The 288,358-nt window shown below is 44.5% G+C and overlaps 1 protein-coding gene across 9 annotated transcripts; it reads left to right on the plus strand.

The window, feature by feature from the left end:
- The first annotated feature begins 19,386 nt into the window (after positions 1-19,386).
- On the plus strand, positions 19,387-217,028 carry TBC1D32 (TBC1 domain family member 32). Of its 9 annotated transcripts, none has more exons than XM_074990655.1 (34): positions 19,387-19,475; positions 20,515-20,669; positions 26,397-26,558; positions 30,923-31,097; positions 33,049-33,120; positions 34,699-34,824; positions 37,297-37,375; positions 37,503-37,606; positions 37,697-37,758; positions 38,878-39,022; positions 42,821-42,880; positions 48,264-48,363; positions 49,420-49,557; positions 50,514-50,606; positions 51,446-51,588; positions 52,567-52,694; positions 54,147-54,348; positions 58,714-58,796; positions 64,078-64,216; positions 64,986-65,073; positions 69,966-70,084; positions 70,914-71,030; positions 73,506-73,594; positions 77,989-78,111; positions 80,789-80,897; positions 81,834-81,927; positions 100,571-100,696; positions 131,755-131,838; positions 176,999-177,068; positions 178,530-178,645; positions 179,239-179,393; positions 181,218-181,358; positions 187,617-187,805; positions 210,791-217,027. In XM_074990655.1, the coding sequence occupies exons 2-34, from the start codon at positions 20,515-20,517 to the stop codon at positions 210,908-210,910; spliced, it is 3,906 nt and encodes a 1,301-aa protein (XP_074846756.1). In that variant the 5' UTR covers positions 19,387-19,475; the 3' UTR covers positions 210,911-217,027. The 9 variants fall into 9 exon arrangements, with proteins under 9 accessions (XP_074846756.1, XP_074846755.1, XP_074846760.1 ...); XM_074990654.1 differs by having other exon boundaries at positions 19,444-19,475; positions 20,454-20,669; XM_074990657.1 differs by lacking the exon at positions 19,387-19,475 and adding an exon at positions 19,617-19,740.
- Positions 217,029-288,358: the final 71,330 nt, after the last annotated feature.

Genomic DNA, 288,358 nt, shown 5'->3' on the forward strand with positions numbered 1-288,358 from the left:
TTGCAATATTTAAGTGCAGGCGGCTCTGTCTCCGTGGGGTTTCTCTGCACAGAGTGCAAAAAATATGCTAATTTGAGCCAACTGTGATGGTTCCTTTTGTGATGTGCACATAAAATATCCTATACACTACTCCCTAGTGGGCCCTTCTGATGAACTCCCAAATTGGCAACATTTTTGGCTGTTCCTGCTTCAAAGTCTAGGAGTGAGAGTTCATAGAAGATAAAAACTACCCTTTGGAAGCACATTTGTTAGATAGTGGCAGGGAAATTCACAAAGTTATTTTCTGTGCTATTCTTGTTCTGTGGCTAACTGGGGATTTCATTTTGCAGTGGTATACTTGTTACATTGTTATGAACATTATATTTACTTTTAAAAGAACTAAACATAAAATATTTTTTATTTTTAGTCACCTAGTCAGTTTCATCCTGAGAAATACTGTGCAAAGGGGTTACCTCTCCATTATAACATTAAGAATCTTAGTGGGGAGGAATACAGGGGAGTTAGTGGACTTGCTATTCTCCACTAGGCACCCAGAATCAAATCTGAAATTAGATCATACAAGGAAATGAATTTAAGGGGTACAGGCACATGTCTGCTGGATTACATCACTCATTCCACATAAACCTACACCTAAGTACCAGTAAAATATTAACTATTCTATTTCTTTCCTGGAGCTTATTTTATGATGCAAAGTAGTGAAACATATTTGCAGACTTATTGAGACAAATCCATCCCAAACAATTCCAATAAATTTGTTGGAAATATTAACTTGAAAAAAGACATATATGTCATGCATCATTTTTCCATGATATTAGAATTAATGATGTATTAACACTACATGTGTCTCTGGGTGTTCTAATTACCTTCTATCATGAGTGCAATTCATTTTGGAAACAAATACTAAATTCAGTGTAAAGATAAAAATATAGAATTTCATGGTGACAAGGCATTAAAGCTATTTGTGTGTAAAATCACTTCTCCCTCTTTCACTACTTCACAGCAGCAGCTGTTTCCATGATATCTAAAAATGTTTGGGATGTAAAATTACAACACTCTTTAAAAGAATGTTTCCATAATATCTAAAAGCTTTTTTGGGATGTAAAATTACAACATTCTTTAAAAGAAATTAAACAACTAAAAGAAAATAAAAGTAACTAATATTGTCTTCCTTGATTGAAATAAACACCCTAGTTACCATTTGAAATGTTTTTTTAACAGCACTTAGTTGCTGACATCACAGCTAGTTTACTGTTATTCCCAATTGTTGCGAAACAAAGCATAACTCTCTCATGGTCCTATATGTACACACTTCCACTAAAAAGCTGAAAGAGCTAGGTATAGTTTAAAAAACTAATAGCCAAATTCCACCCACACATGCACACTCATGGCCATTATTAAAGTGAATTACAGTGGCATATGAGAGCAGAATTCAGTCTTAAGGGGAATCTCAGTAAGCTCTTTAGAAGCACTTAAAAATGAACCAGGCAAACCTATTTGTGTATCACTTCTAATTAGATTTCTCCCAATCTCTTTGTATTACCCTGAAAGGAGGATACAGGTCCCTAAATTACAAAAAAAAAAAAAAAAAATCAGGAAGAATGGTGCTTTCAAAAACAGGGTTTTATTTCAAAAGAACCCTGTCTACACCGCTGTTTTTCTTTTGAAAAACTCTCTTTCGAAAATGTGAATATGCAAATGAAGCATGAGATATGTAAATTGGTGCTTCATTTGCATTTCAAATTTGCCTTATTTGCATTCCCTTTTGAACAGAGACTGTAGTGTAGATGCAGCCAGTCAGACATAAAGGTATGCAGCTTCTGAAAGGCAAACCTACTGAAACTGAAAGGACAGCATGGCTAGCTCTTATGGATACTAAATAGGGACTTGGCAGGAGGAAAGATGAAGGATCCTACCACATACAATTACTTATGTTTAATAAAGGAACACAAATACAGAAAATCCATTGTGATCATCTATCGGATCCTTCATAAAACTGAATAGTAGTAAAAGATTTATTTTAAAATCAGACGGCCACAAGCATCCCTACATAGAAATAACTCACACACGAAATCTATAAATTTACACCTGTGGAGTTTCTTCCTTATTTGTCCATCTGTCAACTACCAATATAAGTGAGGCTGTTTGGTTCTCCATTGGAAACAATGAGCATCCGTGCAGAAATCCTCTGCTCTTGCATTACTACCAAATCACCCTCAGCAGTATGGCCTCTTCTCTTCTGCAGAGCTGGAACTCGACAAAGCATTATAAAATTGGCTTCTAAGGAGTGGCAAAGGGGAGAAAGGAGCATTTTGCAGAGTGTTATTTCTTTCTTCCATGATGGCCCTCCCACTGTAATACAGCTGTGTCTTAATCCACTCTGCTTTGAGAAGGACAGATAAATCTCCAAATGAGGATAAGATTTATTAGATGGCTTTGCAATGGATGAAACCACCAGTAACTGTTTTTTCTCCAGCCTGTAACACAAATGCTTGAAAACAATGTAAATTATACTGAGTTCAAGGCAAATATGGTACATGGAAATAGGCCAAAAGGATGTTTGTACTAAAATACTTGGTATCTGATGTGGAGATGAAATTGGCTAACTAGAAACAGAATGATTATAAATTGTGCGAGATCAAACTGAGGAGAGAAACAGCGTGGGATTCAATGGCCCCATTTATATTCTGCATTTGCTGTCCACAGATGACTTTTGTGCTAATAAGAGAGATATCTGGATATCTCCAACAATCAACCTCTTTTGTCCGTGAACTCTTATCAGAGGTTTTCTAAAAGCATACAAACAATAATAATTGGTGATTTATTCTTCACTTTGTATTTATTCCATCCTTGCATAATGTGCTCACCTTGGTAGCTGAGATATCAAGCTCTGGTTTAAATACAACACATTCAAATGTCATGACAATAGATGCAGATCTGTTTTTATTTCTAGATCGTTGCTTTACCTTGCATACCTTGACTAAACAGAATGCATATACATCACACCTTTTAGTAATTCCCCCACCAAAAAAAATTACAGTAGGAAATATTTCTATACAGTAATTGCAAAAACCTCATATTCTTCTCCTTTATAAATTAATCCTTAAACAAATGTCAGAATCCACATAAGTCAGGAAGGTGTGCAGGGCAGCAATTAAATATTACTGCCACCTTCAGGTTATAGGTGGTATAAATTACAAAAAACTAATTAACAACAAGAAGTCCTGTGGCACCTTATAGACTAATAGATATTTTGGAGCATAAGCTTTCATGGGCTAAGACCTGCTTTGTCAGATGCATGAGTGGGGAGGTTTCAGAGGAGGATTTTGCATCTGACAAAGCAGGTCTTTGCCCACGAAAGCTTATGGTCCAAAATATCTGTTAGTCTATAAGGTGCCACATGATTTCTTGTTGTGATTTATAGAGGCAGTTTCAGTAAAGGGAAGGGCCAGTGCTGACAAGGTCTATTCAGTAAGGGTGGATGTGGCCCATTATCGGCAGTTAATGTGGAGTTGTGAACATCAAGAGAGGAGAAAACAAGTCAGTTCAGTCAGGGGGATGTGGCCTACTGTCAGTTGCTAATAAGTAATGTGTCATTTGCTAACGTGTTGCTGCACTGACTGCACTGCACTGAATTTTTTTTTCTCTCTTGATGTTCACAATGCCACATTAACTGCCGATAATGGGCCACATACACCTTGACTGAATAGACTAGCGGTTCCCAAACTTTTCGGCATCATGCCCCCCTTTTGATTTTTGAGAAATGCTCATGCCCTCCACCTCTTCTTTACCACCACCCAATGCCCCTTTTAACAAAAAATTAAATTTGTAGTTTAAAATAAACAAAATCTTGATGTACAAATGTTATTTAAAATTAAAGCTAAGCACAAATAGTTTTTCTTGGCCCAAAAATTCAATAAAAATGTAATCTAGCATCAGAAACAGCGGAAACAAATTGATTTAATGTGAAAGATGCTGCTGCATGTTCTTCATGAATTGGGAAAACCCAGGAGACCAACTATGGAACATCCAGGCTAATGGCACAGGCCCCACGTTGTGGGTGCCTGGTGCAGCCCAAGCTGGCCAGATGCCAGAGCCCTGCGTTGCCAGGGCCACTCAGCAGGGCCTCTCCCCTCCCCCAAAGCCAGGCACCACCAGCCCCCCTATCTAGCCCCATCCTCCTCCTCTTCCCCACCCACATTCCCTCACCTTTGCAGGAAGCAGCTACCTTCACGTGGGCCTTTGCTGGCTGCCTGTGTTTTATAGCAGCTGAGCTGGGTCGCCCATGTGACATTGCAGAGACTGAGAGCCAGAAGCAAAATTCGCCTCTTTCTGGGATGGGGGAAAAAGGTGGGGGGGGGGGCTGCGTCGCCTCCCAACCCCCCTAGAATTTCTTCATGCCTCCCCAAGGGGCACACCGCCCAGTTTGGGAAACCAGGGAATAGACCTTGTCAGCTCTGACCCTCCCTTTTACTGAGACCCCCCTCTTTAAATCCTCTTCTGAAACCCCCCCAACTCATGAATTCGACGAAGCGGGTCTTTGCCCAGGAAAACCTATGCTCCAAAATATCTGTTGGTCTATAAGGTGCCACAGGACTTCTTGTTGTTTTTGAAGATACAGACTAACTTGGCTACCTCTCTGATAAGAAACTAATTAGCAATTACTGTTAGGTTATAGTGGAAAATTACAGTAAAACTGTCAGTTAACACTTGTATCATGTTTTACACAGTCATAATACTTTTCACAATAGCAATGAGAAATATATTTTATTATCTTCATTTTGACAATGAGAGAACTAAGAAACCACGATTAAATTATTTGCCTAAAACCATATTGAAAAAAATGATATACCCAGAACTAGGTTCTTGCCTCTCCTGAGGTTATGGTAAAGATGAATTTGTCCATTAAATCTTTGCTTGGCCATCCAGACATGTACTACTGTTACTGAGACTTATTTGGCTATTAACTCATAGAGTTTGTTATTCATTATTTAAGTGCAGACTTTATTCTCTGTACTGTATGGTGTGAAAGACTTGATGTGTGATGTTATTAAGAGCTAATCCCTAAGAAAATTGGCTCAAGAAAGTTTTGTGTTTTAATCTTGGATCTGACCATTACCCATTGTAACAGTGATAAAGGTTGTTAATTCTTCATTCTTACCTGCTTTGTAATGCAATGGTAAGAACAGCTTAAACCAAATCAATAAGCAGGCAGCAAAAAACATGACTAAGTACTTCAATAATTCAATGAATGGGAAAAAACAGAGAAGTACAAATAAGTGACCTAATAATGTTGCCTGAAACCTTTGAATACTGAGACTGATACCCACATTTAGAAATAAACAGATTATTTTGATGGCCAACTAGAAAACAGAATAAAAATATTGTAAAATAAGGTAGTTTATTACAATATCTGGAGTCATCTATATCCAGCCAAAGAGGCTGTTTCAAAGAAATCAGAGGATAAGTAGGGATGGCTTGATCTAATATGGCCTCCTTAAAGAAAATGTGGAAAAAAACTTTAGCATCTCCTAATGTATGAAAGTGTGACTGCTGGAAAGTTTTTATTTTTTTCCATAGTAATTTATGGATATGAATCATGGGAAGTTAATGCTTCTGACAAGAAGAAAACTGAAGCTTTTGAAAAGCAGTGCTGGTGAAGACTTTTATGTATAATCTGGGTGGAAAAAAGGGTGACTGCCTATACGAGAAATTATATTGAAAAGAAGCATACCATGAACATGGAAATCAACAGATACAAACATATGTACTTTGGTTACATTAGGCATAGAAAGGAAAATAACATTGAGAAAGTTAGCATGGAAGGAAATGATGGGTTCTCATAGCAAGGGACAGTCTGAAAGGAGACGCTAGATGGTGTGCCCTAGATCACCAAAAGGTGAGCTGCTGATTGCTCAAAATTAGCACTGTAGGCTTCCAAAAATTCTGCTATGATGTCATGGATATTCATCCATGAAGTAAAGGGATTTATGTATTTATGGGAAAAGACTGCTTTAAAACAACTCCAAAGGGAATTCTCCCTTTCACGTACCACAGTTTTTCCATCTGCTGTTGCCTTTCTCTGGTAACATTTATTTTGCCTTTACCTGAAATCTTGCGAAAATTCCTAGACATTTGTAGTAATGTAATTATATCCAAAGACTCTGTGTTAAAGCAAACACAAGGGCTGTGGCCACACTAGTCCCTGCTTTCGGAGAGGCTATGGTAATATGGCAGTTTGGAATATGTTTATGAGGCACTTCCATGAAAATGCAGTGGTGGCCATGCGCGCTTTGAAACTGCCGGTTTCGAAATACATGCTGCCTGTGTAGCCAGGGGCTTTTTGAAATGGCCCCCTGATTTTAAAAGCCCCTTCTTCCCATCTGGTTGTTTTGAAAGGCTCCTGGCTACATGGGCAGTGCGCGTTTCAAAACGGGCAGTTTTGAAGCATGTGTGGCCGCCATTATGCTAATGAGGTGCTGCATATTCCTGGAAGTGCCTCATTAGCATATTCCAAAGTGCCACAATACCATAGCCCCTCAAAAAGGAGGGGCTAGTGTGGTCACAGCCAAAGAGACCTCCTGGTGAATGCAAAAACACAACTTGGTTTGGTGTGGTTTGGTTTGCTTCAAAGGGGAAGCTTGCCATAGATAGCTTAGTCTGTGTTTTCCATTGCCACTTCAAGGAAGATGTATCTTAGAGCTTGTCTACTGCAGTTACAACAGTTTAACTTCAGATCTGTTTATTTCAATGCTGAGTACCAACCAAGAGCTGACAGCCACCAAGTCAAATCACACATATGAATTTTATTGATGAAATACGAAGATGTGTTCACAACCTGTGATTTTACCATATACATTGTACAGGGAGTTTTGCTCAAGGTATTTTGTGAAGAAAGAAAGAAAGAAAGAAAGAATTACCCTTCAACTAACACAAGCAGAAGGGAGAAGAAGCCAACACAAGTGGGTGGAAGGCAGAAGAGAGAAAACATCACTCCCTCTTCAGCCGCCCCATGAGAACCTGGAAGTGTCTTTGCCCCAACGACTGTACGAGAAACATTCCTGAAAACAGCTATTTTTGTTGCATCCTGTTCTCCAAACCTGATGGCTGCTTTTACAAAAACTTATCACTGATCCAGGAAGCTGTTCTGAAATTTTGTTCCAAGCATTCAACCTCTTTATAGAAGGAAGAAATCTTCTGCACCTCCTTAGTGAGGACCAATTATCACCCCAAAAAGGATACTCCAGTCTCAAAGGCTATGTCTAGACTGAAGGGTTTTGTCAACAGAAATTTGTATCAGACGATATCTTGCAAAAAACCTCCTGTGAACAGAGCGCGGTCAGACAGCAAGGTGCATTGAAAGAGGGATCTGCTTTCCTGACAGAGAGAGGCCAGACAACCTGGCTGCTCTTTCAGCAAAATGACCACTGGAAACCATGTCTGCCAGGGTGGCAGGTCACCACTTCCTTCCAGAAGCTGGTGCCGGCGCCCTGCAAAGACACTCATTTAAAGGGATCCCTCCACACAGCCATTCCCTGTCCTTACTGCGGCCTGGCCTACCCCTGAAGGGACAGTAGAGCTCTCACAGTGCCCACTGTACTTGCCCTGAATTTGTAGGCAATACAGCTGGTCCTTGGGTGCCATGCTGCCAGAGCTGCTCCAGGCCTGCAATGGCCCCACATGGACATGCTGAGGCTTGTACTGAACTTTCTGGCAGTGTTCCTGTTCCTCAGCGAGGTCAGCCCTGAGGTCATCTTTTGTCCTGGCTACAGGAGCTACACACCTACCTGTATCTGCCCCACATGGTGCACAAGCATCTCTGGAGGCACAACACTAATTTGGACTGGTTGGACTGGCTGGTCCTGGAGCAATGGAACAACCAGCAGTGGCTCCAAAATTTCTGCAAGCAGAAGGCCACCTCTTTGGAACTCTGTGCCTGGTTCGCTCCCATCCTCTGGAAATGAAACACCCAGCTGCAACCCACCTTTCCCGTGGAGAAGTGGGGTCACAACTGCCTCCTGTAAGCTTGCTACCCACAACAGCTACCTGTCAGTGGGCAACCAGTTTGGTTTGGGAAGTCCACCATTGAGACCTTCCTCATGGAGGTAATGCATTTTTGGGCTGCAGTCTCCGCATGGGGATGGAGCATTGTGCTTAAGGGGTAGCCTTGGGAAACAGGGTTGGAGGATGTAAAGTGTGGAGTTATGGTGGGGGTAGTTCCGTCCCAGGGGATTGTGCCATCCCATCATATCACAGCCTTTCTGCTGGGAGGTGGGGCAGCCTCACAGAGGAGCTCCCAGAGGGCCAGGTGAAGCAGACAGAAGGGGCCATGCACCACCCCACCCCCAAAGGGCTGAGGTACTTGCTTCCTTAGTCCCTGTCATGGGAGTTGAATTGCCTCCCTCTGCAGGTCATGAGGGCCATCAACACAATCCTGCTGTGGAGGGTCATCTGTCTGGGATACCTTGACCAGGTCATGGCTGGATTCACTTCCCTGGGGTTCCTGAACTGTTTCAGAACCACTGATGGGACTCATATCCCAATTTGCACCTAGAGCATTGCACAGCCAAGTTCATTAACAGGAAGGGCTATTTCTACATGGTGCTGCAGGCTCTGGTTGTCCACTGGGGACAGTTCATGGACATTTATGTTGGGTGGGTGGGCAGGGTGCAAAACACCCACATATTCTGCAATTGGAGCCTTTCCCAGAGGCTGGAGACAGGCATATTCATCCTCTGCCATGAATTGGCTGCTGGGGATGTTCAGATGCCAGTATGCATCATGCAGGATGCAGCCTACCCCTTCATGCCATGGCTGATGAAGCCATATACCGTACAGCTGGACCCCAGCAGGGAACAATTCAATGAGCACCTAAATCATGCTAAGATGAAGGCTGAATGTGCCTTCAGCCACCTGAAGGCACAGTTCAGGTGTCTGCTCACCAGCCTTGACATGGGAGAGTGCAACATCCCCAAGCTTGTGGGAGCTTGTTGTATCCAGAACAACACGAGGGAAAAAGGGAGGCCTTCCTTCTGGGGTGGGGGGCAGCCACCAGCCGTGATGGACGAGTCTACGAGCAGCCGAGTATGGCTGCCACCCACCAGACCTATCGGGATGGTGTGTGAATCTGGGAGGCCCTGAGGAACAGCTTCTCCCTAGGACTCGAGTAACCCTCCCCAGGCCCCTGCTCAGTGGTGGCCCCAGGCCCACAGCCCTAGCTTTTCCCCACCATAACTCCTCCATTTGCCCCTTCACTTCTCTCCAACCCCTGCAAAATAAAAGCAAGCACTCATGTCATGAACCATAATTGAGTTTAACATGCAACCTATTTACAAAGTGTGGTGGAGATGGTGGCTGAGACTGTGGAGTGAGGGGGGCTTTCAACTTGGACATGGGGTGGGTCTTGGGATGGGGGTAGGGGGCCTCCAAACATGGAGGTGGGAACTGTGAACCTGAGGGGGAGGAGGACGCCAAGAAGCATCAGCTTTGGACCCCCTCCCACTGCATATTTGGGCCCCCATCAGGGCTGGCCTGGGGCTGGGACCAGGAGGAAATATTGACAAGGAGGGCTGGAGTGGGGTCTGGATTGGGTTGGTGAGGAGGTGTGGGGGACATTGGGGACATGGGGAGCAGGAAGCATAGGGTGCAGGGGAGAAAGGCACATGGCTATTGCCCAGGTGAGCTGGCAGGGGTCCAGGGTGCCTTGCAGGAGGGCAGGAAGGTGTAAGGTGGTCAGGGGGAGCAGCGGGTGATGGGGGGAGCAGTGAGTGGCTGGGTCAGAATGTCTCATTATATGCTGGTGACTGAGTCAGACTGGGACATCAGCTGGTCCCACACCTGCAACTTCCATGGCACATCATCCTGGATGCAGTAGGCCAGGGTGTACTCTATGTCCTTGAAGATGGTGACATGCTGCTGCATTATGTCCTCATGCACCCTCCACCTCCTTCTGTGGCTCTGGGGATGGTCTGGTGGTATCATGGGGGTGGCCTGGCCCTCAGCCAGTGCAGGTCCAGCTGTATGGAACACAAGGAGGGAGAGAAAGGTGAGTTATTCATACCTTCCACCATCAGCAGTGACCACCACTCCTCAGGCCAAGGGATAGGGATGTCCTGGGAGCAAAGACACATGTGGCCTGCACAGCAGGCCCTGCCACATAAGGACTCTGAGCTGCCTCCAGAACTATGCCAGCTGCTGCTGTGTCTGGGGTCATGTCAGCACCCTTGTGGCTGGCCTGCTTCCAACAGTGGCAAGTTCTAGGAGAGCCACCACAACCCTTCCAGGCCCTGACACTCATCCAGCCTTCTGTGAGACAGGCAGCAGAATAATGCCTGTGCCCGGGGGCTATCTGTTGGGTCCGGGTGGCACACACTACAGATGCACATGGTTCCATGTGCTGAGACCACACACGGGGTCCCGCCCAGGCTGGACGAGTGGTGCTCACAGCCCGCCCTGTCTGCATCTTCATCCCACACCCTGGCATGTGTGACAAAGGGAGCACTCACTGGAGAAACCCTCCCCAAGCTTGTAGGAGGCCCAGGACGTATCCTGGCTGCTGGGGACTGGGTCAACGGCAATGACCAGGCTGCTGGTCTCCGAATCCATCTGTAGCTGCTGCCCTCTGGTGCCTGGTTCTCCTTCTCAGCTCCTGCTCAACAAGAGGGGCATCAAGCCACGAGTCCAGGCTGAGGCCAGGGGGTGATATTCTCCCTGCCCCCGCCGGATGCAATGCAATCTCAACTGCTTGACCTTGGCATGCACCTATTCGAGGGTACAGTGGGGGTGGCCCTATTCTGCCATGGCCTCTGACATCCATCTGTAAATACTGGCATTCTGGCACCTGGTTCTGGGGTCCTGAAGGGTCTCCTCTTCTACTCACAAGTCCAGCAGGGCCTAGATCTTGTCCCTGCTCCAGGAATGGGCATGCCTCTTGGAGCCCCAAGGATGATCCTGGGAGACCTGGGGCTGCTCCCTCGAAGGCCCAGATGGGTCGCAGGGTGCCTGGCAGTCAGCCATCTCAGAAGAGATTCGGCCGTGAGGGAGTGGGGGAGAGCTGCATGGCTTTCAGCTTCCTGCCACGAGGTTCCCTGGGCTCCCAGCAGTTTTATGAAGGCCTGGAGGCACGAATCATAAGCCGCGTCTACACTAGCCAGCTATTTCAAAGTAGCTGTGCCAACTTCGAAATAGCGCCTGCCGCGTCTACACGCGGCGAGCGCTATTTCGAAGTTGAAGTCGATGTAAGGCGGCGAGACGTTGAAGTCGCTATCCTCATCAGGAGATGGGAATAGCGCCCTACTTCGACGTTGAACGTCGAAGTAGGGTACGTGTAGACGATCCGCGTCCTGCAACATCGAAATAGCAGGGTCCTCCATGGCAGCCATCAGCTGAGGGGTTGAGAGAGGCAGCCCCTTAAACCTCCCCGCCCCCTTATTTCCTGTGCAGGAAGCTGAGAGCTCGTGCAGGCAGCAGCACAGCCACGTGCCCAGCCTGCACGTCCCTCCGCAGCCCCAAGCCACCATCCTGCAGCCCATGGCAGCCAGCCAGCCCCCCAAGCGCACACAGGGCACCCCCCCAAGGGCACCCAGGGCTCCCAGCCTGCCAGCCAGCGGGGGAAGAGGCAGTGGGGCCTCTCCTGGACAGAGGCCAAGATCCGGGACCTGCTGGGGCTCTGGGATGAGGAGGAGGTTCTCCAGGTAATGGGGAGCAAGAGGCGGAACGCGGATGCGTTCGCTCGGCTGGCCGAGGGCCTGGCTGCCCGAGGTCACCCTGCCCGCACTCCTGACCATGTCAGGAGTAAGGTGAAGGAGCTGCGGCAGGGTTACACCTGGGCCCGGACACGGCCAGCCGATCTGGGGCCGCCCCCGCCGCTTGCCCCTTTAACAGGGAGCTCAGGAAAATCCTGGGCCCCTGGTACACCTCCTCCCCCCTGGCCACCCTTGACACATCGGCCGACGAGCCCCAGCAGGCCCCGGAGACGGAGTTTGCCCCGCAGGCCAGCTCTGCACCCCAGGGGCCCCCCCAGGAGCCCACCCCTGAGACACCGGAGGAGGAGGAGAAGGAGGGGGCCTCCAGCAATGGGGGGGCTCCAGATCACCCTCCCCTCCCGCAGCTCCAGCAGGGAGTCCGCCCGATGGCTGTCCCCCGACCGTGGGAGCAGAGTGTCAGGTATGTACTCCCCTGGTGCACACCCACGGGTTAAGGGGCGGGGACAAGAGACATGACCAGGGCCCTCCACACACCCAGATGACCATGGCCCCGAGGACAGCAGTGGCATGTCCCTCAGAAGAGTCCATCAGCCCCTGCCCCCCAGCAGGACAGCGCCATGCCCCATCCCTGCGGATGGGGGGAGTTGAACCAAGGGTCCCCCGGGGGGGTGGGGGGGGTTGGACACCCATCATCATCATCATCAGCATCTCTGGGGGACGGGGATGGGGAACCAGCAGCAGAGGGTTGGTGGGACAAGGGCCACGGGTCAGGGCCCAGACTAACGGCTGTGTCCACTCTTCTTCCCCCCTCTGTTCCGCAGCTGCACCATTGGAGCGCCTGGAGAGCACCGGCGCGGCGTCTGTCGTCCCCGACAGCCCACTGGGGCCATCCCACCAGGCCAGCCCCTCGGCGGAGCACGGACCAGCCCCAGGACGAGCCTGACAGCGGCGGGGCCATCTGCGGGCGTCCACGGACCCCCAGCTGCTCGCCACCCTCTGGTGTCAGCTGGAGGTGTCTGAGCGGTGCCTGCAGGTGGAGGAGCGGCGGCTCCACCTCCAGAAGCAAGCGCTGGCCTGGCGCCAGGAGGCTTGGGGGGCCTTCATGCGCACGTTCAATGCCATCGTGCGGCACTTGGCCGCCCCCCGCCACTCCGCCCGCCGCTCCACCTGCCATCCCTACACCATTGGCCATCCTGGGGCCTGCCACCGAGGGGGACCATGAGCCTCCGGACACCGCCCGGCCGTATCTGCCGGTTCTCCCAGCCCCCACGCAGCCTCGCCCAGACCTCCGGCCGAGATGTGGGTCGCGCCCCCCAACACCAGGCACAGGACAATAGGGATGCGTGGCCGAGGATGTTGCCCCCCAAGGCTCCCTCCTTTGGACTCATTCCCCCCATGTTGGTGTAAATAGTTTTTGTTCTACCCCTGTTTTGTAACTGCCCCCCCATGTACCTAGTTCCCCCCTTATTCTTCTGTTTTCATATTATTAATAATACAAAGGGTTGCAGGGTTTGGTTTAAAAAAATTCCATTTTTTTATTGTACAGAAGTGTGGGGGGGTATGCTCTAGGGTTGTCTGTGGTGTGGGCATGGGGGCAGGGAGTGTTGTGGAGGATGGGGGGGTGCAGTGGGTGGCTCACCTGCAGCTGGCTGTGCCAGCGTTCACCCCACAGCCTGGTCAAAATGGGCCCGCAGGGCCTCCCGGACCTGGATCCCCTCAGGGTCGACCTGGCGACTGGGGGCAGCGGGTGGCTGGATGTCGGCTCTGTCAGCCTCCACAGCCCAGCCCTGGAAGAAGGCTTCTCCCTTGCTCTCCACCAGGCGGGTGAGGAGACACCTCCAACGCCCTTTGAGGCGGCCGAAAGTGAGCTCAACCACCTGGCGTGCATGGTTCAAGCACGTGTTGAACTGCTTCTGGCTGGCTGTGACATGGCCCGTGTAAGGGTGCATGAGCCAGGTCCGGAGGGGGTATGCTGCGTCTGCAACGATGCAGAGGGGCATGGTGGTGTCCCCCACAGGGATCTCCTGCTGGGGGATGTAGGTCCCTGCCTCCAGCCGGCGGCACAGGCCTGAGTTGCTGAGCAGCTGGGCGTCATGGGTGCTGCCAGGCCAGCCAACATAATTGTCCAAGAGGAGGCCCTGGCTGTCCACCAAGGCCTGGAGGACCACTGAATGGTATCCCTTCCTATTGAGGAAGCATCCTCCGCTGTGCTCCGGGGCACGGATGGGGATATGGGTCCCATCCAGAGCCCCAAAGCAATTTGGGAAGCCCAGGCTGGCAAACCCCACGATGGCAGCATCTGGGTCCCCAAGCCGCACGAGCCTGTGGAGGAGCAGGGCATTGATTGTGTGGATGACCTGCAGGGGAAAGACATGAGAGAGCACCAGTGAGGGGTGTGCAGGGTGTGTCTGGCCCTCCCCCCCGGGCTACCCCACTCCCCACCAGAACTCCCCCCCCGGGCTCCTCCCCTCCCCCCCGTCTCTCCCCTGGGCTCCCCCCACAGCCTCTCCCCCCTCCTCCTGGGTCCTCTTACCTCCACGAGGACAGCCCCGACGGTGGCCTTGCCCACGCCAAACTGCTGCCCTACGGATTGGTAGCTGCCTGGAGTGGCCAGCTTCCAGACAGCGATGCTGACCCGTTTCTCTACAGTGAGGGCACGTCGCATGGGGGTGTCCTGGTGCCATAAGGCAGGGGTGAGCCACTGGCAGAGCTCCAGGAATGTCTGCTGGCTCATTCTGAAGTTCCGGAGCCAGTGGTCATTGTCCCACTCGCCGAGCACCAGCCACTCCCACTAGTCTGTGCTCGTGGGGTATCTCCACAGCCGGCGGCATGTGTGGCAGGGGTGGGGCTGGGAGGGCAGCAAGGTCTGGGGCTGCTTCCTCATTCCCCGAGGACAGCTCATCTTCCTGAAATAAAAGATGGTCAGCTGCCTCCTGCATAGCACTGAGCAGGGCAACCACTGCTGCTCCAGGGGCGGGTGTGTGGGCCTCTGGCTGCTGCTGGTGCTGCTGCTGCTGGGGGTCCATGCTGCTTCCATGGGGTGTGCGTGCCTGTGGCTCTGCAGACCGTGTGCTGTGCAGGCTGAGTGTGTCTGGGAGGGGCCCTTTAAGGGAGCAGCTTGCTGTTGCCCCAGAAGTGCTAGTCCGCTCTGTGACCCTGTCTGCAGCTGTTCCTGGCACCCTTATTTCGATTTGGGCCGCTTTGGTATGTAGACGCTCCCCTGCAGCGCCCACTTCGATGTAGTGCTGTCCAACGTTGACATTGAACATCGACGGCACCAGCCCTGGAGGATGTGTAGACGCTATTCATCAAAATAGCTTATTTCGATTTCGCTACATCGAAATAAGCTATTTCGATGTAGCATACCAGTGTAGACATAGCTATAGAGTGCTAACTGCTGTGGACAGGATGTCCTCTGGGGCACCTGTGTGGTGCCCTGGAGGCCTTTTCTGTTGACCCAGAACATCCAGATCTACCTTTTGTTGACAGATCTCTACTGTCAACAGAACACGCTTTGTAATCTGGCCACTACCTGGGTTTTGTTGACAAAAGTCTGCAGTCTAGAAAGACATAGCCAAAGAGAGCTTTTCCTCTGATCCTCAGAATTTGCAGGGAGGAAATTCTTGCTCTCAGGCCTCATGTCTCTTACCTTTGATAGCAACATTTCAAGAAAAATCTTGAACATTGTGAAGCTTACTCACTCACAGACTTTTAATGAACAATATAGTCTTATATTATTATCAGGGCTTAAAAGTCTATCAGAAATCTGGTAGATACTAAAGTATTTTCCATATGGAAAATATAGAGAATCCGGCAGGGTCCAAAGCCCAGCACCCTTCTCCAGCTGCTAAAAATGGCAAGGATGGGTGGGTTAGGTGCCTGTACCTTTCCTGTTAAGCTCTCTGGTAGTTGTCACAACTTCAAAACTATATTTCCTCTACCCTCATTTCTAGAGTCTTCTTTCTAGTTTCTTTCTCTCCCTCCTGCCCAGCTTGTTTTATTCTCCTAACTTCTGCAAAAGCTAATTTAACTTCTTAGATGATTGCACACTGAAAGCCAGAAATTGACAAGATTTCAGATACTTTTACTGTTTTCTCCAAGCCTTTCCGAAACGAGCAATATAAACAACAAAAATATTGTAAATCTCCTCTAAGTGCTGACAGTTGTCACAGACACAGACCTGAGGAAGTTTCTTATACCGCACTTGACAGGAGAAATGGATTTTTCAATCTGATACTTTATTTTATCACCTACAACAGATAATTAGTAACTGCTTATTGCTCATTTGGATCCCAAGTTGCAAGTGACTCCATGTAAGTAAACCTTCGCATATGTACAGAACCTTGATGACTCAGAGTTTGCCTAATCATTAGCTGGATCAGGGTCTTAAAAAGAATACCAGTAACACTTACAATTAGATAAATAATAAAATGACCATAAAAGTGTCATGTGACTGGAGTTTTATATAGGATATGGAAGCCATTTTATGTGTCCATTGTTCCTACTGGCCCCAAAGAGTGTGCTGGGGGAGGGTGGCGTGTGTATGAAGTGTCTAATCAAAACTGAGGATGCCCTAAATCTGTGTATGCTAGTCACATGTCTGTATCATGTTGTTAGGTAAAGTTATAGATTTTAGCTATGTAGCTATATTAGAAAATATTTCAGTGCTAAGACTCATAATGGGAGGTTGATCTCCACCCCAGCCAGGATGAATGGACTATAAACAAAGGTTCAGACAGCCGAATCCACATCTCAGAAACATGGGACTTGTCAATGGAATGCAGCCTACTGGTCAGGTGACCTGGGCTGAGCAGAGGAACAGAATCAGATTCCCAGACATCTATTCCACTGCCATGTACATGACGTGCATGGGGCGTGCTGGCAAAACCATTGACCAATGGTATTTCACCACAGCTGCTCACCTGGGTCAGGTGCCATTGACCATCAAGGACCTGATAGGAAGAAGAAAGGTCTTTGTCCCCACACCAGAGAGAACTATGAGGACGACCTAGCAGCTGCATCTTGGACTTGATCTTGCTTGTGTCAGGGATTTTTATCACTTAGGCATTATCGTCCCTGTGGGCCAGGGAAAGCAAGCCCTTGGCTGTATAACATCATGCAGGCACATGAAAAATCTAAATTCACATAGGCTGCCATTTAGCAGCCCCCTGCAACGGTCATTCTGAGTCAGTTGGTTTCCCCGGTCACCTGAACTCATGAGTAATTCATGCCCCAGGTTCAAAATCCAGGCCTCTGATTGGGTGCAGGTGGGAGTTTCTAGTAACTTCCACGGCCTGGAGGACCTGGTTGAGAACCACAGGTACAGAATTCTCATATGATAATCATGTCATACATATTCATAAGACTGTTCTGTAAATTCAGGGGCCACCTACCATTCTGTGGCCCTGGGAGCTAGCTGTCAAAACAGCTGCTGCCGCATAGGGGAGCGTCGGTTGCTATGGCAACATCTGCTGACCCTTAGGCCAGCTCATAGAGCAGAAGGCTTTGTGAAGAGCTCCTGAGGGAACGCCTGCGGCGCCCACCAGCCACCACAGTACCATCGCCGCCTGCAGCCTCAGTGATAGCGCAGCACCTGCGACGAGGGAGCAGCAAGCGGACCCTGTGGTGGAGCGGCCAGGTAGTGAACTGGCCCCGCCCTAGTGGCAGGGTAATGCGTACCTGGCTGCAAAGCCCAGGGTCTGCTGCCAAGCGGCACCAGCACTCCCTCCGCCTCTGCCATCTTGTGGCCCCGACGCCTTCGCCTGCCATACCCACCTGGACCATGTCCTCAGCGGTAACAACACCTCCGCCATTCTAACTAACCTGACTGACCACTGGCCACTTCTTCACTAATTAGTCCAAACACCAGACTAGACCATTTACCTTAAACTGACTACTGGACTTGACCACCAACTTTAAATAAAGACTACCAGACATGTCACTTTTAATTTAACTGTGTATAGGCTGGGCCTAAAGGCCCAGGCCAGACTTTCCTATGTAACATAAATGTAAATACCAATGTGATGTTAAGTATGTTAGTATTGTTAGTATTAGGATAGCTAATTAGTATAGCCAATTAATATACATATAAGAAAAATATTAATTACCGTGCCCTGACTTTGTTGTTCCATTCTCATGCTACCTCCGTGACCCGGGGAGCAAGCTGTAAAGGACACCCGGGTTGCGGGGCTGGTGTTGGACGGAACACCGGGCACCAGCCGGGGCTGGATTAGCGACCCGGCCCCCAGGGATAAAGGCGGGGAGTAGCGCCCCTTTGCGACGATCTCGTCTGCATACTTGGCTCAATCTAATTCTTGACCTTCCCCCCCCGCCACCCCTCCACTCTCTGATTTGCTCACTTTGATTATCTTTTTCTGATTTGTCCTCCTTGCTTACTGTTTTTGGTTCTCTGTGCCTTAAATATTGAGTCTGGTCTGGTCTGGCTGTGGTCTGAAGAAGTGGGTCTGTCCCACGAAAGCTCACCTAATAAACTATTTTGCTAGTCTTTAAAGTGCTACTTGACTGCTTTTTGTTTTGGGACTGTAACTGATTTATGTAAAATATTGCTTTAACGCTTTTTCTCTCTAATCCTGTTTTTTTTAAAATAAACCTTTAGATGTTTAGATCTAAAGGATTTGGGCAAGTGTGTTGTTTTTGGGTAAGATCCAAGTGTACATTGACCAGGGACTGTGGCTGGACCGTTTGGGACCCAGTAGAATCTGTGTGTTGTTGGTGAAATAGGTTTTAAGAACTGCTCACCTGAACTGGGGTTCTGTTAATCTGGCTGGTATAGCAGCTGGGAAGTCAGTGGGTTTGCTTCTGTGGCTTCTGGCAGGGCAGTGGGGCTGGCAGAGGTACATTTGGATTTGCCTTAGTAAGAAGGAAATCACAGCATGAGGCTGTGAATGGTCTGGATTTAAGCAAAGATACTCTGGATTGATTTCTCTAGCTGTGACCAGAAACCCCATCATACTACAAATAGTTTAAAAATTGACATTATACAGGCTCATATGCAGCTTTGGAAGCCCCTCTCCAAGAACACACATCAGGAGACTCCCGGTAACAGCTGGCAACGTGCGAGTGGCTGAAAGCAGATGTATCAGAGAGGTAGCCATGTTAGTCTGTATCTTCAAAAACAACAAGAAGTCCTGTGGCACTGTATAGACTAACATATTTTGGAGCATCACCTTTCGTGGACGAAGACCCGCTTCATCAGATGCATCTTCTGCTCCAAGATATCTTAGTCTCTAAAGGTGCCACAGGACTTCTTGATGTTTTTGAAAGCAGATGGGCACAGCAATGCTGTCGCTAAATTGATCCCAGATTAGGAGAGAGACAGTAAGAGAGAGATAAAACGCTTTATTGCACCGATTTCTGCTGCAAGGGCCAAGTTTTGCAGCTTCCCACAGCTTGGCCTCAAGGCTGGAGGAGCTCCCTAGAAACTGTGATAGATGGGCTGGGAAGAGAGAGTTTGGTGGGTTTGTGTCATTCAGCAGTGACTTCCCCTCAATCCCAGTGACCCCCACCAAACGCTGACCCCCACCCCCAGCGCTAATCCCCGCCCCCTGCATCGCTGCTGTCCACCCGCGGAGACTCGGCCGGCGCCCACGTGTCGCGCCGCCTCCCTTCCAGCCAGGCCTCTCGCGAGGTTGCTAGGGGCCCACGAGAGCGCGCGGCGGGCTCCCGGCTGGTTGCTAGGGGCTGGCGCTTGCGCAAGCGGCCCCTGCGCGCATCTGGGAGAGGCAACGCTGGAGCCCCCGCCGTTGGCACGAGGTGACTCCCGCCCCTCGGGAGCGCGGCGCTGCGGGGGAGGGGGAATCCCCTGTGCGTCGGGGCCCGGTGCCTCCCCCGCCGCCCGGGCCGGCCCCTCTGCCGGGCCTGGCTCAGGACGCCGGGCGGGGGCGCGGTGTGTGTGAGCGGAGGCCTTCGGCTCTGGCCGCCGCTTGCGGGGGGCGCGGGGTCGGCCTGGATCCGGAGAGAGGGTCCTGGCCCCGCTGCCAGGCCCGGCCCCTTGGGGCTGCCCCGGGGTCCCGCGTAGGTGGGCGATTTTCACCCCCGCCCCCGTAACGCTAAAAGAAACACGTCGTCCGGCCCCGCCCCGTCGGAGCGGCTGGGGGAGGGTGCGGAGCCTGAGCCGGCTCGGGGGAGCCGCGTTCCCAGCCGCGCGACTGGAAGGTGTTTTCAATTCAGGTTAAGGAGCGCAACGTCCCTTCAAGGGACGCCAGCGGTTCAGTGACATTGACGAGTCTGTGGTCAGGTCACTGCGTTATTGATGTCAGTTTCACTTAGCGCTTGTTGAGGGAAAGCTGGGAGCACCAGCCAGGTCAGAGCCTGCAACTCTGCTTGGGGTGGAGGATCTGAAAAGCAGAAGTTGTGGGAGAATATTACATAGAAGAGATTTTTTTGGACTGAGAAAAGTAAGGTATTCGTGGGCTTGTCTGCACACACTCTGGAACCAAAATTAATCAGTTGTAATTACCCACACACAGCCTTACACTGAAATGACTAAAGGTGAGGTATCATTATTTCAGATTATTCATGTCCTATTTAAATTTTAATTAAGGAGGTAAGAAAGTGGTTTGCCATTTTGAAATAGGGTATTGGTAAATGCAAATAAACTTATTAAATCCTTTCTCAGTATGAATGCATTTATGTCTATACTACACTTTTGGTAAAGGTCAGGGTATAACTTCATATCAGTTGTAGCCAGAGCAGGGAAAATATTTGACAGATTTTTACTCTTGTTTTAAGAGGATCGAGAAAACTGACAAGGGCAATGCACAGTTACAATACTTCCATATGTTCCACACAGATGTCTCATTTCTCTTGTGAAGATGAAGCTCTGTTACAGTCGATGCTCAGACAATTACTGCAGAGTGTGAAGGAAAAAATTACAGGAGCACCCTCGGTAGAATGTGCAGAAGAGATTCTTTTACATTTGGAAGAAACGGATGAAAATTTTCACAAGTAAAAATGTTATTTTAATTTTATAGAATGCCGTCAACTCCTCTTGAAGGGAGAATGTTTACAGCTTATAATAAGAAAGTACTTTTAACTTCTATGTTGCTGATCAATTCTGGAAATATGTTATTTCAGAGATTTAATAAACTATATTTTACTAGCTTTTAATTTTTTAATTCTGTTGGTATTTTCTTTCTGCTTCAGATGAAACATTAACCATACATAAATGATTCTTCAGGGAGAGTCTGCTGTCTCTAAAGTTATTTAATCAACTCTGATAATGTTCTACATTCAGAGACAAACTAAGAAAAATCTTAACTGAAGGATGCCAGAAGGCATTTATAACTTCTGTGGGGCTCTTTGTTATTATTCCTTATGTAGGAAAAATACAAACCAGTTGGCTAAAATATGATCTCTTACAGGCCCCTTTCACAGTTGATCCTTAGCTAATTCTCCTTTTATATATTTGATCAGCTAAACTCTAATTTCTAACAGAAGTCCAATTATATTTTGGATAAAACTGAAAATCTTGTCTATTACCGATAACAACTTTTGGATGTCCAACTTGGAATGCACACTCATATGTTGACTGTCCCATATTTACATATGTATGGTGCTCAAAGTCTCCTGAGGCCACATTCATCTTTGCAGTTTAGCTCCATTACACTAACAATATTATAATGATTTTGTCTTGAGGGTTCTAGCTAATAGAATGTATTTTCCTATGTGGCAAATTTTAGGACACAGTTGTGGTGGTCTGGAGAGGAGCCATGCAATATAAAACGAACTGAAAGATGTGTAATTATGAAAACCTGGTTGTGTATCTTCATTTTGTCTGCAAAAGCTGATAGCTTCAAAATATTTTTAAATAATGCAAGGGAGTATATTAGCTGGTGGAGGGATAGCTCAGTGGTTTGAGCATTGACCTGCCAAACCCAGCATTTCAAGCTTTGTCCTTGAGTAGGCCACTTAGGGGCAAATAGATTTAAAAAAAAAAAAAGGTGATTGGTCCTGCCAAGAGGGCAGGAGACTGGACTTGATGGCCTCCCAAGGTCACTTCCAGTTTATGGTATGTGTAGCTACGTGCCAGTGACACATTGTCAGAAGCAAGCTACCAGACATCTATTAAATCAGATAGTAACAAGTAAAGTTTTAAAAACAGTACATTAAGCTATTTTAGAAACTACATTTAATGCCATCATATGTTTTCTGTTAATGGTATAGATTTAGAATTGTGTGTTTGGCTAGTCCAAAAGTAAGTGGCTGATGGACCAGCCAAATGTTGGTCAGAAGTATTATAAAGCCACAGTTAGAGTGGTAACAAATAAGCAAAAGACTTTATGTCCTTCAACAGGCTTAGTGTTAGATGCTGATGCCTAATTACAAAAGACAAATACTTAACTAAGGTATAGCTCAGAAAAATGTGAAAAACAAATGAAGTTCTAAAAAATGAAAGATGGGCACCAGGATGCAACACAAAAGATAGGCCATTGTCTACATTAATCATTTCTTTCTGAAATATTTGACAGTACTTGACCATGATCAAATAATATTCATTTATTTGACATTATTTAACCAGTCAGTTGACTGGCTTGCCAAGCCTATTTGTGTTAAATGGTTTTATTTTTAAAACTTATTTTTCACCTGTAGCTTGTATTATGCAATTTTAATGCTAATATTGCTGCATACATTCATAATTTGAGCTCTAGATTGGTGGCTACTGAACATGGGAAGAAAAGTGGTAGCACAGATATTGGTATTAAATTGAATTTTAATTTCTGGAAAAATAACATTTTCATGAGTAAGGTTATTGTCAAATTACAAAATATATTAAATTTTCTGATATATCCAAAGAAACAATTGTAGCTTCTGGCAACATATCATCCTCCACCACAAATGATAGAAAAATACGTAGAAAATTCTGCAAGGTTCACATTCTGGAGCGCTGTGCTTTCAGAGAAAATGAATTGAGGAACTGGAAGTGAGTAAAGGAAATGATCCTAGAAATGATATGAGGAAAGTAGTCCCAGTCTGGAACAAAGAAGAGTAGCACAGACTGAACCTGTCTAGTTTGGCAACCTCAGAACCTGACAGGTGCCGAACTAGAAAAGTTGCCAAACCACAGAAGGTCTTTATTGTCTACCAACACTTTCACTGCATACTGGGCTCTTAGAAGACATTTAAAGGTAAATTACAGCTAAATAATAGCACAGAACATGGAGATCCAGGACTGGTGGTTATAAACAAACATTATGAGATCACTGGAAACTTGGTCACAGCCATGATAAGTGGGCATCTGTCTAACTAAAATCATGCCAGACTACGGATGTAGCCAGATGAGTGTTCTGGATCAGAGATGTTCCACCTGTAGTTAGATCCTTGGGAGTCCTCATTTTTTTCTCTCTTCATAGCAACATTTTCTATGTATGCCACGCTGCTAGTGGCTGTCTCCTAAATCTTGTGTCTGTTGTAGCACAGTTGGGAATTAAGGATACTTAATTTAATCTGACCAGAATTAACTGTTGCGATGAATTTCAATAAGAAAATCTGGTAATGCTTGATGGGAGTGTGCATCATGGCTGCCGCACTGGAGTTTTGTCCCTGGGATGTTATTCTTTTGACCAAACCATAGATTCCTTGTGTAGGGAGGCTTCCATTGATTTGCAAAAGGGTGGCAATATGCCATGGAGATAAAGGACCTTGGGGGAGCAGTAAGTTTTGAGGTGTTCTTTTACCCTTCCCTCTTCTGATTTTGAACAGCAGGAAACACAGAGCCCTCAATTTGAGTTTGCTGCTGAAGGACAGAATGTACTGCACTTGCCTTTTCAAAGTTGATCTAAACTGATTCCACATCAAGAGAATGGTAGAATTAAAAAAAAAGAAAAATCAGATTTGTCTTTTCTTGGGACATGAGGAACACAAACAATATACCTTGATTATAACTTACGGGCCTGTGCAGAAATTTAAACACTTCATTATTTTGTTGCAAACTTGTGAAAACATGAAGGTATGCTTGCCTATACATTTAGTGTCTCTTTAGGATTGCTGTCTTTCTCTGAAGCAAATAAACTGTGCGGTGGTCTCTAAATTATTATTATTTATGAGAATGGAGCAGTTACCATAAAAATACATTTTGGCAAAACCCCAATCATAAAAAAGGGAAAAAAAAAAAAAAACTTATGGAAGCTTTCATTTGGCGGATTGCTACTGTGTTCTTTTATTGTAGTAATAACAATGGCTAAGCTAACATTAAGTGAATGAGGAAAGAGACACAAAATAAACAGAGAAGCTAAAAAGGTATTTTCTCTTGTGATGCATTTATGTTACTTCTACTAGCAGTGAAAATAAAATAGTAAAATAAATAAATGGAAAAGGATACGATTTAGAGCTATTCTGCTTAAAGTGACCTAAGGTAGTCAAGAGCTTAATCTCATCAAAAGAATATTATATGAAATATTTGATAACAAAAATGACCTGACTCTCCTACTTCTTTTTAAAATGTTTTTGTGGAAGAAGGAACTATGCCATCTACAGCAACAACTGCTTTGTTTTTCGTTTTTTTTATGTGTGTTTTCCAGGATTGGATAAATCATGTAATAAAGCCAATGAACCATATATAAACATGTCCACTCTATATATTGGTCCTTCTGAATTCGCCCAAAGTACCTGCAATTGTGTTCTCATGTTGCATTCACATTTGTTATAATTAAGAAGTAAAGCAATCCTACAAACAACTGTTGTGCAATTATGGTACTCTGTTATGGTAACTTGCTGTCTGTCTTGCCCCAGTGCAAAATAAACAGAATTTCGAAATTACATTGCTCGAGTAATCTGGCTATTTAAAAAAAAATTAGTTCCTTCAAATAGGCCTTAAACTAGAGATTAGTCTTCAGTGTAGAATGTTGCCTTTGGTTTGTTTGAAAAACCAGTGATTCTAATGTAGTGAAATTATGACCATTTGAAAATTGCCTAATGAAACTGCAATATAGAAAATTTCCTTAAAGTTCCTCGTACACATGTAAATATATATATGTTGCTAACGGCCCTGATTCCATAAAGCACTTAAGCTCATGCTTATGTACAGTTTGCTTTAATGGGATGTAACTTTTGTGCATGTTTTCATGTCTGGAGGGGCACGATCATGCAATTGGTTGTATTCTGATTGGTTGAGAACTGAGTTGAGATTTTTATTTCTTGTAATTTAAATGCGAGACATTGCATGAGTGCAATGTGAAGATAACGAGGGTAAAATCACAGAGACCAGAAATTCAGAAGTTAACATTTAATCCAGTTTTAACTTATTTGCATAGCATATGTGGGTTGTTGTCAGGCTCTTCAGGAAGGACTGGAGCCATCTGATATGGGTTTAATCAGGCTGCAATTTTATTATTATATGACTGGGACTGCCTGGTACATAAGTGTACAGCACAGATAAACCCTTGTTCCTTACATAATTATCAAGGAGACTTCTACCTTTCCCCCTCTTTTTTCCATCTAGATCTACCCAGTCAATCCATTGCTGGCACCTTACCATCTGCTCTCTATTATATATAGGTGGTGGTTAGCTCCCTGCTGTATCACACACAGTGGTTCTCCACACTGCCCAGTTTCTTTTCTTTCCAAGTCCTTTTCCAAGGCATTTATCCAGTCACTCTATGCCTTCCCTGTGGCTACCTGCATTGTTCATCCACACCAGACATGAATAACGAGTTGCAGCGTACAGAATACCAGGGAAAAAATGATTTCCTGAACCCATTGTAGGGAAAGGCAAATCTCATATCCATCTAGGTCAATTGGGTGGTAAGTTAAAATTCAAGCTCCTGTGAAAAAGGAGCAGTTAGCACAGTACTCACAAGAGGTATCAGACCTGGTATTTCATCCACCTAAAGGTTGGGTGCTGCCTCTGCCTCCTCCAAGTAAAAGGGGACTTCATGAACATGGCAGCCCTTTTTAAACCTTTCTGCCTATCTGGTTCTGAGGGGCTGAGTCAGCATTGTCATGCTGGCCCCTTCTTTCCTTTTACATCAGTTTGCCTCCTCCTTTTAGCCATAAAACCCTGTTGATTCATTTGGCCAGCAAGAAGAATTCGCCTACTCACTGCTTAAAGATGAAGTAGAGTCATTGTCTATATTAATGTTCTTAGTTATACAGCTTGGATCAATTATTACTAATTGTCATAAAAATACCTTGAAACATGCATGTTTTAGTGCATTCAAGTTAATGTTCTTCTTAGAGCCTTAATTTCTGCATTTCCTAATACTTTGTGATTCTTAACTCTGCGATACAGTATTCTTACAGACCTTTGCATTTAGGGTAAGATTTTTAAAGGTACAAAAGGGAATTATGGTTTACTGAGGTATTTCCTTCATATTATATACTCATACTGAAGACACACGAGAAAAAGCAGAATTGGTGCATAGGTTCTAGAATTAGGGATTCTACGGTGTGTGGTGGTGCCACCTGATTTGAAGTGTGTCCCACCATATGCCAGGTTTACAGTTTGGTTCAATGGCTGCCAGCATTTCCCACCCCTATACAAATTGTTTCAGTGCCCCTGGTTTGATGTTTGAACTTTTCACTCAGCTGAAAAACACTGTGTTAATTCTTAAAAGTACTGATGCTCAAAAAGATGTGTCTGCTGGAAAACAATGTTGCATATGTACTATTGAAAATATTTGAAATATGCATATAGTGAAATACATTGCATTTTAATTTCCAAATTATTTGTTGCAGTTATGAGTTTGTGAAATACCTTCGACAATACCTATGCAGCACTCTAGGAACTGTGATTGAAGAAGAAACAGAAAAATGTATTTCTGCTCAAAATCAGGGTGAAGGATCTGGTTATGACACTCTTGTCCAGCATGTTACTAAGAAGACTCGGGAATCAAAAGAGTGAGTATGTGCACATGATGCATATAACATTGTATTTTTAAAAATATGCAGTTAAATTTTGTGGCCTAACTTATGCCTTTTTTCCTTTCATATATTTTCAGTCACTACTTCTTAATATTTATGAATGAGCGTACACTCTCTTTCTCTCTAATTTATTTTTCCTAACTGTGTTATGGGTTGAAATTTCTCTTACTTGTCTCATCTTGGAAATGAAAATTTATTGCTATCTAGGGAAGTGTGACGATAACCCATTGAGCTGTTTAAGATTACAAACTTCCAAGAGTCATGCAATTATTTAGGATTTTGGTTGTAAAATCAAATCTCAGTTTACAATATCACTGTGTTGAATAGCCAAAAGAAGGAAGTGAGAAATATTGAAAAAATAGAAGTTACAGTAAAATCCCAATTATCTAAATTCCAGATATGCTCAATTAACTGTTATGCTCAGTTCTAGCATGCTCAGTTAACCAGCACCTGCTCTGCCAGTGGCCACTTGGCTGGGTCTGGCTGGTGGAGTGGGATGGGTGGCAGTGGGCCCAAGGGCCCTGCTCCAGTACCTGGGGGTGCTGGATAATAGAACTTCTATTGCACTATTTTTGAGCTCATGTTTATACAACATAAAATGAACAACACCTTTTGTTTCAGTGTATCTTCTTACCCAGGCCACAGCTAGGTTTGGCCTCTCATCCCTTTCTCCCAGCAGCTGGGGTTTTGCTAAGCATCGCTGTGGTAGGGAGCCAGGCCACTCCTCCTGGGGCTCCCTTCCGTGCTGTTCCTGAGCTGGAGTTTCCATGTCTTCCTCTCAGGCTTCCACTCTTGCTCTCTGTTTCTCCTCCAACCTCTTCCACTCTCCTTCCATCTTCCCACTACACTGCAACTGTGGAGGGTTTTTAAAGGCCTTCATTAAGCCAGCAGTGAAGTCAGCTGGCCCCAGTCTGCCTGAGCCAGCTCCCTCCCAGCTGCTACTGGCTGCCCTGGTGCCTTCTGCTTCTATTTGGGCCCTTTCTCCCTCTCTGGGCTGCCTTTCTCTTACTTAGAAGGGGCCATCTGGCCTGACCCTGCCACAACCTTTAGTGAACAAAACAATATATCTTTATATTATGTAAGTCAGACAAAACAATTCTTGTGCATACAGTAAACCCATGAGAAGCACGATTTCGATTTGCACTTAACTTGCATTAACACGAGTTAATTGCAAACGGAAACTGCCCTGCCCTCTCCAGCCCTTGGCTCCCCCCAGCAGGGGAGCTTGGCAGGCACACAGCTCCTTGCACAAGCCTCTGTTTGTGTGCTGAGCTCCCCAGCTGGGAGAAACAGTGCTGACAGCATCTGTGTGCCCCCCAGCTGGGAGAAGCCAGAGGGTCACGTGGCTGCCACCGCCACCTGCTTCCTCCAGTTGCGGAAGCCAACAGCTGGAGTCAGCGGCTGCACCGCTTCTCACAGCCTGGGGAGGTGGGCGGCTGGAAACGGCAGCAGAACGCTGCTGCTCCCTGGCTTCCTCCAGGTGGTGATGGTGGTGGGGGGTGGGGGTAGCAGAGCTCTGCAGAGGCTCCAGCTGTCCGCTCCCCCAGCCAGGGGAATTGTCAGAATCTCCCACCCCCCATTAATGTGAAATTTGTTTTACGCGGAGGTTGCCCAGTGCGCAATCTCCGACTAGATTGAGGGATTACTGTATTCATTTATTGCACAGTACAGAATTCATCTCTGCTGTCTTGTGAATAGAAAGTGTTTTGGTACCAAGTTCACTTGTTTAAATGAACGGTTCATCAAGAAGTGAAAACTATCAACTTCTTTTTTTGTGTTGATTGAAATTCCTTTTTAAATGTTTGCTTTTGGACAATTTGATATCTAAATGGAAAAAAAAACAGCTGAAGTTTTAAACAATTGTTGAATAGTGTCTTGAACATGGCACCTGTTCCAAAATTTGTCACACCAAGATTGCGAGAAATTAAGTTCTCTGATAATGTTCTGTTTGGGTTTCACAGTCTAGCAGATATGATTTAAAGACTACATGCTTGGCCACATTTTGGATAACTGTGATCTCTGTGTTATTAGCTGGACAAACTTATAGCACCTCCCTGCTCCAGCATGGTTGGGACCTGATTGGTTCCGAACAAGAGAATTTGCTGGACCGGGGAGGCTCCTTGCCACTGCCCCACCGGCTGGCACTCCACTGCTCACCAGTCTGGGGCTCCTGGTTATGCTGGGGAGGCTGCTGAAGGGCCCTGCTTGGCTGACTGGAATTCAGCCCTGGTCCTAGGGGTCTGCTGGGGAATCCAGTTCTAGCCCAAGGGGGCTGCCAGGCAGGCAGAACTAGCCCCCCAGGACTGTTGAGGGAAGCTGGCTCCAACGACAGCTGCTGCCACTGACCCCATGGGGTTGCCAGGGGCTGCTGGCTCAGGTCCTGTAGGGCTCCATCCCCCTGCATGGTTGTTGGGGGACATGGGCTGCAGCCCATCAGTGGCCCCCTCCCTTGGAGCTATCAGGGGTGCCAGTTCCCATCCCCAGGGCTGCTGTAGTATGCAGGCTGAAGCTTACTTTCTTGTCCGTCTCTGTGGTCCAGGAACATCCCAGGTCCTGCTAGATGAAGGATTTCGTTAGACCAGAGAGCACCAGTTTTAGGAGGTACAACCTGTATTACTAAGCCGACAAGGTAGTGGGTTGGGAGTTTGACCCTTTGATTAGGAACTGTGTATTTAGTGATAATACTTATAAAATAATGTTAGTAAAATATGTGTAGGTCATATTACAAGAATACATCAGAAGTTTTATTGAAGGTTAAAATCCTTTTATTAGCAAGTTCATTAAGTAGTGCCTAATTGTTATTCATAAATTACTTCAGCAATGTGTAGCAAAATATACTGTGGTACTATGGCCCCTTTTCATTTCAAGAGATGGTGGTTAGCAGTGGCAGTGAGGATCTGTGGATAGTGTTTGAGTCTGCAGCTTCTCTCGTGGCTTATCTGTCCAATATTGGATTTGCACGGTCGATTGCAGTAACTGTATGTCAGTCTATTTCCGAATTCTTGAGTCGAGAGTTTTGCCTTCTAAGATGAAGTTCTTTTGAGTGTGAAGGATAATGAGCCCTGTTGTAGTCATGGTCACCAGGTATTTTGATCTGATGATGTAGATTCCCAGGATTTTGGATTGATGTTGAATTTTTTCGTGGCATTTTTGCATGTATCCTTGAGTATGAGCAGGGTCTTCCTCTTGTTGTCAACCCACATGACAGCTCACCAAAGAGGATTTCTTCGGGAAGACACTGGTCACCAATTCTTCTCATATGACCAAGCCATTGTAGTCTTCTGCTGTTGAGGATCGCTAAGAGGCTGGGTTTGCCAGATCTTGACAGCACATCTGCATTTGAAACTTTATGTTGCCAGTTGATATTCATAATTCTGCAGAGGCAGTGAAGATGGAAGCTGTTCAGTTTTTTCTTCTAGTTTGAGTAGGTGGTCCGTGCCTCAGAACCATATATAGCAAGATACTCAATACACATTCCTGGTAGATTAGTATCTTTGTTTTTGCTGTCAGTTTAGAATTGTTCCATGCTCGTTTCAAAAGTCTGCCAAAAATCATAGCTGCCTGCCCGATTCTGATGTTCCGTTCTTCGTCCATGGATAGGTTGGTGGTGACAGTAGGTCCAAGATAACTGAATTGTTGAACCACAGCTAATGGGCTGTTATCCAGAGTCACACTGGGTTGGTGAAGTATACCTTGAGTGAATACAACAGTTTTCTTCATGCTTATGCCAAAGGAAAGTGACTTGCAGGCTGTGGATGGAGAATCCATCAGTGACTGTAAAGTGTCTTTATTATGAGTGACAGAACTGCATCATCTGTGAAGAGGAGTTCCCTAATGAGGACTTTCTTGATCTTAGTTTTGGCCTTGAGTCTTGGCAGGTTGTAGAGAGACTTATTTAATCTTGTTTGGAGAAATACATCTCTCTGTGGGTTTTGAGATGTTCAATTTAGTAGAACTGAAAAGAATATGCCGGAGAGGGTAGGGGCAAGAACACACCCTTGTTGGACCCCGCTGTTCATTGCAAACAGTTCTGACATAGATCTATCATGCTGCAAAATATAAGTCAATAATTTATATGTAGAAGCTACACCTGTTAGCTTTCCTTTTGGCACTAAATATAATAGTTTGTCAGAGTTGCTTTTGAACTAAACTTTTGAACTCACTTTGTAAGTCTTGTGGGAGCTGGGTGTGAGGGCTCAGTCTTAGGCTCATCAAAGTCAATGGCAAAGCCCCCAGGCTAGGGCTACACTAAGGTTTCTACTTTGTAATGGCATGTCTTATCCATTCAAAATTTAGTGATTTTTATGTTATTCAGTGTTAACATTACCTTAACTTTGAAGGTACAGAGAAATGATGTATTCACTGAAGAATGTCATGATGGTAGTGGTGGAATCTCTGATTAACAAATTTGAAGAAGATCAGATGCGTAATAAGGAGATGCATAGAAAAACTAAGAAAGAGCACAATGCTTACAATACAGACAACTGCTCTGATAGTGACTCATCATTCAATCAGGTATGATTTGCAATCTGAATCTTTTCTGCTGAGCAGTAGCAGAATTGAATCTGTTTTTTCAAAAATGAAAACTTCGATTCTGCGGACAGATTCTGCTACAAAGGATAAATTGGTTGGAATTTCTGTTGCCTTTGAGTCATGGAAAACAATTATGACATCTGTGTGTGTGCAAGTGCAAATTCATAGTCTTGCATAATATGTGAAAGTAATATGAGAAAAAGGTGAAGATTATGTAACAATATTCAGTTGACCTTTGTTCATTTTTATTGGAAGAACAGTAATATGTGTTACTGTATGGGTGTATCTATACTGGCTGGCTACTTCGAAGTAGTTGACACAACGTTGAAATAGCACGCGTCACGTCTACACACGCCGTGCGCTATTTTGACGTTGAAATCGATGTTAGGCGGCGAGACATCGAAATCGCTATTCCTATCCAGAGATGGGAATAGTGCCCTACTTCGATGTTCAACGTCGAAGTAGGGCCTGTGTAGACGATCCGCGTCCCGCTACATCGAAATAGTGGGGTCCTCCATGGCAGCCATAAGCTGAGGGGTTGAGAGACGCTCTGTCCATTCCCTGCAGGGCTCTATGGTCACCGCATGCAGCAGCCCTTAGCCCAGGGCTTCTGGCTGCTGCTACGGCTGCTGCTGCAGCTGGGGTTCCATGCTGTGTGCACAGGGTCTGCAACTGGTTGTTGGCTCTGTGGACCTCATGGGCTACGTCTACACGTGCATGCTACATTGAAATAGCTTATTTCGATGTAGCGACATCGACATAAGCTATTTCGATTAATAGTGTCTACACGTCCTCCAGGGCTGGCAACGTCGACGTTGGGCAGCACCACATCGAAATAGGTGCTGCGAGGGAACATCTACATGCCAAAGTAGCACACATCGAAATAAGGGTGCCAGGAACAGCTGCAGACAGGGTCACAGGGTGGACTCAACAGCAAGCTGCTCCCTTAAAGGGCCCCTCCGAGACACACTTGCACTAAACAGCACAAGATACACAGAGCCGACAACTAGTTGCAGACCCTGTGCATGCAGCATGGATCCCCAGCTGCAGCAGCAGCAGCCAGAAGCCCTGGGCTAAGGGCTGCTGCACACGGTGACCATAGAGCCCTGCAGGGGCTGGAGAGAGAGCATCTCTCAACCCCTCAGCTGATGGCCGCCATGGAGGACCCCGCTATTTCAATGTTGCGGGACGCGGATCGTCTACACGTTCCCTACTTTGACGTTGAACGTCGAAGTAGGGCGCTATTCCCATCCCCTCATGGGGTTAGCGACTTAGACGTCTCACCGCCTAACGTCAAAGTTAACTTCGAAATAGTGCCCAACACGTGTAGCCGTGATGGGCGCTATTTCGAAGTTGGCGCCGCTACTTCGAAGTAGCGTGCATGTGTAGACGCGGCTATGCTGTTCAGGCTGAGTGTATCTGGGAGGCGCCCTTTATGGGAGCAGCTTGCTCTTGCCCCAGAAGGGCTAGTCCAGCCTCTGACGCTGTCCGCAGGCTTTGCTGGCCCCTTATTTTGATGGAGAGCACTTGTGTGTGTATGGAAGCTCCACATTTCCTTCCGGGGCGGCTCCTTTCGATGTTCCCCGTCGCTATGTTCTTACTTTGAAATAGGCTACTTCGATGTAGTGTGCTAGTGTGGAAGTAGCCTATATGTTCTTTTCCAACATACATTACTATGCTATATTATTGACTTCATACGACATTACTTGGTAAAGCACAGACAGAATGAAGACTCTTTTTTTTATTGGCATTTCAAGTATGTATTTTCTGAACTTTGGTCATTTAAAATTTTAAATTTACTGTTGTATTAAGATAGATACTTAACATCCTAATTGTTCAAAAATAAATTTTATAGCCATAAAGTCTGATGTTTTTAGTCATTAGTGATGCATTTTAATAGGATTTATTTAATGAACATTTTACATTGTTATAGAGTTATACATTCATGACTCAAGAACAATTACAGTTACTTGTGGAGAGGCTTGACCCTGCTCAGCCTAAGGAGGTGAGTCAAAAGAATACCTAAAATGTCACTTATAAATTAAAATGTATGGTATATTTGAAAATATGGTATAGGTAGATAAACATGAGTGAAATCCTGGCTCCACTGAAATGACAGCAAAGCTGTAAATGACTTCAGTGGGTCCAGGATTTTATCCCATGGATTTAAGATTTACAGTTACAGTATAACAAACATTGATCGTTACATATATAGCCATCATTCTGGGCTCGTCTACACTTGCCCCCCAACTTTGAAGCAGGCGCATGTCAATCAGGGCGATGGGAGATTACTAGTGAAGTGCTGCGGTGAATATGCAGCACTTCCTTAGGCTAATTGTCCCTGGCAGCAACTTCAGAGAGTCAATCTCTGGCCAGCCCTCTCTTTTATACAGCTCTCTTGGGTGCTGATTGGCTGCCACAATCCTTACTCCTGGATTGGGTCCTAGGACAGTCCTCTCCCACTCCTGTTTTTAACCCTTTCTATATCAATGCAAGGCAACCACACTGTCAGAAGTAGTAAATTGCTTCATATATTTTTGTTGATTGATTGCAAAGCTATTACTCCAGGTTGTAGCATTTGAGTAATAAAGTAATTTAATTATCTAGTATAATCTCAGATTTGATGATAAAATATATAGTTGTAATAGGAAAATAAATAGTAATGGAAATCAACATAGTCTTTAAACTAATTTAGGTATGCATTTTAAAATAATGTGTGCTTTTGTTTTCCTCACTTTTTTGTTCAAATTATTTTTGCAGTATACTAGCGTAAGAGGTTTTCCTTCTTCTTGATTAATTCTTGCTTTTTGTGTCCTTTCTTCCTGGACTGTTTCCCCCCCAAAAGTCACTTTTTAAAATGCTTCATTGTAATAGTGCTGATCAGAGCCAGATTAAGAAAGTGGTCTTAAGGGCTGCAGCGCAGGGCCCCAGGCTAATAAACCCCCTTCATAGTGTATTCTAGGCTGGTTCTGTCTGGTGTGGGAGAAGCAGTTCTGCATGCTGCTATTCCTTCTTCCCACCCTGAAGCACTGCACAAGTAAGCTCTGTCATGGCATTGGTGTTGCCTGCCGGGTCTGCCCCTCACAGCCCCTATTGGCTGCTATGTCTGGCCAATGGGAGCTGCATGGGGTCATGCCTGCAAGCTAGCACAGGCTGCATAGATCCACTTGTTCCCCCCATCCACCAAATTGTAGCTGCCCAAGGCGAGCACCTGCACCCCAAGTTCATGTCCTAGTCCTGATTCCTCTCACATACCCTAACTCCTTCCCACACCTCACCCCAGCCTCCTGTCCGGCACCCTCTCTCACACTTCAAATCCCTTGACCATTGCATGGACCCTTCTGCACCCCAAACACATCCAAGTCCCACCTCAGAACCTGCACCACCAGTCAGAGTTCTCAGTCCCTCACACACCCACTCTCCTAAGTCACAGCCCCCTTTTGCACAATGATCCTGTAATTTTTGGGCCCATCCCAGACCCTATGGAGCCCCACAAAATCTAGTAGTCCCCACCCCCCAGAAGAATTAATTTTGGCTTTGGTGCTGATGGCAGCATTTTTGTTTATATTTTTGATTATTTCAGGTGCGTCAAGAAGCAGTGCAAACATTATGCTCGGCACCTCCCTCTGATGTACTGAACTGTGAGAGTTGGCCTAATTTGCGTAAACATCTTACAGTGTGTCTTTCAGATCCTGATTCCATGCTCAGTGTAAGCAACTATTTTATATGTAGTAATCAAATGTTTATCCATTCTAAACAGTTTATAGGAATAAGCAAACCTGTTTGTGATATGGTAATCCAGTAGGCTGGCAAGAGGTAACCAATTTGTATATTTATCAGTTACATTGTTCTTGAGGTAAAACAACTTAATTAGGTTTTTCCATTACTTGATTTAGAGATGACTGTCACAGAATTTTTAAAAACTGGACATGTTCCCTGTATGGATTTTTTATGATGCATGAAAATGTCTTAATTTGTTTTGGAGTTTTATAGATTTATTTTTTCTGATTGGTTTTCCCGTAGAAACATCTGTTTTTCTCGATTTTGTTAGATGTCTCAAGGGATGTGTGTCGGATGTTCTCGTATTTTAACTGGAGGGGTAAATGTAGTGTTGCACTTTTTAATTACTATTTCTGGGCATGTCTTCAGTGTGGGGAAGATCAACACTGCTGCTGCTGATCTTCCCGAGTTCCATGTAGTACATCATGTAGGAATAATCTAAATCAGATTCAAAGGGCACCCCTGTCAGCACTGGTATTCCTGCTCTTCTCAGGGAGTAAAGGAAGTCGATGGGAGCATTTGCTGCTGGCAGCCTCCTGCATTGGAGACATCATGGAACCTTGAATTAAGGTATGTTGACTCCAGCTGCTTAATTACTGTATCTGGAGTTTGCATATCTTAATGTTGACCTTCACATTTAGCATAAACCTGGCCTCCATCTACTGTAGTGCACATTGCTTTATTTAGTAATTTCACTAGATCATTGAAGCCTACAAAAGTTACACTACTCTTAGAAGTGCTATTAATAGGAGAAGTATTCAAAAGTATACATTTGGGCAACATGCCCAGCATCCACTCACTTTTAGTGGGAGTTTGGAGCCTAATTTCTTTTGGCCCTTTTGAAAATGTCAGTCTATGTTAGCTTTAGGCAATCAAATGAATTTCTGTGAAAACTAAAGAGCATGTTATAATATCAAACATTTGAACAATATATCATGCTTCTCATTCCAGTAGAATATGATACTAGCTGCATCCAATTCTCATTTTCTGAACCTAAAGATCATTTTTAAGAGGTTGTGACTTGGATTAGAGATTGCAGAGATAAAGAACCTTGAAAGGTGAGAGAGATTGGCGGATTACTGGAATTCACATCAGACCAAACAAATTACTCAACATAGGTTTACATCTGTTTGTTGAAACATCATAGGAACAGAGTACAGTATTTGATTTCAGTTGCCATTTTTTTAGGCAACCTTTATGCACCCAGTTAAAGGCACATTTGAGTTAGTGGGTATATGATAGATATTCAAATATTGTTTTGTGTAGACTGATGTTGACTGGATCAATTTTAAAATGAATATACAGGTTGAACCTCTCGAATACAGAACTCTCTTGTCTGGCAAACTCCTTAATCCAGCATGATTTTAGTTAGCCAAAAGACCACTTACCATTAGTGTGGCTAGGTTTCCTGTGGTCCCATAAAGTTTGTTTACAGCCACCAGTCCTGGCTGTCAGTGTTCTGTGCTGTTATTTAGCTGTAATGTACTCCTAATAGTCTTCTAAGAGCCCATTAAGCAGTGGAAGTGTGGGTAATGTGCGAGAAAATATTGACCTCCTGTCGTCCAGAAAATTCTCTCATCTGGCACCAGTCAGCTCACAAGGGTGCTAGGTTTAACCTGTACTAAGGATTATTTTCTATTGAGAAGAGAATTATTTCTTTATTGTACTGCTAACTATGGTGTTAAATTTGCACTTCAAAAGCTACTAAGTGAATGGAATGTTATTTTGATTGTACCGTTTGCTTTGTTCTCGCCAATAACGTAAAAAATAAAATGTACTTATCATTTTGTTAAAAAGTTTGCGTAACTCTATATAAAATGTGATGGTATTCTTTCACAGTGAAGTGATGTATTTTCATATCACAAAATATATGATGCATTATGAAGATGCAGCGTTGCATATGCATTGATCCAGTTCCTTTTGGCATGATTTAGGAAGTATGTCTCCTGGAGGGGGGAAAAAAAAAAAACCCAAACAAACCAACAATGCAAATTAAATGACATCAGTGTTTTTCAGCGCTGAAGCGTTCCCATACCTGCCAAAACTAAAATAGTTTAAGTTTTGAGAGGTGCTGTGTCGACTCCTTCCTAAGTAGTTCATTCTTTGCTTTAAAAGCCGTGGCTAATCTTCATGTCAATAGTTTTACTATCAAATTCATAATACAGTTCCATGCAGGAGCAGAAAATTGCAAAATCAGGGCATTAGTCCTTTTATATTTTAGGTTTTTGAGATCACAGGTCTGTTTTGTACCCTTGTAAAGCACCTGGCTCATTTTTAGTGCTATTTAAGTGGCCTATAATATTGAACAAAGCACAGAATACGTTTTAATTGTACTGTATTTTTCACTGTATTAATAAGGTTATTTTTCCAGTGGCTAATATTTTTTTCGTTTTCCTCTTAGGACAAAATACTGAGATTCTATGCAAAGACCTTTTCATCTTCTCCACTAAATATGACAAGGGAAGTTTATACAAGTTTAGGTATTTGCATGTAATAATGTTTTAAGAGTTTTTCATAGGTCATATGCTTTTCTGAAATTACTTTAAAAATCACAACCTAATGAAGCTTATGTCACTAGTAATACTGTGGATTTTTTTCTCTTTTCAGTGAAACACTTAGAATTGTACTTTCTTTGTGGAGAAAATTTTGTTCCCACTATTTCAGATGGTGTGGACATAACTAACCCAGAAATAATTCGTTTACTTAAAAAGGTACAAATTAGCTTTCCATTCTCTTTTAATTATGCAATTATTAAAATATTGGTACTTTTTTCTTTTTACACTTAATCTCTTTGTTCACAGGTGCGTCTTCTAAATGAGTACCAAAGAGAGGTTCCCTCTTTCTGGATTCGTCATCCGGAAAAGTATGTCACCTTTAATCAATAATTCTAAAATAACATTTTTACATTAATATTAAAGGCATAGAATTTTAACAAATAATCTGTAATGTGTGTCCAAATGTTTAGGTCACCGTGGGAATGGAAAGTTTTCAGTTCTCTGTACATCTCAGCTTTTCTTCCTACTGTCTTTAAGCCTTCAGGCCTCTTGCCTTTGGGGAAGCAGCTTTTCCCAAAAGCAAACACTTCTCCCTACTAGTTCCACTGCAGCCTGGCATCAGTTGCCTGACATTAGTTCTTATCAGTGCGCTCAAAATCATTTACCTCCTCTCTGGAAATCTTATCCTTTCCTAGTATCTTCTAGTGTATAACAACAACATATTTCAGGATCTCCAATATTCAGGCAGTAAGTAGTGATGATCGAGTATGTAACACGCTTAATTCTATGTCACCCAGCATTCAGTGCTGCAGTATACCAGAAATGCTTTGCTAATAGATGTGTTCTCTCTCATATCAGCAAATGGTGGCTAATCAATTAAATTAAATTATCAATGGCATTTTCCCCAGCAGTCAGAAACTTTGCCCCAAGGTTCTGTCCAAATTTAAATAATGCTATTTACCTACCTAAATTCCCCAGCAGTTTCAACTGAATTATAGAACAAGAAGAAGTCCTGTGGCACCTTATAGACTAACAGATATAAGGTGCTATAGGACTTTTTATTCTTGAAGACACAGACTAACATGGCTACCTCTCTGATAATTGAATTGTAGTGTACTGTTGTTCCTAACAATTTGGGTAGTAGTTTTTGTGCATAGTTAAACCTTTAACTTCTTTTGTCTTTGAGGAGGCTGCATTTCAGTGGTGTGTAAAGCAAATAATATTTAGTAGGTAACTTTAATACTCTGTGTATGGAGTCCTTTGGGAAGATTTTATATAAAAATATGCATGTTGTTAACACAACAAGGGCAAAAAAATCCCGAAAACCTTTAAAGATCAAATTAAATGCAATTCACTTCCATTTAGAGTCCATTAATATTTCTCCAATTTAATATTTTCAGTATTATAAGCAAATATTGTTTTGAATAGTGCCAATACAAAATTTTATTTAATTTAATGCTTGACCATATTTTTTTAATAATTTTGAGGTATATGGAAGAAATAGTTGAGACTACGTTAATGCTGTTGTCAGTAAATTGTGAGCAAAGATACCGTGTCTCTCCAAAGCTTCTGGATCCAGTCTACTTCTTTGCACTGCTTGATATCAAAGCTGTGTGGTTCCAAAAATGGATGGTAAGTTAAAATGGAAGTATCTACAGATGGATTTCATGTGTTTCAGAATGTTCAATTGACAGAGATCAGAAACAGTGATTCTAGATTACAACCAGTTCTGTAGATTACGCACCATATGTCTGTAGGTTTTATAGACTTAATATCTATTAAAGCGTTCAGGGGGCAAAGAGCAATTTGTGAAGAAGTAGTTTTAAAATACATTTTTTGTAACTGTTTATAAGTAAAAATGACTATAATGTAGTGAAGGGTGAAATCTTTAACATAATATAACAATGAGAAACATATATAAACAGTTGTGTGTGGGAAGAGGGCAAATATAGTGCCCATATATGAAAAGGGAAATAAAAACAACCCAGAAAACTACAGACCAGTCAGGAAAAGTTTTATGCCAAGAAAAACAATGGAGGAAATAATTAAAGAATTCTGATGAGTGGGAAGGCTACAACCCCTTTTCTAGACAACCCAGTAGTCAATTAACTAAATTCTTAAACCCAGAGGTGGTAAGTCCTGGGGTCTGTGTTAGCAAACAGCCAGGTGAGTCACTGGGAAAAGAGAGGGGGAAGATTGAATTGGACCAGTTATATGCTGGGTGAATCCTTTGTGCAGCCAGAGGAGAGATAAATAGATAGCTAACTTATGAAACCAGGCTTGGAAGTTTTCAATAATATCCAGGGCTTGAGAACAACCTTGAAATACTAGTGTGAGTAGAAAAGAAATGTTTAGTCAGACACGATCAGGTTACTTTTTCCATTTTTGGGTTTGGTGTGGGACTTCAGGCTGGCTGATATGTTCCCACCATATACCACAGTAGCATGACACCGCTGCCCAAACAAACACCTCCCCCACCCCACATGATTCTGGGATTCATTAACAGGAGGGTTGTGAGCAAGATGCGAGAAGTAATTCTTCTGCTGTACTTTGCATAGATCAGGCTCAAGTTGGAGTGGTGTCCAGTTCTGGCCACCATGGTTCAAGAAAAGAAATTGGAGAGAATCTAGAGAAGTGCAAGAAAAATGATTAGGGGTCCGGAAAACATGAAATATGAGGGAAGACTGAAAAAACTGAGTTTATTTTGTTTGGAAACAAGAAGATTGAGGTTATGTCTAGAGAATGAGATAAATTCAAATTTATTAATATCAGTTTTATAATGCTGAATTTTATAAATTTGAATTTGACTATCCTCACCTCCCCACATGATCCTCACAAAGTCAAATTATTGTAGCCACGCTCAATCGGCAAACATCGACTGTTGCAGCAGTGCATTGTGGGAACCTATCCCATAATTCTCTCATCCCAATAGCATTCTGGGTATTTTCACTGGTATAACATCATCATCCCACATTGCATTGCCCTCATTCCCCTCCTGTGGTAAGCATATGTCCATTTTTCCAGTCAGGAGGAAGAAAAAGTAGGGTTGAAGCAGTCCCCCAAGACGGCTGCAAGTCCCCAAAAATCTTAGCCACCGAGGAAGACTTTACCTGGTAGCAGCAACTCCCCAAAAGTCTTAGCTGCCAGGGGAGACTTCTTCCCAGACTGTTGCAAGCCCCCTAAAAATCTTTCCCATCCTTGGAACCCTAACTGGCCACATGGTCAGCACCGAATGGCAGGCACGTCCTTTTTTTGGGTCAGGGGCTAGCCACATGATGTGGTTGAGTGCAGGAAAGACCCTGACTGCATGGCACCTGTGGGAGAGGGAGGGAGGGGTGTGCGTAAATGTAAACCGCTGAGAAGAAGTTTCTCGGCCTCTTATGCCGGCATGACCCCCACAACAGCCTAGCTGCTGTCACCAAGCAGTGCAGAAAAAAATACCAAGTGCACAGCTTGCAGAGGTAGAGACAGAACCACAGACTCTGGGCTGGGACTATTTGTGATGGGTAGATGTGCTCACTGCGCTAATAGGAAAAAAAGAAATATGTTTCTCAGCCTCTCATACAAACATGACCCCACAGCCACGGGCTTCCTGGTCCTGAGTTGAAATTCACGGTCTTCTTGTTCTGTAATTCCTGTGCAACTGGAGAGCAGCATCAAAAACAGAGCTCTGAGGGGTATTGTGGGTTACACACAGGACACATCTGGAGATTAATAAATTCAGTTGTAAAGTGTGGTGCTTCCACATTGGCCTTTATTCAAACTTTTAAATTTGAACTTGATGCTACACCCAGACAGGTCTGATGATATTATATTGGTATTAGTGCTCCCTAAATCGAGCTTAATGGCATTACAGTGAAGACAGACATGTAATATCGAGCTAACTGCCTTAAATTTGAATTTATCTTGTAGTGTAGCTGTAGCCTCAGAAGGGACATAACAGTTTTCAAGTACATAACAGGTGTTACAAGAAGGTGGGAGAAAAATTGTTCTGCTTGACCTTGGATGACAGAACAAGAAGCAGTGGCCTTAAATTGAAGCGGGGTGGTTTAGATTGTACATTAGGAAAAGCTTCCTGTCAGGGTGATTAAACACTGGAATAAATTTTCTAGAGAGATTGTGGAATCTCCGTCATTGGAGATATTTAAGAGCAGATTAGATAAACATCTCTCAGGAATGATCTAGATGGTGCCCGTGAGGGCAGGGGATTGGACTTGATGACACCTTGATGTCCCTTCCAGTTCTAATATTCTATGATTCTTATAGTTCTGAATCAGGTTAAATAGGAAAGTACAGCTCAAAGGATAGAGGATGGGTTCATTGAGATGGTGTGGTATGAATTACTTTTGCGATTAGAATTAACTATCCCCCATGGGAATACAAGGATCAGGTAGCATTCTTCCCCTCACAACTATACCATTCAGGATTTTCATATCTCCATTGGAAGCTGTATCCTGTAATCTAAGCATAGTTATTTGTTTCCTAGTTTGGTGCTTGCATGTTGTGTTTATTTCATTCTTGCTTATCTCTAAAACTGCTGTACAGTAAACCCTCAAGTTATTTGGGGGCTGTGTTCGTGCACACCCCCACCCCTGCATAACTCAAATTTTTGCACAAGTTAGGGCTGTGGTGGAGACACACGGTAACCAGGCTGCAGCCTGGTTCTTGGGCTTGCAGGAGCTGGGAAACTGACCAGCGCCTGGGAACCAAGGCGCAGCTAAGAGCTACTTCTCCCTGCCTTCCCCCAGTGGCACCGTTGCCAGGCTGACAGCTGTGTGGCTGGGGGATGGCAGGGAGACGCAGCCAGGAAGCTGACCAGCCCTGATGGGCTGGTCAGTTTCACGGGTCCTGCAAGGAGTGGGGAGTTGGGAACCAGGCCAGCAGCCTGGTTCCCAGCTCCCCTCCCTTTGCAAAGCTGGGAAACTGATGAGGGTAGCAGCCTAGGTAAGTTTTCTGGCTCCGGACAGTGAAAGGGAGCTGGGAACCAGGGGCAGCCTGGCTCCCAGCTCCCTTTCACTCCTTGGAGTCCCTGCGGGACCTGGGAAACTGACCAGCCCACCAGGGGGGCTGGTCAGTTTCCTGGTTACTTCTCTCTGTCTTCCCCCAGCCTTGCAGCTATCAGCCTGACATTGGTGCCACAGGTGGAAGTCAGGGAGAAGGGGCTCTTAGCCTGCCTAGCTAACAGGCGCACAGCAGCTTCAAGTTGTGCTTAACTTGCACTAAAATGAGTTACGCACAACTTGAAGCATGTATTTCAAGGGTTTACTGTAGTTTTATTGTAATCCTTTCTTTTTTATTGTTAACCTAGTCTAATGCCAATAGAAAAATGTACCAGTGTGCAATACTGATTGACGTAAGTTAGAACTTTATTCTGTGCATTTTATTCTGTGCAATAATTATTGAAGTTGTATTTCTGTTTTACAATTTTAGCATGCAAATTATAGCAGAACAGTGGTGCTAAGGCTCCTTGAAAATAAATATAAATCTCTGGTAAGTCTATATTTCTGACTGCCATCTTCTGCTTGGAATTTATGTCCATTTTGTTCCTTGTGATTTGAGCTTTTTTCCTTTGATGTACCAATTGACAGCTTTTAGAATTTGGTAAGGCTTTGGTTTAAATTTTTTTTTCTTCAGAATCAGGTACTCTGTTAATCAGTGCTGAATGCAGTATGTGTCATGCAAGCAGATTTGAATAAGGGGAATTTAATGTAATGTAATGTTTAATAGTTTTCACATGTCTAATGAATTGGTTACCGAAGACATATGAATAGAAGATGATAAACACATGGGAATTTGTCATTAAACACATACATCTTGATACAGATTTAAAACTGTTTAATGAAAAAAGCCTCTCCTGTTAATGCAATATTAAGGTTGTGAAATTAAGTGTCATCAATCAGAAATTTGTCAGAGTAAGGCAGGACATATCAAATATATAAAGCACCAATACTGCTACTTGTTCCCTCTAATCAGACCCTGTGTGATAGTTGTGGTGCCTGGGAAGTAAAAGTTCACATGATTATATTGGAATGGGCCAGCAGGCATCGACTTCTGATACAATGTTGTAAGTGGTATTTAAAAGACTGACACCTACCGGATTCCTGTGGTGGAATTAGGGGTGACCACTGGTAAGCTTTTGATTCTCATGTAGGTTCTTTTTCATTTTTATATGTTTTCTCTGTAATCTTTTTGCCCAAAGAATAAATGCAGTTTACTTTGTTAAAATCAGTTGGTAGCTGGCATATACTGTTTCAGCCCCGCAGAAAGAGTTAACTGCAGGTGTTGGATCACAGAATCATAGAACCCTAGGGCTGGAAGGGACCTCAGAAGTTCATCAAGTCCAGCCCCCTGTCTAAAGCAGAATCAACCCTAACTGGTGTTTTGTCAACAAAGCCCACAGAGCATTCTGTAAACAGTAAATTGAAAGAAAGCAGCACTTTTTTTGGCAGCGTACTGCTATTCCCCATGAGGTAGAATGCCTCTCTCGACAGATCTCAGTCTGGATGTTCCAAGGGGGTCTTCTGTCAACAGAAAAGGCCTCCAGGGTGCCACACAGCTGCCCCGGGAGAATCCTGTCCACAGCTCTGGGTGCTCTGTGGTCTCTGCCTCTGGCCATTCTGAAAGCTGCAGGAAGCCCTGGAAACCCTGTGGGAGAAAGCTGAGAACATGGAAGCAGACCAGCAGCATTCTGCCTTCCCCACATCTTCGGAGCCACTCCACACAGCAGAGCTGGGTGAAATGACAGACAGCCAGGCCCCTGGTGACGCCCCCCCCCCCAGCCCTTACACAGAGCAGGCTGAAGAGTCCCAGGAGGCACCACGGGACACAAAATGCTGGACCCCCTAATGGACTGAGCCTGAGCTCCAGGACTTAACTGAGCACGTGAGCCAATGAAGAGACCCTCTTGGACCTGTTGGCAAAGCAGATGCATGCTCCTGCCTATGCTCAGCTGGCCACCATCCTGGCACCACGGGGCTATCCTGTCCATACCATGGAGCAGGGGTGGGTGAAACTCAAAGAACTGAGACAGGGCTATGCCTGGGCTTGAGATGCCAGGCGGCAGTCAGGGACAGGACTTGTTACCTGCCCATATTGCACACAGCAGAACCAGCTCCTGAGGGCAAAGGACACCTCCCCACTGACCTCCCCCATTGGCACTGTGGAAGAGGACACCCCGCCCTCGCTTCCGGAGCCTGAGGAGGAGCAGCAACACCCTGAGGCCCAACCCGCACTGGAGCCAGAGGCGGACACAGAGTCCAAGACCAGCAGCAGCACCCTGGTCGTCTCCCTGGACTTGAGCCCCTCTAGCAAGGCCACCTCCCTGGAACTGATCAAGAGACTCTCCGGTAACCACTCTGCATGTCACACACCCCGGGGGAGGGGGAGGCAGGTGCAGACAGTGCATACTGTGAGTGTCGTAAGGCTGGCTTGGGCAAGACCTTGTGCTGCTGTCCCGGCATGTGGAACCATGTGCAAAACAGTGTGTCTCACCTGGACCCAGCAGGCAGCCCCTGGGCTCGGGTGCCAGCACACTGTCAGCCTCAGGTTCCGGGGTGTTGTTGGGTGGCTGCCAGCACCTGCTAGGGCTGGAAGCAGGCTAGCCACACAGATCACAGCTTGACCCCAGACTCACTGGCTCACGGGCATGCCTGTGAGCGAGAGTCAGCACCCGCTCCCGCAGACAACACCGAGAGCCGCATGTGTGGAGGTGGCCTGGGGAGAGCCAGGCTGCACTGGGCTCACCCACAACTCATGTGGGGACCCCTCTATGGCCGGACACCCCCTCTTGACTGCTAGCCCATTGAGTGGGAGTGGCAACCCCATGGTACCATGGAGTCCCTGTGTTGCAGGGACTGCTATGCAGGCCACACATGTCTGTGCTCCCAGGACATCCCTGTCCTGTGGCCTGGGGTGTTCATCAGTGCTCGTGGTGTGGGGCAGGGCCTCAGGGTATATTGCAAGCATGACTCACCATCTTCTCTCCTTGTCTTCCTTACAGCTGGACCCACACCGGGGGCTGAGCCAACCCCAAGGCAAGCCACCCTGAAGGCAGTACCAGGGAAAGTCATCACCCCCTTCCCACCGAGAGGCCAGTCCCTTTGCTGGAGAGGATGTCACTGGGCATACAACAATCTCCAGAGGGCCCACGCTGCTGCCCTCTGGAGGCTGACTGACCTCCTCAAGTGGTGGCCGTGGGATAACCAGGAGTAGTGGTCATAGGACCTGGTGTGGTGGCTATGGGCCTGGGAGCAACCGATGTCCAGCATCTAGCAGGACCTGTTGGCTCAGTCACCCAAAACTGCTGCCCCTGTTCCCCCTGCCCCCATGGCTCCCCACGACCCTGCCCCCACCTGCCATCCCACAGGGCGTCCTGGACCTCTTGCAATGGCTGAGGGCTATGCCTGCCCCCGCTGCACCCCAGGCTGCCTCTTCCAACCCAGACCCCACTACAGCCCCACTGCCTTCGACTTTCCTGTGTTTCAGGCCTCAACCTTACCGTGATGGGGACCCCAAACCTGTGGCGGGAGGGGACCCTTAGGTTGATGTTACTCGGGGTCCTGCTCCCCCATGGGGTCATGGCCTCCAACCCCCTCCATGGATTGATGCCCCATAACCCCTGCCCCAAGCCCCCATCCAAGTTTTGATGCTCCCGCAGTGTATATTGTTCACTGTTATCACACTGTATGTAAATAGTTTTCATTAGACTGTTTATTTTCAAACCTTTTATCTTTGTTCAAATAAAAGTTATTTGACCACCACCCCTGCATTCCTCTTTTTGGGGAGGGGATGTGGTGGGCATGGGGTAGGGCTGTAGGCCTAAAGTCTCTGCTGGGGGTGCCCTGGGGAGGGTCATAGGGGGCTGTGGAAGAAGCTTCCGTTTAGGGCCTCATAGATACACAGCCCATCCCTATGGGCTTGATGGATCAGAGCTGTGCTCAGCTGCTTGTAGCCATAGCCAGCATCCCCCCAGAAACCCTAAGAGGCAGGCCTCCCCCTTTTCCTCCACAAAGTAGTGAAGGGCACAACGTGTCACTAATACTTGGGGAACGTTGTGCTTCCCCACGTCTAGGTGGGTGAGGAGGCACCTGAAGCGTGTCTTCAGGTGGCCAAAGGCACGCTCGGTCTTCATCTGTGTGCGGTTGAGTTGGGCATTGAAGAATTCTTGGCTCAGTTCCAGCTTTCCGGTATGGGGTTTCATAAGCCAGGGCATGAGGGGGTAGGCAACATACCCCACAATGCACAGTAATGTGCGACCATCCTGAACTGCCAGCTTCCTGCAGGAAACATAGGTGCCGGCCTCCATCCTCCAGGACAGGCTGGAGTTGTGGAACACCTGCATGTTGTGTGCCCAGCCCCATCACCCAACATAAATGTCGAGGAACTGTCCATGGTGGTCGACCTGGGCCTGCAGTATGATGGAGAAATATCCATTTCAGTTGACGAAGTTGGCTGCGCTGTGGTCTGGGGTATGGATGGGGATGTGTGTCTTGCTGATAGCCCCGAATCCAGCAATGACTTCATCCATGTCTGCCAGATGGATGATCCTCTTTGCGGAAGTGTGTTGATAGCTGTCACAACCTGCAAGGGGAGGAAACCAAACACAGATGTGAAGGACTGAGGGAGGGTGTCCCTGGGCCCTGGTGGGCTCCTCTGTCCCTCCTGTCCCCTCACTTGGAGCTGTCCAGGTGCCCTCCCCCCACGCCACCATCCTGCCCCCCACAAGAGGAGTTCTGTATGAGGGTGGGATGGCATGATCCCCTGTGGTTGAGGCTTCCCCCACCCATCCCTCGTACCCCCAGCCCTACTCCCTGAGGGTCCCCCTTGGGCGTGACTGCCCTCCCACCCCACTGCAGCCTGAGAGTGCCTTACCTCCGCAAGGATGACCCCGACAGTGACTTCCCCACACCAAACTGGTTTCCAGTGGAGTGGTAGCGATCAGAGGTCACGAACTTCCATTGGGCAATGGCAGCCTGCTTCTCCACAGGGATGCCAGGCTGCAGCCAGTTGTCCTGTCTCCGGAGGGCAGAAGTTTTGGAGCCACTGCTGGTCATCTCAGTGCCCCATGACCAGCCAATCCCACAAGTCAGAACTGCTGTTGTGCCTCCAGACTCACCTGAGCGCCTGGGAGTGGGTGTGAGTGCAGGTGGGCCTGTGCAGCAGCAAGTGCTTGCTCTTCAAAGATGGTGCCAGGGTCATCCTCCCTGGAGAGGAAGAGGATGACAGCTATGGTCAGGTTCAGCAGAAGCTGAAGCACCTGTTGGTGGGCCCTGTGGCTAGCTGGAAAGCGCTGTCTCTCTTAGAAAGGGTGTGTGTCCTGCTGTAGCAGCTGTGCTGTCCCTCGTGAAGGTAAGTAAACCTCAGCATGGGCAGGGAATGTGTGTCAGGAGGGGCCTGTTAAGGGTGCTCCTTGCATGGGCTCCTGAAGGGGATTGCCAGTCTGATGGGGTCCCAGGGCCCGTTCTGTGGAGAGATCAGCCAAGCAGTCTGGTTGCTCTCTGTCGACAGAGTGGATCGAAACAGTTAATCTGCTTTGGTGTCTGGCCACATTCTGTCAACAGAACTTTTGTTGAAAGATATCTTCCACCAGAAACTTCTGTTGACAGATCACTCTAGTTTAGACATAGCTGTAGATATGAAGTTTGTATTGTTAAACATTTATGGACTTTTCATTGCGTTGGAAAATGGCACTTTCGAAAGTAGCACTTACATTGCTTTGGAAAATTTTCTCTTTGTTTGATAAGTGGTAGAGTCATTATAAACTATGTGCAATCACATGGAAATTCAGACCCTGCTAAGAGACGGTGCTTGGATCTAAAGGAGAATTAATTTATTGTGAGGTATTGAACGTTTGATTGTATTGTGCTATTTTCAGATTACTGCATCTGTTCAACAGTGTGTTTACTATTTTGAATCATGTGAATCAGCAGTTGGGACAACTTCCAGAGTTAATGTTTTGTCCCAACAGTACAGCAGTAAGTAATTAATTTATTATGTGTTGTACAATTATGTACACACACAAACACGAATGTTTGTACATATGTATGTACATATTATGTATGACATGAATAAGTCTGAATTTGTCATGGAGGTCACGGAAGTTGTGGATTCTGTGACTTCTGAAGGGGCCACTTGAACATCTTGGAAAGCTCCTGGGTCAGTTGCACTGGCTGCTGCTCTTGCAGTCTTGGACCACTGCACTCCCTGTCCCAAGCAGCATCAGGAGTTTGGATGTGGGAGGGGACTCAAGGTGAGGGGAACTGGGAGGGGTGCAGGAGTAGGTGAGGGCTGTAGATGATGTTCACCTTGGAGGGGCTTTCAGAAGTGGCAACATAGCCCTCCTTAGCTCTGTGCACTACCTCCGCCTGCAGGTTCCCAGCCTTTGGGAAATGTAGGGCTGGCACTTGGAAGGGAGGCACTGTGAGGAGCTAGAAGCTGAGGGAGGGATGTGTTGCCACTTCTGGGGAGCTATAAGGAGCCTGGCCAGTCCAATCTCTTCACTAGCACCAACAGGTGTCCTGGCCCACACCAGTGGTATACTCCTAACTGTCCCCCTCATGAGTACTGGTGGCACCTCTGGGACAGTCTTCCCAACAGCCAGGGCTCTCCCTTCCATTGGCCAGCCTCCCCCTGGAGTCCAGCGGCATCCAGGCTTCCCCTTTCCCCATATTCAGTCAGGGGTATGTAATAAGAGTCATGGACAGATCACATAGCCATAGCAGTAATTTTATGTATAAAGTACTGTGCTTATTACTGCGATAGCTGAACTCCACATGAACAAAGAAGAAAATGATCTCATGCTTTTACTTCACAAAAATCTGTATATAACATCTTTTGAAATAGCTATTTCTCACTGGAAATAGAAAAATAAGAATTCTGTGATATTTGCTTATTTATGTTGCTTGGGAAATGTCCTTTACAGATGTCATACAGTACTACACATTTATTGATGGTTTGAGCAGGACTTCATAATGGACAGGTGTGGTACTGAAAATTATGACTGAATTCTAAAATATGTTCTCACTTTTAAGGCAATAAGCAGAAGACGTTCTACACAGGACAGGAATTAGAATATATCTATTTTGTTCATTCGCTGTGCCTTTTAGGAAGATTGTTGATATATAAACAAGGCAGAAACCTGTTTCCTGTACAGCTGGAACATAGAAAAGGTATGGACATGTAGAGACAGAAGAAAAATATTTAAAGACTATGTGTTTGTGGTTAAGCTGTGTTTCAAATGTGGTGATGTTGATGTGTGAAATTGTTCCTATTATTCAGCACTTCTGTAACTGGCTGTCTTTACTAGACATATTGAAACCAAAATTTAGCATGGAGCCTGACTTCTTCATTCTTGACAGCAAGTTAATTTTTGTTGTTTTCTGAATAGTGAGGGGAACAATGGAGCAGTTAGTGCGCTAAGAGTAGTCAAATTGTGACGACATTGAGGTAAAAAGTTAAATCCATAGTTTTGTTGCAAATTTATAGAAAATTCCCTTTACAATTAATTTCAACTTGTAATAGTCTTGATGGAGTTTGTCCAGCTATTCATGAACATTGTACATATTGTATTAAATATCTTCAAATAATAGGCTGCCTCCTACTTCCGTGGAAGATGTGGTAAAGTCCAGTTGATTTAAATGGTAGAAGATCAAGCTGTGTAAGATGATCTAGAAGTATTTAGAGTGGTTAGCTAAGCGGCTACAGTCCAAAATTACTCTAGTGTTCCATCTGTAAATAAAGCCATTAATCACAATTAAACAAGAAGACTGTGGCCACACTAACCCCTCCTTTCTGAGGGGCTATGGTAATATGGCACTTCAGAATGTGCTGATGAGGTGCTGCCATAAATATGCAGCACCTCATTAGCATAATGGCATCCACACACACTTCAGAACTGCTAGTTTCAAAATGCAGGCTGCCTTGTAGCTGGGGGCCTTTCAGAGCAACCCCACTGATTTCAAAAGACCGTTCTTCCCAAAACCAAATGGGAAGAAGGGGCTTTCAAAATCAGGAGCTAGTGTGGTGGCAGCCAAAGTGGCTAATTTATGCTTCAAAAGCCCATTTTATTATAAAGTTGATATAGTGCTTTATTTTTAGGGTCCTTTTTTTCTTTTCATCTTTATAGATTTCATGTCCCTAACTGAACTGTTGGTACTATTTGTCCAATTTATTTATTGCTCTCCCACTTGCCCAAAGACAACTCTGACAGTGCACACAGGTAATATTGTCCATCTTATTTAATTTTTAATTGTATTGTATTACTTTGTGAATAGAGGAGGAATTCAATTACTTTTATATTTGGTCACTCTTAAATTTGGACATTTTAAATACAGTAAACTCATATCCAGCAACCTTGGGACCAGGAGGTTTCTGGATATTCAGGTATGCGGATTCACAGAGAGCAGCTGGGGAGGCACAGGTGGGGCTCTGGAAAGGCACAGGCAGTGGGGAGAGAAAAAGCCATGGTATCCCCAGCCGGGGCCAGGGGAACACTGGCAGCTCTGGAGCAAGGTAGGTGGCTGGGGCCAGGGTAGCATGGGCAGTTCTGGGACTGGGGCGCTAGCTGAGGCTAGGGGGGAGCAATGGAGTTGGGAAGCCAGTCAGAGTGCAAGGGAGCACAGACGGCACAGCAGGAGCACTGCTAGGGGGGTGCTGGCAGGGCTGGGGCTGGGGAGCCGGCTGGGGAGCAGGGGAGCACCGGCAGTGCCACAGGAACACCAGCAACTCCAGGGTGGGGGATCCTGCCAGGGCACAGGGAAGCGCCGGCAACTCTGGGGCCTGGGACCCTGTGAGGAAAACTCTGGCAGTGATGGCTGGGAGTGACTTCTAGTCAGTTGTGTTCTCAGAACAAGCCACATGTTTGTGCTGGTTATTTGATCGTTCTGGTTGAAAGGATACCAGATACAAGAGCATTTAGTGTAACAGGCTTGCAAACTTTATTTTGTTTTCTTTCTTACTTGACTGGAAGTTATGCTCTTCAGCTGAAGATAATTCACGTAAACCTCTGGGTAACTGTTTGTATTCAAAATTTAAACTAACACTTCTTGTGTTCATCAGGTAATTATTCCCCAGCAGTCCTAGTTACAGAAGTGCTACAAATTCTGTGTGACCGAACTGAATGTGCTACTGAATGCTTGTACTCTAATACGGTGATAGATGCACTTCTTCAGCCCATTCATAATTTACTTAATGGAACAGAGGTTTGTAGTAAACTCAAAATATTTGTTTAAATCTTATATCAAAGATATGTTTGAGAAAATTCAGTACTTTTTTAGGAGTGAATTCTTGTGGTACTGAAAGTGCAGCATGAAAGTGTGGAGGTTGTATAAAGATGCTCAAGTGGTATAGTTTATTTTCAATATAGTATAACATTTAGTGTAAGGGTGGTCCATCCTCTTTGCTGATTAAATCCAATGACTCTTTCCTGGCAGTATAATTACAGGCGATAATTATGATGTCGATGTGTACATGCTTCAATTTGAACAGAGGCAGTTTACTCATTTTGTTTAGGCCAGTGTTTCAGGAACTAAATTAGATAGCAGTGTTACCCAAAAGAGTCACAGTAGGGTAGATTCATTTTTTTTTTAAACTATAGTGTTACATACTCTCTCTATCAGCAAATAAATTATCAAATTAGTGCACATTGATAATTTAGTTGGTTAAAAACATACTAAAAACATCCTGATTGGTTAATAATTAAATCATACAGGAGATTCATTAAAGAGCCACTTGATGCTCATGACCATCAGGGCTAGTCTACAGTAATGCTGTAAATAGATGTCAGTTATACTAGATCACTTATGTAAGTTATGTAACTGAGGTCAGCGTAATTTGGGTTGGTTTACAGTGGCGTCTACACCATGATGTATTGAAAATAGATGCTTCCAGTGGACGTAGCTTCCATCTCTTGAAGAGCTAGAGTACAGAGCTTGATGGGAGAGTTAGCGTGTCCTCATGAGACCTGCAAAATTCACACCACTGCATTGATTGCAGCAGTGCCAATTTAGCCATTAATGTAGACATAGCCTCTGTTTGAGTATAACCGGTTTAAGCCATTGAAGATCTGTCAGAAGGTGGGCCAAACTTGAACAAGAATATTTTAGAGAAATGTTAAAAATGTAAAAAAGATACATTGTAAGTCATTTGTCTTAAAAACTAATGTATTTTTAACAAAACAGATGTATATAAATTGCCCTGAAGCATCTTTAATACATATAGCTGATATTTTGGCAAAGATTGCTTCTATGGAAGATGGTCTTTCTCTTCTCCTTTATGGAGGACACATGAACTCTGCCAAAAAGGATAGGTAAGAGAATTATGTTACTTCAGTAAATATATGAGCTTGAAGTTACTCATTGTCTCCTTGGCTACATCTACACTACAGTGACCTATTGAAAAAAGATCTTACAGAAGATCTTCTTTTGAAAGAGTGTGTCCACACACAGAAAAGTGGATCAAAAGAGTGATCTGCTTTTTCGAAAGAGTGCGTTCACACAGCTCCCGCTGTTTTGAAAGACTGGTCCAGGGGTCGAAAAATCAGGTACCATGAGGACTGCTCTTTTGAAAAAAAAAAAAAAAAAAAAAGGGCCTGCGGAGCATCTACACACGTTTTCTTTCTAAATAAGTTTTGAAAGAAGGCACTTTTCCTGAAATGGGAGTGGAAGAGCACTTTTGAAAGGAGTGCCACATTCTTTTGATTTAATTTTGGAAGAATGCTTTTTGTGTGTAGATGCTCTGCTGTATCTTTCGAAAGAGCCCCCTTCTTTTGAAAAATATTTCATAAGAGCTTGTGAGTGTAGGTGTGGCCCTTGATATTTATAAGGTACCATATGTTTTGTTTTTGTTTTACATAACAAAATTGAATTACCAGATAGATTGAGTGTGTAAATTTAATGAACTGTGACAGAACAGCGTAGTGTGAATGGCAGTGAGAAAGGGTATTTTATAGAAAGCAAAAAAAAAAAAAAACCAAACATTTTTAATATTTCATCCAGTCAGAAAACATCATTTTCATAAGGAAAAGTAATTAATAAAAATGTAGATTATAGTCAGCTGATTTCTGATTATGCCGGGCAGGTAGCTGGTTTCAGGTGAGAAGGATGTAAAAATCTCAAGATGGGACAGACAGACAAATGGATTCTGGGTTCATTTGACCAACCTTCCTAATGCTGGCTCTGTTATAATACTTCTATCTCTCAGTTAGTTTCATGAGCATTAAATTGACCCAAGAATTCTCAAATTACATTTTTGAAAAGTCTGCTGAAAGGACAAAGTTCTCATGTTACAAAGAAAAAGCCTAAAATAGTCAAAGTCTGCTTTTTTGGTTTCTATAAAATGCCCTTTTAATAGATTATAATAATTTGAATGCTTAGCATATTTTAAAATAAAATATATTTAAATTAAGTTAGTTTATTTTAATTTTTTAAAATAGTAAAATATTTTTGGTCTTAAAAAAAATCAGATTTTTAGCCACCTTTATTTTGACTAGGTAGATGGAATCTGTTTCACATTTGTTTTTCGTATCTGTAGCCCAGAGTTCCCAATGACTGTTATTTTCCCCTTACTGAGATTGGAACATTATTATTTTTTCAGTGTGAGAGGCTACCTTAAAAGGCCATGAACTCAGTGCCTAGAATTGACTTGGAGTCCTGTTACATTCCTATGGTAGAAATTGCATGAACTAATCAAAGTGGTTAATATTATTCTGTTTATTAGTGACTACAAAACAAGTAGTTTTCAAAGTGCTGTTTATTTTTAGTCTTACAGCAGCTCATACAATTGTTCAATTTACGAAGAAACTTCTCGATGAAAGTATTTGTGTTCTGTCTGGATCTGAGATGTTGCCAGCCCTTAAAGGAGCTTTCATTTTTGTATGTCGTCAGATGTATGGTACCTGTGAAGGTCTGCAGGTGCTGATTCCATATGGTTTGCATCAATCCATTGCTGAAGCTTTGAAGACGGTAACCATCGTATTGTATATATAAGAGTTTTGTGAAGAATCAGATCTATTTTTGCTGTTGTATTACTTTTCAGATTAAATTCTTTACATGTAATTTATACTCAGGTGGGGACATAGGTATGGTTGGCAAGACCCTTTACTGTAAAACTCTTGCGCACTAAAAGATAATTTCCATCCCTGAATCTATGCATCTACATGCAGGCCTGGCAGGATCTCATATAGCTTGGAAGTTTTACACCTTTAGATTAAACTGGGGAATTTTATACCATACCTGGTGAGGTACTTAGGAAGTCTTCAGTTATTCACACATTGATTTATTTTTGGCAATTTTCTGTGAAAGATCTCCTCTGTGGGTGGGAAATGCTCATTATATATCAAAGGAAGACTTCATGGTATCACTTTCTCTTATTGACCTTTTCTAATTTCCATTCTTGGTTCCTGGTCTTGTAAAATTCAAACAGACAAACAAAAACTTTAGTCTTTTTAAAATGAATTTTCCTATGGGGTGAGGGACAAGACATACAAAAAAGGAATTTCAGGCTGTGTAATTATTGATTAGACCCAGCTAAAATTCCCTGACGTTTGCTCCTATGAGGCCTGCAGAATTCTTCTCTAGTGTACCTTAGCAAGTCTGTCCTTGAGAGTCCTTCTCCTGCAAATAGCTGTGCAACTTCTATTTTACAATATACTCAGTGAATAAACCCTTTTGGGACCCCACTTATTTCACTAACATTTTCATTGCTCAGGAAAGCTAGTCATGCACACAAGAGCAACATATTCTCATCTAAGTGCATTGTGAGCTTAGTGAAGTTGCTCTCGGGGGATGGGGGGCGGAGGGGAAGTTGCACGTTCTGAGTGCAGTTGTCAAACAGCTCATAACTTAGTCAAATCAAAACATTGTTGAAGAAGATGATGATTTTCAGGTCAAATTTCAGTCTTCCTTCAAAACACTTCGGCAACTTCTACACCTGAGTTAACTGTTAACAGAAATCACTGTTGGAAAAGATCTGTTGACAAAACTTCTGTTCACAGATTGCATCCACACACAAAAGTGGATTGAAAAAGTGATCCGCTCTGTCAACAGAGAGTGGCCAGACTGCCTGGCCGCTTCCTTGACAAAACGGACTCTGGAACCCCATCACAAAGAGTTGCATGGCCAGCAAGACCTTCCAGGAGCCCCGGTCAGGTGCACCTTTAAGTGCCCCTTCCCCCACGTTCCTTGCTCATGCTGAGGCATGCCTACTTCATGGAGAGACAGCTTTCTATGAGAGTTTTTCGCTTTCCAGAGAGCCATGGTGCCAGAGCAGTCCCCAGGCTTGCGCTGGACCCATGCACAACTCCTTGAACTTCTGCTCAGTGTGATCATGGCCATCCTCCACCTTCTCTGGGGGGATGAGCCTGATGCTGGTATTGAGGAGAATGCCGTCACTGCCACATGGGCCCACCTGCACCTGCCCCCTCAGTTGACTAGGCAGGGGTGGAGGTACCCACCCACCATCACCCTCTGGAAGCCACCAACCCCTGGGATGAGGGACAGGGATGTCCTAGGAGAACCAGCATCTGTGCCCTGCATGGTGGGCTTTACTGCCCAGCAACTCGGGAACCAGGCTCACCGCTGCAGGCCCTTCTCCCCCCTGCTCCAAGCGGGGTGTGTCTGGCTACAGAGGAGTCCACACATGGGTGGCTGATAAGCCTGGAGCAGCCTGGGCATCCCCAGGGCCCGCACACGCATGTTTGGCTCACAGCACTGTCTGCGGGAGTGGGTGCTGACTGACTCCTGCCTTTGGGCATGTCCACGTGTGGGGAACCACACTCCTCACACTCCCCAGAGGCCAAGAAGGTCCTGGATCTCGGGCCTGGTCCAGGATGGCATCCAGCATTTGCGGCCCTGGACCCTTCCTGCTGCTCTCTTGAAGGCCCTGGGGTGTCATGGGGCTGCTGGCTCTCTGCCATGGCCTGGGGAAGTGCTGGGGAGTTGCTATGAGGGCATGTTGCACAGCAGCTTTTAGCTCTGCTGCTTGCATGCTCTAAGCTTTTGCCGTGGGGTTTCCAGTGCTCCCTGCTGCTTTAAGAATGGCTGGAGGCAGAGAGCATAGAACAGTGAGTGCGGTGGACAGGAAATCCCCCTGACCAGCTGGACAGCACCATGGAGGACTGTTCTGTCGACAAAGGGCCCCCACCCCCGCCCCGGAGCGTCCACACTTGTTTTCTGTCAATGGAATCTGTTGACAAAGGCGTTCTGTCTCATGGGAAAATGTAAGAAATCTATCGACAACTGTGCCGCATTCTGTCAATTTACTGTCGACATAACACACTTGTAGTGTGGACGTTCTGCAAGTTTTGTTACGGAATGCTGTCTCTGTCAAAAAAACCTCTCTACTGTAGAAGTAGCCTTTGAGGCCAGAGTTCATTTCAAGGGAGTCATTAAAATATTTCATTTGGGAAAGTGGTGGAATCTTTTTCTTTTCCCTCATGCTCAAAAAGGATTAGAATATTTTGGCTCAAATGTTTCCAAAATATTCACGTACAGACAGAGAGCAGCACAGAGGTAGGAGGGAGAAATGGCTGTTTTTAGAAAGAAATGAGTCTGAAGATGTGGAGAAGGGGGAATTGGAATGGAACAGCTATGCTTTTCACTGCAGTATTGTATATGCTACCTATGATTAATGTGAATATAATGTGTATATGTATGCCACATTAATACTTTAAAATAATGTAAACAGTCACAAAACCAAATTTAAGAAATCATTTATAATAATTGGAAGTCTGAATAGGAGGTACTTTGAATCATCAATTTATACTGGATGTTTCCTGCCTCTTGTGTTCAAGGGTACTGCAGTGAATATCAAAGGTTAATTATTAAAAGCCAGTGAAAATAAAATAATTACCAGAATCTCAGTTTTGTAATGATAAATTAGATTTCTAATTGAACATGATATTGAAGCTAGTGCTGTCTAGATTTGTGCCAAATTAAGTGAATTAGTTTACATGTATCATGCTGTAATTGGAGTAACTCAAGACTTTGTATATCTTCGTGATGAGGATGCTACTCAGTCTAATTTAAACTAACTTAAAATGTCCATCTTACTTTATTCACTTTTTACAGTATATGAAATCATATGAGTTTTTGATGGGCATTTCCAATTACCTGCTGTGATGAAGTGCTACAATGATATAGCTAGGCTTACATACACACCTCTGTGCGCATAAAATTCTCTTGTCATAGTCCAGGATATCATTTGGGGGTGAGGGGTAACAGCCTCCTTTTGACATACAGAAGATGAATGTGAAGAATACAGAAAATGAAAAATCTATCAAACATAAAACTGATACAAATGCTGTTCCTGTATCTTGCATCAGAGGCCAAGTATAGACTACAGTGTGAATATGCCCCAAGTCCATCCCTAATCATCTAAATAAGCTTGGTAAAGGGGACTGAGTTCTCAGCTCCACCATCTTTGTTATTTTTCGTAGATGTTTTCCATCCCTGGTTTGTTAAAATTAGCTTCCACTTCTAAGAAAGCTTCACAAGTTTCAGATATTGGTAGTGTACCAAAGCATTTGATCAAGTGATTGATGTCTGCAATTGGGAGTTGCTGGTTTGAAAGAGTACATATGATTTAAAAAAAAATGGGAATATCAGTGGCAAGCACTTTGACGTTTTGTAAGGTGTTGGAGTCCTTACCCAGCACCAAACATAAATTACCTACTCATAAAGTCAAAAGAAGTTACTTGTAATGGGGACTAATTTATTATTAAAAGGTAATTCCAGAATAACAGGGGATACCATACTTGAATTTAAGCAATTTTCCCTGGGGTTTGCTGTTCTTAGGGTTCTCTTTCAGGACATGTCTCACTCAAATCCTATCTCCCCTTGCTAGAGCAACGTTCTCATTTCCCTTCTATTTGTTATACACTCTAATATGATGGATCTACCACAGTGTGTTATCGTCAGAAACCTGTAAATTCTTGGAGTATTCTGACAGTTACTAAGAACAGGACAATGGGAGAATCCTGTTACCTCGTGCCTTTATACTCACAATACCCCTGTGAAGTAGGGAAATACTAGTCATCTCATTTTATATGTGGGAATCTCTGACTCACAGAGACTAATGGCCAGATTTGTAAAGGATATTTAGACACCTGAAGTAGCAGATGGAAGCTAATTTTTTTAAAAATATGTCCTTAAGTGCCTTATATACAGTCACATGGGAAGCCTGTTGACCTAGCAGGAAACTGAATTCAGATCCTCAAAGTACCAGGCAAATGCAGTAACCACTGAACCATTCTTCCCTCATTTTTGCTATTGATAGTCAGTGCTGTAATTTAAAACTTGGTAAATAATAACTGTTTTTTTATTCCATAGGCTAGTTTGCTTTCAGAAAGAATTCCTACTCCTGTACCTGGGGGAGACGCCATTTCATCAGGAAATCAGGAGTCACAAAATATGTGAGTACTACTCCACCTATTTTTTTTTTCCGTAAAATACACAAATTTACCACAGCTCATATTTGTTAACCTTTAGGATAGCTGTTAAGCACATATGTTTTCTTAGGCTTCTGCCAGGAGGAGGCTGTTAGCTACAGTGAGGTAAATATCTTGAGCTGAGGTTGCTCATTATGCACCTTCCTAGCACAGGGCCATAAGAGTTTAAAAGTTCTTCTAAGTTCTATGTGAGTACACTAAATTCTGTGTGGTTCTTACCGATGAAAGCTCGTGACCTAATAAATGTGTTAGTCTCAAGGGCAGCGTACTAAATTCTGTGTTGATAATATTCTGTATATGTTGATTAAAACTTCTCTAGGAAAATGTGAATTAGAATCTGTAAACAAAATAGTTGACAGTTTTTCTCTCAAGGCTTTAGTTGTATTATTAGTTTAAAATCCTGTTTTGTTGAATGCCATCAATCCCTTCAAAACATCATATAGTGAGATTACCGGGAGGCTCATTGAAGCCAGTTAAATAGTGAGAGAAAAGACATCTCTCCTTTGATGTTCGTACAACCTTCACTTCCCCAGTAGATGCTTGTATGTTAAGATTTACATAGTGAGAAATATGTGAACTCTGTACTGCATGTGAATGTGGGGTATAAATACATGCAATTAAACACTATTGATAGAATTACGTGTGCCGCTCTTTCTTTCTATTTGCTGTGGATAGTTTCCAAAACTTTCAACACCCAATTTGTGTAGGAATTATAATATTTATTGTTGGCTTATTTTTTTCCCCCTTTTGTAAAGTGACAGTAGTGACTTTAAATCAGTATTGAGTAAGGAAAACTTAGGAGGAGTGCTCTGTTGGAGATGTCTGTGAATAGTCAAGTCAAGTGAAATATAAACTACAATCCCTTCGCAACTGTTGAATGTGACAGTTTTTAATTGAATAAGATACTCCGAGGAATTATTATTAGGTTAAACATTTGCTTCTCACTAAATAAAAAATGACTTCAAGTTTCTAGGTATAGTGTCTAAAATCTAGCATGGTGCTTAACCATTCTTATAAGTCTCACTTGTTAGGCTGTAGCTTCACAAATAATAAGCAGTCCTTGAGCCACCCTAGAGCAGCCTTTCCTAAACTAGTTTGGCCATGCAACACTTTTGGGTGTGGAATTATTGATGAACACACATATGCTGGATGGAGGGTGGGCTTGAGGGTTTCATACCAAAAAATTGCTGCTGATTAAATATTGATTTAAAAGAGTTAGTTTTTAGCTGTCTTTTATTTTACAAAGAACAAAAACTAAAAAGAGATAATCATCTGAATGAATAACTAATATCCTTCTGATAGGACTGTTAGCAACCCGATAATTAAGTATAAAAATGAAAAATTAAGGCCAAGCCCAAAACAAAACTTCACTATGACAGCTGAAAGAAGGATGGTTAGTAGTGTTGTTTTGTAAAAAAATAGAAAGGACAATATTATTGAAAAAAGGACTGTCCTTCCCTAAAGGGTAAGAAAACATTTTAATGAAAAAGAAATGCAAAACAAATTAGGAGTGGAAAATATTTTTAAATGTTGTGGTTTTATAAATTTGTTACTTTTTTCTCGTAGTTTTCTGTAAGAATAAGTAACGTGACAGTTTTTAATGGAAGAGTGTTGTGCATTTTTTGATCACAAATCCGCTTAATATTAGGAACAATGCTGAAGAGTCGGATCCTCATATCAGGTACAGCATCACATGATTTCTCTGAAGACGACTCATGCCAAAAAAATTAAAATTAACTCTGTTTCAGCACAAGTTACATAGTAACCACTGTACTATTATGAATTTCTGATAAATATTGATATACCTACAAACTATATACCATTCAAATACCTCAGTATTTTTGATACACACATAATTTCATATTTAATATTTTAGAAGGAAAAATATTGCTATGATTGAAATTTTTTCATGGAACATCTATTCATATGTGTGGAACACCAGCGTTCCACGGAATACAATTTGGGAAACACTTCCCTTGAGTCTAACACATTTATTAGGTCATGAGCTTTTGTGGCTAAGACCCACTTTCTCATCTGAAGAAGTGGGTTGCACCCACAAAAGCTCATGACCTAATATATTTGTTAATTTCTAGGGTGCTACAGGACGGCTTGTTATTCTGAGAAGGGTGGTTTCTGCTTATATCTTTCACTGCTGCTGATGGGAATCAAACATCCAGAAAGGGAGCACAGACCCAGATGTATGAATTCAGTAAGATGGTGTATTCAGGGAAGGAGGATTAACAGGTGAATTCCATGATGACATGGAATCTGAGGAGAGAGTATTTCAGGGCTGGTGTTCTCTTTGTTGGGTAGAGGGTGGTTTAGATGTGTTCACACTTCCTTCTAGTAGTTATCTTTTCCAGGTCACTCTACTCATTCGTATGTGTACGTGTTTATAACCAGCACATTTGGTTAACCAGCATGCTCAGCCATGGCCGCTGGCCATGGACCTCTGGGCCATGTCCCGGTTGGGCTTGCTACCCCAGTGCCTGAGCCAGGGGAGGTTAGGGGAGCAGAGTTGGGCTGGATGTCGGCCCCAGTTCTAATAATGGGGACATTTCTTGGGGATGCTAGATAACAAAGATTGTGCTATAAATATGTTTTTCACTGGACATGGAGTCACTAGTATCTGGATTCCACCTCAAAGTTGTAATAGTTTGGAAGGAATAATGCAGATGAGCTTACTGAGCCCACCTAAGAGTTATTGTATATAACAGTGCCTTGCTTTCATAAAACACTACCCTCATTTTCTAGCATGGTGTCCAGAAGAGTTTTATTACTATTTTGCTGTTATACAGTGCTTTTTATCTACAGCTCTCAAAATGCTATACAGAAGTGAGACAGCAATCTTATTTCCACTTTATGGTTGGGGAAATTGAGACACTGCAAGGTGACTTACGTAAAGTCACACAGAAAAGCTACGTCTACACTACAGCAGTATTTCGAAAGATGAGCTTCCGGAAGATATCCCTCGGAAGACCATCTTTTGAAAGAGAACATCTACACACAAAAAATGGATCAAGCCTTTGATCTGCTATTTCGAAAGACCACTCCACCCATTCAAAAGAGAGCATCCACGGAGCCCCAGGTGTTTTTTTGAAAGAGAGGAGCAGGAAAGGCAGTGGGCAGGGTCACCAGGGCCCATAGCCTGCCGCTCCCTTAAAGGGCCCCTCCCAAACACCCCCACCCTGCACATGCTGAGGCCTGCAGAGCTGACACATGTACCAGAGAGCCTGTGCAGGAATGACCCGTGCCACCTGATGGATCCCCATCTGCATCTCCTTGCACTGGAACTGACCTTCCTTGGTGCTGTGGTCAGCCACCTAGCCATGGTGGTCATGGCCATCCTGTACCACCTCCTGAGGACGGGCATCCCTGCCAGGGTCCTGAAGCTCATCAACTCGGGATCCCACCAGCGCCACCCCCAAGTGCCCTGGCACCTCTGGAACCACCCCAGCTGCTCTGACTGGTGGGAGCGGCTGGTGATGGGGGACAGGGACGACGCCAGATGATTCGAGAATTTCCGCACAAGCAAGTGGACCTTCCAAGGAGCTCTGTCACTGGCTTGCCCCCCACCTTGAAACACCAGGACACCCGCATGCGGCCTGTTCTCCCACACGAGAAGTGATTCACCATCACCATTTGGAAGCTGGCCACTCTGAACAGCTTCTAGTCTGTGGGGCACCAGTTAGGGGTGGGCAAGGCCAATGTCCTCACTGGTGGTAAGGTGTGCTTAGGTCATGCACCTGCCACAGGGAGGGGATTCCTGGGCAAGGAAGGTCCTTGGCAGCTGAGGGTATGGGGGATTGGGCATGGGGGGAGGTACTATGAGGGAGGGGGCTGGGCATACCCTGTCATGCCTTCATGAGTGCAGGCCCTCCCACCCAGGCAGGTTGTCTGTGCGATCAACATGATGCTGCTTCACAGGGTCATCTGTGTGGAGGACGTGGACGCGACTGTTGTGGGATTTGCCCCAGTCAGCTTCCTGCATTGCTTTGGTGCCCTGGATGGGGGACACATCCCTGTCTGAGCCCCACAACACAGTTCTGGCCACTATGTCAACAGGAAAGGCTATAATTCGCTAGTGCTCCAGGCACTGCTGGACTTGAAAGGCTGCTTCATTGACAGCTATGTGAGCTGGGCGGGCTGGACACACAAAGCCTGTGTATTCTGGAACTCTGGGCTCTTTTGCTGCATGCAGGCCAGGCCATACATCCCCACCATGGGAGCTCCAGGTCGGGGATGTCACCGTGCCCCTGTGCATGGTGGTGGATGCCACCTACTCCATTGACCCAGGACTGATGTGGTCCTACACTGGCCACCCAGTCCCTAACCAGGAGGTTTTTAATGCATGCCTCAACCAGGCCCACAACACAGTCGAGCAGAACTTTGGGCACACAAAGGGCTGGTTCAGGTGCCTCATGCGCCTGGAGGTTGGGCTGCAGAATGTCCCACAGGTGGTGGGTATCTGCTGCTGCATCCTCCACAATATAGTGGAGGGCAAGGGCGAAGCCTTTGTACAGGGGTGGGCAGCCATGGTGGTTTTTCAGTGTTGGAGAGTGGCTGTGAGGGCATGCAGCTTATGGCTTGTGTCTTTGCTGCCAACATGCTCTCAGCTTCCTGCCATGGGTTTTCTGGGCCCATGCAGCTTTAAATATGCTGGATGCAGAGGCCATAGAGCCCCACTGCCATTGGGTCAGGGTGTCTCCATGCCCCAACTGGCCAACACCATGGAGGACTCCTCTTTGAAAGACCAGCCTGCGGAGCGTCTACACATGTAGTCTTTAGAAAGGAGTCGCTCTTTCAAATATGGGACTGGAGGAGCACGTTTGAAAGCTGTGCCATATTCTTCCGATTTCCTTTCAAAAGGGCACAGTTTGTGTGTAGACTCTCCACATGCTCCTTTGAAAGAGGGTCAGATTTCCTGAATGTACTTGCTAGTGTAGATGTGGCTAAAGTCAGCAATAGATTTGGGAATTAGAGCCCCACTCTTCTGACTCCTGGTCATGTTATTTATCCACTACAACATGCTGTCTCACCATATGAGATATTGACTGTGAACTTGAATATGGTTTCAGTATTTGTATACAGTGCTATTATTCAGTACATAGCTGAAGTGCCAAGCAGCAGTTCTTCTTGCTACCATGTGCATAGGCGATTTTTTTAAAAACTGAAAAGTTTATATTTTTCTTGCTTTTCACTGCTTTAAATTTTTTGTTTTGTTTTATTTTTCTACCATTTTCAGTATGATATGGGAAGAGACTTTATTAGATGATTTATTACACTTTGCTGCCACTCCAAAAGGACTTCTTCTGCTTCAGAATACAGGAGCCCTCAATGAATGTGTGAACTTTATGTTTAGCAGGTTCTCAAAAAAAATCCAGGTAGGTATGTCAGAATCTATTACAATCACTTTTTCAGTTAAGGTATTTAGAAGAGAAAACTATAAACCGTTGTTTGCCTGTTACTTTATTGGAAGAGTGGAGTTAAAAGGCAGTCCACTATTCTAAATATGTGATACATTTGATTTTATTTCAGTTGTTCTTCAGAAGAATGTCAACAGTAGTGTCAGGGTACGGTCACTGTTACTTTTCAACTCAAAATGTTAAGCAAAAGGATGCTTTTTTACCCTAAGCTTAATTTTGGGATGCATTTATTCTTTAGTAAGATCAGTGCTCCATGATGTATGTATCCTGAAATGTATGTATGATGGTTGCTAGTAAAATGGCAAGATCTAACGTACAAGACATCAAATTACACAGGGAATTAAGCATTCAGTTATGGAGGCAAAACATGGTATCGGATGGAAATTTAAAAGGCTTTGTGGTCTCTCATCTTAGTCAGTGGATGCAAAGAATTTGGGAGATTATAGTCTTAAAACATCGTTGTTCTGTGCACAAGTGGCATGTGCTGTATTTTATTAGATTATTTTATTTATCTGTGTTTTGAAATTGCAAAGAAAGAGTTTCCTTTATTTGCTAAACAAACATGCTTGAGCTGTAATATAACACTGCGTGGTCTAGATACATTTGTTTACAGAATTAGTGGCAAGCAAGTAAAAATATTGGAGAAAATTTGAGAATGTAAACTTCTTGGTTGTATGCTTCATGCTTCGTGCTTCAGACTTTTATCTGTTACATTTATTATGAATAGGTGAGTGGATGTGAAAGGTTTGATTATGGAGTGATGATTACACAAATGGCAGCAACATCTCCGGGGGCAGTAGCTCTGCAGCATTCAGGTAATTTTAAAAGTGAACTATATCATGGATACTACAGGCTGAATATCTCAAAACCTGGACACTCTGGTCCAGCAGCACAATGGGAGTTCCTGACTAGAGCCCTGGTGGCTGGGAGTCTGGAGGAAGGAGGGCCAGGGACCTGAAAGCCCAGCTGAACCAGAAGCAGAAGGAGCAAGCAACTGGGACGCAGTCATTTTTCTTGCTTTTGTTCTCATGCACTGAAGCAGAGTGTTAGAGAGATCAAAAGTCTGGCCAGTGGCATATTCAGGTGATAAAAGAGCAAGTAATGTCTGTCTCTTGTTGGCCATCATAATTTGAAGATAAGTTTTAATGAGCCTCAGCATTGAAAAGCTTCCCTTATCTCTCACTACTGTGAATTGGCAGTCTGAGCAGAATTCTCAATTATCCATGCACTAGGAAAGCTGTCCTTCAGCTCTGCATCATGAATGAATTGGAGAACTTGGAGTGGAGAGTGCTTACCATGTTGCTAAATATGATAGATGTTTTTCAGCTCAACATAGAAGTCTTTGTCATTGACATCTGAACATTTCCCATTTGTCAGTGTCTTGTGAAGGTCCATGCATTTTTCAAGAGTGTTTTCCTGCTCACCAGCAGCTTTCCAAGACCATACAAAAATCTCCAGATCTTTAAGTGGTGCTTCATTTGTTAAAACCTTTCTTTAATGGACAGTCTAGAAATATTAACTAGTGAGTAGAAAAGCTCCCTCTTGAATATTTCTTCTGAAGTTCCCACCACCTAATCTCTTCCCTCATAACAACTGTCTCTTCTTCTGTTGAATACACATTTGTGTAAACAGATTTTCTTCTCCGAGTGTCCCCATCGGTGCTCCACCTTAGGTGTCACACTTGTCCTGGCCCTGCAGGTCAGAGATCTTGACAGCTGTTTTCAGCCAGGCTGTGCATGCACGGGCTCTGATGCGCTGTTTCACACCCTTTCTGTCACGTGCACGGTCCAGCTTCAGCCAGTTCCTCTCAACCACCAGCAGCTGAAGACGGAGCTTCTACCTTCTCCTCAGCCTTGACCATTATTCATCTTCTTTCTCCCTTCTTCAGGTTCGTTACCTGAAATAGAGACTTTTACAGTTAATAGTTAGAGTTTGAAGTTTAAAGTTTTAAAGTTGAAGTTTTAAGTTTTCAAGTTGCTTGTTATCTAAGTCAATGGCTATTACCAGTTAATCTTCACTGACGTCTCCTGTGGAGCAAATGGACTTCTTATCTCTATTCAAGTGACTTTAATTGACATATTAAAGCACTATGATAACTATGCCCGGCACAGCCGGTTTTAAGAAATGTGACACTTCCTGTGAGGCGATGCCTGTCTTGGATGGCTATTCTAAATGTGTCCGGTGCTTGGAAGAAGGGCACATTCCACGGAAGTGCCTGCATTGTTCAAAGCTTTCCGCACAGGCCTGGAGGGACAGGGAAATGTGGCTGCACATGATCCTGTTTGACAAGGCCCTCCTGGCTTTGTTCCTTGAAAGTGCTGAGCCTTCCTGAGATAGCCAGCACAAGCACAGAGCACTTTTCTCTCAAGCTGCCATGCACAAGCATCCAAGAGCCTCCCTGACATGACGATTGTCTAGTTTATCCAGAGGAACGATGAGTGAGGTTGAAAGCTCTGCTGAAGCCGTCTCTGGTGGGTCTAGAAAGGCAAAGACCAAAAAAAATGGTTCTGCCAACAGCACTGGTGCAAAAAATGGAACAGAGTGGTAGATTGGTTCCAGACTGACCAAAGGTGGCACCGATGGTTTCCATACTGCAACATTTGGTACTGGCATCCCCAAGTCCAGCGGCACCAGAGGCCTTGGTACTGACCCATGCAGCACTGATGCTGGCACTGACTCATGCGGCACCAATTCCCATGGAACCGACCCCATCAGCACCAACTGTACTGGCACCCGGCTGTGAGTCATCAGCACTGACTTCCTGCAGTCTACTAAGGACATAACTAAAGCCGCAAATAAAGACCCTAAGCACACCAAGGCTAAGTCCAAATCAGAGCACGGGTGAACTCCCGAGCCATCACCACACCAGTCATTATCATCGCCCGTTTATGTTACCTCGCAGATATCTCCAGGACAGTATTTTGTTTCATTGCCATTCCTGCATCCCTCATCGCCTTATCACATGTTGAGGTTGCCTTCACCATTTTTAAAGCCACAATCTCCTTCATGTACAAGGCCAAATCACAGAGGCACTGGGGTAGCCGCCTTTCCATATAACCACCTTGTTCGTCCAGGCGCTCACTGTCTTATTCCTCACACAGGCATGATTGTAGGTATCAGTCTCCATACAGATGCTACTCGCCTGCGAGGCATCATCACCATTCTTGCTGTTCTAGATCCCAGGACCGTGAGACACATTGTCATCGAGAATGAGATGTTCATGAGCGATGGGAGTCACCAGAAAGGTACTCTGTGGCATCCTGGTCTCTCAGCCCATCTTTGGTAGCTCCACCACCATCGGCGCCTTAGCCTCCATCTCCTCCACCTCAGTCTGGGGAGGAGGAGGTTTCTACAGTTTCTACAGTCTATACTGGCTTCTACAGTTTGTGGTGGGTGAGGAACATTTCCACAACTGGATCCTACCCTTCGGCCTTACCACAGCTCCCAGAGTATTCTCTGAGATCCTTGCAGTGGCTGCGGCATACCTGGACGATTGTTTTATAAAAGGAGCATCTCAGACAGAAGTCGACACTATGATACAGGTTATGAAGGCCACCTTTCTCTCTTTGGGCCTCATCATAAATGAACAGAAATCGACCCTGGAGCCCACTCAAAACATAGAGTTTATCAGTGCAAGACTAGACTCTGTCACAGCTTGAGCATACCATCTGCTCCAGCGTTATTGTACTATTCAAGACATTGTCCACATGGTCTCTACTACTTCGAAGGTGCAGATTATAACTTGCTGGCAACTCATGGGGTGTATGGCTGCCACTACTTACGTTGTTCAAAATGCATGGCTGTGGTTTTGATGCACCCAGCTTTAGGTAGCGACTGTGTACAGACCCACAAATCTTGATCTTTACAAACGGGTCATGGTGCCAAACAATGTCCTCTAATCCTTGCAGACAGCCTACTCGCGGGCATCCTGTTTCATCGGCCAGAGCCAACCATACTCATAATGACGGATGCTTCCCTACTGGGACAGGGAGCCCACCTCAATGGCCAGTCTGTACAAGGCCAGTGGTCCACCACAGAAGCGTCTCTCCACATAAATATGTTGAAGCTCAGAGCAGTGCGCAATGCTTACAGACACTTTCTGCCATACATTCACTGCATGCCTGTTAATATATTTACAGACAACATGGCTACAATGTATTACGTCAATCGCCAAGGAGGAGCATGCTCCCAGTCTCTTTGTGCAGAGGTGATTTTCCTATGGAACTGGTGCATTCACAATGACATAATGCTGGTAGCTTTATACTTACCAGGTGTCAGCAATACGGAAGTAGATGCCTTGAGCAGATGCTTTGCGCTAGACCACGAATGGGAGATCTGCTGCAACATTCTTCTTTCTTTTCTCTCCTTTTCATGTAACCCAGACTTTTTTAAGATTATCACTCTCCTTTATGCTGTCAGGAAAATTGGACAATTCCCCCTCACTTTCCTCAAATTTCCATTCCTTATTTTGAAGTAAAGCTGCTTAATAATAGAACTTCCATAATTTATGCTTCACTTGTTAACTTCTTCACTGGGATGATCACAACTGCCTGAAGCCCCTGCCTGTGTTGTCCTGTTTGAGATATTTTCCCATCAGATTTGTCCATTGCTCCAAACTAGATTACAGTGGCACTTTTCATTTCCAGTACTGAGTTTCTGAAAGCTTCACTGGGGGCATCTTTTATTTTCTGTAGGGGAAAACTGTCAGTATTAGGGAGAGTAAAGCTTTTGTTCCTCAGTCTTGGGAAGTCATCAGACATGTTAAACCTGACAATAGAAGTAACAGTAGTCTTTTATGTGGTTGCATAGATAGGAGTTCAATGGATATTTCTGGCATCTTCTTAAACTGACCTTTATTAGTCACTACTTACACTCTTTAAGTCTTAAAACACAAGTGTACTTTCATAATTACCCAATAATAGAAGGTTTGCAATATCACAACCAGGCTCTCATTGGGTTTTGTATCTCATTGACTGACTGGTGATACCCTCACCCTGTATATACCTGCCAAGGCACAGCTTACAATATCTAGGGAGTTCAAGCAAAGTGTAGCTCTCAGAAAGCTTGGAAGAGTCCACAAGATTATACAAATATGCAAAACATTCTATGCAATTAGTGAAAAATGAATCCACATATAGAATACCTGAATTATTTTATTTCAGACATTCAGTTTTCCCTTTTGTTGCTAACAACAAAAACAGCCATCTAAGCCCAGTGTCTCCCCCCAGCCACCAGCGTGGATTATCTGCCCCTAAATCTGACCTTGTACATAACAGTAGACTGGCACAGGCACCTTTTGAAAACTACTCTTTCTGTCAGGTAAATCTAGTTAAAGTACAGGAGAGTTGTTTCCAGTAGCATATAGTTTCCAAATTGTGACGTAAAAGAACTAGTTTGTGAAAAAATACTGGGCCCTCTTTGTTTCCATCTACTTAATCACATCAAAACAAGCAAACAACAAAGGTGCAAAAACATGTTAATATTACTTTTCCGTGTAAACAGCTATTTTTCCTTATTGTAGTTGTCACAATGATGTTATTCAGTCATCAGCAGGAAAAAAGGGTGGGCATGTTATCCTGGATAGAAGACGGAGGTAGTCACTGAGGTGCTCTATTTTTAAGATTTGGTCCATACTGCATACAATTTTGAGCTTTATTTTACTTGTTTTTTCAGTATTTTTGTGACTAAATCACATATTAAATTTTAGGGTTTATAAAAGCAATTATAACTGAGTTATGGGCTGTTCTGGAGTGTGGAAGAGATGATCTTAGAGTAAATCACCCCAGTTCTACTCCAGTAGATCCTATTGACCGAAGCTGTCAAAAGGTGAGAAATTATCTTATTTTGTGCAAGTCTAGACATGAGGCATTTTATCAGCATTGCTTCTAATTTAGGGACTTCAGGAAAAATTGGTGTAGTACAGCATTCAAAACAATGAATACATGAAATAGGCTCCTGTGGCACATGGGGAGTCACAATTGCAAGGAGCACCTGAAGTAGATTTAAAAGTATGTGATAAAAAATGTGATATAGAGCATCATCTTGAAAAAAATATAACAATTTAAATTGAGGTTTATGGGCATTGCTGTAGAACAGCACGTAAATGTGTCTCTAATTTGGCTAATAGAATAGGATTTGATTTTAGTTAATTTGATTCTCATGAGATTACGTCCTTTCAAGAGGAGCTCTTTTCTGACAGCAGTTGCTTTATTCTAGAATTAATTACAACTGCTAATGCAAGAAGATGATCCAAACCAACAAATTTTATAAGCATGTAATGATATATGTAGTGTAAGATCTGAAAATAATGCTACAGTTACTTCTAGAACTGTACTTCACTCAGACAATGGAAGAATTCTCAACATGCATTGGGTCATTTGCTTCTGTGACAGCCGATCAGTTCACACAGTGTTTACAAGGAGCACAGGCACTATCCTTAGGCTAGCATAGCTGTGTCTCTGATTAGGAAATGAGTGATGTTCCATGTTTGTTTTGTTGGGCAGCTCTTCCTGTTTAAACTTCACACTGCAGAGCAGGGTCAGACTGAGATATGGGCCTAACTTCTTTACATTTTGTCAATTAACTGCCACAAAACACTATCAAATGTTTAGTTATATAAATACAAATGTTCACAGGAGAAACCATTTTTTTAAAGTCTTTTCTAGTGCTGGTAAATTTGCTGTCCTATCCTGCTATTTATGAGCTGATAGGTAATCAGGAGTTACCAAATAAACCAGAATATTCTCTCCGGGAAGTTCCTACAAATGTTATTGTAAGTAGTTTTTTCTAATTATTTTACAAAATACTACAAAGATGTTTTGACTGAGCAAATAGTATGTTAATAATTAAAGGCCTGCTCTAGGTTATGCTCAGTAATATATTTTAAAGTGTTTTTGCATTTTTTATTGTGTACAGCATGAGGGCAGTATATGCACATATTACAGTGGGTAATATAAAATCTTTAGTTAATTTGAAGGTCTTTCTTTCCTCACTTTTATTCTAAATCTGTTTTCAGGGATAAGAGTGATTTATGTATATATATGAAAAAAAACATCTCTAAGTTTGTATGCGTGTACACATAGGCTTATGTATGCATCAATGTGTGTCATATATAGCAGGGATGGGGAACCCTTGGGCTGTGGTCTGGATGCCGACTGTGGTTTGACTGGATCTAGCTCCCAAGGCTCGGGGCCCCTCTCCCCAACATCCAGCCAATGGTGGTTGGGGTGTGTGGAATTCCCAGCTTTATGGGCCAGATTCAATCAAGCCATGGCTGGAACCAGGCCATGAGATCTGCCTGGTGGTGGCAGAAAGCAGCTCCTCTGCTGCAATGGATTGCTGCCAGTACTCCCCCTTCTCCCCTAGCAGGGGAAGCATAGTGCTGCCTGGAAAGAGGCTTCCTCCACCACTCTGATTGTCTGCGATTTTGGCTAATCAGAGGAATTGGGGTGGGGACAGTGCCTAGGAGCAATGGGAGAAAAGCTTCTCCAGGGAGCTTTCATCCTTGCTGTTGTTTCCCTAGCTGAGGGAGTGGGTGTCAGCAGTGGTAATGCTAGCACACAGAAATAAGCATTGCAATGTGTATAATCTTACTGTTTGGTGCAAAAAAAAGAGTTTTTGGTGACAAAACCTGGTAGAGTAGATGTAGCTTAGCTAAGGCTTTATCTAGTCTTGGTAACCTAATGAGCTAATGAATGCACATTTTCCACATTATTTTATTCATGTTCCCCACTCTTCTCCTTTCCTTCTACACCACACATGTAAAATTCAGCTCTAACCACACAAATACCCAACCTGGATTAAGTCCCTAATAAACTATTTATGATACTGAGTTCATGGCTAACCACTGACTGAAAAGGCAGGAGCAATCCTGGAGTTATAAAGAATGATATACAAAAGAATCTTGTACAAAGAAATGATCAGATAAAATATTTTTTTAGTGAATTAGAATAGAGGCTGACTTGTTTAGTTGCATTGCATTTAACATAGAAGTTTCACTTACAGTGAAGTTTTTCTGGTGGGAGAGGAGGAATAATTAGGCACCATTCCACTATGGGTATGTCTATATGTAAGGGAAGGTCAACATGCTGGTGGCTGATCTTCCAGGGTTCGATTTAGCACTCATAGTGGGGACTTGCTAAATCAAACTGTTGTGGCTGTGCTGTGTGGATGGCAGCAAAAATCAATCTTAGGTAAGTCAGTTCTGAGTATGCAATTCTTGTAGCTGGATTTGCATTTATAAAAATGATTTTACCTCTTAGTGTTGACCTGACTTATTTTTGAATAAGAATGATCTTTAAATACAATAGAATTTGCTTTGAGCAATTTGTTTTTTCCACTCTTGCTAAATATGTCATTTTACTGGTAATGGTAATTTTATTTTATAAAATATAAAGTACAAATTCTGATGGAAATTATGAAACTAGGTTCCTAATTTTTATCTTTGATGTGGTCTTGAAGTGACTCATTGATATAAAGAGTCAGACCGTGCTTTTCATTCAAAATTTAACAAACATGAATTTCATCCAAAGCAAGTCTTTAAGGATTTCATTATTTTATTTTTTTGCATTAACCACTCCTCTCTGTATCCAAGAGAATGATGTCAATGGAATTTGTATTATCTGATTGCATTCTTTGTAGTCTGAGTAGTGGGAAAACCAGTAAGTAGCCAATTGGTCATTTGCAGTTTTCTCAAGTACTGTATGATAAAAATAGAATTGCCCATGTAAAACACTCTTACTTCACATCATAAACAAACAGCTGATTTGACACAGTTAGTAAACGCACCCCCCCAAAAAACAAAAATCTCACAGAACTTTCCTGTTGGAGAATTTATTCCATACTTGTCTGCTGTCAGGTTCCTTGAAGCTTTCTCTGAAGCATCTGGTACACACCATGGTTAGTGTTAGGATACTGGAATAGATACACCACTCTACTCTCTAGTCTGGTACTTACGTTTCTATGTACATATTTATTACTACCTACAATTTTCATCAAATTAGCTAGATACTAAATAAAATGTGAAGAACTGTACATATTTCTAAACCACAAAAACATTTTACTCCTATATTCACATTCAGTAGTAATTTAAAATGTTTAATATTGCACTGTCTTGACATGAATTTAGCTTAGTTATCTGAGTTTGGCTTTTTATAAATATTGGCCTTGATTTTATGCCATTGACTGCGGTAGGAACAAGAACATTATGCGTGGTTTGGGTGTTTACAGTAGTGTCTTCTTTTTGTAGGATGTTATTGACAGGCTTATAATTTTGAATTCAGAAGCTAAAATTCACTCCTTATTCAGTTATGAACAATCACACATCTTTGGTCTGAGGTAAGATCCACTCTGTCCAAAATAACTTTAATATCGTACAGGAAGTTTCTATTGTTTCAAATCAACCTATATTATTGTATCTTATCGTGCATGAAAGTGAAACTCAATTGTTTTTTTTTAATATGCAAAGTGTGAATGAAAAATGCATTATATGAAATTAGGAAACCGGAAAAGCCAATCTTTATTTAATATCCCCTGTATCTGATGCAAAAAAAGTCATTACATGAGTTTATTTAGCATGGATGGTTGCAAAGTAAATTTAGAACATCCATCATGACATGAAACAAACTTCCTGTTAAAAGCCTGAAATAAATTGAGGCTTTTACATTACCATGCTCAACATTCTATATTTAATTAATCTACAATGAATGAATTTCAGAAGTTCACTCTGTTTTAACTATGTTACCAATTTCAGCCATATTCCTGTGCTTAAAGTGAGTGCTGCCACTAGAATCAAAAATATCTTTAGAACTTGAATGAACATTTTAAATGTGCATACTGATTGTGGTGCTCATTAATATAGTGTCTGCATGATCCTCTAATTCAATCCTTTATGCAATGAATCTGTACTATTTATATACTCAACATCCCCTCCTTAAACAATTTTGGATTTCTGTCTTAATATAACCCTATCCCTTTTTTTCATGCTTGACTTACAAGCCCCTCTAAGCCCCATTCCCTCAAACCTGAAAGGTATTTGTTTCACTAAAATCTGTTGAAGATCAATGTTTATCTCCTTTCCTAAAACTGCTGAATGCGAAGATTTCTGCCGTTTTGAAAAATAAAAATTTTCTTGTCCAGTCAGCATGCTCTTTTGCCTAATTCCCTCAGTGCTATCAAATTGTTAGTATACTAAGCCACTGTCATGTCAAACACTGACTTGTGGTGTCACTGAACAAATCTGATAGGCTCAAAATGTTAATTATAATGGATAAAGAATATGAGTAGACACAAACATGTAGTTAAAATGAAAATGAAGAGAAAAAATATTGTAAACATCAGTTGTAGCTGAAGATTGAGAACAATATGTCACAGCATGTTTTTGATGATTTTTAAAAAATAATCATACAAGTTGAACTTCTCTAGTCCGGCACCTGTGCGATCCGACTAGTGCTGAACGAGACAATTTGCCGGACCACAGGAGGTCAGTATCATCTGGCAGCATTACCAGCATTACCATTACTTCCATTGCTTATTGTGCATTTAGAGGTAAATTAGAGCTAAGCAACAGCATGGAACAGTGAGAGCCAGCACTTGTGGCTGTATACAAATTTTATGGGACCACAAGAAACTTAACCACACTCATGATAAGTGATTATCCAGCTAACTAAAATCATACCTGGTTGCGGATGTTGCAGGCTGAGTGTGTTCTGGATTAGAGAGGTTCAACCTGTACTCGTGAAGTTCACTCACTGAAATGCTATATTATCAAAGTATGCCACAGATCCTTGAAAAGTATGATACACACACACCTCACAGAACTGGAAGGGACCTTGGGAGGTCATCAAGGTCAGTCCCCTGCCCTTTTGGCAGGACCAAGCACCATCCTTGACAGTTTTTTTTTTTCTTTTTTATCTATTTGCCCTAGATCGCTAATGGCCTCCTCAGGGATTGAACTGAAAACTCTGGGTTTAGCAGGCCAATGCTCAAACCACTGAGCTGTGTTGTGTGATTTTTGCTTTGAGTTAAAAAAAAAAAAGAAATGCATAGGGAAAGAACTGTGCAGAAATTCCATTAGAAACACATCCACTCTATAATTTTCTCTTTACAACTACATTCATAGACTTATCAGACCATTTTAAATGTATGTAAAGTATGTATTATATATATATGCATTTAATTAATGCATATTAATATTGTGTCATTCTGTTTTTTAATTAAAATGTTAAGAAGGACCTATTAAATACTTTTAAAAGTCAAAGTATATTATATCAACACTGTTATATTTCCAAATTTGTGAACTCATTTAAAAATAAAGCTAGTACGTCAGAAAGTATTTTTCATAAACCCATGCTGATTGGCATTAATTACATTATACGCATTTTATTTTATTTTATTTTATTAAGCAAATCTTATATCAACTGCTTCATTATCTTGAATGATATTGATGTTAGAATGATATGTCTGTACTTATCCAGGTCATCCAGTTAGTCATGGTATATTTTTTTCTACTGCACAGTTCAGTCAGGTTAGATGCTAGTGAAAGTCACCATACATTCTGTACTGAAGTCTGACATTTGTCTAACAGTTAAAGGGTTCTTTTTCTAACTTGGCTATTTTAAACACATGAAATATTGAGGTCCAGATGTTGCTGCTGCTTTTCTGCTTAGGAGAGTGCTAAGAATGCACCTAAAATTTCACAGATAAGCACCAGTTAATAGAAAACATATAGAAACACAATTAAAACAGGATGCAAAGTGAGCAGATCTCAGTTAGAAACTATCATTTTGGTTATGCAGTCCTTGGTAATGACCACTTGAGTATGTAGGTATTAAATTATTGAGAATATGGCTCTTGAACTTTTTTTATTTTCAATAGAAACACATTCAGGACACTAACAGATACGAATGTCAAATAATACAAGTTCCATAGTTTACAGCCAATATTATGTGAATACAAAATGTTATGCTAATCAGATGTATTTAATTATACCTTTTACTTCTATGACGAAAGAATGAAAGCAATGAGAATTTGTGATTTTTTGCGATAAATAGGGCATTTTCAATTACATAATTTTTCATGTGAAATTACAGTAACCAGTTTAAGTCAAAAATATAGAAAAGTTTACAATTTTAGTGTTTCATATATTATCTTGATGTTACCTAATATTCTATATCAGATAATGTCAAGCAAGAAAGAGAACAATATCATTATGAATTTTGGCTTAATGTTGTAAAAACAAATTGTATTTGGCTTGCTGTCATGTGTTTTGCAGGTTATTACTTTTACCTTTCAAAATGTTCTGATTTAAAAAATAATGGACACATTTTAATTCCATATTAAATCTTTTGTTGCCTTTGCTTAACATTTCACTAAACAGTGGAATACTTACAGTAAAGAATATATTTTTTCTTTACTCTTTTTCAAAGGAACTTAATTAGAAGTTACTGCACGAGCTTAGTCAGTGTTGTATCATTTCTTGACATTTTAGTACATTGTTTTATTAATTCCACATCCTGTTTATTTTCTGTGAGGTGCAGTATGTAGACTAAAATGACAGGCATATATCTGTGAATGTTTGTTTATTGTTTAGTATATATTAAAAATCTGTTGGGAGCTAGTGTCTAGAAGTAGTATGACCCTTAGCAAACAGAGTCACTACTGAAGGGCTATAAAGGAATGCTTTGTCTCCTAGGCTGCTTCTACACTAGGAAATAAAGTCGACTTTATACCACTAGATTTTATAAAGTTGATGGTGAGTGTCCACACATGTTCAGAAACTCACAATAGTGTGCCCCAATTACCTTTGCTAAGTTTGACTGTCTCATCAGTTCATTGTGGGTTCCTATCCCACAATTCCTGTACCCCCCTTGCATTCTGGGTTTCTGTGCCAGAGTGTTATGGGCAAAAATGCATAGCAAGTGGTGCTGGGTGTCTCATATCATCATTCCAGAGTGCATTGCCCTCACTCCATATTTCCATTGAAAACAAATTGGCAAATGCATTTTTGTACCACTTTTCCACAGCCTGCCCCGGCACATGCCATTACAAGGCTTGTGGACCATTCCTGAGAAATGCAAAATGGAGAAATAAAATTCTGAAAAGTGTCAGTTTGGAACTATTAAAAATCTATTGTTTTTTGGTATTATTGAAATGATTCATTTTGATTCATTTGATTTTGAGCCGGCAGCCACATGGTGGTGGATGGCAGCTGGAAAGCCCATTCTGATTCCTACTTCTTCTTTCCTACTTCCTGCTCATCTGGAGAGCAGCGGAAGTGAAAGCGATGGTCACAACAGACACATTGGGGGCATTGTGGGATACATCTGGAGGCCAGTACAATCAAATTAAATAACACTGTGTCTACACTAGCCATTAAGTCGACCTTGTAAATTCGAATTTGGCGTTAATCCTCATGAAAAAGCTGGAGTAAAAAAGTCTCCCTTAAGATCCATAAAATCAACCTAATTATATTTGTAATAAAGCATAGACTAGTGTATTTATGCTCGACTGTAGATGTAGCCCTACTTCTTTCTGGGTTCTTAAAATATAGATCCTGGAATAACTTTTATAGTGGGGTTACTGAAGACCATTAAAGAAAACTGTAAACCCGACAATTGTATCTTAAAAGCACATTTACTGTTTTTGTTTTGTTTAGTTTTGTTTTGTGGTCTGTCTTTATTAACAGATTCCTAAATCACTTTGTAATTGCAATGTGTGTGTTCTTCTTACAGGTTGTTAAGTGTGCTGTGTTGTGATCTAGGTACACTTATACTTTTAGAGTCTCAGTATAAAGTATCACAAGTGCTTCTAAATGCCCAGAAGGGGAACGTCATAGAAACTTCTGAAGGACCTGGGTAAGAATTTAATTATTTAAACTGTCCAGCAAATATTTGCACATTTAAATAGTTTTACTCATACAAATACTTCAGCTGAAATCAGGTGGATGCCTAACATATGTAAAATTACTTAAATGCATGTTTGCAAGGTTGAAGCCTTAATCTTTAATAATTACTAGGAAGCTGCACTTCCTGCTTGCTACACTTGCCAACCCCTCTCTCTTCCCAGGGGGTCAGGGAGCCACGTGGCCAGCCCTGTCCTCTCAAGGGCCTCCCCTCCCAGCCCATCTCTCTAGCCTGGTCTGTCTGCCACCCAAGAAGGCTTGGAGGAGATTGTTGGGGGCAACTCTGCCAAGGTAGTAATGGAGATGAGATGGAGCTGGGCTGCCTCTGGCTGTGGTTAAGGGGCGGAGCTGAGAGCAGCCCTCACCTCTAGGTCATGGTAGGAAGGGAAGGTGCCGCTCAGAGCTCAGCTCTGGCTGCCATTACTGACTCCCCTAACCCTGGGTGGGGCAGCAGGAAGTGTCTCCTGGTCAGTAGTGGTAGCTGGAACTTGGCTCTGAGTGGCGCCTTCCCACCCCAGCAGAGGAGACAGGAAGGCCCACTCAGAGCTGAGCCCCAGTTGTGACTACTGACAGGAGCCGCATCCTGCTGCCTGTCCTGGAGACAGAGGGAGTCAGCCAGAGCTTGATCTGAGAGGCACCTTCCCTCCATGCCATGGCCTGGCAGCAGCTGCTCCCAATTCCTCCCTGCCCAGGACAGTCCCCAAGGCCGGTGGTGTGAGGGTTGGAGAGGGCCCAGGGCTGCAGGGAAAGCGAGGTGGGGAGAGGGCCCAGGGCAGAGGGTGAGAAAGGAGGTGGGGAGGACCTAACCTGGTCGGGGGCTACACAGCCTGCCCCAGCCTTCCCAGGAGTCTGACTCTGCCGCTCTCTCAGCCTCCATCCTCTGCTCCGGATGTCAATCTGTCACCTGGGAGGAAAATTTGTTTGAATAGATAGATAGAGAGCAAGTGAGAGAGAATGAAAGAGAGAGATGCAAAATTAACAAACTGAAAAAGAATCATCTTGTCTCTTTAAGGTACAGTAATCCTCAAGACTACTTCTGATAATAATAAGCACAACATTTTTTGATATAAATGTGATTTTCAAGTTGTAAGGACATTAAATACATCTTGAATTTCCCTCTTTGTAACCTCAGCCATTCTCCTTCTCTTGTGACATCTAATTGCTAATTACCAAAGTACAATTATCTTGTGTAAATAGACTACATTCTTCTTAAAGAGAGGCCTGCTGTGCAGTCCCTTGCAGAATAAAGTGGTGAAACATTACTAAAATTAGAAGTTAGTTTGTTCTTTAGCTTTCTCTGTAAGTTGCACATTAAGAACTTGTCATGCCGTTTACAAATGTCATTAGTACAGAGCAGAAAGGCTGGTACTCCAGCCTTCGTCCTCCACTGTTGTATATCACTGATTTATACCAAGTGAGGACAGGGTCTGTTACCTTTCTAAATAATTGCCACACCCTGTATTTACTGCACATTTCATATCTATGAAAACTGAAATTGTTTTTGCTTTCTAAAACAATTTTACTTTGGTCTAGATTGCGACTTTAAGCACAGCTTTAAGCAAAGGGTGGCATGCAAGCTCTGAATCACTATGCCCTCCATGCTTTTCTGTGTTTCTGCTTAAATCAGCAGCAAATTTTAAAACCCCTTCTTGGCCTCAGGTGCTCTAGCCACTTACTTGGTAGATATAGTTAAGGGTACCCCTAATTCTTCATCCAACCCACTTGCTGTCATCTTATCTGCCTTCACTGGAAGTAGGCATGCAGAGCCCAGGTTCCTTTAACCATCACAGGGATGTGAGCGTTGTTTTTGCTACCTACTAGTAGCTGAAAACCCATGATGAGTCATGGGTGTAATTCATAAAGAGAAAATAGCTTTGCTACTCTGGTTTATGGTTTTATAGTAAGTATGTCTGAGGGCTCGTGACTACGTATTGGTTGGTAGGGAAGCTTCTGCTGATTTGTGTTGATGACAAAAATGAGCTACGTGCACTGCAGCACAAGGCTATGTGCCTTTGTGGTTTTTGCATTTGCTGGCTGTGTTGGTTTGTCTCTGGAGGGCTGTATTTGGAGATTTGTGTGGGTTGCAAATAGGGAGTTATGTGTGTTTGGGATTATTATGAGTGCTGGTTTTGTTGTTGTGTTGATGCTTTACATATGGCAGTTGGGATAAATAATCCACCACCTGTGGAGTGTCACTCATACAGCCAGAGAAACTGTAGAATGCAAATTAGCTTTAAGGTGGTGCCTGATGCAATTACTGCTGATAATGCAATAATTTAGGATTTTTTGGCAGGGACTAGATACATGGCTTGCAGTCACATAGATGTAATTCCTAACATCAAAATGTCTGAGAACTTAAAACTGAGGATCTCAGTAATGACTGAACCTCATGGAATTCTGAATAAAAAGACCTCTCGACCATGCCTGTAGCTGTTGGTTCAATCTTAGTCAACATCCATTCTGGGCTTAGTATAACAATTCTGGACTTCGTTATATTGATTTTGATTTGCACAGTTATGTAGCCTTAGTTACAGTCTAGATCTTTTATTATAGTTTGTCCCTAAAATTAATAGCGTTCTCAAATATTGTTTGAAAGCAACACTTAAAGGTAATTGTTTTGTTTTTTTCAGAAATTTTATAATTGATGGTCTATCCATAGAGAGAAACCACGTTCTTGTTAGGATAAATCTTATGGGAGGACCAACGGAACGGATTTTGCCTCAAAGGGTACTAAATCAGGTTAGAAGGAACAGTGTAGCAATTGTTTTCATGCTGGTCCTAGGACTAAAGTATTTCTACTGCTAATTCACAATAAAAATGTTATTTAGTATTAAGAGACAACAGCTGCCTGAATATCAAGAGTGTTAACACTTTCCATTGCAGAAGAAGAGATCAACATCACAAAGATATTATTTCTAGTGTCAGTGGGCTATCAAATGCTCAGGTAATGTCATGTTTATATAAGGTTACCTTTTTATATATGAATCTGTTTAACTATGGAAATGAATTTTTAAATCTTTCACAGATTTCTGTTTGTAACATCTTCCTTTTATCAGATGTTTTTAACCTATGGACATAGTTTGGCAGGGGCATGTCCCCCCCCACCCAGTAGTCCTTGGGCAGGTGTGGAATTTTCTCCTCTGGCATGGTCCCATTGGGTAGACTGGAACTGCCCTCTCAAATAAATGCCTTTGGTTTTAACCTGCTTGCATTTCATCAACACTAGTAAATACCTGTAGTTCTCATCAAAATGGTCACAGTGCAGTATTTGTTAGGTAGGTTCTTTTGTTACATGCTGTGGTTCTCTACTGACTGTCACTCTCATAAGGAGAAGATGGAGATTACTGTCAGCACACAAAAGACAGTTAGATCAATCTATAACATTGGAAATAGATTTTGTCTTTTCAAAGCTATAACTTTCCTTTCAATGCAAATATAGTAAAATCAAAATTGGTAACAAGTTGCTTAAACCTTCTGGCTCAAATACTCACTGGATTTTGTATTTATTATTTTTCTTTTAATCAAAGAATATCATACAGTTAAATTATAGTGTCAATGATTTTGACAAATCTGTTGGAGATTAATTATACAAGTCACAATCTTTACATGTGTGTGAGTTGGGTAAACTGCTATTAATTTACCTCCTAATATCACTTTGTTCTCGTTTTTTTCTAGGGCACTGATCCATATCCCTGGCCAATGTTTTCTTCATACCCCTTGCCACAGTGCTATCTTTCAGACGCTCCTAGGAAAGCTGATGTTAGACAAGGTACTAAATATATTAATCTTTCAGATACCAAACAAACACATCAGTTTGTTTTCATTCTTTTCTCAGAATGAAATTTTATGAATAATCTGGGATTTAGAGTCTTGAAACCATTTGTGGCCACAAGGGTTAATTTGTTCTTAGTTATATTGCTTTATATACCAGTGATTCTGAAAAACTCTTGTTTCATAAGCCATTTCTTATGCAAACTTCAAGATTAATATTTTGACTAATTTTGGTGGATGATACGTCATCATGTCTGGCAGCTAGAGTAAAACAATATGCTTAAGCTATAAGACGGGGCGGCCAACCAGTAAGAGACTAAGAGCCAAAATAGCTGTGGATAGAATGCAAAGAGCCACATATTTATCTATCTATCTAACCACCCCCCCCACCCACCCACATAAATAGATAGATATAAATAAATAAGTAATGCATGTCTCAATGCCCTCTCCCACCAGCAGAACCAGGCACACCAACCCCCTGCACTAACCCAATTCTCCACACCACCCCCTCACAGCCCCTGAGTCTAGCTGAATCCCCCTCTACCTCCTCTAGAGCCCAGCACCCCCAAACCCCCTTTCTCCAATTCTAACCCAATGCCTGGGACTCACCAGAGTTGCTGCCATGCACTTCTCCCTCCTGGTGCTGAGGCACATGTGCAGAGAGGTGGTGGGCTGTTTGGGCACATGGCTCTGAGCAGGAGTCTCATTTCACTGATCACATGGAGCTTGAGAGCTGTGGGTTGGCCACCTCTGCTGTAGGATTTCTTGTATACTGTTTTTTTGATTTGAGTTTGTTTGCACAGTACAGTGATATGTGAAATAGACACTGTTTACAGCAGTTGATTCGTGCATTGAAAATCAGTGTAGAATGTCAGTAGTCTGTTGTAGACTCAAAGCATATACAAAATCATTTTAAGGTTTTATTTGAGCATATAGTACACTGAATTTGATAAATAATTTATAACAAATAATTTCTCAGATGGAATTTCCCTGTTCAGTTACCTATGAACACATTGCAACATTCTCAAATGTATTTATGATGGGAAATTATTTGTAATTTTTTTTCAGCAAATAGTTGTTTCTTGGTCATTCATGAATATTCAAATTGTGAATACTCAGAATTTAGACTAAGAAAGATAATTTCACAACTCAGTTGGTACAGGTTTCTTCCCTTGGTTGGATAGCTTACAATATGTAACCAACTAACACTGATAGGAATTCTAATATATAAAAGCGCAGAATATCTTTGGGTTACAATGGGAAGCGATGGCATGCATGAATTCTTCATTCTTTATTTTCTGACCTGAGGTTTTGGCTTTGGCAGAAGTTGGCTTTTTGAAACCACAGTCTTCAGTTATCACAGGAAGTCCTGTGGCACCTTATAGATTAACAGATATTTTGTAAAAACAAAGCAGTAAAGTAGCACTTTAAGGACTAACAAAATAATTTATTAGGTGAGCTTTTGGGGGACAGACCCACTTCTTCAGACCATAGCCATACTAGAACAGACTCAATGTTTAAGGCACAGAGAACCAAAAATAGCAATCAAGGTTGAGAAATCAGAAAAAAAATTATCAAGGTGAGCAAATCAGAGAGTAGAGGAGTGGGAGAGGGAAGTCAAGAATTAGATTAAGCCAAGTATGCAAAAGAGCCCTGATGATGACCCAGAAAATTCACATCCCTGTTCAAACCACATGTTAATGTGTCTAATTTGAATATAAAAGAGAGTTCAGCAGCCTCTCTTTCAAGACTGTTGTGAAAATTCCTCTTCAATAAAACTCAGACTTTAAGTCGTTAACAGAATGGCCCACTCCATCAAAATGTTAGCTGACTGGTTTGTGGATCAGGAGTGTATTTATGTCTGTTTTGTGCCCATTAACTCTTTGTCTAAGAGCGTTTGAAATCTGTCCAATATACAAAGCATCTGGGCATTGTTGGCACATTTGGGCATTGTTGGCATGTATGATGTTAGTTGAGGAACATGAGAATGTGCCAGTGATTCTGTGAATAGCCTGGTTAGGTTCAGTGATGGTATCTCCAGAACGGGTATGTGGACAAAGCTGGCAGTGGGCTTTGTTGCAAGGAAAAGTTCCAGGACTGGTGTTCCTGCGGTATAGACTGTGGCTGTTGGTGAGAATCCTCATAAGGTTTGGAGGTTGACTGTAGGAGAGAACAGGCCTGTCACCTAGGGCCTTCTGGAGTGTGGCATCCTGATTAAGGATATTTTGGAGCATAAGCTTTCGTGGGCAGAGACATGCTTCATCAGATGCATTAGTGGGGGTTCCAGAGAAGTGTTTAAAGAGGGAGTCTTAGTCAGGGGAAGGGCAGAGTTGACAAGGTCTGTTCAGTCACAGAGGATGTGGCCCATTATCTGCAGTTAATGTGGAGCAGTGAATATCAAGAGAGGAGAAATCAGGTTAGTTCAGTCAGGGAGGATGTGGCCCATTATCAGTAACTAATGTGGAGGTGTGGACGTCAAGAGTAGAGAAAGTGCTTTTGTAATTGGCCAACCACTCCCACTCTCTGTTCAATGCTTGGTTGATGGTGTTAGATTTGCAAATGAATTGCAGCTCTGCAGTTTCTCTTTGGAGTTTGTTTATGAATTTTTTTTATTGTAGGACTGCTACTTTTAAATCTGTTATTGAGTATCCAGGGAGACTGAAGAGTTATCCTACAGGTTTTTGTATGTTACCATTCCTGATGTTTGATTTGTGTCCATTTATTCTTTTATGTAGAGACTGTCCAGTTTGGCCAATGTAAATTGAAGTGGGGCATTGTTGGCACATGATGGTATATATTATACAGTAAGTCCCCAACTTACACGGGTTCGAGTTACACGGATCCATAGATACAATGATATACAAGTATGATCCTAAGTTCAACTAGCTCTCAATATAAGGTGTAACTTATCAGCATGCTCAATCATTAGTTCATCTGCGGCTCAATAGATGGCATTACTAGTACGTTGATGCACAGCTGACAGCATCGCTTTCACCATTTTGATTTGTTATCCTGTTGTAGAAGGTGCAAGTTGTGTCTCGTTACATTACTGCTCTTCATAAACAAACTATAAGGCCTCATCATGTCTGAGAAACATAAGACCGGTGAAAATGTTCAGAGTTTTAGTAAGAAGAGGTGCACTATAACTATGGAAACTGAAGTAGAAAATATTAAATTATATGAAAAAGGTGAAAAGTTTGTAGACATTGCACATGCTTATGAAATGCATGAGTTGATGATTAGAACCATTATAAGAGATAAAGATTGAATTAGGCAGCATGTAAAAAGTTCTGTGCCAGTGCAGTCTACAATTATTTCCAAGAAAAGAGGCATGTGAATAGAAGAAATGGAAAAATTATTGAGTGTTTGGATTGAAGACCAATATCAGCGACGAATGCCAATACACCTTATGCTCATACAACAGAAAACCTTGAGTCTTTTTAAAGACCTAAAAGATAAACATGGTGAGAGTGTTGCTGATTCTACATTCAGTGCAAGTCATGGATTGTTTAATAGGTTTAAGGCTTATGCTAAACTGTGTAACGCAGAAGGCTGCGTCTACACTTGCACTTCTCTTTCGAAAGAGGCATGCAAATGAGGGAAATTTCAAATGCAAATGAGGTGCACATTTACATATCTGGCACCTGATTTGCATATTATTTCAAAAGAGCTTCTTTTGAAAGAAGAAAAGTAGTATAGACATGGTTCTTTTGAAAGTAAACCCCAGCTTCGAAAGAACCCTTCTTCCTATAAAAAAAAGGGAAGAAGGGTTCTTTCGAAGATGGGGTTTACCTTCAAAAGAGCTGCATCTACACTACTTTTCTTTTGAAGGAAGAATATGGAAATGAGGTGCCAAATATGTAAATCTGTGCTTCATTTGCATTTTGATTTCCCTCATTTGCATGCCACTTTTGAAAGATGAATGCAAGTGTAGACACAGCCAAAGTGACTGGTGAGGCTGCCAGAGCAGACAGAGTAGCAGCCACAGAGTTTCCTAAGGCTCTGGCAGAAATAATCAAAAATCAAAACCTACCACAACAGATTTTATTGTCGACAAAACTGGATTATACTAGGAAAAAATGCCAGATTTTTCTTATATAACAAAAGAAGAAAAAAACTATGCCAAGATTCAAGGTGTCAAAGGACAGGCTGACACTCCTACTTGATGGAAAAGCTTCTGTGGACTGCAAAATAAAACCCGCTAGTTTACCATAGTGAAAACCCTAGGGTCCTCAAAAACAGTGCAAAGGCTTCGCTGCCTATTGTATAGAAATCCAATCTAAAGACATGGGTAACAAGTAATTTTCCAAGACTGGTTTTTCCACCATTTTGTGTCTGAGGTTGAAAAATATTGTCAGGAAGATAAGCTACCATTTAAGATCATGCTGTTGGTTGACAATGCCCCAGGTCACCCAGCAGCTCTGTGGGACTGTCATGAAAACATCAAGGTGTTACAGTGTCATGCAAAGGAATTGAGCAATGATGATTTAATGGAGCTCGAAGACCATAGAAAGGAAGACAAAGTTTCAGAGGAAGAACGTCAAGCTGAGCCACAAAAAAGATTTGTGACTAAGGAGATGGCAGAATACTTTGATATGATCGAGTAAGGACTGGCTGGTTTCGAGGCTCAGGACCCAAACACTGAAAGGTTCATGAAGGTGTCTAGAGCAGTGCATGACGCAGTTGCATGCTATGAAGTGATTTATGATGGGAAGGAAAAAGCTACAGTATAAACATCACTGTACTGTAGCCAAGTACATGTACTTAAACAAAACAGAGAGGAAAAGATCCAATACCATCAACATCTGCAGAATCTGAGCCACAAATTATTGAATAGTAAATATTAGTTTTCTTAACATTACGTTTTTATATATGTACTGTAGTGAATAAGTTTTCATTTTCTTAACATTTTGTTTTTATAAACCCTACTATTTTAGCTTTAACTATCCATTGAAATGAACATATATGTCAAAAATATATTGTATTTAAGCAGTGTTGGACTTGCACGGTTTTCAACTTACACAACGACCTTCAGAATGAATTAACAGTGTAAGTTGGGGACTTACTGTATTAGTAGATGTGCTAAGATGCGATGTGCTAGTAGATGTGAAAGAGCCCCTGATGGTGTGGTTGATGTGGTTAGGTCCTGTGATGATATCACTGGTATAGATATGTGAGCAGAGTTGGCACAGAAGTTTGTTGCAGGGATTGGTTCCAGTTTTAGAGTTACTGTGGTGTGGTCTATAGTTGCTCTTGAGAATTTGTTTAAGGTTGGCAGACTGTCTATAGGCAAGGACTGGCCTGCCTCCCAAATGTACCTCACTTCAGCCCTCTACTCACCCAATCTAGCAAATGTCGGAGTTGGTGAGGGAGTGGGAGAGCGTCTCGATTTTTATTTTTTCAAGATAGTTTTGAGCAATGCCCCAGTTTTTAAAATTCAGTTACTAATTAGCTTTGAAAACTAACTGATGTAAACCAGTTTCTACAGCTGAAACAAAATAAAGAATATATTTGCGGACTGTATGTTGGAAATGGCAAATATTTGTTTTGCAAGGCTGCTCAAATGTAGTGGTGGCTTCTGGACTGGGTCCTCTTCTCTCCTGTCCATAACCTGGTACAAAAGGATTACAATGATAGCAGATCCACTTCTTTCCTTTAATCTAAGATCAAATAGAAGAAGCCTAGTTGACCACATATTAGAACTGCCGAAATACTTTGGGGCCCAATTTGGCTTTTAAAATGCCTAGCTCCTTGGGAATCATGTAGACTTCTGAAGTCAGGAACAGTGAGCCTCTTTTCTACAGTCCCATAGTTTATATGGTCTGTTCGTGAAGCTATAACAAAAGCCAATGTTATAGCCTTAGAACTGTCACTGACAGCAACAGTGATAGCCAAGAAGATGATTATTTAAGTGGTTGAGTTAATGAGCCTCTTGAAGAACCCTAAATTTAGAGAATATTGAAAGCAAGAGAAATACAAAGCCAGAGAGGAGAGGAAAGAAAATTTCAAGTCTAAAACCAACAATAACCAAGAACAAGAAAACAAATAAACAAACATAAAAAAAGCACTAGAGAGAAAAAGGACAAGGCTAAAGTCAAAGAGGAGGAAAAGGAAGAGAAACGGAAATGAGGATCCAAAGAATGAAACCCTGGACATTAATAGAGAACAAGCTGTAGATGTGGCTGAATTCTCCTATTACCTGACTCAGAACTATTTTGTCTTCCTCTTAAAGTTAAATTTGAGGCCTTACTAGGCTTTCTGATGTATTAAAATGTGTTAAAAGTTACACAACTCAGTTACTATTAGACTCTAGCTCTTTTTCCTTTTTGCTAACCTATGTGACTATATATAAACCTCAAATAGTTCAGGAACAATTTTAGTAGTAAGAGAAAATCATGAGGGTACTATCAATAAAAGAAAAAATGTTCTTCATCCAGAGTCTGTTATTAACAGAATCATAAAAGAAGGAATATAGAGCAAACAGAAGCAATAGCAAACACTTCTAAGAAACTTATGAACTCTACCAAGACACATTTACAAAGAGTGTGTGGTATGAGTCCCCGGCAGCCCTAAAAGTGGTTAGAAATATTTTTTCTTACCAGTACAGCTTTCCAAGTGCCTCTCCCTTCTTTTTTAATATGCCTTGGATGCTGGAGGCAATGGGATACAGTGGCACAGCATGGTTAGGGCCTTTCATTTGCACAGAGTAGGAGCTATGGCTTTGGAACTATTTTCCTGATAGTCTTCAGCAGTCACTACATTAATAATGGCAAAGAGGTGGTAATAAACTAAAACGGGGACCAGTTTTTCATGTCAAAACCATCAAAAGTATTGATAATCTGAGGGGAAGTCAAAGAAACATGGATTAATAACAGCCATTGCTATTTCTTCCTGTTCAGATTCTTTGCCATTTGAAAAAAGAGGAATTATTTTTTGACTGATGGTCCCTATGACATTATACTGTGAATTTACACTCTGTGCCTAGAAATGGACAATTTGAAACCACTATCCGTTGATCCAGGTGTGCTCCCTGGCTTACTATGTGCCTCCAAGTTACTGGATATAGGGTTGGGAGGAACGATTGATAAATGAATTCCTTCTCACCACTGCATAGTCTGGGTTGGAATCCTTAGTGTCTGCATCTTTGGATTCATTCTGCAAAATAAAAATAATCCAGTTTTAATTGTTTTTATTTTTTAGCTTTAGAATAGCTTCCCAAGGGCCTTTGCTTACTGCCTGTGATCTTTCTAAGTCAGTGGTGACCACCAGCACTGCCTGTTCTGTGCTGGGGAAGCTCACATTGTGGCAAGGTGCAGTACTTTCTCATCTTGTTCCCTAGATGTGCCTGAGAAGGGTGGGAACTTTGTCTCTGCAAATACCTCATGGTTAAGGCTCCTGCACCCCAATCCCTTACCCCAAATTCCCATCTGCACCCAACCTCCATTAAAGACAATTGGACCTCTTCGATTAATATCATGGAAGTTTCAGCCCTCGACCACTTTCCAAATTTTTGGAGTGGCTCAACCCTCCATTCCACCCCCACCCCACCTGCCCTATTGCCTGCCCCTGGCCCAAGCCTATGTTTTTTCCGTACTTTTATCCCAGGCTTCTCTCAAATCCTGAAAACCACTGGCAACAAAGCCCAAGCACTGCTAACTTCAAATATTACCCAACTTTCTGGAGCTGTATGTCTGGACAGCCAGAGCCCTCTCACGCAGGGAGGGAGCTGAGTCTGTGACCACCCCATAGGGCACTTTCAAACTTCAAAATCAAGAATCCCTTTCTCCACTGGGGTCTTCTGTTTCCAGGGAGATAATATCACCTTTGAGAGAATCAACTGTGTAGAATACTTCTCCACTCTAATGGCACCAATTCTGTTGCCACCGGAACAAGAATTGGTCTTCTCGTCGTGAGATTCTGAGCCATCAAATGAAGGGGCTCTTCCATTATTCGACATATTTTCCACCACCTAAAAGACCTGCATTGGTTTGAGACCAACTCCTCATGTAACTCAGAGTTGCTGGTACCCTGTGTCATGGGCACCCCAAGAATCACCTATCAGTCCCTCCAGCTGGCCAGTTGGAGGCCTTGGGAAGAGTGCCCCGATGCAGAATCAATACAGTCTATCAGGGAGTCAGTTCTTGTCTCCCCTCCAACCAAGGGAATGCTCATCTGTCTGTAGATCTGTCAGAGGAGGAGGACCATTACTCTCCACTTCACAGTTTACTGGTTGTCTGTGCCACTTCTCTGTTCAGCCCTGTGGAGAAGAGGGAGAAGCATGGACCAGTGTCTCCTCTGGCAAGAACCTAAAAAGCAATTGGAATCTTTTCCTCAATTGAAAGAAGCAGAACAGAGCCTCCTGCTCTCCTTGAGTTGAAGAAGTATTTGGTGCATCGGGAGCTCCTGTTAGTGCTTTGTCTGAAGCTTATATTACAGGGAATGCTGCTGACCATTCTTGTCATGCATATGGAAATTCAAAGGATGGCACTGCTATGACTTGCAGAGAGCAACTTGATTCTGCTTTCTTGTTAAAATAAATACATTTTAATGAGTGGAAGATAGTGAAGGCTCTGGAGTGAGAAATAGGATACTTTTAAAAGATTAACAAATAAATAAATAAATAGAATAAGTTTAATGGGATTCCATCAGAGTAATTGAATCCCAGCTGTTAACTCCCATAAATGAGTTTATTAATCCTTTGAGGATGGGGTGCACATTAAATTAATGCTAGTTCACAGTGCTCTTCTTAAAGACAATTTTATGCCTTCTGGGAATAAAAACATCCAAAAATGGAAAATAGGTACCTTTTAAAATAAGAATTGTTGGATTCAAATGGGTTATTATTTTTTTGCGATTCATCCACTTATATGAAGTGTGTCTATCATAATCTCTGAGCTCATTCATTACTTAGCATAGCAAGCAGCAGGCACATTTTAGATGTTAAGGTTCTTGGCATCCAGTAACCTTCTCCTTCTTCTTCTTCTTGGCTGTCACTCTATAATGAGTCGGATGTCTTCAAATCACCCTCCTATTTGTGAATCCACTGACGGCTGATTAGTCCAATTCTGGAGCTGCAGATCTCATCACAAAAGAGGCAGGTATTAGTAGCTGTTGGAGGGGTGCCAGGCAGTTTGTGATACTCTTTTCTTCTTCTCTGCCTGTCCTTGTCTGCACTGTGGTCAGCCTTCTCAAATTTTGCCACCCACACACGGATTACCATTCTCCACTGCGGACAGTCTTGGGCAAGGTTCTCCCAAGTGTCGACACTGATGCTGCACTTTTTCATGTGTGCCTTCAGCATATCCTTATATTGTTTCTGCTGGCCCCCAACGCTCCTCTGTCCTTCCTCCAATTTGGAAAACAGAATCTGTTTTGGGAGGTGCTGATCAGACATCCAAACCACGTGACCTGTCCAATGAAGTTGTTGATGAATGATAATGGCTTCACTACTGGTCATATTCAGCTCTTCCAGGACACTAGTGTTCATGTGCCTATCCTCCCAAGAGATATTTAGGATTCTCCTGGGGCATTGTTGATGGTATTGTTCAAGTGCTTTCAAATGACACTTGTATATTGCCCAGGTTTCACATGCATATAGTAGCCTTCGAACAACTGCTGCATGCTATACAAGGAGCTTTGTCTTGGGATAGATGTCCTGGTTCTCGATGACTCTTTGTCTCAGGTAGGCGACAACAGAGCTTGCAGAACTCAGACATCGGTGGGAAGACAATCTCCTGAACCTTCTATTGAAGTCAATGGAGAACTGTTGGAAAATGTGGATTACTTCCCATACCTCAGAAATTTTCTTTCTACTAAAGTCAACATTGACCCAGTAACCATTGATAACAGTAATAATGCTGTAGTTAGTCATACAGTAACACTTTCCCTTCACTAATGTGCTCACAAACATTTTAAAGAGATTGGGCCTAATAATTTTTTTAATAAAAATACAAGAAACTTTGTTAAATATTTTAAAAATCTAACAGTTTGATAATATTGTAAAAGGAATGTGGGAATTTAATGCTGAAGGTGCCTAAATAAATACAATTCTGAGTTACAATGTTGCAATCCCAGGGTGACTAAGATGGATGGCTGTCAAGGGGGGCAAGTTTTTGCTACAGTAAAACCAAGTCATCTGCAAAGTCTGTTGTAGGTAATGTCAGAAGGTAGACAAATGCTTGTCAGATTTAGAGGTGTTCCCAAACATGGCTAGGTTCTTCATCAATTATAAAGTTCAAAGACCACCAAAGACAATTTAAAGTCAGTCTATCACTTTATGGACAGCCATCAAAGAATGCAGGATGTACATAATATAATCACAGTTGGGCTCAAAATTAACTGCAAGATGAGAACACTACTGGAAGCCATTTTAAAAGGGAATAACAGTGTTCAAGCCTTGTCACTCGAAACTCAGTTGTAGCTGTTGTGAATCAGTTAAAAGGTAAATACATATACGTTGTTTGAAAAATGAAAATGTTTTTATGACATATGACATGACGTGGACCTATAGCTGTTCATGGAAAGGTTATACTCAAAAATATTTCCAGAGCATGTAACCTGGTTTTTAACTTCAGAACACACCCTTTGAATAACTAGGATATGTGAAAGAGAAAAACACTTTCGCTTAATGATGAGCATTTCCTGGAAACCATACATCTTTATTCACTGGATTGAAAATGAGTCTCTTTTGATGAAGGTAGAAATGTTATTCATCTCCCCATTATGACAGAATCTTGAGCTGTCAAGATTTACCCAAAGGACATATTTATGTTCTTTGGGTAAATTGGTAGTGTTTCAGTCTTCCACGAGGCTGTTCTGTTCTGGCAGGTGCTATACATTTGTCCATGTGATTTCTGGTTTGTTGGGAAGGGACGTGTGGAAAATAAAATAAGAAAGGATTTATTTGCATGAATTATTACATCCGGGAGTTAGAGACCTAGAAGCTGGACAATAATATATTGTATGTTTCTTCTGTTAGTGGGAATTTGAAACATAATTTATGATGAAACTTTGGATGACTTAGGAAGGTCATTATTTGCTTGAGGAAATAAATTATGTAAATTGCATCTGTTTACACTGCAACAGGGTACCCTATTACTTTTCTTTTACTGTAAACATTCAATTATATTTCAGTAATATAATCTGTGGTAGAACTGCTAAGAGGTAAATGCTTAGTGCCCTTCAAAGAACGATACATATAGTCCTCTTCTTGTTCAGGGGATACATCATATGAAAAAAAAGAAGAGATTTCTTTATCTTTGGTATTAACAATATCATAGGTTATTCAAAGCAAATTAATATTAAATACTAGTAATATTAAAAATTAAAGAATAAAGATTTATGCTTTCAATTTTCATTTTTTGAGCATGAAAATTTCCAATTAATAGATGCAATTTTGTCTGATTGGCAGGAACATATTTTTGATGATAAAGATCAGGGATTCTCAAACTTTTGAATGTAGATGCTCTTCTCATGGAGAGAGCCTTTCATTGACACTTCCTTTCTATTTAGAATTGCATGGATCATCTTATTTTCCCAACTTTTTCTGTTTTTCTATTATGAGTGAATAGCATCCTCTTAATGTTTTCGGTAACATTTGCTCTGCTGTTGCACCAAAGACCACTGTGGTACTTACCCCTCACTATCTAAAGAACTTTAAGCCCCAGTGTAGTTCAGGACCTGTCCAACCCTGGAAATCCAGACTTGTAGATAGAGTTCATGCAGTTCCTAGAGCAGCAGTCCCACACTTCAGGAACCTCCTCATGCATAGTCCTTATCAGCCCCTGGTCCCGAAGTTTTCTTCTTTTTTTCTGCTTCCCAAAGTCTGGAATTCCCATTACATACCTTTTCAGACCTTGTTCTCAACCCCACTTCTCTGTTCTCCGGAACGTCTGCTTCATCTTATGGAGCAAGGAGCACTTACTGCCCCAAGGACTTGCTCTTTTTGGTTTCCAGTTTCCTACTGTGTTCATTGCCCATCCCATCCTTATCTTCATTCTTATCATCAAGCTGTCCTGTTTTTTAACTCCCTCACTCCAGTTACCAGCTACTTTTGTCTTCCTGGTGCCCTGCTCAAAATCCTGGACAAAATTTTCTTCCTCACCTTCATTTCTCCTCTATGACCTGGTCTTCCTTCCCTGCTCCGATCTTTTGTCCCCCACTTTAATAACAGCTGATAAAGATAATTAAATGGTGACCCACGTGACAATGACAGAAAACCCTTTTTTTTATAAAGTCTTTAGTTAAAAATACAGCTTTAATAGGATTTGTGTTCAATAGCTTGTGAATTATAAGTTGGACAGTTTGCCCATTAGGCTTTGTATTTTGGTTATTATCTATGAATTTCCAGGTTTTAAATTGATCACAGTGAGACTTTTCTGTTGTCCTTTGAATGCAATGGAAACTCATTCAGATTTTCACAATAAAAGCAATCAGATATAGAGGCTTGTGGCATTTGTGTTCCCTAGTTCATGCCAAGACACTTTAAACACAAAAGCTATCAGAGTAGTAGTAGAGTTGGGAGGAGAATTAGAAAGCAGTTTCTTTTATGGAGAGAGACTAATTTAACTTTAGGAGAGCTACAGTGTTCTTGTTGAGGCCAGTTTCAGAGAAATTGTACATTTACAAATGCACTGCAGGAAATTGAACAAGAATCCACTTAACCAATGGAGCACCTCATAGATGCATTATATAGTTGGAATTCCAACTCACTGATTATAGGCAGGATAATCTTACCTAGCAACTTCTGAAACTCAACTATTTTTTCACAAGATCTGTTGGAGGTAACCAGTGCAATTCAAAAGTTAAATTGAGATACATTGCTTTATTACAGAATCAATTGAAATATATATTTGCTTTGTGTTAACCTAGGATGGAAGAAATTACCTTGTCTATTTAACTACAAACTATTAAGAGAAACCTGGAGTTCAGTTGAAAGGAAAAAAGGTGGAGGTACCCCTTGAAACTCTATCTGTAAAATAAATTCCATCCATGTGCCAAAATGATTAAAACAAGATTGTGTGTGCTGCTTGGTTTCTAGGGGTTGGCTCCCCGTTGGTGGAGCCTACATATGCCAGTGATCTCTGCTTACCTTCTTAAGGTTTGGTTCCTTTGCCTTTATATTTTGGGGGAAGGGTATTCCCCAACACCATCAATTTGTATCGCCAAACTGAGAAGTCAATCACAATGAATTGTGCAGATCTGTCCTCTATTACATGAGAAGGGAAAGTTAACAATGTTGACATATAAATGATAATATCTGTCTATCCAAGTTAAAACTTCAGTGAGCTGAAATGTGGCTCATTTGCACATTCACACAGACAATTTGTATATTTGTACAAGAAAACTGCGCCAGCAAAGGCTGCTGTTGGCAGAAAACAAGCACTGTAGACATAGTTCTGCCAGCAAAAAAACCTTTTATCAACAGCCCATTATGCTTGGAATAAATCAGGGTTAAGGGACTGCTGACAATAGGGGTGTTTTGCTGGCAGAACCATGTCTACACTGCTTGTTTTCTGCCAGCAGCAGCCTCTGCCAGCAGGGCAATCGCATATGAATATGCAAATGAGTCATGTGAATATGCACTTTCAAGGCTGCTCATTTGCATCAAGCTGCTGGCACTATGGCTCCGTGTAGCCCTACCCAACAATCATAAGAGAGTGAGATTTACTTTTAAAAAAGGAACAAAAAGAACAAAAAGCAAAATCTGGTATACTGGAGAATAAGATAGTATCTTGAGAAAGGTGTTTGTCTGGCACATGAGCTGTTTCTGAGCCCTGAGAGAAACTTCTGCCTGTGCTGAAATAAGGTTGTTATATACAGGAATGCTCTTTACAGTCTGGTTATTATTTTTTGCCTCCATGATGTGGCATAGGATTGCAAAAAGTTGAATCCATGTTACATTTCAAGGCCTAGTTTCCACTTATTTCACTGGTGGCTGCCACTTGTGCATATCATCTGTGTGAGGCATGAACAAGCTAGATGCAAGCTTTTCTTGCAGGATGAGATGATGTAATTTGGGGAATAAAGTTCCAGAGATGAGTTTGGCACTGAACTCCCATCTGCAGAGCTGAATGTGACTGATGGGGTAACTGTATGGATATAAGTAAAGGCAGAGTGCTGAGAGGCATAACCTAAGTACAGTGAAGACCCAATTGTTGTAAATACTGTAGGGCTGCGTCTACACGTGCACGCTACTTCGAAGTAGCGGCAGTAACTTCGAAATAGCGCCCGTCACGTCTACACGTGTTGGGCGCTATTTCGAAGTTGAAATCGACGTTAGGCGGCGAGACGTCGAAGTCGCTAACCCCATGAGCGGATGGGAATAGCGCCCTACTTCGACGTTCAACATCGAAGTAGGGACGTGTAGACGATCCGCGTCCCGCAACATCGAAATAGCGGGGTCCTCCATGGCGGCCATCAGCTGGGGGGTTGAGAGATACTCTCTCTCCAGCCCTTGCGGGGCTCTGTGGTCACCGTGGGCAGCAGCCCTTAGCCCAGGGCTTCTGGCTGCTGCTGCTGCAGCTGGGGGTCCGTGCTGCATATACAGGGTCTGCAACTAGTTGTTGGCTCTGTGTATCTTGCACTGTTTAATGAAAGTGTGTCTGGGAGGGGCCCTTTAAGGGAGCGGCTTGCTGTTGAGTCCGCCCCGTGACCCTGTCTGCAGCTGTGCCTGGCTCCCTTATTTCGATGTGTGCTACTTTGGCGTGTAGACGTTCCCTCGCTGTGCCTATTTCGATGTTGGGCTGAGCAACGTCGAAGTTGAACATCGACGTTGCCAGCCCTGGAGGACGTGTAGACGTTATTCATCGAAATAGCCTATTTCGATGTCGCAACATCGAAATGAGCTATTTCGAAGTTGGGTGCACGTGTAGACGTAGCCTAGGTGAGACAGAGAAATAAAACAGCAATTGTGGAAAAACATTGCTGAAAAAGCCATTCAGACTGACTAATTATGTGAAGATTGCTAAGAAACATAAGATGCAGAGACCAGAAGAAACCAGCAGAGATTGTAAAATGGGTGAAATGCTAACTGTGTTGTAGTAATTGGAAATTGAGCCATTTATTTCAATGGAGTCAGGATTTCACTATGATCTTTTTTTCTTTTTTTCCTCCTGCAGCACAGATCTCAGACACTGCATAGAATCTGATCTTTACTTGTCAACTTTAATTCCATCAGAGGAATTAGCTAAAGCAAAATAACTTGTAAATTGTTATTTCTTCACTGTTCTGAAATAATATTAAACATTACCCTTTGCAACATACTAAAGCAAAGAGGAAAAAAACAATTATAATTGTTTAAAGTCTTATGTAAAGCCTTATATACAAGGCTTTACTATACAGCATATATCAGGAATCATCAATCTTTGGGAGGCGGAGTGCCAAAATTTGACCATTTGACCTCTGTATACAGTTGGTTTGCTAGTAATACTTTTTAAAGTCACTAATAGCCCTACTAACAACAGCTTCATTAACATGCAGAGCTTTACCATTTAGGTAGTGGTTGATAGCATTAGCTGGTCTTTGTTAATCCACAAGCAGTATGGCTTTGAGCAAGCTCTTGGCTGCCTGGGAGAGGAGGGGTGGGGCTGAACTCCTGCTTTGCATGCCACTCTTGGCACACAAGCTGGGGGTTGCTGACCCGTCATATATAATGTAGTATAACGTCTTCTCTACAAGACTTTACTATGATAGACTTTGCATCTGACGAAGTGGGTCTTTGCCCATGAAAGCTTATGTCCAAAAAGTTGGTAGTCTATATGGTGCAACAGGACTTCCCGTTGCTTTTGTGGTTACAGACTAATATGACTCCCCCTCTGATACTTACAACTATGACAGATATATAATCTTCCTCATATTAAATATTCAGGCTCTCACATCCAGCTGTTAAAATCAGCGTGTATTATTTGGAAAGACATTGACTGAGGATTTAATTATTTGGAAATAACAAGGGTGTTTCCTTGTTAATTAATTTGGAAGAATTATTAATGTTAATAGTTAAGCAATGTAATCAGCTTTACTGCTTTATTTTGAATTGGTTCAATAAATCCCAGTGACAGTGAAACAATTTATAATGAGTAAACTGTTAAAAGTCCTGAACCTGGCATAAGATAAATCATATGAAGTGTAATAATTTTGTGGGGGAAGAAAAGGAAATATTTTGCATAGTTCAGAGTAATAAGGTTGCAAGAGGCATTTTTTCTTGTAGAATTGCATTAATATATTATTAAGAAGTAAAAAAGAGAAAAAAATGTAAAAAAGGTTATTGTCTTGCTAAAGGAAACAACATAGTGTATCGACTCCTAAAGATAAAGGTCACTTATATTTGCCTGTCTTCATTTCTGAAAGGTTTCTTTTAAAACCTAGAAAGAGGATAATCAAGGCCCTGACCCTTTAGATAGATCTACCCAGGCTCAGGTGCACCCCTGAAAAAAGCCGAATACCCTTCAACAGGGCTCAGCGCTCATGTGCCTGTGATTATTTAATGGCATGATCAAGGGCTTAACTAGCCTCTAATAATTTTGGCAAGATTGGTGATATATGTGATTAGAAAACACCTTTTCACATTTTTGAGGATACTAGATAGGAAGGAAAAAATATCCCAGCTCAGACATTTAAAAAAGAAATCCAATTCCATTTAATTCCCAGGGAGCCTGTGGAACTGGTTCTCCTGGCGGAGAGGAAGCTCAGGGCTCAGGGAGCCAGCCAACAGATTCAGGCAGCCTGCAGAGCCAGCAACTCAGGGAGGCCTGCTAGAGGTCTGGGGAATCCCATGGAGTCACCCTGGCTGCTGGGGATTTCAGCAACCCATCACCTAGGTAGCTCAAGGAAGCTGGGAGCACCACAGGCCAGTGGTCTGCAAATTAGGCAGCCAGGATGATGGGCAGTGCAGCAGTCCAGGAGCAGAACAAGGAAGCAGAATGTACGGCGTAAGCACTAGATAAGCCCACATTTTGTTCTGTCAGAAAACTTTTAACCAGAGGTAGCTGGTAATTCTTCTATAACCTACCTTTTGTTTGAAATGTCAATCAGAGCAGTCTTTGAATGTGCTTTTCTTGACATTAAGAAGCCTTACATTATTATCTGTGAACTAATACACAGATATGTTTTTAAAACCAAAATTAACTCATAATGAAAGCTGATACCTGGTTATAGTTACAGTTAACATATGTCAATATTCTATCAAAAAAACTATGTTAAAGTTGTATTACATTGCAAATCAACCACTCAAAAATTAGGAATATGGGAAATAAGACTGGTCTCAATGTCTGAGAGTAGCAATTTCAGGGAAAATCGTTCAGCTCTGTACTGTAGCATAGTGTTCAGAGAGTTTAGCTGCTGAACTCTAACAAGTCTCTATTGACAATGCGCAGTTTTCCAGAAGCTCATAACGTGGTCAGATTTGCTCATATTTTGCATGGTTCTAAAAAAAAGACAAAAAAGACAAAAGCCCAACACCCTTTATCTGATTTCAAACCCTGATGCCAAAACACAGATGTAGTAGAGGTTCCCTATGAAATAGATGCAATTTATTTTTTAAAGTGAGCAGGAAGATTATATGGTGTTATTTATTTATTTTTTTGTGAATCTGATTCTCAGAAATGGCTGTTTTTTATTTTTTTTTTTTTTTATCAAATTCAGCATGGGGCAAATACACATCAGCAAAATTTTCAGCCCAAAAGTACAGCAACATTATTAGCAGTTGAAAATAATGTTTTATAACAACAAACGTCAGTCCATCTAAACAATAGGCATTGCGGTTTGTGCTGCCTGACATGCTTAATCTTTTTGTACTTTTAAGTGCCCCACAAATGAATATCAGGGCACCTGTGGGTCTAAGTCTGACAATATTTGGTGTTTTTCTTTTAACTCAGGCACTTAAAATCATTCAGCTCTGTTCTTGCTTGCTTCCTTCCCTCTCTCACTCCTTCCCTCTTGATGATATAAAAAGACTGAAGCCAACCTTTGAGCATGACTTTTGATTTTTGAATGTTGGTTTTGGCAATGCAGATATAGATTAGTAAAATTATTCAGTTTCTGATTAATTGGTATGACTTTCAGATCTACCGGACTATAGATATTGAACGTAGGTGTCATGGTTACTGCTGGAAAGGGAAAAAAGGTCATGCACTAATAACTAGAAAGACAAAGTAGAGTCACCTGGAGCACTTATGAATTCCAGTGTGAAGGTATTTTCCCATTCTAAGTAGTAGGCTGCATGGGAATTCTGAAGGTCAGACATCCCATCAGATGTGGTAGGTACAAAAACCTGGGATAAAGCGCAAAATTTCCCCTTCCTATTTCCACATTTGGATTGCTTACTTCTCCCGAATGATGTTGAACAGACAACACAGGACATACATGATTGTTATTTATGGAGTACTGGACACTCGTTTTTCTCATGAGAGCATTTGAGAGCAACTCAGACACTGGCTGAGATGATAGCAAAGGGATGCAGAAGTTTTCTGAGTTTCCTGTTCCACTTTGAACAGTGCCTGTATTCACTCCCTATGAATCTCAGGAGCAATAACCCTCAGGCCTATCTGTAACTTATAGTTTTGTACTGTTTGTTCTTATTTTTTGCTATGATAAAGCCAAGATTTTCATTATAAAATAACACAATATTTTTATTTTTATTTTAGATAATGATCTAAGCAAGCTGTTGGCATCCTTAAAAAATCCAGATAAACAGTTAGCATGGATTGAAAACTGTAGAAGACAGTTTTGCAAAATCATGAAAACCAAGCCTGATGTCATCAATGGAACCAGTGGGTATATTTGTTATGCATTGATTCACAACTATTGTTCATATTTCCGCTTAGAGCTGCATTGCTTTTACTGTATCTAGTTATGTATTGACTCTGGTTATTTTTTTTCTTGCTATCAGCAAATTACTGTTTCCCAAGTTCAGCCACTACATTTTAGAAGAGGACTCAACAGATGAGAAAAGTTTCTTTTCTTTTAACAACACTGTTTTGGAAAAACAGGGATTGGTATTTTGCTTATGATCTGAGGTTAGCATTTGTGTATGTTAACATTGAGAGATTAAGGGCATTGCTTTGTTACACATCAACATAAAACATCGGGGAAAGATGCTGCAATACTGGAAATGCTGATGGTGCTGATGGATTAATATCAGAGAGGTGTCAAAGAGAGCTTTTGTGGGCTTATGCTACAAAATGTCTATTAGTCTATAACGTGCCACAGGACTTCTTGTTGTTCCTGAAGATACAGACTAACATGGCTACCTCTCTGATACTTGTCACCATGCAAGGCACTGCATTTAGCCGTATTGAGTGGAAATCCATCAACCTCATGAAAAATCTTGCACACATACAGATAGGCATCATCTTCCTCTCCAAATGCAAACAGAAGGACATCATACCAAACATGCATCCGATGAAGCACGTCTTTGCCCACGAAAGCTTATGCTCCAAAATATCTGTTAGTCTGTAAGGTGCCACAGGACTTCTTGTTTTTGATGGATTAATGCACTCAATTAACATTTCTACTCATTCTGTTAGGCTGACAAAGTGGCTATGGCTCTGTTCACTATTTTCTGAGTATATTTTCCGGTGGAGATCTTGTCAGATTTCATTACCCAGTTATTTGCTCAATTATACAGAATGTGTCTGATAAAAGAGTTGAAGTATTCTCCTTAGCACCCAGAGACAGATGGGTTCAGTTGAAAGCTTTTATGGGATTCTAAAAAAAAAAGAAATTCTGCGAACAAATGCAACCAATAGAGCAAGTGACTGGGATATAATATTACCCTCTGTTCCCTTCTTAGTGTACGTTACCCCAAAGAGTCTATAAGTACTCCCATTTGATATCCTGGGTGTGAGAAAGGTCAAGAGTCTCCTGGATTTTGTTATAGACACCCTGGGAGCAGGACATTGAGACCAGTAGCTGAGGTTTAGGAAACATTTCAATTATGAGATGGAGATGATTGAAACAAACTTCATTAAAAGCCAAACTGCACAGGAAACATCGTGTATGACCAGAGTGCCTGTGAACACTCATTTGATGTGGGGTACTTGGAGATGATGTTACCTCTTTAAAAAGGGCACAAAATGCAGAACTCATGAAAGGGATCTTATGAAATTGTGCATAGGGTTGATGAGGTTGCTTATGATGTGCAGAGGTCCTGCAGAAAGGCTGCTTCACAGGCTGTGCATGTACGCATGTTGAAAACCTATTACAATAGAGAAACCATTGTAAGTGTGATATGCTGAGGAAGATTCTAGGACTGCAATCTCTCATTGAGAGTGACACTGCAGTGAGATATTTCTAGAAAGCACTGAGATATGTAAATAGTTCACTCAGAACCTGAGGTTAAAGAATTATTGACTAGCAAATGCATATATTGGGTTATGTTTTCTTTGCAGGCATTTCATTACATTTGTCTGGGTAGTCTAAGGTTAAGGCTTCATCTGTTAAAGAAGTGTGTAGTTTCCTGACAGACCATTTTTTCTTGTTATGGGTACATCAAAGGTAACAATTCCAAACTGCTACCTGGGAACATCACTGTAGAAGAATAGAATATAGGAATTATGCATATGAAGGGAAGAGAAAATAACTTTCTTACCTGAAAATGGTGTGATTTGACACCTAAGGATCAGTCAGAGGCTGACCCTCTTGCATCATTATAAGGGAGGAGTGACCACAAAAATCCCTTCATGCCAAATGGCAAAGGAGTCGTTATAGTGCAAGAGCAAAAGGCTGGCTATACTGGATAAAACCAGTGTTCTGTCTAGGCCAGTATCTTGTCTTCCAGCAGTGACCAATGCCAGCTGTCTCAGAGTGAATGAACAGAACAGGGAAAAATTGTCAAATATTTTCTCCCTTCATCCAGTCTCAGCATGTGGCAGTCAGAGGTTTAGGAACAGTTAGATCATGAAGTTGCATTCTTGACCATTGTGGCTAATTGCACTTGATAGCCCTGTCCTCTATGCACTTCTCTGATTCTTTGTTTAATTCAGTTATACTTTTAAGCCTTCCCAACATCCCCTGTCAATGAGTTCCACAGACTGACTGTGCACTGGTTGAACAAGTACTTCCTGTTGCTTGTTTTGCAAATGTAATTGGGATAACATGGAGGAGGCTGCCCATCTCATCCCAGCATCTGTCTTTCTGGATCATGTCATACACCAGGACCTTCTATGACCTGGCCAGGGTCCCAGCTCTAGCCCTGACAGCCTAATCCATGAGGGCACAGGCTTCCTTAGCAGCGTTCCTCACCCAAGTTCCCATTCTGGACATTTCCACAGTAGTGATGTGGTCCTCAGTTTTCCTGTTCACAGTGCACTATGCTTTTACCCATCAGGCCCAAAATGATGCAGTGTTTGGTAGAGCAGTTCTCCAGACAAAAGCATATTGATGTCCAACCCCTTCTCCAGGTGAACTGCTTACATATCACTTATTGGAAGATGCATGGTCAGTCACTCAAAGAAGAAAAAAAATGTTGTTTCCCTTTTGTAATTCTTGTTCTTCAATATGCGTTGCTCATTTCCATTCTCAATCCCACCCAACTCCCTTCTGTTAAAGGCCAGAAAGAAGGAACTGATGGGGAGGTGGGGTCAGCAGAGCCCTATGTACCACACTCCAGGGATCTCTACAGCCAACCCAACAAGTGCCATTAGGGGAAAAATCTTTTGACAATCATGCACATAACACACATGCGTACCTATTGGAATAGTCATGAGCAAAGCATTTCGATAAGCAACAGTTACAAAAGGTGAGGAACAATTCTTTTTTTCATGCAAAGAGGAAACAAGATGCTTATCTCCATCACAATGTAAATTAAGCATTGTGAGCCAACACAAAGATGTCTCCTTACTGACTTGCCATGTAAATGGGACAAGGCAGAGGAGACTGAACCACAGTGAGTCTCCTTGTCTCATGGGATACACAGTGAACTTTGGGAGATATAAGAGGAAGGCATAAAAGCACCTTGTATTCTGAACTGAGAAAATAAATGGACAGCATATTTACGTTTCTGAGAATAGCATCTCAATCAGTGCTGCTGAAAAGGACGTTTGGGGTGAGATAAGCTGTTTTAGACAGATGTTGAGGTTGTTAAAGTGAAGTTTAGTATCTAAGAATTTTATGAATTAGTTTTATGTTTAGCTCTTTTGTTTCCATTATTCTTACTCACTTGTCTCTGAAACCTTAATCTTTGATAATAAATTTATTGTTTTCAATATAAATTTAGCTCAATGTTCTAGTATTACATAAAGAGCTGATCCTAGGTTGAATCATTCAAGCTGATGGTTACACTGTTCTTTTGGGAGCACCACACATAGTTTTTGTGTGTGTGTGAGAGAGAGAGAGAGAGGGAGGTGTGGATAAAGGGCTGAACAGTACATGGGGGAATGCTTCCTGGGAATTAGGACACTGCTATGCACTTTTTTTTATCTTGCAAGGCAAAATAAGGGTTGGCATTGCCTAGAGGAGATTCTCTGGGTAACTAACAGACTGGAGGAATAAGGGAGCTGACACTTTGTTAAAGCACCAGCAAATCTTTGTCTAGATGCATGGAGGTAACACAGTGATTCATAGTTCTGGGCCATGCGGTTAGGGTGGGAACAACACACTTTAATGTGGGAAATAAAGTATTTCACAAAATGGAAAGGAATGTGGTAACCTTCGGTGTGCACGGGGGGGAAGGTTGGCAGTGGGGAGGTGGGGGCATGGGTGGAGGATTGAACTGGGAGTGGGGCTGGGAAGGGGTAGGGTCAGTTGCCCGGAGGCATGGGGGGCTGGGAGCCATGTCAGCTACAGCCACCCCTACCACGCCGGGTCCGGGGCCCCCTGCAGGGCTGTGATGGGTCCAGGACCACGGGGAGGTAGAGCTGGGGTGGGGGTGCCACAGGCTCTGTCTTTAGAGGGTGTGCAGGAGGGGCCACTGGGTCTGGGCCAGGTACGCCTGCCTCAGCCAGCAACCACCGGGGCAGCTTGAGGCGCTTAGCTGGTGCCAGGTCTGCCACACGTTGGGCAGCTGCAGGAGGGGCAGCTGTGGGAGGGGGCAGGAGGCAGGGAAAGACGGGTAGCTAAGGCCTGGGCCACGGTGTCCATGCTGTCAGCCAGGCTCACAGACACGTCCCGCTCCATTGCCAGCCATTCCCGGAGCACGCCTGTCATCTCCCACACAACTGCCCGGTTGGCGGCCAACTACTTGTCCTTCCTGTGTCATCTCTGAGAGGCCTGGTGGCTGACTGGTGAGGGAGCTGTGGAGACAGAAGGGGACAGGGGGATGGCCTGTGAGTGCTGGCTCCTGACCCTGGGGGGACTGGAGCCCCCACTCCCATGCCCCCTGCTCCGATCCCTTGCCCCCCAGTGACCCATGAGATCCTGGATGCCCAGGGGTTCCCGCTTGGCAAGGATCAGCCCGTGCTCCCTCCCCCTCCCCCATCCTCTGTCATGTGGGCTGTGGAGCTATTCCAGGGGACCCCTATCCCCAACCCTTGTGTTGTCATGCTTGCCCTGAACGTACCAGCTGTGACCTCCCGAGGCCCAAGCTGAGCTCGGCTTGGCTTGATGATGCCCGGCTTGGTGTCTCAGAGGGGAGGGCAATGATGAGGGTCCTGTCGCTGGAGTCCTTGTTATCGCCCTCGGTCTCAGTGAGCCAGTCCCCACACAGGTACCGCCTCCTCGCCACTGTCCACGGGGTGGGGGTTCCAGTAGAGTCCACAAGGTGCTCCAGAACGGCGACCTGCCTTGGCCCCAGGAGCCTGTGCAGCTCCTGCTAGTGGGGCCAGTGCACAGGCCATGCCCCCAACCAGCTGGCAGCATCACGGGCGCTCATGTAGGTCTGGCAGGGCTCCTTGACCTTTATGTTGATGCTGATGCTGGTCAGGGTGGCCTCGGGCAGCAAGGCTGCTGGCCACCTGGTCAATGGCCTCGGCATTGAGCTGGCGGCCGCCTGTTTTCCGAAGGACCTACTCCTCCCCCAACAGAGCAAGGAGGTCCTTGAGCTCCTCCTCAGTCCAGGAGGGTCCCCTTGTGGCATGGCCCTTGCCCAGGCCCTGTGAGCCCTCAGACCCTTCCTGCAGGGCCCCTGGGGGGCCGGGGCAAGAGGGTCTTGCCATGCTGCCATGGTGGGTAGAGGGTGTAGAGGCTGGCAGGTGCTTCATGCAGGTGCAGTCCAAGGCAGAGCTCATGCTGCCCCTGCTTGTGGCACACACTCAGCTTCCTGCCTGGGGTTGCCGGGGAGCTGGTTCCTTTAAGGCAGCCAGCAGGGACCATATATCCTTGCCTGGGTTAGCCAGACTGTCTTCGTCCTCCAGGGGGAGGGTGGCCCTCCTTGGAGGACTCCTTACTTCAAAGTAAGGAGTACAGAGCGTCTAGAAACACTTAACTTCAAAGGTAACCTTTGACGTAAGCCACTACTCCATTCCTAGGAATGGAGTAATGACTTCAAAGTTAACCTCCCTTACTTCAAAATTAACTTCAAAGTAAGGAAACGTGTAGATGCTCTGTGGGCTACTTCGAAGTAGCCCCTTACTTCGAAGTAAGTTTGTAGTGTAGACAGAGCTGAATGTGACTGTTTCAGAGACAACAAAATTCCATCGAACTGTGTTTATTTAGGAAATCTTGTTTTTAGTAAAATATATTTTATAGGAGATTTGGTATTATGTATTCTCTGCATATATGCTACAAGCGGATAAAATTACTAGGATTGTTTTTTCCTCTTTTATTTATGAAAATGAACATGAGCAGTGAACACTCAGTTTTGAAAGGAGTTTAGAGAAATTTATGTAACTTTCTGCCCAAGTATAGTTCGAAGCATAGTATCATGAGGGACAATGATGAAACAGTGGTTCCAGGTTCCTCAGTTCCTTCTCTGGGGACAGAGAGCAGAGTACCCACGTTTCTTCAAAGGACTGTTTCCTCGTTTGGACATAGTAATTATTTTATAGTGACAGTTTTTCCTGTTTAAAAAAACTGTTTTTGCTCAACATGCCAGGCTTTCCTAGATTTTATAGATATTCCTCTTGCAGAGATACCATCCCAGTATCAGTTGACCACTCTTAGGCTACATTTACACTACAAAATAACTTCGAAGTAAGCAATTTCAAAGTAGATCATCTACACACAAAAATCATACCTCCCTTACTTCAGATTAGGGTCCCTCTACTTCAAAGTGAAGCATCTACACAGCAACAGCCCCTACTTGGAAGTAAGCGGCCAGGATATGATGCAGGTGGGGGTCCCATGGTTGACAAGTCCTTTTGGGCTCGCAGCCAGCTGCTTCCTTTAAGGGCATCTCCCAACACCCCCACCCTGCATTTGCTCAAGTTTGCCAAGCTACATACAGCAGGGTAGACAGCGTGCTGGGGAGAAGAGGTGGAGAGCATGCCTGGCCAGATGCTCCCCGACAAATAGCTTCGCACCACCATAGCCAACCTGCTGGTCGTGCAGCTTACTGTGTTCTTCAAGCCTCACAGCTGGATCTCTCGCACAGGCCCCATCTTCTAGACCCTGGCCAGGACCCTGCTGCCCCTCCCTGGGTCCTCCTGATCCAGCACTGATGAGCCTTCGCCACCAGCACTGAGTGGTGGGACTGGCTGGTGTTGGGGGACTGGGATGAGGAGCAGTGGCTGAGGAACTTCAGGATGATTTGCCAGATGTTTGAGGACCTCTGCAACTGGCTTGCCCCAGTCCTCCAGCACCGAGACACCCAGATGCAGCCAGCACTCCCAGTGCAGAAGAGGGTGACCACTGCACTGTGGAGGCTGGCCACAACAGACGGCCACTGGGCCACAGGCCACCAGTTCGGAGTTGGCAAGGCCACCATCGGAGCGATGCTGATAGAGGTAAGCCAGGACCACATCACAGACTCTACCTGGGGAGCGGGCTAAAGGACAAGGGGAAGGGTGGCCCTGCTGGGGAGGGGGAAAGGGGCAGGGTACCCGATCTGGCATTCATGGATGTGTCTTCCTTCCACCCCGCCCAGGTCATCCGAGCCATCAACATGGTGCTCCTGCAATGCTTTGTCACCATCACGGACCCAGATGCCACCCTCACCAGGTTCTTGGAGCTGGGGTTCCTGAATTATTTTGGAGCACTGGACAGGATGCACGTGGCGATCTGAGCTCTGGACCACAGTGGAGGCGCCTACATTAACAGGAAGGGGTGCCACTCGGTGGTACCCCAGGCCCTAGTGGATGTGAGAGGCCGCTTCTTGGATGTGTGTGTGGGGTGGCCGAGCAGGCCCCATGATGCCTAGATGTTCCAGAATTCGTGGCTGAGACACCAGATGCAAAAGCTCATGTATGTCACCACCGAGAGCGTCTGCTCAGGGATATCATGAAGCACGCCCTGCATTGTGGCTGACGCCATGTACCCACTGTACCTGTACCTCATGCGTCCCTATATGAACACCACCCCAGCCCAGGACACCTTCAACGGCCGCCTGAACCACACTAGGGGCACCGCTGAGCGTGCATTTGGGAGGCTGAAGGGGAGGTTTGCAGCCTCCTCACAAGGCTGGATGTCAGCCTCCCAGATGTCCCCGTGGTGGTTGCGACCTGCTGTGCCCTCCACAAAATTATGGAGGGTAGACAGAAGTCCTTCTACCAGGGCAGAGCCATGTATGAGCAGCTGCTGGCTGTCCTGTGCTGCCAGGCCCATAGGGATGGGGTCAGGGTCTGAGAGGCCTTTTGTGAGGACTTTGCCCAGGCCCTGCTTTGACCCTCCCAGCCACACTCCGCACCACAGGCCCCCACTCCCATATCCCTCATGCTCCCACAACCAAGCACACCCACTCTTACTGCCCCCACCACCACTCCCCCACCACGCACCAGGGACTCAGGGTTAAGGTAGGAACATTACACTTTACTGTTCTTGAATAAATGTATTTGGCAAAACAAAACAGAACGTGTTGAACTATGTGCAGTGCACAGGGGGAATGCTCTGTGGAGGGTAGGTGGGGGGCCTGGGATCAGGGACTGAACCTGGAGTGGGGCCAGGATGGGAGAGGTCTCAGTTGCCCACTCGCCTGGAGGGCCAGGAGCTGCAGCAGCATCTACAGCTGTCTCTACCACCCTGCGTCCAGGGCACCCTGTGGGGCTAGGATGGAACCAGGACTACGAGGAGGTGGGGCGGGATGGGGGTGCTGCGGGCTCAGCCTCTGCAGGGTGTGTGGGGGCAGACCACTGGGGCTTGGGCATTTGCCCCTGCCCTTGCCAGGAGCCACCTACCCAGCTCAATGTGGGTGGCTGGGGACAGGTCTGCCACGCAGTAGGTGCCTGTGGGAGGGGTGGCTGTGGAGGAGGTGGCTGCCAGAGGTGCAGCTGCAGATGGGGGGATGGCTGCAGGCTGGGCTGGAGGTTGGGTGAGGCGGGTGGCCAAGGCCTGGGCCAGGGTGTCCAGGCTGCTGGCCAGCCACACCCATACCTCCTGCTCCATCACCAACCAGTCCTGGAGCACGCCCATAATTTCCCTCATGACTATCCTGGTGGTGGCTGCTTCTTCGTCCCACCAGCGCCATTGTTGTGTGGCCCCTCTGCAGCTGCACAGAGACGTGGCCCGCTCCAATGGGGCAGCCTCCCGGGCCCCAGTGGCTGCCGCCCGCTCTGATGTGCTTCAGTGGCTCCCTGACAATGGACCTGTTGAGACAGTAGAGGAAGGGGGATAACCCATGAGTGCTGGGTCCCAATCCCAGGGAGCCAAGGCCCCCGCTCTGCTGTCTCTCACCCCACTCCCCTGCTGTCCAACGGCTCTTGGGACCCCAGGTGTTGAGCGGTTCCCACCTGGTGAGGGTCGGGCAGTGTTTGATGCTTCCCTCTTTCCCCAGGCATGTGGGTTGCGGGGCTTTTCCATGAGGAGGGGCCCATCCCCAGGCTTTGTGGCATCCTGATTGCCCCATACCTACCAGCTGCAACCTCCAGGGGCTTGCGTGAGGCTTGGCTGCATGATATGCAGCTGGGTGTCCGGGAGGGGAGGGTGATGATGAGGGTCCTGTCCCTGAAGCCCTCATCATCACCCTCAGTCTTGGTGGTCAGGTCCTGGCATGGGGGGGTCTGGTGATGCCAGTGGGGCCCCCCTCCTCATCAGTGTCCACAGGGTGGGGGGACAGTGTCCACCAGGTGCTCCAAGGCAGCCACCTCCCTTGGCCCCAGGAGCCTATGCACTTCCCTGTAGTGGGGGCAGTGTACAGACCATGCCCCTGACTGGCTGGCAGTGTCCCAGGCTTTGCAGTAGGCCCGTGTCAGTTCCTTTACTTTTATCTGGATGCTGCTCCTGGTGCAGCTGGGGGGGGCCTCAGGCTGCAAGGCCACTGGCCAGTCTCTCATAGGCCTTGGCATTTTGCTGCTAGGTGCTGGTTTGTCAAAGGATCTTCTCCCCTCATATAGAGCGAGGAGGTCTTTCAGCTCCCCTCCTCAGTCAGGAGGGTCTCCTCCTGGCATGCCCCTAGCATAGGCACTGCAAGCCCTCAGACTCATCATCCAGGGCCTCTGGGGGGGGTGGGGATCCTGCCATAATGGCCAGGGGGTATGGATGCTATCCGAGCATCAACCAGGGGCAGTCCAACAGGGAGCTTGTGCTGCCCCTGCTTGTGGCACACTCAGCTTCCTGCCTTGGGTTGCCAGGGAGCTGGTTCCTGTCAGGGACCATAGAGCCATGCCTGGAATGGCCAGAGTGTCTGTGCTCGAGGGGTCCACCACCATGGCGGTCCCCTTAATTCTAAGTAGTGAGTGCAGAACGTCGACACCTACCCTACTTTGAAGTTAAACTCCCTGGAATGGAGTCGTGACTTGGAAGTTAGCCTCCCTGACTTTGAAGTTAGAAAGTGGGTGTAGACGCTCTGCAGGCTATTTTGAGGTAGCCCCATACTTTGAAGTAAGAATGTGGTTGAGAGCAGGACATGTTAAAAGGAACTCAGTGTCCTTAGAGTGGGAGATGTATTTACGAATGTCCTTTCAGTTGGGGCTGATGCAGCCTTATTGTGTCTGCCACTTGAGGGAGACCCATGTCTCTCAAAAATGCGTCCTTTAGTAGAAGTTGAGAGCATGAACTCAAAAAGATGGAACTGTGCCCGAAGCTTTTGCTGCTTCAGGATTCCCTCAGCCTGGCATCCGACCCCAGCCAAACCACTGCAGCAGAAACATATACGAAGACTTAAAAGGAAAGAGTAACTTCCTTCACTTCCCCATACAGACAGGCTATCAAGAGTAGCATTCTGTCTCCTCAGTACAAGCCATCCCACAGCTCAGTACCTACAGCTCTGCAGGTACTTCCAGCATTGACTGTGAGTTGGTGGCTGCTTCAGGCAGTGCCAAGGCAGTGGGCTGTCAATTGCCTGCCTTTCAAAGTGCACGTCAGTGAACCCAGTGCAGCCTGTTCAGATACCACCAGTGGCTTTTTCCTTTGATCCTGCTGACCCACATCATTTGTAGATGCTGCCAATGTTGCTTTCCTGTCCTGCAGGAGTGCACAGAGTGAATGATATGGCACAGACACAGCTCTCAGCTCCCTTGCCACCATCACAACTCACTTGTGCACAGTACTGCTTTCCTATTCTCACCATATCACACACTGTGGTTCAAGACTGTTAAACAGCAATTTTAAAATATATACGGCCTCACTATATCCCACTTCCCAAGAAGTCCCCTCTTGGATGGGGACATATCTCCAGAGCCACTGGTACCATAGTTTCCATCCCTCACAACAACTTCACACTTATCCAGTGGGGAGGATGACTTGCAGGGAAAAGAACTCTCTCCACACTATACTCCAACAACATATGGGGACCCAAGCAGGCAAACCACATCTTCCAAACACTAACTGTGGTATGCCTCCATTGGATGGGGCCACCAATACCATTCCCAGGCTACTGGCCATAGTGGGGCACATGGGACTATTGTAGAATGAAACATACTAATTCCCCTGCTTCATGGGGGCTAGTCCACAAACCTTCCCTCCCAAACCCCAGGTGGAAACAGACCTTATCATTGAGCCCATACCTTAGCTACAAACAGAAATTGCATGGGAAATCTCACCCAGGATCACTCAGGCATCCCCTTCACCTCAGGAAGTCAAATTGCCAACATCTACATTTACTGATGAACTTTCCTACTTCCAGGACCTCTTTTAGAGAGTGATGGATGAACTCATGGGACATGCTCCAAGCCGCTATTGTCTCTAATATAGTGCTACAAACCAATGCAGCCGCAGAATCCATATGGCTGATGCCTGCCTCCATAACAGTCACAACCGAGAGGACATTCGTAAATACATCTTCCACTACAAGGACACGGAGTTCCTTTTTACACATGCTGCTCCCAACTCACTAGTGTTTGACGCAGCTAACCAAAAGAACAAGAAGCAAAAACAATTTAAGGCTACCACATCTGACAGATAACAAAAGAATGGATGCTTTGGGATGCAAGGTATACTCCTCTTCCACCCTTCAATTTAGGGTGCCCAACTACTCAGTTCTCCTACCAAAAAATGACCACAGGAATTATGCAAAAATACAATTTTCTATGACATACCTCAAGAAAAAGGCAACAATTTCTAGCCCTGATGTTTGAAGGGAAACTAGTATCTCATATATAAAAACAAAAGTCCTGTGGCACCTTACAGACTAACAAATGTTTTGGAACATAAGCTTTCGTGTGCAAAGACCCACTTCATTGGATATATGAGTGGAGATTCCAGAGGAGGGTCTGCAAGTGGGCCACATCCTCCCTGTCTGAACTGACCTCTTAAACTCTGGCCTTCCCCTTGATTGGGACTCTCTCCTTCTTATGACCCTGTATAATTAGACCCTCCTCTGAAATCTCCACTTATGTATCTGATGAAGTGGGTCTTTGCCCACGAAAGCTTATGCTCCAAAGTATGTCAGTCTATAAGCTGCCACAGGACTTGTTGTTTTTGCAGATACAGACTAACATGGCTACCTCTCTGATAATATCACACATCATTCCAAGCCACACTGGATTTTGTGGATACAGCCACGAGGTCCACTGCCACAGTGGCAGTCATAAATCATGGTTCTCTTCTTTCCCAAGGAAGGTTCAGACTTCAACAGGAGATCTTCCCCTTGATGGACACAAACTCTTTGTGGCCAATACCAACGAAGTCCTCCACTGCATGAAGTAGTCCCATGCCACTCTTCAATCCTTGGACATCCAGGTGACTGACTTGACTTAAAACCTTGTACTCCACATGAAGGATAGGTCTTCTACAAGTCTCCTCCACTTCACTCTGTCATGGGACAAAACTTCTAGCTGACCCCAGGAGTACCCCAAGTGTTGTCTTTCAGTCTCAGTAGATCTTCTCCACCTTGTCTGAAGTCTTCCTCTTTTGTGTTTTTTTTGTTGGTTCGATTTGAGAGCTTGCTGAACTATGCTGGATAATGGTTTTCTGAAAGTGTGGACTAGCCATTTCCTCTCTTGATTTGAACTCTTCTCCCTTCTACTTTGCATCTTTGACTCACCTGTTAGAGAGAAGGAACTGAGAAGCCCCATGCTATTTAAACCGCGACCACTTGGGAGGCAGGCAGAGTACATGTGTGGCCCTGTGTGGGTGGGGCTACTGCTGTCAGACTCTTCAGTCACCTTGTTCTGAGTCACTAATCTTGAACAATGTCGCTCACAAAGTCACTAATCTTGAACAATGTCAATTACTGCACAGTAACCCCCTAAGTAATCCCCTCTTGAGTGTCATGAATATGCCACAATTTTATTTTTGATGTGGTTGAAAAAATGATCAGTCACTGAGTTGATTTTCATTGTAATGAAGATTCTTTGTTCTTCAATATTTATTACATAAGAAAAAAAGCAGCTCTGGATTCCAGAAGGTGCCTACTGAAAGTAGCTTCAGTACCAGTAGCTAAAGTCAACTTTTTAGTGTTAAAGCACACATATTACAGCAACTTAGTAACATTTTACTTAAGTACTATCTGAAATGTCCTGTGAAAGCCCTTCATTTATCTCGGAACCAAGTTTGTTTCAATACACTGTTTTTTTCTGTCCGTAACTTGATTGAGTTTTCAGACTCCTGTTGGGTACTCAGAGGAATTCTTATAGGCAGCTGAAGTAAATTTTGTTTTTTGAATTTTGTTTTTGCTGAACTGTCATTTCTCCCATTAACTCAAAGACTGAACTGAAGTATTTGATTATTGGTCAAATCATGTGGGTTTCTTCCAATTTCAAAAAAATCAAATTAAAAATATTCTGTATTGACTTTAAATTTTGTGAATTATGCAATATTTTAATCTTGGAACATTGCTCCTACTTATTACTTGAACATGAGATAGTTCATTGACCGGATTGTGAACTGTCATATACTAAATGTACTGTTATAAGTGAATTGCAGGTTTTCCCAAGAGAAACTCTTTAGTTTCAAAGTTTTAGTCTAAACAGTATTTTTTCTTGTGTTACTTATATTATGCTAATTGTGTCTCCAGTCATACAAAGGTTTAAATACAACAGTAGGCTTACTCTCAGACTCTGAAGTTAAATATATGTGGATATAATTTTCAAGACTGGGCTCCATGCTGCTATGTACGTATTAATATGTTAATGTGTACTGGAGGATTTGCTTGCTTCTAAGAAGAGGAAGAAGAAAGCTTTTACAAATATCTAATTTCAAATGCAAATGCTACATCATGAAGTGGCTGAACTGTGAAAGAAGCAGAAGGGGTTTCTCTGCTTTTTCTGAAAATAATATTTCATTTGAAAAATATACCTCACAAGCAACAGTGTTCCCCATCCTCAGGGATCCAAACTCCTATCCTCTTGTCTAGAAAATATTGCAGTCTCGAAATTAATTTTTTCAGGTACCCAAAAAATGAATATAGGGTGGTGCTTTAATGTAGTAGTAGTAGTAACAGCATCCTTCAGACTACGTAGACTATGGATCGCACCCTTCGTAGTTCCATTTGGGATCGTCATTTGCAGCGTAGATTGTGAGTGTGAAGGCCCACATGAGAGTGACAGTCCTTGCTGCATCTGTTGCATGTGTAATGGGTGTCTGGCAGGTCCTTACTGTGCTTTCTGTGGGCTCACTTCTCCTCTGCTAGCTGTCTGATCCTCATCTCACCCTTCTGAAGGCCCATGTGTAGTTCCTGCCTCCATCTGCTGCGATCGTCTGCCAGCTCCTCCCAGCTGTCCGGCTCAATGTCTACCTCCCTGAGGTCCCTCTTGCAAACGTTGTAGCACAACTGGGGGTGTCCGGGAGGTCTTTTGCCAGAGGCTAGCTTGCCATACAGGATGTCTTTTGGGATCCTTCCATCATTCATCCTGTGGATGTGTCCAAGCCAGTGGAGCCGCTGCTGCCTGAGGAGGGTGTGTATGGTTAAGAACATAAGAACGGCCATACTGGGTCAGACCAAAGGTCCATCCAGCCCAGTATCCCATCTGCCGACAGTGGCCAATGCCAGGTGCCCCAGAGAAGGAGAACAGAAGACAATGATCAAGTGATTTATCTCCTGCCATCCATCTCCTGCCCTTGTACTGAAGGCTAGGGCACCATACTTTACCCCTGTCTAATAGCCATTTATGGACCTAACCTGCAAAAATTTATCGAGCTCTTTTTTAAACCCTAATAGAGTCCTGGCCTTCACAGCCTCCTCCGGCAAGGAGTTCCACAGGTTGACTGTGCGCTGTGTGAAGAAAAATTTCCTTTTGCTAGTTTTGAACCTACTACCCATCAATTTCATTTGGTGTCCCGTAGTTCTTGTATTATGGGAAAAGGTAAATAATTTTTCTATATTCACTTTCTCCACACCATTCATGATTTTATGTACCTCTATCATATCGCCCCTCAATCGCCTCTTTTCCAGACTGAAAAGTCCCAGTCTCTCTAGCCTCTCCCCATATGGGACCTGTTCCAAACCCCTAATCATCTTAGTTGCCCTTTTCTGAACCTTTTCTAATGCCAATGTATCTTTTTTGAGGTGAGGAGACCACATCTGCACACAGTACTCAAGATGGGGGCGTACCATAGTTTTATATAGGGGAAGTATGATATCTTTTGTCTTATCATCTATCCCTTTTTTAATAACTCCTAACATCCTATTTGCTTTACTAACTGCCGCTGCACACTGCGTGGATGTCTTCAGAGAACTATCCACTATAACTCCAAGATCCCTTTCCTGATCTGTCGTAGCTAAATTTGACCCCATCATGTTGCACGTGTAATTTGGGTTATTTTTTTCCCAATGTGCATTACCTTACACTTACCCACATTAAATTTCATTTGCCATTTTGCTGCCCAATCACTCAGTTTGCTGAGATCTTTTTGTAGTTCTTCACAATCCCTTTTGGTTTTGTCTGTCCTGAACAACTTGGTGTCATCTGCAAACTTTGCCGCCTCACTGCTTACCCCATTTTCTAGATCATTGATGAACAAGTTGAACAGGATCGGTCCCAGGACTGACCCCTGGGGAACACCACTAGTTACCCCCCTCCATTGTGAAAATGTACCATTTATTCCAACCCTTTGTTTTCTGTCTTTTAACCAATTCCCAATCCATAAAAGGATCTTTCCTCCTATCCCATGACCGCCTAATTTACATAAAAGCCTTTGGTGTGGTGCTGTGTCAAAGGTTTTCTGGAAATCTAGGTATATTATGTCCACTGAGTGCCCCTTGTCCGCATGTTTATTAACCCCTTCAAAGAATTCTAATAGATTAGTTGGACACGACTTCCCTCTGCAGAAACCATGCTGACTTTTGCCCAACAATTCGTGCTCTTCTACGTGCCTTGCAATTTTATTCTTTACTATTGTTTCTACTAATTTGCCTGGTACTGATGTTAGACTTATCGGTCTATAATTGCCAGGGTCTCCTCTGGAGCCTTTTTTAAATATTGGCGTTATATTGGCCGTCTTCCAGTCATTAGGTACCGAAGCGGATTTAAAGGATAGGTTACAAACCACTGTTGTTAACTCCGCAATTTCACATTTGAGTTCTTTCAGAACCCGTGGGTGAATAGCGTCTGGTCCTGGAGACTTGTTACTATTCAGCTTATCAATTAACTCCAAAACCTCCTCTAATGTCACTTCAATCTGGGAGAGTTCCTCAGATTTGTCACCTAAAAAGGCTGGCTCAGATTTAGGAACCTCTGTAACATCCTCAGCCGTGAAGACTGAAGCAAAGAAATCATTTAATCGCTCCGCAATGGCACTGTCTTCTTTGATCGCTCCTTTTATATCTTTATCGTCCAAGAGCCCCACTGCTTTTTAGCGGGCTTCCTGCTTCTAATGTATTTAAAAAACATTTTACTATCATTTGTTGAATTTTTGGCTTGCTGTTCCTCAAAATCTTTTTTGGCTTTTCTTACTACATTATGACACTTAATTTGGGAGTGTTTGTGTTCCTTTCTATTTTCCTCACTAGGATTTGACTTCCACTTTTTAAAAGCTGCCCTTTTCTCTTTCACTGCCTTTTTGACATGGCTGTTAAGCCAAGGGGGTTCTTTGTTAGGTCTCTTACTGTGTTTTTTTATTTGGGGTATACATTTAAGTTGGGCCTCTAGTATGGTGTCTTTAAACAGTTTCCATGCAGCTTTCAGGGATTTTAGTTTAGTTACTCTACCTTTTAGTTTCTGTTTAACTAGCTTCCTCATTTTAGTGTAATTCCCCTTTTTGAAATTAAATGCCAGAGTGTTTGACCACTGCGGTGTTCTTCCCAACACAGGAATATTAAAAGTTATTATATTGTGGTCACTATTTCCAAGCGGTCCAGTAACAGTTACCTCTTGGACCAGATCCTGCGTTCCAGTCAGGACTAGATCGAGAATTGACTCTCCCCTTGTGGGTTCCTGTACTAGCTGCTCCAAGAAGCAGTCATTTAAGGCATCAAGAAATTTAATCTCTGAATCCCATCCTGAGGTGACATGTACCCAATCAATATGGGGATAATTGAAATCTCCTATTATTACTGTGTTTTTTATTGTGGTAGCCTCTTTAATCTCCCTTAACATTTCAGCATCACTATCACTGTCCTGGTTAGGTGGTCGGTAATATATTCCTAATGCCATATTCATATTACAGGAATGAATTGTTATCCATAATGATTCTACGGAACATTTTGATTTCCTTTAGGATTTTTGTTTCATTTGATTCTATATTATCCTTCACATATAGTACCACTCCGCCACCTGCACGACCTGTTCTGTCTTTGCGATATAATTTATATCCCGGTATGATAGTGTCCCACTGATTGTCCTCATTCCACCATGTTTCTGTGTTGACTATTATGTCAACTTCCTCCTTTGATACGAGGTACTCCAGTTCACCTATCTTATTAGACAGACTCCTAGCATTTGTGTAAATGGTTGGGATTCCAGCTTGCTCAAGGACGGCAGCATTGGACACTCTGTCCTTCCACGATATTCCAAGGATGCGCCTGAGGCAGCGCAAGTGGAAGATGTTCAGCCTCTTTTCCTGGCGGGCGTACAAGGTCCAAGACTCGCTGCCATAAAGGAGGGTGCTGAGGACGCAGGCTCTGTAGACTTGCATTTTGGTGTGGGTGTACAACTTGATGTTATTCCACACTCTCTCACTGAGTCTGGACAGAGTTGTGGCTGCTTTTCCAATCCTCCTGTTTAGCTCAGACTCCAATGACAGGGTGTCAGCGATGGCGGACCCGAGGTAAACGAACTCGTGGACGACCTCTAATGTATAGTTGTCAATGCTGATTGATGGAGGTTCAGCAACGTCCTGAGAAAGTACATTTGTCGTCTTTAGGCTGATGGAAAGCCCAAAGTCCTTGCGTGCTTTGGAGAACTGATCCAGCACTTTCTGAAGCTGGTCTTCTGTGTGTGACACTACAGCAGCGTTATCTGCGAACAGCATCTCTCTGATGAGGACTTCCCGCACCTTAGATTTAGCTTTCAGCCTTGCAAGATTAAACAGTTTCCCCATCAGATCTTGTGTGCAAAAAGGTGCCCTCTGTTGCAGATCCAAAGGCGTGCTTCAGGAGGAGCGCGTAGAAGATCCCAAACAATGTCGGAGCAAGGACACATCCTTGTTTGACGCCGCTCCTGATGCTGAAAACATCCGATAATGTGCTGTCATATTGGATGGTTCCTCTCATGTCTTCATGGAAAGACTGGATCATCTTGAGTAACCGTGGTGGACAGCCTATCTTGTGGAGCAGTTTGAACAGTCCATCCCTGCTGACCAAGTTGAAGGCCTTGGTCAGGTCGATGAAGGCAATGTAGAGTGGCTTCCTTTGCTCCCTGCACTTCTCCTGCAGCTGCCTTAGAGAGAAGACCATGTCAACGGTAGACCTCTCTGCCCGGAATCCACACTGCGATTCGGGGTACACCCTCTCAGCAATCTTCTGGAGTCTGCCGAGGATGATGCGAGCGAACAGTTTACCAGTGATGCTTAGGAGGGAGATTCCACAGTAATTGTTGCAGTCGCTTCTGTCTCCTTTGTTCTTATACAAGGTTACGATTTTAGCATTGCGCATATCCTGCAGAACCTCTCCCTCTCTCCAGCACAGGCACAGTAGCTCATGTAGGGGTTCCAGGAGAGTGTCTGTGGCACACTTGATTACCTCTGGTGGTATACCATCCTGGCCCAGGGCCTTTCCTACTGCAATGCTGTTGATGGCTTTCTTCAGTTCATCCACAGCTGGTTCCTGGTTCAGTTCGTCCATTACTGGTAGGAACTCGACAGCATCGAGGGCTGTATCAACCACAATGTTCTCACATGAGTACAGCTCGGAGTAGTGCTCGACCCAGCACTCCATCTGTTTGGTTTTGTCAGCGATGACTTCACCAGATTTGGATTTCAGAGGTGCCATCTTGTTCTGGAGTGAGTCCTAATGCCTTCTTGATGCCCTCATACATTCCCCCGAGATTACCAAAGTCAGCACTGGTCTGGATGCTGCTGCATAGCTCGAGCCAATAGTTGTTGGCACAGTGTCTGGCTGTCTGCTGTACTGTTTTTCTGGCTGCTCTGAGTCCTTGCAGGGTACTCTGGCTTGGTGAGCGTTTGTACTCCAGGAGTGCAGCGCTCTTCTTTTCGATGGCTGGCATCATCTCATCGGTGTAATCCTTTTCCTTTAGAGATCCTGAATCTGCAAGTCGCGTCTCTTGCAGAGCAGCAATGTCAACTTGGAGCCTCTTCAGTTCCTCATTGACAGCGGTCTTTCGGGTGTCACTGATGTCCTGAAGATCTTCAGTCAACCGGTCAGCATGGTCCGCACATTCCAGCAAGCAAGCTTAAAACTTTGATGGTTTCCTTTTCTTGTTCATTTTCTTACTGGTTTGCCTGGTGCTCAAATTTCAGTCACTTGTCAGGTTTGGGAACCTTAAGCCTCATGCACTCAGTGAGGCAGGTGAACTGTGGTGGGACAGTACCCTACAGGCTGGGGCTGCCCATCTTGAGGCGGGAGGTGACAAGCCAGTGAGATACGATGATCTCTCCCACCATCGAAGGCAACCCCTGGTGCTCATTCTCTACGACGATCGAGCAAGAGCTTATAACCGTTACGTTACCTCCCGTGTTGGTTCAACGCTGTTAAGCAATGCTGGAGTACCTCTCCAGGAGCGAGCCTGGACAATTTTTTGGGAACCTGGGCTGCTCAGACGCCAGTGTTCCCCTCTCGGCTTTACTGATATAGTCCAAAGGAGAGGATAACCTCTACGTCTGGTACCAGCTCAGCTGCAGGAGTTGCCAGGTCAATGCCAGAAGTTGGCACAGAACTGCCTTGGGACTCCCCTCTGGATTTTCTGTCAGGGTTTACTGCGTTAGCCTTGCTCCTTCCCAGGATAACCCACAAGGCAGTGGAGCATGGAGAATGTGGGTAACGATCCCACTACCTCTTGCACCTCCCTGGCACCACGTGTCCCCAAAGCTCCCCGTGGCCTGACAACCTCCTTAACTCCCCAGGACCCTCCTCCCCACCCCTCTGCCTCCCATCAGCTACCATCACCCCCAGATCCCCCCTACCCACCCGCTTGTCCACCATCCACTCCCATGTCCCCCCACCTCACCACACTGCCCCCTATCAGCTCTCATCACCCCCAGGTCCCCCTTCCCCTGGCCTCTCCACACCCGGCTGTGTGCTGCTGCAGCCCCACATCCTCCAGGAAGGTGCCGAACGCGCGGCCCAGCTGCACCCTGGGTCCCTGCCAAAGCTACTAACTCTTCTTGTGGCTGCGGCTGCCCCCGGAGCCCCAGGGAGCTGCTGCGGGACACGCATGCAGGGATCTCAGGACTGTGCCTGGGCTTCCAGGCCATCTGATCTGGGCGTGCCACCAGCAGCCTCCATTGGTGCTGCCATCCGCACAGCCGTACCACACACCCCCAAACCACATGCCCACCACCGACACCCCTCGGTCTCATTCCCCCACTCCCCACACTCCCCTAAGCCCACTTGTCCCGCTGCCCACGCTGCACTCTGGGGACGGGGGGGTCCCTCAGCTCCAGCCAGCAGTTGGGAATGCCGCCGCTGTAACCATCTTGCCACCCTTTACCCCAGTAGAAGTAACTAGCTCCCTATAAGGTCCCCGTCTAAACTCCCCTCTCAAAATCCCTCCTGTTAGCAACTACCCTATTTGCAAGCTCCCTGGTCGCTTGCCAGCAGGGTTTAAAAAGCTCTGGCCTTCCTGAGAGCCCTTCCCTCTGACTACCACTCAGCCAATTGGCACACAAAGTTTAGATTTCAAACCTAAACTTAATCAAGGCTAACAGCTTCCAACTGCCAGCCTGAGCCCATGGCCTTTCAAACAAACAGCTCAGCACACCAGACAGACAAACCCAGGCCCAGAACCCTCAAACCCAGACACCCACACACTCCAGAGAGCCACTTACCCGAAGGTGCTGTAGTTTGCCCCCTCCTTCCCCAGGAGAGCCCGTCTCAAAACTCCCTCCTGTTAGCAACCACCCTGTTTGCAAGCGTTCGGTCGCAAGCTCCCTGGTCCCTGTTTTAATGAGTATCATAGAATAAATATGCATATGCTGTATGTGTTTATCTTATGGAGGCATGATATCTGAAAAAAAGAATGGTATTAAATATATTCCACAGTCCTTTTCATATAGAAGATGAAAATATCCCAATTTCTGTGTAGTCTCTTTTGCTTTGAGGTAACAAGAGACTGATCTTTCTTGATAAAAAGGTAACGCTTTTCAGCGTGAACTTGATTTTGCAGCCATCATTATTTGCTTCACCAGCTGCCCTTGCATACTCACCTTGTTATGACTGCAGGGAAATCAATAATTGTATAATTAAAGTTTCTTTAGACTTCTTTTGAGCTGATTCTTATACATTAAAATTTCATATGACTCTATTCCCCTTAATGGGGAAAACTCTGGCACACAAGGTAGAGTCTAATCTCCTGGCATCTTCCTACAGGTTGGACCTCCTTGATCCAGCACCCTCAAAACCTAACTGGTCCTGAATAAAGGAATTTTGTTGACCAGGGAAGTTCTCCTGCCTATGGTTCCTCCAGTCTCCCTACTTCCAGCACAGGCCAGCTCCCCTGCTGCTGGCACAACTGGGTTGTCAACCCTCACTGGGCTACTGCCAGCCCTGGCTCTGGTCCCAGCACCAGCACCAGACTTTGTCCTCAGACCTGCTGCTGCTGCCCCTGGCCTTGTCACTGCTGCCCCTTACTTCTACCTTGGCCAGGTTACCAGACACTGGCCATGGCAACAGACTCTGGCATTGGCTCTGGTTGGCTTCCTGGACCTCAGATCTGGCCCTGCAAACTACAGGTCCACTGGGCTCCTGGGCTTGCAGCTGCCAGTCCCACCCTTGGCTCCTGCATGCTCTGAGCTGCTGGATGCAAGCCCCTGCCCTGCAGGGCCTGGCCTGCACCAGGCTGCGAGATATCTGCCCCAGCCCTGTAAATGTTGGCCCCACAGGCTCCCATCCCAGAAGGGCCACCAGCTGCTGCCCTCCTGCCACTATGCTCCTGTGCTCAGCACTGTCTGGTCCAGCAACATCTTTGGTCTAGTATTGCTGGATCAAAGTGTCACAGTTTTGGAGAGGCACAGATTGTACAATATTTGCAACTGAAGATGGGTCAAACTTAGTGATGTAGGCAACACTGGAGATGTGGTGATTGGTGCCTGCTACAGGCCACCAAATCAGGATGATGTGGTAGATGAGGCTTTTTTTGAACAACAGAGAATTTTCCAGATCACAGGCTCTTGTTATCATGGGGGACTAATTACCCTGACATCTGTTGGGAGACTAATAAGGCGGTACACAAGCCGTCCAGGAAGTTTCTGGAGAATGTTGGGATCACTTCTTGATACAAGTGCTGAAGGACCCTACCAGAGGTCAAGCACAGCTCAACCTGCTGCTTACGAACAGGGAGGAACTCATAGGGAAGGTAGAGGTGGGTGACAACCTGGGAAGCAGTGATCCTGAGATGGTAGACTTCACGATCCTGACCAAAGGAAGGAAAGAGCAGTAAATTACACACTTTGGATTTCAGAAAATCAGACTGACTCCTTCAGGAACCTGATGGGCAGAATCCCCTGGGATGATACTATGAAGGGAAAAGGAGTCCAGGAAAACTGGCAGTATTTTAAAGGAAGCCCTGTGGAAGGCGCAGAAAGAAACCATCCTGATGTGCAGCAAGAGAAGTAAATATGGTAGGAGACCAGACTGGCTTACTGGGAAAATCTTTGGAAAACTTAGGCACAAAAAGGGAGCTTACAAAAAGTGGAAACTTGGACAGATATCAAGGGAGGGATATAAATGTATAGCTTGAGATTGCAGGGCAGTTATCAGTAAGGCGAAAACGCAACTGGAATTGCAACTCACAAGGAATGTCAGGATAACAAGAAAAGTTTCTACAGACATGTTGTCAAGAAGAAGGTGATCAGAGAGGGCGTGAGGCCCCTACTGGGTGAGGGAGGTAACCCAGTGACAGATGATGTAGGGAAAGGTGAAGTACTCCATGCTTTCTTTGCCTCTGTCTTCAGGGACAAGGACAGCTCCCAGACTAATGCCATAAGTGATGTACTGTGGGATAAAGGTTGGCAGCCTTTGGTGGGGAAAGAACAGGTTAGGAGCTATCTAAAAAAGCTAAGCGTACATAAATCCATGGGCCCGGACCTAATTCATCCAAGGGTTTTAAGGGAGTTGACATATGTCATTGACGAGCCCTTGGCCATTGTCTTTGAAAAGTTGTGGAGATCAGGAGTGATCCTGGATGGTTTGAAAAAGGCAAATGTAGTGCCAATCTTTTAAAAAGGGAAGAAGGATGATCCAGGGAACTATAGGCTGGTCAGTCTTACATCAGTCCCTGGAAAAATCATGGAGGGGCTCCTCCAGGAAGTCATTTTGAGGCACTTGGAGGAGGGGAAAGTGATCAGAAATAGTCAGCATGGATTCATGAAGGACAAGTCATGCCTGACCAATCTGATTAGTTGCTACGATGAGATAACTGGCTCTGTGGATAGGGGAAAAAAATCACTGGATGAGATTTATCTTGACTTTAGCAAAGCTTTTGATAAGGTCTCCCACAATATTCTTGTCAGCAAGTTAAAGGAATGTGGATTGGATAAATGCATGGTAAGATGGATAGAAAGCTGTCTAGAAGGTTGGGCTCAGCAGGTAGTGATCAACGGCTTGATGTCAGGATGGCGGTCGGTTTCTAGTGGAGTGCCCCAAGGTTCAGTTCTGGATCCTGTTCTGTTCAACATATTTATCAATGACCTGGATGAGGGGTTGGATTGCACCCTCAGCAAGTTTGCAGATGACACTAAGCTCCGGGGAGAGCTAGATACGCTAGAGTGTAGGGATAGGGTCCAGAGTGATGTAGACAAATTGGAAGACTGAGCCACAAGAAGTCTGATGAGGTTCAGTAAGGAGAAGTGCAGAATCCTGCACTTGGGCCGGAAGAATCCCAAGCATTGTTATAGGCTGGGGTCCGACTGGCTTAGTAATAATTCTGCAGAAAAGGACCTGGGAGTTGTAGTGGACGAGAAGCTGGACATGAATCAACAGTGTGCCATTGTAGCGAAGAAGGCTAATGGTATATTAGGTTGCATCAAGAGGAGTGTTGCCAGTAGATCCAGAGAAGTGATTGTTCCTCTTTATTCAGCTTTGGTGAGGCCGCATCTGGAATACTGTGTCCAGTTGTGGGGCCCCAATTATAGGAAGGATGTGAACACACGAGAGGGTCCAGTGGAGGGCAAACCAAAATAGTTAGGGGGCTGGAGCATATGACCTACAAAGAAAGGTTGAGGGAAGTGGGTCTGTTTAGTTTGCAGAAGAGAAGATTAAGTTGAAGGCTGTTATCAAATCCTCACTCACTGAAGGGAGGTTGCAAAGAGGCTGGAGAGAGGCTGTTCACAGTGGTCACAGATGGGAGAGCACAGAGCAATGGTCTTAAGTTGGAGTTGGGAAGGTCCAGGTTAAACATTAGGAAAAACTTTTTCACTAGGAGGGTGGTGAAGCATTGGAATGGTCTACCTAGGCAAGTAGTGGAGTCTCCATTCCTGGAGGTGTTTAAGTCTCAGCTCGACAAAGCCCTGGCTGGGCTGATCCGATGGGGTTTGGTCTGCCTTGGGCAGGGGGCTGAACTTGATGTCTTCTTAGGTCTCTTCCAGCTCTATTGTTCTATGATTCTAAGATTGATGAGCCCTAAATTTCTATATGCAATGATAGTCTTGACAATCTGTCTTCATGGCATTTGCTTTCTTAAGGGATTTCTGATAGACTGGAGCTGTAAAAATGTGATTCCCAGGCACCTTTTAGGCAATTAAATCAGCCATGTGTATAATTTAATGTCAATAGATGAAGTTAAATGGTGGCTGGGGGAACTGAGAAAAAAAAAAGATCGCTTTATAAATTTTTAATTGTTATCTTAGGAGTTGTGAGGGGCTATTGCAAATTGAGGACAAGATCAGAGCCTTTTCAAGTCTGAATAGTCTTGGGGATGGCACTTAGCTTTGGGTCATGATGTTCTTGTTACATTTTCACTGTTGCTATTGTGGCAGGGTCAGTCTCATTCCTGGGCCACAGGTCCTCCGATCAGTCCACTAGCCCCACCATACAAACCCTGTTACCCTTGCTGGGGCAGGGGGTTGTCTGGGGGGGAACCTGGTCCCCACCCACTCATCCCAGTTTCCAGCCATGGGACCTGTATGGCTGCTACCAACAAGGGCTGACTCCATTCACCCTTTCCCCTGCAGCTCTTCTCCCTGAGCCACTTCCCCAGTCAATTCCCCCTGGTACCTCCTTCTTCTAGTCTTAGCCATGGCAGCAAGTCCCCTCCTTTGTTTGGCTTCTCCAGCTGACCAGTTCCCCACAGTCTCTGGTTGGGCTTCAGGCTCCCTGGCTTGCCAAGGCTCCTCACCTCTTTTGTGGTCTGGAGTTCCTCCCAGTCTCCTTCCCTCTCCTCACTCACCTTCCAAACTTTCCTTAACCACCTTTTACCCTGCATGGAGAAGGGCTTATAAAGGTAGGCCTGAGTGGGATCAGCTGGGCCTAATTGATTTAGGGCAGCCTACTCCTCAGCTGCTCCCACTTTGATTGTCAGCCCTGTTTTTACTCATGCCTTTCCCCTCCTCGCCCCACCCTGCCACACTATCTTGAATTTTTAATTTAGGTCATTATTGTTCCTTACATGGCATACTTCCATATAAGAAATGGGAAAGCTTCATTTGCATTTTTCTGTAAAGTACTGATGCATTTTACCCACCTACAGAAGTATAAAGGGATGCAACATCTCCAAACCTGCAGGAAGTTTTAAGATTGAAAAGAGGCTTGTGCAATTACAGTGGCTCTCAGCCCCTTAGCAGTTCTTCAGTAAAAGCCAGGTGAGCTAATGCTGACAGCAGAGCTGTCCTTACCCAAACACAGAATACACAGCTGCATGGGACACCACTGGGCCTTAATGTCACCCACCTATTTCTTCCTATCCCTGTTCTGTGGCTCTGCTTCCACCAGATAGGATATAGTTAAATTAGTGAAAAAGCCTGCTAGACCCATTAGCACAGCTCTGAACCTGTAAAAGAGCCATTCAGGTGGTAGTGAAGCCATTTAAGAGGCATTTGCGAACCCCTGTCGGATTCTAAATTTACTGTGTTAGTCATCAGGACTTTAAAATTTGCTTTAAAACTATATCATTAGTGTGTTGCTGAAGATTATAAAATCACATCTCAAAAAAAAAAATCATCCCTTCCAACTGTCATTTGGTATAGGGTCATCAATGTAATAATACTGCATAGAGTCCTATAAATCTTAAGGATGACTCTGACTGACAAGTTGAGAACTACAAGCGAGGGTACAATTCTTTGGCCACATTCTGGAATAAAATCCATACCAGTGAGTAATTTCACTTCTTATGCTCTAACCCTGAGTGCCTCACAATGTCTTGCTACTATAGCTCTCTGTGTGGGATGCCCAAAGTCATCAACAAGCATGAACTCTGTGGTTATGTGCCAGGACCCTAACCTGCCAGCATCCCCTGACCAATGGGGCTGGAACCCCGTAGTGATGATGAGGACTCCAGCAACGGGACCTTCGTCTTTGATCTGTCTCTGGAGATCTTCAGCTGGGCCCCCTCCACCCAGTCCTCTCCCGAGTTCCTGGAGGGGCCCTCAGGTAGGTACTAGGTGTTTTGGACACCCTGGGACATGGGGAGGGTGCCCACCTCTGCTACAGCCAGCAACGGGCCACTTACATGGCTGCCAGCACCATACTAGACACACCCCAGACAACCACACTCCCTGGGCTCCAAAGGAGGCCACTCATGACACTCATAACTTGCCCCTTGGGCAGCACCACAGACCACATGGCTGTGAAGGGAAACGTGGAGTCTGACTTAAGCCTGTGGATGCTTCACCAATGCAGAGCCCCCAGCGACTGGGATTCCCCAGGACCCTATGGCCATTGGACAGGGGGTTAGGGATCACACGGGGGTGGAGGGGGCATGGCCTCTGATGGGTCATCTCTCTGTCCCCTTCTGTCTCCACAGCTGCACTATCAGGAGGCTGGCTGAGCCCCCTACATGGCCAGAGGAGCCCCAGAGAAGAGGCTGGAACCCAATCACCTCCTGTGCCTAGGCAGGGCTGCCGCTGAGGCCTGCACCAGTGACACTGGGGGGAAGAAGGAAGAGGCCACTGCCGCCGCCACCCACACAGCTTCCCTACAGAACATGATGTCTGTCCTGCAAGAGTGGCTGGCGACAAAGTGGGAGGACTGGGATTGGGTGGCTTGCAGCCTGGACATCTTCACGCAGGCCATGACTGCCCACATGACACAGCCTCTTGCTACCTCACCAGCCCCCTGCAGTCCCTGACCTCACTGCCCTCATCCCAGCTGACCTACCCCCAACCACCCTGATGGAACTGACCCAGCTGATTGTAGCCGGGGTGGGCTATGTAGAGCCAGATCTCCCTGCCCCCTTTCCTTCCTCCCACCACCCCACCACTGAGTGTGTGGCTGCAGCACCCCTGCCCCGCCCCTCTCGTCCCATGGTCCTGGTCCTATCCCAGCCCCTACAGGGACCCTGGACCTGGGGTGGTAGGGGCTCTGATGGCTGGGGTGGCTCTCAGCCCTCCATCCCTATGGAGGAATTAGACCCCCACCCCAGGATCCCCCTCCAAGTTGTGTTGCCCTCACCCCTGCTTCAGGCCCCAAAATATATATAGTTACCCCTTGTTCTCCAGTGTAAATAGTTATTTGCACTGTTTGGCTTGTTCACAGTTAATGTATTTCGTTAAAGAGTTCATTTTGTCACCACCCCGTGGCCCTCATGAATGGTAGGGGAGTGGTGAGATGTGAGTGTGTGGGAGGGGGGTCATGGTGGAGGAGTGGTGAGAGGTGGATGTGTGGGAGGGTGATTATGGTGGAGGGAGCCTGTGGGAGAGTCATTGGTGCCCCTGACTGAAGGCCTTCCTGTGGGTCTTCCTGACCATTACCCCATCTCATTGAGCCTGACAGCACAGGGCAACAGCAGCTGGCTGCTCATAGCCATGAACGGCCTCCACAGCCCAATCGTGAATGAAAGGCTCATGCTTTGCCTCCACAATATTGTGGATGGCGCAGCATGCCCCGACCACTGCTGTCATGTTGGATAGACCAACTTCCAGGCACGTTAGGAGGTACCAAAAACACCCCTTCAGATGCCCAAATGCACACTCCAGTGTTGTGGGCCCAGTTTATATGCTCAATGAAAACATGCTGGCTGGAGTCAGTATGTCCTGTGTAGAGCCGCACCCGCCATGGGTGCAGCGGGTATGTGGCATCAGCCATGATGCAGGGGGGCATGGTGGTGTCCCTGACTGGGAGATCCTTTGGGGGAGTGTCAGTCCCCTCCTGCATCCTGTGGCTGAGCCAAGAGTTCAGAAAAAGCCATCATGAGCTCGCTTTGACCAGCCCACACAAACATCCATAAAGTGCCCCTTGGCATCCCTGAGGACTTGGAGCACCATGGAGAGGTATCCCTTCTGGCTGATGAAAGCACCAGTGCTGTGGTCTGAGGCCCGGATAGTGATGTGGGTCCCATCCAAAGCCCTGAAGTAGTTGGGGAAGCCTGCTCCATGAACCACATGAGGGAGACATCGAGGTCCCTGACACGGTAGAAGTAGGACGGTGTTTATCGCCCTGATGACCTGCATGGGGTGGAGGGAGAACGCTACTGTGATTTTCTAATAGGGTACTCCGTGGTCCCCAGCCATAACCCCCTCTCCTCTCCCCATGCCCTTCCCTGTCTCCAGGGCACCCCATCCCATATGCCCTCTAGGGAGTCCCTCCCCGTCCCCCCCAGGACCCCCAGCCTCCTTGCACCCCTCTTCTGATTCACGTAGGCCCCCCTTGCCTGGAAGCCCCATTCCACCTCCCTGTAGAGGGTGTGTGACCCAAGCATGGCTTACCTCCATGAGGACAGCCCTGATAGTGGCCTTGCACAACCCAAACTGGTGGCTGGCTGACCAGTGGCTGTCCGGAGTGGCCAGCTTCCAGAGGGTGATGGCTACCCTTTTCTGCTGGGGGAGCATGGGCTGCATCCAGGTGTCATGGTGCTGGAGGGCTGGGGCAAGCCAGTGACATAGCTTCAGAAACTTCCACTTGGTCATGCGGAAGTTCTAAGGCTAACAGTCATCATCCCAGTGCCCCAGCAACAGCTGGTCCCACCACTCCATGCTGGTGGGGTAGCTGGGGGAAGGGGCATGGGCGTTGCCCTGTGAGGATGGCCTGTAGCAGGATGGCTCCCCGTAGCCACTGGAGGATGGTCACTAGCAATGTGGCCAGCAGGCTCAATAGATTCTTGAGGAGTAGAACACTGGGGAGCTTCTGGGAGTCCATAGTGTTCCCCAACATGGCTTCTCTTAGTTTTTGGCATCTGCATAATTATGGGTGGCAAAGCAGCCATCAGGGTGTGCAGGATGAGGATGTTTTGGAAAAGCCCTTTAAGGGAGCATCTGGCTGCGGCTCCCAGAAGGGCTTGTCCGCCACGTAACCCTGTCTGCAGTGTTTCCTGACCGTTTCTTTCAGAAGAGCACCCTGGGCCATGTGGATATTCTCTTTGGAAAGAACAGGCTGGTCTTTCAAAAGAACAGATCAAAGGCTTGATCCGCTTTTTGCATGCCTTCTGAAAGATTGCCTTTAGAAAGTGTTGATGTAGCCTATGTGTAAATACAGTCTTTTTTCAGAGTAGTATAGAAGTAACTCCCAGCTTTGTCTGAACTATATTTGTTTAACAGTGTAACCTAGTCTAAAGCACTTGGCTTTCAATGTATGAGAGTGACATCCTAAAATGGGAATTCATAATCTTACATGTAATGTTGCTACATGTATTTTACCTTAATGTTATTGACCTTCAAGTTACTAATTTTCAAATGATGTATCACAAGGCATATTTTATTGAGAGTTGGTTAGGATCACAGATAGTAGCAAAGTTCACGCATCCTGCTTGACCCCACAAGATAGGCATTCAGAGTGGAGTACAATCCCCATGGGACTTCTATGGAGGAAGCAGGTCTTTGAGTAAGACTGTAGTGTGGTTTGAACCTCTCTAATCCAGCACTCTGTCATCCGACAAACTCCGTAGTCCAGCATGATTTTAGTTAGCCAGATGGCCACTTATCATGGGTTTGGCCAAGTTTCGTGTGGTCCCATAAAGCTTTGTTTACAGCTACCAGTCCTGGCTCTCAGTATTCTGTGCTATTACTTATCTGTAATTTACCCCTAAATGTCTTCTAAGAGCCCAGTAAGCAGTGGAAGTGTTAGTAATGTGCTAGAAAATATTGACCTCCCGTCATTAGGCACTTTCAGAACCTGAGCGATGCTGGATGAGAGAGTTTCAACCTGTAATTATAAAGAAGTACAAGCATCCCTGAAGATGTGCCCTTGCCCTGTTATATAATAATATTTACTGTATTTTTCATATATTGGAAAGCTTGTCATTACTCTTTTATAAATATGCAGTTGATTATGCACTGTTTATCAGAAGGAAGGACAGAACCCTTAAAATGTTAAAGTGCATTGCTTCTTGTACTTTGTCTTCAAGGAACATTTTTGCTCACAATCTACATCCACATACAAATGTGCTAAGATATTGTAGCCTAATTAGAGTTAATTTCCTTTGTATATTGAAACTGTGTAACAAATTCTGAAGTAATCCTTGGAGGATCTAAAGATAATAAATAATTCCTTTGCAGTAAACACTGAATAGTTTCTCACTGAAGCTATTAAAATTTAATTTGAATCAGGAAAGTTATGAATACAAAAGCACATTATTTTGCATTGTTTCTTCATATAAATGTGCATAAACATGAAGGAGTTCAAATTGCTTTAGTTGTCCACATACTGTAATTTTGTTGGGTAATATAATTCCGTATTCCATTCATTGTCGCTAATGTTTTAATGGGTTTTTGCTTATTACAGTTTTGGCTGAAATAATTGAAAAGTTTGTGTTGCATCTTTCTGAAAACCCATCAGAATGTTACTTCAGCATTGGAGAATATGAAGGTAAGTTTATGGGCCTTTCATATTTGAATTTAAAGATGTAGCCATAGCTCCTTGAATATTAAAAAGTAGCTAGATATTTTAATACTTTTTTGTTTAACAGTCCATCTGTTCACTATTCAAATCATAGGAAACATTTAGTGCCGTTCTAGAAAAGAAACTGTTTGGAGAAGCGCAGTCTGACTAAATGTTAATGGAATTTTGAACCTTATTATAATATATATATATAGTACATAAAGAGAAATACAAAATAAATAATAGTGAGGCATAAAGGTTTTATGGATTCCTGTTGAGGAATTAATTATATAGGTGAATGAGTAATACTGTCATCTCAAATAAATGCCAGTGAAACCTGTGATGGATTGTTTGTAAGTCACACGTTTAACCAGCAACTATTTCAGAAACATCTTCAGTAGTTTAATTGCAAGTGAGGGCTGTAGCCTGTGTCAGCGAATGAAAAATACAATTAATATATTTTTAAAACGCCCAAGAATAACCCAAAGTAACCTTCCTGTAAATTAATATTCCAAGACTTTGTAATTAAACCTTCACTGTACTGGAAGGAAGTATTTTGTGTTTGCTTAAAAAGCTAGTAATTTTGTTTTGAATGGTCTTAAGCTCCTTTTTTCTATTCATACTAGATCAGGAAGTCTCTTACCTCAGATTTGTTTCTCATGCAGTGTTGTCCATCTTGGACCATGGTATAAGTTCATAGTGAGAACAAAATGAAGGCAGACGGAATGCAAGTGAGTTAGTCAAAAATACAGAATAAATAAAATCAACTTACGCTGCAAATTAACAGCATTTTTATCAGTACAAAATACGTAGTAGAGCATAAGGGTTAATTGAGAGCTACTCAGAAAAAAATTAAGGCATTTTTAATCAGAATTTGCTAAGTTGTCAAAATATGAATTTGTTGCAAATATGGTTTAGTTTTGCTTAAATTCTGACAGAACCCAGGCAGAGGCTCCCAGTATAGCTGGGAGAAGAACATTTCTCAGAGAATATTTTTGTTCTTCTTCAAGTGATGTCCCGTGGATGTTCCACTGTAGGTGCTGGGCTCCTCCCGGTGCCGCAGATTGGAGACTCTCCATAGCTGTATTTAGCAGGTCTGCACATGCGCTGCCGCTGCATCTCTCCATTCGCGCTCTTTTAATCACTTGTGCAGACTGGCTCAAGCCAGTTCCTCTCAACCACCCCAGGTTGCAGATGGAGTGAACTGCCTCTCCTCAGTTTGACATTGTGAGACTGTTTATTCTCTTTCAAACTTGTTCAGAGTTCTTCTTGTTACTTTTTGGTTTATTCACCATTCCTTTAAAGAAAATCAAAACTGTTAAAGTTTAAAGTTGTTATTGTTCCAGTTGGATTTGGAGCTAAGTTTCAGTTAATCCTTATTACCGGTTGCAAAACCCAGTTAATGAACTGTGTGTCTGGAGCCTTTCGACCATGCAAGTCTCTCAAGGTTCAAAAAATGCAGACAATGCTGTGAAGCAATGCCTGCCTCAGACTGTGACTCCCAAGTGCAAATGATGCTTGGGGAGGGTTACATCCCTCAAAAATGCCAGCACTGAACTAAACTAACTGCCAGAACTAGCTAACTGGTTTTTCGTTTTGATAGGGTACAGAGTAACACGGCTATCTCTCTGTCACTGCCAGAGCTTGGTGCAGCCATGAGATGCCCCTGAAAATGCTATTGTTTGACAAAGCTCTTCAACCCCCAAATGAAGAGCCTAGCGCTGCTCAAGACCTACCTGTGTTAAAACACAGCGCTTCATCCTCAACTACCCTGCCTGCTAAGAAATATAAAACTTTGCCCACCAGGCTGTTGTCTCCAGTCTCAGAGAGCTCCCCAGGCGATTCCTTGAAGCCTGGCATTTCTGGCACCGCTTCAGTAAAGCCTAAGCTGGCCATGAGCAACAAGGCACCAAAGTCTGCAGCACCTCTATGTAAGCCTCCAGAACTGAGGGTGTGTGAGCTGATGCCCAGGTGCCAGCTAAAGGTCTGGTGGGGCAAAGGGGGTGATGCCACACCAGCAGGTACGTTAAGCAGCCAGTGCAGGCTGGGTTCTTTGGTTTGTGTTTAGTTCGGGTACAGCAGCAGGAGGAAAATTATACTTAGAGAGGCTTTAACAGTTACTTTTTATTTATACAAAGATGGAAACAATATAACTAAGACAAGTGATCAAAGTACCACAATTGTGAATTTTTGTTTATAACTTTACTGCCAGTTAATAGGAAACCGCTGGCAGCGATTTTACAACAGAAGCGGCTGCCGCGTGTAAAAGGGGGTTTTAAGCTGACCGCTCAATTTATGAATGAAACCAAGATGGCTGCTGAGCGAGTGACAGGATAATGATTTTTCTTGTGGTTACTAATGTTTACAGAAGGTAATTGCTGACCGCAGCTTGCCAATTAAGGTAAGGTAAGGACCCCCTGTGGTTTGATAGACAAGATAATGATTTTCTACAGTTCTATGTAAAAGATAGTGGAGGATCGCAGTGTTCTAATAGATCAAATGGGTAAACGTGTTTTAAAGATAAGGTAAGGGCTTCCCGCGGTTTGAGTGACAGGCTAATGGTTTTTAGCAGTTTAGAGCCCAAAACAGTTAGTACCCGTGGTTTTTAAAGGGGAAACAACACAATGTAACTTAAGAAAAGTTTTAGACGAACTAGCTAGCTTAAACTAATACAAGTAATGTGTACAGAAGAAAGGCAAGTTGCAGGTGTGATTTTCACCCCTGCCTCTTAGACCTGGTGGAACCAGAATCTTTCTCTCAATCCCTCGGGAAGAAGTAGATACGAACCAGGCGTCCCCAGTCTCGGGAGTTAATTCCAGACCTGGCCAGCAGGTGTATGTGATTGAAACTCAAAGGGGGGTGGGCTGCCAAACCCCTTTATACCCCTTTTGTCACGTATGCTTCTTCCTGGTCTCAAGTGGCCAGTCAGGAGGAATGTGTTTTGAACCCCAGGTTTCCCAGGGAAGGTGCAAGGCTCAATTTGCACCTGTGAATTGTGGACAATTGGGCACCTTTGGAGGTGATGGGCAGAGATTCCCCGTTCTTCCTGGGGAAGTGATCAGGCGTGTCAATCACCGAGATCAGCCAGAAGGGCAGCCATTAGCTAGCTCATTCACTGTCTGGTTTTTGTGTATGGTAGAGAGGCTGGGCGAGACAGCACACCTGCGTTCCCAGGACATCAAAGGCTACCTGTCTCCCTTGCTTGTTTCTCTCTCTGTCTCTCCCAGTGGGGTGGGGAGAAGAAGAAAAGACCAAATGGGGATTTCATGTCTGGCTACAGGGTGCCAACCTCTTCAAAGCGCCCAGTTCCCAGTCCATTGGCACCAATAAAATCTTCAGCACCCACTTCTGTGGCACTGATACCAGCCCTGATGGCACTGGCCCTGATATCGGCACCGCTGATTCAGCTTTCTCTGTGCCAACCTGCAGCACTGACATCGGCAGTTCCTTGTGACCCCGCACTGAGGAAGGCACTGGTTCAGGCACAACGCCACAGTCCTTCCCTGGGCTCGCTGACACCAACTTTCTTACCCGCCTTCTTCCCATTCCCAAGAGGCTCAGCATCAAGATTGCCCCTATACGATTAGGTCACCTGGAGAGACATAGCCCATGTTGCTACAAGCTAGATGAATCACCTTCCCCCATCTGTCAGCGGCTTACCGCGACAAGGAGTATTGCCATCTATCCCTCTTGCCGTCACCATCCCCTAGGCTCTCCTGCAAGTCGTTCTACTCATACCACAGGGGTCCCTCATGGGAATGGTGCAGACGCTCGCAAGGCTTGCCATGCTCCTGGCTACTCCATTACCTGCTGCCACTGCCACTACTGCTCTCCCAGCCAATATTCCCCCACTCAGGAATCTTTTGATGTGTCTTGATCCCAAGATCTCTTCATGCTGGGCCATGTTTCTCCTTGGTTGTTACATGCTTCGGCCCCATCTCCACTGCCACAGTCCCCATCACCTCAGAGATGACAGGCGGAGACAACTCTAGCATCAGATGCAGAAGAACAAGAGCCAGTGACATTCCCCCGGCCCAGACATCCTCTTCTCCAGACGAAGCTGTCATCCTGGGAGATGTTATGTTCACGGATGACATAAAACAATTTAATGAACTATTTAAGAAGGTGGCTGTCAGCCAGGAAGTTCCACTCAGCAAAGTTCCCAAAAAGTGGCTTAGACTGCTTAGGAACTTACAAATGGCTCAGCCTTCCAAGGTAGCCATACCCACAGAACAGGACATCTTAGAGGCGATGGATGAAATATGGCAAACTCCCACCTCATTCCCTCCTACAAATAAGAAATTGGACAAGAAATACTTTGTTTCCCCCCAAGGGGGTGGAGTTCCTGTTTATTCACTTCCAGTCAAACTCTCTGGTTGTTGATGCTACACTCCACAGATCACGCACACCTCAGTTCAGGGGGACATCAACAGCCAAGGAAACCAAACAGTTTGACATCCTAGTCAGGAAGCTATATTCCTCAGCCATGCTGCTACATTGCATAATGAATTATGGGGCCCTATTCTCAAATCACGACTTCAATAACTACTCAAAATTAATGCGTCTGTTAGAGTACCTTCCAGAAGCAAAAAGACCTATCCTTATATCTGTGGTCAAGGACAGCTATACCACCATTAGGACAGTGGTCCAGCTCACCCTAGATGTAGCCGATACAGCGGCAAAAGCCATGGCCATGGCAGTTATCATGCGCCGGGTGTCTTACTTGCAAGCCGTGGTCATACCTAAAGAGCTGCAGGCAAAAGTTGAAGACCTGCCCATTGATAAAAAGAAATGATTTGCTGAGAACATGGATGCCATCCTCCATTCCAGTAAGGATTCCTGTAGGATGCTGCATACACTGGGGATATATACTCCTCCTTATCAGCAACGACACTGTCACCCATACCAGAGGTGTTACAAATCCGGCTTCTACAAATCTCAGTCCTTTCAGCCACCCAGGCCTTACCATCAGCCTCACTCCCAGCAGAGTCCGCAAAGGTGCAGAAGCCAAGGTGGAAGCAGCCAACCATCTTACTCAGCCAGACAGCAGGTTTGCCTCATGGACTGAGAGCAGCAGATTTGCCACTCTCACCTCACAGACTCCCGAAGTATTTCATCACAGGTTGAGGCCCTTTGCACGCCAATGGGCATCCATCACCACTTATCAGATGGGTACTGGAGATCGTCCTCTCAGGCTACCCCATGCCATTCATCTCCATTCCACCTTCCACACCACTCGCCCAGTCCCCCTTCAGGGACCCCTCTATGGGCATTGATGAGACTGCTGTTTGAACCCCTGGTGACTACCCCCTTAAGCTACTTACTGTGAAGGTAGCCTTTCTTCTTGCCATCATATCTTCCCCGTAGAGTTGGTGAAATATCGGCCCTCATGGTCGGACCTCTGTATATGATCTTCACTAAGCATGGAGTAACACTTCAATGCCATCTGGTGTTCATTCCCAAAGTCTCTTCCGACTTTCACATCAACGAACTAATAGTCTTACCTCTGTTTTATCCTAAACTGCATTCATCGTTGCAGGAATCAGCGCTGCACACTGGAGATGTCTGCGGAGCACTTGCCTTTTACATAGACAGGACCAGAGCATTCCATAATGCTTGCTCGTGTCATTAGCTGAGCACTCCAAAGATGTGCCTCTTTCATCCCAACAGATAGCTCATATCATTACCTCTTGCATCACCCAGTGCTATTCTTCCAGCCAGATGTCTCTCCTGATGCAACTATGAGTGCATGCCACGAGAGCAGTGGCAACTTCAACAGCTTTCCTTAAAAGGGTTTCCCTCAGAGATATCTGCAGAGCGTCTACCTTGTCGTCCCACGATACCTTCATGAAACTCTATACTATTGGAGACAGATGGGCTGCGGCTACTTTGCTAGCCACAGCAGTCCTCTCTGCTATATTTATATGTTGACTCCTTTTGTTTGTTTTTCTATTCCCTCCTCCATTTATTGCGGAACTGCTACACAGTCACCTACAGTGGAGCACCCAAGCAACATAACTCAAAGAAGAAAGCAAAATTACTCACCTCGGAGGAGTAACTATCGTTCTTCAAGATGTGTGTCCCTTGGGTGCTCCACTACCCACCCTCCTCCCCACTTTGGAGTCTGCCTTGTTTGTCTGTTCTTTCTCACAGATTCCAGAGTGGTTTCAAGGAATCGGCTTAAGCCAGTCCATGCATGTGTTTAAAAGAATGCGAACGGAGAGGCGCAGTGTCAGTGCACGCACAGACCAGCTAGATACAGCTATGAAGAGTTTCTAATCTGCAGCGCCGGGATGAACCCAGCACCTACTGTGGAGCACCCACAGGACATACATCTTGAAGAATGATTGTTACTGCACTGAGGTGAGTAACTTTGCTTTTCTTTTATCCCAGATCAGTGTAAAGTCAAATTTAAATTTTCCCAAAATGAAATTACCACTTTCTGCTCAGCTCCATTTTTTGTAAGTTTAGGGTAGCTGTAATAATAAGTTTTATAAGGTAAAAATTTTGAAGGCACCTATGTCCTACTGAAAATGAATTAAGCTTAGCCTCCTAGAAGATTTAGGTACTGCTGAAAATGTTGCCCAAATCAATGTGAGTAAAGGAGCAAATAGCCAGCATACATTTCCCAACTCATGTTGACCCCAATTTTTTTTGTACATAATATCTCCATGCATTTTACATATTTTATCTTTGCTACAGAAATTATTTTAGAAGGTTGGTTATTTTTCAGATTTTTAAAGCACATCATTAAGATTATTTCTTTATTCTTGGTTTGTAAAACTTATTTAACATGTGTTCAAGCATGTTGGGCTTAGAGTTTGAGGAAAATGGGAACTATAAAACATAAAGGCTACATCTACACTAGCCCAAATCTTCGAAAGGGCCATGCAAATGGCCATTTTGAAGATTACTAATGAGGCACTGAAATGCGTATTCAGCGCCTCATTCGCATACTGCCAGCCACGGCTCTTTGAAATTGCTGCTTTTTGATGCCACGCAGCTCGTCCAGACAGGGGTCCTTTTTGAAAGGACCCCAAGAACTTCCAAATCCCCTTATTCCTATCTGCTGAAAAGGACCCCCATCTGCATGAGCCATGCAGCAGCAAAAAGTGGCAATTTTGAAGAGCCACGGCCAGTGGCATGCTAATGACGTGCTGAATATGCATTTCAGCACCTCATTAGTAATCTTCAAAATGGCCATTTGCATGGCCATTTTGAAGATTTGGGCTAGTGTAAGACATGGCCATAGTGTTTCTAAACATGAATTAAAATATTTTTCTACATCAGAAAATCATGATTTTAAAGTTCATTGTCTGAAGATCTTTCAGAACTAGCAAAACAAAAAAGCAGTAAAGTAGCACTTTAAAGACTAACAAAATAATTTATCAGGTGATGAGCTTTTGTGGGATAGACCCACTTCTTCAGACCATAGTCATACCAGAACAGACTCAATATTTAAGGCACAGAGAACCAAGAATAGTAATCAAGGTTGACAAATCAGAAACAAAATTATCAAGGTGAGCAAATCAGAGAGTAGAGGAGCGGGGGGAGAGTCAAGAATTAGATTAAGCCAAGTTTGCAAAAGAGGCCCTATAATGACCCAGAAAATTCCCATCCTGGTTCAAATCACATGTTAATGTGTCGAATTTGAATATAAAAGAGAGTTCAGGAGCCTCTCTTTCCAAAGTAGTGTGAAAATTAATTTTCAGACTACTTTGGAAAGAGAGGCTGCTGAATGCTTTTATATTCAAATTTGACACATTAACACATGGTTTGAACTGGGATGTGAATTTTCTGGGTCATTATAGGGGCTCTTTTGCAAACTTGGCTTAATCTAATTCTTAACTGTCCCCGCTCCCGACCCTCAACTCTCTGATTTGCTCACCTTGATGATTTTTTTTTCTGATTTGTCAACTTTGATTACTATTTTTGGTTCTTTATGCTTTAAATATTGAGTCTCTTCTGGTATGACTACGGTCTGAAGAAGCGCGACTGTCCCATGAAAGCTCACCTAATAAATTATTTTGTTAGTCTTTAAAGTGCTACTTTACTACTTTTTTGTTTTGATAGTATACAGACTAGCACGGCTTTCTCTCTGTTACTTTCAGAACTAGATGTAAGTCTGAGGTTCTGTTGGAAAAGTGGGATTCAACTCACTTTCTAATGTTATAAAACATACCTATATAGCCCTATCAAGACAATAGGTATCAGAATTCAGATTTATATGTGTATAAAATCTGGCCCAGGTCTTACTGGGTATGATGAGTCTGCATTTAAAAACCTGTAACTGGCCCATGCCAGCTGACTCGATGTAGGTGTTCAGGTTCAGTCACAACTCTGGGCTGCAGAACCCTGCAGGAAGGGAATATCACAGAGCTTATGCTGCAGTCTGTGCCTGAATATCTACATAACAGTGAAACAGCCCATTAGCTTGAGCCCTGGAATCCTGGCTCAGCTGACATGGATCTGCCATAGGTTTTTAAATGAGGAGTAGAATATACAGTCTTGCCTACTATGAACTTGGTTTAATGTAAAGGGAGAGGGTTGTTCTACATTTTTAGAGACAAAGAAGAAATGTTCCCTTGATGGATTTATTTTCTTTTTCTAATTGACGAGCTTTAAGAGCTGTTCAAGAGTTTGCAACATTAGAATAAATCCAGGGGTTAGTAAGCATGTGATACAGCTATAAATGTGAAAAGTTGTGCAAGCCTATCCAGTTTATTGCTTGTGTATTGACTGTATAAATATATTGTATTCTTGAATTCCAACAGCAACTTTAATGATGTATGGAATTATGTAAATACACGTACAATTACTGTATAATTTTGTATTACTTTGGACAGAGATGCTAGGACTACAAAATAATTTAATTATCCATTCAAAACCATATATTTTAGGCTTAATTCTCAAAGCCCTACATTAAAGCTGTGAATAAAAGAGGTTTGTGTAACAGTTACCAGCTTCCTGCTGATGGAGGAGTCCTTCAGGCAGACACAGTATCCTGGCCCCTCTGAAGAGTGGCAGCATAGAAAGGTGGATCAGAAGACAAGCCCAGTTCTCTTCAATTTTTAGATAAAATGGAATTTCTCCTGTAGGGTAGTCCCACTGGGGTTTACCACTTAAAACCCAAACAGAAATAATCCCAGACTTCTATACATGTCAAGTACAGCAGAATAAATAGGCAACAGAAGCACCTGGCTTCAACATTCAGTAGGCTTTATACCCATTAGCATCCTTACTAATGGGTATAACTGGAAAAAGTAAAAAAGTACAGGCACAGCAACAAAACAAATCAGGCAAAATCAAAGGTCTCCTTTCTGGGTTACCCTGGGTTTTCCACTTTCTCTTTCATAGTAGACCACTCAGGCTGCATGGCAGCCTTTTCATTGTTTTCCAACAGTATTTTAACCCAGTTGTTCTCATAAACAAAGTAAACTTGGACACCAATTCTTGAAACTTGATTGAATGTTCAGTTCTTCTTCAAGTGATTGCTCTGTCAGTTCCAAGCACACACCCAGTCTCTGGAATGTTTTTGCCCTAGCAACTAGCCATAGGGTTTGTATGATGTCAGTATGATGACCAATATATGCACTGCCCAACCCGCGCCCCCCTCCTCCCGGCTCAGTTTCTTCTTGCCACGCTGCTGGTCATTGGAACTCTTGCTTATTCCTTCCAATTTATTAGCTAGTAGCCTATTGTAGTGCAAATACTTTTCAAAGAAATGTAAGTAGTTTTAGTGTTTGATAGTTAGTCTTTAGTGTCTTAATTAATAGCCAAGGCGGGGGCTTTCCATTCCCCTCAGCCCCTCTGCACTGGGGAATGCCCGACTCCCCAGGCTTTAAGATTTGTTCCAAGTCTGGAGAACGTATGCCTAAAACGTCTTGACCCCCATTCAGCTTGTCTGATTTGCTTGGGGGAAGGACAACTGTGTGACCGCTGCTCAATTTGTAAGGTCTTTAATCCCAGAACTTTGAAAGATAGGGCCCAATGCCTTAAAGTCCTGCTAATGGAGGCAACTCTTAAACCTCAGGAATCCCCAGCAGGTGTGGAGAGTGGAGCCTCCTTGGTGCAAAGTGCACTGGCACCATCTACCACAGTGTCGACCAAGAATTTTCATCACTGGGAGCAGGCACAGGCACCATCGCCTTCTCAGTTCCATAGGAGTTAATCTCTGGTGCTGAAGAAGAAGAGGAGGCATGATACACGCTGTACTTCATGCCGAGCGCTCTGATGCTGACCAGTCAGGGAGCGACTGCGGGCCAGTTTCAGGTCCTCTGTGCTCTAGCACTAGCACCATCATCAGCACGCTAGACATCAGCGACAACTCTGGTGGCCCTGCCATGGTCATCTCTTTCCGAATTGGTGTCAAAGTTGGACTCATTCTACTCAAGCTCCAGATGCAGTTGGAGCTTGAGAAGGTTGCGCCATAGCCATCACAGGCAATGTAGTTGTCGTTCAGACTATATGGGTTAGCCGCTGACTTTGCAGGCGATGCAGCAGTGGCCCTTCTGGACCCAATGGGCATTTCACAAGGTACAGGGTCAGACCATGCGAGTAACATCATCAGTGCCACGAGTCCTGCCAATCCTGTGCTTCACACCATCAGCATCACTAGACGCCCTGCTGCCGGAACAACAGCAGGAAGTGGTGAATGACATAGAGCCACCTGCGTCGATCTCATCAGCATCGACCTCGGTGCTGTCCTCTGCACCTTCACAGTGGGACTGGACCCCAAGGTCTCAATGCTGTCAGTGATCGTCCCTCCAGTGCCAGTAGGGCAGGTACTGGTACCGGCTCAAGTAAAGGGCATGGTACCAGCATCGTGTGTACTGTCTGTTGGGGTTTTTTCTGTCCAGCTGGTACCTGTGTCCAGTCAACCCACTGTACCTCTTGGGTACCCCGTAATTCCCGTGGTGGGCCAGCTGACTGAACCTACTGACCTACTGGCTTTCCCCTCCAAATGGAGGTGCAAGGCTTATCACCTCTTCCTTCCCAGATGAGGCAGTGGTGGGCTCTTCGTCCTCACCAGTATTGGAGGATGGTAGAGCATTTCAGCAACTCCTCAGGAGAGTGGCCCAAAACTTAGGGGTGCACACAGAAGAGGTCCAGGATGAGATGGACCTTGTCACGGACATTTTGGCCTCTGCAGGTCCCATTAGGGTGGTTCTGCCCATAATCAAAACAATTGCCACTACAGCTAAAAGAGTTTGGCAGACCCCTGCTTCCACCCTTTCTACAGCCCATAGGAATGAGAGACGGTACTTTGTCCCATATCAGGGCAATGAACATTTGTTTATCCACCCTCCACCTGACTCCCTGGTAGTGGATGCTGCAAACCACAGAGAGCACAAACCAGTTCCAGGGTCCCTCCCCAAAAAATAGAGATGCTAAGCGCTTGGACCTCTGTGGGTCCCTTACCTTTACCTCTGTGGACCTTTACCAAGCTTTCCTCAAACTACAATACCCATCTAAGGAAGTGAGGAAACAGATTGACAGAGCCAGATGGGTACCAAGAAGCCACCTGCTACAAGACAAGCCTTGCAAGGAAAACAAGAGAATACCACTGACCATCACATACAGCCCCCACCTAAGGCCTCTTCAACGCATCATCAGTGATCTGCAACCCGTCCTGAACAATGATCTTTCACTCTCAGAGACCGTGGGAGGCAGGCCTGTCCTTGCCTACAGACAGCCTGCTAACCTTAAACAAATCCTCACCAGCCACTACAAATCACAAACTAATGGCTCTAGGCCTGGAACCAGTCCCTGTAACAGTCCTCGCTGCCAACTCTGCTCACATATCTACACCAGTGACATCATCACAGGGCCTAACATCAACCATACCATCAGGGGCTCCTTTACCTGCACATCTACTAATATAATATATGTCATCATGTGCCAGCAATGCCCCACTGCAATTTACATTGGCCAAACTGGACAGTCTCTCTGTAAAAGAATAAATGGACATAAATCAGACATCAGGAATGGTAATGTACAGAAGCCTGTGGGGGAACACTTTAGTCTCCCTGGACACTCAGTGGCAGATTTAAGGGTGACAGTTCTGAAACAAAGAAATTTCAAAAATCAAATAGAGAGAGAAATCTCTGAGCTGCAATTTATTTGCAAATTTGACTCCATTAACCAAGGATTAAATAGAGACTGGGAGTGGCTCGCAGCGTACAAAGGCAGCTTCTCTGCTCTGGGTGTTAAGATCTCCCCATTAGACTCTGGCAATGTCTCATATCCCCCTGTCTGATCTGAACTGTTTTTTTCCTCTTTTGATACCTACTATTGATAACGGGCCATTTCCACCTTACTGAATAGACCTTGTCAGCTCTGGCCCTCCCTTTCTTTGGGACCCCATTCTTTAAATACCCCTCTGAACACCCCCCCCCCACTCATGCATCTGATGAAGCGGGTCTTTGCCCACGAAAACTTATGCTCCAAAATATCTGTTAGTCTATAAGGTGCCACAAGACTTGTTGTTGTGGGAGGAAGGTTTACTCAACAGGAGAGTTACTACTGAGGGTTGCTAACCAGCAGGCTCTGGTTAGCAGATATGCTTACAATATAGTCAGTGAACTGTTTAGGTTCTCTGAACTGCTACCACCTAAAGCCAAGCAGGACTTCACAGTGGTGCTGGAGGAGAACAGGTTGTTTTCAAGGGCAGCCCTGCAGGTGGCACTGAATGCTGTGGACAGCCACCACAAAAACTATGGCTTCTGGAGTGGTGATGTGCAGGGAGGCATGGTTGCAGGTTTGGGGCCTATGATACAAGGTCCAGCAAGTGATCCAGGTTCTCCCCTTTGATGGCCCAACCCTGTTTTCAGACAAAACAGATAATAGACTTCATAGCATGAAAGACTCTAGGGCCACCCTACGCTCCTTGGGCCTACATACGTCTGCCAGCCAGTGCAGGCATTTTAATCCCCATCCACAGCAAAGACAATTTACGCAGCCACAAAGGGACGGCAATAGAAGGTAGAATCGGATGGGCAGGCGCCATTCCAGCCAACAACCTCAGGGCCATCAAAAGGGGCCAGAGGGTCCCAAGCCTCAGATTTGATGGCACAATCGAAAACGTCAAACTGGTTCCACCTGCTCCAGCATCCCCACTTTTTTCGTTAGGCCTACCCCCTTCTACTGTATATGGTGCAGCATCGGCACAGACCAGTGGATCTGGCATACAGTGGAGAGGGGATATGCCATTCAGTTTTCTTTGTACCCCACTTCCCAACCCTCTTCCCTGTCCCTCTTCTGGGACCCCTCTCACAGGATCCTGTTACAGCAGGAATTATAGTCCCTCCTTGGTTCTGGGGCTATAGAAGAAGTGCCTCCCAGGTTCAGGGGACAGGGGTTTTATTCCCAGTATTTCCTAATTCCAAAAGAGAAGGGGGCTTGAGACCAATTCTAGATCTAATAGGTCTCAACAAGTTCATAAAAAAGATGATGTGTTGTATGATATCCCCAAGTCTCATACTCCCAATGCTGGAGCAGGGGGATTGGTTCGTGGCTCTCAATTTACAGGATGGATATTTCCATATTTCAATCTACCCTCCTCACAGGAGGTTCCTCAGGTACATGGCAGATGGAAAACATTATTAGTTCACAGTGCTGTCTTTCAGGCTGTCTACGGCCCCATGGTCTTCACCAAATGCATGGCGGTGGTAGCAGCGTACCTGCACAGGTAGGGGATGCAGCTGTTCCCGTACCTGGATGACTGGCTGGTCAAGGGTCGCTCCAAGGAGTAGGTGCTTCAATATGTAAAGTTGATCCATCAAACCTTCATGAGCCTCAGTCTCCTGATCACTGAGGCAAAGTCAGTGTTGCTCCCGTCTCAGTCAATAGAGTTTGTAGGAGCCTAACTAGATGCCAGGTGTGCCAGGGTGTTCCTGCCAGACAACAGGTTCAGAAACATGGTGGTGGTCATCTGGGACCTCCCGGCAGTTCCCATCACTATGGCCAGGTGCTGCCTGCATCAGCGGGGTCATATGGCAGTGTGCACCTTCGTGGTACAGCATGCCACGTGGAGAATGTACGTTCTACAGCTATGGCTGACATTGGTGTATTGACCTGTAAGAGACAGTTTAGACATGGTGGTTATGGTACCACGGCAGACTCTCTGGACCTGCACTGGTGGTTGGATGAGTGGGTCATCCTTGCAGGAGTTCCCTTTGCCCCTCAGCAGCCGTCCCTTTCCCTACTAGTGGACCCTTCAGGCTGGGGGTGGGAAGCGCACCTGGGGCAACGACGAACCCAGGCTGTTTGGAGCGTTTCGGACCTTTGACTCCACATAAATGCGAGGCAGCTCAGGGCCATTAGACGTAGCATGTATGACTTTCAAGGCCAATTGAGCATGGCATTGCATGTCAGTCAGTACAGACAACATGACAGCAATGTACTGTATCACCAAACGGGGGGGGTGCGCTCTCTTTTCCCTGTGTCACGAGGCTATGATGCTCTGCAATTTCTGCATGCAACACATCATCATATTGCAGGCCCATTACCTGCCAGGTGTGCACAATTCTCTAGCAGGCCAGCTCAGCAGGTCCTTTATGGATCACGAGTGGTCACTCCACCTGGAGGTCATTCATTCTATTTTCCAGAAGTGGGGTTATCCTCAGGTGGACCTGTTCACCTCCCACCACAATGCGAAATGCAGGACGTTTAGCTCTTACCTCAGTCAGAGCCCGGGGTCCTGGGTAGAGGCCTCAGTGTCCCTTGGTCAAGCAGGTTGCTGTATGCTTTCCGTCCATTTCCACTAGTCCACAGGATCCTCCTCAAGATTCATTCACATGGGGTGTTGATAATCTTGATGGCACCAGCATGGGCCCGTCAGCACTGGTGTTCGACCCTCCTGCACCTGTTGATCCTCAAGCTGATGACATTGCTGATCCGGATGGACCTGCTGATGCAGCAAAAGAGTAGGCTATGATACCCCAGTCTCCAGATGCTGCACCTCACAACATGGATGCTTCGTGGCGGAGGGGCCAGGAGCTGGCCTGTTCGGATCCCATAAAGGAAGTATTGTTAAATGGTGGAAGGCCCTCCACAAGGTTGACATATGTGGTCAAGTGGAAAAGGTTTTCGGTGTGGGTGTCTCACAGAGGGCTACCTCCCTCACAAGTCCCCATCCTTATGGTTTTAGATTACTTATGGGGTCTGGTAAAAGAGAGCTTGTCGCTCGCCTTCATCAGAGTGCACTTAGCTGCTACCTCAGCCTTTCTCCCAGGTCATGGAACGTGTTTGCCATTTTCAGACCCTGTGGTTAAATGGTTCCTGAAAGGGTTAGAGAGAATCAAACCCCAGGTTCAGGTGCCACTGCCCCCATGGGATCTCAGTTTGGTGTTAACCAGGCTTATGGGAGCCCCTTTGAATCTCTGGGTTACAAAAAGCATTTTTGGTGGCAATCACCTCAGCCAGAAGGGTATCTGAGGTGTGGGCACTTTCAGTGGACCCCATGTACATAGTGTTTCACAATGATAAGGTTAGGCTGAGACCTCATTCTGTGTTTTACCTAAGGTGGTCTCTGCATTTCATGTTAATCAGGACATTTCCTTGCTGGTATTTTACCCAAAGCCGCATGCCTCCCTGAGGGAGCAATGTTTACACACCTTGGATTTTAGAAGGGCACTGGCCTTCTATATGGATAGGACTAGACCTTCTAGAACAATGCAGCAACTGTTCATGGCAGTAGGTGATAGGATAAAGGGCCTTTCAGTCTCCTCCCAGCAGATTTCCCCCAGATAGTGATGTGCATCAAGGAGTGTTACAACCTCATGGGGGGTTCCCCTTCCACTGGTTAGGACTCACTCCACTAGGGCGCAGGTGTCCTCTGGGGCATATCTGGTGCAGGTGCCTATCCAGGACATCTGTAGGGAGGCTACTTGGTCCTCAATTCGTATGTTTAGAGCACATTACTCTTTGATGCAGCATGCATGGGAAGATGCTGTGGTGGGCAGGGCTGTCCTGCATTCCCTCCGGGTCTCCAACCCCACCTCCTAGGCATTGGCTTGTATTCACACAACTTGGAGTGCACATGAGCAATCACTCCAAGAAACAAAGACAGTTACTTGTTCTGTAACTGGTGTTCTTTGAGATGGGTTGCTCATGTCCATTGCAAAACCCTCCTGCCTTCCCCACCATCAAAGTAACTGGCAAGAAGGAAGTGAGCAGCACGCATGGGTGTGTGTTCGGCAGTGCATATATTGGTCGCCATATCAGTGCCACTCCAGGGAGCGCCGCGCTGACCCTATGGTTACTGGCTAGGGCAAAAAGCTTCTGGTGACTGAGTAGGTGCCAGCACACACCCAACTTGGAATGGACATGAACAACACATCTCGAAGAACACCAGTTACAGAACAGGTAACCGTCTTTTTCTTAAAACAGTTATTGCAGTATACATTATGTTGTTGCTTGGCGTTACTGGTATCAGGCCCTCTGTGAATTCATTAATCTCTAAAGCATTAGTTTTTTTGAGTCTCTTTTTAACAGTTCTATCTGTGCTATTGTTATGAATTGTGATACCCCTAATTTCGTCAGATTTCTTATTCTGTAGCAAGTCTTTCATTTAATCTAGGTCATAAAACTAATATATGTGTTATGACTATGAATTATCTAGCATTAAACAATAGTTTGACATATAGGAATTTGAAAGTAAAATGCATAACCCTTTTGCCAAGTAGATCTGGCAGCAGTAGACCCAGATTCAATATCAATGGGTTCCTTTTTAATAATACAGTATAGAATTTAATAATACAGTATAGAAGTCTCCTCCCCACTCCCCCAAGCTCCCATCCCCAGTAATACTTCCTCACTCACAAGCAGAGAATCTGACTGTAGAAAAGAAACTTATGAAAGGAAGGAAGTCACCCAACATTAATTACGGATTCATAATCCTAAAACTTTGAGCAGGACACCCATTCCAGAGTGCATGGGGAATTTGTCCTGTATCATGTTCTTGAGTTCTATGACCAGAAGTTTCTTTTCAGTGCCCCTCTCTTCTCCTTCATCATCCCCTACTCACAGTGGTTTTTCTTGATCAGTGAGGACCTAGAGTTCAGAGGCACATCTGTGTGAGTTCATCTCCTATCTGGATAAGAAGGCATCTTGGTTTCTTCACCATCTGTGCACTTGCTCTGTCTGCCCCCACCCATAGGCTCCCCACTTGGCATGTTTCTCTTCACTATCCATCCAGCCACAGTTCTTCTCCACTGGCTGTTTTGCCAAACATGGTTCCTCTCTGGTTGTCACCCTGCCAGTTGTTTGTTCCACTTACTAACTTGCCAGCCACCAGTCCATTTGCTGGACACCTTATGCCACTTTCTTCTGTGCTGTGACATCTTCAGATCAGGGACTTTAGGTTCATGAAACACTCTGTGAGTTTTAGATTTTAGGCTGATTGGAAACAGTGACCCACCCCAGTGATTGTCAGCTTTTCTGATCACTTAAAATAACAAATGGCTCCTGAAGGGCCCTATTTAGCTTATCATCATGAGATCAAAATACCTGGTGATGATTGCTACAATAGGTCACATCATCCTTCGATAGTATATGTGCAAGCCACACAAAAGAACTTCATCTTAGAAGGGAAAACTCTCAGACTCAAGAATTCAGAAATAGACTGACATGCGGTTATTGCCGTCGACCAGGCAAATCCCATATTGGACAGATAAGCCATGAGAGAAGCTGCAGACTCAAACACTGTCCATAGAACCTCACCGCCACTGCTAACCACCGTCTCTTGAGATGAAAAGGGACCATAGTAATAGTAGAGCTGCAAAGAAAAGCCTAAACTTACCTGGAGAGCTAGGAAAAGGTTAGGCTAACCTGCCTTTGACGGAGAGGATTCTGGGGAAAGTGGCAAAGAGCCAATAAAAGCTAGGAGAAAAATTTAAACCTGAAGTTGAATCACTGCAGCATCTCCTTTGTTAGAAACAGAGACAAAAGAGGGTGGGGTATCTCTCCAGGTGGGAAGGGGAAGAAATAAGCTCTTCCAAAAACAGACCCCCTGGACTCATCAGAATGTTTGAGTAGGGAAAAGTTTAGGTAGTTAGGTGAAAGGTATATTGTTTTCATTGTTGGAGGGCTTGGAAATTATGTCTGATGTGGTTATTTGTTCCTCTGACCCAGGGAAAAATCCCTGTATTTTGCTTCAATTGGTGGCTTTTTTAAACATTAAGCTATTTACAATGTTTGCAAAGCTAGTCTTTCTTTAATAATAAAGTATTTTTTCTTTGTTTACAAGTACTGGTTTATCTTTGTTGCCCTACAGGGGCTTAAATCTCTGTGCCTGGGCACAGATGCGTTAATAGAGAGCTCACATATCCCTGCAGTGATATCTCTGGGTTGCTCTTGATGTTCCTTTCCAACCTCTTGAGGAAAGGAGGTTGGTGGGCCAGAGTTGCTTTTAGGGAAGAGATTCCAAGTGATTTCTTTCCAGGAAAGGGGATTTTGTTTGCCTGGTGGTTGCAGCTACTGACTGATTTCAGGGGAAACTAAAAACTGGAAAACTTTTTTGTCTCTGGGAACTACTGAGACAGGGTCTAGCAGAGTTTTTTTTGGTTAGCTGGCACCCATTACCTGCACTTTAAGTCCCAGAGTGGGAGATCTTGACTGGGATTCCTATCCCCAACTGTGGCTAGGATGGCACACCTACAACAGCCTAGATACCTAACATACAGAGCAGTGTTACTTAGAGTGATCAACTCTGGCTAGTATTGGGTTACAAATCTCATTGGTACTGAATGCAGGAGTAGTGAAATGTTATTAATGTTGTTGTCTTTATTGTATGAATAAAGGGGAGTAGAACTGTGCTGGACCTGTCCCAAATAAGGGATTCGCCCTCTCTTGAAAGAACCTCATTAAGCCAGGGCTGGGGATAGGAATGTTCCTGGTCTGTTTTAACCTGTTCCCCTCACCTCGACAACTCAGGTCCTGAAATCTCTCCTCCTCCCAGGTGGTCGTCAGGGGTGAACTCTTTCAGACCCTGCTTACACATTTTTATAAAAAAGAATCACAAACCCTGTCAGATGCTGTGAAATGAGTTGGACCAGCCAGAAAATTAATATGTTTTTTGAAAGCTTTCAAGGTTTGGAACTTGTTTTTGTTCTGATGCTGAATGAAATGGGAACCAGGACCTATGCTTTCCTGACCAAACTCAAATGTTAGGCTCCAGCAGCAAAATAATGAAATAAACAGAGAAATCATGATCATTAGGAAGCTGAGCTTCTTCCTCTCTTAGGTGTGAAGTTTCTCACTCTCTGGCTGTGTCTACACCAACAAAGAACTTCAAAATCAATGTCGAAGTTAGGGCTTACTTTGAAATTAAGCATGAAGCATCTACACACGTCATACATTACTTCAAAATAGCGGTCAAAGTAAGGGGGCCGAACTTCAAAGTCCTTATTCCACTCCCAGGACAGGAATAGCACCCTATTTTGAAGTGTAATTTTGAAATAGGAGGCGTGTAGATGTTTCGCATCCTGTTTCTTTGAAGTAGCTGGTCCACCATGGTGGTGGCCTACAGGCCCTGGGAGATGCTTCAGCCAGCCCAGACAAGCTCTATGGTCACTGCCAGCTGCAGGTAAAGACATAGCTACCCAGCGATCCCAGGTAGGAAGCTGAGAGTATGCTACAAGCAAGGGGAGCAGGAGCTCCTGGTAATGTGCCTGCTCGCCTACAACACCATGCTGACAGCCACCCCCAGCCAGCCATATCGGCCAACCTGGAGTCCCATGCTCCCCCCGCCCCCTGGAGTCCACTGATGAGCCCAGCCAGCACCAACAAAAAAGGGGCTCCTCCTGGATAGAGGATGAAGAGAAGGACCTCGCATTGTGGGGGGAGGAGGAGGGCTGGCTCCAAACCAGGGTATGGTGACAGACTGCTGACCTGTACAGCCGGCTGGCCAGGGGTCTCACCAGCTGGGGCACCCCACCAGGAGCGGGGAGAAGGTAAGAACAAAGTTGAAGGAACCCTGGCAGGCCTACTGCCAAGCCTCAGATGCTGCCAGCCAGTCAGGGGCATGGCCCACCCAGTGTCCCCATTATGAGGAACTCCACACCCTCCTGCGGCTGAAGGAGGTACAACCCCCAAACCACCTCCTGGAAACTGCCACCCTCCCCACAGAGACCAAGGAGGAGCTAGAGGAAGCCACGGAAAAGGAGCTGGGACCCGCAGGCACCACCAGCACCCACCCAGAGGACCAAGGCCAGGAGCAAGGATGAGAATTCCAGCAACAGGACACTCATCATTGCCATCCCCTCCAGGACACTGGTCTAGGACACCTCCAGCCAGGCATCAACGGAGTTCATGGAAGTACCATCTGGTAGGTACAGGGCATTTGGGATCCCTTGGGGCCTGGGGAGAGGGACTCACCCTCTGCTACACATGGCAGGGGGCCACACGCGCAAGTGATGCTCGGTGCCCATCCCTTCACAGCCCCACAGTCCACATGTCTGGGGAAGGGATGGGGCCATCAAACCTGGACTGATCTCACCATATGGAAACCCTTCTGCACACAGAATCCCAGGAGGCCCCCTGAGACATCTGACAGCAGAGGGGTGGAGTGGGGGCCCTAGGTCCTGGAGTCAGGACACAGGACTCACAGGCCATTTCCTTCCCCTTCTGTCTCCACAGGTTCCCCATCCAGGAGCCACCCGAGCCCCATCTGGGACCAGCAGCCGTGGAGGAGGGGAGTAAGCCACCTCACCTGATTTCACATTCTCGCATGGTTGCTGATGGGCCAGGCACCTCCACCAATGGGGGGACAAGGAAGTAACTGCCAACAGGGCCGTCCTGCAGAAGATGACCGCAGTGCTCTGGGACTGGCTGATAATGGAACAGGAGGTATGGGTCAGAGTGGCAGACAGCCTGTAAACTATGACCTAGGCTGTGGCCATCCACCTCACCCAACCTCCGTCTCCCTCACCAGCCCTCCAGCAGCCCCATCCCCCACTCCCCCGGCCACTCCCAAGGCAACTGCCAGTCCTGGGGCTCTGCTCCTGCCCTTTCTCCTGCCTGCAATCCGTCTGGCACTTGGCCAGTGGCTGGTGGCCAATGCCACCCAGGATGAGCAGGTCGACGACGGGCCTCACCAGTTCCTCCTTCCCCCCATGGCTCCTGACAACCCCAAGGCTGCCATACCACCCAACACTCCTGCCTTCTTATTGTCCCGGCCCCAAACCAGCCTCAATGGGGTCCCTGCACCTGGGGCAATAGGGTGTCCCGCGGCCTCTGCAGCTTCCAGCCCTCCACCCCAGTGGACGAATGAGTCCTCACCTACCCCAGCTCCCTCCTCCAAGTTGGTTCCCTGCCCCAATTCTCCCGTCCCATCCCTCTTTTATGTGGTTCCCTCCTTGTACATAGTTGTAGGCACTCGCACCATGGCTCCCTCCTCCAAGTTGGTTCCTTCTCCCCAATGACCCTACCCCATTTCTCTTGTATATAGTTCCTTGTACATAGTTTTAGTCACTTGATTTGTTTACAGGTTCATAAACATGCAAGTTTTATTTGTATTAGTAAAGTTTAAGTTCAACCCCTATTCCCGTGTCCTTAGTCTGTGGGGTGGGGGTGGTGAGAGGTGAGGGTGCTGGAGGGGTGTTCAGGAGGTGGCTGGGGGAGGGTCACTACGGTCCCCAGGCAAAGGCTTCCCATAGGACCTCCCTCACACACATCTTGTCTCTGTGCACATGGCAGCACAGGGCTGCATGTGGCTGCTCATACCGGCCAGCGCAGGCTCAGCGGACCAGTCCTGGGTGAAGGGCTCCCCTTTTCTCTCCACAGTATTGTGGAGAGCATAGCAGGCTGCAACCACCACTGTCATGTTCGGGAAGCTAACCTCTAGGCTCGTGAGAAGACATCTAAATCGCCCATTCAGTTGCCCAAATGCCCGCTCAGCTGTCTTCCTGGTCTGGTTCAGGCATGTGTTGGACATGTCCTGGGACAGGTCAGTGTGTCCCATGTAGGGCCTCATAAGCCATGGGTGCAGGGGGTACACAGCACTGGCCACAATGCAGGGGGGCATGGTGATGTCTCCTAACTGGAGCTCCCACGGGGGGAGGTTGGTGCCCTCCTGTGTTTGGCAGCTGAGCCATAAGTTCCAAAACACCTCGGTGTCATAGACCTTGCCTGACCATCCCACATACATGTCCATGAACCAGTCCCAGGTGTCAACAAGGGCCTGCAGGATCACAGAGTGGTACCCCTTTCTATGTATTAAGGCACCAGCACTGTATTCCGGTGCCCAGATGGGGAAGTGTGTGCCACCCAGTGTGTCAAAACAATGGGGAAGACCATGTCTGCGAAGCTGGCAAGGGCAACGTCCAGGTCCCTGACAGTGATGACCCAGAGGAAGAGAAGGGTGTTGACTGCCTGGGTGACCTGCATGGGGTGCAAGACAGATATAAGATAGTGGTACCTGTCCCTATGCAGGGCCCCACTTCTCAGCCCCATGCAGGGCCCCTCTCCCTGTCCCCATTCAGGGCCACCTGTTTCCGGGTGCTCCTTCTCACAGTGGATGCATGGCCCCAGCCTGGCTTACCTCAATCAGGGCTGCCCTTATGGTGGCTTTTCCCCCCTGAACTGATGTCCGATGGAGCAGTGACTGTCCAGGGTGGCAAGCTTCCAGAGGTCAATGGCTACCCTCTTGCACAGGGGGAGTATGGGTTGCATCCTGGTGTCCTGGTGCTGGAGGGCTGGGGCTAGCCTGTGGCAGAGCTCCTCGAATGTCTCCCTGGTCATCCTGAAGTTGCTCAGCCACCAGTCCTCCCAGTCTCCCAGCTCAAGGCAGTCCCACCAGTTGGTGCTGGTGGGAAAGCCCCAGTGTTGCTGGATCACCAGGGTGGGGAACAGCTACTGCCCCTGGCAGAGGGCCTGCAGAAAGGCCTGCGGTGCTGCTGGAGGACAGCCACTAGCAGCGCTGCCAGCAGGCTGGCCAGGGTCTGGAGGAAATCCCCTCTGGGGAGCTGCTGAAGATCCATAAGCGTCTCCGCAGTAGCTCTGCTCCGTGCAAAGGGTGTGTGCTCTATTGTGCTGTGTACAGCCTGGCAGCCCTGAGCACATGCAGTGTGCGCATGTTGGGAGGGGCCCTTTAAAGGAGCAACTGGCTGCGGGCCCCGGAAGGGCTTGACAGCAATGCAACCTCTGTCCGCGGCATTTCCTGGCCTTTTATTTCAAAATAGGGGCCATGGGTGTGGGGACGCTTCCTTTCGAAGTGCTGGGCTGCTACTTCGAAATAGCGGATGGTGAATTCGAACAACTAATTGTATCACTTGTGTTGCAAGATACTGTCTTTCTTTCAGTAGCCTGTTTTTGCATCTAGATCTCACAGATATGAATATTTAACACAAAAACAAGGAATGGCTTCTTCCCTACCAACTAGTGCATTATTAAGGAATCAGACTATGTTTTACTTGGAGTGGGAGGCTGTTAAAAAGAATCAGTCCAAAACAAAAACAAACCAGTCAACTTAGAGTAACAAAAATATAATAAGACAGACCCTTCATTAGAATTACTATGCAATAGGTAACCAACAATATGTAAGTAGATTTTAGGACCACGTCTCTTCCCAAACATATCTCTATCTCTACCTCCACCCTCCATTCCAAAGAAGCTCACAGAGCATCTGATGGATAATAGTATGCTTCATCCTCCCTCTGAAATCATCCTTGGAACAATTTCTTGAACAACAGAGGCTTTAACAGAAGCCACAGGTTTTATTTTAATAAACAGAAGGTATGACTTGAATGAAAGTTGTTTCAGTCCAATGCATGGATACTTGGTGCTTATCATGTTCTTTGAAATAAGAAATTGATTATCTTTAAAAAATGACAGCTTTCTGCATTCTTAGGCAGCTGAAATTAGAATAACATAATCATCCATCTGTTGTGGACTCCCTCAGGATTTCAGTCTATTGTAAATTTGCTAATCTGGAAAAATCAAATTAGTTTGCATTGTTATCCCTTTAAAGATCAGAGAAGAAAAAATACTCGATAAATCTTTATGCAGTTGCAACACTTAATTATAAACAGCAATACAAATCTTGACTGAAGTTAGTTTTCTGTTATCAGCACAGAAAATGGTCCCTGATTGGTAATCTGATGAAAGCACATGCACGTAGTATGGGCATTAAAAGTTAATTAATTCTCTATATCCACTTGCTGTCGCTGGTACTTTCCTGTTTGCTTTAATTTTTCCTCTAACCTTAAAAAATAATAGTCTGGGGCGAAACCATGGTTCTGATAGCAAGTGAAGCACTGAGATGATCAAGAAATTGGAAACTTGTGGTGATGAAGGAGGAGGTAGAGTATCTTCCATAGATATGGGAGACCCACTCTTGATATTACCACTTCCTATACCTGTAGCAAAAATGTATTTTCCCCTTTGTTCCAATTCAGAGTTCCCTAGCCAACTGCCAGCCAGAATATGGCCTCCTTTGAATATGTCAGAAGTTCTAGCACACTCTCCTTACATGCAGCAAATACAAGCAACTTCATGATAGCTGCCTCTGTTACAGTAGCACTAGGCTGAGGAATTCAGTTTTAATGCTCTGTTCTCCATGTCCTACCTGCTCAGGAGCAGGTACAATTTAACTCGAATGCTATAGATGCAGTTATAATGGTGTGGAGAGTATAGATAGCTGCCTTGGGCATACATAGCAGCATAGATGATGAGGCTCAGCTTGGCAAGTAGCGTGTCATAAAGGCTTAACTGCTTATTGTGTGTATTCCACATGGCTTTTTATGTGCTGAAGCAGTATCTCTCTACTTACATTGTCAAAGCCTTTCCCTGCCTCAGCAAAAAGCTCCAGCAGAACATAAAGACTCTGGCATCAGGGAGCCTTTCCCAGCTGCTTCCTCTTTCCTGGAGTTTCCCTTCTCCCTGCCAGAGACGTTCTCCTCGTGAGTGATACTAGAGGTAACCTGCCTTTTGTTGTGGAGTGTTATTACGAAAGGTGTGTCTGTATGTAACAGTCATCTGTAAGTGGGGAGATAACCTTAATGTCCTATTAAAAAGTCACATAAAGAAGGAGATAATTTGATAGATTTTAGACAGACATGATGGAAGCCATGTTTCCTCCATCTGTCCTGTTTTGTTTTCTGCTTCTTGTATATTTCTAGTGTTCAAATGCAAGATAAAAGATGCCAAGATGCTACTTTATTGCTAATGAAAAGAATCACATAACCCATGTTCTTTTTGGGTACATAAATCTCTAAAACCAATGTACAAATATGATGAGAGAGAACTGATGTGACAATACGATAGTTGCCTGACGTGGGTATAAGATATTTAAAATTTAAAGTGTAGATTATACCTAACTGTGTCTCTATAAATAGGTAGAAGTCCTTGAACATATGGATCATTGTGCCATTCAGTATACACCTTAACTGATCTACTTCACCTCTGTACAATTTAGTCATTCTGAGACATGCTCTTGCAATCTACAATACTGTTACACTTTCAGCTATCATTACAAATGAGTTCAAGTTCAAGTTTCATAACTTGGGCTTGAGGTGTGAAGGCATGGTAAGAACAACAACCGAAGGGGTTAGCTTTCTAGAGGTGTGTTAAACAGTGGTATGTGCTTCTTTTTTGTGGCTTGCTGCTAGTATAAGGACCTTTCTATGCAAGCGGAGAGTTTTTTTTCCCAACTAAATATACCAGTTAGCTTGTTTCTAGTTTTTGTAGTTGTTTCTTTAGATAATTTAGATGGATTGATTCTAGGCCATTGAAAAAAGTTATTTACAAGATGGATGCACTACTGTCCCAGACACCATAATAAGAAAAAACAAGACACAAGAAATTTGATTTCACAAGCCACCACTTCATTAACTTCACACATGTGAGAAGCTAGCTTTTATTAACTCATCCAGTCTGGATCAACTTTCCTTCCATGGACCATATTACCTGCGAACAAACTGCCCTCAACCCTCCCCTCCAAGCACTTGGCCTGGTTCAATTAAATTAGGCAGGCCACCACTGAGCCTCCCTTTGTATAGGAGTTGTGTCAATGTGGGAAAGATGTGGTGTTTTGATGTATCAGACATATTTCTTTGAGTGCTGACTCTTCTACTGTGGCCCACCTGGCCTCTTTGGCCCCTTTGGAGCAATATTTTCCTCCTTACTTCCCCATTTCCTCACCAAGCGGCACTAAATACCTCTGGGTACCACTGACATCAGAGACCTTGCAAGCGGCCCAGCCATTCTGTCAATGCTTGTGCTGCCCACACCTGTAACCATATAACCACACTAAAAAGGGAAGCCAATCATGGTACTAACCTTGTCTCTACAAAGACATTTGCTCCTTCTCAGGAGGGACATGTCAGGCCTCACCTCCGTGCGAGGATGGCTGCAGAGCTTGCAGCCTGATGCCGTCCCCCAATGGAGCCAAGGACATGAGCCACCAACTTGAGGCGAGGCTCACTGGGAGTTAGTTGCAGATCTTCAGAGAGACACCTGTCCCCCAGCACAGATGATAAAGCCAGGAGAGGTACTCATCATAGCCTGAATGCTGTCTGTGGGACATGTCGTGATTTCACCAGCAACATTCCCTGTGCCAGGACCACTCTCTAGCACCAGCTTCCCTGAAGCATGTCTGAGGCGTGGAGGGGTCAGCAGTCCTGTTCTGCATCATGAGACTGCTCTACTGGTGATTTGGAATGCTTCCATAATCACTGCTATGCCCACTATGAATCTGCCAGTCACCGAAGCCCACACCAGCAGGATGATGCATTTGCTCATCAGGAGTTTCTTAGGAGGATTGCCACCAATCTGAATCTTTAGGCTGAAGAGCTGGGAGAACCCATTTCCTTATTCAGTTTCATATTTTTACGTGCCTTAATGCATATAGTCCACTCCAAGGAGGCTTTATAATGGGGTTTGTTGTGGCACTAGGCAAGAAAAATAAAACCATGGCCCAGATAAGGGACATCACCTCAAATGTATTAGCCATGTTGGTAGCTCTGAGGCCAGGTCTACATCAGGCTGAAAAGTCGATTTAAGGTATGCAATTCCAGCTCCAACAGTTGCATAGCTGGAATTGACGTATCATAAATATTTTTTTCTGGATGTCCACACAGTTTCTCCCGTTGATCTCCCGTACTCCTCACAAGAGTGATGACTACCGGGGCTGACTGTAGGGTGCTGATGGTTCAATTTAGCACGTCCCCTCTGGCCTCGCTAAATCAAACCCCAGACAATTGACCCTGAATGAGTCAATCTTTCAATAAGTATAGATGTACCTAGAGACTCAAAACTAGTGGCAGGGTACTCAGTCAATGCTGACGAGAGAGATCAAGACACTAAGGGATCTGTTAAAAGGTTCCTTTGGCAAAGGGGACAGTGGGATATCAATCAAATGTTATTAGTCGTTTACTTTTTCACTGAAACAGATCCTTGACCTTAGTGACCTTGTCCATCAGAGATTAAGATCTTGAAAGTTATAAAGTTCAGTAAACTATTTTTTATTAGTTGGTTTTGTCTATGTTTTCTAACTTTTAAGTAAATAATATTTTTTTTGAAAAAATGAAAACCACTACCTAAAAACACCTACTTGTTTTAGTTTTGCTTTTGATCTTTTATCGTCTTACTTTTGGTTTTACTTTTGCCATCAGGATGCCTAAGTTAGCAATTTCTATTTAGCATAGTGTTTTCAAGTTGCGGAGAAGGGAGGAAGTCCTCTAAAAATCCTGTGTGTCTAGTTATAGCTGTTTATTCTCAGAACAGGAAAACTTGTCCACCTAGAGGAAGAAGCTAGTTGAGGAGGAATAATTTTCACAATTTTTTTTCATATTTTTGAGTGCTTTTAGATTGTCATCTTTGCTGTTATGGATTTCTTAAGTGGAACCACAGGTCTTGCAGAAATGGAAGATGTGTTGTGCCTTCGAGAAATGTCTCCATTCCCAAGTGAATCTGAAATGAGAACAGACTTGCTTAGTTCTTAATTACTGTGAGGCTAGTTCTTAATTACTGTGAGCCATGCAATTAATGAAAATGTAGGGAAAACCTTTTAAATCATACAGTTTCTTCTGGGACTCAGAGTGGATCCTTGTCTGTTTGCCAAGATTACATAGTGTCTGCTTGAAGATCTTGACATGCTCCTTGGCATGTTTCTCCAAAGAGGTTTTAGCAGTAATACACTTTAAATTATTATCTTAAAGCACGTTGGAGTGTGCCCTCAGTGCCCTAAAGTCCATTAACTTCTCTGCACTAACTCCCCATGTGTACACTGTCTGTTCAGGGCACTGCTACACACCACCACTGTGGGCTTTCCCCATATTGGCTAGCCCTATGTGTAACTTTAATTTTAACAGAGATTGAGCATCCTAGCTACGTTGTGTGGAGGAGGCCTCATTCTGTGTCATACTCAGGAACCATTTTCTTTGGCAGATTATGAATTCATGAGGTGACGATAGGGTAGGCATAATTCCATGTTTGCAGAGGATTCAGAAATGGAACATTTATTTGCATTAGACCTGTGCTCATTTGTGCTGTTACAAAGCAGAATGATCCAAAATGGAAATTAATACTAATTTAAGGTACAGAATAAACTTTTCTAGTTTTTCCCCAGCTCTAAAAGACATTTTGTCTATTTTTATTGGAGTTTAATTCAGAAATAATTGTAATTTTACAAAGTTCTTGCCTTTAAATCATTATCAGTTTTACTTACATTTTTGTCAACAAGGAGACTGGTATACATACATGACTTCATTTGGAAATGTACCTCTTTAGGCTCCAGACTGCTGATGTAGCTTTAGAAGACTAGCATACGTCTTAATAAATAACTGGATTTATTCATATTCAGTTAATTGGACTCTGCAGCATGCTAAAGAGTGCTCTGGGCAGCATCCTTATTAAACTTAATTAGTTTCCACTGAACTAACAGGTAACATCTCAAGTATTTCAGCCTAGGTCTCCTGTTCAGACAGCCTAATGTCACAAACTGTCAGTTCTATCCCATTTAGTACTGAACATAACCACGTTTTTCATTTTGTTTTGTTTTGTTTTTTCCATTCTAAATCTATCAATCCAGTCATCTAGAATTCTTTGTCTTCTGACAGTTTGTAATAGTTCATGGGTTGGTTTGTCTGTTTGTTTTTTAGTTTTGTTTGTACTGTTGCACTGTTACCACTGTGTAGTAACAGAGAGATAGCCGTGCTAGTCTATATACCATCAAAACAAAACAGGAGTTCAGTAGCACTTTAAAGACGAACAAAATAATTTATTAGGTGATGAGCTTTCGAGGGACAGATCCACTTCTTCAGACCATAGCCATACCAGAACAGACTCAATATTTAAGGCACAGAGAACCAAAAATAGTAAACAAGGATGACAAATCAGAAAAATATTATCGAGGTGAGCAAATCAGAGAGTAGAGGGGCAGAAGGTGGGGGAGTCAAGAATTAGATAAAGCCAAGTATATTTATACATATAAATATGTATACTTGTTTACTATTTTTGGTTCTCTGTGCCTTAAATATTGAGTCTGTTCTGGTATGGCTATGGTCTGAAGAAGTGGGTCTGTCCCTCGAAAGCTCATCACCTAATAAATTATTTTGTTCGTCTTTAAAGTGCTACTGGACTGCTTTTTTCTTTTGTTACCGCTGTATGGCTGTATTTTGTCTGTAGTATTACTTAGATATTCTGCAAAAATTGAAAGAAATCCAAAACATTAAATAATAATAGCTAATGGTAGGCAACTGAGGGATCTAGGTGAAGAAAGGAACAAATCTGACCTCACTCAGAAGTCCTCAGAAAGAAAAGAGTTTAAAAAAATTAAGATGACAATAGCAGTATATTGGAACACTTTGGGAATCCAAAGAAGGGAATCCACAGTGAGAAAGAACATGACAATCTTGTAAATCAGATGTCAGGGTACAGAGGATAAAAATATTTTCAGGTTTTAAAAGAGGCAGGAAAATATTCTCATCTGGAATTCATCTTCTTTTCTGGTTGCTGCTAAACCGTTCATTGCCAGGGATGGCTTTTTTTTCATTTTGGCTTATGAATATCCTCTATATTTTGTTTTAATGAACTGGACTGCACTAAATAATGTCTATTTTCAACTAAAAAGCTGATAGTGTACATATTTCAAAAATCTCTCTTCCCTATTATTTATTAGTTCAGTCTGACTGTGTTGTAGAAGAAGAAAGACCATTTTACTCTTTTATTACCATATAATGTATTATTCTCAGCATGAGTTCTTAAAGGATGTATGTGTAGAATCCTAACATCCATCAAATCATGACATTAATATGTGTATTAAGAAATGCCTATCTTACCTTTCATTCTTTTAAATATAGGATTACACATATTCAGTATAATTCTTTGCTTCTCAGGGAATGCTGAAAGAAATCTGATTCAGTCTGTTAAGGTTAACTCTTTTTGTTGGATTAGACTTAAGGGAAAATACCGACATAGCGTATTTTCTTCATTCAGTTTAACTGCTGTACCTGTATCATCTCTCTATCTAATTGACAATTCAGAGATGTTCTGCCATTCGTTTTGAATGTTGAGAAAATTGGTCTTTTTGATGCTTGACTATTGAAAATCATTGTGTTTCAAGACAGTTAAATATAACTGTTTTATTGATAAATGTCAGATCAATTTAATGGAAAATTAAATTGCGTGTATGAATCAAAGACAGATTGGCCTTCATTATGATCACAGTCAATCTTTCTTCACAAGAACAAAAATCTACCTCTTGTCCATTGATTCATTGATTGAGATCTACAATACTTAAATATCCCATACAATATTTTGGTAATCTTAAAGGATTAATAAAACATTCTAGGATAATATTTTTAAGTAGGTGTTGATAGTCCTTTGGGTTTTAAATGCATGGTTTTGGTCTTCTGTTTCAGCCTATTAGTTGAAAAACGGAATGAAAAGTCATGACTGTTTACATAGAATGCAAAAATACATGCTTGTGTTCCTTTTGGTAGCTCTGGATTAGAAATTAATCTGCAGTGATTACCTCTTCTGTTCAAGCAATGAGAAGTCCTGTGGCATTTTTTGACTAACAGATTTATTGAAGCATAAGATTTTGTGGGCAAAGACCCACTTCATCAGATGCCTCTGACAAAGTGGGTCTTTGCCCATGAAAGTTTATACTCTAAAAAATTTGTTAGTCTGTAAGGTGCCACAGGACTTCTCATTGTTTTTGCACATACAGTCTAACACAGCTACCCCTCTGATATTGTTCCGTTCACTCCCTTTGGGACATCTGGCATTTGCCATTCTCAGTAGACAGGATACTGGGCTAAATGGAAACTCTGGTCTGACCCAGTATGGCCCTTCTTATGTTCTTGTGCACCATGTGTAGAACTATGATTACATCACATATGCTGGTACACAAAAGCATCAGTTTTTGACTTGACATGGTACTATATGATATGGAATTGTTATTAAATCCCAACCCCATGTTAATTTTATCTTCAGTCAAAATTCAGAGAACAATAGAAAAGGGAATATGACAAAGGGAAAAATATATTCCTGCAACTAAGAAATTATTACAACGAAAACAAAAGTTAGCTAAAATCAGTGAAATCAATTATGTTTTTAAATACCAAGTGGACAGCAATAACAACTCACTGTGGTGAAATTGAAAAAGAATCTCAAATAGTGGGCTGTGATGTCATTTTTTATAGTACCATTGGCCGATACTGGTATTAATTCTAGAAGAACCATGCAGATTAGTGTCACCTCATTGCAAGGTGGGAGGTGGATTTTCTGTTGGCTCCAAGAGTGCTTTGCCATTTTCTTCCCTGCTGCCATCATAGGAAGCATGATCAAGACTGGATTAACAATTAGCCACAGAAGGTTCATGCCTGGTTCACCCTGTTCTAGATGCCATTGTGTAGTTTAGAAAAAAAATAAACCACTATTCATTTGATTGAAAAGAAAAAAAAAAAAGAAAAATATGGTGGGTGTAAACCAGTGCATTGATATCTGGCTAACTCTGTGGTAAATTTCAAACAATAGCTCTGAGATGTATAAACTGCCTCATTTCTCTCCAGAGGCTTTAGCTCAGGTACTCAGCAATAATAACAAAATTCTAAATTATTAATTATTTCACAGCTGATTATGGCTGGTAAAGAAGAGGAGGGATTCAATTATGAAGTTCTGCACTATCTAATGGGAGTAACTTTCCATATTGACACTACAAGTGGATGATGCTTAGAAGACAATGCTCACTTTTTCCTCCCTGTTGTGTCACACAGAACAAAGATATGGAGACTGTCCAAGCCCCCAAAGCGAGCAGTTCTTATTGGGGCATCCAGGTTTTTAGAAGACAATTTAAGAGCCTAACTCAAAGAGCCCATGGGTGTATTTGTATTTTGTGCATCTGCAAAATCTCCTATGAGTGCCCCCTCCTTTTAGCAGCTCCAATGAAACAGAAGCTCTGCTTTCTTTTCCAATCCAACTGCTGGTTATGGCATCAATCAGGTTATTCAAGTAGTCAAGACACTGAGGTGAAATAGACTTTTTTCATCATGGACAGTTTGAGCCATAGGTGAAAATATCCAGTCGGTCACAAGTATGGTGCCCAGAAATTGGGGCTCATCCATGGATGATGATCCTGTTCCTTTTCCACAAAGACATTTTTCAAAACTGAAAAATATACTCCTTTCCCTAATGAAAAGTCATGAAAGTTCATATTTAAAAAAATCAGGTATTTTTAAGTTCAGTGAATCTATGAATATTTCCTTAGAAGGGAGAGAAAGCATTGTTCAGAACAATCATAATGCAGCATGATATTTATTACACTTTTCAGGATTGGTCTTTCCTGATGAGAATCAGAGCTTACTCTGTGAGGAGTAACAAACAGTCCTTTGGCACCTTAGAGTCTAATACATTTATTAGGCCATGAGTTTTTGTGAGTAAAACCCACTTCCTCAGATGTCCCCACATTTTCAATAATCAAGTGTGTAACAGATCAGTAAAGCTGTGTGTCTTTCATAGAAGCCTCTAATTACACAAGACATTCTAACTTGCGTGCCTGGAAAAAAGAATTGTTCCCTTCTTTTGTGGGTTTGCTATCTGAAGACCGTTAGGGAAAAAATTTTTCTTCTCAGAAAACAAATGATGTTTCTAATCTATAAATGATGTTTTTCAGCTGGACAAGGTCAGTTTCAATTTACCATAAATCTTTGATGATTATATCTTATTAATTTTTTACTACACAGCTTGTGTTTTCCTATTGATGTTCTACTATTGAACTGGACTTTTTCTTTGTCAAATGTAATTTTCATATATTGTCTTTTTTCACTCTTGGAGTAATGTTTTGATCTGTTTCCTCTGACAGAATGTGTATGTTACCTCAGAAGGGCTCACATCCCACAGAAATGCTCAAACACAAGGAGGTGCGATTGAAAATGCTCCTTTTTCACAAGGCTCTTGAGCCAATGCCAGACCTGCAGTTTAATGTGGATAATGTCCCTTCTGTCAGGGACTCCATTGCCTCCTCAGTGGGGACTAAGACAAGGAGCAAGACTTCCCTGTCATGCTACCTATCTAGGGTGAGCATGGGAGACATCAGGCATACAAAAGCCCAACCCTGCCTCCAGCTCTAATCTTAAAAGCCTCACTTCAAATAAGGCAGCTCCAACCCCCTCTCCAATGGCATTAGTAGTGTCAAAAGGGGTTGCGTGACCATCCCCAGCACTGGCAGACCAAGCTGCAGCTGCCATGCCAAACACGCTAATGACACCAGCTGAAACAGAGGTGTTACCGATGCTGGAATAACACACAGTGCCATGCTCTCTCCCGGCACCAGGCAACCCCCAGCTCCAGTGCAGCCGTCATTCCCTGTTTCACCGGGGTGGTCCTTGGCACAATGAAAGGCTAGCATGTAAAGGAACAGAGACAGCCCAAACTCTTTAATTAAGTCACCGGTATGGAAGTACACTCACCATCCCCCATACCCTCCTACTGCCACAAGCATAATGCAAGTGATTACCATTCTTATTACAAGGCACTGAGGTATTACTAATCACCTCTCTCTCATTACCCTGCAGTATACAGCTCCCATTCACCCAGAGTGGTTAGTCAATTTCCAGAAGCCCTCACATCACCAAATTCTTTAAGGGCTAATAGGTATTGTGACTGCAGAAGTATAGTGTCATCACAGTGCTTATCTCGGAGTGCACCTCACGCATTGCACTACTATTCAGATCACCATCACTACTCACATGAGTCTTACTACTCCAGACCTTGATCACATCAATCACCCAGTCACTGCAGTGGTCCGGTTAGGGATCACTCAAGAGCACCCTCTACTGTGGCACAGAACCAGTCACCTCCTATCTTGCCCGTCTTCTTACAACATGGAAACAAGATACAAGTGCATGATACTCATGTGCCAAATTATCTCAAATACAGCTGCCTCTGGACTTGCCAATGGCTGAAACTGCATTGTGTCACAGAGAGGCAGTCACACCCATAATCCATTCTTCTCCTGACAACCTGAAACAATTCCAAGGTCTTTTTAAGAGAGGAGCAGTTACCCAGGAGATCACCTTAACAGAAATACCAGAGAAGCAACAAAAGCTTCTAAAAACGTACAATTACCTGTAATAGCCAGAGTAGCCCTGCCGCTTGATGAAGCTATAATGGAGGCAGCAGATGAAGCCTGGCAGAATGCGTGTATGGCTACACCCGGGAACAGATGAGCCAATAGAAAAATATTTTGTCCTGGCAAAAGGAATGGACTTTCTATTTTTAAACCGACAACCCAATTCTCTAGTGGTAGATGCTGTCAACCAGAGAGTAAAAACATTATAGTACAAAAGTACCCTTTCTGATGAGGAGCATAAATGCCTGGAGCTATTTGTTAGAAAGATGTATTCATCTTCTACAATGCAATTATGCATAGCTAATTACTCAGCACTTTTAGCTAATCATGATTTTGACAATTACACCAAACTTTCTCCACTAATTCCTCATCTTCCTGAAGAAAACAGACCTATTCTTAAATCTATAGCTCAGGAAGGCTACAATGCATCAAAAACAACACTGAAGATGGCATTAGATTCAGCTGATATGGCAGCAACAGCCATAGCCACAGCCATTGTTATAAGAAGATCCTCATGGCTGCAGGCAACAGGTGTCCAGAAAGACCTCCAGATGAAAGTGGAGGACTTACCATTTGGTAAAATTGAAACAAAAAAGCATCCAGTAGCACTTTAAAGACTAACAAAATAGTTTATTAGGTGGTGAGCTTTTGTGGGACAGACCCACCTCTTCAGACCATAGCCATATTTGCTGGTATGGCTATGGTCTGAAGAAGTGAGTCTATTCCACGAAAGCTCACTACCTAATATATTGTTTTGTCAGGGTTTAAGGTGCTACTGGATGCTTTTTTGTTTTGATAGAGTGTAGACTAACACAGCTATCTCTCTGTTACCATTTAATAAAATAAAGCTTTTTGCAACAAATACAGACAAGATCTTACATTCCACCAAAGACACAGGAACCATTGGCACACTTTGAAAATGTACACTCCTCCATTCTGTAAAAAGAGGTACTCCCCATGTCACAGATACAGGGATCTATCATTCACAAGACCCACCCTATAGATCATACCAGTACATACCAATAGACCATGAAATCAGAGGCGCAAAGCCCCAACTAACCACTCAATGCTACCATCTGCCTCAAAACAGCAGGTTTGAAATTTTTGTTGAGGGCTCGCTGAATCTTCCTGACTCTCCAGTTCACAACTCCCAAATATTCCATCACCACCTATGTCCTTTTGACCACCAGTGGGCATAAATAACCGTAGACAAATGTGTTTTAGACATTGCTCAGGGATATACTATCCCTCTACTCTGTGTCCTTACAATATTCCCTCCATACCCATCCCTCTTTAGGGATCCTTCCCACAAGAACTTACTGTGTCTGCAATTATGGCACTTCTAACAAATCAGAGCCAAAGAACAAATTCCAAAACAATGTTAAAGGAAAGGATTTCATTGAAACTACTTCCTAATAGAAAAGAAAATAGGGTTGGAGACCCATCCCAGATCTACAGTGGTTGAACAAATACATTCACAAACAGCACTTCAAGATGACCACACTATCTTCTATAATCCCTGCACTGGGCAAGGGGATTGCAGCCCTCAACCTTCAAGGTGCTTATTTCCACGTTACCCTTCACCGTGCTCACAGGCGTTTCTTGCACTGCCCCCAGGGTATTCATCAAAATTCTTGCATCAGCAGTTGCTCACCTCAGATGCAAAGGTATCACCATATTTCTGTATCTCGACGATTGTTTCCTTTGAAGCCTTTCATAAGACATCACAAGAGTCATGGTACAATCCATGAGATAGCTACTGCAAGCTCTAGGGTTCCTCATCAAAATTGCCAAATCAACCCTGTAACCTACCACACTTATCGACTTCACAGGAGCACTACTCAATTCCACAATCGCTCCTGCTTATCTCCCGACTCAATGCTACAAACCTGTAAGAAGCCTTATATCACAACTTACCCTCAGCCCTACGGTTCCTGTCCTTTCATGCCTTTGCCTCCTTGGCCACATGGCAGCTGCTACTTGTGATGTCCCCAGTGCTCAGCTACATTTTCATTGCCTTCAACACTGGCTGGCATCAGTGTACACCCCTGCCAGACATCACATACACAGACGGGACGGTACCTCGGAAGGTAATCCAGTCTCAGTGCTGGTGGACCCAAGAACATTCTGGTAGGGGTCCCATTTCATCATGTTCATCCACCCCCTCAAATTACAACATTTGGCTGGGGAGTTCATTGCCAGCAGTATCATGTCCAAGGTTGATAGACCATGGATGAACACAAACTACATATCAACCTTTTCAAACTACATGCTGTCTTCAGTCTTGCAACCAGTTTCTTCCGCATATTCAAAACAAAACCATCCAGGTCCTTAAGGACAATACCACAATGATCAATTGTCAGGGAGGGGCCTGATCACAATTGCTTTTTGCAGAGGCCATAAAACTATGAAACTGGTGTATTCTGCATATCTGCTAGACATAATACACTTGCAGTCTCTCTAAGTCAACGTTTCTCCCTAGCAATGAATGGGAGCTCCACCACAAAGCGACCTCTTTCAGATATGGAGTCACCCAGCTGTAGATCTCTTTGGAACACCAGAAAATTCCAAATGCAGCCAATATTGTTCGAGAGCAGACAAGGGCCACAAATCTCAGGGGATGCCTTCCTTCTCTCCTGGAATACTCACCTCCTGTATGCCTTTTCACCCATTCCTCTCATTGCCAGAGTCCTCAGCAAAATCCAGACAGGTGGAGCACAAAGCATCCTCATAGCTCCGGCGTGGACCAGGCAGATCTGGTTTCCTTTACTTCTTCTTCGAGTGTCCCCGTGAGTGCTCCACAATAGGTGTCGGGCTCGCCCGGTGCCGCAGATCGGATCTTCCAAGCAGTTTCTGCCGGACCGCGCATGCGTCGGCGCGCGCCACTCCCTTGCGCGCTCCTGGCCACGTGCGCAATCCGATCCCCGCCAGTTCCTCTTAACCGACGTCGGCTGCAGACGGAATCTGAACTAGGATAAGGCCAAGTTAGCGTATTCAATGGTTTTAACTGTTTTTTCTTTAAAGTTTTCAAGTTCTTAGGCTACTGCAAGTTAGCCAGTTGTTATTTTTCAAAAAAAAAAAAAAAAAAGCAACAAGCGGGACGGCATTCAGTCCAGTCCCAGTAACAAGCGGAACACCGGAGGCCAGGAGCCTAGGGCCATCAGCCCTCCTGCCGCGGCAGGCTATCGGAGAAGGGGAAAAACAGCACAGAGAAGGTGCTAGGTACCCATTAACAACTGAAAGACTCACCAACAATGTCCTCTTCAGGATTTAAGAAATGTGAGTCCTGCCGAGAGGCAATGCCAGCGTCTGATGGGCACAGTCTCTGCATAAGGTGCCTGGGGGAGTCCCATGTCATGCAGAAATGCTCCTTCTGTGCAAAACTAACAGCCAGAGCAAGGAAGGACAGGGAGATGCGGCTTAAAATGCTGCTCTTCGACAAGGCCCTCCAGCCAGACGTGCCGGAGCGGCCGCAGCAGGAGGGACCCTCTGGGGCCCATAAAAGGAAAGCTGCCTCCCTCACCCCATCAGCACAAAAATGGAGGAAAGCCTCCCCAGCCCGATCCCTGCCGGCAGCAACAGCGAGCGGGACGGGAGGAGCGCGCAGCTCCCAGCCGCAGCAACAGCTGATCGGCGGCAGCACGGAGAGCCACGTGGAGGCGGCTCAGCCTCCGATAATCAAACAGCCACCCCGCACCGCAGGCAGGGCGGTGGCTAAACAAGCGCCGGTACCGGCGGCACCGCATGCAGCTTCACCGACCCCTGGGGAACCGGCGGTGCAGAGCGCGCAGGCACGCAGCCTGCAGGCACCGGAGGACACCGCCTGTGCGGCACCGCCCATGAGCGTGCCGAGCACGGCGCGGACGGGGCCGAGATCCCCTACATGTCAGGGGGCGGAGTTACCTCCTCAAGGGAGGGGGAAGGCTGCACACAAAACGAGGCACCGCAGCCCCTCTCCAGACAGGGCTGTGGAGTTGCTTTCTTTCAGCCCTCCGCTTATGCTGCAGACTCCAACCAGAAGGCAGGGGTCCCCCCTAGCCTACCCGGAGCCCCCGTCTCCATTTTTATAACCAGCCTCGCCCTGGCTGGGACCACCTTCACCCTTCCTGGGGTTTGAGCCGCTGGAATACTATCCAAAATCGCTCTCTCCAGTGTCCCAGATCTCTCGACGATCTCGCTCCCCCAGACGCAGAGGGTATGCACCAAGGGAGTGGTCTAGGTCACCTTCCCAAGAACAGTGCCTATACTTCCATGGTCACCCCTATCACGCGGGGCATAGACACCACCGGCAATCTACCAGGGAAAGATCCCCACAGATGATCTCGTATCCCCGAGGGCAATCGCGAACGGGGACAGAGACTCAAGTATCTCAAGGGGGACTGGTTATGGAACCCCGAGATTTTCCCTTGCAAGCCTCCAGCGAGAGGGTGTACCATCACCAACAGGAACCGGAAGGGTCCAGAGAGGCGTACCCCAGTGGTTCCTCGCTCTCCTCCCCGGACGAGGCTACGGCCCCGGGGGACGTCCATCCTCCGGACGATCTCAAACAGTTTCAAGAGCTGTTTAAGAGGGTGGCCTTCACGCAAGGCATCCAGACAGCAGAGGTGCAAGAGAAACACCATAAGCTCCTCAAAAATCTGAGACCTCCAGCCTCCTCCAAAATAGCAATACCGCTTGATGAAGCAATCTTGGAGTCCGCCACTACGATATGGCAGACCCCTGTGACTATTCCGCCTGTCCACAAGAGAGCGGATAAGAAATACTTCGTGCCAGCGAAGGGCATGGAGTTCCTGTTCAGCCACCCACAACCAAATTCCTTGGTGGTGGAGTCGTCGCAACAAAGATCAAAGACATCTCAATTTAAGACAGGGGGAACAGACAAAGATGCCAAGAAGCTAGAGCTGTTCGGCAGAAAGGTCTACTCCTCCACCACTCTACTGTTGCGAATGGCAAATTACGCAGCGCATTTAGCGAACCATAATTTCGACAACTACACTAGGTTAACCTCCCTCATGGACTCGCTTCCAGAGGACAAGAAACCGGTGCTCAAGACCATCGTGCAAGAAGGCTACGCGGCCTCGAGGACGGGAGTTCAGATCGCCCTGGATGTTGCGGACACAGCAGCACGTTCCACAGCTACGGCAGTGGTGATGCGAAGGGAGTCCTGGCTCCAGACTTCGGGTATACCGAGGGATCTGCAGGCAAAGATAGTCGATCTTCCCTTCGACTTGCAGAAGCTGTTTGCTGAATCAACTGACTCGGTCCTTCATTCCAGTAAAGATTCAAGAGCCACACTTAGGACCCTGGGGATTTACACCCCTCCATACAGAAAGAAAAAGTACTACCCTCAACAAAGACGGTACCAGTACCAGCAACAGCGTCCCCAGTACCACTGGGGTTACGAGCAAGGGCGACATCAACAGCACCAGCAGTACAGAACTCCCAGGCGACGTTCACAACAGAGCCGCGCGTCCTCGGGGCAGGGCCAAAGGCCACAAGTTTGACACACAGATCCAGGGCTGCGCCATCACTACCATCGCACAAGGTCATCCGAAACGGCTATTCCACCATCGCCTCCGACCATTCTACGACCAGTGGCAAAGGATCACCACAGACAAATGGGTGTTGGAGATCATAGCCACGGGGTACACCATCCCCTTTCAGTCGCTCCCACCGCCACGACCTCCACCCAGGCCCCACCTCCAGGAGGCCTCCCACGTAGCGAGGCTCAAGCAGGAGGTAGACCATCTCATGCTCATAGGGGCAGTGGAAAGAGTGCCGGAGCAACTGCAAGGAAAAGGGTTCTACTCGAGGTACTTCCTCACGGAGAAAAAGACAGGAGGCTGGAGGCCCATCTTAGATCTTCAAGGCCTCAACCGGTACCTGCGCAAGCAACGTTTTTGGATGATCACAATCGCCTCCATCCTTACGGCACTGGACGATGGAGATTGGTTTGCAGCCCTTGATTTGCAAGACGCGTATTTTCACATAACTATCCATCCGGCTCACCGGCGATTCCTCCGGTTCATGGTAGGCAAAGAACATTTTCAATACAAGGTCCAACCGTTTGGCCTCTCCTCGGCCCCCAGAGTCTTCACCAAGACCTTGGCAGTGGTGTCAGCCTACCTGCACAGACAGGGGGTATTTATATTCCCATATCTAGACGACTGCCTACTCAAAGGGGCCTCGAAGGAGGAGGTACTACGCATGATACGCATCACAGCAGGCACGTTCTCTTCGCTCGGCCTGGTTATCAATCTGGCAAAATCAAAGATAGACCCCACACAGGACATAGAGTTCATAGGGGCACGCATAAATTCTATTACAGCGAGAGTATATCTACCAGAGACTCGCTTCAGGGCCATCGGCTCCCTCGTGCAGGTCATCACCTTCAGCCCTACGGTGCCGGTCCTGACGTGCTTACAGCTGCTGGGCCACATGGCAGCGGCGACGTTCGTAGTACAGAACGCCAGGTTACACATGTGCAGCATGCAGCACTGGCTGGCGAGCATATACAAACCGGCAGCACACACCGTTCACAGGGTGGTGTTGCCCACAGCAGAGGTGCGCAAATCCCTGCAATGGTGGGTAAACCCCAAGAACTTGCTAACGGGGGTACCCTTCCACCAACCACAAATATTGGTTTTTCTTACTACAGATGCCTCCCTCATAGGGTGGGGAGCACACATGGGCAAAGAGGTGACTCAAGGGCTGTGGTCCTCCACGGAGCAGTCACTGCACATAAATATACTGGAGCTCAGAGCAGTGTTCAACGCCTGCAGACACTTTCGAGACCATATACAAGGCAAAGTTGTCGGGATCAGTACAGACAATACCTCCACCATGTTTTATATAAACCGGCAAGGAGGAGCTCGGTCCCGTGCCTTATGTGCGGAAGCAGTCCGGTTATGGAACTGGTGCATCACCAACAATACAATCTTGAAAGCCTCGTACTTACCAGGCGCTCACAATGTGAAGGCAGACCAGCTGAGCAGGCGTTTTGCACTCACGCATGAGTGGCAGATCCGTCCCGATCTGCTACGACCGATTTTCCACGCATGGGGGTTTCCCCAGATAGACCTGTTTGCCACTCAACACAACAAGAAGTGCCCACGATTCTGCTCCAGGGCAGGACTGGGACGGGGGTCCCTGGGGGACGCATTCGCGATCTCGTGGAGGGGCCCCCTGCTTTACGCTTTTCCTCCCACAGTGCTGATCCACAAAGTCTTGCAGAAAGCCAGGAGGGAAGGAGCCCGAATGATCCTGATAGTCCCAACGTGGGATCGACAGCAATGGTTCCCCCTACTCCTGCGCATGTCGGACTGTCCACCGATGCCCCTTCCGGTGGCGCCGGATCTGCTCACGCAAGCCCAGGGGTCCATAGTGCATCCGCACCCCCAAGGCCTGCGACTACAAGCGTGGTTAATCCATGGCTCAGCTCCCTAGAGAGCACATGCACGGAGGAAGTGCAGCAAGTCCTAGAAAGTAGCAGGAGGACTTCCACCAGGAAGGCCTACAAGCAGAAATGGACTCGCTTCACGGCATGGTGTTCTACCAAACAGCTGGCCCCCCTTTCGGTGCCTATACCTGTAATATTAGAGTATTTACTGGACCTCAAGAGAGGAGGACTCTCACTATCCTCGTTAAAGGTCCACCTTGCCGCCATTTCGGCGTTCAGACACGAGGAGGAAGGGCACACGGTGTTCGCCCATCCCATGGTTACCAGGTTCCTCAAAGGGTTGGTAAACCTATACCCCCCTCGGAAACCGCTTCCACCTTCGTGGAACTTGGACTTGGTGCTTAACGTGCTAACGGGACCACCGTTCAAGCCCTTGGCCACGGTTTCCCTCCGCCTCCTTACGATAAAGATGACCTTTCTTCTCGCAATTACGTCAGCTCGCAGGGTGAGCGAGCTTGCGGCAGTTATGGCAACGCCACCCTGCACTGTTTTTTCCAAGGAGGCGGTAATCATACGGCTGCATCCAGCCTTTGTTCCCAAGGTTTCTTCTGAGTTTCACATTAACGAACCTATTGTTTTACCCTCGTTTTATCCAAAGCCTCATAACTCTAACAAAGAGGCGCGCCTACACCTCCTGGACGTGAGGAGGGCGCTAGCCTTCTATGTAGACAGGACCAAGTCCTTCCGGAAAACGGATAGACTCCTAGTCTCTCTCGCTCCCAAATCGAAAGGAGAACGTCTCTCTTCGCAGAGAATCTCGAAGCACATCGTATCCTGCATAAAAATGTGCTACGAACTCAAAAAGACTCCTTTACTGGCCACGCCCAGGGCTCATTCCACTAGGGCGGTGGCGGCATCAACAGCCTTTTTCAAGGGCGTTGCGCTAAAAGACATTTGCAGAGCGGCGACCTGGTCATCCTATGACACCTTCGCCAAACATTACGCCCTTCACAGGGTATTCCAAGAGGATACCCGTCTCTCGACAGCGGTCCTCTCGGGGACAAGCTGCACATAATCCGATTACCCACCTCCTGTCTTGGGTTACTGCTGGGTAGTCACCTATTGTGGAGCACCCACGGGGACACTCGAAGAAGAAAGACAGGTTACTCACCGTAGTAATGGTGGTTCTTCGAGATGTGTCCCCGTGGGTGCTCCACCACCCGCCCATCCTCCCCGCTTCGGATCTCTGTTTAGTGTTTTGCAGGAGCATCTGAGGCGGTTGGTCAAGGAACTGGCGGGGACCGGATCGCGCACGTGGCCAGGAGTGCGCAAGGGAGCGGTGCGTGCCGGCGCATGCGCGGTCCGGCAGAAACTGCTTGGAAGATCCGATCTGCGGCGCCGGGCGAGCCCGACACCTATTGTGGAGCACCCACGGGGACACATCTCGAAGAACCACCGTTACTACGGTGAGTAACCTGTCTTTTCTCCTCTATCTCTTCTCCCTCCTTTCCTGCTTCCCATCTGTCCAGATATATTCTCTCACCCCAGACCACACACCCTACGTCTGATGGTCTGGTTTCTGTGTGGATCCCAGAAGACGCATGCCATTACTCCCAGCAAATGAGAGATGTGCTGTTACAAAGTAGACGCAAAACAACATGCAAAATTTACCTCTCTAAGTGGAGCCATTTCTCATCCTGTTGCTCTGAAATGGGTGTACTACCCACAAAAGCCCCACTGCACATGATTCTTGACCTCATTATTCACCTAAGAGATAGCTATCGCTTTCTTTACTCCAAACCCACCTTTTGGCAATTTAAGTCTTCCATCTGCCTGTAGAAGGTTTCTCAGTATTTACTCATCAAGTTGTAAAGTGGTTCTGCGGGGACTTACAAAGCATGGTGCCTCCACATAAACCTGGCTTTGGACTTGGCACTTGTCCTTCATACCTTGATGGGACCTCCATTTAAGTAGATGGCCACATGTTGCCTAGCTATGCTACCAGTGAAAACCTTGTTTCTAGTGACGATAACATCATCTCAAAGAGCAGGAGAGAAAGCTGCTTTGACTGACTCTCCACCATACACAATTCTCCACAAACACAAAGTGGTCCTATGACCCCACCTCCCCATTTCTTTTGAAAGTATGTTCCCAGTTTCACACCTATGAACCTATAGTCCTCCCTGCCTTTTATCCTAAACCTCATACCTCTCATACAGAAGCTAAATTGCACACACTAGATATCAGAAGGATGATGTCCTTCTACATAGACAGGACGGAGTCATTTAAAAAATCTCAAAGACTGTTCTTATCCATCACTGAAAGATCTAGGGTAATGCCTCTTTCATCCCAATGTAAATCTAGACTTATATCTGCATGCAAAGTGCAATGTTTTTCTATTCAAAATAAACCTCTTCCATCAATTCCAAGAGCACATTCTACAAGATTAGTAGCGACATCGACCACCTTCCTAAAAGGAGTGCTACTACAGGACAAATTTCATGCAATACCGTCTTATGCAAAGATATGGCAGGCTAAAGCAGTACTGTTTTCAGTAGTTGCACTAAATCAAAACCTACCATCCAATCGGGGGGCACTGCTCTATCATCATCTATTGTGGAGATCCCACACGGACAGCAGTCGAAGAAGAACGAAAAGTTACTTCCTCCAATAACAATGCTTCTTCCAGATGTGTGCCCTCCTCCTCTCTTCTCTATGCAATATACACCGTTTGGGTGTCAATGAAGTAACTGAGGACAGCAGGGCTACGCACGCAATTCCTAGTGACAGGAACAGTGCATGCTACAGTCGCACATGCACAGCCCCACTGAGTGCTACTAAGAAAAATCTCCGCTCTGTGGTGGTGGGCAAGTCCAGCACCTACTATGGAGCACCTGGGGGGGACACATTTCAAAGAGCCATCATATCAACAAGTAAGGCACAACTAGTTGCTTGTTCTGGTTGTAAAAAGACTTATGATGACCAAGACACAAACACACATATAATTGCTTTTTGCTTCTCATATTAATCTTTGCAGGGACTACTGACAGCACTTCAGATGCAAAACAATGCTCTGGACTTGTCATTAACCTATTTAAAATACTACTTTTCACCGATTTTCAATTAAAATAATCACTATTCACACGTTTTACATTTTTTGTATTTCTTTTTAGCTGCTGATGTAAGTGTGAAAAAAGAAAGCCTTTCATCTGTGCAGCAGCTTGGCATTGAAATGACAGTCAGGTACATTGAATTAAAATATTTCTCTTGTGTATTTCTAGAGTTCGATTTCTTTGAAATGACTTTAACGATATTTAACCCATCAACTCAACATTTTGTACTATTGAAATCTAAAGATCAGTTTTGGAGAATGAATTCTTATTTTAAAGATTAAAAGAATATTAAGTACATGATTAAATTATCTACAAAATTGAATAGGTTATTATTCATTTTTATTCAAAGGGCCAATTGCAACTTGTTTTGCAAGATTTGCAGCTAAACTTACATTGTAGTATCATAGAAATATAGGGCTGGAAAGGACTTTGAGATGTCATTTAGTCTACCCCCTGCAGTGAGCTATGACAAAGAACATCGTACATGAATTGTCTCATGAGGGATTTTGCAATAGTCTTACCTTGAAATCACAAAGACATGGACAGTGGAAGCCAAGTCTGTGTCTGAAGCAAATGGTTGTGTCCTTCTAGCCAGTACCATATTTTTTTTCAACCTGACTGTTCATGGACAGCTGAGGATATAAGATGACTTTTCTGATAGTAAACTTAGTAACAAATAGCAACTCTGCTCCTTCAGTAAAATCTAGACCAGTTCGCCAGTTGCTTCCTGAACTATCACCAGACTGAGGCCCCTGTCCTAACTACAATATACTTCTAATTATGTATTGGTAAGGGCATGATTTTTTCATGAAAATCGTAGAAGTCATGTAATCCATTCATTCAGTCCCAGTGAGTAGGAGCTGCAGGGTGCAACTGATGTGTGGTGGAAGTATCCTAGCTGCTGGCTGCTGTGGGCACCTGGGATATCCTAGAGTTCACAGGCAGTGGGACTCCCAGCACACCTACCTGTAATGTTAGTATGACGATCCCAGTGCTCCCAGCCACTGTCGATAGTCAGGTGAACATGGAGCTCCTGGGTGGCAGCAGGGATCCCACAGCTCAAAGCACGCCTCCCACAGCTGCCCAGCCTCTCCAAGTGGTCTGGGGACCTCATAGGTAAGCTCCCCATTTTGTCATGGGTATTTTTGGTAAAAGACATGAACAGGTCACAGCTTTGGTGAAATTTTATTGCCCGTGACTTATCTGTAACCTACTGAAAACATCCATGATAAAATTTTAGCTTTATGTATGAGGGGTATGAGTCTTTATCTTTTCAGAAATGCTAGAGTTGTGTCTACACTTGCATTCCTCATTGCCTGTCCACACTGCTTTTCTTTCTTTTGAAAGAATCTCTTCAAAAAAAGAGATTATGCGAATGAAGCATGAGGTATGTAAAGCAGCACTTCATTAACGTTTTTGATTTTTGTCATTTGCATGCCTCTTTTGAAAGACAAATGCAAGTGTAGACAAAGCTTAGGAGTGTATTAAATGCATTCAGTAAAATGTGTTCATGATTTTAAAGAATAGAGATTTTGTTTTTCTTTTGTTTAAACTGAAGTGTTTTACATTTATTTAAACTTTATTTTATCAGGTATGGTAAATATTTAAATTTGCTGAAAGATGGTGCTGAAAATGATCTGTGCCTGGTGTTAATGCACTGTGACAAATTTCTGAAACAACAGCAAACATCCGTAAAGTCCTCACTTCGTATCCTTTCTTGATGGCGCAAGTTAGGTTGACCAAGACATTAGTGACAGTTAAACTGTCAAAAGATATTTTTCATGTATCTTGAATTCCTGGTGGTTGTGCAGACTACATAGTGTTTTTCATTTCATTTTGTACTTGCTCAAAAGGAAAAATCCATTTATATCACTAAAATGTATAGTTGAGAGACTAACAATATGTTCTCTGACAGTAGCCCTCATCCTTCCCTTTCCCTGATTATTAAACTTAGTTGTGCATCTTGTCTGTTTTGATTTGGGACAGAATCATTTTGTTCTATATAACTGTATAGTTCCCAGTGAATTTTATGCTGATTTAACTTTAAAGGACTTTTTATATTCAATAAACCATCGCTAGTGTAGCTACACTGGTGCAACACTGGAGTGAGTACAGTAGGGCCTTTTGACATTGTTCTATTTGGATTATTAACAACTTTTGGAATCAATTTTTTTTAAAATTGTTGTGAATCACAATCTAACTTTTCTTTTTTAATTTTGCTGCTTCTTTCTTGTAAAAGAAAAGAAACATGCTTGTATGCCTGCAATAGTTCATCAGAGTTCCTTAACATTCTCCTACAGGTTGTCTGCAGGAAGGTTATATTGGCTATGACTGGTTTGCCTCTTCTGTATTTCTGATAATGTCAGGAGACAGAGAAAGAACATTAACATTTCTTCAGCAATTTTCCAATCTTCTCATCTCTGCATTTCTTTGGCTGCCGAGATTGCATGTTTCTGTAAGAGATAAAAGGGCTTTTTGTTTTTTTTAAAGGTGGCTTTGAAATTTTTAAAAGCAATGCTTATCATTTCCACTGAGTTGTTTCACTTTTCATTAGCAGCCTCTAACTGAAGGCTTGTCCTTAAAAATTCTCCCTGAAAATATAGATTTGACATTTGTTCAAATGGTTGGTTAAAAACAGTGAAATAACAGATGGACTAATGGTAATGGCAGTGTTATTGAATTTTAAAGTTGGGTATAAAATAAACTTTATTATTTGCATTACATTCATTATGTAGGGAGACTGTGCTATTGAGTGGCCTTTTTATTATTATTACACTGTGCAAGTGCATTGTGTTGGTCATTAGCTTTGTTGTATTGTAAAATCATTAAAAGGTACAGAATATCAGCATTGCACAGAAAGAAACTACTAAAATGCTTTTAGTAATTAGAAGCTTCAGTACTCACCAAGTATTTAATGATTCCATATTTCAAATGTCTGGTATTTAAATTAGGCTAGTTACACAAGCTCCGTGATTTTCATCCTTTGTTAAATATGATGTCATCAATGTTAACCACCTTTTTTGTTTTATTTGTTATTGTACTTTGTCAGGTGCTATGACTGTTGTAAATTAAAATATCAGCTATATCATTAAGTAGAAAATTGAGGTCTTATTTGATGATTCTCTAGCTCATTTTCAAGAAGGTGTGTGTATATACCTATTTGTATTACTTGCCATAAGAACAACAATCGGTCCAGTATTGAGGCTGTTATAACTCTGAAAGTTGGCTTAATTTTGTGAGTTTGAACTGACCAACCTTCTTACTGAGTTTGTTATCTTTGTAGCTAAATTAACAAGTGTGAAACCTCCAGACAAATGTATAGGGTAGGTTTACACTAAAAAACCCCACATGAAATGTTGATTAGCTTCTCCAAACATTAAAATGTACAATCCAGAATGCGTCTCTACCACCATTACACTCCATGTAGAATTCTTAATCTTTCCCACCATGTGACTCTCAACCCTAACTGAGGTCTCACTTGTGTGGAGTGGGAAGTTGTAGTATACAGGCAACCTCCACTGAGCCAGGACCTAAAGGAGAAAGAAGGGAAAGTTCAAAGGAATGCACCTCTTCACCAAGACAAAAACACATTTCAAACCACACCCCCATCTACCCAGAACATTCCACATTTCTCACCTCTCTTTGCCTTCTCTCATTCAAATAGAACATTGTTCCTTGACTCCGTATATATTCTCCTCCACATACACACACTACACCTGGGTACATCATGACAGTCCATCCAATTTTCCACCCAATAAACAATTGAGGGGGGAGCTATTTTTATTCTCTGCTCCCTCATTTAAAAAACAACAGTAAACATGTCTCTACTTGGGTAATGGATGGTGGGAGATCTCATTCCTCCTTCTCACAAAGGCTGTTTATACACATGCCACTTTCTCCAAAAGTGGCATGCTAATAAACAGCCCGAAATATGCTAATGGGGCACATATGTAAATTCCCAGCACCTCATTAGCATAAGGTCACATGATTTGGAATCCGGAATACACTTTTCGGAGAAAGTGGCATGTATAGAAACAGCCAAAGATAGTATCACTGAACAATATATGCACTAAGGAATTGGGCTGTGAAAAGAGAAATAGATGATAAACATTTTTCTAACAGTTCCCCTCTTCACAATTTTTCACCTGTTTTATCACTTTTCTCCTTCTTCTGGTACCAAAAAATGTTTATTTATCTGGCAGTAGCTTTTAAAGTAAAATCATACATTTTATTCTATAATAAGTAACTTTTCTTTTTTTTTGCTTGCTTTGTTATCCAGTTGCATCTGCCTATTGAAACAGTAGAATCTGGAATCCATCCTGTCTATTTTTGCAGTGCTCACTACATTGAGATGTTGCTGAAGGCTGAGTTGCCACTTGTCTTTTCAGCGTTCCACATGTCTGGTTTTACTCCATCACAGGTAATTACAAAAGCATTTTAAAGCATTGTTAAATGTTTGACTTCACTCCCAAAACTAAGGATATTCAGGGAAAGCTGAAGCTACTATGGCTCAGCAATGTAACAAGCTATAAAACCCAACCAAAATATAATGACTAAAGTTTTAGTCTTCACCCACACAAAGTACATTGTGAAAATCATATAACTATTCATGTTGCAAGTTTTTTAATACAGATCTTTATGTTTAAGAATAAATGTACACAGTTAAAACATTTTAAAATGGAAAATAGTTGTTTTCAATAGAACTATTCCAATTTACTTGAGCTGAGATTCTGCCCCTTCCAGTCTTATGCAAAATCTTGCCCCAAAATGTCATGGATAGTTAAATAGAATCATAAGGAGTGTAGGGGGCAGAGTGGGAAATCTCAGTGGCATGGTGATTTCCAGGAGGGTCTTAAATTCTGTAGTACATTTGTATGGTATATGGTATTAGACATTTCAGCTTATATTCAACTTAAAGTTCCTGATATCCTAATCAATCATTACAATTAGTTTAAAAAAAAAACCAAATATATATATTAATGTTATGTCCAGGCTGAGATTTTCCTCAAAGACAGGAACTGCAGGTCCATTTGTGCATGTTTCTGTGGTGCTTTAAAGATGTAAAGTCCCATGTAAGTGCTGTTGTTTCTGGAGATTTATTCAAGACCAATGGATAGACGAACACCCCAGCTCTTCTTCTTCACTGTCGGGTTGGGGAAAGGGTTGGTTAAGTACTGAGAGGCTATGTCTACTCTACAAGATAATATCAATTTTAAGTCATTTCACCTGATTTTTTCAAGTGCCAGTCTTCACTGTAAATTCAATTAGCTTGATTTACGGTGCACTAAAATCTACATAATATCAATATCATACTATTGTAGTAACCTGACAGGTGTAGTGTTCAGTTCAAATTTAAAATTCTGAGTGAAGGGTAGTGAGGAAGCACCATATCTTTAAATCAAATTCATTAGCTTCCAGACTGGTCCCGTGTGTGCCCCACAATGCCCCTCAGTTCTCCGCTCTGGCCTCTTCCATCTCCACTGCTCTCAGGTGAGGAGGAATTAGGCAAAAGGAAGCCTGTGGCTGTAGGGTCATGAGAGGCTGAAACATCTTTTTTTTGGTTTGCTAGTTGTGTGGCTGTGGGGTGTGTCGTTTTGTGCATATCTCTGCTTGCTGCCTTTTTTTTTTTCTGTGCTCTCTGGCACCAGACACTGCCTCCCACATTCCCTCCCTTCCCTCTGTGAGAGGTGCCACGCATTCTAGAACTCTCCCTTGCCCACATCATGTGGCAGCTAGTCTGTGGGTGGGGGTTGTGCTTGCACAAGAAACTTCGTTTCAGACAGTTACATTTTGTCCTGACCTCCACATCCCCTCTCTTCCCTCCCACTGGAGGCACCACTCAGTCTGGAACTTTCCCATACCCAGACGCATCATGTAGCTTGACCCTGAACCAATAAAGGGACATGCTGCACAAGGTGCCAGACAGCTAGCGCGTGGTAAGGGTCCTGTAGCCACTCAGGGATAGTCTCCCTGGTCTGTCATGATTTTTGGGCAACAGAAGAAAATACTTTGTCACTGTGTGGCTGTACTCTCAGAGGAAATTTGTGGGTGGGCTTTAGCCAAAGGCCAACGGGCTGGCTGTAGCTGGGGGGGTCTTTTAGCTGCCTAGGGAAAGTCTCAGCAGTCATGATTTTCTGGGCTGTCTGTAGTAGGGGGTCTTTCAGCCATCTGGGGGAAGTAACCCTTGGCGGTCATGATATTTGGGTGATGTCTGTAGCCAAAGGTCTTTTAGCTGCCCACAGGAAGTCTCCCATGGCGATTACAATTTTCAGGTGCTGGCTGTAGCAGGGGGTTTTTAGCCGACCGGGGGAAGTCTCCCGCAGCTGTTACCATTTTTGGGTGCTGTCTGTAGCCAGGGGTCTTTCACCCACCCCTAGCCATAACTGTTTCAATGAAGGCAATGTAGTAGCAATACAATCACCACAGTTCTTGAAGTAAGGCTTTCAGTAAGGCATTTTCTTGTTCTGAGTGTCTTTTTGGCAAGTCCAAACCTGGCTATAGTCTGGGGTCTTTTAGCTGCCCAGTGGGGGAGTCTCTCACGGTGGCCATGATTTTCAGAGCTGGCTATAGTCTGGGGTCTTTTAGCTGCTCCAAGACGTAACTGTTTCAGTGATTCATTGCAGTTTCACTGTAGCACACGTCTACTTAAACATCTTCCTCTAACGGTTTTCTTTTGCAGGACTTCTACATCTAGATGCCGGTCCAAACCTAGATCCAAGCCTAGGCGTGCTGGTAATAGGGGCAGGTGGTGGGTCTCCCTGGGCAGGAATGATTTTTGGGTGCTGGCATTAGCTGGAGGTCTTTTAGCCACCCCTGGCCATAACTGTTTCAATGAAGATAATTTAGTAGCTATACAATTACCACAGTTCTTGAAGTAAAGCTTGCAGTGAGGAATATTCTTCTTCTGAGGGTCATCTTTGGCAGATCAAACCTGGCTATAGTCTGGGGTCTTTTAGCTGCCCAAAGCCGTAACTGTTAAAGGGATACATTGCAGTTTCAGTGTAGCACCCAGGTCACTTAAGCATATTCTTCTTCTAAGGGTCTTCTTTTCCAGGAGGTCTACATTCAGATGCAGATCCAAACCTAGATCCAAGCCTAGGCATGCTGTTGATAGGGGCAAGTGGTGGGTCTCCCTGTTTGGTCACAATTTTTATGGCTGGCTGTAGCCAGGGGTCTTTTAGCCAGTCCGAGACGTAACTCTTTCAGTGATTCATTGCAGTTTCAGTGTAGCACCCATGTCTACTTAAGCAAATTCTTGTTCTGAGGGTATTCTTTGCCAGGAGACCTAAATCCACATTCAAGCCTGCAAAGATGCAGTGCTTTTGCATCCCATTTTCAAAAACCTGTCTGTTGAGAAACCCAAAATCTTTTTTTCTAACCATTCCTAAGTGCTTTTCTACCTCTCCCTTCCCCTCAATTATAGAAAGTACGTCTCTTAAAAGGGAAGCCAAACACGGCAGGGAAAACGGGGAATGAAACATAGGAAGATATTGTCAGATACCCGGGGCATTTTTTTCCTGTGCTACACCCGTGAAAATAGCCAGAATGCTATGGGGCTCAGGGAACTGTTGGATAGGTTCCAGTAATACACTGTTGCAGCAGTCAATTTAAGCTACTTGTGTGTGACAGGAATAAGTTGGTTTTGTGGAGAACATGTGGGAATGTAAGGATGCTGAAAATCAAATTGATATATCCCATCATTAATAAATAAATGTTAAGAAAATTGATTTTAGCTCATTGTGTATACGTGGCTGAAAAGATCAAGAATAGGTCCCATAGTTGCCCTTGGCTTAACCCACTAGAAACGTCATTTTTGTTCCAGGATTTTGGGGCCTAAGCTTATTCTTTAAGGGGATGCGGATGGATGCAATGCAAATATTGATTAAAAGAGAGAAAATATGAACTCATCAAGATTTTCAGTGTCTGAATATGATTTTACTTTATATGTATTTCTCAGTCTTATCCAAAACAGATGAAATTTAAGATATTATAAAAAGCTGCTTTTCAAAGTGAAAGGAACTGACAATTTTTTAAAAAGAAAAGTGGAGGAATTGTAATAGGACAAGGCATTGGTTTGCATTTGGCTTCATCCAGTTGTCATTGAAGTCAGTTCTCCTTGTGTAGTTTAGGATTGAAAATGTGTTGTTGGTATATTTTAGTGAAGATGCCTTTACAATAGATCTTCTATGCTCCTTTAGAAAAGCACAGTGAACAGGATCTGTCCCAAATAAAGATTAATTGCTTGACTTTTGAAGATGCTGAGCTCACACTAGATCCTAATTCCTACAGGAGAGAGGTTCTCATTACAAAAAAGCTCAAGTGGAGGGAATTATTGTCTTGGTATTAAAACATTCAACTGGCATGTAGGAGGTCTGGGTTCTGTTCCCATTTCTCCCAAAGCCTTCCTGTGGAAATCAGCCAGTTACTTTAAGGCTTCATTATCAAAGGTGTTGAGATCAAGAATTGCCGAATTAATGAGAAATGTTGCCTCTGAGCTCATCTCAAAATCAGTACCTTAATTTCTTTTTTCCTCAGTTCCCTCTCTGTTAAGTGGAGATTGCCCTATATCCACAGGGGTATTATGTGGATAAAATTGTTGTATGCGAGGTGTTGAAATATTACAGTGATGAGAAATTCAACAGCTATTAGTTAAATAAATCAATATTGGCATTAACTTCCTTATTGGAAGTCTCAGCACAGATGTTAACTGTTAGTTAAATAAATCAATATTGGCACTAATACCCTTATTGGAAATCTTAGCAGGGATGTTAAAGACTGAATAAATGTGGAGACTGAGCTAGCTTTCATGCAGTCAGAATTGAGGCATATTGGTGGGACCGTGTGGTGAAAAAATACTACGTTAGCAGCAATAATGTAGGCTATTTAATGAAATAGAGTTTAGCCTCCAGGGATCTCACTCTCACAAACACTGCATTTACTTTTAAAACTAATTAATATTCTGTCTTTAAAATATATGTTGATAAGTTGTATGGCAAAATTTTTTGTTCATAATTCACAGTAAAACCCACAGTAAGAATAAGTTTTTAATGGAAACACTTAACTAGAATGCCAGTAGTGGGCACCACTGTAATACGCACGCATCCTCTGGCTACATAATTGTGTTATTTTATTACAAAAATAATGCTTCTATTACTACAAAAACAACTTTAACATATATAAATGTCAGTATATAGGAATACATAACTGAAAGCAATCTCATTCCAAAGCATAGCTGTTGTGATCTAATTAGAAACACAGTACTGCTGCATATTTTTAAACACTTAGGGGCTGATTAACAAAGGATTTGTGGTCTAGAGCTAAATGAAGTGTGTTGTACACAAGGGATTAAGCAACAGAGTGTGATTTAGAAATGGGAAAAAAAACAAGATCTGCTAAAGACCATGTCTTCCATACCATTCAATCAAATCTAAAGGAACCTAAGGGAAGGACCTACCATTCATTTACAAGGCACAGAATTCCTTTAACTTAAAGGGAAACACACATTAAATACACTTTCAAAGATTACTATGCTCTTTAAAAAATCTTTAGAAAAATAAATACATAAAAATAGTTTATTTTTTCCATCATTAGTCTTTGAAATTTGTGTTTCAGCTTTAAAGAATTGCATGTGTAGATGCACATTACTGGAATACATATGTTCAATTTTTTTTATATAGCATTGTCCTTCAGGGCTCTTCATTGATATCAGATGAGGATTATGGTCCCTGCTGAGCCTCAGTTCCTTTTGGCCATCATAAGCAGTGAGGCCAAACTTAAAAGCTCACTTCATTATCCTTTTTAAAACCTCTTTTTTCTTTCCTGTTAGCAGAACAGTAATTGTTAAGAACAGGATACATTTAGGACAATTAATATGGAGGTTTTTTCACATTATGGGTCATTTTGTTTTGTTGGATTGACTTTGTTGGTTAGGACTACACTGTAAACATAATCACTTTTTCATTGTTCCAAGCCAGAAACTATTGAGATCCACATGTATGAAGACAGCAGCTGGCTTTGAATTATTTGGTGTTTGATCCTTCTCAGACCATTCTAGATTCACTTATTCTTGTTAATCTCCCAAGAGTTCTAAGCCATATGTGAAGTTCTCAAAGGAGAAGGAAAAATGGTTGCTTAACTTAGTATACAACTGCAGTTCTTTGAGATGTCCTTGAACAGGGATTCAGAGCCCTTGGTCACCTTCCTCATAGCCCCAGGCGAGGGAGTCTTGAATACATGGGAATGACTAACAGGATTTAGCAGCCGCACCTTTTTGTGCTCTTACGTCTTACCAGGAGGGAAACATTCAAGACAGACACTACTTACTATAAGCTTTCCAGCTTGCACAATAGAGGCACACTTTTCTTACAAGCAGGGATCTACATAGGCAACTCATGAAGAACCTGTTATCAGGGTAAATAATATTTTTGTTAAGTATACCAACCACATGGTATGTCACTTTTAAATGCATGTATTAAGTAGGAGTTCTCAGCCTGGTAGTCATGACCACCAATATATGGGTCGGGTAGGGCTTTGTCTAGATTATTTGTGGATGAGAAGGGAGAATAAGATGGTCTTGGTATGCAAAAGGGGGTTGTAGTGCAGAAAAGTTATCCATCTCTGTTATTAATAAAGCAATGAATTACTTTGATAAATTGAATTTGTTTTTATATTTTTCTAGATTTGTCAGCAGTGGCTATCTCAGTGTTTCTGGAATTACTTGGACTGGAGTGAGATCTGCCACTACATTGTTACATGTATTTTCCTTGGTCCTGATTATCAGATCTACATGTGCATATCTGTGTTCAAACATCTACAGCAAAATATTCTGCAGCACACACAGACAGAAGATCTACAGGTTTTTCTCAAAGTAATATTCTATTTTGGTTTAGCAGATGAGAGAAAAAGCTATATTTTCCATACTGAAAGATAACTATTTCACCAAACAACTCAATTTCCAGCACTTATTTTATTTGAGTCTCATTCATTTCTCTCTCTCTCTTCTCTTTTCCATGAGGAACAAAGGTCCTTGACCACTTCTATCTATGCTGATCTCCTGCTGCATTCTTTTCTTTCCCTGGCATTTTGATAGCTTTCAGCTTTGCTTCTTGTGTACATTTTCAAGTTTTCTTGGATCTACCTCATTGTCTCTGTTGTCTTGCCCTGGGGCCCTGCTATGTTATTCAGGTGTTTCTTTCATCTACATTTTAGCTGTCTCCATTTTTATGTAATTTCCTTTCCTGTTGGTTTCTGTGTCGTCATTCTCCAGACTCAGAGGGGTAGCCATGTTAGCGTACAGCTTCACAAATAGCATGCAGTCTTGTAGCAGCTTAAAGACTAATTTTTTTTAATTAAAAATTTTTTAAATGAGCTTTTGTGGATAAGACCCACTTGTTCAGATTTTCAGATTGGAATAGACAATTAGACGTCAGGGTTCACATTACAGGGAAGGTCGGGGGACCAGGAAAAAAAAGGGGGGTACCTGTCACTAATAGGACCATTAGAAGAAGCAAATTAAATTACATAGGACGTGTGCCATTCCTGCAAATATCAAAAGTGGGGAAATTATCATTGGTAATGCATAAGATAATTGAGATCCCTTTTAAGTCCTAATTTAGCAGTGTCAAATTTGCAAATGAATTCCAGTTTAGGTGCCTCCTTCTGTAATCTCGTGGTAAAATTCTTCTGTAGAACAATGGCTAGTTTTAAATCTGTTATTGAATGTCCAGGAGGAGGTTAAGTGTTCCCCTATAGGTTTATGTATATTCCAATTCCTGATGTCAGATTTATGTCCATTCATCCTTTAGCACAGAGACTGTCCAAGAGCATTGCTGACACATGTTGGCATGAATCACAGTGAATGTGTAGATGTCTGAGCCCTTATGTTGTGGCTGATATGGTTAGGTCCAGTCATGGTGCCATTAATATAGATATGTGGACAGAACTGGGAACTGGGTTTGTTGCAGGGATAGCTCCTTGGGTTTGTTTTTCTGTGATATGGTGTGTGGCTGCTTATTTTCTCGAGGTTTAAGCCGAGGGCTATAGATGATGACAAGTGGTATTCTGTTGTTTTGCTTGTTGTGCCTATCATGTAGTAGGTGACTTCTGGGTATTCATCTGACTCTGTCAACCTGTTTCTTTAATTCCATTGGTGGGTAGTTAAGTTTTAGTAATGCTTGATAAAGATCTTGTAGTTTTTTGTCTCTGTCAGTGACATTGGAGCAGATGTGGTTGTGTTTAGGGCTTAGCTGTACACAGTGGATCTTGGATGGAAGCTGGATGCATGCAGGGATGAACAGCAGTTGGTGGGTGTCCAGTATATTATTAATGTGACCATCGTTGATTTGTATTGTAGTGTCCAGGAAATGGATCTCTTGTACACAAGTGTCAAGGCTGAGATTGATGGTGTGGTGCATATTGTTGAAGTTCCTATGGAATTCTTCAAGGGTCTCCTTACCAGGGGTCCAAATCATGAAGATAGTATTAATGTAATGTAAGTAGAAGAGGGGTGCTGTGGGACAGGAGGTGAGGAAATATTGTTATTGGTTAGCCATAAGATGATGGCGTATTGTGAGGCTATGCAGATGTCCATAACAGTGCCAATGACTTGGAAGTATAAATTGTTCCCAAATCGAAACGAGTTGTGGGTGAGGACAAAGCCATATAGCTCAGACACCAGATGTGCCATGGCATCATCAGGGATGGTGTTCCTGACACCTTGCAGTCCATCCTTGTGTGGAATATTGTAGAGGGCTTGTGCATCCATGACGGCAAGGATGGTGTTTTCAGGAAGATTACAGATAGTTTGTAGTTTCCTCAGGAAGTCAGTGGTGTCTCCGATAGCTAGGAATGATTGTAGAATAGGGTTTGAGGAGAGAGTCAACATAGAAGGATAGTAGGGTGTCAATACCTGAAATGATGGAATGGCTGGCATTTCCAGATTTATGGATCTTGGTTAGAAGATAGAATACTTCTGGTTAGGGTTCTGTGGGCATGTCTATGTGGATTTTTTCCTGAGCTACAGAAGGTGGTTTCTTTAGCATATAATGTAGTTTCTTTTGGTATTCCTCGATGGGATCAGAGGAAGGACTCCTGTAGAATATGATATTGGTGAATTGCCTGGCATCCTCCTGTTCATAATCTGACTTGGTTCATGATCTTTTTCTAACCATCTCATATAGAGAATTTGTCTAAGCAAATGTTAATGAAAACTTATTGTAAATAATATGACCATAATAAATCTCCAAGTGTCAGGACGACATAATAAGACCATATTGTTATATATTGAAAGTTTAGTTCGGAGGGCAAGATTTCTGTTTCTCCAGATTGACTTTACAGTTATAGACAAATGCCTGTCTTTTCCTCATCTGGTTTTAATGTCTTCATCTGTTTCACCCCTGGTACATACAGTGCTGCCAAGATCTGTGAAACAGCAGGCCGCCTCTTTGTCAGTCTCAGAAATTTCTGTTGGTGTTTCTTGTGTTGATTCCCATGGCTTTAGTTTTCTTGGTGTTGATCTTTCAACCCTTCAAACTGTGCAGATGTCTGGCAATGGTACACTTGAGCTTTTGTGTCTCTGCGTGTATTGGATAGAAAGTTGATGCCATCTGCAAAGTCAAGGTCCTATTAACTTCTGTGTGAAAGTCCAATTTTGACCCTATAGTCTTTCTTTTTACCCAATCCACTACCAGTAAAAAAGACCATATGTGACACAAGACATTCTTGTTTGACACCTGTAGTAATCTTGAATGATTTAATTGGTCCATTGCAATGTATTACTTAGCACCTCATGTTTTAATATAAGTTTTGAATGATGTTCACATATTTCTGAGGGACAATTCCATAATGGTGTAGCAACTTCCATAAAGCAGTTTCATCCTTTTTATGGCTTTTTGGAAATCTATAAAATCATAGAATCATGGAAATCAATATAAAGCAGTAAATCCTATTCGTTCAACACACAGGATTACTATTTGATCTATACAAGATTTCTCTTGTTTGTACAATGCCTGCTCCTGTTGTAACTGGGAATCTACTACCTTCCTTATTCTCTTTAAAATAATAGCTTTTGGTACTTTAGTTGGAATAGACAGCAATTGAATGCCCCTCCAGTTTTTACTCTGACTGAAGTCTCCTTTCTTTGGCAGCTTCAGTATATGATTTTTTTCCCATTTGTCATTCACTTATTCTATAGCTGAATTTCTTCATCAAGCAGGGCAGGCAGGTATAGTGTTCTCCAGCAAAAAATACTGAAAGACCTTTCAATCTCTTATTGGAATCAGTGGAAATATTCCTGTTGACTCCCATGGGAAGTGCTTTGGACTCTTAATTCTCTGTGTATGTATGTAGCTTCTAGTCAGAATTAGGTGTGTTTCAGAAGTGTAGAATTATAGTATCCTCCTACTGAAGCATGAAAATATTTAACTCACAACATTTTCTGCTGGGATAATAGTTATTTTGATATAAGCCTCCACAGAAGGATTTTGCAAGGTTTGTAGTTTATAGTCTTTTCTAGTATTGTTGGTTTATAGTTTGTAGTTCATGTTCCTCCTGCTATGACTATCACCTGGATGGATAGAAAGCTTGAGGTGATGGTGTCTTTTCAAGAGGTTTGTAAGAGATTTTAGACTCACCTTGAACAGATGTCAAGATGATGTCATTTTTTCATTTCCACAAATTTTGTTTGTGCAGCATGCCATCAGTTTAAAATTTGGAGAAAGAGCATGAAGTCAGAATTTGAAATCAAATCTACATGAATAAAGTACACATTTTGATTCATTTCGTAGATCCATAGACTTGAAAAATAAAGTTGCACATTGCTTGCAAAGCATAGCTTTCTTCTTAGTTCTCAGGTATTACTGACTGATACAAGATGAGTTTGGCTGTGTCTGTGAGAGCACTTACAGAAAAAGGAGCAAGACAGACACGTCAGCTTAGCTTAGGTTTTTGTTTGCTTGTTTGTTTCTGTTTTTAAAAAAGACAAGTTCTAGAGTAGGGGTCAGCAACCCCCGGCACATGTGCCACTCTCAGCATGTGAGCCAATTTAGAGTGGTACATGGCAGAAGCACTGGCCCTGCCCCCCGACCCCACCCCAAGCAGCCTGGGAGGAGGCCGGAGCACAGGGCCCCCACTGGAGTGCGGGGCTGGACTGTTAGGCCGTGGTTACACTAGGGATGAATTTCAAAATAATTTTGAAAGCAGGAGACATTTCAAAATTTGCAGCAGAGCGACAACACACAAATAGCACCTTTTGGCAGGCTGCTATTTCAAAAGAATGAGTCCTTCATGGTGCTGGTCAGCTGGAGCACAGAGAGGCCCTGACCAGCACCAGCAGGGCTCTATGGATACTATCTCCTGATGCTTTTAAAGATGCAAGGACCCAGAAACCCTGTGCAGGAAGCTGAGAATGTGCTGGTAGCCACAAGCACACGTGCCTGCAGCTGCACGTCCTCCAGCACCCCCAAGGACGAGAACAAACCTCCCCTTGGAGCCATGGCCAGCAGCCAGGACCCCTGCACTTCCCAGGGACCCCAGGACAGTGCTTGACAGGGCTCCCAGGATGCCAGCCCAGCTGGGAAAAACTGGAGCCCAATCTGTACCGAGCCTGAACTCCAGGACCTCCTCAGCCTGTGGGGGGGATGAGGAGGTCCTGCTGCAGACCAAGGCGCACAAGAGGAGCACAGCAGCACTTGGCTGCCTCTCTGAGGGCCTAATCACGTGGGGCACCGCTCCTGGACCCTCAAGCAAGTCCAGTCAAAGGTCAAGGAACTGCGCCAGGTCTATTGCAAGGCCAAGGATGCAACCAAGTGGTCAGGGACAGCACCTACCAGCTGCCCCTATTATGATGAAGTTGACCACCTTCCTGGGGTTAAGGAGGCAGGCCCCCTGGACATGGCAGAGCTGGAGGAGGTCAAGGAGGCAGAGCCAGGGCCCTCGACGGCACCACTCCCTCAGCACCTGGATCCTGAACCAGATGACAGCAAGGAGGAGCAGTCCAGTGAGGGAACCCTGGTTATAGCCATCCTATCCAGGTTGACCAGCCAGGCCACCTCAATCCAGACCTCCCTCCAGCTTCTTGAGGCACCCTCAGGTAAGAACTGGGTGTTTTGGACACCCCGGGGCATGTGAGCGAGAGGGTGCACCTGCCTTCTGCCACAGCTAGCATCAGGCTGCCCACATGGCTACCGGCCCCAGGCCAGAGGCACCAGGGAAGGCCATGGTTCCTATCCCCAGGACAGGCCCATGGACAGCCACACAGGCCACATGTTATGGGATGATATGAAGTAGGGGGCAGACAGGACCAGCATATTTCCCACTTGTGGTGGGACCCCTCTGCACCCAGGATGCCCCAGGGCCTCCACTCCAGCAGACAGGGAGGGGTGGCTGACAGGGATGGGGGACACTTCCCCATGCAGTGTGGTAGCACAGCGGATGGAGCACCCCTTTCTTCCATTATGTCTTCACAGCTCTGGCATCGGGGGCCAGCCAAGAAGCATCTGGCAAGGGGGATGGGGTGTCACCCACCCCAAGGACTGTGCACCATGCCAGGAGGACATGCCATCACACCCACCAGCAGGAGGTCACTGCAGCTGAAACGGCTGCTTGGTGGGAGCAGAACTGCCTCCTGCCGGAATGGCTTTCAATGGAGCGGGCAGCCTGGGATTGGGCTGGGGGCTCCCTTGATGCCTTCGCCTAGGCGATCTCCAAAAGCCTGGCCCAGGCGCCCGCTCCACTGACAGCCCCTTCTGCTACCCTTGCCCTTGCTGCCCTGCTCCTACCCCACATCTCCCTAGCCAACTGGGAGGAGCTCTGTGGTGGCTGCTGGTGAGCATGGGCACCCTGGACACAGCTCTTCCCAGCCCTCTCTCACAGAGGCTGAGGTCGCCACACTCCCACCATGTCCCTTCCTCCCCATTGTTCTGTCCCAATCCCAGCCCTGCATGTGACCCCGGACCCAGGGCAGTTGTCATTCCATGGGCACCGCAGCTCCTGTCCACCTTAGTCAAGGATTAAGGCCCCCACTCCAGGGCTTCCCTTTTACATAGTTCTCCTCCTTCCTTCCCCCACCCCCATACATAGTTGTTTTGTAGAGGTAAAAGATCTGCGTACAGTTAGTTAAGGTTCAATAATATGTTTATTTTTCTATCTTAAGTTGTGTCCCTCATGCATTGTCGGGGAGTGGTGGGGTATGCATGGGCCACAGGGGGTAATGGTGGGGGAGTGGTGAGGAGTGGGTGTGAGGGTGGGGAGTCATAGGGTTATGCTTAGTGGCTGGTCACTGGGACCTCCAGGGAAAGATCTTCTGGAGGGCCTCCCTCACACACACCCTGCCCCAGTGCACCTAGCGGCATGGGGCAGTGGACGGCTGTTCAAAGCAGGGTACAGCCTCGGCCACCTACTGCTGCATGAAAACGTCATGCTTTCTCTCCACTATATTGTGGAGAGCACAGCATGCCCCCCCCAACAGTGGGCACACTGCAGAGGCGGACCTCCAGCCACATCAGGAGATACCTGAAGAGCCCCTTGAGCCGCCCAAATGCCTGCTCAACAGTGCTGTGGGCCTCATTGAGGCGGGTGTTGAATAGATCTTGGCTGAAGTCTGTGTGGCTCATGTAGAGCTGGCTGCATGTCTGCAAGGGGTAGGTGACATCAGCCACTATGCAGGGGGGAGCATGGTTGTATCCCCGACCAGGAGCTCCCATTGGGGGAGGTAGGTCCCCTCCTGCATCCAGCGACCGAGCCACAAATTTCTGAAGATGTGGGCATCATGAGCTCTGCCTGACCAGCCCGTACAGATGTCCGGGAAGTGCCGATTGGCATCCACGAGGGCCTGGAGCACCATGGAGTGATACCTCTTCTGATGGATGTAGCTGCTGGTGCTGTATGGCAGGGCTCAGATGGCAATGTTAGTGCCATCCAAAACACCAAAACAGTTGGGGAAGCCTGGCTCTGCAAAGTCTGCCATGGAGGCATCTAGGTCCCCTACACAGATGACCCGGTGCAGGAAGATGCTTTTTTTTGCCACAACAACCTGCATGGGATGGAGGGCAAAAGCACTCATGAGAATGTGGAGGGGTGCTTGGGGACATCCTGTCCCTTCCCAGGGCCCCCTCCCATGTTACCTCTGGGTCCCCCACCCCAGGGCCTCCTCCCCTGTCCCTCTGGTGGATACATGACCCAGATTGGCTTACCTCCAGAAGGATGACCCCGACGGTGGCCTTGCCCACCCCAAACTGGTGGCCAACCAAGCAGTTATTGTCTAGGGTGACCAGTTGCTGGGGCCTTGGAGCCTTCCCACCCAGGATTCCACTGATGCCACCTCTGAGTGCTAAAGCACCTCTGGAGCCACCCCAGTAGCATGGATTAGTGGGAGCAGCTTGTGCTGGTGTTTAGGTGATGCCAAGGACCTTCTAGGAGCTCTGCCACTGGATCAACCCCAGCGTGAGACCCCAGGACACACACATGCTGCTTGTCCTCCCCCTTGAAAAGAGGGTTGCCTTCACTGTCTGGAAGCTGGCCACTTTGGACACCTACCTGTCTAGGCGGCTCAAATTTGTGGTGGGCAAAGCCACTGTTGGGGCTGCCCTCATAGAGGTAACACATGCTTGGGTCGTGCACCCACCATAGGGAGGGGAGAGTAGGCTCCCGGGCAAGGGGTCTCTTGGCAGCTGGGGGTATGGGGGCTGGGGCCGGTAGGGGGGAACTTGGAAGGGGGAAGGGGAAGGGGGCCTGGCACACCCCCAAGAGAACATACGCCCTCCCTCCCATGGAAGTCATCCTCGTGATCAACATGGTGCTTCTCCACAGAGTCCTCCATGTGGGGAATGTGGACCCAGCCATCACAGGATTCACCACACTTGGCTTCCCACACTGCTTCAGACCCCTGTACAGGACATACATCCCCATCCATGCCCTGGAACACAACACCAGCAGCTATGTGAACAGAAAAGGGTACCACTAGATAGTGCTCCAGGCACTGGTGGACAGCAAGGGCTGCTTCCTGGACACCTATGGGGGGTGGGCGGGTTGGACACATGACTTCTGTGTGTTCCAGAACTCCAGGCTCTGCCACTTCATGGAGGCCAGGACATAAGTCCCACTGTGGAAGTTCCAGGTTGGGGACATCATTGTGCCCCTCTGGATGTTGGTGGATGCTGCCTACCCCTTGCAGCCCTGGCTGATGTGGCTCTACACAACCCACCCCAACCCCACCCAGTAGACATTTAACAGCTGCCTTAACCAGGCCTGCAATGTGGTGGAGCAGGGGTTCAGGTGTCTGAAGGGCCGGTGGCAGTACCTCCTCATGTGCCTGGAGGTCGGCCTGCACAGCGTCCCCCAGGTGGTGGGCACTTGCTGCATCCTTCACAATATAGTGGAGGGCAATGGTGAGGCCTTCATCTAAGGGTGGGTGGCCAAGGCCTGTCCCGCTTACAAGCAGCTGGCTGTTGCCCTGAGTCACCAGGCACACTGGGACAGGATTCGCATCAGGGAGGCCCTCTGAGAGAGTTACACTCCTGGGCCCCTTTGACCCACACGCAGGGTACCCCCACACATCCACCCTTCACTGTCCCTCCACCATGAGCGCAGGACCCGAGGATGGTGCAAAAATAAACATGTTAATGAAAACTAGTGACAGTTTAATTCTACAAACAGCACAAGGGAACTACCTACATCAGGGAGCAGTGGCAAACTACAGTAAAATTCCTTTAATCCAGCATGTCTAGGACTGGACAGATGCCAGATTACCAAACTTTCCAGACTATTGGATGTCACCATAAGGATACCCTAAGACATTGTAATTTCACTACTGTATGTGTGATAACACTATTTTGATACTGTATTATCTACTTTACTACACCACATTACACTGTAAATACTGCTGTACTGTACTCACCAGTGCTGTATACATGATCCAAAAAGTGAAGTACCCACAGCAGTAGATGAAGTACCTGTAGCAGGAGATTAGTGTGCAGAATGGCTTTTACACTTAAATACAGTAAATTGTCCTGTAGACACTTAAATACAATTTGTAATTCACAACTTAATGCTGTAATTTTCTTTATTTATTTATCAGAAACTTAAACTTTTTACTGTAGTGTATTTACTAATTGTAACTTAAATACTTAAAGAAACTTTTCACTTCTTAATGCAATGAAAATTCACTTATTCACTGAAAGAAGATCACTTAAAACTACTGTAGATGCTGTAGATGCACAACTAATCTGATGAATATCCCACTGTAGTTTCTTCAGGTATAGGTTCAGGGTCATCAGGGTAAGGCCTCTCTTCAACATCTGGGTTGTCAGGGTGAAGATTGTCTTCAACATGGATGTCGGCAGGTTAATCTTCAAAGCTGCGTCTACACGTGCACGCTACTTCGAAGTAGCGGCACCAACTTCGAAATAGCGCCCGTCGCGTCTACACGCGTCAGGCGCTATTTCGAAGTTAACTTCGACGTTAGGCGGCGAGACGTCAAAGTCGCTAACCTCATGAGGAGACAGGAATAGCGCCCTACTTCGACGTTCAACGTCGAAGTAGGGACCGTGTAGACGATCCGCGTCCCGCAACGTCGAAATTGCTGGGTCCTCCATGGCGGCCATCAGCTGGGGGGTTGAGAGATGCTCTCTCTCCAGCCCCTGCGGGGCTCTATGGTCACCGTGGGCAGCAGCCCTTAGCCCAGGGCTTCTGGCTGCTTCTGCGGCAGCTGGGGATCTATGCTGCAGGCACAGGGTCTGCAACCAGTTGTCAGCTCTGTGTATCTTGTGTTGTTTAGTGCAACTGTGTCTGGGAGGGGCCCTTTAAGGGAGCAGGTGGCTGTTGAGTCCACCCTGTGACCCTGTCTGCAGCTGTGCCTGGCATCCCTATTTCGATGTGTGCTACTTTGACGTGTAGACGTTCCCTCGCTGCGCCTATTTCGATGTTGGGCTGAGCAACGTCGAAGTTGAACATCGACGTTGCCAGTCCTGGAGGACGTGTAGACGTTATTCATCGAAATAGACTATTTCGATGTCGGCTGCACGTGTAGACGTAGCCCAAAGGGTACATCCATAGCTGCAGCTGAAGTTGAAGGAACAAGGGTTGCAGAAGTGATTTTCTTTGATGCTCTCTTAAACATGTCTCTGAGATATGCTTTTTTCATTGCTACTATTTTTTCTTATAAAAAATTGAGTATAATATGCAGATTCATTATTTCTGCAGCAGTGTAGTGACTGTTACTCTCAGCAAATTTTACACAGCCTGTAAGAAATTCTGAAGCTTGCTGTGAGCTGATTTGGGTTTTAGGGTCTTCTTTAGCTTCTTGAGCCATCTTTGGGTTTACTACACTTCGAATAATTTGGTCATCACTCACCTCTTCTACTACTGGGATATCCTTATTAGCATCAACCCATTCCTCAATGTCCCCCTATGAAAGCTTGCTGATAGGAGTCCCCTGAGTAGCATCTGCAACAATATTTAAAATGTCTCTGAAATGCCTTGTCATACCAGTAAATCTTTCAGACTCGTCATCTGAAAAATCCTGCTGAAATATGGCATCTTTCCAAAATTTTCACCAGGCTCTTCTTAGGGTGGAAGCTTTAACATCCTTCCATGCTAAACCAACAGCAAAAATTGCATCCTTAATATTAACAGAAGACTGAAAATCATGTACCTGCAGTCAGAATTCACTAATTTGTGAATGAAAGACACCCTGTATCCTCTTTTGAAGTTCTGAATGACACCTTGATGCATTGCTTGTATTAAAGATGTCACATTTGGAGGCAAGTATGTGATGAAGATATCCCCACAAAGAAGGTCTGAAGCTGGAGGATGTGCCCTACAATTATCTAATAGGAAAATAGCTTTGCTATCCTCAAGCAATCCTTGCTTTCTGAAGTTTTCCATTGCTGCTAGCACAAAATGATTGAAAAACAAGTCTTTGAAAAGCTCTGCAGTCATCTAACAATTTGATTGAGCATCAGAAATAACAGGAAGTTGTGTAACATTTTTGAAAGCTGTGGGTTTTTGAATTTACCGATAACAAAAAGTTTCAACTTATGACCATCATCAGCATTAGCACACATAAGACCCATAAGCCTATCCTTATTTAATTTGAAACCACCCTGTTTTCACTTGCATCAGCTGAAGTGCTGTTAGGCAAACAGTGCCAAAAAAGGCCAATTTCATCAGCATTATAAATTTGGCAGGCGACAAATTGTGCTGCTTGACTAAATCTTGGAAGAACTCACTATTTCTCAGCTGCTTCAGTATCGGCAGACAACACTTCACCACAAACATCAAGCTTACGAATACCATGACATTTTTTGAAATCACGTAGCCAGCTGAGTGACAATGAGTACTTTTCAGTAATTTTCATGTCCTCATAAAAGAGCTTAGCCTTTTCAATTAGCATAGGCCCTGTTATTGGCTTTCTTTATGAACACTTAGCCATTAACCACTTATACAAAATACTACCTAACTGCACTAATTTAGGCATTTTCAATGTTCGTCGTTTTTCAGCACTTTTGAGGTTATCTGACGCAGCTACAAAAGATTGCAACTGTTCCTCTTGTTTCTTGATATCTGTATCATAGACAATCCAATATTGTATTGCTGAATTATCACATTTCTGTTTTCGCCACTTTCAAGTTGTTACATTATTTCCAGTTTTTGAGGGATCATCAATGTAACGTGCTGCCTTTTTTGCACCTTCACCAACTATATCCACCTTGCTAGACTTAGCAGCCATTATAAATGGTAGATGGGCTAATTAAAGTCCAAATATATTGTGATAAACGCAATAAACTTTGAACAATTTCAAATGGCAACACGGGAAGATGGCGAATAGACCATGATGATGCTGTAAAATCACTCCTGATAGTCCGCTAGTGAGAGAAATCACAGAGCTCACTAATGCGGCTAGTATCTGAGTCTCAGTAGTCAGTTACACTCACTCTGCCCACTCCCCTACCAAAATTCATCACAGCATGCTGCCTGAGCAGCTCGCGAGTGAGCCTCATTCCAAATATGCTGGACCATCAAATTTTGCCAGATTATCTCTGTAAACAGGACTATTTTTGCTACATGCTGGACCATCAGGAATTCCTAATCATCAGAGGCTGGATTAAAGGAATTTTACTGTATATACAATGGAGGCCTGGTGAAGTGGGGGCGGCTCAACCTGGAGGGGGGAACATCAACCAGGGAGACAGGAGAGCGCTACACTGGGGCAGGGGTGGATTGACATGAGCATAGTCAGCCCCAGGATCTCCTCCCACCCCGGAGTGGGGTCCCTGGTGGGTCTGGGAATGGGCAGGCGCCATGGGGAAGTAGAGCCATGAGGGGAGTCGAGCAGGGTTGGTCTTGGCATGGGAGCAGGGGCAGCGGGGTGGGGGGCGGGAGTGAGAGCAGGAGTGGCTGTGGGCGGGACCCAGGTTGGCGAGGAGCCCCAAGTGCTCTCTCTGTTATGTCCCACATGTAGGACATCAGATTCTCCCATGCCACCCTCCAATACACGTGGTGGGCCTAGTCCATGTGGAGGTGCTGCTCCACTGCCTCTGCTGCATGGCAGTGGCAGCCCACTGCCATGCCCTCCTGTTGCAGGCCCCTTGTGATGCTGGTAGGAGTTGTAACCAGTCCCTCTCCTCCGCTGGGCTGTCTGGGATGATGGAGGGGATGGGACTCTCCCAGCCCTCCGACAGCACAATGTACAGATAGAAGGGGAGAAATGGAGGGCACATCAGTCCTGCGCTGGTGCCCTGAGGACCACGGCCCCCACCCCTCGGGGCAGCAGCCCCCCATCCTCCCATCCACTGGCATGGCAGCCTTGGGGTATTGTAGGCTTTGAGTGGGTTCCACCCTATGTGGGGCTGCCCAGCTGTGGTCCATCCCCACCCACCCCCTCCCTGCCTGTGTGGCTCGTGGTACTGTCCTTGAGGGTGGGGCTGAGTGTTACCGGCAGCCATTGCAGCATGCTGGAAGCAACAGCCAGCCAGGGTGTGTTTGGCCTGGGTCCACTGGGTGTGTGGCTGGCCTGCTGGCAGCTGTGGTGCCCCTTCCCCTAAAGCCAGAATGTGCATCCCACCAGGTACTTACCAGAGGGTCCCTCACCAAGGTCCAGTGGCACCTGGTAAGCTGTGGTGCAGCTGGAGGGCCTGAAGGGTGGGTCAATGGTGAGGTTCCCCTCCTGGCTTGACCATTCAGTGGTGGGATTAGGCTCTGGCTGCAGGGGGCAAGCCTCAGGTCCTGGCTCCTCATCTGATGTGGCACGTGGTACATCCTCTACAGTGTCCAGGATGACAGGTGGTGGGCAGCTGTCCTGGGGCTCCTGGAGGCTCCAGAGCTCCCAGTAGTAGGGGAAGGTTGCAGGACCTGCTCTGAGCAGCTGGCTTCATCCCGGGTCTGGGCATACCCCTACCAGAGCTCATTCACTTTGCTCCTTACTTGTTCTGGGGTGCAGGCAGGGTGTTCCCTGATGCCCAGTCTGGTGGCTAGATGGGCAAAGGCAGCCACGTTATGGCACTTTCCACCATATCCCACAGGACCTCCTCCTCCTTCCACAGTCCCAGGAGATCCCACAGGTCCAGCTTGGTCCAGGAGGGAGCCTGTTTTTTTCAGTGGCTGGCCAGGCTCCTGTGAGCCCTGGGACTCCTGTGATGGCTGGCTGCTGTACATGGTGCTCTTTCAGATCTGAGGGGGTGGCCATGAGGGCATGCAGCTTGTGGCTTGTGCCTTTGCTACCAGCACTCTCTCAGCTTCCTGCCATGGCATTTCTTGGTCCATGCAGCTTTAAGGGCAGCTGGACACTGGGGCATAAAATGCCACTGGCCAATGAGCCTCCACGACCCGGCTGGCCAGCTCCATGCAGATTCCTCTTTCAAAATAACCACCCATGGAGTGTTTATTTTTTTGAAAGAATCTTTTGGAAGAGGGCACTCTTCCTGTTACAGGACTGGAAGAACACTTTCAAAACAGCACCGCATTCTTATGATTTACTTTTGAAAGAGTGTGTTTTGTATATAGACACTCGGTGCACTTTTTTGAAAGCAGGCCAGGTTCTCTGAAAGTACTTGTTAGGGCAGATGCAGCTCAGAATTGCCACGCTCACTGATATGCAGGCTGATTTGTGTTTGGAAGAGAGTCTGACTAAGTTTTTTGAGGGAAAACCAAGGGATGAAGGTAGAAAAGAAAAGGAAATGCTAAGACCACAATGGAAGAAAATAGTAGTAACGGAAAAAATAAATCTTGAATCAGGAATAACCTTGATAGTTGCAGACAAAACAGTGGCTAGAGCTCTAGAGATGTGGCAAATCAATGGACTAAGGTAAGAAAAATTAAGAGTGCTTATATTTAAAAATTCATTGCCACATTTCATCTCCTATTTTTATATATAATGGAATGGTTGAACCATATATGGGTATGTGCAAATATTTATAGAATTTTAAGAGTTAGTGTTAATATTGCCCGATAATGAATGTAATGCTTGTGTGAAGCTTCTTTTATGCGTGCAAATGCAACTGTCTTCACCTTTTAAAGGAAAAATTATTTATTTTAAACCAGAATGGTAAGGTAAGTCAGTATGGATGACAGCAATAGTTATAGTGAGATACTTTTTTTCTTACAAATCATAAGTCTTCCTTTAACAAATGTAAGTAGATGCAGGTGAAAAAAGAATATACAGCCATCAAGCATTATACCATACCTTTGTATATGATGGAGAGCGTTGGGGTTTATGTACATATCAAATAACTCCTATTGATAAGAAATGGAGGACATGTAGCACATCTAAAAAACAATAAAATGCATATTCAACTCTTTGCAGTTATTATGTATAGAGAAACTTTTAGATTTCCATTTTATGAGATCTGTTTCCGTACAGTAAGCAGATAATCCCTGCACTGAGAAAATACAAATTAAAATTCAAACCTGGACTTTTTAAATTTCAAGAAAACTAGTAGTTGGCTGACAGCATTATGGGTATTAACCCTAATTAACCCTATTGGAAGTTCATAAAATTGCTGAACTTGAATTAATAAAATAATATATTAGATCGTACCTTGCTTTAACAGGCTAATTAAGGACCATCAAGTGTATTGTTCAAATATTTCATTATCTCTTCTCCATCTAAATTAGCCACTTAATGGCTACGTCTACACGTGCCCCAAACTTCGAAATGGCCACGCAAATGGCCGTTTCGGAGTTTACTAATGAAGCGCGGAAATGCATATTCAGCATTTCATTAGCATGCGGGCGGCAGCGGCGCTTCGAAATTGACGCTTCTTGCCGCCGCGCGGCGCGTCCAGACGGGGCTCCTTTTTGAAAGGACGCCGCCTAATTCGAAGTCCCCTTATTCCCATCAGCTCATGGGAATAAGGGGAATTCGAAGTAGGCGGCGTCCTTTCAAAAAGGAGCCCCGTCTGGACGCACCGCACGGCAGCAAGGAGCATCAATTTCAAAGCGCCGCTGCCACCCGCATGCTAATGAAGCGCTGAATATGCATTTCCGCACTTAATTAGTGAACTTCGAAATGGCCATTTGCGTGGCCATTTCGAAGTTTGGGGCACATGTAGACACGGCCAATATAGAGTAAGCATTTGAGAAATATATTAATTTAAAATCTTTGTCATTAATTTAAAAGTATTGTGCAAGATCTTTTGTCCTTATTATAGTGTAGGTGCTATGTTACTATTATATTATGTTGCTTTCATACATCGGTGCTGTGCTGCACCCAAATAATATTTACACTAACATTCTGACAAGACCATCAAGGTCTAACAGTTCTTAAAATATGCAGACCACAGCACTGGTCAAACAGAATAATTTTATTAAATTCTATTCTGAACAGATATAAAGAAAGGGCTGAAGCTTATGGATAATTCACATTTCATTATTCAAAAAGGTAAAGGACAGAATGTTAGTGTCTTTAGACGTAGATGTGTACATTTCTGAAAAGAAATTTGTTTGAAATAAAAAACCAGTCAAAAACAAATATTTGAGGAGAAGAAGAGGATTGACTTTTTTTGGATAAAAATATTGGCTGTGTCAAACACTACTGCAAAATAACTAATAACCAAATAAAAATGATTCTGTTTTAATTGGCAAACACAGGAATATGGAATGTGTTGTATAAAGAATACAACGTTAATGATATTGACATATGACAATATACCTACAAAAGTAGAAATAAAATTGATATCAAGTGCACAATTGTCAGGTATTATGAATGGTAATGACAGTATATTTGCTTTTTAAGAACAAAATCTGACATATTTTAAAATAATTGTTGACTATCCACTAGTGTGCAACAGGATTGAAAATTTCAGATTAGAATTATAAAACAAAAATACACACTGGTCTTTTGTCTATATGTGGGAACTGCATTAGATATACAAAATTGTGTATGTAACTGCTTATAATCAAATGTAGTCAGGTAACTCAATATCCTATCTCATGAAATAATCTGTGCAGATCCCCACTACAGATATCACTTGGTATGAATAATGACCCCTAAATCCTTTAAGCAGTAAAGAGTTATCATACATCACCCTGTTAGGGCACATCCAGAAGTATGCCAGGGCTTAAAATGCTGTACTTCACATGAACTGGAATAGGATCACAATTAAAATGCCTGTAAGCTGAATGCTTGGGTGGCCACCTGTGAGAGATTCAGATGTTGCTTAGCTGATTAGCAGAGCACTCGCTGCTGCCTACAGCCAGCATCTTGTGTTTCTTCCAGGGATGCATATCCACATATGCCTTGGTGCACACAACAAAATGTATTCTGCCCATGGATGGACAAAATTAGAGGGAGCTCTGGTCATCAGATGCTGTCACATCAATCACTGAGAAGAAAGGGGAAAAAAATCTCTTGGTTCCATTAACCTGTTCAAGGTGCCAACCTAAATATTTACCACTGCTATGAATAAATTAGCAAAAGAGACTTAGGGTCTTTACTTACACAGATGCACAATTCAAAACTCCATTTCACTTTGAAATAGTTATCTTCAAGAAGATCTTCAAATTCAGGCAAACAATTTTGAAAAAATTCTTATCAGATTTGTCTTAGGAATGTGAGTTCGTGAAGTGCCTTTTAGTTTTGTTGACTTAGGGACTTAGCCAATGTTAGCCATATAGGCTACGTCTACACTAGCCCAAAACTTCAAAATGACCACGCAAATGGCCACGTCGAAGTTTACTAATGAAGTGCAAAAATACATATTCAGTGCCTCATTAGAATGCGGGCGGCCGCAGCACTTCGAAATTGCCACGGGTCGCCGCCGCGCGGCTCGTCCAGACAGGGCTCCTTTTTGAAAGGACCCCACCAACTTCGAAATCGCCATATCTCTATCAGCAGATAGGAATAAGGGGATTTTGAAATTGCAGGGGTCCTTTCGAAAAGGAACCCCATCTGGATGAGCCATGCAGCGGTGAGCCACGTCAATTTCGAAGTGCCACCCGCATTCTAATGAGGCGCCGAATATGTATTTGCATGGCTATTTCAAAGTTTTGGACTAGTGTAGACATGACCATAGAGCCAATATGTATATTAGGCCTGGGATGAAGTTTTGCATTTCATGCTTTTAAAGTCACTATTCATTCTATGTAGAGTTGTCAGTGAGACCAGGGAGGTTTCTTGAGAGGTTCCAGATAATCTTTTGATTTAACACTAACCAAAATGGAAGGATTCTCTGTCACCTATTCATGCTTTCATATCTAAGAGTCTCAAAGCATAATTGCCCAGATCAAAGACATTATGTCTGCTTCATCCATCCATAATCACCTTTGCTGAATCAGAAGTTTCATCTACACATTCCACAGAAGATCAACCACTCTAGGTTGATCTTCCAGGGTGCCATTTTGCGCAGGCACAGAAGTCAACGGTGTAAGCAAATGGCGTACCAAAAATTGCGTTAACAGCGGACAAACTGTAAGGTAAGTATAGACTCAGCCAGTGCCTTTGTTGTGAAGATATTCTAATCTAACACCCAAGCTATTCAGATTGATCTGTCTTCTCCTACACAGCTCCTACTTCCTGTGATACAGGGGCTCCCCTTTCTTCGTATTTGCAAAAATCTTCTTCCCAAATATTTCATAGCCATAGAGGGAACAAGTTTGTCAGGTCTGGACCTCTAAGGTGAATGTACTTTTTATGCCTCTTGGGATGTAAGATTTCATTTTTCTGTCTACTTGAGGTTACTTAGGAACATCCCTGAAAGAGTCTAGACAACAGAAAGGTTTGAACTGAGATCTAGCTAGCTGACACTCATTCCAGATAAGACTCTGAGGATTATGTAGAAGGGCATTGATACATAACCCAACAGAGGTACATATAGAATCCATTATGTCAGAGAAATAGTCATCTCCAAGGCTTGTCTCCATAATAATGCTATATTAGGTTCATTCTCTTAGGCCAGTGTTTTCCTAGAGTTGGTATCTGAGATACTTGAAGTCCATATTTAGACCAGGAAGTAACCCAAGTAACTAAGATGCCAGTTTATAGTAATTTGTGACAGATGTTGGCTACGTCTACACTATCCCAAAACTTTAAAATGGCCATGACATTTCGAAGTTTACTAATGAAGCACTGAAATACATATTCAGTGCCTCATTAGAATGACGGCAACCGCAGCACTTCAAGATTGCTGCAGCTCACTGCCACGTGGCTGGTCCAGATGGGGGTCCTTTTTGAAAGGATCCCAGCAACTTTGAAATCCCCTTATTCCTATCCGCTGATAGGAACTTTGAAACTTCAAAGTCTTAGGAGGCAAAATCCAGACCAGAACTCCAAGGAGTACTTAGGGGTTGTACATGCTGCACTTTCCCTTAGGATAGCAAAGAATTTTATTTTCTCTATGTCTGGTCAGCGTGTTGGTGGGGAAGGCTATGTCTCTTCTCTCGTTGAGGTGTCTTACAGATCCAGGGTTACTACAATCAGCAGGTCCTATGGTGCTTCCTTATGTGCAAGCTCTGTGATTGTCACAAGCCCTTTCACAGGATCTAGAGCAAAGCTCCTTATATCTTTCCTATTTCTATAAATCCACAAGTGTCTGTGTACTCTAGTCCACTGCATCTGCCAATCCACATTTACTCCATATCGATCTCTAAATCTTTGGTGAAATTTAAAAGAAAGAGGGGGGTGAGAAATGGTTACAGGGATGTGACCTTTTGTAATTGCAGTTGGTCAGATTTTACCAATACGTTGGTTCTGTGTATTCAAATGTGTGCACCCTCTAACAATCAGACTGCTTTAGGATGCTTCATGGGTCTTGTCATATAACAAAGAAGGACATGTGTAGACGTGCTGTGTCCTGCTTTTTCGAAAGAGCAGGGTCTGCCATGGTGGCAATCAGTTGTTAGGCAGAAACATGCTGCCCAGCCCTTGTGGGGCTCTATGGTCTGTATGTGCAGCGACCCTTAAAGGCACATTGACCATTAAGCCCCTTTGCAGGAAGCTGAGAGCGTGCAGGCAGCAGCTGCTACATGTGCTGCCCCTGCACACCCCTTTGCAACCCTGAGCAGCCCCCTGCTTGCGATGGCCACCAGCCAGCCATGCAAGGAACCCCAGGGCCCTCCCACCCTCCGAATGCACCCAGGGCTAACAAGAGTCCAGCCGGATGGGGAAAAGCGCGTGCTTCCTGGACGAAGCATGAGCTCCAGGACTTGCTGGGGCTCTGGCAGGAGAAGGAGGTGCTCCTGGTGATGGGAAGCAAGTGGGAAAACATGGCTGTCTTTGCCTGGCTGGCAGAGTTCCTGACTACCCAGGATCACCCTGCCCACACTCCTAAGGTGAGGGAGCTGAGGCAGGGTTAGGCCCAAGCTCTGGACTCAGCCAGCCAGTCGTGGGCCACCCCCACTTCCTGCCCTATTGCAGGGAGCTCAGGAGCATTCTGGGCTCCTGGGACACCTCCTCTCTGCCAGCTCTCCTGGACACCTCAGCCAAGCAGCCCCAGCGGGGAGAGGAGCAGGAGCTGGAGCCATCAGCTACTCCCACACCATCAAGACCAGAGATGGAGCCAGCCTCCACCAGAGACTGGTCCAGTGGAGGAGGGGGACCCAGAAATAGACCTTCCCTGCAACACCTCCAGATGAGCATTGGCTAGATGGCCATCGCCCAGCCTCAGCAGTAGACCCTTAGGTATGTACCCAACAGGGCACATCTCCCAGATCATGGGGCAGGGACACCATACACTACCGGGGGCTCCCCACACCTGCAGTGGACGTAGGCCCACCAGGGTCTAGCCGGACCACGGTCCCAGGATGGTGGCATGGCTGCCATTGCCCACCAACACCCGCTTCTGTGGACAGCGCTGCGTCCTGCCGCGGGGGCAGACCACACAAAAGGAAACTGGCCCCAGCTGTTCACCATGGCCTGCAGAACCACAGATTGGTAACCCTTCCTGTTTATGAATTGTGTTCTGCTGTGTTCCAGGGCATGGATAGGTGTGTGGGCCCCACAGAGGGTCCCGAAGCAATTTGGGAAACCCAGTATGTCAAAGCCCCAAGTGACCAGGTCCAGGTCCCTTATGTGGACAACCCTCTGGAGGAGCATGGCATTTATGTTGCAGACCACCTGTGGAGAGGTGGAGGGACATAGGCACCCGTGAGTCTGTGCGGGTTTTGCCCACCCCCCCAGCTTCCCCCGCCCCGTGTCCCTCTCAGCCTCCCCCCATGAGTGCATGCCCAGGCCTCATTACGTCCATCATGACAGCCCCAACTGTGGCCATACCCACACCAAATTGGTGTCCCACGGAGCATAGCTGTCTGGAGTGGCCAGCTTCCAGACAGCTATCGCAGCCCTCTTCTCCATGGGGAGGGCGTGCTGCATCCGCGTTTCCTGGTGCGTCAGGGCTGGGGACAGCCACTGGCACAGATCCAGGAAGGTCTGCTGGCACATGTGGAAATTCCGGAGCCACTGGTCGTTATCCCACTCCCCCGTGACCAGTTGCTCCCACCACTCAGAGCTGGTGGGGTAGCCCCAGAGTTGGCAGAGCACTCAGGGGAGGGCCCAGAGGACCTCATGGTCTGGGGCATCCCTTTCTGCCTGCCGGGGGGGTGGTCCTGCCAGGAGCTGCAGGGTGGCCACCAATGCAGCCAGCAGGGCCCCCTCTCCACTGGTGGCAGCCAGCAGGGTGTCCAGCTGCTGCTGTTCCATGTCCATTCCTGTGGGCACTGCATCTGTGGGGCTTGTGGCAGCTCAGCAGGCCTCATGCTGTGCAGGCTGAGGGTGTTGGGGAGGGGCCCTTTAAAGGAGCAGCTTGCTGCAGCCCCAGAAGTGCTTAGCCGCCCTGTAACCCCATCCACAGCATTTCCTGCCCCGTTCGTTTGAAATAGGAGCTTGGATGTGTGTGTGGACGCTGTATTTCGACATCCTGGATGGCCCCTTTCTACATGGCACGTGACCCTTTCGACAGTGTTCTTCGACGGCGCCAGCCCCAGCCCATCAAAATCCAAAATATCAGGACTGTCCTTATAAAATCAGGACATCTGGTCACCTTAGGCTCAGTCAACCACTAGTTGAGAGAGATTCCCAGCTAATGCATCAGCCTGTATTCCATGTGCCCTAGAGTACCATCCAGCTCCCTAATGCTTGTTACAGTATATGCTGCATATGCTGTCTTTATCAGTAACACCACTCAGCAGATGGTCAGCGTGCAGATTGTTCCTGCTCAAAGGAGTATCAAATCAGAGAGACTTTTTTGTCTTGTTTTCCCTTTTCTATCCAACTCTACCCTGTGTGTCTTTTGTAGAGGGTACATCATGTGCCAGCGTCCCTCTCCCTAATCTAACCGGTCAGTCCTGTGGAATGATTTTGACTCTTTTTTTCCCCCAAACGGAGTTATTTGCTGTGTTAAGTATGGACAAGAAATCCAGCGCTTTATAGAATGTTCATTGTCTTTTTATGATGATGAAGCAAAAGTATCTTATCTTGTTTTAAAAGAGCAAATTTTGGAGATCAGTGTCCATAATTGGGTTTAACAGTATACAACTAGTACTATTCTTCTGGCTGGCTGTTACAAAAAGAGTGGTTCAATGTACTGGGAACCAGTTCATTCTACTTAGCACATTAACAACCTTAGGTGTTCAAGAGCTAACATGTATTCTGAGACCGTTTATACACATGCTAATACATGGATCGAAAGAGTCTAATGAGGAGCAGATGCAAGTTCCCTGCACCTCATTAGCATAACGTCATGTGTTTTGGAGTCCAGAAGAATGGTCTTCCGGACTCCAAAACACCATGTAGAAGCGCGGCCCCTGCAGGGGGGCTTCCGGAAGGATGTATTTCTTCTGGAGGCCCCTTCTTCCCTAAAATTTTCAGGAAGAAGGGGCCTCTGGAAGAAGGACTTCCTTCCAGAAGCCCCCCCGGGGCCGCGCTTCTACACGGTGTTTTGAAGTCCAGAATAATGGTCTTCTGGACTCCAAATCATGTAACATTATGTTAATGAGGCACGGGGAATTAGCATCCGTGCCTCATTAGCATCTTTCACTCCGTGTGTTAGCATGCCACTTCTGAAGGAAGTGGCCTGTGTAGAAACAGCCTGAGAGAAGATTGTTTTTACAACCTGTCATTTGCTATTTAAGACTTATTTTGTATTCGTTGAACTCATCAAATGGCATGCTCTCCTAAGAGAGAAGAAATGGGTTCAGTCTCAAAAAAGCTATTTGTTAGCCAATTTTTAATTAGGAAGAGCTGTCTGAACATGACTATGCTGATTTTTCTCTTTTAACCAAAGGGTAATAAAGTATCTCTTTGCATCATAAAACACCAACACAGTGACAAATAAATAAAATAAGCTACCTTCAAAAGTCTAAAATTCATTAGATTGCAATAGTGCATCTTTTTCATAGCTAATAATTTTCTTTTGTGTATTTGTGCAGGAAGAAGCACTCCATAGATTTCGAGTGAGTGATTATTTAGAATACATGGAAAGCTTGGAGTCAACCTACAGGCCAGTGCTGCTGAGAGAGATGAGAAATATTAGAATGCAGAGCACATAGCTCAAGCAAACAAGCATTTTATCTTCCAGTTTGTAGTTAAGTTCTGAAAGGGAATGCTGATTGTTTTATATCAGTCTCCATAAAAATTCATGCTGTGGAAATATACATATGTAAAATCAATAATGAAGGTTTTCAGAATATAAGTTTTTCAAGAGGACAGCATCTGAATGGCATCAACAGAAAAATAATGCATTTTTCCAGCTATACTATATTTATAGCCTTATTTTTATTTGGCAGATTGCTTCAGAATGAGCCCTTTGCTCACTTAGGGTGTTTGTTTGTTTGTTTGTTTGTATTCTCTGGAAGCGGTTCCCAAACTAATACATTCTGGTCGTCTCTTATTCACATCTTAGTACCTAAAACTTAAACATTTTGCGCAGGTCTGTCAATAGAAGGGATCACTGAGAGTAATCACTTGGGTATCCTGTATTTATGTCAATAGGAATGAACAAAAGCAGAGCAGCTTTCCTGTATGCAGCTGATCTGACCTTGTGGTTTTGTCTGAGGAAGAATAGTGAAATACAAGTGGAACATATGGCTAGTACTGTCCTTGGTCATGATGATTTTTAAAATCTTTCTATGCCATATATAATTGTATATTAAGGTTGTATTCTCAGAATGGATAAATAGAAAGTGAGACTGCTGAAATATGCATTATTCAGCAGTCATTTTATTGATTGGCTTCATTTGTGCTTATTACCATTATATAAAAGAATCCTGGCACCAGTAAAAAGCTTGGTAATTCTGAAGCAAATAAACAATGTGTATTACTCTTCTGTCTGGAGTCAACAGAACACCTGTAAAAGAAGATGAGTATGATGTCAGTTCTGGAAATTAGTGATGCATTCATGTTTTATACAATGATTGATTACAGCATTCTGAAATATAAGCCTGGGTTTCTGAAAGATAATATCAATCCAAACAGTTTTGTTATGTGAGAGTCATACAAGAAATAGCAACTAATTTAAAATGCTTTTTAAAAAACAAATGTTCATTAGGGTTGATTTACTTTGTTTAATCTTTTCATTCTGACTTCAGGCTGTTAAAGCATTGACTTAAAAAGGAGTATATAAAAATAATTCTATTACAAAGTTGCCTATAGCTCTGTTATTTCTATAGTGTGTCATGTATATAAAAGAAAATTTGGGAACTCAGTTTGACATACTGACTTTTTAGCCCCAGCTGATATGAACTTAACAAAGGAGTGCTAAAAACGATACTAAAAGCACAAGAACTACTTTAAAATTACATTTTCCAAACCTTTTTCCCAATAAATGTAATATAAGTTTATGGTTCCCTTTCTTCCTATTATATGAGTAACTTATTGTATTTGGTATAGAGGATCTTACTGTGCTTTGTTCCTGTTCTAAAAAGCTGCATCACAATGACAGTGAAAACAGAACAGAAAAAAGGCCCTATACATTAATTTTGAAATGTTTTCTTCCTCTCCTGACTGGGATCTGAAGAAAGCTGAAGCAGGTAACAGTCACGCTCTAGAAATCTCAATTCAATGTGTCACCAAATTTTGTGTCACCGGGAAAATCTTATGACTAGGTATACAACAGTTAGACTGTGTCTAGCCTAGCCCCCAACTTTTAAGGGGGCATGGTAAATTAGGGTGTTGGGAGATTACTAATGAAGTGCTGCAGTATATACGCAGCACTTCATTAGGCTAAATCTCCCCTGCGGCAACTTCAAAGTGTTAAACTTCAGAGTGCCAGCTTACATGTAGCCATGGGTTGGCCACTGGTACTTCGAAGTGCCCAGGCTCATTCAAAGCCCCTTTACTCCTGAAAATTTTGACCTGCGGCTAAACGCAAGCCAGCACTTCGAAGATGGGGGCTATTCTAGACACAGCCTCAGTTAACAGTAGTTGTAAACTGTGTCAACGGTTGAGAGTCATTTTCATCTTAATTATGTACCATATACATACTCTGATTTTAACAAATGAGTCAGGACCAGAATTAATGTCCCATAGTTTCTTTTGTTTCGAAGAGTAAAGTACTAAACTACCTTGTCATTATAAATACATTACTGAATCTGCATGAGATATCATATTAAATTCCTTCATATTTCAAAAGGCTGCTGTGCTGAAGAGCAAGAAAAGCAAAAGTAAAAGCTCTGTCTTTTCCTGGAACAGGAAAGGAATTGGATTTTCATTCCTTATGTGCTGGTAAGATTCCAAAAGCTCTCATCCATGGGATCCTGTCCCAGGTATCAAAGGGAGGAGATAAAGCGGAGCCCTGGTCAGCTACTCCATTGAATTCTGGATAAACAGATTTGTGCTCTGTGGAGATTCACTAGCAACAGTCATTATGTTCCAACCTTCCTGAAATTATGAGGGTTACTCATATATCAGTAGTGAACATGAGCACGTAAAGTCTCCTTTGGCTTCTCCTTCATTGTCTTCACAATTGGCATATTAGACAGATCATATTTTGGCTATATCTTACCCTAACATGCTGGGAGATGACTGAGTGCTAAATATTATTTTTTGCTAGTGCTTTTACATAGGTAATGTACTCTAGTCAATATTTGCCACCTTCTATTACACAGTGAAATCTAAGAGAAGGGTTTTCCTCTGTACTTCAAAAAGGAAATCACTGTGGGACAAGCTAGCAAATGTTGACTTGTCAAAGACTAAGTAAGAAGGCGTGCATGCTTGTGCTTGTTTACACAGAACATGAACTCCAGTAGAAACTTTATTTGTGTACATCGGTGACAAGCAGCAGATATTAAACCCATATTGTTTTATCTCATTTAACTTCAGAAATGTAACTAGAATGCACCAATTCATTCCAGATTCAGTACTGTGTGTCTTGTTCCATTTTTCTCTTCCTGCCAGACAACTGTTAGACTTAGAACTAGGGATGATGTACTTACTTGTTCCTCCCTAAAAACCTGTTCCCAGCTTTAGCATAGTGAGGACTGTGGGTATTTTTGATCTCAGTTACAGCTGTTTATTTTTACACTGTAGTTTTGGGCATGTATATATTCCTTCTCTTTTTTTTTCATTAAAAAGACAAAAAGAGGCCAATAATTGTGCTGAGACAATAAGGACCCAATAATATTTTGATCTAACTGTTTTGTTGTAGGCTAAATTTGGAATAGGTGCAGAATAGTTATTAATTAAAAAAAACCTTTTAAACAAGATACCTAATGTGAAATATTGAAAGATAATTTGGAGCATAATCACATTTTAAATCCACCAAGCCACAAGGCGTCAGACTTGAGAAAACAACCCCTTTACCCTTCATAAAGTCAGTGCTTCAGTGGATGGGAAGAAGCCATCTGCTACTGACATTTTCTGGGCTGGGGTTATGATCATATTCTCTCCATTTAGAGGGACTTTATGCTCTCTTCAGGTCAGAGAGAAATCTTGCCAGAAGGGACTTCTTCCGCTATTGCTTCTTATGAGTGATAGGACCAGGAACCATCACATCGTGGGTGAAATCTCAGTCCCATTGAAATCAGTAGCAAAAATCACATTGAGTTCACTACGGCCAGAATTGCATTCTATGTTCCTTCATTCACTTTGAATAATTTGTCTGAGAAAGAATTGTATGGGTGCACTTGGGAGTGCTTCCATGAATCTTCTTTATCCTTCCTTGTTGTATATGCCATAATCAGGTCCTCATTTTTTTAAGAGGGCAGTACAATCTTAATACACTAATTTCAATCACCTTACTGAAGCCAGATCTTGCAGCTGAGAGAAGGCTGTTGACCCACTGAGGAACATTAACAACGAGGTGACAGCATGTTCCAACAATGAACACTGTAGTGGTACCATTAGTAATTACAGAACAGTAGATTTGTATTTCTCTCAGAACTGTGGTACTGTTAGCAAACAGGTAGGCTATTCTCCAACATTTGCATAATCATCAAAAGATTTAGCTAGACATTGAAATAAGATTAGAAGGTCACAGGATAATGACATTTTATTTATCCAATCTGTTTATCAAAATTTCAAGAAGAAAATTTCAGGTATGAACCTAATCTTTAAAATATATGGATGGGCTATATTGACTTTGAATTGTAATGTAGATAATTCAAACTGTGTACTACCTGCCAAAAATCAAAACCACAAAGAGAAAAATTCAGTATACAACAAAAGTCTTAAGTTGTTGTTATACCACCATTTATTACAGTAAAGTCTCAGGATGGAAGAAAAATGATGTGGCTGTCTATATCTGTTTATGTGGCCAATGCTGGCACCGTATAAAGGGTTTTATTCCCCATTTAAGTGATAGATTTTGGCTTCATCTACACTAGCAAGGGCTGTTTCTACACATGCCACTTTCCTCCGAAAGTGGCATGCTAATAAACAGCCAGAAATATGCTAATGAGGTGCAGATGCAAGTTCCCGGTGCCTCGTTAGCATAAGGCCAGGTGACTTGGAACCTGGAAGACGTTCTTCTGGACTTCAAAATAACATGTAGAAGCGTGGCCCCCAGGGGATCTTCCAGAAGGAAGTCCTCCTTCCGGAGGTCCCGTCTTTCCAAAAGTTTTCAGGAATTTCCAGGTCTGGATGGCAGATGGATGACTCCGTCCCTCTTAGGAGGGAGTCCCCAAACACCACCACCCATCATCTTCTCTTGGGGGTGATGGTTGTAGAACTGCCATGTTTAGGACTCTTCATTCCAAGCCTTCCAGTCAGTGGGGTCTTCTTCTGAGCCCTTCTCTGAGAGGTCTCTGCCACAGCATCTCCACCATGTCACCCATGCAGAGAGCTTGAAAGCGGTTGCTTACCTCTACAGGAATTGGAGACACCTGAATTAGCTTTCTTCTCCTGGAGGCTGCATGCTTCCCATTTTCTTCCTTAGTTTGTACTGCCCTCACTGGTTGGTCAGCCTGCTGTGCCTGCAGTACTAAATGATGCCTTCTATAGAGGAATTCTTCACCTTCTCTGATGGACCAGAGGGTTGATATTTGTGTCTCAAGTCCTCTAACCTTTTCTGCCAGGATGGTGAGAAGCTTGGACTTGGTACATAGAATATCCGTTCTGTCTTCTGGGAGGAAGACAAACACAGCACACGTGGTGCAGGTCACAACAGCTGACTTGTCAGTATACTTGTCACTATCCATTTTTTCCTTTCTTCAGAGAATTTCCTCAGAAGATATTAGAGCCACCTTGAAGGATAGAAGAGAAACACAACTATAAAAAAAGAAACCAAATAATATGTGGTTCCCCCCAAGGCAAACTACCAGGCAGACTCCCCTGTTTGCAGCTTCCAGCTGGTCGTGCTCCCGCTGTTCGCTAGCCTCTGGCTTGTGAAGCTTTCTTTCCTTTGGTCCAGCCTACCCCTGGTGAGTCACGGGGGGGGCTCACTCACTACACACACTAACTGCCACCGTAAGTAGAAGTTAAATTCAAGCAGACAGTCAGCCTAGCAAACTGAAATTCAGATTCAGAAATTCAAATTCACACAGTCAGCCTAGCAATCAAACTCACCCACAAGTAACTGATCTCAATCAGTAACTGAAATACAAATTCAAACAACCAAACAGCCCAGGAAACAAACACACCCAATACTTCTCACCTGGTTCGGGGGGTTCACCTTCTCTCCCAGGGAAACTCCCCTGTTTGCAGCTCCCAGCTAGTCATGCTCCCCCTGATCACCAGCTTTTGGCTTATGAAGCCAGAATGTGTCACTCCTTTCAAAATCACTGTTCCTTTTCTGTTTCAGGAAAAGCACCCCCTTTTGAAAGCTTCTTTCAAAAGAAAACGTGTAGATGCTCTGCAGGCTCTTTTTTTCAAGGAGCAGTCCTCACAGGGCCTGATTTTTCAATCCCTGGCCCATTCTTTCAAAAGAGGAGGGGCTGTGTAGACGCTCTCTTTCGAAAGGGCAGATCGCTCTTTTAATTGCTGTTTTGTGTGTAGACGCTCCTTTTTGAAAGAAGTTCTTTCAGAAGAGATCTTCCAGAAGGGCTTCTTTCCAAAGATCTCTGTAGTGCAGATGTAGCCTTTGTGGCTGTGGCCACACTTGGCCAAAACTTCGAAATGGCCATGCTAATGGCCATTTCGAAGATTACTAATAAGGCGCTGAATTGAATATTCAGTGCCTCATTAGATTTAGGATGCTTCCAGCCGCAGCGCTTCAAAAGCTCCGGTTTTGAATGCACGTGGCTCAGCGCAGCTATGCAGGAGTACGGGGATTTCAAAATGTGCAGGGTCCTTTAGAAAAGGACTCCTGTGTAGCCACACCAAGCCACGGGCATTCAAAAGTGGTGCTTTCGAAGCACCGCAGCCGGAAGCATCCTAATGCTAATAAGGCACTGAATGTTCAATTCAGCACCTCATTAGTAATCTTCGGTATAGCCATTTGTATGACTATTTCGAATATTTGTACCAGTGTAGACACGGCCTATGTGTGTGATATTCATGGTGGCAGCTGCTATTTCTGCCATTCTAACATGAGTATCAGAGTATGTTAAAAGATGATTTGAAGCATAATCACATTTTAAATCCACCAAGCCACAAGGCATCAGACTTAAGAAAATGACAGTTTAACCCTTTACAAAGTCAGTGCTTCAGTTGAAGGGAAGGAGACATCTGCTCCTGACTTTTTCGAGGCTGAAATTATGCATTGTATCCACAAAAACAACAAGAAGTCCTGGGGCAGCTTATAGACTAACAGACTCTTTTTAAGCATAAGCTTTCGTGGGCAAAGTATGCATCTGACAAAGTGGGTCTTTGCTCATGAAACCTTATGCTCGAAAACTGTTAGTCCATAAGGTGCCACAGGACTTCTCATTGTTCATCGTACCGCAGTCTCTTTAAAATAAGACACAAATTGTCTGATAGTTTCCATGACATTTTCCTTTTCGCAATAAAAAATCTTAGATTGCTGTGCAAGAAGATAGGGGTTTTCTATAAAGATTTTCTACTTTATAGTTGCAGGTAGCCAGCATAACAACTCATCAGTAAGAAAACACAAATGTTGAGAACTACGAGCATACTGTGGTTACTTCCAACATCAACGTAATATAAATGACTATACAGTAAACCCTCGAGAAGTGTGATTTAGATTTGCGATTAAATCACATTAATGCAACTTAAGTGCACATCAAAACTGCCCAAGCCCCCGGCTCCCCACAGCTGGGAGAGCCCAGTGGGCACACAGCTACTTGCAGGGTGGTTTTGGGGGAAACTGCCCTGCAAGCCTCTGTCGGCGTGCTGGACTCTCTGGGGAGCCCAACACACAGACAAGAGGCTAGCGGCACGGTTTCACCCAGTTGGGAGAAACCACACTGCAAGCAGCTCTGTGCCCCCCCAGCTGAGAGAAGTTGGAGGCCATGTGGGTGCCCCGTGTATCCTTCTGCTATCCGATCCCCCAGCCAGGGGAATTCGGGGGATCTCCCCAACCCACCACCCCTGCAATTTACATGAAATGTGATTTACCCAGAGATTGCCCAAGAGCAACCTCAGCGTAAAATCAAGGGATTACTGTAGTGCCTTCTGCTTACACAGAAGAGAAAAGATTTCCAGGTGAGATGAGGTGCTCAGAGAAGTTAATGGGAAGTACTTGCAAAACACATTGCAATGTACTAAGGTGTTGCTATCTGTGTATATAAACAGGAGCGGCTTCATCTTCATTTAAAATTAAAATATCCATGGTGGAAAAAATAAAGCATTTCAGCTCTATAAATACTGTCTGTGCTTTCTTAAAGGTTAACCATGTCATCACATCACTTTTGTGTAATGTGAATGAAGCAGTATTGTCAGGTGTGGGATTTTGATTGGAAGGTGGGGGTTATATATAAAAGTGAGAATGAACCAGAAATAACTGACATTTTCTATTTACACTCTTTTCTGTCTCTAAAAATGTGCTTGATAGCATTTTTGAATAGAAAGAAATTTAAACTGTTAAACTTGATTAAAATAGTTTGTCTTTTTTGAATTACTGAGTGCCTTTCCCACATCAGTTATGTACACTGTAGGATGGAATGTAGGAATTATGACAACAGAGGATGGTACCACATATTTATCTGAAACTGGAGTCAAAGAAAATAAAATCTGTACTTTCATCATCTTGTATTGATTTTTAAAATGCCTGGCTTCATTGCCCCGGTGCTTGATATCTCTGCCAGCTTGTACATGTCCAGGTAGTTATTGAATGCTAGGCTTTTGAAAGGTGCATATGTAGTGAAGTTGTGAATTTGGGATATATTGAGGATGATAGCTGTTATATTATTCATCAGTTATATAACTATTAATCCACATATTGTTGCCAAATATGCAATAGAGAAATTAGTGTCTCCTGCCACAGGCATTGGGGGACACAGGGTACTATAACCAGTTTATCATCAGCACCTCTCCATCCTACCCCTTCACACAAACACACACACAAATAATAGGCATTCCAAAGAGGACATTAAAACACCTCTTACACTTAAAGCTTCCAATGCAAGAAAGCTTCCAGCATCACCACCACCACAACACCTTCAAATTATCAGGAATAATAAGATTCATATTTTGAAAGCCAGCTGCTTCTAAGACACAGGAGCTAGAAGGTACAGTACTTCAAAAATGCATTAAAAAATCAGAAATGAGGTATGCCTGCAGAGCCAAAATCCAGGAATTCCTTAGCACCAGTGCTAAGCCTGACAGAATTCTTCTGTTACCTTGAGCAAGTTAGTTAATTTTAAATTTCCCCTTCTGTAAATGGGAACAATATAATTTTGTGCAGGAAATGTGGTGATTAATTAGGGAGTATCTGTAGATCACTGGGAAAGTGCTGTATAAGATCTAAGTATTAATATCTGACAATATAAAATCAGAAAGATGTCATAACACTTTTATGAAAGAGACATAACACCACTGGCATACATCTTACTATGGGACAGAGGGAAGTTTGAGATGAGGGAAAACAGCTGATATGGCCTTTATGCTATGATCATCCTAAAACACTCCTCCACAACCACCTGGGTCACAAACATCACTCCTAAGGTGATATTAGGCTGCAAAATTCCTCCATCCAAACTTGTTAAGCTTTAAAATATCTTCTGTTCTCCACTCAGATTCCCCTTTTCTAGCAATGAAATACAATTAAAACCGGAAAAAAAATTAGAAATAAAATACACTTTTCTAACCTTGTGTGTATTGCGTTTTCTCTGTGGGCTCTCTCTTTGTTTTATCCTTCCACCTCTCTATGTTCTTACCTTGCTCCACTTACTTCTGTCTCAGCCTCTCTTCCAGCCAAGTAGCCTTTACCTCCATTCTTTGCTTCCCATTTGCTCACAATCTCAATTGTGTTTCTGGCTTCCTGTCCCTTGAACTACTCCTACCACCGTGCCTATTTTGAGCCATTCTTCGGAATGCAGGAAGACAGTTTTGTTTTAAAGTGTTTGGACTTCCCATGTTACAGAATATACAGTGGAATGAACATCAAATAGCAGAGACCTGCAATTTTATTAATCAGATATTTCAGGCCTAAAAAGAATACAGAATGTTGTCAACCCCACATCTCTTCAACAGAATGCAGTCTTTGCACTTAAAGGCTGTCTAGATTGCCGACAGCTGTTGAGAGAAGATATGCAAATTGCACGATGTATTTGCATACCTTTTGCCAACAATTGTGTTGGGAGAAGTTTTTCTGATATTTGGCCCAACTACACGGGGCCAAATGTTGGAAACACCCCCCCCACCCCCGTCGAGACATCCCTCCTTCCTCGTGGAACGAGGTGTACAGGGATGTCAATAGAATGCTCCCAACTGTCAGATCTCTTCTGAGAGATCTGCAGTCTGGATGCACACTCTGTTGACAAGATGTCTGTTGACAGAAGCCTAAAGTCTTGACGTAGCCTAAGATGCTCAGACATAGAACCATAGAAGTGAAGGAGTGGAAGGGACCTCAATCAATTATCTTGTTCGGTCATCTGCACTTTAGGCATCACTACATAATAAACTTTCTTGACAGGTGTTTGTCTCTTTTTCTTAAAAGCCTTCAGTGACAGATTTCACAGACATGTTAGCTATTCATTCCAATGCTTAACTAGCCCAATGGGAAGAATTTCCTAGTGCCCAACCTAACTCTCCCATGCTACAATTGAAACCAATTGCTTCTCATCTCAAGGCTCTGAGTTTAACCAGAATAATTTTTCACAATCCTTTTTCACAACTTTTTATGTACTTGAAAACAGCTATTGTGTCCTGTTCCCCCTTTCCCCCCCCCACCAGTCTCCAAACTAAATAATCCAATTTTTTTCAATCTTTCCTGTTAGGTTGTGTTTCTAGACATTTAAATCATCTGTTTTTCTCATTTCTGGACTTCAGCTTGTCCACCTCTGTCCTGAAAGATGGCATCCAGTAGTGTATGGAATATTAGAGTTACCATATAAAAAAGAGGACACCCCTGAGAGGGAGTGTAGCTGTATCAGCATCTATCAACTCATCTAAGCTACATCTACACGTGAACGCTACATCGAAGTAGCTTATTTCGATGAATAACGTCTACACGTCCTCCAGGGCTGGCAATGTCGACGTTCAACGTCGACGTTGCGCAGCACCACATCGAAATAGGCGCTGCGAGGGAACATCTACACGCCAAAGTAGCACACATCGAAATAAGGGTGCCAGGAACAGCTGCAGACAGGGTCACAGGGCGGACTAGCGCTTCCAGGGCAACACCTAGCTGCTCCCTTAAAGGGCCCCTCCCAGACACACTCAGCCTGCACAGCACGCGGTCTGCAGAGCCATAGGCACGCACACCTCGAGCGATGCAGTCATGGACCCCCAGCAGCAGCAGCAGCAGCAGCCAGAGGTCCACCCAGCCGCCCCTGCAGGAGCAGTGCTCGCCCTGGTCGATGCCATGCAGGAGGCAGCTGAGCACCTCCTTGCCACAGAGGGGGAGCTGCCTGCAGGGGAGGAGGACTCAACCCCCAACCCTGCAGCACCCCTCCGCCCCCCCCACCGCACACGCCGCCGGCTGTGGAGCTACCCCACCAGCACCAACTGGTGGGAGCAGCTGGTGCTCGGAGAGTGGGACGACGACTGCTGGCTCCAGAACTTTCGGATGAGCCGGCAGACATTTCTGGAGCTATGCCAGTGGCTCACCCCCGCACTGAGGCACCAGGACACTGCCGTGCGGCGTGCCCTCAGCGTCGAGAAACGGGTCAGCATTGCTGTCTGGAAGCTGGCCACTCCAGACAGCTACCGATCCGTGGGCCAGCAGTTTGGCGTCGGCAAGGCCACCGTCGGGGCTGTCCTCATGGAGGTAAGAGGACCCACGGGGGGACGGGGAGGCAGCCCTGGCAAGGGAGGGCGACACACACCCTGCACACCCCTCATTGGTGCTCTCCCATGTGCTTCCCCTGCAGGTCGTCTGCGCGATCAGCGCCCTGCTCCTCCACAGGCTCGTGAGGCTTTGGGACCCGGATGCCACCATCGCGGGCTTTGCCACCCTGGGCTTCCCCAGTTGCTTCGGGGCTCTGGATGGAACTCACATCCCCATCCACGCCCCAGAACACAGTGGAGGACGCTACATAAACAGGAAGGGCTACCACTCAGTGGTCCTCCAGGCCTTGGTGGACAGCTGGGGCCATTTCCTGGACATTTATGTGGGCTGGCCTGGCAGCACCCAAAACGCCCAGGTATTCCGGAACTCGGGCCTGTGCCGCCGGCTGGAGGCGGGGACCTACATCCCCCAGCGGGAGATCCCTGTGGGGGACACCACCATGCCCCTCTGCATCATCGCAGATGCAGCATACCCCCTCCGGCCCTGGCTGATGCATCCGTACACGGGCCATCTGTCTGCCAGCTAGGAGCACTTCAACCAGTGCCTGAACCACGCGCGCCAGGTGTTGGAGCGCACATTTGGCCACCTCAAAGGGCGCTGGAGGTGTCTCCTCACCCGCCTTGATGCGGGCCTCACCAACATCCCCCAGATTGTGAGTGCATGCAGTGACCTCCACAACCTGGTGGAGAGCAAGGGGGAGGCCTTCTTTCAGGGCTGGGCTGTGGAGGCCGGCAGGGCTGACGTGCAGCCACCTGCTGCCCCCAGTCGCCAGGTGGACCCCGAAGGGACCCGGGTCCGGGAGGCCCTGCGGGCCCAGTTCGATGAGGCTGCGGGGTGAACGCTGGCAGGCTCCCCACTGCCCCCCCATCCTCCACAACACTCCCTGCTCCTACGCCCACACCACAGAGCACCCAAGAGCACCCCCCCCACACTTTTCTTGGAAAAATAAAAGCAGACAGTTGTTTGTCAACTCAAACATCTTTAGTAGAACTCATTATTATTATTATTATTATTATTTATTATTTATTATTATGAACAACACAAACTAACTATGTACAGGGGAAATCTAAGTGATAAATATGTATACATTATAAAAAAAGGGATAACATGAAAAGGGAAGACAAGGAAGGGGAGAATGATTTACATGGGGGGCTAAGGATCAGCATAGTAACGGGTCAAATATACAAACTATTTACAACAAAATAACAATAAACTGGGGGGAATATATACAAAGGGGGAGGGGGGCACGTCCTGGGCCCCACGCCCCTACAGTCCAGTGCTGGGGGTGGGCGGCCGGGATCCCCACTTCGGCCGCAGCCCTGGCCGGGGCTGGCTGGAGGCTGGGCAGACCGGGAGATACGGCCGGCGAGTGTCAGCTGGTCCCAGGTCCCCCTCGGTGGAATGGCCCTCGGTGGTGGGTGGCGGTGTGACGGCAGACAGCACAGCGGCTGGAGCAGCGGGTGGAGCAGCAGGTGGAGCAGGCAGGGCGGGCGCTGCGGCAGCCGGCACGGCCTAGGGGGCCAGGGAGTCTGCGATGCGGTTGAGGGGCCGCATGTAGGCCCCCCATGCCTCCTGGCGCCAGGCCAGCGCCCGCTCCTGCCACTGGAGGCGGCGTTCCTCCACCGGCAGCCGCTGCTCAGTGACCTCCACCTGCCGACAGTGGAGGGCCAGCAGCTGGGGGTCCATCGCCGTCAGCTGCTGGTGCTGGGTCCACCATCTTCCCTGCCGTGGGGCAGGTCGGTTCTCCGCTGAGGGGCTAGCCTGGAGTGATGGCCCCGGAGGGCTTTCCGGGACCACTGACGCCTCGCCAGCGCTCTCCGGTCCTTCCGATGGTGCAGCTGCGGAACACAGGAGGGGGGAAGAAGAGTGGAGACAGCCATTAGTGTGGGCCCTGAGCCGTGGCCCTTGTCCCCCCACCCCTCTGCTGCAGGTTCCCCATCCCCGGGAGATGCTGCTGTGATGGGGTTCAGGGGTCCCCCTGCACTGCACCCCGTCCGCTGGCAGGAGTGACTCTCACTCACTCAGCAGGTACAACAGGTTTATTAGGCAACAGATGCCCAGTTTCTCCCAGAAGCGACAGTACAGCAGTCAGAGACAGTCCTTCCAACCCGTCCTGGGGAGAAGACCCTGAGGGGTGCCCCTCTGGGTTGTAGCTTTCCATCTCCTCAGGCTGGCTGCCTTCTAGCTCTCCCTTCCCCTAACCTCTAACTGTCGCCACCGGGGCCTGCTGGGGCTCCTCGACCGAGGTATCAAGAGTGGCCGGAGGGGAGGAGGTGTGCCGGGGGCCCAGGATGTCCCTGAGCTCCCTGTAAAAGGGGCAAGTGATGTGGGCGGCCCCAGATCGGCCGGCCGCATCCGGGGCCCAGGCGTAACCCTGCCGCAGCTCCTTCACTTTATTCCAGACATGATCCGGAGTGCGGGCAGGGTGACCCCAGGCAGCCAGGCCCTCGGCCAGCCGAGCGAATGCATCCGCATTCCGCCTCTTGCTCCCCATTACCTGGAGCACCTCCTCCTCACTCCAGAGCCCCAGCAGGTCCCGAAGCTCGGCCTCAGTCCAGGAGGGGCCCCGCTGCCGCTTCCCTGCCTGGCTGCTGGGCTGGGAGCCCTGGCTCCCCTTGGGGGGGTGTCCCCTGGGGGTGCTTGGGTGGCTGCCGTGCGGCCATCGCGGCTGGGGTGGGTGTCTGTGCTGGCTGAGGGACATGCAGGCTGGCCGCGTGTCTGGACTGCCGCCTGCACGTTCTCTCTGCTTCCTGCACAGAAAGGGAGGGGGCGGGGAGCTTTAAGGGGCCACTCCACGCGGCCACCATTGAGCTCAGGGGCTGGAGAGAGCGTCTCTCAACCCCTGAACTGATGGCCGCCATGGAGGACCCCGCAATTTCGATGTTGCAGGACGCGCAACGACTACACGTTCCCTACTTCGACATTGAACGTCGAAGCAGGGCGCTATTCCCATCCCCTCATGGGGTTAGCTACTTCGACGTCTCGCCGCCTAACATCGATGTTAACTTCGAAATAGCACCCAACACGTGTAGCCATGATGGGCGCTATTTCGAAGTTGGTGCCGCTACTTTGAAGTAGCGTGCACGTGTAGACGCGGCTCTAGTGTTAATATGTTACATACAGCACATTAATACATCATGAGTTGGAAGATACTAATACAGATACACTACCTCTCGGAGTATTCTCTCTTTTGGAAAAGTCAGATATGGTAACCCTATGCAACACTCCAGTTGAGACCTTGTTGGTTCAGAGCAGAGTCACATATGGTCACTGCTCCCCTCATGCACCCTTGCTATCTGTAAGGCAAGTATAGCAGAAATTGAAGAACTCTGCTTTCTTGACTGAGAGAACCCATCCTGCAGTGCAACTTGGTGGACAGAATCTTTCATAGCCATTCATAAGTTCAAATGCTTCCCTCACCACCTAGAATTCATTAATTAGAATGCATCTTTTAGTTTCCCTCATCCTCCTAAATTTTGCCTTTTGAGGGAATATTCCTTAGCCCACTGAAGTTAACAGAAGTCTTTTCACTGATTTCAGTGGTGTTTTGATCAGGCCCTAAAACATAGCACATTATCTGACTTCTGATGAAGGAATGCCAAACATAATGAATGCTAGTGGGAAAGAGGTAGGCTTAGAAGTTGAAATAAAAAAAGAACAAGTTAAAAATCACTTAGAAAAATTATATATCTGCAAGTCACCAGGGCCTGATGAAATGCATCCTTGAATATTCAAGGAGTTGATAAAGGAGGTGTCTGAGCCTTTAGTATCATTTTTGGAAAATGTTGGGAGACAGGAGAGATTCCAGAAGACTGGAAAAGGGCAAATATAGTGCCCATCTGTAAAAAGGGGAATAAGAATAACCCTGGGAACTACAGGACAATCAGCTTAACTTCTGTGCCAGGAAAGATGATGGAGCAGGTAATTAAAGAAATCATCTGCAAGCACTTGGAAGGTGGAGAGGTGATAGGGAACAGCCAGCAAGGGTTTGTAAAGAACAAATCTTGTCAAACCAATCTGATAGATTTCTTGATATGATAACAAGCCCTGTGGATAGGGGAGAAGTGGTGGATGTGGTATACCTAGACTTTAGTAAAGCGTTTGATATGGTCTCACATGATAGTCTTATCAATAAACTAGGCAAATACAACTTAGATAAGGCTACTATAAGGTGGGTGCATAACTGGCTGGATAACCATACTCAGAGTTATTAATGGTTCTTAATGGTTCTCAATCCTGCTGGAAAAGTATAACAAGTGGGGTTCTGCAGGGGTCTGTTTTAGGACCGGTTCTGTTCAATATCTTCATCAACAGTTTAGATATTGGCATAGAAAGTATGCTTATTAAGTTTGCAGATGATACCAAGCTGGGAGGAGTTGCAACTGCTCTGGAAGACAGGGTCATAATTCAAAATGATCTGGATAAATTGGAGAAATGGACTGAGGTAAACAGGATGAAGTTTAATAAGGACAAATGCAAAGTGCTCCACATGGGAAGGAATAATCAGTGACACACATACAGAATGGGACGAGACTGTCTAGGAATGACTACAGAAGAAAGGGATCTGGGGGTTGTGGTGGACCACAAGTTAAATATGAGTCAACAGTGTGATGATGTTGCAAAAAAAGCAAACATGATTCTGGGATGCATTAACAAGTGTGTTGTGAACCAGACACAAGAAGTCATTCTTCTGCTCTACTCTGCACTGGTTAGGCCTCAGCTGGAGTATTGTGTCCAGTTCTGGGCACCACAGTTCAAGAAAGGTGGACAAATTAAAGAGGGTCCAGGAAAGAGCAACAAGAATGATTAAAGGTCTAGAGAACATGACCTATGAAGAAAGGCTGAAAGAACTGGGCTTGTTTAGTTTGGAAAAGAGAAGGTTGAGCGGGGACATGATAGCAGTTTTCAAGTATCTAAAAGGGTGTCATAAGGAGGAGGGAGAACACTTGTTCTTCTTGGCCTCTGAGGATAGAACAAGAGGCAATTGGCTTAAACTGAGGCAAGGGAGGTTTAGGTTGGACATTAGGAAAAAGTTCCTAACTGTCAGGGTGGTCAAACACTGGAATAAATTGCCAAGGGAGGTTGTGGAATCTCTATCGCTGGAGACATTTAAGAGCATGTTAGATAGATGTCTATCAGGGATAGTTTAGACAGTACTTGGTCCTGCTGTGAGGGCAGGGGGCTGGACTCTGGCCTCTTGGGGTCCCTTCCATTCTTAGTATTCTATGGTTCTGTGATCATCTTCTTCAAGGATTCCATCCAAGAGTTGTGAAGAGAACTACCTTAATTCCGCAACAGTAAGCTTATGCCTGCTGCCCTTTCTTTGCAGCCTCTTGACTGAAAGACTACATTGGTGAAGCAGTGTGGTCCTGACGAGTTGGGTTAGGATTAGAAGTCAGGACAACTGGGCTGTGTCCACACTAGAGAATTTTGTTGACAGAAGGGGTCTTCTGTCGATATAACTCGGGGAGCATCTACACACATAAAGTATGCTGTCAACAGAGTCTCAACAAAACTCTGCATTTGTCTCGATAGCGTTATCCCTTGAAAATTTGAGGAATAACACTCTGTCAACAGACATGCAATGTAGACACTTCTATTGACAGAGTGGGGTTTTGGTTCACGAAGCAGCCCTGTTTGCTAACCATCCCATCAGCCATTCTATCGAGAGAGAGCAGGGCAGTGTGGCTGCTCTCTGTTGACAGAGCAGATTGCTCTGCCAATCTGTTTTTGTGCATAAATGCACGTTTATCAACAGAGGTTTTGTCCACGCAACTCTGTCAACAGTGACTTCTGTCAACAGACTGCTGTAGTGTAGATGTAGCCCTGTTATGTATAACCATTTCTTTTCAAATGCGTTGTGTTGCATTTGTCAAGTCATTTCTTTCTTGTATAATTCAGCTACCTTGTCTATAAAATGAGGCTAAGACATTGTAAGACAGAAGTTTGCTGACTAGAACAAATGTCTTTGGTTCAAATTGGAGAAGTCATGTCTTCAGGCTCTAGAAAGAAGGACATGCAGGTATTAACAGCAGGTGCTGCTGGTGGGCAAACAGATGTGTGTATGATGAATCCTCTTGCCCTACCTGTATTGTATAGTGTGAAGAATACACAGAAACGGAAGCACTTTAAATGGAAGTTTAGCTTCAACAGAGAAAACAAAACTGAGGTCCAGTCTATCAATTGTAAAATCCTATTTGTCAGTATTTTAAAATTTTGAGGGCAATGGAAACTGAGATTATAAACCACATTTAGTTCTGATCTAAATCTGTCCTCAGTGAAATTGGTAACACACTCACTGACTTCGGAATAAGTGTCCGGCCTATGGCACTGAGCTGAAATTCAATAGACACATTTTTTTTTAACGGACAGGGTTTCTTGTTTCGTTTTGGTTTTTTGTTTTCACTAGCAGGAGGTGCTCAGAACACATTCAAAGTGAACATAAAGGTAAGCCTGATGGGGCGATTTTGAGAAAGTTGCAATAGCAAACCTACAAGGAAAGTTTATACCCTAACATGCTGCCAACCAATGACTTCATGCAGGGGTAGGCAACCTATGGCTCCAACACAGAACCAAATGGGGTTGTCTTGTCATTCCCAAAATACATGCAATGTTTTCAATTACAAATAAAAACAATCAAAATTTAAAAAAGCAGGTAATTGCTGATGTCACGATGGTTTCTTTAAAAAGGAAGTCACCTTTTGTTAGAGGTGGAAGTAAACTACTGAGCCCCAATGCACAGTTCTGGCAAGAGAGTGGACGTAGTGTTGCTCCGTGCAGGAATTGCTGCTTAGGGTGCACTGAGCATGCTCAGGAACTCTCCTGAACAGTCTTTCCACAGCAGCAAGTAACCTGGGCTCAGGGTCCTGCTGCCCTGTCCCCACCACCCCAGCCCTATATCCCCCACGCATCCTCAGCCCCCGCCACCCTGCCTTGTCTGCCCTATATGCCCCCAGGGTATAGCCCTGACTCCCCCCACACTGCTGACGCCCTGACTGACTCCCCCCATACATGCCCCCCAATTGCCTGCCCTGAGCCCCTTGCACTCTGCTCCATACTAAAATTTCTTACAGGTTCTGTCATATCGCAACTTCCCCATAGTCTGCTCTGAGCTCCCTCAAGGTGGTGGGGTGGAGGTTGGGGGGCAAGTGTGGGATAAGGCAGTACCTGTCAGAAAGTTAACTTATTTTTACCCCACCTTTAACTGTTCCTTTTAACAACAAACCATCCTCTCCACTCTTTGGGGTTTCGCATAGTCTCGTTTTATTTGATGGTTTGCAAAATCTTTCCAACATCCACAGTGGTGAATTCTGTGGCCCCAACAATTAAAATGGTGAGGAGAAAGAGATGATGATTACCAAAATTTTCAAAAGGAATGGACATACATTTGTGGATCTATCTGGACCTACTCACTGTCTCATTTGTAGTGAGAGACTGTCCTGTCCGCAAACAAAAATATCAAATGTAGAATGGCATTTCATGAGAAAACACGCAGCATATGGTACAAAATACCCTGAAGGTGACATTAAAAAAAAAAAAGAAAAAGAAAAAGAAAACTTGAAGATCTTCAGTGAAAAATTAATATGAGACAAAATGGCCTGCTAGCATGGTCAATAAAAGGTATGCGCTTCAATGCCACAAGTTTGCAGGCTCATGCATCATTGTTCGAGAGTGGAAGCCTTTCACTGGTGGGGATTACATGAAGAGATGCATGCTAAAAATTAAATCGTGAACTATTTGATGAGTTTCAAAACAAGGACAAAATCTTACAGACTATACAAGACAGGCAATCGTTAGCAAAAAACGGTTTTTGACAGAGCTGTGAAAATAGCCCACCAAATTGACAAATGAACACCTGCAAAATTTGAGTACAGCTAGTTATTTGTCATTTGCTGTGGACAAGACACCCAACATATGTGATGTTAATCAGTTATCACTTCTGAGGTGATATAGTTGTGGAAATGCTGTGCACCATGCAAGGATGCTTTGTGCACAAAGAAAAACCAAACAAGGAGCAAGGACATCCTTAAAACTATGATGAATTTTGTAATTGAGAAAGAAATACATTTGGATAATCTAGTGTCCTTCTGTACAGACTGTGCAACTAGCAGGCTCAGCAAATACAGGGGATTCCTTATTCTTTTATCACAAAAGCTCAGTTGCCCACTTTTGAACTCTCATTGTATCATGCAATAGGAGGCACTTTCTGCACAGTCTTGTGGAACCTAACTCAGAAATATAATGGGACTGATCATTCGTTTTGTCCATTGGTTCTTGGCTGAGCCCTCAGTCACAGGCAACTTCAGCCACTGGTCGAGGAAGTAGATTCCAAATGCCCTGATCTACTAAAGCACAGCAATATTTGCTGGTTATCTCCTGGCAAAATTTGTCTTGTTTTGTCACCTGCATCAAGATTAAATCATTTTTAGATATGAATGGGGTCAAACACTCCAAGCTTTCTAAATGTGACGTTGCTCAAGTTTTACTATCTCTTCAATATTACCAGTCATTTGAATGAGTTGAACCTTAAGCTACAAGCAGAAGGAAATACAGTTCTGCTTCTGCAGCAGGCAATGTTTGGATTCAACTCAAAATTGACCATCTTCATCATAAATATCAAGATGTGCAGACTGACACATTTTGAAAATTCACAAATGTTTTTTGATTCCTATCAGAGAGAGAATCCAAATAACAACCTTGACTTGCCAGGTTCTGAGCTCCAGATGACATTCAAGTCTCATTTTGTTGACTTCACAAATACAGTGCTCTGTGTAACTTCCTGGGCTTAAATTGCAGAGGTTTAGCTTGGATATTAGGAACAATTTATTGTCAGGGTGGCTAAGTAGTGGAATAAATTGTCTCGGGTGGTTGTAGAATCTTCATCATTGGAGATATTTAATAACAGGTTGGATAACTATCTGACAGGGATGATATAGATGGTGCTTGAGGGCAGGGGACTGGATTTGATGACCTTTTGAGGTCCCTTTCAGTCCTAGGATTCTGTGATTCTATGTTTCATCCAAATAAAACATCCATTGAAGAACTGAATTTAACAGTTATTCCAGGCGTCTCTGTCAGCAGTTTGGAAATAGAAGTAGCAGATTTCAAGGAGTAGTTATCTGGATGGAAAAAATCCTCAAGATGTATTCTGATTTAGAATGTCTTGTTCAACAGGATGCTGGATTGGTAAAACTGCACAAATGGACTGACATGAAGAAATTGGAGCACAATCATATAATCTAATTCTGCAAGTTTGGAAAGAACTTCCTGACACATACAACACCATGCAGAATGTGAGCTTGGCCTCACTTTCAATGTTTGCCTCCACCTCTATGAGTGAGCAAGCTTTCTCTCATTTGAATCACATCAAAAGCAATTTGCACTCAAGATTGACACAAGACAATCTGAATGTGTGCATGAAGCTGAATTCAACCAGATATGATGTAAACTTCAAATAATGTGTGAATAGATGCAGAAGTAGGTGCCCCATTAAATAAAGTCTGTGAATGCAAGGTTTCATGTGTATTATTATTGATCATCATGTCAATTATCAATAATATTAAATTGTATATTTCCATTCATGCCAATGAGTATTCTTATACTGCCTATTTGTTGACCACTTGCTTTGAATTTTGATGTAGGTCAGCCCTTTGATTTGAAAAGGTTGCTGACCCCTGAGTTAGTGGCTCATTTCCAGCTCCTTTATACTGGTCCTATTCTGTGTGGTCCTTTCCTCTTCACCTAATTAGAAGCAAAAGAGCTACATGATATGTTCATTATTTATTTGCATCACTGTTTGTTTTTTGATACACAGAGATGACATGACAAAGCTGGCAAGGGGGGTTGGTGAGAGGAGCAGAAATGGCTCCTTCAGAGATCCAAGATGGGTTTAAGAGCCCTAAATCATCAATTCCTATCAAAGTGACAATGCTGAAATTACACTGGGGCTGTAGATCATCCATGTAAGTTAGATCAATAGCTCTTCTTACAGGAAGGAAATTAATGCTGTCAATGATTGAGCAAAATATGTCATTGCTGAAACCATTCATTAGAAGCAATCATTTCAAGCTGTATTTCTTAAGGAAAAGGGTAGCTAATCCGTTTTATCCATTCCACGTGAACAGTGATAGGTAAAGGAATGTGTACAGAATTCTTGGGCCTCTATAGGGAGGAATTGTCTCAACACTGATTATATGGAAGAGAATATAAATTCTTTGCCGGTACAATTTTACAAACCTTTTTGGAGTGGCAGATGATAAAGTCAATACAGTAAGGTCTCAGAGTATGCGGCCCCGCTCTTATGCAGCTCACCCCTGATTCATACGGTAAAAACCCACCTTACATGGCTTCATGTTGCACAAAACTCACAGCTTCTGGGCTCTCAACCTGCCTAGCTTCCCGCAGTTGCAGGCAGTTAGGGAGGCTAAGAGCCCCTTCTCCTTGCTTCCCAGAGCAGCGTTAGGCACCGCACTAGGGAGGTGGGGGAAGGCTTTTAGCACACCTAGCTGCCTGCCCCTATGGGCAGCCAGGTGGGCTAAACCCCTTTCCCACTGCTTCCCAGAGCGGCACCTCTTGACAGCCACAATGGTTCACTCCTGTTAAAGCCCCTGCCTGCTCAAACCACCAAATCCCCTGCCCCTGTGGCCCCAGCTCACATCCCCAGTGTGCTCGGACAAACCTCCCCCAGTGGGGGGTGCTCCAGCCACACGCCTGGGGCTCCCTCCAACCCCCATGGACCCAGCTTCAACCCCCCATGCTCCAACCCCTGACCCAGGCCCCAACCCCCATGGGCCAGGACCCAACCCCCCAACCCCTGTGTGGACCCAGCTCACCACTCCCCCGTGCAGCTGGCTCAGCATGCATGGAGCTCCAACCCACCCACTCAACCCCCCTGCCCCAGTACACCCCCCATTCAAACACCCTACCCAGCTTAACCCCTCCCACCACAGTTCCAGCTCATCCCCCCACATGTGGGGCTCCAGCTGTCAGCCACCGCTAATGTGTGGATGGGCTCTAAGCCCCCTGCCAGCTCAACCACACCCCCACCCTGGTTCAGCCCCATTCAATCCACCGTCCGCCTGGCTCAACCCACTGGTCCCCAGCTCACCCGTACGTGCTCCAGCTGTCAGCCACTGCAGGCACATGAGCCTCTACTTCCCCACTAACCCCCCACCCCTGTTCAACCTCCCCACCCAACCCTCCGCAGCCCCTGCACACACACCCTGGCATGCAGGATTCCAGCTTTAACCTGCACCCAGGGCTCCCAACCCCTGGCTTATGTGCATGTGGGACTCCACCCCTAACCCCCATCACCCTTGCAGCCCTGGCCCCAACTCCCTAGCTGGGATCAACCCCCGTCCCAACCCCCTGCTGCCTGGTCCAACCCCCATATGCCCTGGCTCAGCTGCACCCTCCCACCTCCTCTGCAGCCCTAACCTACCCCAGGCTTAACCCCCTGTCCCCTCCCAGGGCTGCACCCCATTCCCCAAGCCCTCCTCAACTTACGCACAATTCAAGTTACGTGTGTGGAACACAACCCACAGGTATCTCGAGGGATTAGTGTATAGTTATGCAGATCTGGATGACTTGTCAGGGTAGGCTAAGTTGAACATGTTTTATTATAGGCCAATGCAAGGTGTCACATCTAAGAACAAGGATTGTAAGTCAGACTTACAAGATAAGAGAGAGTATCCTGTGTATATACCGGCTGAATTGGAGTTGCCAGTGCCATATTATATCTAAAGAATGAATGCAGTCGTGTCTGTATTAGCAGGGAAATGCCATGTAGAATTAGGGAGGAGGTATTACCTCTATTTGTGTCATCAGTGACCCCTCTTCTATATCCAGTTCTGCCTTCCACATTTCTAAAAGGAGGTTGAAAAGTTGGGTCAGAAATTAGAATTAGACAGGAATTAGACACCTGGAATTCTGGTTGTGTAACAAGAGACATAAGAAGTTCAGTCTATTTATTCAAGAGAAGGTTAAAAGATGACTTACTCATGATTTACAGGTACCTCCGCAGGATTTTTGATAGTAGACCAAACTTTCATCTATGGTAGCTGAAAAAGTCAGAATAAGACCCCGACAAACTAGGACTAGAAATAAGGGAAAGTATTTTAACAGTGAGGGTGATTAACCACTGAAAAAATTTACATGGGAACATGGTGGATAGTCTATCACTTGGGCCCAGATCCACAATGCACCAAGAGGCGCCTAAACTTCTTCAATGTCCATACTTCTCTTATGTGCCTCATTGGTAGCGGGCAGGATGACTATCTCCCACCTGAGACACAGCACAGTCCTCACACCAGAGGACAGTAGATGGAGAATTCCTATCCTGCCATCAGCGCCTGATCTAGTAGCTTTCATCACAGTACATCAACTGTATTGGATTACATTTAAAATCCAAGGAAAGGAAGGTGCTGCTTTCTCCTTTATAATTTCAGTCCAGTGTTTACAATAGTCCATGAGGATGTGGGAAATCCAGCTTCAATGCCCTCTGTGCCTGAAGGGAGAAAGGATTTGAGCTGGGATCTTCTACTTTGCTGGAATGTACTTTTGCCACTGGAAAAGAAGATAGTCAGATGCAGGGCTCTCTCTATGTCTCCTGTTGAAGCTGCTTTCTCTTGGGATAAATAATTAATTTGTCATTGGAGCAGGGGGACTGGACACTAGGTCTTGCATCTCCCATGTAAACAGCCTGTGGATCAGGCCACAGAAATATTCTCACACTTTCACTTTTTTATTCATTGACTCTTAAATATTTTTCCACAGTGGGATAGCTTCATTGGGGACTTTGGGAGAAACCCCACACCAGAGTGCCCCGTTGCCCATTTGTTAGGCCACTTGTGTGAAAAGTAGTAGACCCTTTTTAAAGCCTTTTCTCCCCATCAGACAAGGGAGAAAAGTCAACCCAGATGTCCCACATGTCAGCATAGAGCTCTCTGGAGTGGGCTAAAAATTATAAGGGATTCACCATCTCCTTTTTTTTTTCCAAGAAGTAATTTACATGCCTAAACTGGTTGACTCCAGGACTGGGTTCCTATCTGTAAATCACTTGATAGGTGCAGGCTTGCAGCCCAGTGGCTCCTGCCTCTGTGAGTGGGACAGAGCTGAGGATGCACCCATCTCATCAGCATCTCCCATTGTCTAGTTTAAACAAGGAGCTTCCCAGCATGGTGGCTTTTGTGAATCCCATTCTTAGCCACTTTTCTTTCCTTATTCACTGTGCAGGCAGTCTAGGGCTATGTGTACATGACAGTCCTATTTTGAAAAAAATGATATTTTGAAATGGATTTTTGAAATATCTTATTTGGAAATAATCTAACCACACATAACATGCATTTCAAAATACCACCCAGCTCTTTCAAAATAGCATTTCTGGGTCAATAGCACTATTTTGAAATAGTGCCATTGGAGCCCATTATAGTCTATTTTTAAATAAGTGTTTTTCCTCAGGAAATGAGGTTAACTGGAATTGAAATAATGTACCCATTATTTCAAATTTATTTCAAAAAAGCGTGTGTAGCATTTAAATGCTGCCAAATTATTTTGAAATAACTGCTGTTATTTTAAGATAACTTAGCCATGTACATGTAGCCTAGGTGTCTACCTCAAGCTTTGTGGATCTCATTATAGTCCCAGTGATTTTCTAGGCTGTTACAAGCTCAGCACTGCAATGCTTCATGTTGTGACAGCCAGTTTCTTTGTGGATATGAGCCTTGAAATCCTTAAATCAAGATTGGGCTAGAGCATATATGTTAGAAAGATATGCCTGGAACTTCTGTTTGGCTAACACAGAAATTAGTAGGTGATTGTGTATGACCTGCATAATGCAGGAGGACAGATTATAATCTAATAGTTGATTTTTCTGGCCTTGAAAATGTCAGAACTTTTGAAAAAGTCTATTAAAATAGATTAGGGTTGATTCAATGAAATCTCCTGCACTTATTCTCTTGGTACAATTTTGTGACATTCTAATAAACTAGGAGCCTGACATGGTAGAAGCTACTGTTCACTGGAACATGTTTTTAAATGGTTTATATTGAATGGTAACGAGCATACATTTTTTTTTTCAAAATAAAAGTATATAAAAAACATGCAACAAAGTTAGCCAGCCTGAACACAGAGAACAGAAGAAGCAAAATTAGTTGGAATCCGATAGTCTTATACTAATGTCTAAAGCAATTTTTGATAAAAGCTCCAAGTAAAGTGGCGGACAGAGTATAATAGAAAGTCTACAAAACCCAGAAACTCTGTTATGTGTTCCTGAGTGCCATCAACTGCAACTTAACAATTACATTAACCTTTAAGCTACATCTGCACCGCAAAGTTTTGGTGATGAAAGTAATGTTCACATCCAGAAATTATCAAAAAGAAGTCACTAAATCATGTTTATATTGGCTCCCTCTTTTGACAGATCATGTCCACGTTTTTAGCTCCCTCATCAACAAAGCAAGCAATGCACTATGGGCATCTATCCCACAGTGCTTGATGAGACCATCTTTCATTAGGCACGGGGAATGCAGAACAGAGCACGTTGTAATAATTTATTTGTCTATAAGGTTCCTGTAGGTGGCACTCAAGAATATATCACAGAGTTGTGGGGTAAGATCTGAAATATCCATTAACCTGGGATGGGTAGAAGTTTTTATATGACTAATAAAATTTTGAGTAATACTAATCATATCTGACTTGAGTGTCTAGCTTAGGGGTCCACAACCAAAATAGCAAGAAGAGCCATTTTTTTTTCTAAAAATCTTAATAATTCAGGAGCTGCAATGCTTCTGAATATGAGATGGTCCTTCATAAATGATGTCAACTCATACTTCTTGTCACCCCTGTTTTAAGAACAGCACACACACAGTGATTTCTAATGCAACACATGCTTACTGCAGGATGTTCATAAACTTTTTACATATTCTGTTTCCTCACACTTTACATTTGTGTGTTTTTACCGCCATCGTCCTGACTTTCACTCCTGAGCTTTTGCTCTCTCTCTCGATCTCTAGAGGTCACTGAGGGGATTTTTTTTTTGTTTCTTTTTATTTATTTATTTATTTATTTATTTTGTAGCTACAATGTCAGGAGCTACAAAGAAGTCCTTAAAGAGCTACATGCGCTCTGGAGCTGCAAGTTGCAGAGCCCTTGTCCAGTTGGAGGCCTAACTCTGGGCTGCTTTTAAGGGAACTGTTCTGTTGGCTTCTGGGTAATCAGTAATGTATTACAGAAGCTTTTTTATGCTGGCTTGGTAAAACTACGTATTGAAATATCCAACAGCATTGGGGATTGTCTGCCTCTTTCTTTTCAGTTGACGCTAATTGAGGGACTCAGTGTGGCTCACTGGGACCCCAGTCACATATTCAAATGGCATTTTCATATACATACCTCATGTCATTTCAGATCCTTCCTTAATGCAAAAACTGTACTTACAGAGGGAGAAGCCTTGGCTTCCATTTCTTCACAAGCAGCTTGGTTGTTGCATCATGTAAGTAGTGGATAGACAAGATACTATATTTCAGCACAGCAGACAATGAGGACTAAGTGTGTGTCCATCCCTCACCCCAAACACAGGTTCAGAAAACAACACTGTTTGACTCCGGTTCAGCACAAAATGGCCACATGAAGGTGCTCACATGACCTGAAAAAATTAGTTTAGACAGGGCAAAAGTAGGCACTGATGATTTGCTGAGCTTGCTGTTTGAAAAAAGAATGAAACATGGGCAATATACAAAATTAATTCAGAATATCAAATGGGAAGAAGAGAGACAGGTATGAGAAGCTGCTTCTTTCAATTTTTTACATTAATCACTTTGATTTCTGAAAGACTTTATTTTCTGATGGCATGTCCTATAGTCGAAGCTATAATCTGTCATATGCAATTACCTTTATTTCATTTGACTTGATATATTTTAGTGATTTTTACTATGCAATTTAGTATAGACATTAGTAAGCCTGTACTTCTGTATAGAGACACTGCAGTGTTCTTTTAAAAGTGTATGTTATGGGAGTGGTAGCTGTTCACCGGTTGTCAGGGAAAGCATTTCTGGGGGGTTCCATGGGAACGAGCAAAAGATTAAGGATCTTGCTAACTCGGGAGAGGGGTGCGCCTTGAAAAGGGAAGGCATCACAGTAACTGAATTGAATTCCCTGCTTCCAAGAACAAAAGTCAAGTAAAACTTCTGAGAAGGAAGTGAGAAGGGAAAGCAAAACAGTGAGAAGTCAGACTGTCACAAAACCAAATCATTTGACCGATTCACCCAGTATTTATAAACCATTTTTATCACATTGGCTTCTTTACTCTTAAAAAAAAGTTCCAAATTCTTCAGCGATTGCATAAGCTACTTTCTTTGGAGTTACCTAGACTACTTCTGGCAGCAGTGTTTTTCCTTAGAGGGTTTCTCTAGAATTATTTTTCAATCTCATTCTATTGTTGCTTCTACAATCCTCTGATATTAACAACCTAAATGTTACAGCTGCAGGCTCCACAGCATTAATTATGACAACTCACTAGGCCCAGCGGACCTGTTTCCCCATTTTCACTCATGATGGCATTTAGCTTCTACTTCATTTTTCTCCTGTTCCAAGTCAACAGAGAAAAGTCTCCTGCTGGTAAACAGCAAAGCAAGATTTGGAATCAATACAATGTCTCTGGCAAGGAATTAATTTTTAGGGAAATTATGCACCCAGACAGCAAGTGAGTGGAAAGTGAGACCATCTGTTTAGAGCACTTCAATTACTCTTAGGAAATTCATTTTGTATAGATCAGGGAGATGAGGGGAAATGTCAGTCCCCAGATGCCTAAACCCTTTCAGGACCCCACTGAAAATGAAATTTAATGGCTGTTTCAGCCAAATCATTTGGAGCCAAGGAACAATTTCTCCTTCAGAGAAATTAAGTTTGTAGCCAGATTCATTGCTTTCACTTTAATTGTGTTTGGAACTGAAGCACCCACCGAGTGCTGCGTTATAGGAGCTGTGACATGACACTGCAGATGGTGAAGGCTGCCATTTTGGATACATTCCTCTGTTGGGCAACTTCCTGCAGCTGATATTGAGCCTTTAAAAAGTTTTATGTTTTGACTGAGTGATTCTCAGTCAATAAATACCAGTAGTAAAAGGAGGCTACATGTGTTTTACCTTTTGCAATATGCAGAACAAGAAACGTGCTACAATACTTAATCTGCACAATCTGGACTGGAAGTTCTGTGCAGCTAGAAATTTCCCATTCTTACCTTGTGTCACTTACTGCAGGACAATCGCCGCATACATCTCTAACTGTAATGAAGATAGTCCCCTAAACTAGGTGACTTGATGTGAGCCATTTGGCTGACTCTGTTTCGAGGATGCTAGCCCTAACCGGATGTAGCCAGGGAGTTGTTAAAGCAGCACAGGAGACTACTTTTTAGAATCAATGGAAGATTTACTTACTCTGTCTCCTCAATGGAATTCTCTAGAGTTGCCTGGGGAGGAGAAAGACAGTATCACTGTCATCTCAATCGTCTGACAAGAAGCCAGTGAGGCCACTTCTCTGAATTACTTAATCTGCACAATTGGGACTGGAAGTTCTGTGCAGCTAGAAATTTCCCATTCTTATCTTGTGTCACTTACTTCAGGACTTTCTCTGCATACCTTTCTAACTGTAATGAAGATAGGGTGAAGATAGGCATTATAGTCCCCTATGCTGGCTTGGTCAAATATAGCTTCCAGCTGTTAGACTAAGTGAAATCAATCAATAATCTTCTTGTTTCTAATAGGAAAGGCCAGCTACAGTTGTCATTCTTTTGTACAGCAGCAGTGCGTACATGAATATGGGAACAGAAGCATGCAGTCCTTTACTGGTGGTCTCTTCTGGTCAGGTTTATACTGGCCTCATATCTTCCTGTTTAGTGGTTAATAGGCCACATCTTTCATGTGCACTAGCTTCACTTCATTAAAAGCAGGCACATAGCCGACCTTTTTCTTAAAGTGACACTCTGGCTGCCTATTTTTATTCCAAAAGATTTGTATAAAACCCATGAAAATATGCAGCAACATTTTTAAAGCTATCTAGCTCGGGCTTTGGTATCTGACCCAAACAGGTAACAAGAGTTATTTGTTGCCTAAATATTAGCACATCTGCAAGTCAATGAGTTGGACTCATAGTGTTAGGAATATTTAGCTCTTGCAACAACTGAGAAATTCTCAGCTCCATTTATCTAGAAGAATTGGTAAGGGATTGAAAAATCTGGTGCCATGAGGACTGGTCTGTTGGAAAAAAAACCCCAAGGCATCTACACACATTTTTTTCCAAAAAATCTTTGGAAAAAGGCACTCTTCCTCAACTGGGAAAAGAAGAGGGCCACTGGAAAAAGTACTTCATTCTTCCAATTTAATATCAAAAGAAGGCATTTTGTGTGTAGAAACTCTGCTGGATTTTTCAAAAGAGCCATGGCTTTTTCGAAAAAACTCACTAGTGTAGATGTAGCCATTGTATGCAACACAAGGTGCAACCCAGAATTGGCACACCAACCTGGGCTCCTTCTCACAATGTGAAGTGAGAAGCTACAAAGCTTTACAGTCCTGCATTTTCATAGACATCCACAGGCAGGGATACATTTAGCTGATTTATATGAATGTTCTCTTGAACTCACAGAGAAACTCTCGTCAATTTGCCATGTCTTCCCAAAGTAGAATCGCAGAGCTCTACCATCTTGCTCTGATCTGAATCCTGTTCACTGTAAGTTTATAGACCAGTCTGCCCTCCCTCAGTGTGGAGCGGATGTATACCAGCTTTCGTTCCTGAGATGAGGTTTCCCAAGCACTTCAAGCAAAACACAGTTTTAAATAAAATATAAAGCAGGTTTATTAACTATAGAACTATTGATAGGTGATTGTAAGTGATAGGCATAAAAAGACAGCAGTTGTCACTAAAATAAAGATAAGCATCCAGTGTATGATCCGGATTTGAATCAAGTGATAGTCTCATCCCCACTGGATGGTACAGTCCTTATTACACGGCTTCCCTCCTGAAGTCTCAACCACTCTCTTCAGATGGTCTTCTTAGCATCCCAATTGTTTCCAGCACAGGTGGCAGAGCAGAAAGGCCCCAGCCTTTATTTTTCTCCTTGGCTCCACCTGACAGATACTAGCCCAGGCATATTTCAGTGGTCTTCGCTTAGTCACAGTGAATGTTCAGTTCCTATTGGGCGGAGCTTGCATATTTGAGTCAGGCAGTCGATTAATGAGAGTCCACACCCTCCCGGGCAGTCATCCTTAGCTTGCCATTTGCAGCATATTTTAGGAACAGCCACACTGCACAAACTCACAGTAAGGAGACACATATTTGGCTTCAACAACCAGTTTCAGCAGTGCAAGACCTTTGATACAATACCTTACATGGCATGCTTTGCATGCAGTATCACAAATGTATATCAGTAATGAATGTTAGAGTTACAGGGTGCCATTCTGAGGAACAGTGTGCCACAGAAGGTGAGTTTGTTTGACAGAGTGCAATTATTATCAGTTAAATAGTCAAGTCTACCCAGAAAGTAACAAAATTAGCTCATTATGCAAATTCAGGCTGTGAACAGTGTGTGCACAGAGGTGTAGGAAACGTGGCACAGGAAACTAGGTACTTAAATTACACAGAGACCCTAGAATTTAAAAGAGTCACTGCATGAATAACAAAACAATTAGAGGCAGTGTAAACATGGGGCCTGATGCTAAAAAATTAGACTAGGAATAATTAGGAAATGAGTATGTCAGAATGAATGAACAAAATAAAATACGTCTTAAAATAATCAGAGAATAGTGGAGTTTATCAGTCAGGATTTCATTTTTCAGTTTCAGTGGATGAGGAACATTATCAACATGTTTTTCCTCTAGAAGCTTCCTCCTTCCCGGTTAAGTAAAAACAGCACACCCCTTACCAAGTGGGAGGTAGGAACTTCCATTTCTCTTGTACTATGTAAGGAAATGTAGTCCAAGAGCATTAAAACATTTCTGATATCAAACAATCAAGATTCTTTCTGAGAGCCTAGTTGTCAGACTTAGGCACTGGTATTTTATCACTCAGAGCCACATTTGGACACTCAACTATTCATGCATGTTAAAGCCCTGATTCAGCAAAGCATTTAAGCCGCTGACCATTTGTGGATGAGAGTTAAGTGTTTAACGTTTTTAGCTGGATGGTCAGATGCCAAATCTGGGATATCAGACTATGAAATAGATATATTAAATATTGTGTGGAGGTTTGAAAATAGGACCCTAAGTATTTGCTGTGTCTTTTTGATTTTCTGATCCTTCATGGTTGATAATCTCAGTTAGCTCTTGCTACTACATTGCTTTCTAATTAACATCTGGCTGCAAATAGTTTGCACTTTTCCAATCTGGCGTTTTGCAGGTTTCACTGACAAATCACCAATAATCCAGAAGAATGGATTTGCCCAAAGCAGAAACAGTAAGGGAGTTTAATTAACTAGACACAGCAGAAAAGAGTTTATTTGGGAGAATGTTTTCTTCCGAATTAGTTTTAAATAGTAAGGAGGCCCTTTAATCAAAACACTATCACTGTTATCTATAAGGGTCCAGTAACAGGGACTGGGCCCTGCAAGAGAAGGATTTACAGGAAAAGTTGGAGGCTGGAATGGTATGAAGGGCAACCTGAAAGGAGTATTAAGTTGGGCAAAACCAGGGTGAAGTTTGTGGGCAGCTGTCAGGTTGTTGGGGTCAGAGCTTTGGATTAAGACACAATCACAAAATACCCAGGGTTACCAGGCACATGTTGACTGAACCCTTCCTTGGCTTGACCTCTGAAGGTTATACTTGGGAACACAACAAGCAGTAAACAAGAGAAAACCAGGATCTTTTGCCCTAAAATGTTGCAGGACACAGAATATTATATCACATATCATGCAACAAAAAAGTCTTCAATGGCTTCTTGATGAAATTTGGATTCCCTTCAAAGATATACCAGGAAAAGGAGCACATCAGGGAACTGTCAATCCCAGAAACCATAGTGTATGTGCTCACTCTGGGAGCACCCAGCTGACTGTAGCTCAGCTAGTTTCCCCTGGTGAAAGAACAGCGTTTGATTTAAGGCAGCTCATCAGGGAACTCTCAATTCTCCATACAACAATGTTGTTTATGATAGCTGGAATTAAAACCAGATCACATGCAGAAAAGCTGGGAGCGAATCACAAGGTGAACCACCCAAATGAGCAGTGGGAGCTATTTTATTTTTATTGTTACACTTTTTAAAAGGATTACGGAAAACATGAAAAATCCGTAATATTACATTTTGCTGCAAACTATCCAAGGACCATCACTAATTACATTGATTGTTAGCAAATGCAACACCCAAATTAGCAATGCATCTTTATCGACATTTTTCACCTTTCCAAGAAAAGCACAGTGTATGTTCCAGGAAATTTAATTAAAGGTACATGATGTCTAAATCATCAGAAAGAACAGCTTGAGAAAAAGTTACTAATATCCCAGGTCCACTTTAATGCTACTGGCTTTAGCAGCAGGTCATTGACAGAAACAAATTTTCCAGGCAAAGACAACATAAAAAGAGTTTCCTCTATTTAGAGTGCATTTACTTTGCTTTATATGAATGTGATTGTATGGTCTTCCTGCCTTGCAGTTCTGCCCACAGTGATTAGTTCCAGATTAGTACTAACCTGGAAGTCTGACAGCTGCACCCAGACCAGCATGACCTCTGCCAAGGAATTGATTTCTAACACGGTCCCAGATCACTAGTTCAACACCAGCTTTTTAATTTCACCCTACCTGAATCCATTTTACATCATGGTGTGGCAACAACACAGGTGAAAACTTTTTTTCACACCTCTAATCTTCTGTCTGCAGCACACTGATATCTGGTAAAACATAGCTGGGAGAGAGAGAGGAGGGCAGACATTTTATGAGCAATAAGCAAATGTTAGATGTTCAATGGGTCAGAACAAATTGACATTTGGTTCCTGTTGTTGATTACTGAGATTGATCACTGTTCAGATTGTATAGAGAGTGATTTAGTGAGCTGACCTCTTAGAGCTGTCAGAAATAGCTCAGATATAATCCCTTGCATAAGAGCAGAAAATGTCATCAAAAGCTCAGTGCCTGTGATGAAGAGAAAATGAATACTTTCTTTTGGCTTAACCACCTGGACTTAAACAATAGGATGTTTTACTGCATGGCTAATAGGCAGTGAGACTTTTGCTCTAGAATGCCACTGCTGATGCATTGACTGGGTATAGTGGATGTGACACAGATAGCTGAAAGGCAGATGAGGGTAATAATTCATTCCTATGCTGGTCTTTACATGGAAAAGAGTCTCACCAACTGTTCAGTGGCCCTGTCTTAACTTGTAAATTATGTTTCACTGTTGCTCACTATGAAATGTTATTTATAACTGACTCTGACTAAAGTGTCCTTATCTGGCACTCATTAGTCATTTTGTGCAGTAACTGCAGTTCTTTGAGCTGTGTCCCCCTGTGGGGGCTCCACTTCAGGGGCTTATGTGCCTCTCGAGCCCTTGATTGGAGATTTTCATTAGCAATATCTGTTCGGCTTGTGCGCATGGGAGGCAGGTCTCCAGCCTCTACTGCAGGACAGTGTCCCCTGGCATCTCCCAGCCCTATAGGGTTGTGAGGATGGGAATAAAGGGCAGAAGAGGGATTCCTCACAGTCACTGGGCAATAGGGACCCTGCAGCATCCAGTGGCTGCTGTGTGGTGGGGTGGGGGTGGGGGAGGACCCTGATTCCTCCCCATTTTGTCAGGAACATTTTAGTAAAAGTCAGGGACAGGTCACTACTTCTGTGATTTTTTTTCATTGTGTTTTGGTGCCTGTGATGTGTCCATGGCTTTCACTAAAAATAGCCAAGTCTTAGTCATAAGGGCTAAGCTCTTGGTAACTGGGAGAATATATATATATATATATATATATATATATATATATATATATATATATAGGCATATAGATGGATATAGGAATATACTGGTTACCTGTGGGATACAGACCACAGACATCAGAGATCCCTGGTGATATAAATAATAATCACAACTGCAAAGCTGAAAAGGTTTGTGATGGCTCTTGGGCTATCTAATAATCAAAGTTTCTTGTGCTGTTCTCTTTGTGCATAAAAGATGACTGCGAATATGGCTTCAAATTTTGCATGGTGGTGGATTGCCTGTCTCCAAATGGAATCTGCACTGAACTGCTTGATTATATGTCACAGGCTTTGCTCAGCTAATTATTAACTAATGAAGATTCTTCTTTATCTGAACTAATAACAAACTATGCTTTGGGAGCAGAAGAATGGGGTTCAGCTTCCATCATTAAGTCCCAGGTGGCCTGGGTGTGTAACAGAACTATAAGGTGCGTAGAGACCACGGATTTCTGACAAAATTGTGTCATGTGAATGTCTCCTGGTATATCACAGTAACAAACAAGAATTTTTATCTCTGCTACAGGGGGAATTACTGATTTCTTGAAATAGGATTTCTGCAGCTAAAATATGATTGTGAAAGCTTTCAAAGAAGCTGTGAAGACTCATTGCTTTGGAGGGGGGGATTAAGATGGCCACCAAGAGCAGTACATAGGAAGGAACTAGGGTTCTGCCAGATATTTCAGAACATCAGAATCAACCAGGCTAATTATATATTGCAAATGTTCTTGTATTTTAATATTGGGAGGGGATGGAGTAATTTCACAGCTATTATGCACTCAGAAGCCCATGGACCACATTTGTATTCTAGTCAACCTATACCTGACATAAGACAAGAATGGATTTGGAACAAAGATGGCCTTAGGCCCCTAGCATATTGTAACATGCATCAGGTTGCCCAAGTGCCAAGGGATATCTCAAGCTAGGAGAGGGGTTGGAGGGAACCTTCCTAATCTTCCATCTAGCTGAGTGCATACACGCCATGAACTATGGAGTTACGACCAGTGGTTCCATAATAATCTAATTGTTTGAAAGACATAACTGCCCTATGGTGACATCATAAAGAAAAAATGCTGAGAAATTTTCTAATATCTTTTAAAGAACTCTGGTCATATTCTCTGGAAGCTCCCACACCAATATGTGTCAGTTGTAACTGTATGATCATGCATAGTAGCTCTATAGTGCAGGGCTTAGGTTGTTCATGTGCCTTAACTATATATTTCTGTAGCTTAGTATGCTTGGATTCCATTTAATTTTAACCTTTATTCTAGATTTTCTGCATTTCTAACTAATATCTTTTGGATAATTACAACATTGCTGTAAAGTATGTTATTGGCATATGCTCTCAACCCCATCTTAATTTAAATTTGTCTTGGAATACACACACACACACACACACACACAAAAGTACATTTTTGCAGGCAAACAGGGCTTTGGCATTTCCTTTACAGTCAGTGGTGGATATGAACTTTGCTGACTTTTGGATTGGTCACCTTTTCCACCCACATACTAGGTGAGAGAAAGGAAAATTATAACTTTGATTCAGCAACTGCTAAAATTATCTATAATTGCTTTGGCATATAGCATAGAGTTATAATTTTAATGTCTGCAATTTTATAGCATGTCAGATTTGGGACTACAAGTGCTTTCCTTTTGCACAAGGGCAGAGAATGGTTTGCCTACCCTCTCTCCAAGTCATGATGGTTTTATAATATATTGGCCCTTTTAAAGCTGTTAATGAGTCAGGGCTGAATATTCATTTCCTTTGGTTCAGGTTAGTCCAATTTGATGGGGAAATGGCTTTTTTTTTAGCTTTTACAACTGCAGCTTTTTATGTATTCTGGCAATTTGGAATGCAGTGATCTCTGCAGTAATGCAGAGGTTAATTTGTGCACAGAGTACAGGTGAGGGTTGATAAGTGGTGTTCCATCATCACCAATATATTACTTGGAAATCATTGGCTACGTCTACATGAGCCCCAAACTTCGAAATGGCCATTTGCATGGCCATTTCGAAGTTTACTAATGAAGCGCTGAAATGCATATTCAGCGCTTCATTAGCATGCGGGCGGCAGCGGCACTTCGAAATTGACGCGGCTTGCCGCCGCGCGTCTCGTCCAGACGGGGCTCCTTTTCGAAAGGACCCCGCCTACTTCGAAGTCCCCTTATTCCCGAATAAGGGGACTTCGAAGTAGGCGGGGTCCTTTCGAAAAGGAGCCCCGTCTGGACGAGACGCGCGGCGGCAAGCCGCGTCAATTTCGAAGTGCCGCTGCCGCCCGCATGCTAATGAAGCGCTGAATATGCATTTCAGCGCTTCATTAGTAAACTTCGAAATGGCCATGCAAATGGCCATTTCGAAGTTTGGGGCTCATGTAGACGTAGCCAATGATTTCCAAGTAATATATTGGTGATGATGGAACACCACTTATTCGGGAATAAGGGGACTTCGAAGTAGGCGGGGTCCTTTCGAAAAGGAGCCCCGTCTGCACGAGACGCGCGGCGGCGAGACGCGCGGCGGCAAGCCGCGTCAATTTCGAAGTGCCGCTGCCGCCCGCATGCTAATGAAGCGCTGAATATGCATTTCAGCGCTTCATTAGTAAACTTCGAAATGGCCATTTGTGCGGCCATTTCGAAGTTTGGGGCTCGTGTAGACACGGCCATTGGGTTTAAGAGCTGCATTTGTGGATGTCTCACCAACTCAGCCCTTGATAGGTTCTTTTTAACGAAGTGATGCATGGGAACCACCAAATACTGACTTTATAGTTCACTTCTTTCTGTCTGCAGTGTTCCAGTCCTGAGGCCAGTTGCCAAGTAGGTATAGTTCAGCATGGTTTCAATGGTATGGTGATGATTTACAGCAACTGAGAATATGGCCCTCTCAGTCTTAAAATTCTACCTTTCTTCAGGAAGAGAGATTTTGAACCCAGTATTTCCAAAGGAATTCATCCTGCAGGATAGGAACCTACTGAGGATGGGTAAAGTGTTAAGGCTCAGTGGGGCACATCCTTTCCTTGTGTAAAATTCAGAGAGTTAGCCGTGCTAGTCTGTATCTTCGAGAACAGCAAGAAGTCCTGTGGCACCTTATAGACTAACAGATATTTTGGAGCATAAGCTTTCATGGGCAAAGACCCGCTTCATCAGATGCATGAGTCTCATGGGTCTCATGCATCTGATGAAGTGGGTCTTTGCCCACAAAAGCTTATGCTCCAAAATATCTGTTAGTCTATAAGGTGCCACAGGACTTCTTGCTGTTGGTGTAAAATTGTCACAGCTACGCTGACTTAGTGGAGCTATGACAAGTGAATCATCCCCAAGACTGTACCCAGGATTAATTTAAAAACTCCCCTCTAAGCACTAGCAATGAGAGTGTACACATAACTACTAAATGCCCTGATGGTTAAAAATAAGAAGTGATGCCTTACAAATTATCTTCTCGTTTCCCATCATAAGTGATGCCTTATAAATTCTCTTCTTTTTTCCCCTCAACACATGTTTAATGCACAATCTCTGGCTACCACAATGAGGGTTGTTGTAAAGCAAAGCTGGGAGTGCTAGATAAAACCTGAAATAAACCATGATTTTGGGGAAACAAGCCCTGAAAATAGGATTTTTAAAAGCCCATTAATAAGAAGAGCCTGTACTATAGAAGTCCAAACTGCTGTTGTGCACTTTTCCAAAAGTTCAGGCTTTACATTTCCATCCCAGAAATGACTTGCATGAAGAACAAAAGGGCTTATCTTTACAGCACTCACCCAAACTCCATAAGTAACAGCCCAGTCTTCATTCCAGAATCACACTTTGAATTCAGTTGAGGAGACTTTCTGAGTTTTTTCCAGTCGTTCCCCTCATGCCTAATAAATGGACTAAATTTAAACAGCTACAGAAATTGTTTCAGCACATACCAAGAAACCACAGTGTAGTGTGGAAAAATATTTCTACATGCAAACCTAAATTACCATGCAGCACATTCTCTTTTCCTACCAACATGATGCAATGCAATAACTGGGGATTAGGCAGCCTTTTCCGTCTAGACAATCAGGCAATGAAAGCCCAAATGAGACATGTCAATATAGAAAAGTGAAATTGACTCATTTTTTGCTTTTTGGGGCCCCTTGGCTGGTTGCATCTCTCAGAAACGATACTCAGCCTCTGGCCACGTAACACACAGATCAACAAGAGACTAATCATCTTACCTGGCGAATGCAGAGACTGTACCGAATGTCTTGTTCTTACCACTTCATAAATGATTCTACCCCTTTGGGGTTCAGGGTCTGTAGTCCATTTTCTTCTCTCCACCAGTAAGGATGCTTCCCAGTGACCAGCTTTCTTCCATCAAAAGTAAAGTTAAAGATTCCCATGTCAGAATGAAATGCGAAGCCATCTGAAGCTCATCAGCTTGGAACTAAATTAAGTGATGATGAAGGCCAAGTCTTTTCATCTCTCAGTCTGTGAACTTCCAGTCCCCTTATGTGCAGCGTGTGGCCTCACACAGATTGACTGCGCATCTGAGGGCACCATAAAGACTGAAGACTTAGCAGTAAGATCTGACATATACCCGATTGCACAGAGACTTTCCTGCCTGCTGCTGTTTTTGCCTTTCTCCACACTACTGTGTAGATCATGCAAGATAATCGTTTTCCTGTTCAGCACTGGGGCCCTGACTACAGCAATAAATTGTCTGGGCCAAACTTTGTTCTCACATCTGGTTGACAGAGGTTAAACTATGGGCTAGAAGGTGCTGTGCTTGGCAGCATCCAGGGAACAGAGGAAGAGATGTGATGTCAAACACCCTGGACCAGAACAACTGGCCAAAAGAGCCATGCATGCAGCTGTTTGCCTGTCATGTCACTGACCTGGGGTGTCCTTTCCCCGTCACTGCCTGAAGCCAGGGATTACTGTTGAGGGGTCCTCCTCCAAGCAGGGGAAGGCAAAACTAACAGCTGCCTGTGAAACATGTGCCATAACCATGCAGACAGTGAGCTGCCTAGCACATACCTTTGTCTTGCAGGGGTGTCTGACATTAATAATAAAGATGTGGCTGTGGAAATCAACAAGATAAATTGGGGCTCGGAGAAAAAAATATTGTCTTCGTACACAAGGGTGTGAGTAGCCAGTAGAACATATTTCAGTACTACAATAAACTCATAAAATACATAGGTTTTTAAGACCAGAAGGAACTGAAATCATCATTTGTTCTGACCTGCATAGCCCAGCTGTGAAAAACTCACCTTTAAACTTTGTATCAAATCTACAGCTACTGTTTCCACTATTATGTATATTTTAAAAAGATGGCCAGTCTTTAAAGATATCGAATGATGAAGAATCTATTTTATCCTTATGTAACTTGTTCCATTGCTTAATTGCCCTCATTTAAATTTTGCCCTCTATTTCTAGTCTGGATTTGGCTATCTTCTGCTTCCAGTCACTGGACTCAGTTATGCAGTTTCCTACTAGATTAAAAAAGCCATCTGTTATCAGAAATTAAGTCACCTTTACTTCCTTCTTTGAAAACTAAATATAAACTTTAAAAAGTTCAGCTTTATAAGACATGAATTTCAGAGCTCAGTTCATTATTGCAGCCCTGTCCAAATTATCAGCTGCCTTTTTGAAATGTGGACACCTGAAATGAACTCTGTGTCCCTGTAAAGGTCTTGCTTATGCTGTATTCAGCAGTAATGACACTGTTCTTCCCTCCGCACCTCCTCCCCCCAGCTCTTACTTGGTAATCGGTGGCTTATACAGCCAAGGATTGTGCCCACCCACTTAGTATCATATAATACTAGGCATTTATAGTCATCAGTGTTGATCCACACTTTTGTACACTATGGCTTCATTCTAAAGTACAGTTCCCTCTGCCCTTGTAAATGTAACCCATATTTTACTCCCAAATGCATGGTTGTCTATTTGGAAGCCTGAAAACTCTGCAATTATATTTACTGTAATGAACAAAGTTAGATTTTCAAAGTCCCATACTTTGGCTATATTGCAGCCCATTTTCATTGAAATACCAAGGCAGTAGTTACCAAACCTGCATAATTTAAGCCTGAGAAGTGAATTTGTCCAAAAATTATAGCGATTACAGAAGAAACACATCAGCAACCTTAACTACAGCCACTTCTGAAATCCCAGCTATTTTTAATAATGACAGAAAGAAAAGCTGCCCAAACAAACACCTACCTTCCCTCAGTTTTCTGTACTTGAAATACTCTATGCCTCCCCTTCAAAAATGAAATCTGCATAGTGAACTATCTCTTTGCTTTAGTGTGGCAATACGGTCCAGAGAGGAGAATAGATGGATGAGGCTCAGGGCTTATCAATCATGGTGGCTCTGCCAGAGACTCACCAAGTGATCAGAAGCAAGTTACTTATGGCCATAGTCACAAAGGGACTGCCTCTTCAGTCACCTATGCACAACATTTCGGTGCCACCCTAATTCTCTCACACAGCCCGCTCCCCCATCAACTTCTGCCCCAGCCCTGAGCCTTCTTTCATATCCAAACTCCCTCTCAGACCAAATCTCCTCTTGCATTCCAACCTCCTGTCACAGTCCTGAGCTCCTCCCATGCATGCCAGACCCCTCATGCCTCCCACCTCCTCAGCCCCATCCTGTAGCCCTCGCCCCTCACTCCTTCTGCCACATCAGCTCCCTGCTGCAGCCTGAAGCCTCCACCTACTCTCTATCCCCCCTCATTTTTGTCCCTATCCCGGAGGCTGTTGGAAAATCCCAAACATCCACACCTACTCCACAGGACTGAAGCTGCACCCTGGTACACCCTGATATGAGGGAAGTGCTGGGCTTCTGCACACCTCCCGCAGGGTGCTTGTAGACAGTATGTAAGTTTGCCTTTGTTATATTCACTGCTACTGCAGCCCAGCTTTATTATATTGGTGGTTTGGCATTATGTTGTGCTTTGCATTAAGCAGTAATGCAAGAAACCTGCAGGCCTGCATCTTGTAAGACATTAGCTTCAGGAAGTTAACATAAGGCTTGTGGCCTATAAACTTTAAACAGATAAACTTTGCACAGACTAATAGACCAATGGCAAATGTCAAGTATTTAGGGAGCTGAAAATAGAGGTTAAGAGCTTTAGTTCATAGGATCATAGAACTGGAAGGAATCTTGAGAGGTGATCAAGTCCCATCGCCTGTGCTCATATCAGGGCAAAGCACCATCTAGACCAGCTCTGACAGTGATTTGTTTAATCTGCTCTTAAAAACCGCCAGTGATGATGTTGGCATAAAGATCCAGTGATCTGTAGGTGTAGTGTGTTTGAGGAAGATGTTGTTTTGTGTGTACTTCGGGGAGGAGACTTACAGAATAAGTCATCATTGCCATGCCTGGTGAGGCTGACAAATTGAAAAACTCCAGTGGAAAGGGAAACCTATGCTCAGAATAGCCAGTTTTTCATGGTAACCAATCAAAAAGGTACCAGTATGGTCCCTTGCAATATCCAGCCATAAAATCAAATTTGTGTTACTCCAAGGCTACTTGCTTTGTTGGGAAATGAAGTAATTTCCCCTATTCCCACTTTTGAAAACATCACCATCATCCAACCTGAACCCACCACTCAGGATTTAGTATCCAAAGTTACACCTGCATTTCTTGTCTATATTCACAACTTGGATTATAATTAAAGTCATTTTTGGCTTGTCAGGAGACCCATCTCCTAGAAATGTCTAATCAAATGAATAAAGCCAAACAAATTATTACCCAATTAATGAATGAAGGTGATCAACAATCCTTGATGTAGATACTGAAATAGAAGAATGGGATTGCTTGCATTGGTTAGGATGCATGCAGTGTAATCTCAATGGATATAAGCAAAGACCTCAGAGACCTAGACAGGTACCAAACACTGGGATGGTTCCCCACTCCAGAAATATACCAGAGTCCAGAGTACCGTCTTAATGATGTTCTTCCTGCATTGGGAGCAACAGAAAATGGTGTTGAAACTGGTCCTACAAATGCCTGAATGTCTATATTGCCCTTGTGCAGAGGAATTGATTTTACAAATCATGCCATCAAAGGTGTTGCGTAACCTATAGGGCTAATCTGCTTGCTTACCTAAGTATATAGTTTCTTAGGGATTTCTTATTTTCTTTTCTTTTTGATTAATATAAACCTATTATAACCTAATCAAATAAAGTAATTTAGTTGTAACATGAGGGATTTACAGCCTGTATCCTGTATGTTGAGCGAAGGAAAATTTAGTGTACGCATCTGGGACCTTTCACTCAGGTAGCAAATTGGCTCACGTATGGTTGGAACCTTTCAACTAAACAGATAGTCACGAGCTAAAGCACACATGCCGTAGATGATGTGTTAAAGCAGGTTGACATAAGGATTTTCCCAAGTTCACACTCCTTTTAGATTTAGTAGGTACACCACAATTTGCAAAGAACCTAAATAACTGGCAAAAACAAGAATAACAAATGTGCTACCTCACCATAAGAAGGCAATGGACATGAACTGAAACATATGATAAGTTGAAATCAATGATATACTAATCTATAGAAGCGTAACAGAGAGTAAGCCGTGCTAGTCTATACACTATCAAAACAAAAAGCAGTCAAGTAGCACTTTAAAGACTAGCAAAATAGTTTATTAGGTGAGCTTTCGTGGGACAGACCCACTTCTTCAGACCATAGCCAGACCAGAACAGACTCAATATTTAAGACACAGAGAACCAAAAACAGTAAGCAAGGAAGACAAATCAGAAAAAGATAATCAAGGTGAGCAAATCAGAGAGTGGATGGGTTGGGGGGAAGATCAAGAATTAGATTGAGCCAAGTATGCAGATGAGCCCCTATAGTGACTCAGAAAGTTCCCATCACGATTTAAACCATGTGTTAATGCACCGAATTTGAATATAAAAGTCAGCTCGTCCACTTCTCTCTCTAAAACAATGCGATAATGTCTCTTCAGTAACACATATACCTTGAGGTCATTGACAGAATGCCCCATTCCATTAAAATGTTGACTAACTGGTTTGTGGATCTGGAGTGTTTTGATGTCTGTTTTGTGCCCATTGACCCTTTGTCTAAGGGAGTTAGAAGTCTGTCCAATATACAAAGCATCTGGGTATTGTTGGCACATGATGGCATATATGATGTTAGTAGAGGAGCATGAGAAAGTGCCCGTGATTCTGTGAGTAACCTGGTTAGGTCCAGTGATGGTATTTCCAGAGAAGATATGTGGACAGAGCTGGCGGCAGGCTTTGTTACAGGGAAAGGTTCCAGGACTGGTGTTCCTGGGGTATAGACTGTGGCTGGTACTGAGGATCCTCATGAGGTTGGGAGGTTGTCTGTAGGAGAGAACAGGCATGTCACCCAGGGCCTTCTGGAGTGTAGCATCCTGATTAAGAATAGGTTGTAGGTCTTTAATAATTCGTTGCAGTGGTCTGAGTTGGGGGCTGTAGGTGATGACCAGTGGTGTTCTGTTCTTGGCTTTTTTGGGCCGATCTTGGAGTAGCTGGTCTCTGGGTATGTGTTTGGCCCTGTCAATTTGTTTTTTCACTTCTCCTGGTGGGAAATTCAGGTTTATGAATATTTGGTAAAGTTCTTGTAGTTTTTGGTCTCTGTCAGTTGGATCAGAGCAAATGCGATTGTACCTAAGAGCTTGACTGTAAACAATGGATCTAGTCACGTGTGCAGGATGGAAACTAGAAGGGTGTAGATAATTATAGTGATCAGTAGGTTTTTGGTACAGTGTGGTACTGATCAGGCCATCCTTGATTAGTACTGTAGTGTCCAGGAAATGTATCTCTTGCATGTTGTAATCGAGGCATAAGTTGATGGCGGGGTGTAGATTGTTAAAGTCTCTGTGGAATTCTTCTAGAGCCTCTGTACCATGGGTCCAAATCATAAAAATGTCATCAATGTATCTTAAGTAGAGGAGTGGTAATAGGGGACGAGAGCTGAGGAATCGTTGTTCCAGGTCAGCCATAAATATATTAGCATATTGTGGGGCCATGCAGGTGCCCATAGCAGTTCCACTAATCTGGAGGTATTAATTGTCCCCAAAATGGAAACGATTGTGTGTGAGAACAAAGTTACAGAGGTCAGACACCAGATTGGCTGTGGTGGCATCTAAAGGAATTTTTCCAGCACAACTAGGAACAGCAGTCTGACTCTCTCGACACCCCCTACCAACAACAAAAGAAGAAGAACTCTATGTGGACTCCCCCTGAGGGTTGTAGTGAAAGTCTGGACTTCTACGTACAGTGCTTCCGCAACCGTGCTCAGGCTGACATTATACACAAACAATGCCAAATGAGACACAATCTCAACTATGCTGAACGCTATGCTGTCCAGAGTCTCAAAAATAACCAAGACATCATAATCAAACCAGCTGACAAAGGGGGTGCTGTTGTCATCCTGAATAAGTCAGACTATGAACAGGAGGCAGCCAGACAACTCTCCAAGACCACATTTTACAGACCTCTCTCCGCTGATCCCACTTTGGAATTCCAAAGGAAATTACAACAACCACTGAAGGAACTCCCTGCTGCTACTCGGGACCTCATTAACTCCGACACACCATCTGAGCCGCAGCCTGGATTATTCTATTTACTTCCTAAAATCCACAAACCTGGAAACCCTGGACGCCCTATCATTTCAGGTATTGGTACCCTTACCACCGGACTATCCAGTTACGTGGACTCCCTCCTCAAACCCTATGCCACCAACGCTCCCAGCTATATCCGAGATACCACCGACTTGTTGAGGAAATTACAAAACATTGGAAAAGTTCCTGATAACACCATCCTTGCCACAATGGATGTAGAGGCTCTGTACACTAATATTCCACATAAAGATGGATTACAAGCAATCAGGAACACCATCCCTGATGCCACCACAGCCAATCTGGTGTCTGACCTCTGTAACTTTGTTCTCACACACAATCGTTTCCATTTTGGGGACAATTTATACCTCCAGATTAGTGGAACTGCTATGGGCACCCACATGGCCCCACAATATGCTAATATATTTATGGCTGACCTGGAACAACGATTCCTCAGCTCTCGTCCCCTATTACCACTCCTCTACTTAAGATACATTGATGACATCTTTATGATTTGGACCCATGGTACAGAGGCTCTAGAAGAATTCCACAGAGACTTTAACAATCTACACCCCGCCATCAACTTATGCCTCGATTACAACATGCAAGCGATACATTTCCTGGACACTACAGTACTAATCAAGGATGGCCTGATCAGTACCACACTGTACCGAAAACCTACTGATCGCTATAATTATCTACACCCTTCTAGGCCGTGTCTACACGTGTCCCAAACTTCAAAATGGCCACGCAAATGACCATTTCGAAGTTTACTAATGAAGCGCTGAAATGCATATTCAGCGCTTCATTAGCATGCGGGCGGCAGCAGTGCTTAGAAATTGCCGTCGCTTGCCGCCGCGCGTCTCGTCCAGACGGGGCTCCTTTTCGAAAGGACCCTGCCTACTTCGAAGTCCCCTTATTCCCACGCTGATGGGAATAAGGGGACTTCGAAGTAGGCGGGGTCCTTTCGAAAAGGAGCCCCGTCTGGACGAGCCGTGCGGCGGCAAGCAGCGGCAATTTCGAAGCGCCGCTGCCACCCGCATGCTAATGAAACGCTGAATATGCATTTCAGCGCTTCATTAGTAAACTTCGAAATGGCCATTTGCGTGGCCATTTCGAAGTTTGGGACACATGTAGACGTAGCCCTAGTTTCCATCCTGCACATGTGACTAGATCCATTGTTTACAGTCAAGCTCTTAGGTACAATCGCATTTGCTCTGATCCAACTGACAGAGACCAAAAACTACAAGAACTTTACCAAATATTCATAAACCTGAATTACCCACCAGGAGAAGTGAAAAAACAAATTGACAGGGCCAGACACATACCCAGAGACCAGCTACTCCAAGATCGGCCCAAAAAAGCCAAGAACAGAACACCACTGGTCATCACCTACAGCCCCCAACTCAGACCACTGCAACGAATTATTAAAGACCTACAACCTATTCTTAATCAGGATGCTACACTCCGGAAGGCCCTGGGTGACATGCCTGTTCTCTCCTACAGACAACCTCCCAACCTCATGAGGATCCTCAGTACCAGCCACAGTCTATACCCCAGGAACACCAGTCCTGGAACCTTTCCCTGCAACAAAGCCCGCCGCCAGCTCTGTCCACATATCTTCTCTGGAAATACCATCACTGGACCTAACCAGGTTACTCACAGAATCACGGGCACTTTCTCATGCTCCTCTACTAACATCATATATGCCATCATGTGCCAACAATACCCAGATGCTTTGTATATTGGACAGACTTCTAACTCCCTTAGACAAAGGGTCAACGGGCACAAAACAGACATCAAAACACTCCAGATCCACAAACCAGTTAGTCAACATTTTAATGAATGGGGCATTCTGTCAATGACCTCAAGGTATATGTGTTACTGAAGAGACATTATCGCATTGTTTTAGAGAGAGAAGTGGACGAGCTGAATTTTATATTCAAATTCGGCACATTAACATATGGTTTAAATCGTGATGGGAACTTTCTGAGTCACTATAGGGGCTCGTCTGCATACTTGGCTCAATCTAATTCTTGATCTTCCCCCCAACCCCTCCACTCTCTGATTTGCTCACCTTGATTATCTTTTTCTGATTTGTCTTCCTTGCTTACTGTTTTTGGTTTTCTGTGTCTTAAATATTGAGTCTGTTCTGGTCTGGCAATGGTCTGAAGAAGTGGGTCTGTCCCACGAAAGCTCACCTAATATACTATTTTGCTAGTCTTTAAAGTGCTGCTTGACTGCTTTTTGTTTTGATAATCTGTAGAAGGATATTCCAACATTAGGAGGGTGAGGAAATACAGATAAGGAAGAGGGAAAAAAGCCCTGATGAATATGCGTCAAACATAGCAGTATCACTGTTACATATTACAGTTTGAACCTCTCTAATCTATATCTCTCTCGTCTGGCAATATCTGAAATCCAACATGATTTTAGTTAGCTGAATGACCACTTATCATGGGTGTAGACAAGATTCCTGTGGTCCCACAAATTTTGTTTACAACCACCAGTCTTGTCTCTTAGGGTGCGTCTACACTTGCATTCCTTTTTTGAAAGAAGAAAGCCAGTGTAGATGCTGTTCTTTCGAAAGTAAACCCATCTTCGAAAGAATCCTTCTTCCCTTTATGTAATGGGAAAAGAGGGTGGTGATGGGGAAGATAATGATTAACATTTCAGGTTGTTCTACAAGAAGGGAGTGAGCATGCGGAAGTACAGATGTACATTCTGTAATATCTGTTTATTATCTTGGGATTCTCACAACTGTGCTGAATGAGGGGGGAAATTGAATGTGGGTCTCCCACATCGTGGGTGATTACACCAATCATTAGTCAAAAACCTTGATTTTTCAGGACAAACAGCTGACCTTGCTTAGGCACGCAATGCCAGGAGACAGCTCACAGCTGTGAAGCCTTATTCCTTTTGCTAGGCAGGGCTTAAGGCCACACCTCTAATTTCAGTATTGGCTAGCTGAGACAGCTTTGTGTACGGCTTCTGGGGAACCCATTCCTGGGTTCCTCTCTCTCCATATATTGTATAGGGAAACTGAGTGCCCAGCTGGAGGCTCTGGGTTCCATTAGGCATCAGAGTTACCTAGGAGGTAAGTACTGCAATGCCTAAATCCTTTGTGTGAGTCTAGCTCTTACTCTCACTGCACTTCAGCTTCTTTATCTGTAAAAGGTGGCTGATAATACTCACCTGCCTCCCAGAGGTGTTCTGAGACTTAAGTAATAAAAAACCCTTGAGATAAGTGTGACGTTATGATACTCATAAAGAGTAAAATATTACAACTCTTGGGGCAAAATAATGAGCCACTCTGGTAACTGACGATGGAGGTAGTCTCTTGAAATGAATTGATTTCCAAGCAAGTTAAATAAAAGTGGCGTTATCCACCATTTGTTCTTATACAACGTTACAATGTTAGCGTCGCGCATATCCTGTGGAACCTCACCCTCTTTCCAGCACAGGCACAGTAGCTCATGTAGGGGTTCCAGGAGTGTGTCCGCAGCACACTTAATCACCTCTGGTGGCATACCATCCTGGCCAGGGGCCTTTCCTGCTGCAGTGCTGTCGATGGCTCTCTTCAGTTCATCCACAGTCAGTTCTTGATCCAGTTCGTCCATTACTGGTAGGAGTTCGACGGCATCGAGGGCTGCGTCAACCACAACATTCTCGCGTGAGTACAGCTCAGAGTAGTGCTCAACCCAGCACTCCATCTGTTTGGCTTTGTCAGCGATGACTTCACCAGATTTGGATTTCAGAGGTGCCATCTTGTTCTGGGTGGGTCGTAAAGCCTTCTTCATACCCTCATACATTCCTGTGAGATTACCAAAGTCAGCACAGGTCTGGATGCTGCTGCATAGCTGGAGCCAGTGGTTGTTGGCACAGCGCCTGGCTGGCTGTTGTACTGTTCTTCTGGCCTCTCTAAGTGCTTGCTGGGTACTCTGGCTCAGTGAGTGTTTGTACTCCAGGAGTGCAGCGTGCTTCTTTTCAATGACTGGAATCATCTCATCGGAGTTAGCTTCGAACCAGTCGTTCGTGTTTCTAGTTCTTCTTCCAAACACAGACAAGGCCGTGTTGTAAACTGTATCCCTCAGATGTTGCCATTTGGATGTCACATCGGCACCCCCAGGGCACAGTGCAGATTTTCCTGGAGGGTCTCTCTGAACTTTTCAGCTTTCTCCAAGTTTGCCGTCACGACTGCAACAACTACCATGGAATCTCCCTCCTAAGCATCACTGGTAAACTGTTCGCTCACGTCATCCTTGGCAGACTCCAGAAGATTGCTGAGAGGGTGTACCCCAAATCGCAGTGCGGACTCCGTGCAAAGAGGTCTACCGTTGACATGGTCTTCTCTCTAAGGCAGCTGCAGGAGAAGTGCAGGGAGCAGAGGAATCCACTCTACATAGCCTTCATTGACTTGACCAAGGCCTTTGACTTGGTCAGCAGGGATGTTCAACTGCAGTCTGTTCAAACTGCTCCACAAGATAGGCTGTCCTCCACGGTTACTCAAGATGATCCAGTCATTCCACGAAGACATGAGAGGAACCATCCAATATGACAGTGCATTATCGGATGCTTTCAGAATCAGGAGCGGCGTCAAACAAGGATGCGTGCTTGCTCCGACATTGTTCGGGATCTTCTTCACACTCCTCCTGAAGCATGCCTTTGGATCTTCAACAGAGGGCATCTTGCTGCACACAAGGTCTGATGAGAAACTGTTTAACCTTGCAAGGCTGAAAGCTAAGTCTAAGGTGCAGGGAAGTCCTCATCAGAGACATGCTGTTCACAGACGATGCTGCTGTAGTGTCTCACACAGAAGACCAGCTTCAAAAACTGCTGGATCAGTTCTCCAAAGCGTGCAAGAACTTTGGGCTTACCAGCAGCCTAAAGAAGACAAACGTACTCGGTCAGGATGTTGCTGAATCCCCATCAATCAGCATTGACAACTATACGTTAGAGGTCGCCCACGAGTTCGTGTACCTCGGGTCCACCATCACTGACACCCTGTCGTTGGACACTGAGCTAAATAGGAGGATCAGAAAAGCGACCACAACTCTGTCCAGACTCAGCAAGAGAGTGTGGAATAACAACAAGCTGTACACTCACACCAAAATGAAAGTCTACAGAGCCTGCATCCTCAGCACCCTCCTTTATGGCAGCGAGACTTGGGCCCTGTATGCCCGCCAGGAAAAGAGGCTGAAAGTTTTCCACGTGCACTGCCTCAGGCTCATCCTTGGAATATCATGGAAGGACAGAGTGACCAACACCGCCGTCCTCAAACAAGCTGGAATCCCAACCATGCACACCCTCCTCAGGCAGCGTTGGCTCTGCTGGCTTGGCTACGTCCACAGGATGAATGATGGAAGGATTCCAAAAGACATCCGGTATGGTGAGCTAGCCTCTGGCAAAAGACCTCCCAGACGCCCCCAGTTGCACTACAAAGATGTCTGCAAGAGAGACCTCAGAGAGGTAGACATCGAGCTGGACAACTGGGAAGAACTAGCAGACGACCGCAGCAGATGGAAGCAGGGGTTACACAAGGGCCTTCAGAAGGGCGAGTTGAAGATCAGACAGCTAGCAGAGGAGAAGCGAGTGCACAGAAAGCACAATAAGGACTTGCCAGACACCCACTACATCTGCAAGAGATGCAGCAAGGACTGTCACTCTTGTGTGGGTCTTCATAGTCACAGTAGATGCTGTAAATGAAGTCCTCAATTGAAACTATAAAGGGCGCGATCCATAGTCTATGCAGACTGAAGGATGCCTACTATCCACCATTTGCCTTGATCCTGTTAGGATTTTTTTGGTCGGACAAGACGATAAAGGCATGAAACATTCCTGCCAACTATTCTGGCCTATTAAACAATGTAGCAGGATTTTTTTTTTTGGTAGGTTGCAGCTTGCCTAAAGTGGCAGAGAAGTAATGTTTCCAGTCGTTTCTAAAGCTTTCCCTATCCCCTCCATCATAAAGAGGGAGAAGGGCAGGCAGCTAGCCAGCATGAGAAGAGAAATTAGAGTAGACAAGAACAAAGTTTAAAACCTTGAGCTATTACAGGCCTCTACCTTCTGGCCTTCCCTCCCATAAAAGCCTTAATACTAAGCCACAGGCTCTGTGCAAAAGATCATGGAATTGTTGTGGCATTTTCAAGTTGTTTTAGAACAGCTGGAACAACTTAAACAGAAAACAGAAAGAGAAAGAAAGTTAAGTTTAGTTTCAACTGTAGCCTTATTGCCCTCTCAATTACAGCCTGTGACACTTCCTTTGAGATCAGACTGGCTATTCCAAGAGAGCTCAACACAGAAATCACTGCCACGAAATCAAAGAAAGTTACTCACAAATTTCAATGGAATGCACTTTAAGGTCATAGTTTTTCATCCTGCATCTATGCATAGTTAGTTGTAAGGCCATAAAGACCACAAAAAAGTGAGGGAAAATGTCACAGGCTAAATATGGCCTTACTTGTCTATTTGTTTTTCCTACAGACTGCATGTATCCATTTTAAAGTGGTTTCTTTTCCAGCCCAGTGACTTGAATTAACTCAAAAACTCTCAGTAAGTCATCTTGATGAGGTCACCTGAGTTTGCACTAGCACCTGATCAGATTTTTTTTCTTTCACGGTTTTTTTAAATGAGCTAGGGGAATCTCCCTGACATGTAATGATTTTGGAGTATCTCTGTTGGACATTGGTGACCATTAAGAGAGGCAATGGGAGGCATTGCCTTCCCAAAAGAACTGGGGTGGCCCTGCCCACCATATTCTGGCCAGATGGGAAGGCTGGGGCTGTGGTGTGGCTGCCAGGCCAACCAGTGCTTTGGATTGGGGTCGGGGGGGGGGACGCACAGGGGAGGCTGGGGCTGCTTGGCAATGGGGGAGAATGTGTTAGCCTGGCTGGGGGCGGGGGGGAAATCAAGCATAAATGAGGGACTTGAGGTGGCGTGGGACAGAGGCAGTGCCCACAATGGAGGACTTGGCTCTGCATAGAAGAGGGCTTGCCTCCCCAAACCAGGCCTTCACCTACCATCCATGCTGCTGGAGTATTCTTTTCAACTTTCTCCCTTTGCTCAGTCCACAGGGACCCTCTAAAAATTGTTCTTCAGAATAATCTCCCCCCACTGAAAGTCTTGCTGTTTCATAGCCTTTATCCAACCTAGTTAAGCAGATCTTTGGTAATATTTGTTAACGTATACAGTTAGGAACTGTAGTAATCTAAGTAGAGCATGCCTAGTGTTTTTGTTATATTTCTAGACCCAAAATATTAAATCTTTTTCCTTCTGTAACCATCTTTGGATTCATTAAATAACAAATCGGTGAAGGAAAAAGTAATACCATTTTACTAAAACAACCTGGAGATTTTCTGCAGTGAATTGTTGCACCTGCCACATCGGGGCACCTCTCCAAATTCTTGTGCCTATAAATCTGTCCCTTTTGAGGAAGTGCCCCCATATTGCAGTCTTCTGCAAACATGTCTCTACACATTCTCACAGGGGAAAATAAATAAATAAATACATAAAAAGAGTCTACTCTGTTTACCACTGAGGCCACAAGAAACAAGTCAATATTTTCATCAGCAATTTGCCCTTTAATGTCCTTAGTAAAACATAGAGAAAACACAAACAGAAGAAGTCCCCCTTCAGAATAAGAGATGAACAAATATTTTACCTGAAATTTTCACGGTATGTTTGGAATGCCATTGATCTCCCAACCTTTAATTTCTACCTTTAAATTCCTATAACGTTTAAGAAAGTCAAGACCTTTTTTTGTTGGGTTTCAGCATGCCTGAAGTATTAAACTACATCAAAACAAAGCCAAACAGCAGAAATGTAACACTTTGAAGACGAACAAAATGTCCCACATCTCCCATGAAAGCTCATCATCGAATAAATCATTTTGTTAGTTTTTAAAGTGCTACATTTCTGCTGTTTTGTTTTGTTTCATTGTCATCATCATCATCATCGTCAATAACCATGGGCTCAGCGCCCGTTGATATCTGATGCCTCTCTCACTATTTCCTTCAATTGTTTCATTGGAGTACAGACTAACACGGAGTTTGTTTCATTAGAGTACACACTACCTCTCTGTGACTATTAAAATACAAGTTTACTGTCTGAAAAGCACAATGACTCTTCTTTTCAGTATGCACCACCTTATGGCCTTGGATTTCCAAATCAGAGCAGAAATGTTTAGATGGGAGTGTGGAGTTCTTTGGTGATCTCTTGGAAATAAAATTTCTATTTTATATCAATTCCTACGCTGCTCCCATTAACATGGTATCTCTGTAGTGGATTGAGTGAGGATGCTGCCCTCTGCGAGATGTGCTTCATTCCTTCTCATCATCTGCTCAGGGGGATAATTTTGCATAAAGTACAGGACTTGTTTTGGCAGGGTTTGGTTTTTGGGTTTGTTTTAATGAACCAGCATTAGAGAACAAGGCCAAAGACATGCATCTCACACTTAAAGAGTAAAAGGTGGAGAGGTTTGGGTTAGTCCATTGTTCTTGTGGGAGTTTGTTCCACAGTCATGGATTCACTCCTGAAAAAATCCTTTTCTCCTGCATAGATGATGTTTACCTGTACAGTAGTAAGTTCCACTGTACCAGAGAAGCTGAGTTAGTAAGTATAATCATCTAAGAGTTTTGGGTAATCTTTTGGATAGGCTGGGCCCGGGACATTGATCAACCTGGCAATCAGAACTGAATAGTAACTGAGAGGTAACTGTGTGCAGCACTATCTCCAGATCTGAAGAAGTGGGTCTGCCCCATGGTAGCTCATCACCTAATAAATTATTTTATTAGTCTTTAAAGTGCTACATAGCTGCTTTTTTGTTTTTATCAGGACTCAGACCTTGAACTGCAGTCAGTATTCTACAGGAAGCCAATGTTGAGGGTGGAGGACAGGGTTGATATGTTCATTGCAGCCCATATTGCTATGAAGACATGTCTCTTTTTGGAGGGCTCAAGTTTGTGCTATAAGGTATAAATAAATTGGTATTTCCCTTGGCAGAAAGAGGAGCAGGAGGACCATGGAGAGCTGAGAAACATAAAACTATGGAAACAATTCACAAAGGTGACACCCTTGTGCCGGGGTCATGACCGTGACCGCTTGTTGATGCCATTGCTGTGACCATTTTATAAAACTGTAAGATACTGTAAAGACAAATATGCTGTATCTCCTGATCAATGGGGGAGGAGAAAAGAGAGACATGCTGTTCAGTGAGCTTTGCAAGAGTAATTTACCAAAAGGATTTATGTACACTAGGCCAATGGCCAAGTACTGTGAATGTCAGAATTTAGACAGGGTAGTTAACATGTTGCCAGACCCACCAAGGGGGCCAAGGGGGTGGAGTGGGGAAAGGTGAAAGGGGCATTTGACCCTGGATGCATCAATATAAAAGAGGCCATTGATTCTAGCCACCACCACCACCTCTACTGCAGCAGCAGTGGCAGCCAGAGCCTCAGGCCCTTTAAATCATTATTGAAGCAGCACACTCCAGACAACATTGAGTGTTTGGAGTGTTGGTACAAAGTCTGGACACCATGTATGAAGCAAACAGAGGATTTATTACACACAGCGCTGGTAGAGTGTCACTTTTCTTGTCAGGGTCAGTGAACACTGCCAAACAATAGGTTACAATTGATTATATAGGATACTGATGGGCAGAGAGTAAAGCAACAGGGTGATGAAAGACCCCAGATCCCCTGGATAGAAGCTAACAGCAAGGAAAATTAGTACAATTAGCATGAGAAATTAGCACAATTAGCACAACAAGCTAACAATCTAAGAAGGTTACAATAGTGGTCTCTGCCCATAGCTTACAGAAAGTTCTTTGAACTAAGCAAACATTAATTGACAACAATGGGTAAATGGTGACGTACATGTTGGTGTCACAATGTTACTCACATGGATATGACCATTCATGTTATAGCTAAAGAATAAAAGCAGAAGGTAATGAAGTTCTCACCTCTAGGGCTCTCTTTCTGCAATGTGGTTGCCAGGGTGACTGTCTCTATCTTTGTTCAGGCGGGGATGTCCTTCCAGGTGGGCTCTGCAGGGAACAGGGAGAGGGGGGCCAACACGACGCACGCTATAGGTGCAGGCCTAGTTTCCAGACCCAAATTTAGAGCAGTGGTTCTTAGCAGAATATCATGGCCTTTCTAGGAATTTCTACCCTACAGGGGGAGGAGTGCCATGACCCAGGTGGCACTAAGGGGTGGCTGCCCACAGTTCCGCCCCTTCTGCCAGATGCCCTCCCCTTCTGGGGACACAGAGCAAGATGTAAAATGAAACATCATGTGCATTTATAGAACAGAGATAAAAAATGGGCAGTTGAACTGATGGAAAACTGAACTCCTCTAGAGTGAGCTCACCAGGAAATATGACATTAGAACCAAAAGATCTCTGCAGCTCAAATCATCTTGACTAACCTTCAGTCAACAGCGAGACCCACAATGTCATTAAAATTAACTTCTTGTCTCCTCAGCTACCCACGTGTTAAAGAGAGGAGTCCTTTAGTTTGATGGATGTGTTGTAAGCCAGAGAAACCAACACTGCTGCTACTCTTGGTGGTGTTGGCTGAGGAAGGTGAATATACAGCAGCAAAAGCAAGGATCTTCAGTGCTTCTGAAAGCACCTTCTCATCCTGAATGTTGGATCACTGTGAATCCCAAAATGGGGAATAACCACTGTACTCCATAATCTTTTTACAATGGCCAGTTATTTCTCTGTGTGCTAAGAAAAGCAATGTGCTCTTCGAAAGCTCCCAAAACCAATCACCAATGTAACAGCTAGCATAAGAAGTCACTTTAAAAGAACTGTGTGAGAATGCCAGCTCATCAGCACTTTAGCTTATGTGATTGATGGAGCTCTCAGTCATGAAACCCCATAACCAAGTGCTATGCACAGGACAGTTTTAGAGCTGGAAGGCATAACAAGGAAAGTATTCTATTTAGGAAAAGCAGGAGGTGGGATTTACTAAAGCCTACAAAAGCTTTGAACTAAATTAAGACAAATCAGAAATATGGCATGTCTGAGCAATATTCAGTTCTATATTTTAAATATTTCACAGATAATTTTTGGTAATTTAGCAAATGTCTTCAAACAAGAGCACCAGCTCCAATTCAGGGTTTTTTTTTTCTAAGGCATGCTTTTAGCAGTCCCTTTGTTATTTTTTGAACATTTTCTAGTATAATATATTATTTATACCTTTTGCACAGTGACTACTAATTACCAAAATGTTGCATCCTGAAGAATGTGGATGTATCTCTACATCTGGAAGTGAATAATACAACCACAGAGAATTGCGTAGCTCTCCATATATACTTGGGCTAATTATTGTGCATGACAATCCCTAGAGGACAATAAGAAATCATTATTTTTATTTTACAAATGGGCAAATGGTGATATAAAGAGGTCAAGTGACTGGCCCACAGTGAGACACGGCAAGCCAGAGCAATGCTGCCCTTATTACTCAAGAATGCCCCCTAGGTTCTAGGCTGGAGGGGCAGGGGTGGGGCACAGGGGGCATGGAATCTCCAGCCTGTGGGATGGACGCAGTTAGCAAGGGATTGCTCTCAGTGATCTGGAAGATGCTTTGCTTACCTAAAGGTCTGCAGGCATGGCTGCATGCAGCTTCCCTTGGCCGTGCTTCCCCATTCCCAGGACCTGTGGGAAGTGATGACCTGGCCTTCATTTCTTCCTGTAGTTCCAGTTGGCTGGGAAAATCAAGCAACCACCACTGGAAGCTATGAGTGGCTGTACTTGTGGATGCTCAGGCAAACAAAGCATCTGCTGGCCTGCTGGGTCTAACCCTGATGAACTTCATGCAGCATGTGGGGCAGAAGTGGCCCACTCTAATCTGCCACATCACTGCAGGCATTAGGAATTGTGTAGCTTTGCTTGCTTAATGGGGTTTTGTCTGGAGGGTCTACAAATAACGAATAGCCTTTAGAGTTCTTACATTGCAAAGAAAAATTTAGTCATTGAGTTACTGCTTCAAAGCTTTGGCGGTAAGTGCCTTGATTACTTATTCACTCTGAGCAATGAGGGACCAGTAAACACAGAGGTAACAGTGGAAGCAGCAGTGAGCCAGTTGCAGAGGCGGTGGATGCAACAGATGTGTTGCTTGATGCCACTTCCACATCTCTTTTCTGTGTTGGGAGGTGGAACCATGCGGATGCTCTGCTGAACTTTGGGTCTTCTCTAAATGGGTGATCAACTCTGTATGGGGTGAAGTGGAGGGAGAGAGATGCAGTATGTTAAAAGGACAGTGATTCATTGGACTTTTACATCACAAGGTGGAAAACTGAGACAAAGGACACTGCCCAGCAAACTCTGGGATGTATGCTTGCTTATAATTACTCATGCCTGAATTGTGGTTGTGGGTTTTTCCAAAGTTAACGCTGATTTCCCTTTCCTTTTTAATCACAATGCTCTCTTGTATACAAAGACTCAGTGCTTGAGACTGGGAATGTGGTGCTCTTAAAGCCAACCAGAGGTGGTGGTTAGTTTTTACGGGTTACTGGATGGAGACTTGAGCAAGTTTTGTTTTGTATTGTTAAATGAGACCCCTAGATATTGGCTGGTGCCCTTGTGGCTGCTGACTCCACCTGGCCAATGGGCTACACTCACGTAATACAGCCTGCTACTGTTTTCATTGTTTGCTGCTCACTACTATTTCTGTGGTCCTCCACTTAGGCCAGCTTTTAGTGATTGCATTGGATTGAAGGGAACTGCTCTGTAAATGATTGGTCATTGCATTTCACTGCAGCGGTCTCCCCATGACGGCACTAAGACGTAGCACGTAGACCTGCTCCTCAGGGATTTCAGCTCTTGTAATCACCAAATAATAACAAGGATGTTCAATTAAATTCAGCTTTGTCTTTAACATTAGAGAAGAGAAACTATCTGGTATGTAGTCTAGCTCTTTAGACAGCAGCCACACCATAAAAATAGCCATACTGGGTCAGATCAGTGGCCTACCTTCCAGCAGAACCAGATGCTTCAGAGGGAAATCTCTCTGGTCTCCCCTAGCAAAGGCACAGAGTTGGTGTTACAGCCCCACTTTGCATAACGTATACATGAGTTATGCATATTCATATTCAAAACATATTTCCATAAAATATGGGGACACAATCTCACAATGGGTACAGCAGCCGAGTGTGTCACTGTTGGAATCAGTACAAATCCATGTAAAGTTCCATTTCATCAGGCAGAATGGAGACCTGATGAACAGTCCTCTTCCAAAGAATTTTGAGTCAGGGAAGCCAAGTTAGGAGGTCCCCTCTCTCACAAAATGGCATCGATAAAGGAAGGTTCCCTTTAATATGAAACACCTTAGGCGATAGTTAATTCACAAATGCCCACACGTTTGCATACATTCTTGTAGAAATTATTAGAAGCACCTGCCATCTAATGTAAAAATGCTGAAATGGGGATATAAAGGAATACTTGTGGGGAGTGTCCAAAAGGTATTCCAATCACCAACACATGAGAAAAGAAATACTAAAGTTTCCCTTATTATTTCTACTTTCTCTTTTCATGAAGGCAAAGCCCTAAGAGTTAGGAGGATTGGGAAAATGAGTGGCCCTTAATCCTAGAGTTTGATTACCAAAATAAGTCAAGAATGACAAAAGAAATATAGAAATGTCAAGCCATTTCCCCAAATTCCTTCAGAGGTGCTTAGAATATAAGTGATAGCATTTTAAGGTTATATATAAGAAGAAAGTCAGTGGTTAAAAATATCCCTCCTCCCCTCAGCTCTGCCCTCACCCCATCAGCAGCAGAGATTGCCTTCCAACCCCAGGGAATAACATGGGCAGGTCAGGTGTGGCCCCAAGGTGTTCTGGCTGTAAATGTCCAACTTGAGTAGACTAAATGGGAAATCTGACAAATGCAGCCCTTCAAAACTAAAACCAGCGAAGTAATTACTTGGAACTGGATCTTGTGAGTGATGCCATGTAACCTATATTTGAACAATTTAAACTACAAGAGAAGTCACTGAAAGAAAAGTTTGCTTTCAAATAACGAGTCTGTTATTCCTTAATCAATCCATCAATCAGTCAGAGTTCACATGGAATGATGGCACAAGGAGCCTGGCACCAATAATAGCAGAATGGTTGTGTTTCTCTGCAGAATAGCATAAGCACCAACAAAGAAACAGTCTATTGAATGTCAGTGAAAGGTCTGTATTTTACACCATAATAATAATCATTGATCCCTAATTAGTGAAATCCTCAAGATTTTTATAGCAGATATTATTTATATTGAGCTGCCTCAAGGATAGTCATCAGTTAGTTCTATATCAGACTAACCTCAGGGCTTAACTAATAAGAATCACCTGATGGAAATTGGGGGTAGCTCTGTTGAGAATACTTACTCCATTAACACACGGCTACATGAATGACAAGCCCCAATGGAGGATGGATCTTTTGACAATACACAAATTCACTTGTAGGTGACCCTGGCTGCACAGCATCTAACACCTTGAGAAGCCTCACTGAAACAACATGAGATAACTTGAAAGGCTTTACTCACCATGGCTGTGGCCACACTAACCCCTCCTTTTGGAGGGGCTCTGGTAATGCGGCACTTCAAGTTATGCTAATGAGGCTTTTCCATGAATATGCTGCACCTTATTAACATAATTGCAGCCAAGTGTGCTTTGAAACTGCTGGTCTGAAAATGCAGCCACCCGTGTAGCCAGGAGGCCTTTCAAAACAGACCGCTGATTTTGAAAGCCCCTTCTTCCCAAAACCAGATGGGAATAAGGGGCTTTCAAAATCAGGGGGTCACTTAAAAAGGCCCCTCCCCACAGCTACAAGGGCGGTTGCATTTCAAAACTGGCAGTTTTGAAGCATGCGTGGCCACCATTATGCCAATGAGGCACTGCGTATTCATGGAGCACCTCATTAGCATATCCTGACGTGCCACATTAACATAGCCACACTGAAAGGAGGGGCTAGTGTGGCCACAGGCCATAACAGTTGAAGACTCTGGCCCAGTGAGATGCTACTTTTAAAAAAAATCTGGTTTTTGCTACTCCCTTCTCCTGTCACATCTTATCATAGTCTGTTCTCAAACCTTTTAAGACATATTCAATGAAGCAAACAACATATGTATATTGTTGTGCATGGGAATGTGCACACGCACACACACACACACACACAAATACTTAAAATATAAGCACCAAATAATATACTTCAACTTCATATGAGAAAGCAAAACATTTCTCATCATATTATAAATTTTACCCCCTTGATGTATCAATTATTAGGCACATTGGATGTTAATTTATATTTTCCACAAATTTTAATTTTCTGTAGTGTATTCAACCAGGAAACAGGAAGACCTGTGAGGGTAAAGGCCTCCAAAATTCTGGCAGAAATGTCTTTACTGCTGAAAAAACAACATGAAGTCCTGTGGTGCCTTATAGACTAGCAGATAGTTTGGAACATAAGCTTTCATGGGCAAAGACCCACCCATGAAAGCTTATGCTCCATAATCTCTGTTAGTCTATAACGTGTCACAGGACTTCTTGTTATTGAAGATACAGACTAACTTGGCTACCCCTCTGATACTTCACTACTAAGACTCCTAAAAGGAGGCAGCTGTCCCCCTCCCGTCCCCTTTTTTCATCTACCTGGGTTTAAAGAAGTTATTAGAATTGAGTGAAAAATCTTTGAGATGCACACACTCACAGCACTATAAATGAGACAAACTCTTCTGTAGAACGTAAAAATGAATACCGAACCTAAGCACCTGCCCTGTCATTTCAAAGTATCATTGTATTTGTGTAATGCTTTCTGGAGGAAAGGATGAGGCAGAGATCACACTTTCCAGTTTTTCTGTATATAATTATACAAATGATACCTTGATATTTTCATTCTTCCCTCTACTTTCTTGTAGATTATTGAGAATACCTCAGGAATACTACATATGCTAACGTAATGTTATTTAGTTAAGAATGGGCACCATTCAGCATGCATACACAAATGAAATTTTGTTTCACAAAGTCACAGAGGCTTACAAGAAAAGAGCGGGGGGCAATGAAACTATAGAGACATGCTACTTTTTAGGGGAGAGATAAGACTAGCTGTTAGATATACAGTAAAGAGAACTAACGATGGAATGTTGATTTTTCCACAGGTTAACATCTAATTTCTCTGCAATAGTTTTAACCAGATGGGTATTCAATATTTTGTCCAGGGACAGCAATTACTATCTTACTATCTTACTATTACTTACTTACCAAAACAAATAAACCAAAACCACCCATTGGTTATTGCCACAAATAGACACTTTGTGAATACTCTGGAAAATTAATTTTGTTATTTGATTATTTGTCAGGCAAAAGCATGAAAGGCTCAAGAAGAAAAGCCTCAGCACCAGGTTATTTATGACCACAAGGAGGGGGAGAGGGGAAGGCACCTGAGTGGTTGTTTGGTATTTTTGCTCTGTATTACTAAGGATTTTCAGATGATAAGGCTGCACATGCTAACCACATATTGGCAAAGAAATAAAAAATAATAATAAAAATAAATAACACCGTTTGTGCTCTTTCAAATATTGATTCGATCTACTAAAGTTAATTTCCTGTGCTGCAGAGGCCTCTCAAGTCTAACTCCCAGAGCATCAATAAAAGCAAAACACATTCCTCTCAGCTTAAGAGCTTCTTAATGAACCTCAGCTTCAGGACACGTTAAATACAACACTTCTCCTAGTGGTTCAGCACTCTTGTGTTTCTTTTAAATAGCACAATGCTATAAGCTATCTGCAATAAAATCAGTTATCTCCAGCTGCATCCCACCTTCCAATGCCACTATCCTTACAGTGGGGAGGTGAAAGGCCACAATAAGCCCTGCCAAATCAGATGATAGAGCTCATGATTTTTCAACACAAAGGCTGGGTCTACACTAGAGAATTTTACTGACAGAAGGGGTCTTCTGTCAACATAACTCGGGGAGTGTCTACATGCTTAAAGCATTCTGTCAACAGAGTCTCGACAGAACTCTGCATTTTCCTCAAGGCTATAGCTGTGTCTACAGGTAAGCACCCTTTTGAAAGGGCAAAAATCGATGTTTGGTGGTTGAAATAGCAGCAGTCAAAACGGAGCACCCACTGCCATTAGTGGATCGACATTTCTATCTGCTCTTTCGAAGTGCTGCTGTGGTCTTTTGAAAGAGAGCGTCCACATGGCTCCAAGCCCTCTTTCGAAAGAAGGGAGGCAAGAAACACCGTGGACAGGGTCCCATGGCTGACATGTCCTTCCAGGGCCACAGCCAGCTGCCTCCTTTAAAGGCCCCCCCAACTCCACCCACCACTCCTCATGAACCGAATACTGCCCAGCTTTTCCCAGCCCAGCAGAGCCCACTCATGCTCATGATGGAGGCACAGCAACAGTTCCTGCAGGAGGACACCCTCATTACGGACATCCTGCTGGCAGTGCTGTGCACCATCACTGCAGCTGCACCCGATCTCATCGGGTGGCTGGGTGGTCCCCATGGGGCTGTGGGGCTCCCCCACCCAGGGCACCGCTGGGCACCCCCGTGGGTGCCTTGACACCTCTGGACCCACCCCAGAAGCACCGACTGGTGGGAGTGCCTGGTGCTGGGGGAGTGGTGCAAGGAAAGGTGGCTGCAGAACTTCTACATGTTGAGGCAGACCTTCGACGAGATCTGCCACTGGCTTACCCCCACACTCCAGCACCAGGACACCTGCATGCGGCCAGCCCTCACCCTGGAGAAGAGGGTTGTGATCGTCATCTGGCCATCCTGGACTCCTACTGCTCCATGGGGCAATAGTTCAGGGTGGGCAAGGCTACGGTTGGGGCTGTACTTATGGAGGTAAGGTAGGGCTGGGTCATGGGGAGGGGAAACCACTGCTGCAAGGAGCCGGATGGGAGGGGGCAGGAGGCTGTATGGGGCTGGGGCCGGATTGGAGGGGGGCAGAACGGGCCTGAGGTGAGGGGGAGACTTCCTTCCACACCTGCGCTAGAGCATATGTTCCCCTCCCCCCAATGCAGGTCATCAGAGCCATCAATGTGATGCTGCTCCACGGGGTCATCCACCTGGGGATTCTGGACAACACCGTCACTGGCTTCCAGGCCCTGAGCCTTCCGAATTGCATTGGTGCTTTGGATGGCATGCACATCCCCATCTGTGCCCCATCACACAGCGCTGGCCAGTACGTCAATAGGAAGGGCTACCATTCGGTGGTGCTCCAGGTCCTGGTGGATGCGAGGGGCCAGTTCACTGACATCTATGTGGGCTGGGCTGGCTGCACCCATGATACCTGGGTCTTCTGGAGGTCCAGGCTCTGCCGGCACATGGGGGCCATCACTTTCACCCCCAGTGAGAGATCCTGGTGAAGGAGGATGTCATCATGCCACTCTGCATGGTGGCAGATGTGGCATAACCCCCACAAGCTGTGGCTGATGAGGTTGTACACGGGACACCTCGACCCCACCCAGGAGGCATTCAATGAGCACCTCAACCACGTCTGCAATGTCATGAAGTGGGCCTTCGAGCACCTAAAGGGACGGTGGTGGTGCCTCCACATGCGGCTGGAGGTTGGGGTCCTGAATGTGCCCCAGGTGGTGGAGGGAAAGAGGGATGCCTATGTCCCTGGGTAGGGGCCCTCCGGCCGGCTCCGGCTATGAGCAGCCAGGCACCACCTCTATCCACCAGGCCCACTGGGCTGGCCAATGCATATGGGAGGCCCTCACACAGGCCTTTGCCGACAGCCACCTCTGACCCACATGCACACCGATGTCCCATGCACATCCACCACCCACCATCCCTGCTACCCCCAACCCCACCAGCACCGCACCCACACATCCACAACCCACCATGCCCCTGAGGAGCACAGCACGGAGTGGTGAACATTAAAATAAACATTTATCGAGACCATGTTGGTAACTATGTATGGTGGGGGGGAACCGAACTTGGAAGGGGGTGGGGCGCTCATTCCAGGGCAGGGGTGGTGGGCTGTGAGCCCCATCAGGCCCTGGAGCCCCTGCTTCCCCAGGTGCAGGATCCCTGGTGGGGAGGAGAGGGTGTGGAGAGCACCATCAGGTAAGGCCAGAGAGTGGGCCTGGTGGGGGTGGTGGTGGGAGGCTCAGCAGGGGCAGAGGGGGTGGGCTCAGTGGGGGGGGCAGAAGGTGGGCAATGTTGGCTGCATGGTCCCCGAGGGTCTGGCCAATGCCCTCCAAGGTGGTCAGCAGCCTCTCTCAGGCCACCCTCCACCACTCCATCTCTGCCTCAGCAAGCCCCAGGTTCTGCTTGGCCACCTTGGCCTGATGCTGGCTGGCTGGGTCCTCCTTAGCCCAGAGTGGGTCCTCCGGCCATGGCCCCGAAGGCACGCCATGTGGGGTGGCATCTGGATGCCTCCGAGGGCTGTGTGGGGGGGTGCTCTCGGGGATGAGGGATGTCTTAGGATTCTCCCAGCCCATGGAGGTTGAAAAGTTGGTGTGGCTGTATGGCGAGGGGGGCAGCATGTCAGTAATGTGCCCCAGATGGAGGGGACCTGGCAGTGGCCCACCACCTGAGCTCACCCCATGTGGCCCCGAACCCCCCCAAAGGACACTGACCCCCCCAAGGGGCATTGACCTGCCCCTCCCATGGGCTGGACCTCCTGGCCTAGGGGTGCATCCAGGGGTCTGTCATGCAGATGGCCCTTCCCAGCCTGTGGTGTGCAGGCCCCAAGTGCTGTCTAGCACTGACCAGCCACTGCCTCTGTGCGGCTTGTGGTGCTGTCCGCTGAAGGCAGGTGCTGGGCATCGCTGGTGGGCCACCGCGGGGTGCCGCATACCACATGGGGCTGGCCTATGTGAGGCCCAGGACTACCGGTCCTGTGTGCAGCCGACTAGCCGTTGCATCACCCCACCCTGTGGAGCAGGTGTGCTCCCCTCTATGCACATACCAGAGGGTCCCTTGATGATGTCTGGGGATGTCTGGCTCCCAGTCACCTGGCTGGAGGAGAGGGAGGGGATGATGATGGCGAGGTCCCCCTCCTCACTTGACAAACTCCGTGGTTCCCTTGCCCTCCTGGGTCCCTGGTCTGGGCTGCTCCTCTGCGTCTGGCTGCAGCTCTTCAGCTGAGGTGTCCAGGAATGCTGGGGGTGGGGAGCTGTCCCAGGGCTCCAGGATGCCCTTGATGTCCCGTCAGTAGGGGCATGTGGCTGGAGCTGCCCCGGAGTGGCTGGCCTAGTCCGTGGCCCGGGCATAGCCTGGCCGCAGCTCCTTGACATTGGAGCGTACCTGCTCCACGGTGTGCTCCGGGTGGCCCCTGGTCAGGAGGCCCTAAGCCAGGTGGCCGAAGGCAGTGGCATTGTGCCACTTGACCCCCATCACATGCAGGACCTTCTCCTCCTTCCACAGGCCCAAGGAGGTCCTGCAGCTTCCACTCCATCCAGCAGGGGGCCCTTTTTTTTCTCCCCCTGAGAACCCTGGGAGCCCTGTAGGGGCTCGGGGGGCCATGGGGCTCACGAGGGGGCTGGCTGCTGGCCATGCTGAGGTGCTGGAGTGTGGGGCAGGAGCACGTGCAGAGGCTGCTCCTAGCACGCTCGCAGCTTCCTGCCATGGGATTCCTGCATGCGTGCAGCTTTACGACAGCCAGACTCAGGGACCATAGAGCCCTGCTGCTCTCAGCTAGAGCGGCCCCATGCTCCAGCTGACCGGCGCCATGGCTGGCTCGTATTTTGAAAAAGCAGACTGTGGAACATCTACATGTGTACTCTTTCATTTTAGTACATCGAAAGGGGCCGATCTTCCTGATCTGGGATCGGGGTTCAGATTTCGATGTCTATGCCCCATTCTTTCGATTTCCTTTCAAAAGTTGATGTTATGCATATGGACACTCCTCCTGCTCTTTCTATAGAGGGCTGCTTATTTCAATGTTTTGTGCACATTTAGACAGTTGGGTGCATCTACAATTGCGTTCCTCTTTTGAAAGAGGTATGCAAATGAGGGAAATTGAAAATACAAATGAGATGCATATTTGCATATTTGGCACCTCATTTACATATTCTTATGTCGAAAGAGCTTCTTTCAAAAGAAGAAAACCAGTGTAGATGCTGCTCTTTCGAAAGTAAACCCCATCCTTGAAAGAATCCTTCTTCCCATTTAATATGCACCTCATTTGCATTTTCGATTTCCCTCATTTGCATACCTCTTTTGTAAGAGGAATGCAAGTGTAGACGCACCCCTTATCTGGGTCTACACATGAGTGCCCTTTCGAAAGGGCGAAAACCAAAGTTCAGTGGTCAAAATAGTGGCATGTGTATGTGCTCTTTTGAAGTGCCACCACAGTCTTTCGAAAGAGCATCCTCACGGCTCCAAGCCCTCTTTTGAAAGAAGGGAGGCAGGAAATGCTGTGGACGGGGTCCCATGGCCCACAAGCCCTTCCAGGGCTGCAGCCAGCCTCCCCCTTTAAAGGACCCCTCCCTCTACCCTCTACTCCGCATGAGCCGAGTGCTGCCCAGCCTTCTCCAGTCCAGCAGAGCCCAGCATGAAGGCACAGCAACAGCTTCTTCAGGAGGACACCTTCATTATGGCCCCCCTTCTGGCAGTGCTGTGCACCATCGCTTCAGCTGCACCTGATCTCAATGGGTGGCTGGGCAGTCCCCATGTGGCTGTGGGGCTCCCCCACCCAGGGCACTGCCAGGCACTTCCCCAGGTGTTCTGATGCCTCTGGACTCACCCCAGCAGCACCAACTGGTGGGAGCTCCTGGTGCTGGGGGAATGGGGCAAGGAAAGGTGGCTAAGGAACTTCCGCATGTCCTGCCATGGGTTTCCTGCATGTGTGCAGCTTTAAGGCAGCTGGGGGCAGGGACCATAGATCCCCGCTGCTGCTGGCTGGAGCGGCCCCACGTTCCAGCTGACTGGCACCCTGGCAGACCTGTATTTCGAAAAAGTGGACTGTGGAGCATCTACACGTGTACTCTGTCAATACAGCAGTTCAAAAGGGGCCGATCCTGATCTGGCATTGGAGTTTGGATTTTGACATCTGTGCCCCATTCTTTCAATTTCCTTTTGAAAGACGGCATTACACATGTGGATACTCTGCCTGCTCTTTAAAAAGGGCTGCCTATTTCAATGTTTTGTGCACTTGTAGCCACTGATCTTTTGAGTGTACTAGAAGCATCTGTCGACAGAAATTACTGTCGACAGTGAAATCTCGACAGAACCTTTGTCAACAGATTGCATCTACCCACAACTTGCTCTGTCGACTGAGAACTTCCGGACTGCACTGCCCTCGGGGGCCAGAAAGTGGAGTGGCAGCTCTGCAAAGAGGGCTTCCCGGCAACCAGAAGTCCTTTCTGTCAACAGAAGTGTCTACACTGCACGTTTGCCGACAGTATGCTGTCCAGAGATTGTTATGCCTCACATTTTTGAGGGATAATACTATTGAGGAAAATGCAGAGTTCTGTTGAGACCCTGTCAACAGAATGCTTTAAGTGTGTGGACTTTCCCTGAGGTATGTCGACAGAAGGCCCCTTCTATCAATAAAGGTCTCCAGTGTACTTTGAGCCCAACAGTATTACCCTTCAAAAATTTCTATCCGGCCACTCCATGCATGCGCCCCACCATATGGCATGACAAGTGTGTGGTGGAGGCGGCTCCCCCAGCCCTGGCGGACTTCAGCCCAGGTGGCTCATGTGGCACAGCTTCAACCCCAGGGCAGCTTGTGTGGCCGCTCCAATGAGTAATCTTGAGGGGTGCCTGGCTGGAGGGCGGGGGGGGGGGGGGCGGGACCTGGGTGGGTGGGTTGTGGCTGTGACGATTTGGTAAATTTCTCTTGGATACCACTGATCTAGATTTAAATTGCACTACCTGCTAGCAGAGTAAACATTTGGGAAGTGAAAGTCTTGTAGTGTTGGAAGAGCCCTCAATGTTGCAAAGCCCATTTCTTCTTCAAGGGTATTTGGTTAGGTAATTTAGTAAGTTATTGAAAGTCCTAGTTATTAATGGGATATGTTGAAGCAAAATCTGAATACACATATTTACTCTTGATGTTCCTGATTAGTCACTGACTGGGGACAAGTCAGCCATTTCATAGAGAGGCTGTTCTCATCCCTGAGGAATCCTCAGCCGAGAACTAGCACAGGATCTTGGACCTGCTGAATCTCACCGACTCTGACCCTCACCTGGTTGCTAATGAAGTCATATGGTTCCGCGTACAGCACAGGAAAGGTCATGAAAAATTACGTTTATCCTGGCTGCCTTCTAAAACAGCTTTGCTCTACCTCTCCATCCCCTTGTGCCTGCCACTCATGTTTCTGAACTTTACTTAAATTTAACACCTTCTGAACATTACAGTCCAGCTAATGAAGGCATGTGCACCCTGTCTGACCTTCAGATATATGAGGCAATATTGTAAGGACAATGGAACTTGGAGCTGCACTGGAGTCGCCATCCTTATGATGGCATCAAAAGTTATTTACTTTCTCATATACGAAGAGCAAACATGTATTTTCAGTCCAAACAACATTTACTTTAGATTAAAGAACAACAAGAGAATAAAGACTCCCTATGCGTGATCCAAAGCCCTGTGCTGTCTAATGTAAAAGAGGTATTGTGTCTGTCTTTTGTAATATCAACCATGCCACACAAAATTATGACCATTCCTTAGAAATTTAAAAGTGTAGTGCTGAGAAAACACAACCCTAATATGTACATATATCACACCAAGTATAGATTAGATGGCATTTTGGAAACCCTTTGTGCAATTACAATTAAAAACAATTGGATGCCACAAAGCTCAAGATTTTTAAGACAGCGTGTCCACTGTGGAAACTGAATTAGCCTCCTCATCATTTCCATGTGTAACCACCAACAGGTGAACTCAAACTTGGGACCTCTAGAAAGCATAAGCCTCTACCGTTTGAACTAAAATCCAGGTTACTCTCAGCTCAGGTTGTAAGGGAGAATCATTGTTTTCCTCTATAAGTGGTCCAGGTGCCATTACATGGGACAGACAAGCATACCCAGTAGACGTGTGGATTGCGCACGGAAATTATCTAGCCATCTTTTAAACAGGTCATATCCCTTATCCCAACACATTCATCTCCTCCTGTTTTACATGTTGAGTAGTAACAGAGAGGTAGCCGTGTTAGTCTGTATTCTAACAAAACAAAGCAGTCATGTAGCACTTTAAAGACTAAAAAAATAATTTATTAGGTCACCTAATAAATCATTTTGTTACAGTGTTATATGACTGCTGTTTCGTTTTGTTTTACATGCGTGGATTGTGCATCTCTGGAAAGCGTTAATGGAATTATACGTTTAAGAACATAAGAACATAAGAATGGCCATTCTGGGTCAGACCAAAGGTCCATCCAGCCCAGCATCCCGTCTGCCGACAGTGGCCAATGCCAGGTGCCCCAGAGAAGGAGAACAGAAGACAATGATCAAGTGATTTATCTCCTATTTGGGCTGAAAAAATAATTAAATAGGGGAAATTCCAGCCCAAAATGTGTTAAAGGGTCTCTTTTATGTGAAAGTTTCTTGTAGATGCTATTTTCTAAATTCATATATAAAGGGCTGGTATCTTGGTTCCATTAAGACTGTTTTACACTGATCCAGTCATTCAAAGAAGCCTTTATTGGCCAGTGGATGATTCCCCCTGCCACCCCCGCACTGCCTACAGGAATCTTCCAACAGTGTAGTGCCACTAGTAACATTAAGACCATACTGTGATCTTGAGCCTGGTGTAGCTAGATTAGCAAAGACTGCTAGCAGGGGCCACAGTGAACTTGACTGGTCCCTGGCAGCTGAAAAGAGCCTGGTAGGCCATTTGTAAACTGCTGCAACCTACGCTGGGATTGGGTAGGCATCCAACAGTCCTAGCAATAGAATTTCGCTCCAGACACAGTTCTTCCAGTCAAAATAGTATAATATATTTTATAGGGATGCATGTGTGTGCTTTTGTGTGTGTGGTTATGCATGTGTATTTAATTTCCTTTTATTAGTTTTGAACCTACTACCCATCAATTTCATTTGGTGTCCCCTAGTTCTTGTATTATGGGAAAAGGTAAATAATTTTTCTCTATTCACTTTCTCCACACCATTCATGATTTTATATACCTCTATCATATTGTCCCTCAATCGCCTCTTTTCCAGACTGAAAAGTCCCAGTCTCTCTAGCCTCTCCCCATATGGGACCCGTTCCAAACCCTAATCATCTTAGTCGCCCTTTTCTGAACCTTTTCTAATGCCAATATAGCTTTTTTGAGGTGAGGAGACCACATCTGCATGCAGTACTCAAGTACATATTTTGTAAAAATATGATTGCTCAGTCCAATATGTTCCAGAGGAAACTACAGAATGTCTGTGCTCACGAAAGCTCATGCTCAAAACTTTTCTGTTAGTCTATAAGGTGCCACAGGACCCTTCATTGCTGTTACAGATCCAGACTAACACAGCTACCCCTCCGATACAGAACCTGTTAAAACTAAATCACGCTACAAACCTTGCTGTAGTTAACTGTAAAGTCTTGTATTAGATAACACCTTGTTCAGAAATAGACTAGATGGGTAAAAGAAAATCTTGCATTGTTTTCTGACTGGATGAATCATGATGTTCCTTTTACAAGCACAGTTTTCTTTAAAACTCTTGGAACATGCTGCGTCATCGTTTCTGCTGTTACAACTTTTAAAAGCTAATGCCCCTAACAAGCTATCTCAGCTATAACTCTCAGTATATTTAACACCACTGATTGTTTTTGTCTATTTCTCATTGTTTAGAATATATTGAATATTCATTCTTGTCACTCCTTCTAAGGAATTATACATTTATAATAGCTTCAGACAGAATATGAAAAAACCCAAACCCTCACTACCTCTATTTCCAAAGTAGCAAAGTATTGTTGATATTTCTTTTATCTGTTCTATACGCTACCATAAAAATGTCTTTCTCACACCCTTTGTAGAACCCGTTTTCTCACTCTTGATTTGGGTAACGTAACACATTTAATGTAAAACAGTACCAGACACAGGAACATGTAATAAAGGCAGAATCAACATGCCAAGAAGTTCATTAAATGCTGTATAGACTATTGTTTCTGAATAACTGAAAGTGGTGTTGATTTTTCCTAACCTATAAAGGTAATTTAGAAATAACTATATTTTACTGTGACCTAGAGGGTAGTCACGTTCATATGTAAATTCACAAATAATAAGCAGTGCTGTAGCACCTTAGACACTAACACATTTATTAGGTCTTGAGCTTTCGTGGGTAAAACCCATTTCTTTAGATGATACATTTTATTGATATCAGTATATATGGCTATATTTTACTCAGAATGGATGGAGGAGGAGGTTGTGTTTAAATTTAAATGACATTTCTACTATCTTGCTACCTAGTGAGAAGGTAGATGGGTTAAATGTATTTCACAATAATGTTTGATTGGTTTATATATATTATTATAAACATCTAAAATTGCATGCTCCAGTTGATAGAGGGTCACAAAATAATAAATGCTTCATAACTTTTATGACTCTTGCAATAGAGTGAACACACTGGTATATGCTGCATTTGGCAGTTGAAAAGTATGCCTAAATATATTAATTACAAAAATGATACTTCATGCAGCATAATAAAGTAGCACTAAAAATAGGCCAGATTCTGCATTGTGGTGCTACTGCCATTTCGTGCCACATAGCCAGTACAAAAAAAGCATAGGTGGGCACCAGATGATCACCATGTGTATGAAGAAACTACAATGACTGAGGCAGTGTAGTGGATCCTAAACCATCCATCCCTATGCTAACAAGGCAGGAGATGTAGCCAGAGTTTCCTTGCTCTTCAGTGAGTTCCTGCTATTGCATTGTTCCTGTGACTGCTGGCAGCCAGTGTAAGTTTCAACAGCTTTCTACTGACTCTCTTTTATACTATGGAACTGGACGGGAGCTTAGTTCTGGTAGAGTGCAAATGTACTTAAATCACTTGTGTATTCTCCCCCCATAGCCTGTTCCGCATGATCCACAGCCAAGGATCTGGACTTATAACTTTGGCACCCACTTACATTAAGGGGACAGATCTTCAGCACATGTATAAAGATGATTTACACCAGTGGTTCTCAACCAGGTGTTCACATGCATCTGGGAATAGAGGTCTTCCAGGTGGACATTAACTCACTTAGATATTTTCCTACTTTTTCCACAGGGTGCATAAACAGCACTAGTGAAGGCAGCACATACTAGAATTTCACGTAGACAATGGCTTGTTTTTACAGCTCTATGCTAAAATGCAAGTGCAAGATTTATATGCCAGTTGATTTGTTGATATGGTAAAAATGAGAAAGTAAGCAACTTTTCAGTCATAGTATGCTGCCGCACTTCATATTTGTATGTCTTATTTGGTAAACCAGCAGATTTTAAGTGAGGTGAAACTTGGCTTACGCAAAACAAAAAGGATATAGTAGTTTGGAAAGATTGAGAGCCCCTGATTTACATGAGAGAGACTGACTCTGAGATAAATGCACTCTAAGTTAAAAAATGTTTTCACTAAAGGCCAAAAGGTTCAAATCTAATACAGGTTGAACCTCTCTAATCCAGGACTCTCTCTTCTGCAACATCAGTAATCCAGCATAATTTTAGTTAGCAGAGTGACAATTTGTGTGGCCAAGTTTCCCTGGTACCATGCAGGTTGTTCGCAGCCATCAGTCCTGGCTCTCCATGTTCTGTGCTGTTCGTTAGCTGCAATATAGCCCTAAATGTCTTCTAAGTGCCCAATAAGCAATGCAGCTATGTAATATTGATATCCCGTGGTTTGGCAAATTCTCTCATTGGCACTGGTCAGGTCATAAGGATGCTGGGCTACAAAGGTTCAACCTGTATTAAACAAATGTTGTTTGATTTTGTTTTCCTGAAGGGACATATTAATTTTTTTTTTAATTTCTCCATACAGTAACACTCAGAAAACTGCACTCAAAGGCTATCCTTTAAAAAAAAAAAAAAAAAAAAAGGTTGCCAAGTGAAATGTTCAAAAGTTAGGAAATTATAATTGCCCACACAACCTTAATTCAGCTGCTTTGTGTATATGCATTATGATACTGTTTTTGATTACTTCCCATTTAGTGCTTTACATGGACCATGAACAAGGCACAGGATTAGCAAAAGAGAGAAATGTGTTCTGTTTTTTTTTATGCAGTACACTCAAATCCAGTGGAGAAGGGCTTTATTTCTGCTCTGCCACAGACGTCTTACTTGATGTTGGGTAAGATGGTCATAATGCATGCCCACAAGAGTGTTAAAAGACCTTTACATGGGCACACCGTTTCCTAACTTTTAAGTGCTTGATTTTGCAGCCTCAGCATTATTTTGCATAGCTTTTTTAATGTAGTGTGCAATATACAACAGTTACATTAATTGACTGTTAAGATTGCAAAGTCAAGCACTCAAAAATAAGGAAATGCCAGAATTAAGGTTGTCTGTGTAACCTTAATTTGGTCCCCAGAGGTAGTACAGGCGTTTGAGTGTGGTCTTTTATTACGTGGTCATTATTTTGCCACAGGAGCTCTGAATCATTTAGCACACATGACTGGTAAGGTGCTAAGTCTTTTCAAATGAACTATTGATTATCTTTTAATATTTACAAAAAAATGTATTTTTCCCATGCTCTGTTCTCAGCAACAGCTGAACTATTTCGGCTGAAAAAATAATTAAATAGGGGAAATTCCAGCCCAAAATGTGTTAAAGTTTGGCAATATTCTAATATGCTGGAAACAGGTTGTTACAATGGGAGGAATCAGACAGTCTTAATAATAGGCTATGGTTCCAGACACATCTGTAATTAAATACACACACATAACCACACACACAAAAGCACACACATGCATCCCTATAAAATATACTATATTATTTTGACTGGAGGAACTGTGTCTGCTGTGAAATCCTATTGCTAGGACTGGTGGATGCCTACCCAATCCCAGCGTAGGTTGCAGCAGTCTACAAATGGCCTACCAGGCTCTTTTCAGCTGCCAGGGACCAGTCAAGTTCACTGTGGCCCCTGCTAGCAGTCTTTGCTAATCTAGCTACGCCAGGCTCAAGATCACAGTATGGTCTTAATGTTACTAGTGGCACTACACTGTTGGAAGATTCCTGTAGGCAGTGCGGGGGTGGCAGGGGGAATCATCCACTGGCCAATAAAGGCTTCTTTGAATGACTGGATCAGTGTAAAACAGTCTTAATGGAACCAAGATACCAGCCCTTTATATATGAATTTAGAAAATAGCATCTACAAGAAACTTTCACATAAAAGAGACCCTTGAAGAAATAAACAGCACAGATATATTAAACTGATCAATCTTGAATTTGATGGAAAGAGACTGACAATACAAAAACATGTGTTCAAGGAAAGAAATCACATTTCTTTCCAAGGCAGCATGCAATATTGATAGGAATGAATTATCTGGCATAATATAAGCAGAAAAAGAAACCAATATATTTATGTGTGTAAACTGAATTCTCAGAAATCCAATGAACCCAACTAGCACAATAATTCAAAAGCAAGTAAAAATGAGTCTTTCATTTCCTCAGCTAAGAATGATGACACTTGCTCTTCTGGAACATCAATATCACAATCTAAATTGTGATCCAAAATTGTTTTTGATCATGTAAACCCCTCTTTTTAAATTTGTTACTTACAAATAAAATGATCCCCCAGAGCTCAGTTCCCACATTTGGTTTTATGAACCCTAGGTGCGGAAAGAAAAAAAACATCTTAAGGTATGCATAATTATGTTCTTCCCCACTACCTCTCCCACATCTACATTGCACGACAAAATCCCTTTCTGATAGAGTTAAGGTTGAAAATATGTGTCACTAATTTAAGAATACAAAAATATTACAGTTGCAAAGCTAAAGGTTTCTCGTATGTTTAATTGTGCACTTCTATACCTTTCCATTGTTGGATTTGTTTGCTGCACAACCATAACTTGCAGTTTCTGACTTTCTAATGCTTAGTTCTTTGATAATTAAAACATGCCAGTAGCTCTTTTATCTTTAGTTTGCTGACATGCACTCCCATTCTTAACTCCATTCTAACAGTGGTTTGGGCTTGGAAATGGCTTGGTTTTTAAGAATTGCTAAAAATGTCAAGGTGAACTCTAAGCAGGAAACACCAAGAACATGCCCATGTAATAATAGGAAGTTCTGTGATTTGAAGCTTTAAAAGTTAAAATTGAGAAAAAAGTGCAAAGTTACAGCACAACCAGAGCACTGAAGAACACAGTAGGCTGTGTATATAACTGTTTTCCATCACCCATGCAGTTCAATGCATCTGAAGTTTATGGATAATCAAGACCTTAGTGGCACAGAGCCCTGCATTATAGAACATTGTATAATGCAGAAGAAGCAGGCAGTCCCAGAGCTTCTACACATCCTGGCCACATCTACACTACAAAATAACTCTGAAGTTGCTTACTTCAAAGTGCAACTTCAAAATAAGCAACTTGGAAGTAGAGCATCCACACACAAAAAGCACTCCTCCATTACTTTGAAGTGGATTCCCAGTGCTTCAAAGTAAAGCGTCTACTAACAATAGCCCCTATGTCAAAGTAAGTGGCCAGGAAATGATGCAGGCAGGGGGTCACATGGCCAACAAGTCTTTCCAGGCTCATGGCCAGCCAACACCTTAAAGGGTCCCTCCCAACACCCCCACTCTGCACATGCTCAAGGCTGCCAGGCTGTAGACAGCAGGGCAGATCAAGTGCTGGGGAGAAGAGCTAGGGAACATGCCCACCCAGATGCTCCCTGAGGAGGACCTCCTCTCCACCATGCTGGCCATGCTGGTCGCTGTGCTGTTTTAGTGGCACAAGGAGGTTGCCTGCATGGGCCCCAGCCTCCAGGCCCTGCCCAGGGCCCTGCTGCCCCTCCCCAGGCCCCCTGGTCTGGCACAAATGGGCCTTCACTACCAGCATCGAGTGGTGGGACTGGTTGCTGCTGGAGGACTGGGATGACAAGAAGTGGTGCAGGAACTTCAGGATGATTCGCCAGACATTTGAAGACCTCTATCACTGGCTTGGCCCAGTCCTGCAGCACTGGGACACCCAGATGTGGCCAGTGCAAAAGAGGGTGGCCATTGCACTGTGGAGGGTGGCCACCCTCAACAGCCACTGGTCCATCGGGCACCAATTTGGAGTTGGCAAGGCAACCATTGGAGAGGTGCTGATAGAGATAAGTCTAGCCCCCACCACGGACCCACCCTGGGAAGGGGACTACTGGACAAGGGGAAGAGGCCCCCTGGTGGGGAGGGGGTAAGAGGAAGGGGGCCCTCCTGGTCTGGTGTTCATGGATGTGCCATCCTTCCACCCTCGAAGGTCATCTGAACCATCAACACAATGCTCCTGCAATGTGTCATCACCCTGTGGGACCTGGATGCCACCCTCACTGGTTTCACAGAGCTGGGGCTTCTGAATTGTTTCAGAGCCCTGGACAGGATGCATGTGGTGATCCAGGCTCCCAACCACAGCAGGGGCACCTCCATTAAATAGGAAGGGGTACCACTCGGTTGTACTCTAGGCCCTGGTGGAAGTAAGGGACCATTTCCTGGACGTGTGTGTGGGGTGGCCAGGCAGGGCCCATGATACCTGAGTGTTCCAGAGTTCATGGCTGGGACGCTGGATGCAGCAGAGCATGTATGCCCCCCCGACAGGAGCTCCAACTTGTGGTCATCATGATGCTCCTCCTGCATCAGGGCTGACACCATTTACCCGTTGCACCCATGACTAATGTGGCCCTATACCAGATGCACCACACTGGCCCAGGACACCTTCACCAGCCACCTCAGCCATGCCAGTGGCACTGTACAGCGATGTTTGGGAGGCTGAAGGGGAGGTTTCACAGCCCCCTCACAAGGCTGGATGTCTGCCTCCCAAACACCCCCGCAGTGGTTGCTGCAAGCTGTACCCTCCACAATCTTGTAGAGGGAAATGGGAGCCCTTCTACCAGGGCTGGGCTGCGAACCCCGAGGACCAGGTATGAACAGCTGCCCCATGCCGCCAGGCCCAGAGGGATGGCATCAGGGCTTGGGAGGCCTTGTTCCATGCCTTTGTTCAGGGTCTGCCCTGACCCTACCAGCCACACTCCATACCACAGCACCCCCCACTCTGTCATTCCTCATGCTCCTCCACCAAACACCCCCCCCTCCCACACAACTCCTCCACCACACACCAGGGTCTTGGGGGTCGGGTGGGAACAACACACGTATCTGTTGGGGAATAAATGTATTTGATGGAACATAACAGAATGTGTCAAACTATATACAATGCACGGGGAAAACATGCCACAGAGGGCAGGCGGGGAGCTGGGTGGGGAGACTGAACTTGGTTGGGGGCTGGGATAAAGCTCAGTCACCGAGTGGCATGGGGGTAGTGGGTGGGAGCCAGGGTGGCTGCAGCTGCCCCTGCCACCCTTGATCCTGGGTCCCACTGCAGGGCTGTGATGGGGCCAAGACCACAGAGAGGTAGGGGTGGGGTGGAGGTGCCATGGACTTGGCCTTCACAGGATATGCAGCACAGGCCACTGAGGCTGGGTCAGGCACACCTGCCCTGGCCAGGATCCAGTGGGCCAGCTTGATGTAGATGGCTGGGGACAGGTCTGTCATGTAGTGGGTGCCCATGGGGCGGGGAAATTGCTGGACAGGTGGCTGACAGAGGGGGGCCTTCGGGGTTGGCAGCTGCCAAAGAGGCAGCTGCTGGGGTGGGGGGGGCGCTGTGGGTTG

Source organism: Carettochelys insculpta, chromosome 3 (assembly GCF_033958435.1).
Source record: "Carettochelys insculpta isolate YL-2023 chromosome 3, ASM3395843v1, whole genome shotgun sequence".
Classification (NCBI taxonomy): domain Eukaryota; kingdom Metazoa; phylum Chordata; order Testudines; family Carettochelyidae; genus Carettochelys; species Carettochelys insculpta.

Bases quoted from the DNA above. Each gene is read 5' to 3' on its own strand.
- TBC1D32 (XM_074990654.1), top strand. From the start codon at position 20,479: ATGCACAGTTACAATACTTCCATATGTTCCACACAGATGTCTCATTTC. The intron at 37,607-37,696 runs GTACAAATTAGC...CTTTGTTCACAG, and splicing joins TAATTCGTTTACTTAAAAAG to GTGCGTCTTCTAAATGAGTA. The intron at 178,646-179,238 runs GTATCCTTTCTT...ATTCTCCTACAG, and splicing joins ATCCGTAAAGTCCTCACTTC to GTTGTCTGCAGGAAGGTTAT.